At 42.6% G+C, this 288,358-nt stretch overlaps 11 protein-coding genes, 7 long non-coding RNA genes and 4 pseudogenes across 23 annotated transcripts in view; 8 read left to right on the forward strand and 14 right to left on the reverse strand.

Annotated features, from left to right (window-relative positions):
* The first annotated feature begins 2,399 nt into the window (after positions 1-2,399).
* On the forward strand, positions 2,400-5,263 carry LOC110017417 (uncharacterized). The gene is made up of 2 exons (XR_013652690.1): positions 2,400-3,798; positions 3,886-5,263. It is a non-coding gene; the product is annotated as an uncharacterized LOC110017417 (long non-coding RNA).
* A 6,990-nt stretch (positions 5,264-12,253) lies between these two features.
* Positions 12,254-29,498, forward strand: LOC105356789 (uncharacterized; annotated as a pseudogene). The gene is made up of 2 exons (XR_013652687.1): positions 12,254-12,728; positions 23,034-29,498. The product of XR_013652687.1 is annotated as an uncharacterized LOC105356789 (transcript).
* Positions 29,499-32,411: 2,913 nt separating this feature from the next.
* LOC111946711 (uncharacterized) lies at positions 32,412-38,489 on the reverse strand. The gene is made up of 2 exons (XR_002872440.2): positions 37,722-38,489; positions 32,412-33,608 (listed from the first exon to the last, which is right to left on the reverse strand). It is a non-coding gene; the product is annotated as an uncharacterized LOC111946711 (long non-coding RNA).
* Positions 38,490-51,294: 12,805 nt separating this feature from the next.
* Positions 51,295-84,943, forward strand: LOC105356788 (uncharacterized). The gene is made up of 2 exons (XM_020713207.3): positions 51,295-52,385; positions 80,448-84,943. Exons 1-2 carry the CDS (start codon positions 52,214-52,216, stop codon positions 81,524-81,526), a joined length of 1,251 nt encoding a protein of 416 aa, XP_020568866.1. The 5' UTR covers positions 51,295-52,213; the 3' UTR covers positions 81,527-84,943.
* Positions 84,944-92,144: 7,201 nt separating this feature from the next.
* LOC101169890 (trace amine-associated receptor 13c-like) lies at positions 92,145-93,397 on the reverse strand. Its single transcript, XM_078939561.1, has 2 exons — positions 93,225-93,397; positions 92,145-92,958 (listed from the first exon to the last, which is right to left on the reverse strand). The coding sequence occupies exons 1-2, from the start codon at positions 93,395-93,397 to the stop codon at positions 92,145-92,147; spliced, it is 987 nt and encodes a 328-aa protein (XP_078795687.1).
* Positions 93,398-100,264: 6,867 nt separating this feature from the next.
* Positions 100,265-103,401, reverse strand: LOC144988712 (trace amine-associated receptor 13c-like). Its single transcript, XM_078939559.1, has one exon. The coding sequence runs from the start codon at positions 101,622-101,624 to the stop codon at positions 100,884-100,886; it is 741 nt and encodes a 246-aa protein (XP_078795685.1). The 5' UTR covers positions 101,625-103,401; the 3' UTR covers positions 100,265-100,883.
* Positions 103,402-112,878: 9,477 nt separating this feature from the next.
* LOC101170133 (trace amine-associated receptor 13c-like) lies at positions 112,879-115,398 on the reverse strand (annotated as a pseudogene). The gene is made up of 2 exons (XR_013652688.1): positions 115,178-115,398; positions 112,879-114,986 (listed from the first exon to the last, which is right to left on the reverse strand). The product of XR_013652688.1 is annotated as a trace amine-associated receptor 13c-like (transcript).
* A 3,179-nt stretch (positions 115,399-118,577) lies between these two features.
* On the reverse strand, positions 118,578-120,743 carry LOC110017422 (trace amine-associated receptor 8c-like; annotated as a pseudogene).
* A 5,313-nt stretch (positions 120,744-126,056) lies between these two features.
* LOC101170631 (trace amine-associated receptor 13c-like) lies at positions 126,057-127,783 on the reverse strand. Its single transcript, XM_078939588.1, has 2 exons — positions 127,564-127,783; positions 126,057-127,404 (listed from the first exon to the last, which is right to left on the reverse strand). The coding sequence occupies exons 1-2, from the start codon at positions 127,742-127,744 to the stop codon at positions 126,560-126,562; spliced, it is 1,026 nt and encodes a 341-aa protein (XP_078795714.1). The 5' UTR covers positions 127,745-127,783; the 3' UTR covers positions 126,057-126,559.
* A 3,695-nt stretch (positions 127,784-131,478) lies between these two features.
* Positions 131,479-133,377, forward strand: LOC101170884 (trace amine-associated receptor 13c-like; annotated as a pseudogene).
* Positions 133,378-157,487: 24,110 nt separating this feature from the next.
* On the reverse strand, positions 157,488-158,735 carry LOC144988686 (trace amine-associated receptor 13c-like). The gene is made up of 2 exons (XM_078939436.1): positions 158,471-158,735; positions 157,488-158,382 (listed from the first exon to the last, which is right to left on the reverse strand). Exons 1-2 carry the CDS (start codon positions 158,668-158,670, stop codon positions 157,557-157,559), a joined length of 1,026 nt encoding a protein of 341 aa, XP_078795562.1. The 5' UTR covers positions 158,671-158,735; the 3' UTR covers positions 157,488-157,556.
* Positions 158,736-162,425: 3,690 nt separating this feature from the next.
* Positions 162,426-162,856, reverse strand: LOC144988752 (uncharacterized). Its single transcript, XR_013652739.1, has 2 exons — positions 162,694-162,856; positions 162,426-162,609 (listed from the first exon to the last, which is right to left on the reverse strand). It is a non-coding gene; the product is annotated as an uncharacterized LOC144988752 (long non-coding RNA).
* Positions 162,857-173,970: 11,114 nt separating this feature from the next.
* On the reverse strand, positions 173,971-176,120 carry LOC144988714 (trace amine-associated receptor 13c-like; the record flags this gene model as incomplete). Its single annotated transcript, XM_078939563.1, has 1 exon — positions 173,971-176,120. A coding segment is annotated over one exon (843 nt), but the record flags the coding sequence as incomplete, so codon positions are not given.
* Positions 176,121-201,299: 25,179 nt separating this feature from the next.
* On the reverse strand, positions 201,300-202,503 carry LOC111946784 (trace amine-associated receptor 13c-like; the record flags this gene model as incomplete). Its single annotated transcript, XM_023951114.2, has 1 exon — positions 201,300-202,503. A coding segment is annotated over one exon (837 nt), but the record flags the coding sequence as incomplete, so codon positions are not given.
* A 14,945-nt stretch (positions 202,504-217,448) lies between these two features.
* LOC111946772 (uncharacterized) lies at positions 217,449-222,205 on the reverse strand. The gene is made up of 4 exons (XR_002872523.2): positions 222,139-222,205; positions 219,509-219,664; positions 218,310-218,590; positions 217,449-217,989 (listed from the first exon to the last, which is right to left on the reverse strand). It is a non-coding gene; the product is annotated as an uncharacterized LOC111946772 (long non-coding RNA).
* A 1,867-nt stretch (positions 222,206-224,072) lies between these two features.
* Positions 224,073-227,321, forward strand: LOC111946773 (uncharacterized). Of its 2 annotated transcripts, XR_013652691.1 has the most exons (4): positions 224,073-224,262; positions 224,372-225,260; positions 226,180-226,460; positions 226,781-227,321. It is a non-coding gene; the product is annotated as an uncharacterized LOC111946773 (long non-coding RNA). The 2 variants fall into 2 exon arrangements; XR_002872526.2 differs by having other exon boundaries at positions 224,073-225,260.
* A 7,947-nt stretch (positions 227,322-235,268) lies between these two features.
* Positions 235,269-236,278, reverse strand: LOC144988882 (trace amine-associated receptor 13c-like; the record flags this gene model as incomplete). Its single annotated transcript, XM_078940173.1, has 1 exon — positions 235,269-236,278. A coding segment is annotated over one exon (825 nt), but the record flags the coding sequence as incomplete, so codon positions are not given.
* Positions 236,279-251,977: 15,699 nt separating this feature from the next.
* LOC144988716 (uncharacterized) lies at positions 251,978-254,584 on the forward strand. Of its 2 annotated transcripts, none has more exons than XR_013652693.1 (4): positions 251,978-253,195; positions 253,271-253,374; positions 253,550-253,727; positions 254,029-254,584. It is a non-coding gene; the product is annotated as an uncharacterized LOC144988716 (long non-coding RNA). The 2 variants fall into 2 exon arrangements; XR_013652692.1 differs by having other exon boundaries at positions 253,054-253,195; positions 253,550-253,635; positions 254,029-254,166.
* A 379-nt stretch (positions 254,585-254,963) lies between these two features.
* LOC144988717 (uncharacterized) lies at positions 254,964-256,113 on the forward strand. Its single transcript, XR_013652694.1, has 2 exons — positions 254,964-255,762; positions 255,844-256,113. It is a non-coding gene; the product is annotated as an uncharacterized LOC144988717 (long non-coding RNA).
* Positions 256,114-257,084: 971 nt separating this feature from the next.
* On the forward strand, positions 257,085-267,165 carry LOC144988715 (uncharacterized). Of its 2 annotated transcripts, XM_078939564.1 has the most exons (13): positions 257,085-257,356; positions 259,807-259,906; positions 260,042-260,145; positions 260,215-260,490; positions 260,602-260,695; positions 260,775-260,842; positions 260,949-261,167; positions 261,356-261,421; positions 261,498-261,620; positions 261,710-261,775; positions 261,879-261,959; positions 262,055-262,120; positions 262,436-267,165. In XM_078939564.1, the coding sequence occupies exons 2-13, from the start codon at positions 259,807-259,809 to the stop codon at positions 263,783-263,785; spliced, it is 2,613 nt and encodes an 870-aa protein (XP_078795690.1). In that variant the 5' UTR covers positions 257,085-257,356; the 3' UTR covers positions 263,786-267,165. The 2 variants fall into 2 exon arrangements, with proteins under 2 accessions (XP_078795690.1, XP_078795691.1); XM_078939565.1 differs by lacking the exon at positions 261,356-261,421.
* A 10,646-nt stretch (positions 267,166-277,811) lies between these two features.
* Positions 277,812-282,225, reverse strand: LOC144988718 (trace amine-associated receptor 13c-like). Its single transcript, XM_078939567.1, has 2 exons — positions 281,689-282,225; positions 277,812-281,488 (listed from the first exon to the last, which is right to left on the reverse strand). The coding sequence occupies exons 1-2, from the start codon at positions 281,775-281,777 to the stop codon at positions 280,663-280,665; spliced, it is 915 nt and encodes a 304-aa protein (XP_078795693.1). The 5' UTR covers positions 281,778-282,225; the 3' UTR covers positions 277,812-280,662.
* A 5,454-nt stretch (positions 282,226-287,679) lies between these two features.
* Positions 287,680-288,358, reverse strand: part of LOC144988750 (trace amine-associated receptor 13c-like) — a 3,596-nt gene continuing 2,917 nt past the window's right edge. Inside the window, exon 2 of the mRNA XM_078939648.1 lies at positions 287,680-288,358. This exon is cut by the window's right edge and continues 2,431 nt beyond it. The gene's annotated coding sequence lies outside the window, so the exon portion shown is untranslated.

Genomic DNA, 288,358 nt, shown 5'->3' on the forward strand with positions numbered 1-288,358 from the left:
CGAGCAGAGGAGTGGTTTTCGAGCGGTGTGTGACCTGTCGGAGGCGGCTTTTCAAGGCTGAAATGCCGCGCAGTCCTTAGAAACCGTTCAAACAATCACGTGGATTTGTGTTACCAGTCGCATCCAGACAAAATAAAGGCTGATGTTATTCCCAAATATTTATGTGCAACTAGATGCAGATTGTAACATTGACCACATGGGTTTTGTGTTCATCCAAATGTTGTTAGCACGTGTTAGCCTACTTCTAAGCCTTCTTCCAGGTCCGTTTTGCCACAAAAAAAGCACTGACCACACAAGGATTAAAAATAAAATTACAAGTTATAAAATAAAACTTCCATATTCATTCTTGTTGTTGTTGTTAACCATTTCTGACATGTGCAGGAACCTACAAAAAGCTATTTTACACATTTGAGGGTTCGGAGCATCAATAGTTAGAAAGCTGCAAGACAATAGAGAAGCAACACAATCCTAAGATTTTGCTGGCCAACAAGCCAATGTGACAAAAGCCAAAAATTGAAGCATACTTGTATGCATTGGCATAGGTAAAGGTACAGTAGACAAAATTAAATATTTGTACATTTTTTAAATTAAGGAAGCCACTGAAAACATTTCAGTGATTTGTACACTTCTTGATAGTTTGACAACAAACCCTAAACAGTGAAAACAAAAACAGTTTCACCAGATTTGAGTGACTGTTAAGAAGAAAATGTCTCTTCTGATTGCACACTGGATTCTTGAGCTTTTTTGTAAAGCTCTTCTTGAGCTCTTACCCCCCGTTTTCCTCCTCTGTCTTGAGTTCCTGTGAACCATTTTGAAAGTGCTTTTCCTGTTTCCTTTTTGTCTAAAAGAATTTGACTTCAATGCATCCCTAAAAACGAGGAAAAAACATAATTAGCATTTTCTATGCCCTTCATATTGTAACGATCCAGCCAGACCGTCACTTTCGTGGGGTAGCTGAAACCAACTGCTAATTTAGATGGCTTCATTGGAGAGCTGTCCGTGCCCCATACACCGCATGATCCCGGACAGTCTCAGGGAGGAAATAAACAGGCAGTGCACCAGAGATTCCTTTCAGCACAGAGCCCGTTTATTCAAAGTACACATACAGCCCAAACAGCATGGAGCGTCACTTCAGCTTCCAGCCCTCTGACTCAAGGTTTCACCCTAAAGCTCCCCACTTCCCATGAGCCTTTGGGGCTGAAGGCAGCGCTAACCCCCGGGTCACTAGAATATTTTTCTGTATCACATACGTACATACAGAAGATAGAAATATCAAAAATAGTTTCATTGATAAGCTCTTTATAGTTTAAATATTATTCATTTCAGTATTTTAAAGAAACAATGTAGATCTCTTAAACAAAAATATGCAAAAAGTGTATATTAGCTTGAGTGGAAGATAAGTTCCAAGGCTTGTGCAAAATCTCTTATCATAATGTGGCATGTACCACAACACAGTTGATGAAATTTCACACAATATCAAGGAACACCTTTAATATTCTAAAACCATAAGCTGTTAAAATAAAAAGTTACTTAAAATGTGTTACTATAGCGCAAGCAAAAAAAACTATTTGGTAAACCACCTAAATGTAGATTAGATTGAAGATTATAGAGGTCTGTATTTCATCACGGAGACACTTTAAATATGAGAGACTGAACGAGAAAAAGCCTTAGCCTGAAATAAAATAAATTTTTTTATATATATATATATATATATATATATATATATATATATATATATATATATATATATATATATATATATATATATATATATATATATATATATATATATATATATATATATATATATATATAAGGCATGCACAATATACCGCAAATTTATCGTTATCGCAACATCAAGCTGTGCAATATGCATACCGCAAAGGACGGCAAAAATCGCAATAAATGGTTATGATAAGTGTGCCAAAACAAACTCATGGTAGCTTGAAATATTGAACAAATGAAATAAATCCCTTCATGCATTTATCCAATTGGAAGGACCCGTTTACGTTGTTGATCAATCAGATGAGCACTTTTATGTTTGATGTTTGCCTCTTACGTCGACAAGGGTCATTCGGAGTATAATTTTTAAACTGTTGTAGTGAAATGAAAATGACGTTTTTGGTTGTTTAGCTAGTTGTTTATATACCGCAAATTATATCGTTATCGCAATATTAATCACCAATATCGCATATCGCGAGTTTTCCTCATATCGTGCAGCCCTGATATATAACAGGAACAGGAAGGGGCTGGGGTGCATCCAGGACCACCACTGGAACGGGTTGTGATGCATCCGGGACCATCACCGGAACAGGAAGGGGCTGGGGTGCATCCGGGACCACCACTGGAACGGGTTGTGGTGTGTGCCGGACCACCACAGGAACAGGAAGGGGCTGGGGTGCATCCCGGACCACCACTGGAACGGGTTGTGGTGTGTGCCGGACCACCACAGGAACAGGAAGGGGCTGGGGTGCATCCCGGACCACAACTGGAACCGGTTGTGGTGCGTGCCGGACCACCTCCGGAACAGGAATGGGACGTTGAAGGGGAAGGCGGCGGCGACGACCCCCCCCTTCCTGGCAAGATGGCTCCCCTCCATAGCAGGAGTGCAGAACTGGAGCATGTCAAAGTCCCAATAAGACCGTGTCCTCTCTGCTTCCAGGCAGTAGGCCTCCAGAAGCTGCATGTCCCGCTCTGCTGGGTCCAGGTAAATGTATGGCTGGTCCATTCTGTCATGTGGGGAGGGGCAGGCGGGCAGGAAGGACCCAGAATGCAGAGGCGGGAGCACACGGTAGTGATGGGACGAGCGACACTGGTGCATCAGCACTGTGCCGATAGCTTAAGAGCGAAACCTTGTATTGGTGCATGTATTGCTTTAAGAAAGAATCACGTGACTGATACAGGAACTGTATCGTTTGGATGTGCCGCGCCAAAGTGTGTTTATCAGGAAACAAACTGTATCAACATGTCGCGGGTTTGTCGGATGGAGTTTTGCTTGATCATGGATCGTCCTAGGAAGTTTTCCCCGGTGTGGAATAATTTTGATCTCATGACGCCAAACAAAGTAGATCTATTTCGCCTTTATATAAAATTTTTAAGGTGGCACTTTGCACTCACTTTATCAGTTTATCAAGTGAATGACCTGTGATACATATGATAGTCAGTTAAGAGCCTTACAGTTGCTTTATTCATGTTATCATGTAATTATGAGATCCTGATCTCGTAATCATGAGATAGGGTGTCTTTTTTTTAACAAGTGAATGCAATGTTCTGGTAAGAGGTTTGAATTGTTTTCAGATAAATAAACTTTTTATCTTATTGTAGGTGAAGTGTCTGTTCTGCTCCACAGAGCTATCTTATTTCAATAAGAGCATTTCATCAATGCTGAGGCATTAAAGAGCTCGGCATGGCAATGAAGAATTGGCAGCTATTCGTGAGAGTACCCCAGGTATGTTGAAATTCTCTCTAAAAATTGTGCTAAAAAAATGCATGCAAACAGAAAGGCTCAAGGCCTGGTATCGAACCTGAACCTTCTTGCTGTGATGCGACAGTGCTAACCACTACACCACCATGTAGTCTTATGTCTATTTGATATTGTTTGTAAAAATTATAGTCCTTTTATTAAGCTTTTGACAAAATAGTTCCTTTTGGCTTGCAGTTCCTAACAAGCAAGCAGTGGATGAGGCAGTGGTCAATATGATCATCAAAGACTGTCAGCCACTCAGCTTTGTTGAAAACGAGGGATTCAGGGAGCTCCTGAAGCTTATTTTACCCTCGTATGCTCTACCAAGCAGGAAGGTATGTTTAAGAATTTTTATTATATGTTTGTACAAACTATATAACTATATTTTATTGGTGTAACAGTATTTGTATGGTTATTTTCAGACCATCAAGGACTTGGTGAGCCAGAGATATGAGGAGGAAAAGGAGAAAAACCAAAAAGGACCTCCAGAGTGCCGTTGCTGTTACTGTAACAGCTGATATGTGGACGTCTATGAATATGGAGGCATATCTAGCTGTTACTGGCCACTATGTGGACAAAGAAAGCCATGAACTCCATTCATCAGTCTTGGGAGTGCAGCATTTTCCTCCGAAACACACTGCAGAAAACATCGCCACGGTTAAAAGGAGCCTCATGGAGGAGTGGGGCATAGCAGGAAAGGTCAGGTGTCTTGTCACTGATGCAGCAGCAAACATGACTGCATGTGCTCGAATGCTGCAAATACGGCATACCATTTGTATAGCCCATTCCCTGAATTTAATTGTGAGAAAATCATGTGATCAAATCCCAACAATAACTGAAATACGCAACAAAACACGACACATTGTGACATACTTTCGATCGAGCTTGACTGCTAAAGAGAAGCTCACTCAAATACAGCAACAGTTGGGAACACCGGGCCATAAATTAATAAACGAGGTGCCAACACGATGGAACAGTACCTACCAAATGTTTGAAAGAATGACTGAGCAGAAGGAGGAAGTCTGGGTGTCACTGGCTTCATTAAAACCTGACATCACTCCACTGACTCCAGAAGAATGTCAGATCATTGAAGAGATGCTCAGGGTTCTTGCTCCTTTTGACCAAGCTACAAGAGAACTGTCTGAGGAAAAAAGGGTCTCTGGGTCAAAGGTCATTCCCATGATGAGAATGCTCCACATTGAGCTTCAACGTCAGGCCACAACAGTGACAAAAACAGCTGCTCAGCGACTGGCTGGAAACCTGAGGAAGCGGCTAACTGACGCCATTTGCGGCATGGAATCTCCAAGTGTAATGACTCTGGCAACTCTATTAGATCCCAGATTTAAAAAGAATGGATTTGTTAGCCAGCAAAAGGCAAGTGAAGCGGTGAAGAGACTGCAGTCAGAATGTGCAGAAATGAGGAGCCAAGAGCCTGACCCAAGAGAAGAAGAGCCTAGCTCTTCACATGGGTCAGAACCCAGTTCAGGTATGAAAATACATTTCTGTGGCACTTTGTGATATGATATATATCATGTGATAATAAAGTAATGATTAACTATTTTTTTTAGGGAACAATCTCTGGAAAACTTTAGATATGGAGGTTGCAGAGACCCAGAACCAGGAAATATACCCACATCTTCATCAACTTGCACTTAAAACTCTCTGCTCACCATCATAGTCTGTACCATGCGAAAGAGTATTTTCCAAGCCTGGGGAGCTGGTGTGTAAGAGGAGAAATCGCCTTGGAGCAAAGACACTCCAAAAACTTTTGTTTCTGAATAAAAATTCATGAACTAATCACTTTTTTGTCTTTTATTTCATATGATTTAGCAGTTAAGTGACAAATGTGCACATAAGTTAAAAAAATTGTAATTCTGAATGTTCACTCTAATTTGCTATATTTTACATACCAACTCAGTTTTAGCATTTACACGAACAAGGAATTTATTTACCTGCAATGATTTGAGAACTACTGCAGGGGTCACTGTTGGGTGACCAACACAGTATCAATACAGTGCTGACACAGTTTGTTTAGTGTGTCAATACACTCCTTGAGGTATCATCGTCCCATCACTAGCACACGGTTCCAGGACAAAGGGTTTAATGACTAACAAAAAGCACTGCAGAGCAGGGTAACAAAACAAAAACCAAAACTCACTGTGGGCATAGCATGATGAACAGGGCAGAAGACTTGCATGGAAGAGACATTACGACGTTAATGGAACAGCACAAGAGGAAGGCAGAGACAAGACTTATATACAGACAGGGCAGACAAGACACAGGTGAACATGATCAGGACAGATCGGGACAAAGGAAGTTAAACTCAAAAACATGACAAGACAGAAAACCTTTCAAAATAAAACAGGAAACAGAACTCAAACATGACAGAACAAGATATAAAGGAAAAACCAATACAAAAGAAACCCAAACCATGACAATCATGTAAATCATCAATGGTGTCATTAGAGCCAGGCATGAAAATATAAAAATTAGGCAAAAATAAAAAAAAATTTGTGAAAAACATATCAAAAGGGAAACGGGTCGTAAATAGGTAAAGTAATGCACGGACACAGTAAATAACTTTTTGTAGTGCGTCCATCATCTGGCGTGTGGTGATGTGACGAGAACCGTTTGAAACACATGCAGCCGAAGAATGTAAAGGGAGTCATTCGGGACTGATGAGGTAATAGCACAGTGTGGTCAACAGGGTCTGACAAGAGGAGCTAGGCAGGCGTTCCAGGGAAATTTAAAGCTAAAGAACAGGCTGATAACAGGGCCACTCGACTAATGGGAAAGTTTGAGCGGAAGGGAGTAGAGCATACTGCATGTGATTCTGGAGAATTCGCACAAGAGAATCACAGGTCACATTGTTTCAACTATCAGCCGCAGCTGCAGCCAACAGCGAGTGAGTGAAGTTGGGGGGCTGATCAGATAAGGTGGTGAGGTCCGGGGAGAGAAATAATTTTACTAGAAACAGAAACTAAATGTCCCAAAACTTTTAACCTGTGCTTGGGCCAGGTGGAGTTTAGATTTACTGCACTTATTGCCCTGAGAGTTGAAACTTAGAAAGATTAGCAGACATGTCCATTAAAGTTAGTGAACCAGAGATCCTCAAGAATGCTTTTAAGGGGTCAATCCTGATTTACAAGCAGAAATGCAGGGACCTGAGAAGTGGGGTCTGAAGGCTGCAATCAAACTTTTTATGAGCAGGGGAGAGTGAACTAAAAAAGGGAAGGCTGCACCCGCCATTTGAGTCTGATCATGTTTATTCAAGAGGGAGGTGTGTCCTGCACAAACTGATCCACGTCTGCTTTGTAAGAAATGATACTTTCTATAGCTTTTTCTGAACATCAACCCTTGTCCATGTCCTAAACACTAAAATACACACTAAAACACAACTTATTTTTATTCTGAGAGCATAGAAAGCCATTACATCTGCTTACAATGGAGAAATCACCCCTCCTTTCTGCGAGTTCTCATCAGCCTGTCTGCAGGCCCGGGCACGCGCACTCTGACCTGTGAAGCTGCTCCCCCCTCCTTGTGCTCTGTCCTGCACTCTGAGGCTGCTTAACCTTCCATGAAATCCAGAATCTTTAACCCATTTATCCAAATACTTGATTAATGTCTGATCCGGACTTTCCACATACTTCCAAACTTTATGAAAAGCTTTCTGGACCTGAGCAATGTGCCATCTTTCTTTTTAGTGAGATTTTGTGATAGCTGTGAATGCTTAGCCCCCATCTTTTTGAGGTTTATGAGTGACGATCAGCCACAAACGCTCTCAGGAATTCATAGACCACACCAGGCTTCTACAAGGGCTAAGTCCCTTGCGGATGTGGCTGTCCTGAGAACCAGCTTCTCAATTTCAATCACAAACCAGAGTTCCCACCCAAGTAACCCTTTTTATGGATTCTCCAGCGCTGAAACTAATCAGCAGAAAAACGCTTGGAGAATCAGAAAAGAAGCCTAATTATTTGTCAACTGAGTCACTATTTTTGTTTTAGAACGAGGCATTAATCAAAGCGAGCATACACCACAGAAGCTGTCAAGGAAAGCATACTCAGACACAGGCTTTTACACACTCATGGCTTCCGCGAAGCTCCGTTTCACTGTTTTCACTTCGTTTTCCTTCCGCGAAGGATAAAATTCACTAACATTTCGCTTTATTTTATTTTTTCCATTCCCACCGCGAAGGGAACGATCCTTCACTGGCAGCCTCGCGCCCACACACACCCTCCGCGAGGGGTCAAACCAACGACACCCAGTTTCAAAATAACTTCTTCTGAGTCCCACCGCGTGGGTAATTCGTCCACAGACTCCAAAGGAGTCGGTGCCTCACCAGCCATCAACCTCACCGCACATCACTGGTTTGTCTGCACAATACTTGTACTCACCCGGCCCCTTCTCCAGAGTAGCAATAGCTGTATATCAGTTTATTCATGTTAAAACCCTTCAGTTCATATAGCATGAGGGGAAACATTTTATCTAAAACCATTTGTGACTTTAAATGCCTTTCAATGAAAAAAATATATAGAGATAGTAAAAAAGAGGAAAATCCAAGGTAGAACTAATTCAGATGAGTTGGTGTCTCTTTGGGGTGTTGGTAAGAACACGCTGAAGCCCGAATGTAGTTTCCACCGTTGAGTGCAGATTTTTGAATCTGTTCACATCCATTCACAAAAGGTCCAAAGCTGAGACGCACAGGCGTACATAATTATTTGTTGCTTGTGTAAGTGTGTGGTCTAAAAGGAATGAAATAACCATCAGAAAAGGAGTTTCACAACAAACATAAACTTACAGTTTGTCAGTGACGCACACTGCGATATCCCGCTGTACATGCACTTATTATTCCCTTGTTAGCAAAAAATAAACTACTTACGTAAACTTATGAATACCTTGTTCCAGCTGTCACATTAGCTTCAGATCAACGCTCCCTCACCTCCTTCATTTGCTGTGCATGCAGCTGAGGGCAGCGTATTCTTCCGCGCCGGTATGTAGTCCTGTTTATGTATATTTTTGATTTTTTTTAAACAAATAGAAAAGAAAATCCCGTCGGAATTAAAGGCTGTAATTTGAATGAATTTACTTCCCCACACACACTTTCCCTTACTTCACTCCCTGTCTTTCTTCCTATAACTCCAATAAACTGTAATGTGTCTCTTTGTACAAAGACAGAAATAATAAATAATAATAATAAAAATAAATAATAAAAATAATAAAGTTTTACAGACATTGGAAGACACAAAATAGCTAAACATTACGAAAGTCCCTAGGATAGCCGTAAGCTAAGCTAACTCGCTCCTTGTAAAACCTGAACTACGTAAATAGGAAGACAGAAAAAAAGCACAATTAATTTTAAAATACAAATAACACCCTCATCTGGAGTTTAAGACAAAATTCCGGTGGAAAAGCGAGCAATAATGTCAATAAAAGTGTTCTTAAAATATATGATCTATATTTGATGCATGTTCAGTTCAGGTTGTTGCAAGTAGTTAACAAACGTTTGTACTTGCTGAAAATCTCTGTCCCGTGTTTTATTATACACTTAATGAACAAACAATTGTGTATTTTCCAAATATTTTCTATAATCAAAGATTACAAGAAAAAGTATCAGTATCTGTGACAATGGCCCTGTAATTAGTTGGTATCATATCAATACCCAGATTCTCTCATTTAAGGACGTTGTTCTCTATAACTTTTACCAAATTTCAAAAAAAACTTTTTTCAACTTTTTTTTTTCATTTATCCCTCTTTGGTTTCATTTTTTCCGGAAATAAATAAATTCTACTTTAAAACCACTGAAGAAATCCTTCTTATTAAAAACTTGATAACACCAACAATGAAACAGGGCCTTATCTCTCCAATTCCTAAACGTGGCAAGGACAAAAGGCTCATTGATAATCTATCACAGATTACATTGTTAAATACAGATTATAAAATCCTCACTCATGTGATTGCAAATTGATTAAATTTACTGGATTATGATCACTTAGTTGAAGATTATGATGTGAATTTTTCCTTGGATTTTCATAAGGCATTTGATACAGTTGAGCATGCTTTTATTTTGAAAGCCTGGAATCATTTTGGCTTTGGTGAAAAATTCATACATTTGATTTCTGTGTTCTAACATCAATAGCTCTATCTCTCTACCATTTGGAACAACGAAACGTTTTAATATTAGAAGAGGAATTTGTCAGGGATGCCCAGTGTCCCCATTTCTTTTCATTATTGTTAGCTATTCATATGAAAAATAGGCCCAATTATGCGTCGCATAGAGTATGGAGTCCCGAACTGTTCATAATTAAATAAATAAATATGACCTTGTGAAACCACACAATCAACCAATAAATCTCTCATAAATATATAAACGGATCATTAAATTGTGAAAAATTTGCACAGATATTAAAAATATTTAATTTAGCTTTAAAACCTGTTCATTTTTTTTAAAACAGCATTTTAAAATATTGATTTTAATCGTGTTAAATATTAATATAATTCTATGGCTTTTTTCCGAACTTCGGATTTCAAAATCAATATTTTCCAAAGTTGCTTTGTTTTTATTTCACATTCCTGTTTTTCAGAATAACTTATTTATTTCATAATGAGCTTTACGTTGTTTTTATTTTCATTCAGTAGATTATTAAAGTACACTTTTTTACTGTGCCGTGTTATTTCAGTTAGTTTATTTTATATGACTTATATCCTTGTTCAGATTCTCTTGTCCTCTGTTTTAAGAATTTTTTATAGAGGTTATTTTTCTTTTTACAAGCATTTTGTAGACCAGTAGTTGACCAAGGGCATTTGGCAAATTTCTTCTTAAATTTATAAATTGGACAGTTCTTATTGTAAAGTGAGCTAAATATTTCTACAAAAATATTTATAAGCGATATCCACATCTATCTGTACACAGAGTTCCAGTTTTGTCTGGATCAGTCTTTATTAAGAGATTTCATGTTTTTTTCGTTTCTCAATCTTTGATTCTTTTATAATTTTTTTTGTCTTCACCTTGATGTCAAATAGTGCAAAAACTAGTAAATGATCAGTTATGTCAAATGTCATTAGTCTACTCATATGAGTTTATTCTATATTATTTTTAAAAACATTATCAAGAAGAGTAGCACTTTCAGTAGTGATTCTGCTGGGTCTTTTTATGGTTGGATAGAAACTCATACTGTACATTCTGCTGATAAAGTCACTGTTTGCTTTATGTTTGCTGGGGTTTATCAGATCCATATTGAAGTCTCCACAGATGTATAATATTTTGTTATTTTGAGAGGTAAACATCCGGCGACCTATAAACACAGCTTAAACTGACATTTTCCCCTTAGTCGTTACATATTTCAATTGTAAGACATTCCAGTATAATTTATCAATTACTGTAAACTTCGTATTTTTTTTTCACATGTATTGGGACTCCTCCACCTTTTTTGTTTACTCTGTTCACATAGTTACGTTCGTAGTTTTCCAATTCAAAGTCAGCGTCCTTGTCGCAGCTGAATCAAGTGTCAGATATGGTGATGATATCAAAGGAATGCCCCATATCCTGTAGATAGTCATTGATGTCTTCAAATTTGGTATACATGCTTCTGCTGTTAAAGTGAATAATTGACAGCTTTTCTTCTAGGTTAACAGAGTTTTTAAAGTCATCTGTGCTGTAATATTTGCAGTCCATATTAACAGTGGAAAAGAATTGATCAGGGTTATAATAATAATAATAATGGATTAGATTTATCTGCGCTTTTCTAGACGGTCAAAGCGCTTACAGTGTGTCCATTATTCATTCACTCCTCATTAATGCTTGGTGATGGTAAGCTATGGTTGTAGCCACAGCTGCCCTGGGGCAGACTCACAGAGGCATGGTTGCCAGTTCACGCCTATGGCCCCTCTGACCATCACCGGGATCATTCATGCACATTCACACACCAGTGGAGCCACGCTGGAGGCAGGGAGGGTGAAGTGTCTTGCCCAAGGACACAACGACAGTTGGCTTTAGAAGCCATGGATAGTAGAGTTCATCCCCTCATCTCGTAAGACCAGCATCTTCACGTATCTCTTGTTTAGACTGTAGTGGGTAAATATTTTTCCAAGTCTTCCAAGCTCCTGATGAGAACAACCTTGGACTGCTCAGGGGAGCCACAGAGTTTAGCATAAATTGGTCATCTAGGATAGCACAAGGGTTAAACAAAACATTTTCTGCATCTTTAGTACAAATAGATGCGACCTATAAACCACCCTGATAGACAAATCATTTCTTTATACACAAAATACCCACTTGCACCCAAACGGGATACGCATTTTAAAATACCCTCTTGGAGATTTTTTACATACAAGATTTAAATTTCATTCTGAACCATGCATTATATGTTCATCTGAAACTGAACATCTCTTTTATAGTTGCAACCAGATAAAAATATAGGGTTGTTTGTCACTCAAAGTTTTTAATATTCCCTCTTTTTCTTTACCTGATATTCACTTTATGGAAAATCTGGAACCGGAAGTTTCTGATGTAATCAATGGAACCGGAAGTTTCTGATGTAATCAATCTTGTCATTATTTTGTGCAAACACTTCATTCATTTATGTAAACATATTCCCTTTATTTATTTCTTTTAGATTTATTTTTCTGATTAAGTGTCTTAAATGCATTTCAAACAAATTCAAGAAAACTTGAGTAATTTTTCAAAATATATTAAAACGTTGTTAATTTGAATTGTTGCCTTGTCTTATTGCCTTGTCCTTACTTATTTTGTTTGGAAATGAATACAGGATTTTCTTTCCAGCTTTATTGAACATATTATTAAAGTACAAAACACAACACCAAGGAATCAAATGAAACATCAGCCGCAATAACTAATGTCATCATTCCAAACTTATTCAATTACAGAAAGTAATAAACGTAGCAGAAACATATCAAAAATAGAGCTTGCATTAGTAAAGAAAATAAACAAGCTTTAGCGGATGTGACGTCATATTCGCGCATGCGTCGATAGATGGAGTAGTCATTTCAGATCGGGTAGCGACTTGAGTGTACAGAAGAGGTTGGCGGTGTTTTTACGTCTTCGTTTTGGTGAAAGTCGGAGCCGCTGTGTCAAGAATGTCTTCCGTTCCGCCTCCAAAAGACGTTATCAAAAACATGGTCACTGATGCTGCTGAAAAAATCATCCGACACTTAGAAGAAAGCTGCGTTCAGTTTGAGGAGGAGCTCCATCGTCAGAGCAGACTGCTGGAAATCATCGCGGATCCACAGACGAGACCTCAAACTCTCCGTAAGTTCATTTTTACCGCAGGAACGCAGAACCGTCAGGGTTGCTGATGATACATACATAACCGTGTTTGCGTGAGTTTTCAGTGAGCTAAGCTAAATTTAAATCATGCCAACAGCGAAGTTATAAAAAACATCAAAGAAAACAGTTGTTTCTTAAAAGCGTTTATCTTCCAGTAGTTACAGGCTGTGGTTTGTTGATCTCGCCTTCTTTAACTGCTTTAGTTGCTGTTTTTTCTTTTCCTTTAATTCAGAAACAAAACTATTGTTTGTTGTTGGTTCATCATCATGCTGTTCTTTTTTTCCCAAAACTTTATTGAAGATGTATAGGATACAAAATCAAGTCAGTTTTTAAGTACACAGATTAAAAAAGAGTAACAAAATGTGCCAGAGGAACATAAAGAGCAAAGGAGAAAAAAGAGATTATAAACAAGAGCAGTAAAAGCAGTACGTTGCTATTATGTACATTTAAAAAATTCCAGGGTGTCAAAGGTTCTTAAAGCTTTGGGGTTGCAGGGCTCCAGACTGCGAGCAATTGGTCGCATTTTGCGACCAAAATTTGAGAGTGTGCGACTGAATTTTACATCCAGTCGCACATGCGTGACCAGTAAATTTGCTTCCCCCACCCTTCGTATTTTTTATACATTAAACGTGGAAGGGGCACGTCAATGATCAATGAAATAATTAATGAGACGCAAGCGCACACGGACGCAGGAAGACACACACACTCGCGCACATACTCATGAAACGCGAGCACGTACACTCTCGCGTGATGCCTGTGTGTGAGGCAGCCACTGCATGTGAGAAGAATAGGGAATGCCACTGTGAGTGGCTAAAATGCGTGTAGGGGGAGGGGCCTAGAGATAATCGAGTGCGCGTAAACATCTGTGGGAAGGAAACGGAGAGACAAATATCAAAACCTGATATGTGCGTCTGAGCTATGAGCAAGCGAACTATTGATTCGTTCTTCCCACCTGCGGCTAGTGTACCAGTGCCAGAGTGTACAGCAGGGGTCTCAAACTCGCGGCCCGCAGGCTATTTGCGGCCCCCAAGATGATATTTTGCGGTCCCCGCCTTAATATGAAGGTTTAATGTTACTGCAGCCCACCAGTTTTAATGAATGACACTTTTTCATTGTCGTGCGCGAAGCTGACCAACCAATCACAGTGGGGTAAATGACTCTTGGGGGCGGGACAATGACAGGGCTTGAAAGCAGGAAACCTGACAGCTCCCTCCCCGGACCACATTAAGGAGTTCCTTACTTTCCTTTAGAACGTATTTATTCGCTCGTAATTTTCTAAATACATGCAGTCCGTGCTGAACTTTTCTCTGAGCCACACAGACCCGGAGGAAGGTTTAGGTTTTGGTTACGGTTACGGCGGCGCATAAAACGGTCCTGCGCGGTTGTTACGGCAGCACACCGCTCCCTCAGCTGAGGAGAATAAATGTCCCACACCTACATGCGTGACAGCTAACGGGGCTTGAACTTTAAACACGTGCGAGCAACAACAACATTAGTTTTAGACACACTGAAAATACGTGGGGAAAATGCAACGATAGACGTGTTTGAGATGAACCAGCGGCTCGCCTAGATCGTTGGGGAGACCGGGGGGGGGGGGGGGCTGTGAGATGAAAGCGAATCTGCAGCAAGACTGAAGGAGGACAGGAAATTGGAATTGTCCTTAACATTCAATTTAGTTTTAATATTCTTCTCCCCCTTAGTATGATCTGTGTTATTATATATTTTATGATTATTTTAATGTTTTGTGATGTATGTAGCCTTTTTTTAATGAATTGGTATTTTAAATTAATTTAATTAATCACTCCACTACAAAAACCATCAGGACACATGTCCCATAATGCATTGTTTTGTAGTCTGTAGGGCAGCTTTCAGTCAGTTCAGTTTCCAGCTGTGTCCGGGTAGGTTTGCCTCTTGCCCCACCCCTTTCTCGATTGACAGTTGATGTTGGAGCAAAAACAAAAATATATGTCACACACCAGGTGATCTGTGCAGCGTTGAGTTCACCTGGGTGATCTCAAACACGCTTATTGTGCATCTTGGCTGCACCTATTTGGTGTCACAAAGATAAATTTGTACTGTCATGACAGTGATGCTTTTGTTTTGTTGCATCTTCAAAAGTGCAGAATAAAATGTGACACTGAATTTGAAACAGCATATTGTAATTTCTGCATCTATTATTAAAGTATTTATTAGTAATACAGTGGAAATTAGTAGATTTGGTTAGAATGTTGATTTACGGTATGCGCCCCTAAATTTTCTGGTTGCGCCCCTAAAATTTTCAGTTAGGGGCCACTGTGCTCCTAGTGAAAAAAGTTAGTCTGGAGCCCTGGGTTGGAAGAATATTTTATTGTTCTGATAAATTGGCTTAACTCAATCATAAAAAGTTTGAATGAGGGGTTTTTTTCCCAGAAAATTTGCAATTATGAATATGGAATTTGGCTAGTACTAATAAAAGGTTAATTACCGTAATTTCCGGACTACAAGCCGCTACTTTTTTCCTGCGCTTACAGCCTTGCGGCTTATTCAGTGACGCGGCTAATTTATGGATTTAATTGGCGGCCGCCATGTACGTACTTTCGAACTCAGTGAATAGTTTGAATTCTCTATCTAACACCAAGCACAAGGCATTTCTTTTCAACACACCTCTTAGCAGCCAAACAGCATGGACTTGACTTCAGGTCTTAGACACTTCAGTCATGGTTCAACAAAACGAAACACGCATGCCCAGCCGCATCCCAGAATCCTTTGGGGCCATTAGACCCAACGTGCACGTGATCGCCATTACAGTATGATGCAGCTTTCAAGTTAAAAGCAATCGTTAAAAGCAGCGTAAAAAAGTCCACCGTCACCAACGGGTTTGGAAAAGCCGGTTTGCTGCGTGACGGAGAGAACAGCGCATGGAGTGAATTTACACTCCATTTACGGTTTCTAAGGAAACCGTAAAAGCGGAATTTTGCTTTGAAAAACTCACAGCCTCCGTGTGAGCTGGAGACATCTTCTCCTGCTGATTGAGCTGCGGGGCCGATGGCAGTCTGATGGCTCCCACACATAACAACGCATCCGCCCCTCATACACAAAACGTACAGTATTAAGTCCGATTGCTCTGCACAGAAACGATTTGCTCCATCCACCGGCGCAACGGGGACGAAGTGCTCCTCCTTGAAGCTGCCCTGGCCAGAGGTGTCGGCGTAGATAGGAAGGGGAGACAAGGAGCGCGCGGGGCGGGAGCGGAGAGGCGTCCGCGGAGTGCAGAGGCTTCTGAATTCTGACGCACGCGCCGCACTGAGGCGCGCGTATCACGCTGAGGCGCGCGCTTTTCAGTCGCCGCTGCTTTATTTTACCGTTGTGTTTTCTAACCAGTCCTGTTACTCCCATAACGCTGCTGCGACACAAGCGGAAGGAGAGCTTTTACCGTTCACCCCTCCATCCACTGCTGATACTTGTTCATTCTTAAACACGTACAACAGAATGGCGAGCCGGGTGTTGGCCCCGCCTTTAGCCCCTAAGACTCATGGGAAATGTGGAATCGCGGATGTAAATTTCCTCATTATAACTGAGGGATGTAATGTTGATTATATGGTTACTGTTTGTAATTTTATGTTAGATACCTAGATTGTCAATAAGTAAAAAAAAAATGAAATAAAAACACCATAACTGAGGGACTTGTGAACAGAATATAGGTCCATGCTGTTTGACAGATGTCGATACACTCAAATATGTGACCCAGAGGCAAAACTGGCACCACCCACAATGTGCTAATAAATTGCACTCACTCTGGGATGCTGGGCGTGATCTGTCAGGATAACAATATCGGCTAACACATGCGCGGCTTGTACTCTGACGCGGCTTGTGTATGTATAAAAGCAGTCAAACACGTGAATATGGGTGGGTGCGGCTTGTAATCGGGTGCGCTTTGTAGTCCGGAATTTACGGTAAATAGTATTCCCTTATTAATGAATTCGTTTTTATTAATGTTTATGTGTAGTGAGGATTTGGCTGGGTAGCATCGGTGAAGAAGTTTAAAGCAAACATCCCGGGGTTTATTTGAAATAAAATATTTGGAGGACAAAGTCCAAACTTTCTTCCATTCAATATCTGGGGCAAATAGTTGGTTACCTCATGCTGTTCTTAGATTCATATTATAGCTTCCTGTGGGTCCCTTAGTGGGCGGAGACTTCTGATCTATTTTTCTTAAAAAAAAAACAGTTTTGTAAATTTAAAACTGTCATTTTTGTCTGAATAATAGATGGAGAAATAAAAGAAAAAGCTTTTTAAAGGGCAAATACCATGGAAAATGTTTTTTTGAGCTTTTAAGTGTATCATAATGTTTAATTTTGATCCATCCATGCTTTTCTGAGTATTCCTCTAAAAACCTATGGAAGCATGTGTCTCATATTATAAAATAAAATTTAATACTGGAAATGCTTTTTCCTTTTTACAATAAAGCTGAGTGCGTTGACTCAAAAATAAAATGAAAAAATCAATCCGCCAAATTGGTTTTTCTTTTTCTTCCTCAACACCGCTCATTCTGTCACTTCATAAAAATGATATAGAAAATGGTTTTTGACATTTCATTTTCATAAAGTTCTCCGGTAAATGTGTAGCAAAATTCAATTAGAAATATCTAATGTGACAGTTAAAATGGATCAAAAGAAATGCTTTATTTTTATTTTCACAATGTAACTGCATCTATTGACAAAAACAAAAATTTAAAATCAATCATGCTTTTTAATTTTCTTATTTAACGCCACTTTTTCTGTGACATAATTAAAGCAAAAATGCAAAGAGGGGATTGCATTTTCGTTTTCTCACCCTCTGCGCAAAAACTGTCCCGCTGAATTTGTTACCGTTTAAGTCCCGACCGGACTGGAGATCATAACAGCGGTTTCCGACTACGGTCAGAAGCCTGACGCTGAAGGTAACAGTTTATAAAAATGTAGACTAAAACGATGTGTGGATACTAAACTAAGGAATGCTTGTTATAAATAAATGATTTGGTTAAAAAATAGATGGCGCTGTAAGGTAATTGCCATATAACTACTACTAAACAGGAAGCGCAGCTGCAGTATTTCTCCGCGTAATTAAGCGAGTGCACATCAAGATCTCTCTTTCACTCTCTTTGTCTGGCCTCTTATTCTGGGTTCCAGCGTTATTTTGTTGTGCAAATGCATTTATCATGATCATAAAAATATGTAGATTATTTTAACCTTAACAAATCTTGCGTTTTTTCTGCCAAAAATACCATGGGATGAATTGAAATTTCGTGTTTGCTTCGAGCTCGGGCCTGCAAATCAAGATAATTGGTCGGGTTCGGGCTGGGTTGGGCTTTAATGCCCGCGGGCCTGGGTCGGGTCGGGCTGGATTTTTCAGGCCCAATCTTACTTCGAACTCAGTTCCTGTATACACTCGCTCAGTTGTCTTTGGGCTCGTTCAATTTATGGCAGTGATGAAACGCCGTAGTGCTAGGGGATTGTGTCAGACAGAGTCGCGGTTGGGATCATTGTCAGTAAAACGTAAAAAGGGACAAAAAAACAAGAAAAGTTTACAAACCATAAGAAAACTAACATACACTACTGCTCAAAAGTTTTGGACCACTTAGTAATGGTTATATATTTGAATGAAATGCAAAACAATTTTCAATAAAGATACCATGTTATGTATTTTCCGAGCGTTCGCATCTTCGCGATAATATAGGTGACTGGCAAATACTGATGTCATTGAATGGTAGTTATGTATGAATTTCAACACACAATTTTAGAAATGTTCCTATTTTTAAAAGAAAAGAAAAAGCTTTTACTTGAAGATAACTTTAGGGGGTCTCAAACTCAATTTACCTGGGGGCCACTGAAGGCAGGGTCTAGCTGAGAGAGGGCTGCAAATTCAACGCACACACACACGCAACTTGTGAGTGTCTGAGAGCCAATAAATTTGTATGGAACATGTACTATACTATTAACTATACTCTATTATTAACTGTTTTCTGTACAAAATATTCTTATAAAACTCTCCTTCAAATAAAATACGTAAATAAAAAATCAATAGGTAAATAAATCAGTAATACATTTCTGTTTATTTAGTCTTCTATATCTGTTTTCTTATTTAAATGTCCTTATTAACACAGTTCAGTTAACACTGTTGAATTATAACTATTAAACCCAAAAGAAGACTCCAATTCTACAATTCTGTAACCTCCATCAATGGGTTTTTCTGAATACGGCTTCTCTTGTCTTTTTCTTACTCCTGGACACTTGGCAGCACTTCCTACCAAATAGCTGAAACCCTCAGTGTGGCTTAAAGATGATTGTCAGTAAATCTGGACTGGACTTGGACTTATTGAAATTTAAGGTGGAGAAGTCAGAGAGTATGTTTGGCTGTGACAATTACCACATCACAGCGGTGATGAGGTCATCACCGGGACGAATTTCGCGTGCGACGTTTAACGTCTCGTGACTAAACAAAGGGCACCAATGTGTGCACACCGACGCGAAAAAACGCCACACGTAAAAGCGTCACTTTTTAAAAAAACGCCTCGGGTTGGTTTTTTTGGTTTGATGCGCCGCGTCAAAAACTATATAACTAAGGAGAATGGCGCTTTTGCACACGTGTCTGGAGCTTCTGAAGTTACAGTAAAACACAACTTGGGGGCGCTCAAACACAAAACTGTTTTGCTGAGCACACATACGTCACTCACTGACGGACATTCTAAAATATCCCCGAAAACGCTCATGATACATTTTCAGCTCTTGTACCAGTCGATAAAATTCCCCATGTTCTTCTCTCCTCATAACTATGGGATGTATCCAAAATCGGCGTCTTTTCCGGCGTCTTTCATCATTCAACAGAACAATAATTTCTTCATCGCTGGAACTGGAGCTAGAGCTACTGGTGCTTGAAATATTCATGTTTTCTTTGTATGATTCTGACAAGCGCGTAAATACTTGTTCTCTTCTTCTGAGTGAAAAGCGAGTTTAAGAAGCATAAAGTTGCGCAGCGCCACCTTGTGTACAGGAGTATTTCTGTTTTACATTAAGCGCCATCTAATGTCAGGGAATGAAATTGCATGTTCGCTCGGCTCATCGTCAGCGAAAATCGCCTGGGTGTGAACACAAAAAACGTGTTGGAAAAACGCTGGCGAAAAACGCTTGTGAATATTCACACAAAAAGTGAACACACAAAAAGTAAAAAGGGAGGATGAGGAGAAACTGTGAGGACAATAGCTTGTTTGTGCTGTCTTAGGGTGCAATATAATTTTGAGATGATAATACATGCTCAGTGAATTAAGTTTAAACCATTAGTGTAATAAAAGGTATAGGTAAATGTAATAATAGTAAAAAGGGAGTTTCTAACTATTCTATTTCTAATATTTCTAATTATTCCTAACATACCCCCCTGTTTGTCATATCAAAATTATATGTGTAAAGTCAGCAGAACACTTCTCATCATCAACCATATACCATTTCACGAGAATTGTCAGTATAGGCATCATATCGGCTCTGCATCGAAAACAAGTGTGGAGGTACAGGTAAATTCGAAAGAAAACATTAAATCAACGTGAATAAATGAGCATATCAGAGGTGGTAGGTGATACATGAGTGTTGATGCGAAAACCTCTAAACTTATACCATCTGTAGGAAACCTTCATTGAGCAATCAGGGAGGGCAAAACTCATCAACGACTCTGTGCCCCTCAGCAGTCATCCGCAAGGATACGCATGCATCACCAGTCCAAACCCCGGCACAAAAGCGTTAATTAAAGTTACATAGTACAAGAAACAAAGTAGGAAATAAAGAAAATAAAGAAAATTAAACCCCATAAAAGAAAGTCAAACTCAAGAAAAAAAATTCAAACCCAATAAAAAGGAAAAGTAACATCTTAAAGACCAGTTTCAACCTCGAGCGGGTGCAAACCAGGAGAATTGTAGGCATAGTGTTGGTAAAGGGTGTTGACATACGTCGCACGGCCTGACAGGGCTTTGTCAACCATCGTTCTGATGCGGGGAAACACACAGGTGACGAGAAGGAAAAATAAAAGCAAGACACAGAGAACCGGAGTGACTAGTTTTATCAGCACACTCCACCAGGGACCAGAAGTGAATCAAGTAAGCGGGGAATCGGACCAGTAGGTGTCAGTCATCTGAGAAGAAATGTGTGATTTGAGGGTCTTGACCTCATTGATGATGTGAGTGAGATTCGCGGAGGAAGAGGGAATAAAAGTACAACAGTTATCGTGGATTAAAGCACAAACACCTCCACGCTCAGCTAAAATGAAATCAAGCGCCATCCTGTTCTGTAAGATCATTGTTGTCATAGCCTTTCGTTCGGGGTCCTCATGAAGAAATTCTGTCAGATGCAAAAGGGACGCGGTGAGATTATCAAGGGACCAATATAAATCATTCACTGCGTTACGTAAAACAACAACACCGTAGGAAGGGAAAAGCGCCATGGCAACCGTTTTACCGGTGCCAATAGCAGGGGGGCGTTCGTAATGGGTAGTGTCGCGACGACGCCTGGACAGATGATCAATAGACGAAGCAGTGTCTGGGTCAGACTTCTGAAAAACGAGAGACGCAGGAATAATTTCAGCCAGGTAACAGGTGCCGCACCAATCTGCAGGAAGCCACAGATAGGTGTTAAGGCCGCATGTCCAAACATACTCAGGAGGACAGGGAAAACCCTGTGGTCCTGGAACGTAAGTGAGTGCAGCCGGAACAGAAGCTGGTGTACGTAAACCAGCACGAATGCCTATGGCAGTGTAATTGAAGATCAAAGCGTGAGGGAGAGGATTGTGTTTAGAAAGCATGGAGGCGTCGTAGCTCCAATGCATGCCACCTAAAGAAGCAACAGATAAGTTTGAACCAGGAACGACAACAACATCCTTACAGTGGGATCGGCCTAGAAAATGGGTAGAACGGGCATCACATCACAGAAGGTCAGAAGGACTGTAATAATAAAAATAGTTAGGTTGGTTCGTTTCCCCTTTCAGTTTCCAGCACACAGAAATGAATAAATGAGACTCAGAGACAGTTACTTAACTTCAGTGAAGATTTACTCCGCACAAAACAGCACAGATTTGTACGCAGGGTTACAGACAGAGGAACAGGATCCCAAGGTCTGAACTGGCTTGGTATATATACCTGACATTTACATATTCAAAAGATGGTCTGGGGATCTATGGTGTGAAAAACCCACCCACATGCTGTTGCAGGCTGGATACTTGAAGGTCATAAAGCTTCAAGTGTCAGATCTCTCTGATGTTCCCACAGACATTTGCCAGAGCACAAACACCAGAACACACAAAAAGTAAAAAGGGAGGATGAGGAGAAACTGTGAGGACAATAGCTTGTTTGTGCTGTCTTAGGGTGCAATATAATTTTGAGATGATAATACATGCTCAGTGAATTAAGTTTAAACCATTAGTGTAATAAAAGGTATAGGTAAATGTAATAATAGTAAAAAGGGAGTTTCTAACTATTCTATTACTAATATTTCTAATTATTCCTAACATCCGTCATTATTTCTTCGCGGCAGTGTAGATGCAACTCGGCGTCTATCTTCTTTGTTGGTATGTGTGCTCAGCAAAACAGTTTTGTGTTTGAGCGCCCCCAAGTTGTGTTTTACTGTAACTTCAGAGGCTCCAGACACGTGCAAAAGCGCCATTCTCATTGGTCGAATAGATTTCGACGCGACGCGTCAAAAAAAAAACGAACCCCCCACTGTTGTTTTTTTTTTTGACGCGTGGCGTTTTTTCACGTCGGTGTGCACACTCTCATTGGTGCCCTTTGTTTAGTCACGAGGCGTTGAACGTCTGCGAAAATCGCGCGCGAAATTAGTCCCGGTGTGTACGGGCCTTTACTGTTTAGTTTTTAATTATTAGTGCACAAACATAACATTTTACCGTGTTATGTTTAACATGTGCAGGCTAACTTTTGTCTTTTTGTCAATGTTCTTTTTATTTCACAGGACGCAATAGAAGACTTTTGAAGGGGAAAAAAATACGGTTTAAATAAAAAATTTTATATTCATAAAATGTTTTGTTTTGTAGCTTTGGACACATCACATCTTCTTTTAACCACTTTGTATAATCTAACATTTCACTTGTTCTTAGTGAAAAAAACAAGGATCACTCTGAACTTTCAGTCTCTGGGTTATTTGGGCAGATAAAGATTTTAGTCTGTTGTTTCCATTTGATGCTGATGAGCATGCATTAATGAACAAAATCATATCATGCTACATTTGTTTTGTCCTTAAACGTACCTGAACAAGTGATTGTGAATCTTTGTCTCTGCAGTTCTCCCCCACTATTTTCTGAGGAAGCAAGAGAGGAACTCCAGTGTGAAGCTGGAGAACTCAGAAGCTCCACAGACTAAAGGGCAGCAGGAGGAGCTCTGCAGCAGCCAGGACGTCGAGCAGCTGGATCTGAATCAGGAGACAGATATCTTGATCCTTACTCCTACTTATGAGAAAAATGAAGATCTGAACTGTCAGCATCGCCTAACTCAGAGCTTAAATGTAACTGATGATCAGAATGGAGAAGGAAACCAGCATGGTAAAGAAAAGAAAAAGACTCAAATGAAAAAACTTTACAGAACAAAAAAGGTAAAAGAGCATTGTTGTGAAGAATGTGAAAAAAGTTTTACTACAGCTTACCAATTAAGACGTCACATGAGAATCCACACAGGAGAAAATCTTTTTTCGTGTGAAGAATGTGGTAGATGTTTTACACGTTCAGGCAGTTTATCCGTTCACATGAAAATCCACACAGGAGAAAAGCCTTTTTCCTGTAAAGAATGTGGTAGAAGTTTCTCCCGATCTGACAGCCTAACGGATCACATGAGAATCCATACAGGAGAAAGGTCTTTTTTCTGTGAAGAGTGTGGTAAAAGTTTCACACGGATAGGGAAACTTTCTCTTCACATGAGAATCCACACAGGAGAAAAACCTTTTTTCTGTAAAGAATGTGGTAGAAGTTTCTCTCGAGCAGACAGCCTAATTGATCACATGAGAATCCACACAGGAGAAAAGCCCTTTTCCTGTAAAGTATGTGGTAAATGTTTCACTCTTTCATGCAGCCTAACAGATCACATGAGAATCCACACAGGAGAAAAGCCCTTTCCCTGTAAAGAATGTGGTAGAAGTTTTAGACGTTCAAGCAAACTATCAGTTCACATGAGAATCCACACAGGAGAAAAGCCTTTTTCCTGTGAAGAATGTGGTAAAAGTTTTTCTCATGCAAACAGTCTTACTATTCACATGAGAATCCATACAGGAGAAAAGCCTTTTTCATGTGAAAAATGTGGTAGAAGTTTCTCTCAAGCAACCAGCCTAACTAATCATATGCGAATCCACACAGAAGTAAACCTTTCCCTGTTAGAATGATGAAATTTCAGTAGATCATAATGTCCCATTTGACAAAATTCACAGAACATGATCATTTTTTCCCCCAGAACTTCAATGTGTCCATAAAGAAAAGACATGCAATAATAGCAGCAGGTTTTCATAGACAGTGTTCTGTTTCTGTTAATAACCAGTCTAGTTTAGATCATTTTGTAGTTCTATTTCAAATTTTCATTGTTTTGAAATGCCCTAAATTTGCAATTTTTGATTTGTTCATTTCATTTACTGTATTGAAGAGCTGGACAGTCCAAGTTTGACATCACCCTTAGAAAATGGCTTGTTTCTTGCTCCATCCAAAGTTGAGTTAGTCGCCATTTTTTCCAGTTATCGATGCTGCCATTAGTCAGAGTAACGGTTTTCGTTTCTGTGGAGGAGAATGATTTACAATGGTCTACAGCTAATTAGAATACAAAAAAATCAGCAAATCAGAGGGGAACAGAAAGGTGAACTGCTTTACAGCGAGGAACCATTGTTCATTATATTACAGGGCTCCAGACTAACGTTTTTCAATAGGAGCACTGTGGCCCCCAACAGAAAATTCTAGGGGTACAACCAGAAAATTTAGGGGCGCATACCGTAAATCAACATGCCAACCAGATCTACTAATTTCCACTGTATTACGAATAAATACTTTAATAATAGATGCAGAAATTACAATGTGCTGTTTCTAATTCAGTGTAACATTTTATTCTGCACTTTTGAAGATGCAACAAGAAGATAAACTGACAGCACCATCGCTGTCATGACAGTTGAAACAGTAAACAAAATACCATAAATTTAGAATAAAAAAAAGTTTTTAGTAACAAAGTGATTACCGTAGTAACCTTTCACAGTTTCAAACAATACTTAAATGTATGTAAACATTAGGAGATGGAAATTCATGTTGGCGACACCAAATAGGTGCAGCCAAGATGCACAATAATTTGAGATCACCCAGATGGACGCAACGCTGCACAGATCACCTGCTGTGAGACGTATATTTTTGTTTTTGCTCCAACATCACCTGTCAATCAAAATAAAAATATCACGAGAAAGGGCCCGGAAGCAAGACCCCAACCTGAGCGAACTCAGCTGGAAATTTAGTACTGAACTGACTGAAAGCTGCCCTACAGACTACAAAACAATGCATTATGGGTCCTGATGGGTTTTTGTAGTTCAGTGATCAATTAAAATAATTTAAAATACCAACTGATTAAAAAAGGCTACATCGATTACAAAACATTAAAATAATTATAAAAGATGTAATATAATAGATCATTCTTAGGGGGGGAGGCATATTAAAACTAAATTGAATGTTAAGGACAACAACTTGCTGTTCTTCTTCAGTCTCGCTTTAGCTTCGCCTTCATGCTCTCCCCCCGTAACCCCAACGATCCAGGCGCGGCGCTGGTTCATCTTAAACACGTCTATCGTTGCATTTTCCCCAAGAGTTTTAAGTGTGTCTAAGACTAAATCCTGTTGTTGCTCACACGTGTTTAAAGTTCAAGCCCCCGCATGTAGGTGTGGGACATTTATGCTCCTCAGCTGACCATCTCCCGCGGGAGCGGTGTGCTGCTCTCGGTGCGTCCTTCTTTCTTTACTCCTGTTCCAACCCCATTTAACAACCTTGGGGCGTGTCCACCATGCATCAGGTAAACAGTCCACAACATAAATAAACACGTGAAAAAAAAAGATATGTATATATACATCACACACAAAATACACGTTACTCCCTAACGGTAGGACTTTTCTTTTGTTTTCCATAGTCTCAATGTCTATGAATACTTTCATTCATCCAGGTTGATTCCATCATAGTAGTAGGTTTAAGGGCTTTCATCTGGACTTAGTTTTTAAAGTTGGAAGACGTTTCACCTCTTATCCAAGAGGTTTTTTTTAAATTCTGTATTCTGTATCAATTCAGAACAGTAATGAAACTCTTTGTTGTTGCTGGGTTTTTTAATACACCGGATGTTACTGTAGTGGCCAGAGTGTTTCCTTCAAATCCAAACTTAGGAAGTGACTTGGATCTTGTAAAGGATTTTGCATGAGTAATGTTTGATAAAGGATTTTGTGTGTTGCCAAATAGAGGATCAGAAAGAATTTTTACGTTGTTCGACGAAAGTAACAAGATCAATGAAATGAGCTCTGTTGTTGGTTCTTTCCATAATTTCATGTGCCGTCACTCTCCATTGTTCTCTCATTTTATATGGCAACTTTGAGATTATAGCTCTCATGTTTGCAGAGATTTTCTTCCACAACGGTGACACAGTAACACAGCACTAACAGTGCTTGTTTAAAAAAAAAAAAAAAAACCTAAAAGTCACTGAGAGCTTTCTTAATCTTCCTCCTGTGCAGTGAAACCATGGAAGTCTTCTGTCTTTAGTCAGGTAATCAATCAATTTATAATTGACAGCAAAAAATGAAAACAGTGACACCCACAGGACATGTTTCTCAATAGGACTCCTACGATGTTAACAATACTAAAATCAGTATTTTTTGGAAATTGCCATATTACTGCAGATTTAGAAATAGAAGTTATTGATAATCATCACATTGTGAAAAGAGTGACTGAAATTGAGTTCCTCGGAGTAATTATGGACCTCAAAATAAGCTGGAAGCCACAATAAAGCAAGTCAGATCCAAACTTGCTAAAGCTATCACGTCATTTCCAGGTGAGCGTAATCCAGTGCCTGATCGTTGTTTGACTGTTTAGTCTTGTTTGAAATCATTAGCCTGATTGCTATTACTTAACTTAAGTGTTATCTGGTTTAATATTCACATTAACATTTACATTAGTACATTTACTATACTAGTGAATACTCTACTGTGTTAACCGCTTGCTGTCCACTTTATTCTAAGTTTGCAATGTATACTGCTTCCCCTCAGCTAAACACTGCTAGCCTTAGCTTAGCATTTAGCATGGCTACCACCTCTTCTGATTTCTCCCCCTTTACTGCCCCATTTGCGACATGTTTAGTGAGGATAGTGGTAGGTGTGTTAAGTGTAGTTTTGTGTTACACTTGGAGGCCAGGCAAGAGCAGTTAGACCTCACATCTGGCCGTCCCCCCAACTTCGTCTGGATGAAGCTAGGGTTGTGCCGATGGACGATATCATCGTCCATCGTGATGGGTGACTGACATCCCGATGGAGAGACCACCATCGTGATGCCACGCCCCCGCCACGTTGCGCTTCGACACCATAAACCGCAGTTACATGTACAAAATATCTTGATGGGATCAATGGTCGGATTAGAATCCAACCGTGTACATGGGCCCAGAAAAATGTTTTCAGAATATAAAAACGTTCACTAAGGTCACACTTTCCGTCGGAATAAATCATTCGCACACGCGCAGTATTCGCACATGCGCAGTTTGAAAACCGGAAGGATATAAATTCCGCCGAGCTGCTTTTTTTTTTTCAAACTTTATTGAATGTAACAATTCAATACAAAACAATGTTAAACAGCGCCGAGCGGCTATATACATTGACATGTCAGCTCGGTAATATACGAGACGATCTTCTAAACGTGCTTTTAATAATGTTACGATTATTATGAAACACCTGTTCGCTCATCATTTGAATTTTAATCCGTGTGGTCAGTGCTTTTTCTGAACGAAGCCAGGATTAGCAGTATGCTAACACGTGCTAACAACATTAGCTTTGGGTGGTGCTGCTTGCTGGCTGCACGTAAACATGTAAGAATAACATCAGCCTTTATTTAGTCGGGACACGACTGGAAACACAAATCCGCGTGATTGTTTGAATGTTTTCTAAGGACTGAGCGACATTTCTGCTTTGAAGCTCAAACCGCTGTGTGTGCTGACGATCCGAGCTGTGCTCAGACACACACTTTTAGACCCGGTTCTGAGTTCGGTTGCTTGTACCCCTAGAGCTGCGGGACGGATCGCAGTCTTAAATCTCCCACACATACCGCTCATGTACCCCCCCCCCTTCCCATCAAACACAAAGCTGTAAGTCCGCACTCCGCCGGTCCACTTCACTAGTGAAGTGCGGGAGCGGACTACTTCTTTTCTATTTTGTTTGTTACTTTTTTTGTTAAAGTCACTTCCGACAGTTTATACTGGATCATCGCGGATTAGTCATTAGTTGGGAAATAACATGAAAAAAGCAAAAAAACGAATAGCAGTTATATGAGAACGAAAAATGTAAAAATATCCCCCCCCCCCCCCCCCCCCCCCACCCGCCGATGTCATCGTCCATCCCGATGGTTGACAGCAAACATCGTCAACGGCCAATTTAAGGGACATCGCCCAACCCTAGATGAAGCCCATCTGCTGGACTATTTAAACATGTAGTTGTAGTGTTAGATAAGCTAATTCTTGTCTAAGAGTTGTGGTACATCCCCTGTCCGTCCTGGGGTGGATCCCTCCTTCATGTGAACACCCCTGAAGTTTCTTCTTGTTTTTACCGGAATCCGTTTTTTTAGGAGTTTTTCAGGGATGCCCAGTTTAGCTTAGTCTGTTTATTTATAGTAGTAGGTTTAAGGTTGTCATCTGGTCTTGGTTTTTAAAGTTGAAGATGTTTCACCTCTTATCCAAAAGGCTTTGTCATTTCGAATCAACTTGGATGAATGAGAGTCTTCATAGAGATATTTCTTCTGTTTATTTAGTTTAGTTTAGAATTTACCTGATGAATTCTATGACTTCATGTTTACTATACAATTATCTGTATGAAGCCCATTGAGACGGCCATTGTTATAATGTTGGGCTATATAAATAAAATTGAATTGAATTCAATCCAATGGGTAGATTTCCAAAAATACACAACTACAACGAACGGGAAAGGGCGTTTAAAACTCTCAGTATGAATAATACAAAAATTTGTATTGCCAAACACTGGAAAACACTTACAGTCTAATCATAACCCAATGGTCCCAGCAGATGTTGTCAGGTGTCACTTTAGAAAGAAATTGATATATTTTAAAAAGAAGAAGAATTTGAAAATAAATGCCAACCATTCATACATGTTAAGAATATGGACCCTTTAGAATAGAATTTTGATCATTTTTTGGATGGTATAACAGACTTCTGTTTTTACTTTGAAGTTTGTTCAGTTTATAATCATACTTTGGTCAATGTCTAAGGAGAGTCACTCTTGTTCTTGGGGTGGGGTGTTTAAATAAGACTGTGAATAAGAGAATGCATTACTTAAATACTGTTAAAGAAAGTTGCAATTATTGTAATGGCTTAATCGAGTGAAAAGTAAAATCTGTTTTTTTTTTCCCATGGAAAATTCAATAAAAAGAATGTAAAAAAAAAAAACAACACTTTTTTCATTTGAGTGGATCTGTAAACACAAACGTTTTCATGTAATTTGTAGAATTGTAGAATTGTGTTTCAAATAAAGGACTACATGTTTACCATTTTGTAAGTTAATCATTTTCAAGCCTAAATGGTGATATTGACAGGGATTAAGAAAGAAAGTGACCACAGAAAAGCACTGAGTTAAAGGCAAGGTGGTTAAGAAGGTGGGTGCACCAAACTTTCATGCTGGGTCACCTAAGTAAGATGTTACGTTACAGTACGTAAGTCTGTATTAATAAAGTGTCAGTAAGTGGCGTTGTATCCTTTTAAATTGGCGACTAAACTGCCATCAAATAAAAGAGAAGAAGAAAACGTTTGTAGTCGTTCTGTTATCAAGCAGGATTGTACTGTCCTGATTCTCATGTGTTTTCTTTCTTTTTTTTCTCAACATTAAAATTTAACTGTTTCAATATTAAAAATATCATTATTTTAAACATTTGAAGAGGTTATAATTGGTGTTAACATCCGTATACATTCCCCTTACGCCATAGGGAAGTGACGTCATATTCGTTTATGCGTGGTTGGATGAGCTAGCCATTTAGGGTTCCCAGTTTGGGCAGTTTTCCGCGGTTTTGGCTCTAAATTTGCGGGTAAAAATGCCTTTGGGCGGATAGGCATGATTTGGGCGGGTTCAGGGTCGGTTCAGTGTTTTTTTTTTTCTCTCATGAAAATATAGTAGCGGACTAAATTAGGCTGTGTGACTGTTAGACTTCCACTAGTCAAATGACGGCTGTGTTTCATCTCTCTCTCGGTTTATAGCTTGCTGTCCCCCGTTAACCTGAGAGTAAAACATAAAAACGGGATCTGATTTAAAATTATTTTGTCGATGAAAATAAAAAATACAAGTTTCAGGAGCCCGAGCAGGCTGGCTCGCAGCGGGTCTCTCTCTGCCTGCCAGTTCACCTCCATGGAGAGGGTGTATTTTATTGCTCCTGCTCCAAAAGCCAAAAGCTCTGCGACAGACCGTCTAACAGGGGTCCGGAAACCATGGCTCACTATCTATCTGGCTCGGAGACAAATCTTTTTTTTTTTAAACTTGTTCTGTCCAACAACTGAGCAAACAGATTAGAGCTGAAGGCCTTTTGTGTTGGACAGGTTTTATTATTACAAAAAGAGGTTGTATGTCTTCGAAAAACCAGAGTGTAAATTTGTCTACGGACCTTTTTTTTATTTATTTTTTTTATTTGTCACATTTAGTGTGTGTGGGGAGGGAGAGGGGAAGAATGTGAGGGGGGGGAATAAAGGAAGAGATGTGGAGAATGTGGGGGATACAAGCGCAGATTTGAGTAAGTTATTATTTTAAGATGTGTAACAATTATACCAGATCTGCTGGAAAGACAAATGTTACATCAAAGGTGAAATTCTGACACGAAGATGAGCGGGAGATATCTGTCCATCAATACACTTTGGGTTAGGAGGAGGGATGAAGCAGACAGGGAGCAGTGTGCACATGCACATGGGGTGGAGATACATGCATGCTGCCGAAGTGAACCGTGTGTTCAGAAGGGGAACCAGATCCTCCCCAGCCAGACCGGGAGAAGCGGGGGAGAGACCCCCAGGCCGGGAGCGCCCCCGGCGACGGGAGGCATAGGCGAACCTCAGGCCACAGGACAGTTGCGCTTAACCATACCAGGCGGCAGCCATGGGGGCCACCGGGCGCCGGACACCTGTGTTGGACGAACCAGGTACTACGCCTCATGAGTGAGTTCATCCGCTTGGCAGTGGAGTATAGTTCCATCTGGTAGAGTGACCTGTAACCCATCCGGGCTGCACAGAATGGTGGCTCCCAGCTTCACCAGCAGGTCACGACCCAAAAGATCGGCTGGTACCATCGGCGAGTATACAAAGTGGTTGTTCAGAGTCTGTTTGCTGACCTTAGTGTTTAAGGCAGGGGTGTCAAACTCATTTTGGTTCGGGGGCCACATTCAACCCGTCTGATCTCAAGTGGGCGGGACCAGTAGCGTTAATCAAAACAACAGCTTTATTCTTGTTTTTTTACCCAATTGGAAAACATGCCTCAACCAACATGGTAGCCTAATCATTTCTTAATACACATTCATTCACAGAGGCCAATGGATCTTAAATAAAATTAATTTCCCTTTAAAAAATATTGGTTTATTCAATTTTATACAGCCTGAATATTTTAAATCTGACACTGAAGCAATCCTGATAATAAATTCAAGAGGGGCTACAGAAAAAAATGGAACATCTTCCTAAAATGTAAACATCCAAACGATGACAAAATTACACTAAATTAAACGTTCAAACATTTGTGAACATAAGAGTTTGGAGTTAACCTCCTTTCTCTCCTGAAACTTCACAAGACCGTCAGTTTTAGGATTCAAATCCTGTGCAGAAACACATTTACTGTCATTCAAGTGTGCAAAACACAATGAAATGTCCATTATTATTATCATTCATTATTATAAGAATCTTTTCCTGGTTTCTACCTGAATTTTGTGGCAACACCTGCCGTTTTCCTGATCTTTGATGGAGCGCCATCAGTGACCAAAATATTTCATGTGACCAGTTCACTTCAACATCGTCCAGCACAGTAATGAGAGAGCTGACTATGTCATCAGTTGTTGTTGTGTCCATCAATTCAAGAAACTCCACTATGACGTCTCTTCATCACCTCTAATAAATATGCAAAGCTGTACAAATCTGTGATGTTGGTGCTTTCATCAATAGTGACTGAAAATACAATAAATGACTGGATTCCTTCATATGGCTGCCCCTGTTTCCTCAGAGATGTTGGATCTGATCGTAATTCTTGACAGACTCATGTTTAAGGTCAACTGCTTTTTGGGAACAAGATTTCTGCAGCCTTCAGCATTTTTCAATAAGTTCACCATCAGAAAATGATTTGGATGTTTGCTCCAACTTGTCTGCAATAAGGTAGTGTTAGGTTAAAAAAAACCTGCAACATCATAACAATTCTAAAAGAAAAGAAAGACCAACAGACAAAGGTAACTTTACGAGGAGAGCAGACAGAGATCTACCCAGTAAACAATCTCTCTCCACTCTGGCGCAAATTCTGCTGCCTCCTCTTTTAATAAGTTGATTTGGGTTGTCCCTAAGTTACACATGCGCTGAGCTCTAAGGAGGGGAAACAGATAAAAACACAGCTGCAGCGCTATCAGAAAACATTTATTACAACATGTCCGTCCTTCCACAGTCTTCTCAAATCATCTCTGGACCTGCAAATCCGTTTCTCACAGATAAACTAACACAGAGCGTCCTTCGATTCATTTTAGACACAGCTAAAACAGGTTCTCAGGAGAATGCTAAAAAGACGCAAAGATAAACATCACAGCTAGGAGATGCATAAAATAAGCAAATATGAGATAACCTATATACATTATTCCAACATAACTCCCCCCTGTTTATCCATATCTGCGCAGACCTCACATCACTACTAGTCAGCCACTTCACGAAGATGTCCAGCTGGAAGATCATGTTCACGAGCACAAACACATTTACACTTGGAGGGTGTGTGTTGGAGACACTTACACAGAGGGGATGCGGCTTGGTCTCTTCAGGTCTAATAGCTGTGGAGATGAGACGATTGCACAAAGAACGCAGGCAAGGAATACAACAGCATCCACTCAAGGTCAAGATGGCCATAAATATAGCTATGGACACCAAAGCGGAAGCTACCAATGAGTGATACTTCCCAAACACACCTAGCCAGGAGTTCCACATGGTGGTATCAACACCGGAATGGTCCTTCATCTTACCATTGAGAGTGCGAAGGCCCTCTATGGCCTTGGTCAGACTGCTGTCTGCAGCGGTGTTGTTAGGAATGAACGTGCAACACTGTTCACTGAACATGGTGCACACGCCACCCTTTTCAGCCATCAGCATTTCGAGAGCGATCCTGTTCTGGAATGCCATTGAAGATGTAACAGAAAGCTGTTCATGCACAGCTTCAAACCCTTCTCGTGTCCAGTTACCTTATTTTTTGGACGTTGTAGTGGATGTAGTTGATCCTGTCCACGCCTTTGTCAATCGTACACCACCAACAGAGTGAAGATCCCCAGCCGGCAGCCACCTGATTAATCAATGTACATTCATCTGGTACTCCATAAGGAACCCCTATGGCGTCTATGTAAGTAGGGTCAGTGTCTGTGAGCCACACTTCCCGCTTATGGCGAGGTCTCCATCTGTGAGGATAAATACCAGACATTTTAGCAACCAAAACGTCAACCGTTATAGGATACACAGACAAAAGTAACAGAATTTAGTTTTGAGAGTTGTAAGTTAAAAATAGTAGCAGTATTCTCTGGGTTTAGTGGATTTCCTTAAGCCATCAGTCGTTTTGGGCAAACATGAGTGGGGGGACTTACAGTCCTCCTCTCAGTCGAAAGGGTTGTTCCATTTTCATACCCAGGGGGGCGCCAGTACTGCCAGGTATGCCTCACTATAACAATGGTTACAATCACAACTTTCTTTGATAAAAACAATTTGAATTTAGCCAGCTGCTTTAACTGAAAGAAGCTGGATCTCACCACCGAACTGATCTGCTTGTCCAAATTTAAAACCAATGTCCATCTTCACTCCTAAGTTTGTCAGAGTAGATTTACCAGGTTGAGTGAGAGAGCCCAGAGCTATTGGGTGTGACTCACTGTTGACACAGGGACCAAAGACAATCATCTCTGTCTTTTCGTCATTGAGGTGGAGAAAATTTAAGAGCCATCCAGATTTGTAATTCGTTCAAGCACTTAATTAAAGGGCTGATGGAGTGGGCATCCTTCTTTGTTATTTTGTTATTGTTTTTTATGTGAAACATAGTTCCTATCCTTTTCATAATTCGATTAACAAAATGAGACCCATTGTCACTATAAATAATAATAATTATTATTATTTTTTTTTTCCAAGTGTACCATACCGAGGAATTATGTCTTTGCATAATGCTTTGGCTACTGTTATTGCATCAGGATGTTTTGTTGGGAACAATTCAATCCATTTAGAGAATGCATCTATTATGACCAGACAGAATTTTTACTTTTAATTAGATCAAGTCCATGTGTATAACCTGAAACAGAGATTGGGGAGCTGGAAACTTCCCTCGTGTTGGTCTAAGATTTCCCTGAGCATTGTGCTTACATGCTCCTATAAAAATTTTTTTGAATAAGAATTAAATCCAATGTTTGTTTACTTGTCTAATCATCCCCCCCCCCCCCCCCCCCCGTTGACACATGGGTCACCCCATGGGTCAATATAGCTGCCCATTTAAAAATATATTTTTTTTTTTATAAAGTAGGTTTGTTGTCTGGTCATACATATATACCATTTAGGAGTTTAGCATTATGTTTGTTCGAGAGCTCTTTTTCAGATTCCAAACTCCGTTGTTGCATTTCTTTAAGTATTTCTTTGTCAACCTCCTCATTTTTCTTTGAAGAACCATCTACATAAAGTATTACACCTTTCGTCAGTGGTTGATCTATTAGGTCATTTCTGCTCTGTGCTGTTTTTTCTGCTTATTCCTGGCAATCATGCACACCTCCATCATAAGGAAGTGGCAACTATGTAGCAGGGTCCAAGGGGGTGCACCATTCTATCGTGAGGTGTGGTTGGAACAGTAATATGGCCATGCAGGATAAGAGTCACGCAGGCAACAAAAAAGTTAAGTTTGTCTGTAAAAGTAATGCTAAAACTGCATGCGAAACCTTAAGGGTCAGTGGGTGGAATAGTACTATTGTTGCACTTACTTCTACTATCATTGATGCCACAATTGCTGTCCTAACTCAATGCGGCAGTACACATGCCACACCATCTAATTTTGAAGAGAAATAAGCTACAGGTTTCATTTTGTCTCCATGTTGTTGGACTAAAACTGAGGTCAATAAATTACATTTGCAGTCTACCATTTGTACAAAAGGTTTACTATAATCAGGTAACACTAAGGCTGTGCTGGACACCAGAACTTGTTTTATGTTACAGAAGGCCGTGTCTGCTTCCTGTGTCCAGTTTACAGGGGAATTCATTTTTAAAATTTTGTCATACATCCGCTTTTGGAGATAAACCGTTATGTCAGCATAGTTCAGTACCCAGTTCCTGCAATAATTAATCAGGGTTTAAATAACATCATTTGCTTTTTTGTTTGAGGTTTTGGTGCTTGCAGAATTGCAGTTTTCCGTTCTTCCATAATTGTGCGTCCTGCTGCCCTTAAATATGACAAAGATATTTTACCTGTTTCCTGCACAGCTGTAATTTATTATTACTGACTTTGTGGCCTTCATCAGCTAAATGTTTTAACAGTGCCACTGAATCCTTCAATTAACCCTACATCTGTAGGTCCTTTAGACCAAACACTGTTTCATGGAGATTTTTTAACAGATCTTCCTCCTTCTCAGTTAACGCTAATAATCATCTGACCCAGACCTTCAGTTTTTTTTTCCAAATGCACACCCATTTTAACAGAGGTCAACCAAAAGAAAGTCACTTGAGTCAGTCCAGTTGAGGGACTTCCTTGGATGTGGGGTGATAGTGGGGGAATCCAGTCATCAGCACTTTCCCCCATCCTAAACACCTCCCAGATTGTGCCAGTTCAGCATGAAGACGTGCCAAACATGATTTAAAATTCAACACGTTTTCCCCCATTATTGCAGCTACAGCTGCACTGCATACAATTGCGTAAAAGTGATTTTAGTTGCACTAACTCTAACTGAGAAATACACCATTTGCTGCTTTCACTGAAACTTGCTTGGCTGCAGGCTTTGCGCCTGGAATTTGTTCTTTGATAGCTGTCCTACATGCACCAGCGTCATACAAGAAAAAAAAATCATCACATTCCCATTTATGCTTAATTTAATTTCTGGTTTCACATCTCCATATGGCAATAAATCCTAGAACTTCATCAACACCTCATCATCGCATCTGACTCATCATTCTGCTTTTCAGGGAGTCCTGTATTAAAAAATGCAAAGCCCCCTGTCCCCTGACCTAGTCATGCTTGTTCCTTCTCTTCCACAGGTCCAACACCCTGAAAAGGGGTAACCATAAGCTCCTCTCTGACATCCTCACTACCTCTCAAACCTCTTCTGTTATGTCCCCTCTGGAACTGTCCTTCTATTATAAAAACCATTATAAAACACCTCCACTCAAAATTTCCATGTCCTGCACAAACTGATTCACATCTGCTTTGTAAGAAATCACACCTTCTATATCTTCCATTGTCCATGTCCTATACACTAAAACACAAACTAAAATATACACTAAAATAGTCGGGGTTGATCATCTCTTGCCTTGGGGTTTGCAACCTGGATCATTGGAAATTATTCTGTCATTGCTGATGTGTCTTCAGGTTCAGAGGGGAGAGGAGAAAGTCCCTCTCCCATCGTTTTTGACCACTGTAATTTCTGCCCTGTCTGTGATCTAGTCAACATTCCTTTTTGAGAGGATTCCCCATCATTAGGTGGGGGATCCTTTACTAACTGGGGGTAAAGAGAGCTGTTTACATTTGCTCCGTGTGGAGCAGCCGCTCCTCCTTTCTGCAGGCTAGTGCACGCGCTCCCTCCCTCTGCTCTCTCCTGTTCTCTGAAGCCGCACTGCCCTTTTTTTCCTTTTTTCCGCCTCTCTCAACCAAAATTCCGTAGACTCAAATCCTGCTTTCTGGATTTTCTTCTGATCTTTTCCTGTCTTTTCTTTAATCGCATCCTGTAATGCAATTATCCTCTGAGTGTTTAACCTTCCATTAAATCCATAGTCTTTTACCCATTTATCCAAATGCTCGTTTTTTGCAGGATCCAGACTTCCCACATAATTCTAATCCTTGCTCTGTAAACTTTCTTTTGGACTTTTCTTGCTCTGTGCCTTTCTCATTTAAAAAAAAACAAAACAAAGCAAAACAGAACACTTGTTTAGCAGTTCAAAAAACACAATCTGCAAATTAAGCGATTTGCTAAACACAACAACAAAACACAGCAACAAGGAACAAACAGCAAATACGGCGATTTGCACACAAAATCACATTAACATTCACACACTCTTTTACTTTACTTATTTATAAATGCCGGCTTTTTAATTATCTTTAATTCCTACATCTGAAAGTTATGGTACTGGGATTTTGTATATCATATCTATTCATACATATATGTATTCTTTTCATTATTTTATTCAACACGGAATTTCAGTCCAACCAAATGGTACGGGATTTCCAGGACCCCGACGTCCTTGCCTGATAGTGTCTAGAATTCTCAGGGCTTTACTTCTTTTTAAACACGGAATTTCACGTACTCCGCCGTCCAACCAAATAGTACGTCGTCCGTACTTACGGAATTTCACAGGACTCCGTCGTCCTTTCCGTTGTCTTTCTCCTTCGGTATACCGTCAACCTTTTGGACTCCAGCCAACGGGATGGGCACCAGCTCCAACAAAGGGTTGACTCACCTAGGAGTCAACTGTGGCCACAGTCTCCTGGGGCCCACCACACTCGCTGAAATCCTCAGGTATGTTGGTATCCAGCTCGAAGGGACCAAATTAATGTTGGGTTAAAACAACCTGCAACATCATAAAAATTCAAAAAGGAAAGATAGACCAACAGACAAAGGTACCTTTACGAGGAGAGCAGACAGAGATATACCCAGTAAACAATCTCTCTCCACTCTGGCGCAAATTCTGCTGCCTCCTCTTTTAATAAGTTGATTTGGGTTGTCCCTAAGTTACACATGCGCTGAGCTCTAAGGAGGGGAAACAGATAAAAACACAGCTGCAGCGCTATCAGAAAACATTTATTACAACATGTCCGTCCTTCCACAGTCTTCTCAAATCATCTCTGGACCCGCAAATCCGTTTTTCACAGATAAACTAACACAGAGGGTCCTTCGATTCATTTTAGACACAGCTAACACAGGTTCTCAGGAGAATGCTAAAAAGACGCAAAGATAAACATTTTCTCCCAAGGGTGTCACCTCCACCTTCCTGTGAAACAGATTTGGACACACACAGACACTTCTGCAAACATGATTAAATCACCTATATATATATATATACATATATATATACATATACATATATATATATATATATATATATATATATATATATATATATATATATATATATATATATATATATATATATATATATATATATATATAGCTAGGTGATGCATAAAATAAGCAAATATGAGATAACCTATATACATTATTCCAACAGGTAGCTAGGTGTCACTGCTCCATCACTGACGTCACGGCTGCAGTAAATCCAGATGGTTATTTATCGGTCCAGCTAATAGTTGGTAAATCTTTTTTTCTTAACTGCAAATGGTGAAACTTTTCTTCGTGGAGAGTCTCATAGTGGTGCTGAATGTTATATTCTTGGATAACCTGTTGATGACATACCAAGCATGCAGGTTTGCATTCAGCTCCGTGAACAAATAAAACGCTTTCCATTTTCCTGGAAAGCTTAGCACTTCACTTCATCCTTTTTTTACTTTTTGACAAAATTTTGGTCATTAGGGTGTCAATACTGATCATCCTTCAGTGATGAAGCTCACGTGGAACCAAACTACTGCCTACCCAGACACATAGCTGTTAGGTTTTTTTTTTTTTGGCACATGCAGAGTTAAGTTGTTGCAACTGTTAAGCTTTTCCTTTGCTCCCCCTAGTAGCGGAATTGCGCATTTCGGTTATTTCTTTAAAAAATCATAACTCGCCCCAGGAATGGACTAGAAACCTGCTTTCTTTTTTAAACATTCTTGTGATTTTTACTCTCCATGTCTGGGCCGGACGAAACCACTTGGCGGGCCGGATATGGCCCGCGGGCCGTATGTTTGACACCCCTGGTTTAAGGGCTTGGTGTATGGCAGAGTCTGTGTCTCATTGCTCTTGAGGGTTCCAGAGGTTCCATGCCTCCTGGGATGCCAGTTCATTGCAGGCATTTGGTGAACAGGCCCACACCTTCTTGGAGTTCTGCCCCTAGGTGGTCCACCTCTGGACCCATGTCATCCATTAGGCTGTCAAAGTTTTTATGGACAGCCCCTAGTCCAATGGCCAGTTCCTCGCAGTAATAGCACAGTCCAGCATCCAACAGTTCCCTGAGTGTACCGCCCTGGAAACCTCCGTCTCTCACGCCACCTTTCCAGGTCACTGTCCCCTAAATCCTGCGGGGCGAGGGGCGGATTGATAGCCGTCAACACCAAACCTCTTCATAGGTGAGTCATATTTTGTAAAAGGAAACCAGGCTGGACCTGGCGAAAATGTACCAGACAAATACGACTACTGAGCTTTAGTTGTGAGCCTCAGAAATTTTATTTATATATTTAATTTTATTTATTTTATTTTTGTTACCTTTTTGCCAAGCCTCTGTCAGCTGCAAACCAATTAACTGTTTATTGATGTCTTCCAATTTATTGTCTTCCTTCTTACAGTAACCCTTGTGCTATCTTAGATGACCCCACCCTTACATTCACGTGTTCTCCCTACCATGACAAAGGTGGATGAAGGTGGAAAGATTTCATGCAATCCATGGACACCAGTGAAGATCACAAATCATTGAAGAAAAAAGGTTTAACGCAGTCTAGATCAGTGTTTTTCAACCTTTTCTGAGCCACGGCGCACTTTAACCCTGACAAAAATACCGCGACACACCAACACCCAAAAAAAACAGAAGCAGAAATTCATGGTCTGTATTGATCGACAACCCCCCCCCCCCCACCCCCCGCAGTCTCACGTGCATTTTTGTGATAATTGTGGCAGAAAAAGCAGGAAGTTGCGGCTGTTTTTTTGTAAGAGATGAACCACCAGCTATAGACGAGCTTTAGCTGGTATTTTTGTTAGAACTGAGCGACTTTATCAGCAGAATTAAGAACAAGGAAGTGAAGACTTTAACCACTTCTGATTGGTCAGACTGATCACATGTGATTAAGCTTTCAAGAATGATTGGCGGAGACAGTTAAAGGGGCGGGACTTTTCCTTACACAGTTATAGCTGCAGCTAAATCGTGGTACCGTCATTCTTATCAAAATGTCTTTAATAGAATTAAATAAAAACAAAGAAAAAGTAATTTTAAGATCTTTTATGTTCCTAACTACTCAGTGTTTTATTAGGGCCAGTTTGGATGAACACAGAGCTGATTTCCTGGAGATGGGAAATGTTTTTAGATCAGTGAATGAGGGCAATTTCCCACGGCACACTTAACCATCTTCCACGGCACACTAGTGTGCTGCGGCACACTGGTTGAAAAACACTGGTCTAGATGACCCCACTCCCAATGTTAAAGTGCCTAGGATAGCACAAGGGTTAAACGTGTTAATCCACAAAGTTTTCTCACTTTCAGGTGCATTTGTTATAGTTTGGCATTGTTAACCCTTGTGCTATCCTAGGCACTTTAACATTGGGAGTGGGGTCATCTAAGATAGCACAAGGGTTAAATGACACCAGCATGCACAGACACTCCTCTGCACCATTTGCAGAAACTTTAAAACAAACCGCTCTGGGAAACTCAAGGCTGCAGACCTGCAGCTGTGAGGAGAGGCTGGTGAACTCTAGTATGTGTGTCCAAACACTAGAACTGATTAAAATTTTTCTGATGCACCTTCGGTGGCCAGAAAGCATTGTCTGTTCAAACCTCAAAAGCTTTTTCCCTTTATTTATTTATTTTTTTGAGTCTTATCGAAACTATTCGTGTGTCTGGAAAAGTTGGGCTCGAACTAACAGCATTTCTTTGAAGTGTGATTCCGGAAAAAGTTTCCTGACAAATATCCATGCTCTACAGAAATGACATCACCTGTTTTATAGTTAGAGATTTAGGAACCTCTAAAACGGCAGCTTTCTGTTCATCTAAAAATAGTGCTGTTTTTTTTTAAGTATGTATGTGTGTGCTGTATGTCCATCATCCTGTTCAATAAGCAGTTCCAAGACGAACCTGCTTTGTCACAGATCCCTGTCCGAAGTGCATCTCATTTTCCTGTTTTTTCTGACACCCCCAGAGGGAAGACGTTGCCTTTCTTCACTGCTCTGTCCTGTCAGACATCATCAGATCCTCCTTGTTCCGTTTCATTTGCCTTTGCATACGCTGGTTCCCCAATCACCTCTGAGCTCATGCTTTCCCCAGAGCCCCTGCTTCTCTTTATCTACCTTTAGTCACGTCGTCAACACATCTTCAATTAAACAAAAACACAATTCACACACACAACTACAATTGGTTTGTTAAAACGCAGACAAAGCAAAGAACCAAAACTTTTAACACAATAAAAACTTCTACACAAAAGCACAAAATACACAACACACACTTAAGGATCTTAACCCCTAAACAAAATAAAGCATTCTAATGAAATAAATGCATTAGTATGTAATTAGTATTAACTTTCATGCCCCCCCCCCCCCCCCCCTTGTCTGTCTTTTTGTCACACACATCCAGACTCCATTTGTGCACCCGCTCCACCAGCAAATAGATACGCGGCAACATGCAGCTGCACCTGCTTCTCTGTGCAAAACCTCAATCCTACGCTCCCTTACAAAATAATATTACAAAACATTCCTATTCTAATTTATAATTCCTCAACAACGTCAGGCTTATAAAGAGGACAAGTTTATCAAACAGTTTAGGATAAAAAGTTGTTGCAGTTGGTTCAGACATCAGCTGCTCCTCCTTTGCCAGCAGAATTTCTTTTCTGTCTGTGTCTTCCAGGTCTTTTTATTTTTATTTATTTTACTTTCTTTTTGCGTGACCCTCATTGACACTTTATCTAACAGATTTCTGGAATGCTGGGGAAATCCAGAAAGAATTTTTTAAAGACCAGTAATAGTGCACTTCATCATATGTTCTGCACTTTGCCACCACACCGCCAGCCGAGACTTCTAAAACTGCACCCTTATGCTTCTCTCCGGCCCATCCGGGCCCCAACCATCATCATTAGTTTTCCTGTCAAATTCTCCCTCAATAATCTATATATATAGCACGACAAGCTTTAAATGCCGGCATATTGTTATCTATTATTCTACTGCAGTATTTATGTGTTTATTAATACTATATCCTAAATGCATATATTGTATAAAGTTTATTATTAAACTATAATATTTATGTGTTTATTAATATTATATCCTAATCCAGAGGTCTGTGCTCCTACTTCAACAGACCCCTGCATTGTGTTGACACCATCAGGTTTCCAGCAGATGTTTATCTAAAACACCATTGTTAACCTAGAGCGCTCACTCCTTTGATTTTCTTGCGCGTTTGGTTCCTCAACTTTTCTGTAGTTTCTTGGGACTGGCCAATTTGTTTTTTCGCTCAATCTTCAGATTTCTTTCAAGTTTGGTCTCAGATTGTTTCTTGAGACTGTCCAATTTCTTTTTTCCGCTCACCAGTATCTCGCCGTTTTTGGTCTCTCAACTTTATTCTATAGTTTCTTGAGCCTACTCAGTTTTGAAATTCAGGGGTCCTCAACTCCCCAGGCTCCGAACCTAGTAAACCAGCCTCCCGTCAGAGAACTGTTGGAGCCACCACCTCAAGGACTGAATTTGGGGGTCCTCATCTCCCCAGGAATCGTTCAAACCCAGTAAACCAGCCCCCCATCAGAGTACTGTTGGAGCCACCACCTCAAGGATAATTAATCACTAATTTCTTTCTTTAATTTTGTAAACTTAAACTTCACTTTTATTCTGTAAACTTCGACTTCACTTTTCTTCTTGGCACTTCAACTTTACTTTTCTGAAAAACTGTACTTTTCCCAAATGCGAACTCTACACTTTTCTGAGTTACTCACTTTGTGGACATCACAGACTTCATTTGGCCACGCCCAAAGCCGAATTTGGTGGAACAGGTTTCTGCTTACCTTTGTAGGGTACACCTGTGTCATCGGTCCACTCGTGAGAAACCCTTCATCCAGGCCAAACTACTCCGGAAAACCGTCCTCAACCACCCCGTCCGTGCCTCCAAATTGTTGCCGTCTCATCCGGCCTTCGCAGATTTGGATGGTTCAGGACGTCCAAGAATGAAATGTGCAGTTTGAGAAACGAAAAGACACACAAGAGTCTGCATAAATATTCAAAATTTTTGCAAAAGGGCAGAGGTGGAAAAACACAACCTGTTAATGCTGTCAAAGATTGTATCCAGGAAGGTTGCCTAACTCCATCTATGAAAACTGGACTGATATTCTTATTCCCTGAACCAAATAAGGACTTGACAAAATTAGATTGGAGGCCCATCACACTTCTGTGTAATGATTATAAACTATTGGCACTGTTTTATGCAAACAGGATTAAACTGGTTATAGACAAAGTAGTGGATAGTTTTTTACCTGCCTTTATAAAATGAAGAAATATACAAAATAATGTTAGATTAGTTCTGGACATGATGGATTATCAGTCTATGCTAGAAACAGAAAGTCTCATTATATTTATTGACTATTTCAAAGCCTTTGATTCTGTAGAACAGTGGTCCCCAACCTTTTTGTCACCGCGGACCGGTACAACGCAAGGCATGTTTACTGCGGACCGGTGTGTGTGTGTGTGTGTGGGGGGGGCAATTTTGAAGGCTTCATCGCCGGTCACCGCATATTACGCACATCGGGTTTGGTGCGTTGCGATTGCCCGTGGCGATAAATCCATATTTTAAATAGGTTTCTTGATACTGCCTGTTAAAGGCAGATTTCCCTTTTTTAGCGGGTGCAAGTTCCTTCATTGGACCATTTCTCCTTGTCAAGGCAACTTTCTAAAGAAGTTTGTTTTTTGCTCATTTTGGTTTTTTGGGTTTAATTTTAGCGGGGTGTATCACGTGATGTTTTGTGTCGCGACTTTGACGTGCGTTAAGTGTGAAGGATGTTACAGAGAGAATCCGGTCACTTTTCAAAATAAAACTTTTTTTTTCGGAAAAAAAAAACATTAATGGAAAGTATTTTTTCTTTCTGTGCGTCCCGGTGCCAAGTGTCCCGCGGCCCGGTGGTTGGGGACCACTGCTGTAGAACATAACTGTGAGGAAACTGGAGATTCTAAACAGGACTGTAAAATAGGTAAATTAGGTTCGTTCCCCTTGAGCTTCCTGCACACAGAAATGAATGAATAATGACTCAGAGACAGTTACTTATCTTTTGTGGAGGTTTTACTTCGTACAAACACGAAGGGGACAGACAGATGAACATGGTGCATTCAAAGTCCGAACCAACGAGCTCAGAGATGGGCTTGGTATATAAAGCCTGCATTTGCACATTCAGAAGATCGTCGTTTTTAACCTGTGCTTGGGCCAGCTGGAGTTTAGATTTACTGCACTTATTGCCCTGAGAGTTGAAACTTAGAAAGATTAGCAGACATGTCCATTAAAGTTAGTGAACCAGAGATCCTCAAGAATGCTTTTAAGGGGTCAATCCTGATTTACAAGCAGAAATGCAGGGACCTGAGAAGTGGGGTCAGAAGGCTGCAATCAAACTGTTTATTAACAGGGGAGAGTGAACTAAAAAAGGGAAGGCGGCACCAGCCATCTGAGTCTGATCATGTTTATTCAAGAGGGAGGTGTGTCCTGCACAAAATGATCCACGTCTGCTTTGTAAGAAATGATACTTTCTATAGCTTTTTCTGAACATCAACCCTTGTCCATGTCCTAAACACTAAAATACACACTAAAATACACACTAAAACACGACCTATTTTTATTCTGAGAGCATAGAAAGTCCTTACATCTGCTTACAACGGAGAAATCACCCCTCCTTTTTGCGAGTTTTCATCCGCCTGTCTGCAGGCTCGGGCACGCGCACTCTGACCTGTGAGGCTGCTCCCCCCTCCTTCTGTTCGGTCCTGCACTCTGAGGCTGCTTAACCTTCCATGAAATCCAGAATCTTTAACCCATTTATCCAAATACTTGATTAATGTCTGATCCTGACTTTCCACATACTTCCAAACTTTATGAAAAGCTTTCTGGACCTGATCAATGTGCTTTCTTACTGTCTTTGTTAGATTTTGCGAATGAGTCCCACCCATCTTTATCAGGTGTATGATCGATGATCAGCCACAAACACCCTCAGGAATTCAGCGATCACATCAAGCTCCTACAAAGATAGTCTTTGCCGACTTAGCTGTCCTGAGAACCAGCTTCTCAATTTCAATCACAAACCAGAGTTCCCACCCAAGTAACCCGTTTTATGGGTTTTAAGGTTGCTGCTGGAGAGGAGCCCCAAGGCTAAAGTGAAGATAAGTCTGAGGCCTCCTCAGCAGATCACACATGCACAGAAAAAGGGAGTATGAGAATAAACTGTGAGGAAAATAGCTTGGCTGTGCTGTCTTCAAATGTAATATAATTTTGAGATGACAATACATGCTTAGTGAATTAAGTTTAAACCATTATTGTAATAAAAGTTAAAGGCAGTTTCTAACTATTCTTCACAATAACTTTTTATTTCCAATGCTGGAACATTTTGGATTGGAAAAATTTTTTGCTCAATTATAAAAATGGTCTATTCTGAAATTTACAGTTACATCACTGTTAACTCAGAATTAACACGTAACAATGTAACACGTAAATGTAACATGTGGAATAAGGCAAGGACGTCCAATGTCACCAATAATTTTCCTTCTATGCACTCAACTCCTAGCATACTTAATTCTGAACAACCCTAATTTTCAAGGCATTAAAGTTTTTGATTATGAGTTCCGCCTCAGTCTGTTTGCAGATGATACAGTATTTTTTCTAAAAGACAAAAACATGGTAACGAAAGCCCAGCAAATTATTTCCATTTTCTCAAAAGCTTCTGGCCTTTGACTAAACTTACAAAAATATGAATTACTCCCCCTGTACTCGTCTGAAAAAAATAAATGTTTTCAATCTCAGTAAAACACAAAGTGAAATATTTAGGAATTAAATTAATTAGAAAACAACAACAGAAAAGAAGAAAGAAAAAGAAGAAAAAAACCATGATGGAAAAAAATTGGAAAAAAATCAAATGCAAAAATCCTTAAATCATTGGTTAATCAGAGATTTAACCATTTTTGGAAGAAATTTGTTGTCCAAATCAGAAGGAATTTCAAAATTAATATACCAATGCAAATCTCTCTACATTAACCCAAAGAATGTCAAAAAAAGTAACTCAATCATTTATAAATTTATTTGGAGAAATAAGACCCATTACGTCAGAAAATCTCAACTAATTAAGGAATATAATTTGGGAGGTATAAAGATGACTGATTTTGAATCAATGTTTGGAACCTTTAAAATAAAATGGTTCAAAGACTTTATGGCTAACCTTGACTCAATATGGTTTCATATTACCAAAAACATCTTCAAAAAAGTAGGTGGATTAGATTTTTTGCTTAGATGTGACTTTGAAATTTCCAAACTTCCTATACAATTTCAGAATTTCACAAACAGGTACTTTTCCACTGGAAAATTATATTTAGTCATAATTTTACCCCTCACTGCGCCACCCTGTGGAACAACAGAGTAATTACCACAAACAGGAAGACAATGTTTCATCAGAATTGGTTTGACCAAAAGATTCTTTTTGTGATATTCTCGATTCAAATGTAGAAATTCTTCAGTAAAGATACTTCAAAAGCAAATATGATATTGAACGCTCAACCGAAGAATTTCAGAAAACCTGCAGAGCAATTCCAATTGCTTTAACCCTTGTGCTATCTTAGATGACCCCACCCTTGCATTGACGTGTTCTCCCTACCATAACAAAGGTGGGTAAAGGTGGAAAGATTTCATGTAATCCATGGACATCAGTGAGGTTCACAAATCATTGAAGAAAAAAGGTTCAGAGCACTGTCTAGTGGGTCTAGATGACCCAACTCCCAACATTAAAGTGCCTGGGATAGCACAAGGGTTACTACATTTTTAAAAAATACAATATTGTCTTCCAATGTTTAAATTAAACTACCAAATTTAGTAATAGGAGAAATAAAACTTAGTGAAAAAAATGTGATGATAAAGACCTAAACAAATCCTTTAAAGGTAAATTATACCATAACTTTAATAGAAAGGGAAATATAAAATAACTGAGACACCTGTCACATCGGGTGCTCAACTATGGAAATTCATAAAATGGCCAGTGGTTCCCCAAATTAACCCTTGTGCTATCTTAGATGACCCCACCCTTACTTTGACGTGTTATTCCTACCATGAAAAAAGTGGATAAAGGTGGAAAGATTTCATGTGATCCATGGACATCAATGAAGATCACAAATCATTGAAGAAAAAAGGTTCAGCGCACTGTCTAGTGGGTCTAGATGTCCCAACTCCCAATGTTAAAGTGCCTAGGATAGCACAAGGGTTACAGAAATGCAGTTCAGACTTATAAACAATTACCACCCATCGGCAGAGATATTGAGGAATAGGTTTGGCTTTGAGGTTGATCCGTGTGATTTCTGTCATACAGCCCCAGAAACAACCAGACACCTAGTTTTTTTCATGTCAAGGGATCCAAAGATTCTGGCAAGATTTTAATAATTGGCTTAGTCAAAGAATTAACATCATACAATTCACAGAAAAATATATTTTGTTTTATAACAGTAAGTTGTCAAAAGAGACAACAAAATTAGTGAACATCCTCCTGATTTGGGGAAAATGTCATATTCATAAGAAAAAGTGGAAAAAAGATCAGCCGAATTTCCTGTGTTTTAAAAATAAAGTCAGACTGTATTCATCCTCATTGAAATGTATTCAGAACTCGAGTCCTTTCATTGATGACATTTGTAATTCTGCAACAGAATAGTTACAGATCTAGGGTCCAGATTGTTGTTTGCCAACGAGTTATATCGCTAGAGCAGTCATCACGTGATTCCTCATGGGAGGAGAGCACCGCCATCTTGGTGAGGTCAGATCACTGCTGGAGTGCATGCATTAGACATGCATGAGGCTGCAGGGCTGTTATCAACATGTAGGGATGATGTTCGTATAATTTCCTGTCGACATAAATGTACATTTGATTTTGTTAAACCTATATAAAGTATACTAGGACTAGGCTATTATAGTAATACAGGTTTATACATGTCTGACTCAGTGACTGAACTTTTTTTACAGGTTTCCAATGGATTCAGACTTAAGGAAAAAGAGATCCTTAGTAATAAAAAGAGCTAACCCAGTTGGATCACCGTGGTTACCAACTAGTAATGCAGTCTGGCTATGTTCAAAACATTTTGTGGAAACAGATTTTGATAAGACTGACCAGACTGCTTGAAACCCGACACCATACCATCTATGTAACACCAAATTGACCACTCACATGAATTAGTGAATCTATTGTTTTTCTTCTTTTTTTTTAAAGGGGAAATCTGTTATTGACTTTTAGACTTATTGTTGACTTATTATTGATTTATTCTTATAATTTATTATTATTATTAAATTACTATTTATTTATTATTATTATTTATTATTATTATTATTATTATTGACTTATTATGTATATATTGTTGTTATGTATTATTATTATTGACTTCCTATTGACTTATTGTTGGGCTTTTCTAAATAACTGAAATTACATGTCAAAGAGGTCTGAAACTTCTACATGTTTTAATTTTTTAAAAACATTCTTTGTAATAATTGTTTTTGCAAGAAGTCCTGCAACTATGCATTTTTCATTAAAGTTTGAGCTTTTAAGGCTGCCTGTTTCTCTTATTTAACAACAACAAATGATGTATATATCTAAATGATATACATATAAATTATATATTTTTATATATTTGTAAATATATATAAACATAAATATATATAAATTATATAAAAGCTACTTAGATGCCATCAAAGGCTATAGAAATCATTGTCATGTGGGCGACGTCGACCTCACCAAGATGGCGTCGCTCTCCGGCACCATCGGACAGGCTTCCCAAGCGGGCGTGTCTCCTCTAGCAATATAACTCATTGGTTGTTTGCCTTGTATTTTAATTTTTGCTGAAAGTTTTTGTATTTTTTATATATGAATACACTTTTGTTTTTGTGAAGAGTTGTGCCTTGCATCAGTGTGTGGTTTTGTCTGCGATAGTTTTGTAATGATCATATTTCAATTAAAAAAAAACAAAGTTGGGTCACGTTCTAAGTTCTAGAGTTCCTTGAACGCATCATGCAGATATGCTGGTTTGCCCTCAGTTAGGTCGATCAGCCTGTTGTTGGGAAGTTTGAGAGATTCAGAGTTGCTGAATGTTTTGTACGGTGTTGGTTACGGCCTACAGTAACCAGAATAATAATTAAAAAAAAAAACTTAAAAAGGAAAAAGTCTCAGTGCCTTGAAAAAAGGGGCGCTACAATACTGTACTAATTTTATTATTAGTCTGTTATTTCATCAGTACGTTATTTTGATTTTTTTTAAATGACCAGGGGCCTGTTTCAGAAAGGAGGTTAAGTGTAAACTCTGAGTGTGTTAACCCTGAAATTAGGGAAACCCTGGGTTTTCCGTTTCAGAATGGGAGGTTTGTTAAACCAGAGAAAGCAGAGTAAGTCAAACCCGTTTCTGAAAGAGAGGTAACTTATACTCTGAGTCAGTGTCCATGGTTACTTACGCTGTAAACCTAACCTGGTCGGGAGCAGGTTTTATTCTCTAAACTCAAGGTTTCTGCCGGTCCCCTCCCCTTTTTAATAACAAAGCGGTATTTTTCGCTTTAACCTTCATTGCCCACAATTCCGTCACACAGAGACAAGCTAAGTGACAAGAATGGGTTGTCCTTTGTTGGAGGACCCAATAGACGAGGAGGCTGCATTAATTCATAGAGAATTACCACAACAAGAAAAAAAAAGATAAATAAAAAAAGAATACCACAATGAATAAATTCAAGTCACAATTTATTTGGTCGTCCTTATTTCCTACAAATTGAAAAGCAACAGTAAGAATTCAATATTCATCCAAAACCTTTATAGAATTCACCAATCACAATACACACCATACCTGTAGCTTGTGTTTTAGGATCTCAATTTCCAGATCTGACTTAAGGATCTAAGTAGGACATCTCTTTATCAGTTTTCTCTATTTGTTTAATAAGATGAAGTCTATATAACTCCTTAACTGGTAACTGAGAATACAGTAGTGTGGGGTTAAATCCTGTTCATTCAACATGAATTCCATAGAATGACTGTTGGATCTAAAACTAAACCAACATTTCTTATCTATTTATGCCAGAAGAAAAGACACGGACTCAGATGATGTCATTTCACGTGGAGAGCAAACTCTAGGGTTTGTTCTGAGTCTTGCAAGGTTTGCCCCCCCTTTTATTACAATCTGGGCGTTAACTAACATACAGCATATAAGACCCAATCTTTACAAACAGATGGTGGTCACACATACACAATGATGAGAACACAGAGAGACGTCCGTTCCCAGGAAATTCCTTAGTTAACCCCAGGAGATCAGGGTCATTTCTGCAGATCAAGGGTCATCTGTCAGCTCCTGTGGCTTCAGGGTAATCCTGGTAGGTCAATGATTAGAAGGGGACTCCTGCTTCCTAGATCAATGCAGACATGCTTATCAATGTCACAGGTAGAATTAGCTTCTCTGTGTTCCGGAACCTGCAGGTACTTTCAGATCAAATACAATGTAACAGCATTGACAACAACACAAAAAAAGCATTTCATACAATTAACAAACTTGGCCATCTGGACCAAAGATGAGACTCCAATCTAAGCGAGGATGGGGCGTCGACGGCTTCACTCATTTTCAGGTCTACCCAGACTCTAAACGTCTGAGTCCACCCTATTATCAGACTTGTGCTCACCTTCCTCTCTGGAGTCTTTATTTAAGATAACCGTCTTACAGTGAGTCAGGTATATCCAGGTAGACCTTTCAGCTATCTTCACAGCAGTTTGAATGGTCATCACCACCTGGAAAGGACCTTCCACTTAGGAAAGAGCTGGTGTTTCTTTTTCACAAAAAAAACTATAATTAAAGATTTGTCTGCGAGCCACATGTGACCATCAAAAGAGCCATATATGGCTCGCGAGCCATAGGTTCCCGACCCCTGAGCTAGACAATAAAACCCATGGACAAAAACTCACACTTGGACCCCAATCTGCCCAGATAGACAAAGAAAATGGAATCCCACAATTCCTTGCGATTACTAATGTATCCAATTTAACGGTATCATGTTGGATCAACATGATTGAAATTAGTAACTTTTAAATGGATTATTTTTATGTACGATCGACATGATTCATTCACGTAAGATTTACAAACATAACATTTTCTGGTTGAAATGACAAGTTACATTTTCATAAAATTAATTGGCTGGTAATTTAATTTAAAATAATCTTGAGTGTGCTTTATCACTGTGGCGGTGTTGCCTTTCTTCTTAATTATATCTTTTACCTCCTCGTATGCCTCCATGAGGATTTGTGCTTCCGACGGGGAAAGGTACACGGCTCTAGTTGCCATGGTAAATCAGTTTATCTGTGATCTGTGGAGGGGTCTGTTTGAGTGAGCCGTGAGCGCGCACCTATCCAGGATTGGTTACACCTGGCTTGATGAATCCGTGTCTGCTCATCCTGGCTTGGTCTTTGTGCAACCGATTAAGCCTGGGCGCACATGTTTTGGATTCATTGAGCTCAGCTCAGTCATTTATCCAGGATTTCTTAATTCTACTTTTGTGCAACAGGCCCCAGATCTCATTATTCATACATGTGTGTGTGGGGTGGGCGTTCTTGAACCCTCCCTCCCCGCGCGCGCACGCGCGGGTTGGGCGTTTCTTTTCCTGGGTTTGGCGGTTTTCACATGACTTTTGGGCTGGAAAACTGTGACTCTATCTTATCTGGCAACACTGAACACTGTTAGCCATATCAGATCGAGAAGTGTTCAGAAGAAGTTGGCGTTGTTTCCCCCTCTCGTTTGGTGAATGTTGGAGCCGCTGTTTCAAAAATGTCTTCCGGTCAGCCTCTAAAAGACTTTATCAACAACGTGGTCACTGATGCTGCTGAAAAAATCATCCAACACTTCGAAGAAAGCTGCGTTCAGTTTGAGGAGGAGCTCCATCGTCAGAGCAGACTGCTGGAAATCATCGCGGATCCACAGACGAGACCTCAAACTCTCCGTAAGTTCATTTCTACTGCAGGAACGCAGAATAAATAACCGTCAGGTTTGCAGATGTATCAAAACCACGTTGACGTGATTTTCAGTTAAGTTGAGCTCAAACGGCTATGGAGAGAAATTAGACTCAGTCGGATTTGTGCGTGCGTAACTCTTGATTTGTGCATAAATTTGGATTTGTGCGTGATTTGTTACTCAGATACGTTTTGTGTACAAGTTAAAAAAAATATAAAATGAAAAAAATACAAAATGCAATTTACGTATGCACAAATCAAGATTACAACAGCTTGAAATTACTTACACACACACATCTTTAAAAAACACTCACGAATCCCTTGTTACGCACACACGAAGCCAAAGTTACGCACGGATCTACCCTGAGACTGTTTTCACGTCTCACAAATTCGTCCAACTACCCCTGGCTGCAGCCTGCAGAACTGCACAACATAGTGGAATGCTGAAACGCTGAGGAACGTGAACACGCTGTGGAATGTTAACCCCACCCATGCTGAGCCCGTCTTCTTCTTTGGTTTTACAAGTTTCCATGTGCAATATTGCCACCTACCGGTTTTTAAGGAGTTTTTCCTTACCGTGAAGGGGGGGTCTAAGGGCAGGAATATCAGTTTATTCTGTTTTGTTAAAGTTTAGTATTATCCTAATGCATTCTTTGTATTCAAGATCCCTTTTTCATTGTATGTTTACCTTACAATTACCGGTATGAAGCCCATTGAGACGTCTGTAGTTCGAATTTGCGCTAGATAAAAACAAATATTTAAAAAATATTTTTAAATAAACAAACAGAATTTTACTGTATTACATGAAAGAGGGGATTGAATCATTTTTTTGTGTGAAAAAAAACATTGCACCATTCAAATTTTCCTCCTCTGTTCTCTTTCTTCCTCATACAATTACCAATGACACAAAATGTGCTCCACTGATTCTTCCCCTTTCCTGCAATCACAACTGCACTGACGAAGGTGAATCAAATGCACGGGCTCAACGTGGGCGGGGTTAACATTCCACAGCAGACAGGCTCAACGTGGGCGGGGTTAACATTCCACAGCGTGTTCACATTCCTCAGCGTTCCAGCATTCCACTATGTTGAGCCATTCTGCGGGCTGCAGCCAGGGCTTACTCAATTCGTCCGTAAGTGCTGCGTTTAAATACCAGTGGAATGCTCGGTCATTAAAATTTTCCTATCAGCCTTCCCTTCTAAACCTATTTCCTTCAGTGGGTGTAGCAGGGCTTAAAAAAACTTTAAAGGAAAATAAAAATTATTATCTGAGAATATGACGTTCACTTTTAAACGCTAATATATATATTAAAAGTATATTATTCTCCGAGACACCGAATTGATACAAAATGCGTAACAGGAACGACCAGTAGGGGGCACTGTTTTTTTTCTTCCGGAAAAATCAAAGGCAGTCAGACTGAGAGAGTCACGGGAAGAATGGCGGCCCATCTCGGTGGTCAGCGCCCCGAAGTAAGTAGCCTCTATGTTCAACACTAAAATGTACTGTCTTCATGTATTGACTGAGTCATTGTCTGGATACGTTTAGAAGGGAAGGCTGATAGGAAAATTCTAATGACCGAGCATTCCACTGGTATATAAACGCAGCACTTACGGACGAATTTGTGAGACGTGAAAACAGTCTCACGGTAGATCCATGCGTAACTTTGTCTTCGTGTGTGCCCAACAAGGGATTCATGCGTGTTTTTTAAAGATGTGTGTGTGTGTAAGTAGTTTCAAGCTGTTGTAATCTTAATTTGTGCATACGTAAATTGCATTTTGTATTTTTTTCATTTTATATATTTTTTCAACTTATACACAAAATGTATTATGTGAGTAACAAGTCACGCACAAGTCCAAATTTATGCACAAATCCTAATTTACGCACAAATCAAGAATTACGCACGCACAAATCCGACTGAGTCTAATTTCTCTCCTTAAACGGCAAAGTTAAAAAACTCAAAGAAAATATTTATATAATTGGAGCGTTTGTCTTCATCCAGTAGTTACAGGCTGTGGTTTGTTGATCTTGTCTTCTTAACTGCTTTAGTTGCTGTTTTCTTTTCCTATAATGCAGAAAAAAAGCTATTGTTTGTTGTTGTGTCCTCGTGCTGTTATCGCTTAAACTGTCATTTTTGTGGGAATAGTAGTGATGGAGAAACTAAAGCTTAAAAAAAAAAATCCGGAGCAACATTAGTTAATGGTGCAACGGAACCAAAAAAACTCCTTTTTTGGATTGAATCACGGTTCGGATCATTTTTCTGATTAATAAAGTATTCATAAACAGGAAATAAATAACAAAATTAAAACCTAAAATTCCTTTTTTTTTTTAAATATTGAAAGTATATATTTCAAGAAACCGATAAGAAGTAGAGGTGCAACGGATCACAAAAGTCATTGTTTAAATCCATAGGAATCACTGATCAGCCATGATCTGTTGCACCCTAATATGAAGTATTTTAAAGCGTACACACACACAAGTATTTATCACTTCATAACATTTGCTTATTGAGGCCTGTTTATAAAAACTTAACATTAATCATGTCTTTGACCTTAAGATATTCCTATATATAAAAATACTGAAGATGTCCATATAAACAAAGTGCCTTATGGTGCATTGTATCTTGAAAAAGACAAAAGTATATTTTTTAAAATAAGTAAGAGAAGCTGGGGATGTTAGAATTAAAATGCTGTTGCAAAAATATTAAATACAATGCAATAAAATAGTGCCATCGGGGGTTGAAATTTAAATTTGTAGTCACCGGCCATGCAGTGGTGATATGCTAAAAAAAATCTAAATTAGGGGTCACCAACCCTGTGCCCGCAGGCGCCCTTGCGCCCCCGAGAACCCCTTATGGCGCCCGCAGGGAATGCTCCAAACATAGCACTGTTCATATAGCTAATCAATATGATTGTCCGCTAACTTCTGTGTAGGGATGGGTACTGTTGCCGTCTCATCCGGCCTTCACAGTTTTGGATGGTTCAGGACGTCCAAAAATGAAATGTGCAGTTGGCAAACGAAAAGACACACAAGAGTCTGCATGAAGTTTTAGACTTTTTGCAAAAGGGGAGAGGTGGAAAAACACGACCTGTTAGGTTTGTGGCTGTCCGCTCTCCCTGTCCTTAAGGCAAAAAGGCTTTTTTTACTATTCAGTAAGGGAAGATGAAAACATACAAAATACGTCATTAAAATGGTGTGTTTTGTCTAGTCTGCATTGCAGGTGTCGTCCATAAACACTCCAGTACAGAAAGAAAACAGAGACCACAAGTCAAAACAGGCCTACTGGTGACCTTGGCACATATTATCTGCTACTGAAGGCAGCAATCAAGCATATTTCTGCAGTACAATATACATGCATATATAGAATCCATTAAATGCATAATAACGAGAACATAGAAAATATAATAGAACCCCTGTAATGCATAATAAAAAGATCATAGAAAATATTATGTAACCCCTGTTCACCACCACAGTACTGAGCCCTGGTATTCAACCAACCTCCGGGCCACATTCTACAAGACCGCAGTATCGTTAAGATCTGACTTCAACGGTTCTTCTATCGGTACTGGAGAAGTCGCTTTTTTTTTGTGTCCCACAAGATTTAACATTATCTGCCATATTTAACTCACCAAGTCAGTCAATTTTCAGTTAATTAATGATGATATTAATTTCACCATTCTCGCTGAAGAGGAGAGGTCTGTCTGGCTATTTGTGTCCACGGGGGGCGGGGCTGTTGTTTAGACAGTATGCGGCGAGCGTGTAAAATTAATGAAATCTGTATCAGAGCGCCCCGTCTATCGTGTCAACCTGCTGCTATGATGACCGCGTTTTGCGCTCTCTGTATAGAATACACTGGAGCGGCGGGGGAAAAAACGACTCGCTGCAGAGGATCTGAACAGGTGAACAGGTAGAGAGGAAAAGCAGGTAGAGAGGCGGGGGAGGGGCTTTGGCTTTAAACTCTGTCAGAAGCTGCGTTTACATGAACAAAAGTAATCGGAAAGAATGCCTCATCGGAAGAAAGATGCGTTATGTGAACACGCCGTTCGGAATACAGTAAACCCTTGTTTTTCTCGGGGGTTACGTTCCAGAAAGAGCCCGTGATAGTCAAAAACCGTGAAGTAGAAACCTCTATTTTTTTTACAATTATGATACAATTAAATCCTCTATTATACATTGAAAAGAAAGAACAAACCATTTTATAGGCTCAAACATTTGTTTCACAAATCAAAGTACTTTAGAAACGTTTTTTAACAAATAACTTCTGTACTGTACTGTCTAATAATAATTTTAATCATCAATGTGAACAGAAGGCTTCAAATCGCTGAGATTAGCCCCGCCCACCGCGACCCGCGTAATTGGATTAAACGGGAGAAAATATAAAATGATGATTATGAAAGTCCAGTCGGACAAATAGTGACTCGGGAGTATTTAACTGCTCTAAGTTCAGACTGAGCCGCTGCATCCTGACTCCGCTCTGCAGATTTTTCTTCATTTAAAGCCCGCGGTGCAGCTGCAGGTGTGTTTGTTCGGGAGAAGAACATAGTGATCGGCAGTTGGTGTCGCTCTTTTTTCTTCTTCGCAAAAACATACTTATACACCGACATGCCAACATCAAGAGAATTTGCAAGTACATAATGTAAATTTGGCAAGCTGTTTTACGTACGTGTACATATTAAACTGCAACGTTATTGACGCACAGGTAGAGAAGAAGTAGAGTGGCTTTTTAGCCAATCAGAATGCAGAACACAATGCACGCTGCAAATCCGTGAAGTAGCGAAACCGTGAAAAGTAAACCGTGTTATAGCGAGGGATCACTGTACTCTGCCCAAATCAGACTCGTTCGGGTCAAAATTTCTTTCCTTTCTCTCTTTCTGGACCCTTCACAGTCCGGGCTCGGGCGCCGCTGGACCGAGCGAACTGTGTCTCTAAGCAGAGCAGCCGGGTTTATAACTTGTATTTGAGGGGAAGGGAGGAGGATGCTTTGTTACGTGTGCCTTTTGTTGTTTTGTTATGTGTGGGAGACTTCGGACTGCGATCCGTCCCACCACTCTGGGTGAGCGGCTGCCGGACTCAGGAGAACCGTTTATTCCGAGCAAAGCTCAGACTTCCAGCTCACACACCGCCCCTAGGCCACTGTGTGAGCTTTTCAAAGCAGAAATGCCGCTCAGTCCTTAGAATCTGTTCAAACAATCATGTGGATTTGTTTTTCCAGTCGTGTCCCGACAAAATAAAGGCTGATGTTATTCCCAAATATTTACGTGCAGCCAAGATGCAGATTGCAGCATTTCCCGCATGGATTTTGTGTTCATCCAAGGCTAAATGTTGTTAGCACGTGTTAGCCTCTCCTGGGAGCTCCGTTCTTCCACAATAAAAAGCACTGACCACACCAATTAACCCTCCTGTTGCGTTCGTTTGTGAGGAACAGAGATGATGTTCCCGGGTCAATTTGACCCGGTGCATGTTTTATTAATTAAAAGATGTCTGAAACCCAAAAAATCCTAACAAGCAGTGTTAATATTTCATTACTAACTTTATTACAAATTATTCTATCAAAACCTAGTGAAATGGTGTTCCTTACCTCTAACAGGTAGTGGTTCAATTATTAGATAATTCACCCGTTTTCCTTAAAAATATACATGTTCAAACTTTTTTCAAATTTTTCACTACTGTATTATTTTTGAAAGACCACCATATAAAATACAATAGTTTTACATAATATTGAAACATAATCTTGAAATTTGGTTTTACATACATGCACTGTGAACCAGAAAAAACAAAATCACAATACAACAGACAAGAAATTGCAATACGAAGTTATGTTTGTGTCTGTACATATACACAGCACAAGAGTGATCATTCATCACACTGTGCTTTGTGCAAATTCATTTTGCACATTTCGCACAGGTCATGCTGGTATTGACCTGGATCCTGTCTCCGGCTCGACTCGCGCCCCCAGCCGTCCCCACAACTCCATCTGGATAAAGCTCGTCTGCTGGAGTTTAAATATGTAGTTTTAGAGTTAGATAAGTTAATTCTTCTCTAAGAGTTCTGGTAAATCGCCTGTCCGTCCTGGGGAAGGATCCCTCCTTCATATGGGCAGCCCTGAGGTTTCTTCGTTTTTTGCGGAATCCGTTTTTCCTTACAGCAATTTTATGTTTTACTTTTTCAATTACCGATACGAAGCCCATTGAGACGACTGTTGTGAAATTGAGCTATACAAACAAAATAAAATTGAATTAGATTGAATTGACATGGTCACATGAGTCACTGCCATCCTAGTGGGCCCTGGCACCGTCTATATATGTTTTCTACAGACATGTTTGTCTGACGCATATTTGGGGATGAAGACCAATGTCTTTCACCATTCTTTGATATGAATGTCTTGCTTGGAGGAACAGGAATAGCAATTCCCTCATCTGGCTCAAAATCAGAATCATTAGAATCAGAATTTAGCTCAAGATAGTCTTCCTCTGATCATGATTAGTGATGACTTCCAGAGCCTCCTGGACTGTCATCTTTCTGCTTCTGCTGCTCATTTTGTAAAGGTCTGCCTGTGTAATGTTGGAAGGACTCCCATGAGAATATTTTATGTTTTGCCCCTTCCCTGATGTGGGTTAAGTTTTCCCGCACGAACATAAATGGTTCCTGTCAAAAGTCATAAAATGTGTGTGTGTTTATGTGTGTGTGTGTCTATGTGTGAGATTGGGGTGAAATATGTCTCACAGCTGCAAAGAAAGCAATACTACTTATTATAACACAGTGTACCTCCAGTTTGACTGCCAGGTCAAATTGACCCGAACAGTATCTATGCCATATAAACATGCGGGGGGGGGGGGTTGCAAATATGTGAGATGAACCAAATTCATAATATGTGTTGATTACACTAATTAACACTAATACTTTTAACTATTTTTCCTAGATGTTCAAACTTTAAAACGGGTCAATTTGACCCGCAACATAACAGGAGGGTTAAACATAAAATGATGAGCAAACAGGTGCTTCATAATATTCATAACATTAATAAAAGCACGTTTAGAAGATCATCTAGCCTTCGAGGACAGACGTGTTTTCCTCTCGCTCTTCCTGTGTCAGCCCTTCCCAAGGCTTTTGTCCTGTCTACCCCTGAGCTGCTTTTTTCCAGCCTTGTCTCTGGAAATGGATCTGATCAGCTGGTCTCTGAATTCGATCGACAAAGTTTTTTCCACTTTAAGGAACGGTAAAGCGGACCCTTCCTTCCCAGACGGCACCCATGCGGCTGGATACACCATCGATCCATGGGGCAAGTGGAGGCTGGTGTGCCTGGCCCAGCTCGGAGGATTTCTGATTTATCAGGCAGTCTGGGAGCGGAAGATGGAGAGAGGCGATCTGTCAAGGTTCCTGGGAAGGATTTTCCGTGGAGAAGAGACTCAGAACGAGAAACTTTCACAAGCGGATCAAAAGCTCTGTGCTTGTCTTGCCCGCTTAAGCAGATTGCTTGAGACCCCTGAACTTGTGCGGTAGATGGAAGCCAACTTGGATCGAGTCTCCGCTCGGATCGAGGGAAGACTGGGCTATATTCACCCACTTTATTCGAATTAAAAATCTGCCTCAAAAAAGCAGGGCCAGTCAGGGACTCAAGGACTCAGTCAGCAGAACACACAACCTGCTGGCGCTCAAAAGTATGTCATCTTATCAGACCCCCCAAAGGAGCTGTGGACAACCGTCCTTGGCTCTACAAAAACAAAGCCGCCTCTACAGAGCTCCAGCTGTTCACAGGATGGAGAACTGCAACCCACCCCCCCTGCTTGACCTCGGCTTTCCTACTACCCCCCTCCCTCCGTGTGCTGTCTGGAGGATGTGCTTGGCTCTCAAAGCTGCACCTGAAGGACAGATTCACGGAGGACCCCCGCTCCCCTCCCTACCCTCCTGAGCTTCGGGTTTGTGTTTTGTCTGCATAATCTGCTATTTATGTTAAACGGTGTAGTTTTTCCTTGTATCTACACATTTTACGCAGTGTAGAGATGCAAATTTTTGTCACCAACCCCCCCCGCCCCATCGTGGACCATCTGCACACTACACCCATCTTCAAGGTGCGCATCCCACGAAGCAGCAGCCTCACTCAACTCTGAACTCAGGGGTTGACATAGCCCAGAAATTTGCACTGGCCCACAGGGCCAGTAGTTTTTGAAACTTACTGGCCCTGCCTGAAAGTTACTGGCCCGACACCGCGCATAGCGGGACCCGCCGCTCCGCAGGTGCTTGCAACTTTAGGGGGGTCCGGGGGCATGCCCCCCGGAAACTTTTAATATGGTGCAATTTGGTGCATTCTGGTGACATCACTTATTTCTACACTTTTCAATGACTGAAAATAGAGCATATCAAACTTAAATCTGCTCTAGTCTGTTTCAGATGTTTTGAAGAGAGCACTGCAGTGTAGTAGGTAACACTAGTTCAGAAGTTTTCATGGTGCTTCTAACGGCAAATATCGCAATAAATCATAAACCTTAAATGTGTTAAAACAATCTAATGGCAGCTTGAACCATTTAACGAATCAAATAAATCCCTTAATGCATTTGACCAATCGGATGGACGCCTTCACATTGTTGACCAATCAGATGGAGCCCTGTTATGTTAGATGTTTGTAACCTATGTCAACGTGGGTCATTTGGAGTATAATTTTTTAACTGGGAATGGTTATTTGGTTATTTTGCTGTTTGTTTATATACCGCAAATTATATCGTTATCGCAATTTTAATCTCTGATATCTCATATCGCGAGTTTTCCTCATATTGTGCAGGTCTAACTGAGATCATTCAGCTAACTAGAAATACTTACTGCTTACAGTGTTGTAAAGAAAAACAAAATTAAGTAGTTTAACATTCTACTGCATTTGAGTCTGAGATTCAGGTTTTTGGAGTTGCCTTTGATTCTTTGACATTCAGCTTAAAGCTTAGTGGATACAGTTTCATCTTCAATGCATTCATTAAATATCTTGCTGTCCATACTACTAATTATACCCATTACTCCATCTAACATATTCCTATCTATTCCTGCCATGTCTTCCACATCTCTGACATGCTTCAGTCTCTCTTCAGTGACGGTGTCGGATTTATAATCAAATGTAATCATAACCCACTGGCTTGTGCCTTCGTTGTTGCTGTTTAACATTGTTTTGTATTGAATTGTTACATTCAATAAAGTTTGAAAAAAAAAAGTAGTGAGCGCGTGCCGCGTGGTGCTCGGCAGTGAAAGCCGCGCGCGCGCAGGCAGGAGAGAAGGAGAAGTGATCAAAGGTTTCCCATAGAAACCCTTGAAGTCTGAACACAGGACTAGCAGAAAAACTAAATTATGAAGACGAGGTAAATCTACACGTTTTCGCAAAATTTACTTTATTGAAAAAGGTGAAGAATATATAAACCGTTAGATATTTTAGTGGCCCGAGCGGACAAGTGAAAAGTAAAGTCTTGTGGTCCGCACTGCTCGAAAAACAGGACCGGGCCAGCGGACAAATGGCTATGTCGAGCCCTGGAACTGTATGTGTGTATTTCTTGTATGTCTGATCTTGTTCAGGTTGTACTAGAACACATCTCGTATGTCAGTGTAAAAGCTGTACATGTGACAATAAAGCTATTCATTCATTCATTCATTCATTCATTCATTCATTCATTCATTCATTCATTCATTCATTCATTCATTCATTCATTCATTCATTCATTCATTCATTCATTCATTCATCTCATATATTAACGAGATGCTGCATATATGGCAACTCTGTTTGTTTACAACAGGACTCATTTCCTCTCCCTGTATTTTCAACACTACTGCGCATGCCCAAATGATTTATTCCGACCGAAAGTGTGACCCATGTAAACATTTTTTCTAATCGTAAAAAGTTTTTCTGATCCCATGTATACGGTTGGATTTTAATCCGACCAGCGATCCGATCAAGATATTTTGCGCATTTAACCGTGGCTAGAGAGATGGAAACACTGGCGTCAGATGCAGCTTTCACTGCGGGAGTTGAAGCAGAGACTTTCTCTGGGATGATCTTATGAACTCAAACATTTATTTAATTTGTTTTATATTTACATCATGACAGCAATATGACTAAACATTGCTGTTTATTTTTCTTTGAAAAATTTCTTCATGTATTTTACTTTTCATGTTGGAAATATGTATAAAGTAAAATTTTTTGTTAAAAAAAACATTGTTGCACAATGAGGAAATAAAACACTTTATGTTCTTAATTTTTTATTTATTTATTTTTCGTTCTCAAAAAGTATCGATAAGAGTTTGTCAAAATACCAGATCGATAAGCAGTATCAATAAGAGTAGTAGTACCGTTAAAACCTAAACGATAACCATTACTTATGTGATTGTCGTTCGCAACAAACCAGGGGTTGTGGTTTGCATGGGGCACAGGTAGCACATTCGGACATGTCCATTGGGGTCGCTGCTAAGTAAGAGGATAATGGTAAGAGGATGCCACTTAGTGCCCATGAAATTGCCCTCAGTCTCAAAAAGGTTGGTGATCCCCGTTCTAAATTTTTCTAAATTCTCGAAATACCTTAAATTCTCTTTTCAAGATTCAAGATTCAAGATTCTTTTATTTGTCACATACAAAGTTATATTTAGCAAATACAACCAGTAGTGAAATGTAACCCAGGTCCGCTCCATGGACAGTGCAATAATTAAGGAAAACAGTACAGGAAATGTACATAATATATTTCTGTAAAATATACATAATATACATAAATGACACTATGTAAAGATGAAATAAGAAAAGAATGTGTATTGTAGAATTAAATATAGAATGCAAAATAATGTGCATGAATGTGGACTGTAGACTTAAATAATTAAGATACACGTTTAGAATTAAAGTTTAAGAGCCTGATGGCCTGGGGGTAGAAACTCCTTTTTATATTATCAATGAAAGTGAAGTGGTTCCGGATTTTGCTTCTTTTTCCAGTGTGGGTCTGCTCACTGCAGCCAGGATAAAATAAAAGGTTAAACAAATGATAAGTGTTTTTATTTTTTTTTACTTTATTTTTTACTGAGTGTTTTTCCAGTTGTCAGTGTTTACAAACACGGGTAAGCAACCACAACATAAACAAAAAACAAACATAATCCACAACAATTGGGCTGTGTTTTTTTTTTACAATCTTTTTAGAGTTTTAGTTGTTTTGCACATATTGGCACCATTTTTCCCATCTTTTTTGGAAAAAGTCTAACTTTAGTTTTAGTTGAAATGTCAACTTTTCCATGGAGTAAATTGTCCATATGATTTTCACCCAGTCATTCTTTCCAGGAGGGTCCACCTTATGCCATTTTTTGTCACTGCTTTCTTGCTTGCCAAGAGTAATATCTTTACCAGGCAAAGATCTTCATTCAATATAGAGTCTTCAATGTTTCCTAGGTACACAATTGTAAATTCGTTTGGCAGATGACATCCCAAAACACTCTTTATAACAGTTGTTACAGCCTTCCAAAAAGATTGTAGTCTGGGACAAGACCAAAATATATGATTCCCTTCCTGATTCCCACATTGTCTCCAACAAGACTGAGGAGTTTTCAGTTTTTTTTTTTATTTTGATTTGGGGCGTTATAAAATACTGTGTAAGATTCTTCCATGCAAATTCTGGTAGAAGAGCACTGTTTGAGACACATTTTAAACCAGTCTTCTTCTGAAATTTTTTGATTAAGCTCAGATTCCCGATGAAGTTGAGTGATGAATTTTTCCTGTTAGCAGTAAAAGAACGGTAAAATGTTGAAATAACCCTAGTTTTGCTGTTTTTATAAGCGTCTGATATTACTTTAGTTATGCTTCCTCTTTTTTTTTGGTTCTAGATTAGGTTTAATTTCCTTCATATAAAAGTCTTTAATTTGTAGGTATCTAAATAAATCTTGATTTCCCAGATTAAATTTTTAATTCCCTAAAGCTAAGTAGATTGTCCTCTTTTGTAATTGTGTACCATGCTGTTATGCCATTGTCTATCCAGTGTCTAAATGTTGAATCATATCGATTTGGTTGGAAATTCGGGTCATATGTGATCCAATGGAGTATTTTTCTTTCATTTTGCAGTTTGTATTCTTTAACTTCTTTTTCCCATAGTTTTTTTCCCACCCTGCATGCCCATGAGTCAAAGTGTCCTTGGGCAAGACGCTGAACCCCACCTTGCCTCTGGTGGTAGGCAGGCACCTGTGTTTGGCAGCGGAGCCACCACCAGTGCGTGAATGTGTGTGTGAATGTGTGTGTGACTGGGTGAATGGGTCTGTGACTGTAAAGCGCTTTGTCCTTGTTGGAAGAAAGGCGCTATATAAGTATGCACCATTTACCAAGTCAACATTCCTTTGGTTATAGTCCGTCTGTTTAACATCTCCTATAATCGTTTGTATTGGTATGTTTATACTTTTAGTCTCCATTTCTTTCCATCTTGCTTCATATTCTGGTGTACACCAGCAGACTAATGGCATAAATGTTTTTATTTGATGTTTTAATTATACAATGACTTCCTTTCTGTTTGGATCCAACAAATTATTATTGTAACCCTTAACCCTTATTGTAAAAGGGTTAAGGGTTTTCTGTGGAATATAGGGTACTAATTAACTAAGCCAATGATGGAACCCGCCTTCCTGATGAGCTTGTTCAGTCTGTTGGCTTCACTGACTGCAATACTGCTTCCCCAGCAGACCACAGAGGAGAATAACGTGCTGGCTACCACAGACTGGTAGAAGATCCCAGCAACTGGCTGCACACATTGAAAGACCTCAGCTTCCTTAGGAAGTAGAGTCTGCTGCAGGCCTTCTTGTACACCGCAGTGCTGTGGCTCCTCCAGCTCTGTCTGCTGTCGATAGTCACACCCAGGTATTTAAACTCCTCCACCACCTCCACATCCTTGCCCAGGATGCAGAGGGGTTGAAAGACTGCCCCTTTCCTCCGGAAGTCGATCACCATCTCCCTGGTCTTGTCCACGTTGAGCAGCAGGTGATTCTCTCCAGCCCACTCCACAAATCCGTCCACCAGCCTCCTGTACTCCTCCTCCCGTCCACTGCTTATAAACCCCACAACCACAGAGTCATCAGAGAATTTCTGTATGTGACATGACTCCGAGTTGTGCTGAAAATCTGAGGTGTATAAGGTGAACAGAAATGGAGAGAGCACAGTGCCCTGTGGGGCTCCCACACCACTCAGTACCACGTCAGACAGGACGCTGCCCAGTCGGACACACTGTGGCCTGTCTGTCAGGTAGTCAGTGATCCAGGAGATGGTGGACGCACCGGCACCCGTCAGCCTCAGCTTATCACCCAGTAAAGAAGGCCGGATGGTGTTAAAGGCACTGGAGAAGTCAAAGAAGGTGATTCTCACCATGCCTCCTCCACCATCCAGGTGTGAGTGAGTTCGCTGCAGCAGATGGATGACGAAATGGATATAGCCATTCTGAACCAGTAAATTAAAAAGAAATCCCAGACCTTTTTGTTAACCTAGATCTGCCATCTATTATAACCATTTAAAATAACATTTCAACCTCACCTATCACTAGAGAAAAGCTCAATCAAGCTATAGGGAGACTGAAAAGTAATAAAAGCCCTGGGAGTTATGGTTACCCAATCGAATGGCCCAAAATATTTAAAGAAGAATTTCCTGCTGTATTACACTCACCAAAACTCCACCATCGTGGAAAGAAGCAAATATTTCAGTTCTAACAAAAGAAGGGAAAAATAAGGAGTACTGTGAGCACTATCAACCAATTTCTATTGTAAATGTTGGCTGCACGGTGGCGCAGTGGTTAGCGCTCTTGCCTCACAGCAACAAGGCCTCCGGTTCAAATCCCAGCTGGGGGACGTGAAAAACTACATCAACGGGGGATCTTTCTGTGTGGAGTTTGCATGTTCTCACCGTGCATGCATGGGTTTTCTCCATGGTTTCTGGCTTCCTCCCACCGTCCAAAAACATAAATAAAATAAATAAAATAATAAATTTATACTGTATTCATCCCTCAATGGGGAAATTCTTCTCCGCATTTGACCCATCCCCTGGGGGAGCGGTGAGCTGCAGCTGGACCGCGCTCGGGAGGCAGTAGTGTTAAGGGCCTTGCCTAAGGACCCCCACTGGGTGATGTTAACTGCTCGCCATTGATATGGTAATTGCCCCCCAGTACCATTGCTTATTCCCCTCTGGGAATCGAACCCTGGATTCCTGCATGGTAGCTTGTCACCTTACCACCTTACCAACCGAGCCACTTGGTTCACAAAAAACTCCTCGCTTTGGTCCAGCAGCAGTCCGTGCAGCATCCAGGCCGCCAGCTGCTTGTACATGACCCCATGGCACACGGCCAGGATCGAACAATAGGTTAATTGGCAACTCTAAATTTTCCATGGGTGAGAGTGAATGGGTGTGTGATTGTGGACATTCTACCCTGCGACAGACTGGCAACCTGTCCAGGTTGTCCCCTGCCTTCGCCCACAAGTGGCTGGGATAGGCTCCAGCAGCCCAGTGACCCCGAAAGGGACTAAACGGTTAAGAAAATGAATGAATGTTGATTGTAAACTATTTACATGAATAATCAGTGAAAGACTCTTTTTCTTCCTGAACTCTGTACCATAAGCAAGTGAGCAGAATTAAAATAAATAGAAATTTAACAGATTTAAACAGGGATGCTGTTTAAGTCAAACCCTCTTTGCTTTATTTATTCAGCATCAGCTGAATCAGGCTCAAAATATACAACAGTGGTAGGATCTAAAAGGGGTGACAATAGCAAAGCAAGAATAAAAAATAGGGGCTTTGTGCCGTTTACATTATTGTATATTTACAGAAACCAAATAATGCATTTCCGAAACCTTCCGGCATTTTTAAAAGATTATGGAGGGAAACCAGGGTACAAATTCCAAAACTCAAATATGATGCATGAACTACAAACCAGCTGAACCACTCAGACAAAAATTTAAACTGCAATGGGACTCAGAAAATATAAAATATCTAAGAATAAAAATCTTTACTGTCATTATGCAGTGCACAATGAAATACTTTTCTAGGATTTTCCTGACAGGAATGTGGGGCGCCCTAACGCAAATTGAATTCATTTTACGCGGAAATGGGTGGTCAAAGTTTGGGGGGGGGGGGGATTTTTTTTCTTTTTTCGGCACGCACTTGTCCCCTACAAGATCGCCACTGACTATTTTTCCAGAAAAACTTTCCATCCCATAACAGACTGGTCGGTGTTCACAGGTGCCGACACGCCCCCTCCGCGTGCTCACGCTGCTGTCTCCCTTTGAATGCTCTGATGGTGTTAAAGGCACCACGACAATCTGAGAACATGATTTATTGAGTTTTTTATTTTACAAAAACACAGAGAGCTGCAGCATTTTGGACCGTTAAGCTCTTTCCACCTTATCTTTGGCAGCGTTCGTGTGTGCGCTGCTTTGTCTTGTGTGTGTGCGCGTGCCGTGTGCTGTCTGAACAACAGCCACGCCCCCCGTGCACACAAATAGCCAGACAGACATCTCCTCTTCAGCAAGGATAGCCAAATTAATAAAATCATTAATTAATTTACTGAATTGGTGGTTAAATATATCTTGTGGGACACAATAAAAAAGGGACTTCTCCAGTAGTACCGATAGCAGAACCATGCAGGTCAGAGAGCGGTCCGGTGCATAAGAATCAACACTCACCCCCAACACACTTCTGTGCGCTCCTTCCTCCTACACACGCAGTGCACTGACACACGTACGCAGTCATTCTATAACACCTATATATTTAGTTCATTAGTTAGTTAGGTAGTAAGTTAGTTAATAGTTAGGTAGTAGTTAGTTGTTACTGTTATTTGTTAATAAAGAACACTGCGTTGTAATAGTATTGATTTGCGACGAGGCCGCCGTGGTATTTTGTGTTGGGGGGTGGGCTGCGGTCAAGAGAAGCTAAATCACAATAAATTAATATTCAACTTTCTTGTGTCCTGTGCGAACCTGTGAGCTGGAGCTGATAAGGTGCCAGAGGGCGAAAAAAGTAAAAACTTTGGGATGTTGGAGGTTCTGTGTGATGTAAGTGTGAGACTTATGATGTGAGTATATGGCTAGCTAGACAGAAACCGTCACTGGCAGCATCAGCAAGGTCTTTGAGGAGCCAAGGAGAAGAGACCTGCCTTACATTTTATGCAGTTTTTGCACATTTAGAAACAAAATACAGACATTGTTGTAAATAGCTTTGTCCAATTTAAACTTTTAGTACGGAAGAAGTTCTTGAGAAGATTGTCGGCTTCACCCGGACAGCACAACTGGCACAACACCACAAAAGCAAGCAACGGCAAATCAAGAAATTTCAGATTCTCACAAACCAACAACAAATCCTTAAGGACAGGCTCAACAGGGAGAATAGAGGAAACCACACTAAGGCAGGGATTGATAGAGAGAGGTGGATTAAGAATATTTCCGACTGTGAACTGACCCAAACAGAGAAAGAGGTATTATCCAAGGGGCTGAATTTCTCTGTTACACCAAATCATATCCCCGTGGTAGACCTCATTACAGCTACAGAAACGGCCATAAAGAGGAACAATCTGACTGGATCTCAAGCTGAAGAATTGCGACTCAAAATTTCGGCGGCACTGTCCAGTGCCAAACCACCACCTCTCAATCTTTCCTCAGATGAAAGAAAGGCCTTGACAGCCCTGGAGAAGGACCACAGTATCAACATTTTACCAGCGGATAAAGGGAGATGCACTGTGATCCTGAATGCGGCGGACTATGAAGCCAAAGTTACCAACCTACTCAGCGACACCACCACTTATGAAGCAAAAAACATTAAAATGCACAATAAAGTGTAAATTTATTGTTATAGCGATATCACTATACACTACGTATATCGGAAAAGATGAAGAAATTTGCAATAAATGGTGACCTTAAATGGGCTTAAACATATTATGGCAGCTTGAAAAATTAACAAACAAAATAAATCCATTTATGCAATGGACCAATCAGATGGACGCTTTAAGGTTGTTTACCAATCCAATAGAACCTTTTTATCTTAGATGTTTGTCTCCTATCTAGACTTGGGTCATTTGGAGTATAATTTTTAACTGTTGCAGTGAAATGGAAATTAAGTCTTTGGTTGTTTTGCTATTTGTTAATTTACCGCAAGTTATATTGTCATCGCAATATTGAACATTAATATCAAATTTTGTGAGTTTTCCTCATATCGTGCAGCCCTAACAGACATGCACATACATGGTGTGAAACTTGAAAGAATTTATGAAGAATAAATTTGTTGGGGTTATAATTGATGAAAAACTGACCTGGGAAGGTCAGTATTTACAAACCAAATTGTCCAGAAGTATCTCTGTGTTAAACAAAGCAAGACTGGTTCTGGACCACAAATCACTCCATATTTTATTTTATTTTATTTTATTTTATTTTATTTTATTTTATTTATTTATTTATTTATTTTTAATTTGTCCTGTCCAACAGCTAGGCAGACAGATGAGAGCTGACGGCCTCTTGTGTTGGACATATTTTATTTTAACAAGAGGGGTTATTAATCTTCAGACAAACCAAAGGTATGTCTGAATAAACCCCTTTTGTAATTGAGGCCAAACTTTATTAATTTCAATCATGTTTGAAAATCTTTGGTGTTGGACCGGACGGAAAAGGAAAGAGGGGAAGAAGAGAGAGGGACGTTAGAGAGAGGGGGGGGGGTAGGAGGGTGATAATAGGAGGGGAAGGGGGGTAAGACCATGAAGCAGCATAAAGCAACAAGTTTACTGGTTGTTAATCATTATGGTAAGGTTCAAATGTAGTACAAAAAGGGCGGGGCCTGTCCACACACACACTCAAATGTTATAAACACACCTGCTAGCTGCAAAAATGTCCACCTGTCGACATGTACACAAAACAGATAGTGTTCACACGCATACTTATGCCTTAAAACCAACTAGTGTGAAATATTTCAGTCATTCAATCATGCAAACTGTTAGTGCAAAGGTGAGCTAACACCTGTGCTCAGGTGAGTGTTTGTTTATGTTCTTCTAAAATGGATGGTGGAACGTGAAAAGAAGGAGGGAGAGTGCCCAGCCATCCCCACCCCAAGACCCCACCGCAGCAGCAGCGGCAGCCGGAATCCCCCCAACGCCACACGGGAACCGGCAGGGAACAACCGCCGCCCGGGCGACCAAGCCCGCCACCCAGGCCAGGGCCAGCAGGACCGCCGCAAGGCCCCCAGAGCCAGAGAGCAGGGAGGCACGGAGGGAAAGAGAGCGCCGCCCCAGCCCAACCAGGAGAGCAGCCCCTCCACCGCGCTGGGAGCGCCCAACGCAGGGCCCCACCGGAGAACGACGCCCACAGCCCCAGACGAGCACCCCACCACCACCCAGGAGTTCCGGGCATCCCCCCGCCCCAACCCCAGGTACGAGCCAGGACCCCCCAAGGGAGACCCGCTCCGCACTCCAGGCAGCCATCCGCCCGGCCCACGGTTGGTCCAGGGAGGAGCAAGGCAGGGGCCCGCCGCCCCCGCCCAGGAGGTTGAACCCCGGGGAAAAAAGAGGGCCCACAAGGGGTGTTGTAAATATGGCCCGACCAGGCTCGGCCACAGTTGGAAATTTGGCGGGGCCCAGCGCTCAGGAGCAGGGACCAGAACCCACCCCCCAGGGACACGAACACCCCCGGCTCAGATGTAATGTGAACCCCCCCACCGCGCGGAGAGAGCACCGCCGGGCCCAGGAAGCCGGGGACACGGCCGCCGTTGCAAAGGGGCCCGTACCCCCCACCAGGGAAGAAGTAGGGGACAGATGGTCCTAGGTCCCACCTTCCTTGCAAAATGTGTGTGCGTGTATGTGTGTGTTTGAGAGGGTGTGTGTGTGCATGTATGTGTGTTTATGTTGGGATGTATATATTGAGGAGGGAGGGGTGTGTGTACTAAGGGCGGTGCACCAAGGGGCCCTAAATGTCTAAGGTGCGGTTAAAATTGGCGGGTAGGGTGCTAGGAGGACATCTGCTGCTTGCTGGCAGTGATGTCCAAGCACCCCCCCCTACCAAGGGCCCTACATGTCTAAGGTGCCCCAAGAGGGTTGTCCCGTCCCGCCCCAGAGCCAGGGAAGGGCCGATCCCAGCCCCAGGTGCAGATGGCAGATGGACAGCCCATCCAGCGCCGCTGCCCCCCCCCCCCCCCCCCCCCCGAGCAGGGCCCCCCGCCAACCCCCCCCAGCACAGGCAAAGGGACCACCCCCCCCAAGCCAAGCCAGACCACCACCCCACCCCCCCACCACGCACCCCCACACCCAAGCCCAGAGGACCACGCAGCACCCCAGCCCGACCCCCCGACCAACAGAGCCCCCACCAGCCCCGCCAGGCACCGGAGGCCCCGACCCCCACCCCGGCCCACGGCAGAAGGGCAAGGAGCAACGACGACCAGGCCCCCCCACCCCCTAAGTCATGGAGTTAGCTATGGGAGACCAGAGAGACCGAATTCTTTCAAAGTTACTTGAACCTTGGGCTGACATTTTTTCCAAGCTGATATGATCAAGCAGCAGATTTCTGTGTTGACTTATATTTATATTTTTCTTGCTTTTCCAATTTATTAAAATAGTTTTTTTAGCAATGCAAAGAGTTATGAAAATGATAGAGCCTAATCCTCCTTCTACATCGATGGCACTCATGTCACCAAGCACACAAAGTGACGGTGAAGCTGTGATTGAAACCTTAAGCCAGACTGATAGATCGGCACATACCTGCTGCCAGAGAGCCTGGACAGGCGTGCAGAACCATAATGCATGCATGTAATTGTCAGGTAGATTACCGTCACAGTGCTGACAAATGTCTGAGTTGCTGAGACCCATCTTGAACATCCTCACTCCATATTTTATAGTATTTATTGTCTTACCATATATCTACACATATTTCTCTTGTATAGATGTTTGGGGGAACAACTATAAAACAACGTTAGATTCACTTTCAGTACTTCAAAAGAGAGCAATACGAATCATACACAAAGTCAGTTACTTTCAGCACATGAAAAAATTATTCATACAATCAAAATGACTAATATTATGATCTACTATAGTATTGTACAGCTCAAATAGTATTCAAGGCAGAAAAAAAATATTATCAACGAATATTCAAAGGCTATTTATTTAAAAGAGTGGAAAAGTACAATTCTAGGGGAAAAAATATATTTCTTATACATAAAGCCCGTACAAACATAAAAAGGTTTTGTCTCAATATGTTGAGGGAAGATGTGGAACAGAACCAGTGAATGCTTGAAACAGTGACCAAATATAAAAGTTTAACTATAAATACAGAAAAAGGATTATTGATGAATATGTACACACACAAAACAGAACATTAGCATTTGTACATTCTTATACTTGTAAACCTGACTCCTCTCTTCCACCCTCCTCCCTCCACTCCTGTCTATCTGAAATCAAAAACTGGTTCACCTCAAACCTTCTTAAACTCAACAGTGATAAAACCGAGCTACTTCTCATCGGTTCCAAATCCACCCTCTCCAAAGCCACAAGTCTTACTCTTTCCATTGATTCGTCTTCTGTCTCCCCCTCCCCTCAGGTGAAGAGTCTGGGTGTCATCCTAGATAGTTCATTATCTTTTCAGTCCCACATCAATAACATTACTCGGTCAGCTCATTTCCATCTACGTAACATTAATCGTCTACGCCCCTCCCTCACCGTCCCCTCTGCTTCTATCCTGGTTCACAGTCTGGTCACTTCCCGTTTAGACTACTGTAATTCTCTCCTCTGTGGTCTCGCGACCCCAAAAAACCCTCAATAAGCTCCAACTTGTCCAGAACTCAGCTGCCCGCATCATCTCCAGAACCCCCTCCTTCAGTCATATCACCCCGGTTCTCCTCCAGCTGCACTGGCTCCCCATACCCTCCAGAATCCAATTCAAATTCCTCCTGTTCACTTTTAAGGCCCTCCATAACCTGGCTCCTCCTTACCTCTCCGACCTCCTTCATATCAAAACCCCCTCTCGTTCTCTTTTTTTTATTTCATTTTTTTAAATGTATTTGTTACATTTAGTGTGTGTGGGGAGGGAGAGGGGAAGAATGTGAGGGGAGGGTGGAAGAGAGTAAAAGGAAGAAAGGTGAAAAGGTGGGGGATACAAGCACTGATTTGAATAAGTTATTATTTTAAGCTGTAACAATTATACCAGATCTGCTGGAAAGACGAATGTTACATCAAAGGTGAAAATCTGACACTAAGATGAGCGGAAAAAAAAATCTGTCCATCAATACACTGTGGGTAAGGAGGAGGGATGAAGCAGACAGGGAGCAGTGTGGCAGTGTGCACGTGCACGTGGGGGTGGAGATACATGCATGCCGCCGACGTGAACCGTGTGTTCATAAGGGGAAACAGATCCTACCCAGCCAGACCAGCCAGACCAGGAGAGGGGAGGAGAGCCCCCCAGGCCAGAAGCCCTCCCAGCACCCGGACCCAGGCAGCCCAGGAGGAGAGGAGGAGGGGACCGCCCACCCCACCAGCCAGGCACAGAGAGGGCCCCCCTACAGGGGCCCCCCCAATGCCCAGAGGCACAAGCGAACCCAGTGTCCGGCCCCCAGGCCACGAGACAGGAGCGCTTGGCCATACCAGGCAGCAGCCATGGGGGCCACCGGGCGCCGGACACCGAGACAAAGGCCAGGGACGAAGCCAGGGCCCCCGGAACCCATGAGTCGGCCACCCCCCGACTGGCGCCCCGTCTCTGCAAGCCAGCCCAGGCACGCGACCTAAGCAACCCATGGATCGCCACGCACCCACAGCCACCCCCCATAACCCTACAACCCTACACACTACAACCCCCCCCCCCCCCCCCCGCCATAATATCTGAGCCCCCATGAAGACCGGTCGCCCCCCCCGACCCCACCCATGTATGGAGGTGTGGGAGTGCTGTGTGTGTGCTGCAGGTAAAATAGGAGGTCCCCAGTGTGGGGGGCTCCACCGCTGCCAAGCCAAAAATAGCCCCCCACTCCGGGGTCCCTCTGTGAGTGGTGTGTATTTGCTGCGTGTGTGCTGCTAGCATGCAGTGTGTGTGTCTACAGAGGAAGTTAAAATTGTGGGGGGGGCCAGCGAAAGGTGAGCACGGATGTTTCACCGTGCCCCCCTCCACCAGACCCTCTCCACAAGGCCCTAGATCAGGGGTCGGGAACCTATGGCTCGCGAGCCATATATGGCTCTTTTGATGGTCACATGTGGCTCGCAGACAAATCCTTAATTATACTTTTTTTTTTTCATTAGACCAGTCCTTCTCGGGCGCGATGCAATGCCAGAGGCGCGCAGTAGTAGCGGTGCTTGGAGAAAAAACTATCAGTTTACTGTTATCTATTATTTCACAGAGTTTGTACCACCCGGAAACCGTTGAATTGCCTCCCTGAGGAAGAGAGCGCAGTTTTGGTGGACGGGTTGTGTGAGGAAGAAAGCAGAGGGGGTGGGGGGTGGGGGGGGGACCGGCAGCAGGTGAATCGCGCAGAGATGGTAAAAACGTAAACCTGCTGCCCGTCACTCCTGCAGCGTGAGTGTGTGTTTGGTTCCATGTCTGTCTCACATCTAAAGAACATTCAGACCTACGATCACGTTTAAAGTCTCAACGCCTGCATGAAGCAGAAACTCACCACGGATCAACCAGACTAGACCATCAGCAAAACTACCACGAGAAATACTCATCATTTATTAGCAACAGTATAACAATGTTATTAAAAAGAATCCACAGACTTATTGGACTTTAAAAATGATGAAATTACATCAAATGCACACATTCATTTGTATATTTAGTTTTAAACATATTGTCGCGGACTGAGTTTAACTTGGCTGTTGGGCCGCGTTAAAAGTTCTGGAGTTCATGGAACGCATCGTTCAAGCAGAGATCTGATTGGCCCTCAGTTCTGTCGCTCAGCCTGTTGTTAGGGAGTTTGGACCAATGGGGTTCAGCTATGGGCCGAATAAGGAAATGGGAGGGCTGGAGCAGGACGGGGGAATATAAAGTTGGGAGAAGTGCTCTCGTCTCGGCGGGAGAGATTCAGGAGTTGCTGAATTAATTGTACGGCGTTTGTTGCGGTCTGCAGTAACCAGAATAAAGAACCTTAAAAGAGGTTAAGTCTCCGTGCCTTAGTGTGGGAAAGGGACACTACATTATTGTATGGCTCTTTCGAAATTACATTTAAAAATATGTGGCGTTTATGGCTCTCCTGGCCAAAAAGGTTCCCGACCCCTGCCCTAGATGAATCAGAGTGTCTAATATGCAAGTAAAAAGCGGGGAGGAGGGCGGGTGCCAACGAGAACCCAGAGAGGGGCATCCCCAGTGAGCCCCGCCAGCATACCCCTCCCATCCAGATCCCGGAGCCCTATGTGCCTGTGTGCAATATTTGTTTGGGTGAGAGCGGGGAGGAGCAGGCGGATGGGCACAACCGGGAGAGAAGGCTCCCCCGAGCGACCGGCCCCCCAGCCGGCCGCGGTAGGCACCCCGCCTCCCAGAGCGGCCAGGCAGCCAGAAACGGCAAGCCAGCCGCAGTTGGAGGCCAGAACCTTGTAGCGCCGAGAGACAGCCAGCAAGGAAGGGTCCCGGTGCCAGAACGGAGGGGCAGGGGGTCCAGCCCCACCATTCATACCCTGGCCTCCCTAAGGACTAGCACACCGCCCCCGCAGCCCCCCCCCCCCCCCCCCAAAAAAAGAATTTAAATAATAATAATAAGAATAATCAAATAATAATAATAATAATCTGCCATGGGCAGACGACCCCAGAGCCCCAAGTCCCCCCCCAGCCCCCGCCACGGCAACCAGCCACCCAGCACGGCACCCGGCCGCCGTTCCCGGTCAGCCGCACTGCCTACCCCGCGCCCAGAAGGCACCCGCCCAGGAACCCCTGCCAAGTTGCTGGCTGAGTGTGCGCCCCCCCACCACCCCACCCAGGCAACCAGAGCCCCGAGCCGGGAGAACGGCAGGCTCGGCAGAGCTCACCCCCCCAAACCCATCCCGGCCCACCCAACCAGCCAGGACCCGGCTCAACCTATCACCATGCCACCCCTACTAGGTGATGTGACTAACCAGCTGGAGCCAGGGAGAGTCTGAAGCCGACAGGTTTTTTGTGGAGGACATTATCTCTAAACTAATATGCTCTGACATGCAGACTGATTGAGACCCATTTTAAATAACCTCTGTCCGGTGTAGTGAGTTCTGTGGAGAACCTTGTATTAAATAAGTTGCAGATTAGGGCTTTTGGTCATATTAAAGGCATTCAAACAGATCTGTATCCAAAATTGATCACTAGAATTCAATGATAGCTCAGACTCCCATTTTGTCATGGGTAAGTAAATTGTTTCATATATGTCTGATAGCATCTTATAAATTTTGGAGGTGAGTTTGGGATTTTTAAGGTCCATGAAACGTGTTACTGTAAGGGGGAGGTCTAGGTCTATTTGGGTCAGGCAGTATTTAGTGCTTATAGCTGATTTAAGCTGCTGATATTCTAGAAATTTGTTTATATTAATTCCATAGGTTGAGGATAACGTTGAGAGGGACATAAATTTTCTATTCTGAATTATATGCTGGAACTGCTGGATTCCTTTGTTCTTCCATGAAGCAAAATGAATCATGTTTTTGTTAATCAAAATGTCAGAGTTGTTTCAAATGGGGGTAAGTTTACATGGAAATAATGTGAGGTTGTTTTTTTTAAGAAAATCCCACCAGGCTGTTAAGGATGAGCTGATGTTTAAACTTCTGAGCATTTGTGTTGTTTAATTTTAGAACTGAAGAAAGGTAAATTAGAAATATCTAGGTTATCACAGAGATTTTGTTCTATGTCTAGCCAGGATTCATCTAGCACACCAGGATTCAGCCATTTTTGTACATAACACAATCTGTTCGCGGAGTAGTAGTCCTGGAAGTCTGGAAGGCCTAGTCCTCCTCTATCTTTAGTTTTTTTTTATAGTTTTTAAACTGATCCGTGGGGGTTTAGCTTCCCAGAGGTATTGGGAAATGAATGAGTCTAATGATTTGAACCAAGTAGTTGGAGGTTTGGAAGGAATCTTTGAAAATAGGTAGTTAATTTTTGGGAGAATCGTCATTTTTATGGTTGCAACTCTCCCGATCAGAGAAATGGGTAGAGTTTTCCATCTAGTGAGATCAGCCTCGGTTGTTTTAAGCAGTTGGGTGTGGTTTAGCTTGAGTAGATCAGAAAGCGTAGAGGAGATATTTATACCTAAGTACTTTATGTTGCCTGTTTGTATTTTAGTAGATTACGGATTTAGATAATTGCAATTAATTGGTAGAATTGTACTTTTAGACCAGTTTATGGAGTATTCTGAAACTGAGGAAAATCTATTAATTAGGGAGATTATTTGGCAGATGGAAGATTGTGAATTTGGAGTAAATAGTAAAACATCATCTGCATAAAGGCTTATTTTGTGTTCTACATTTTTGGTTTGAATGCCTTCAATGTCTCAACTTTGCTTAATAGCAGCAGTTAGAGGTTCAATAAATAGTGCTAATAAAGAAACAGATAGTGGACAGCCTTGTCTGGTTCCTCTTTGTAAATAAAAGCTTGGAGATGTTTGATCATTTGTTCTGATGCGAGCATTAGGAGAGGCATATAATATTTTAATCCAGTTAATAAATGATTTCCCAAAGCCAAATTTGTTCAGGGTGGCTATTAAAAATTTCCAGTTGACCCGATTAAATGCCTTTTCTGCGTCCAGTGACAAAATGTTGCTTCTTGGTTGTTGATGGTTGTATAATCTATGAGGTTGATTAATCTGCGCATGTTGGTAGATGAATGTCTACCCTTTATAAAACCTGTTTGGTCAGGATGTATTAGAGAGGGAACTACCTTTTCTAGCCTTCCTGCCAAGGCTTTGCAGATTATTTTAAGATCTGCATTAATCAGCGATATGGGTCGATAGCTGGATGGTGATGTGGGATCTTTTCCAGGTTTCAGAAGTAAGATTATATGAGCAGAATTCATATTTGGAGGTAGATAATTGTTGTCCTTAATTTCTATTGTCATTCTGAGAAAAATGGGAGCTAAGATTTGCCAATACTCTTTATAAAATTCTGCTGGGAAGCCGTCTGGTCCTGGGGCTTTTTTACTAGGCATGTTGGTTAATGCTTTATGTAGCTCTTCTTTAGTAAAAGGGGACTCCAGGGCTGTGATTTGTTCCTGTTCCTGTCTGTTGGTCTAGGCAAATCTATGCTATTGAGAAAACTGTTGATGTCATTGTCAGAAGGATTAATTTGGGATGAGTAGAGAGATTGGTAAAAGTTATTAAAAACTGAATTTATTGTAGCTGGATCATGTGTTGCATTTCCTGTTAGGTCTATGACTGATGAAATAGTTGTCTTCTCTTTGTTTATTTTGAGTTGATTTGCCAAATATTTCCCAAATTTATTACTGTGATCAAACCTCTCCAAGCGTAGTCTCTGTAATAAAAACTGTGTTCTTTGATTAGTTATTTCATTTAATTCAATTCTTACTTTCCTTATTTGTTGTACAGTTTGATCATCCGGAGAGTTGCTGTAGTTGCTGAGTTGCCCTCAATAAGCTCCAACTGGTCCAGAACTCAGCTGCCCGCATCATCTCCAGAACCCCCTCCTTCAGTCATATCACCCCGGTTCTCCACCAGCTGCACTGGCTCCCCATACCCTCCAGAATCCAATTCAAACTCCCCCTGTTCACTTTTAAGGCCCTCCATAACCTGGCTCCTCCTTACCTCTCCGACCTCCTTCATATCAAAACCCCCTCTCGTTCTCTTCGGTCCTCCTCCTCTGTTCAGCTCTCAGTTCCTCAGGCCCGCCTCGTCACCATGGGAAGCAGAGCCTTCAGCTGCTCTGCTCCCAAACTCTGGAATTCCCTTCCTCCTGACCTCCGTAACATAGACCGCCTTTCAACATTCAGTTGCGGCCGGCTGGGGGGCCAACATTCAGTTCAAAACTCAAAACTCATCTGTTTATTTCTACCTTCCCTTCTTGATTCACCTTCGATTCTTGTCTTTTATATCTATATTTATTGTGCTTTTAATGTCTATTTTTAACCTTTGTCTGTACAGTGTCCTTGAGTTTCGTGAAAGGCGCTTTAAATAAAATGTATTATTATTATTATTACTTATAAAATAAGATTTTGTTATTCATTTGGGTGTTTCTGGAATGATAATTGCATGTGTAACTGTAACAAAATGTACTCTTAGCTAGGACACTGAACTTTGATAGTAGGAGTTCCCGGTTTAGGAAATTAATGACAAGGTACGGGGGTGAAAGTTTGTAAGATATTTCTTCTTCTCACTCCCTTTTAGATTTTTTTTTTGTTTATATAAGTTTATCTTATTTTGCTGTTCTACATACATTTTCACTTGTATGAAATTAATATTTTTGAACTTGGGGACGAGAATTTTTTTTTTTTACGGTAGCTCCTTTCACACGTGGCGGAAGTGGCGAGTTAATGAACACACTTTGGATAAGCCTAGAGCAGCGACTTTGATGCATTTCATGCATGCGCTGGATGTGAATCACGCTGGATGTGCCTCACATCCACAGGTAATCTAATTTTGGGGTACTCATTGCATTGGTCGCTTATTAGGTCAATGACATATGGGTAGATCACTGGCCATCAAAAATAAACACAATAAAAATACATTTTCTTTAGAAATCCATCAGCGAATGATCATCCTCACCGTGAAGTATGTCACTTGACTGTAATGCATAACTGCCATTCGAACAGCCTGTGATACAAATGTCACTTCACATATGTGTTTAACTACACTAAGAGAACATTCTTTCTGCCATCCAAGAGCCCGGCAATGGCTCAGTGGCGGAGGGCCACTCTGGCCCACAGGAGCGTTTATTGAGGCCCGTGTGTCTGCTTAATTGGAAGTGAGAAAGATACTCCCTGTCTGACCCATTTGTCCTGCCATCGCACCTGCTGGTAGGTCCACAGTTTTTGCGCCAGGGATCACATCCCCCCTTGTATTGGTTCTTTAATACACCAATGACACAAAAACTCAAAGAAAGCTAAAGAAAAAAAGAATGAAAAAAGGTTTAAAGTGTCCTAAAAAATATCTGTTTTTTTCTTCTTGTGAATCTTTGTCTCTGCAGTTCTCCCCCAGTATTTTCTAAGGACCCAAGAGAGGAACTCCAGTGTGAAGCTGGATAATGCAGAACCTCTTCAGATTAAAGGGCAACAGGAGCTCTGCAACAGCCAGGATGTAGAGCAGCTGGATCTGAATCGGGAGATGGATATCTTGATGGGAACTCCTACTCATGAAGAAAAGGAAGATCTAAACTGTCAGCATCTCCTAACTCAGACCTTAAATGCAACTGATGACCAGAATAAAGAAGGAAACCATCATGAAGTATCTAGATTGACTATGATGGAGAAACAAACTCATGGAAAAAAGATCAGAAAAAAAGAAGCTGTGTCAAAAACCTGGACATCCATCATGAGTCAGAAAAGTCTGATACTAAGACTAAGTCGGAAAAACAATATGAAGGTAAAAAAACACTTCAAGAAAAAAAGACTAATGGAAAAACATTGCAGAACCAAGACGGTAAAAAAGCATTGCTGTGAAGAATGTGAAAAAAGTTTCACTACTCCTTACTGTTTAAGACGACACATGAGAAGTCACACAAGAGAAAAAGCTTTGTCCTGCAAAGAATGTGGTAAAAGTTTCTTTTATACAAAAGGCCTAACTTCTCACATGAGAACCCACACAGGGGAAAAGCCTTTTTCCTGTAAAGAATGTGGTAAAAGTTTCTTTTATGCAAAAGGCCTAACTTCTCACATGAAAACCCACACAGGGGAAAAGCCTTTTTCCTGTAAAGAATGTGGTAGAACTTTCTCTCAAGCAAGCTACCTAAAAAGTCACATGATGACCCACACAGGAGAAAAGCCTTTTTCCTGTAAAGAATGTGGTAGAAGTTTCTCTCGGGCAAACACCCTAAAAGGTCATATGAGAATCCACACAGGAGAAAAGCCTTTTTCCTGTAAAGAATGTGGTAGAACTTTCTCTCAAGTAAGCTACCTAAAAAGTCACATGAGAATTCACACAGGAGAAAAGCCTTTTCCCTGTAAAGAATGTGGTAGAACTTTCTCTCGAAGAGACAGCCTAACTAAGCACATGACAATTCACACAAGAGAAAAAGCCTTTCAGCCATGCAATAACAGTATCATCTGACAGGTTTTCATAGACTGTGTTCTTTTTTCTAAATAATCAGTCTAGTTTAGATCATTCTGTTGTTCAATTAAAAATGTCATTGTTTTGAAATACCATAAATATTAAGTTTTTGATTAACCTATTTACTGTTTGAGAGAACTGGACAGAGCAAGTGTGACGTCACCCATAGAAAATGGCTTACTTCTGGATCCATCCAAAGTTATGTCATTTTTCCTAGTTTACACAGTTTTTGTGGCAACTACTGGTACCAATTAGGAGTGAGCTTGTTTGATGTCCACACACCTACCACTGAAAGCAGGCTCGAAAGAATCTGCAACGTCTTGAACGTTAGAGGTGGGGGCCAGAGGCCACCACATGCTGTTGTTGAGTCATCTGATTTGCCAGCTTATAACTCGAATAACTTGCAGTTGAGAGATATGAAAACAAAATCAGGATTTGCAAGTAAATCTGAAAAAGTTAGCAGAGCATAAAGAACTATTTAGACAAATGTAATGAGTGAGTAATAGCTGTTTATTTCTCAAATGAAGTCTATGGGATTTTGGCTTGATGGAGCCAGCAGATACGTCCTATTTAGAGTGCAAGTGTGTGTGTATGTATGGGGGGAGGGGTTTCTCAATCCAGTTTTCGTATACAGTGAATGTTTTATCTTAGAACAAGTTACTTAGGTTTTTGTTAGCACTGCTCCCACCCAGCACACCACTGCATGGAGGATGGTACTGAAGACAACAACCTGCCAAGATGTAAAAGCAATTGGGGACACATATTAACCCTTGTGCTATCCTAGGCACTTTAACGTTGGGAGTTGGGTCATCTAGACCCCACTAGACAGGGCTCTGAACCGTTTTTCTTCAATGATTTGTGATCTTCACTGGTGTCCATGGATTACATGAAATTTTTCCACCTTTATCCACCTTTGTCATGGTAGGGAGAACACGTCAAAGTAAGGGTGGGGTCATCTAATATAGCACAAGGGTTAAAAGAGGCGAGTCTCCTTAAAACATACGTCCTGCTGTTTTTTTGCTGATGATGTCCATATTTGCAGACCAGCTAAGTTTGCTGTCAAAAAGGACTGCAGGATACCTGTCGTTTTTGACCACCTCCACTTCTGCTCCATCAATGGTGATGGGTTGTAGATCAGCAGATGTCCAGCGGATGCCAGTACCATCCCTCTTGTTTTTGAAATGTTCAAATGGAGATTATTCCGCCGACTTCACTCCACAAAGTCCTGCACCGTGCCCCTGTGCTCTCCCTCCACATTCCCCCCTCCATGAAGTCCTGCATCAGGCCCCTGTTCTCCCCCTCCTAACCCTTTGATACATGCCACAATTGCAGTGTCATCAGAGAATTTCTGCATGTGACATGTACCAATTTAAATTTTTTGACATGTACCAATTTCCAGAATTTCTCTTTTGGGAGAATAACAAAGTTTATATCTATCTATCTACCAGAGTTGTAGCAGAAGTCAGTGGTGTAGAGAATGAAGAGGAGAGGCGAAATAACTGTCCCTTGAGGGGCCCCTGTGCTGCTGGTCAGCATGGATGACATACAGCTCCCCATCCTGACAAACTGTGGTCTGTTCACCAGATAGTCCATAATCTAGGGCACCAGGTGGGGATTTACTGCCAGTAAGAGGAGCTTCTGTGGGAGTAGAGGGGGCGGGTTGATATTAAAAGCACTGGAGAAGTCAATTAAGCGCATCCTCACAGAGCAGCATAGGAAGAGAATGGCATCTTCCACTCCTACCTTGGCCTGGTAGGCGAACAGTTGAGGGTCCTATTCATGTTACACCTGGGTCCCAGAAGCCACAGGACCAGCTGCTCCAGTGTCTTCATGACATATGAAGTGAGGGTGACTGACCTGTAGTCGTTCAGCTCACTGGGGCGATGCAGGATGTTTTCCAGAAAGAAGGCACCTTCCCTAGTTGCAGGCTCAGCTTATAGATCTGCTGAAGAGGGTCCTCTAGTTCATCCGGTTCCAGGTTACAACACGGACACGTGTGGCCCTCGGCAGCTCTTTTTCTTCAAGTGACTTAAAAGTTGATTTTCTCCGAAAAAAGAGATCTGACAATGGCCCAGAAGAAAAACCAAGCAACAGGTGACTACAATGACCTCAAAAAAAATATTTGACGATATTCCAACTACGTTATATCCTTTCATGGAACGAATGAACAAGATCCAGGCTAAGCTAACTCCTCTCATGGAGTCTAGTGGAAGAGTTCCGAAGACTCCAAGCTCCAAACGAGCAATGAGATAACAGAATCGACATTCTGGAGAAAAGGGTGGACCACGTGTAACAACAAGCAAGGATGAATAATATAATTCTCACTGGATTACAGATCAAACCTCGGGCAACGCTAACTACAGCTGGAGCTAGCATTGTTAGCAGTTTTCTGAAATGGGGAGTGATACAGAGTCTGGAACATCAAGTGGAATCACTTCTCACGTCTAATGCGATTTCACTGGATCTAAATACCATGGAGCCTGCCGCTTGCTTCCCAGGAGAAGGGAGACAGATAAACCAGCAATCCTAATCAGGTTTGTGAATAAAAAACACAAGCTAAATCAAAAGAAAAATCTGAAAGGATCTGCTGTTCATCTGATTGACCATCTGACCAGAAGGAATGCTGAAATTGCCAAACATGCCTTAGCATCTGAAGCAATGTCCTTTTCTGAGTCAGTTGATGATACTGATCGTAGTGCTAGCACTTTTAGCCACATTAGCAAAACTAGCATAGTTAGCATCCTATACAATGAAGCTTTGACTAGCCTTGATCAAAGGTGGGTGCTGAGGGCGGCGGTGCTGTGTAGAGGTGGGCAGCGACAGCAGAAGTGGTGTGTGGAGGCGGGCGCGGCAAGCGCCTGCGGGGAGATACGCCACTTGCAGCTTTAATTATCACTTTATTTTCTCAAAATATTGATTCATGATTTTTCCTAATGAAAAATAATTTGGACTTATTTTTAACTTTGATACTTGATCATCATATGCTATGAAGATTTTTTAAAACTGTGTTGTGTCTATATTTTCTGATGTCATATTTTTAATCATAGTCAAGATTTTTCTAATGAATAAAATCTGCATATCTTTTAGATAACTGATCTGCATTTGCTTTGTTGATTTCCAAAATACTTATGTCTATTTTTACATCTTTGTCATGTGATTTATTGATACTTTAGGATTCTTAATTCCGTCTGATGGAAGTTATGAACCGGATAATGATAAATCATGTAATAAAATGGTACAGCAGAACAGGGGTGGGTTTTATAAGTTTGCTTCCTTCCACTCCCTTTCAAACAATCTTAAAATTAATGTCTAATTATCCTAAGTTTGATATATCTTTGTATGAATGACTAACTGCTGATTGTATTGTTTTGTGCATTATTCTTATTTGATTGCTTGAAATAAACCATTTCAAATCAACACCTGGTCATCACCAGCTTCCCTCCTGGGGTGAAGTCGTCTTAGCTCCCTGCTCACATGAACAGCAGCGATGAAAGAAGGGGGATGGTTGGGAACAGTTGGAGGGCCAAATGAGGGAGAAGAGGTCAAAAATAGCGATCAGGAAGCCGGGAGGATTTGGCTGGCGGATTGAAGGTGACTTGAGAAAAGGGTTTTTTAACCAGTTGAAGAAAAGGTTCAGCTCCCCGGCTCTCTCCAGGCCTCTACCTTCTCAACTGCCAATTTTCCTGCTGTAGCCCGTCATAGTTTCCATACTTTTCCAGAGCTCCCACATGTTCCTTTAGCATCCTTTAGCTTCCTCTTGTAAGGATCTTTGCTCCTGGAAACCCCTTTTTTTTCTATTTAACACAGCCTAGACCTCACTAGTGACCCAGGGTTTATTGTTGGAGAAGCACCTTACAGTTCTGAAAGGGACCGCCAAATCCCCACAAAAGTTCATTTAGTCCATCAAAACAGCCCACTGCTCCCTTGATGTCCTCCCCATGCGATTCTCCCCACGCGATTCAACCAGTTCAATCCAGTTCATGCACTCAAAGCAGCCCCAGAAGACCACCTCCTGGTCTGTCTGGTGGTGACTGGTTGTCCCCTCACAAGAGGCATATAGCTAGGCCTTATGTGCATTTGGTCGTATTTTATATATATGCAGTGGTGGAGAGAATTGTTGGTACCCCTCAGTTTACCCTTGTGCTATCTTAGATGACCCCACCCTTGCATTGACGTGTTCTCCCTACCACGATAAAGGTGGAAAGATTTCATGTGATCCATGGACACCAGTGAGGTTCACAAATCATTGCAGAAAGAAGGTTCAGCGCACTGTTCTAGTGGGTCTAGATAACACAACTCCCAATGTTAAAGTGCCTAGGATAGCACAAGGGTTACAGAAAGTCCACAATGCTCACTGTAATGACCTCAAACATTCAAAAGTAACAATACGTTAAAATTTATTGAAAATTAAATAATTCATGGACACCAGTGAAGATCACAAATCATTGAAGAAATAAGGTTCAGCACACTGTCTAGTGGGTGTAGATGACCCAACTCCCAACGTTAAAGTGCCTAGGATAGCACAAGGGTTAAAAGGGGACAGATAGTCATGTTGCTGTTTGGTGAAAAGGTGTGTACCCCACTGAACATGGACAACAGAAAGCAAAGGAGAGGATTCTCCCAGGACATTCATTCATTCATTCATTTTCTATTCCATTTATTCCCTTTCGGGATCCCGGGGCTGCCGGAGCCTATCCCGGCCAATTCTCCCAGGACATTAGAAACAAAATTATAGAGAAACATTGTAGAGGTAAAGGCTATAAAACCATCTCTAAGCAGCTCAAAGTTCCTGTGACGACAGTGGCACATATAATTCAGAAGTTTAAGACCCACAGGACAGTAGCCAACCTCCCTGGACGTGGCCGGAGGAGGAAAATCGATGAAAAATTGAGGAGACGGTTAGTTCAAACTGTATCCAAAGAGCCCAGAACAACCTCCAAATACATTACAGGTGAACTCCTAGATCAAGGTACATCAGTGTCAGATCGCACCATTCGTCGATGTTGGAGCCAGAGTGGACTTCATGGGAGATGACCAAGGAGGACACCACTGTTGAAAGGAAATCATTAAAAAAACTAGACTGGAATTTGCAAAAATGCATGTTGACAAGCCACAAAGCTTCTGGGTAAATGTCCTTTGGACAGATGAGACAAAACTGGAGCGTTTTGGTAAGGCACATCAGCTCTATGTTTGTAGACTCAAAAATGATGCATACAACGAAAAGAACACTTTCCCTACTGTAAAACATGAAGGAGGCTCAGTTCTGTTTTGGGGCTGCTTTGCTGCATCTGGCCCAGGGTGTCTTGAAGTTGTGCAAGCTCAAATGATATCTCAAGATTATCAAGGCATTCTAGAAATGTGCTGCCTAGTGTCAGAAAGCTTGGTCTCAGTCGCAGGTCATGGGTCTTCCAACAGGACAACGATCCAAAACATGCAGCCAAAAAAGCCCAAGAATGACTAAGAGAAAAGCGTTGGACTATTCTGAAGTGGCCTTCTGTGAGCCCAGATCTGACACCCGTCAAACCTGAGACAACTGGAGCAGTTTGCTCATGAGGAGTGGGCCAAAATACCTGTCGACAGGTGCAGAAGGCTCATTGACAAATACAGAAACTGTTTAATTGCAGTGATTGCCTCAAAAGGTTGTGCAACAAATATTAAGGTATGGGTACCATCATTTTTGTCCAGCCCTATTTCATTGGTTTGTTTTTTTAAATAATTTTGTTAATCAACAACTCAAAAGTAGGGGTGTGTATTGGCAAGAGTCTGGCGATACGACATGTATCCCGATACGCGCCCTGCGATACGATACATTTCCCGATATTTTACCGAAACATATTTTCTTTCTTTTTTTTAAAATATGACTTTGAAAAAACTCAACCTGAATTTTAATGTCCTCCACTTTAGTAAAATGGTGAAATTCGGTTTAATGATCACAATGTTAAGCACTGCAATTGTATCTCATATATAAGTTGCGTTTACCAAAGCAAATTCATAGTGCTTTTATTTTGGTAAGTTAAAATATAGCAAGGGAACAGTCAACATTGTCTGATTTAAAAAAAAATCAGACAGAGGAATCCAGCGCATCACTTTTCCATGATATTCTAATTTTTGGGTAAGGGTCACTATTGTGGTGAAACTACAGGCACTGGAAAGTTTCTGAATGAGACATCTAACCAGATGCTCTGTTCCTGGGGCAGGTTAACCAATTACAGAGCAGGTAATTATTCCATCAGCGGTTCTGAAACGTAAAAATAAGAATAAAAGTTGAGTTGGAGGTAGGGATTGCCAACATCTGTCAGTTGTCTCAAAAGTCCTAAAAGCCAGCCAGGCTCCAAAGGACTCTTCCTTTAGCTTGACCCTTACTCTGGTGTTGATCACCAGATTCAAAGATATCTAACCCTTCAGGGGGGTATTCCAGAAGGCACGTTTAAACTACCCTGGCTGAAGTCCGCCTGAACTTGCTTACTGTGGGTATGTGTGTGTATATATGTATATATATGAATGCGTCACAATGTCAGCATCATCGTGCGATTGGGTCTTCTCCAAAACTGGAGAGGTGTGTCATGGGAGGAGCAGGCTAAAGCCAAAAACGACAGAAATTATTCTTTTTAAATAAAAATGTATGAAACAACTAACAAAACAAACACATTCTCATTCATGTTGAATGTTGTGGTGGACGTAGTTTGTAAGCCGAAAAAGCGTGGCCACCCTGCTACACGTAACCCTTGTGCTATCATAGGCACTTTAACATTGGGAGTTGGGTCATCTAGACCCACTAGACAGTACGCTGAACCTTTTTTCTTCAATGATTTGTGATCTTCACTGGTGTCCAATGATTACATGAAATCTTTCCACCTTTATCCTCCTTTGTCATGGTAGGGAGAAGACGTCAATGTAAGGGTGGGGTCATCTAAGATAGCACAAGGGTTAAGAGAGATTAGCATTTATAATAAAAGTATCCTAAAACTGCACACTGTGTACAAGGCAGTCAAGGCTGAGTCTTCACTGGTGGTCTGAAGTTTATTTCATGAAAATTACTTTTACTGTTACACAAGCGGCCTTATTTTCAGTCGTTATAAAGATCTTAATGGGCTTCATCCATAGTTTTTTATTTAAGGTTTCACTAAAATTTTTTCAACTACCCCTGGCTGCAGCCTGCAGAATTGATCAACTTAGTGGAATGCTGAAACGCTGTGGAATGTTAACACGCTGTGGAATGTTAACCCCGCCCACGTTTAGCCCGTCTGCTGTGGAATGTTAACCCCGCCCACGTTGAGCCCGTCTTCTTTGCATTTTACAAGTTTCCATGTGCAATACTGCCACTTACCTGTTTTTAAGGAGTTTTTCCTTACTGTGAAGGGGGGTTCGAAGGGCAGGATTATCAGTTTAGTTTAGTCTGTTTTGTTAAAGTTTAGTATTATCCTAATGCATTCTATGTATTCATGATCCTTTTTTGATTGTATGTTTACCTTACAATTACCGGCATGAAGCCCATTGAGACGTCTGTTCGAATTTGCGCTATATAAAAAAATATGTAGAATTGAATTAGAGAATTTATACCGTGATTGCTGTCTTCTTATCTTTTACAAGTTTCCATGTGCGTGTAGTAGGGAGTTAATGAATTTTGTCTGGCCTCACGGACCAGGAAAAAGTATGTGTGGCCGACTTTTATCCTTGGACGCACTTAAAATACGTGCCGACAATGGAGCAATGTGGATTGTTTCTGCATGCATTGAGTGACCAACGTGAATTTCCACCGGTTTGTGTGTTTGAACGGACGTAAATAAATGCAATTAATCTCCTTTTGGATATGTACAATCGTGGTTTAAGAATATTTTTTTTTAGGAAAATGCTCCCTTTGATTTATGGCTACAGGAGAAAAGGGCAGACTGAGCAAAGCTGCTAAATGTAACATTAGTTATATTCTACAGTCTCTTGGACATAAAGTTTAACTGTACCTGCCATTTATTGATCAATGGTTTATTGTTATATGTAAAATTATATCACAATATAAAATAGATAATTTATCACACCCAGGTTCCACAGATATTGTGTAATAACTGTATTTATTCTCAGTCTGTGCATAGTCTCAGGTGGGTTAAACATTTAAAGTAAAACCCCTGATATCATGCTAGACGTACATGTGTGGGTTTCCTCCGGGCCTTCCTCCGAGCATCCAAAAACATGCTTAATAAGTAAATTGGTCACTCTAAAGCAGTGTTTTTCAACCTTTTCTGAGCCACGGCACACTTTAACCCTGACAAAAATCCCGCGGCACACCAGCATCCCAAAAAAAAAAAAGCAGAAATTCATGGTCTGTATTGATCGACAGCCCCCCCCCCGCGCGCGCAATCTCACGTGGATTTTTGTGATAATTGTGGCAGAAAAAGCAGGAAGTTGCGGCTGTTTTTTTCTAAGAGATAAACCACCAGCTAAAGACGAGCTGGGTATTTGTGAAATTACCAACTGTTTTTAATTGGGCTGATGCTAAAAAAAATGTAAAAAGAAATAGTAGGAGTGTGGGGTCATGGGTCGTATTTATTAACAGAGGGGGTGAAAGGTAGGTTGGGTTTTCATTGTAATATTGTGTATATTTTGTGCCTTAAATATCACAGCGCTTTTTTATAAATAAAGTTCGATTTGATTTAATTAGTGTCTAAAACCTCCTTCAAACATAGCAAAATTGCAGAGATATCTTTTGATTGTTGTTAAATATAATGAGCATTTAAATATGATTAATAAAGACACAGTTTATCAATATAGTGTTGACAGTTTTATGTTCATTACAAAGGAGACTCAATCAGGAATCAATGAGCAACTGTAGCTCTCAAAGACCGCCAGGAGGTGTCACTGTTTCTTTTGTTTCAAGTGCCTGAGTCTAGCACAGCCCTCAGATCAGCTGAGAAAAGGTTGCTTTGCTTCCTTTGGCCAGAAACTTAGTAAAAAAAAAAAGCCAATAGCAGTCACAGGGGCACATCCATGTTAATTGGAAGTTTATCTCAAACATGTTATAAAGTAAAGTGTTTTGAGGATTTGTGCTTTTCTACTGGTATCCTTTGGGTTATGAGTAATCCTTTAATTATGTTAAGCTTTTTTAGAATTCTGTGTTTTCTACAGTCATAGTAAAACCAGATTTGAGCTTTTAAACATCAAAATTGCTTTTTTTTAAGGTAATAATACATCATTATTAAAGTCTCATGGTTTTCTCATGGTAAGGGCCTCTGTTTTTCTGACATTTTTGTTTTTCCCTATTGAAATTTATCTGTTTAGTTTGTTCTTTTTAAAGTTTATTTCAGGTAATCTTTTTTTCTATTTAATAAAGTTTAAGTTATTTCCAACTCATTTTCTTGCATTTCCGCCTTGAAACACCACCAGTAACAAAACCTTATCTCTTGTACATTTTTCATGGAGAAAGTATTTGATTAAAAAAAAAAACTCGGTTTCCAGACTGTTCGTGTTTTTGTTACACATAAGATTTGTGGCTTTTTAAGGGGCCCGGATTTGATGGACTAATAATTTTAGAAGCTGTTCATTTGATAAACTTATTAGAATTAAATCCAAAAGTATTATTCCTGAGTTAATTACAATTTTCATTTTAGCTGTATGTTTTCACAATCTTGTTTGCTCCACACTGTCTGGGATTACAAAATGACTTATTTGTAAAAACAATAAATACAAATAAGGTAAAAACTAAAAAGCTTCTCTAGGTTAAAGAACCTGTAATTTTACTCAACAGTTGAAACTGGTGCTGATAAAGTCAAATGAATAAAGAAAGTAATACCAAGGAACAAAATGTCAAATTAAGGATTTATTGACCTAATAACTTTGTTTTTTTTACCCATCAACCTATCTTCTCACTGAATTCCTTTCTGGGTCACTGGTTTTCTCGTGACAAACCAGCTACTGTTGTGAAGTGAAGGCGGGGTACAACCCAGACAGGTCGCCAGTCTGTTGCAGGATCACACAGTCACGTTCACACCAACATACAATTTTGAATCCTCAGTTTTCCTATGAGGCATGTGAAGGATTTTAATTTCACAAAAGCTTTTCATACAGATTTTATTTTTATACAGCTTTTCTACAGGGTTTAATTACTGCTTTTGAATGACTTACGTTTTTCTTTACTTATAAGTCTATTGTCTGAGATCTGGAGTTGTGTGCAGAAAGGAGGGGTCACAGCTGTAGTAGGGGGAGGGAGGCCATAGGAGCAGTTGGATTGGTCAGAAGTTGGCTTCTGGTGTCAGGTAACCCCAATGATTTTTAAGTGTGAGCATCAAGGGAACGCCCCTGCATGCGTGGAGTTGCAGAAGGGTGAGACAAAGTCAGACTATTTTAGAAGGAATGCTGAGAAATGGTCTCCAAAGGTTTGTAAGTTCTTCTTCATCTCCAAATAAAATAGCTTAGTTTAGCCTCTTGAATTTTGCTTCTTCCTCAACTAAAAATAACCTGGCGTTCTAAAACGGGGAATCATGTCTCAACTCATGGTCAGTCTGGCCTGCACCAGGCATACACGGGGAGAACATGCATCGATGTGAGGAAAGAGTGCTAACCACTATACCACCATGCAGTCATATTTAATTTTCCATAATGTGAAATTTGTATATAAGTTTATCTTTTTCTACAGAATGTTTGTTTCACAGGAGCCAGGCTCCAGAATCTGAAGAGTGATGATCAGTTTGACAGCTTTTCTGAACCAGGGGTAAAACAACGTGTAGATTAGAGGGTTTATGGTAGAATTAAAAAAGAACAAATAATACACAAACTCTGAAAATCTGTCAAACAATACGGAACCCGCGATGGAGTAACAGTAATACGGACAGAAACATAACAGGAAGACAATTACTAGAACTCCCAGAGTCCTGGCTGCTTTCAACTCAGATTTCTTTGTAGTGGCAGCCACAGAGAGCTGCAGTGTGACAGCTGTAACATGAGAACGCATGGCACGGGCCTGAGACACGGCCACCACAAACACTCTCATGTACAGAACTACAATCACAAAAACTGGAACAATAAAGGTTAGAACAGTGTCAATAGTACCTGTGATGTTGTCAACAATTATCACACATTCTCCATAACAGGAATTATGCATTCCTAGCTGAATCAATTCATCTTTTACAAGTATAATATTATAGAGAGCAGAGATGAGCCAACACAGACACACACACACTTTAGCTCTTCTCTCAGTCACTCTGCTTGGATAATGAAGAGGGTCACAGATCGCTACAAAACGATCAGCTGAAATGAGAACCATCACCCCTACTGAGGCAGAGGTGATGATGTATGACACATAAATAAATAAAGAACATAGAGAGTCACCAAGAAACCAGCAGGAGGTTTTTCTAAGGATGTCAACAGGCATCGATAAAAGACCAACAAGAAAGTCAGAGACAGCCAGAGAAAGGAGGAGGATGTTAGTGGGAGTGTGGAGCTGCCTGTAGAGACACAGAAAAACATCATTATAATAAAAGACATTCAATTGCATAAAATAGCAAGTCACAATAAAAATAATCAGTTTTATCTTAATTTGCCAATTCTTTATGTGCATTTTATTCATAGACCCACATTGTATGAAAGTCAAAAAAGCACATTTCAACTTTGCTGTTTGAGTACCATATTTCTAACAAAATATTTCTAACATGTTCTTTTTGCAAAAGAATATGGTAAATAATCAGATCAAAAAGTTACAGAGAGTCTGTGCCTGAAGTGGGAGACTGAGATGATAATCATTAGATTTAGAACCACGGTGACCAGAGAGATGCAGGAGAGCAACACATGAAGCAACATCGTCTCAGACAACAGCGACACTGGCTTCTTGCAGGAGTAATTGAAAAGCTGTGGAAAACAGAGGTCTGTTGTATCCTGGAGCGACATCCTCACAAATCTATTGACAGCTGCAGTTCCTGCTTACAAAGCTTTGTTGTCATCAACTTTTGCCCTCCCTTTACTGTAAACCAATGGTTCTTTTCTTCCTATGCAAATGAATCATGTGGTTATTAGTCAGCGGAGCTTCATAGCCACATATTTAATGGATATTTAAAAAAAATATATAAATTGCAGAATGAGGAGATATTCATTTGCCGTTGTACAGCCTCAGCATTTATGAAAACATTGAGGTCCACTCAGACCAGAAAATCAGTGACATGCATGAGTGTGTTTGACCTCAAAGGACAGAGGACACATTGGAGGACTTTGTTGGTACAGATTTGTTATAAAAGATAAATAAGTGATTTAGTGATTTAGGCGTTCTAGGCAAGGCAAGGCAAGTTTATTTGTATAGCACAATTCGTACACAAAGTAATTCAAGGTGCTTCACAAAACAGAAAAGTGCATTAAAATCACAATACATCATAGAAATAATCAACATAAAATTTACTTTAAAAGAAAAGGAAGAAAAAAAAAAGATTTAAAAAGAAAGGAAGGAAAGAAAAGTGCAGATAGGACCTTTCAGTCATATACACGGCTAAACAGAAATGTTTTAAGTCTAGATTTGAACATGAACACAGAAGAGGCCTGTCTTACGCCTTCAGGGAGGCTGTTCCAGATTTTAGCTGCAGAATATTGAAACGCTGATTCCCCTTGTTTAGTTCTGACTCTGGGAATCAACAGGAGGCCGGCCCCTGAGGTCCTCAGAGTACGAGATGGTTCATATGGCACTAACATGTCAGAGATGTACTTTGGTGCGTGGCCATGGAGAGACTTGTACACAAGCACATCTACAATGACAATAGAACCCAACAATTTGTTGTTTTCATTCAATTGAGAAAACTATGAAAATTACTTGTTAGAAGTATAAAAGATTTAATTTTAACCATTAAAATAAATGCAGAATTATAAATTGTAAATGTTAATGTAATGTATTGTAAATTCAACGGAAATAGGTGCCAAACTTCCAAAATAAAATTTCCACTTTTGAAAATGACATAAAATAAAAATGACATTGACACATTTTAAAGGATTTAAAGGATAGTTTTAATCTGTTTTGGGTCGTAAAAATAGTGGACCAGCACTACACCCTCTTAAGGGTGCTGGAGGGTTTGTGGGACTTCACCTTATCCAGTCCATGTGATTTGAGGATTTGGAGAAGGTGCTTGACTCCCCCCCCCCCCCCCCCCCCCCCCCCCCCATGGTGTCCTGTGGAGGGTTCTCTGGGATTATGTGGAGCCTTAATAAGGGCTGTATGGTTTTTGTATGACAGGAGCAGGAGCTTGGTTAGTAAGTCTGACCTGTTCCCGGAACACGTCGAACTCCGGCAGGGCTGTCCTTTATCACCGTTTTTGTTCATTGTCTTTATGGACAAAATATATAGGCGCAGACAATGGCCAGAGGAAGTCTGGTTTGGAGACCACAGGATTTCCTCCCTGCTCTTTGCAGAAGATGTTGTCCTGTGGTTATGGAGCATTATAGCTCCGCTGCTGAACAACAGCAAGCCTTTCTGCTACAGCCTTGTCATCATTATGGGTTAGCAGTGTTGTGCAAGGTTACATCCAAATACATATAATGTAACGAATTTACCACAAAATATTTTACACTAAGCTAAGGGAAAACTATTTGTAATATTGTTTACTTTTAGACACAATGAAGCACAGGAAACACATCTAAAGAGGCCCAACCTGCAAATTTAGTCAATTTAGTTCACAAGAATATAGAGAATCTAGATATATAATTTATATAAAAAGAAACCAGAGACCATAAAGCGAACCTGAGGCCTGTGTTATCTAATAATAGCAGATTAACAATACTACACCTGCAACAACTGAACAGGCAGCTACTCTAGCTTACTCTAGCTTACTTTAGACACATACAGTATAAGTAAAATAAGTAATTTTTTGGTTATAAGGGTTAACATTACATTTTGCTCTGTAACTGTTTAAATTTAAAAAATTGAACACTCAAAAAAGAAAAGAAAAGATTTAGTAACATTTTGTCATCTCCTTATTGCTACACTGCTTTAAATAATTAGATTTTAGAGTTTTAATCTGTTGAAATAAAAACATTTCTGAACATGTTATGGGTAAAATAGTTCTTAAACATCACAAGTAAAGCCTGCACTACATTGTCACAGTGATGAATATATTGCTGTTTTATATAACTTTTGTAATGAGTTATTATCAAACTGCTGGTTGCAGAGATTCCACAAGCAAATAGGCTACAATTTTGTGTCAGTATTTTTATCATTACTAACAAAGATACTGAAATCATCAATACAAGCTTCTTTAAACATTCCAAAAATTACAAAAGCAATATTTTGAAATGAAATCCCAAGCCCCATCTTTTAAGTATATTCTATGTCTATGTATTTTTGGTTCTTTTAATTGTAATGGTCTTCCAGTCTGCTGCTGTCATTTGCCACCCTTCCAAAGTTTTCTGCCCCCATTCCTTCCCCCATCTAAAATGTTCTAGCTCCACCCACTGCTTATGGGTAAGGCCATCATACCTGTCTGCTTTCTTTTCTGCTGCCTGTTGCCGCTTCAATATACTTTGCTGATAGGCTTTGATGTTGCTTCTAATATTCTCAATGGTAGGCTAAAATAAAGGAAAAAAAGTTTTAAAATCGATTTTGAACAAAATCTCATGAACTATTAATGCAAGTAAGACTGGGTGGAGATACAATATTTGAATTTTGTCAGGATTGTTAGTCGTTATGTTTGTTTCTGACTTTCTTCGCAGGAGCTTGCACAGTGGTGTAGCTGTTGGCACTTTCATCTCACAGTGGTGAAGCCCAGGTTTGAGTCCTGGCTGGGACCTTTCTGTGTGGAGATTTTTCTTCCTGCCACAGTTCAGAAACGTTCTTCATAGGTTTATTGGTGATTCTAAATTGAATGTGACAGTGAGTGGCTCTGAAACAAACTGGTGACCCATCCAGGGTACATTCTGCCTTTGCTCAACAACGGCTGGTATAGGCTCCACTAACCTTCTAACCCCAAAAGGGAATCAACGGGTTCAGAGGATGGACTAATGATGGATAGTATGGACCCCCCCCCCCCCATAATCCCTCTGCCTGTTTTCAAGTAAAATACAGAAGCCAGATTACATAGTTTTACAGTAGTAGTGTTGAGAGTGGCTTGTTTATAAGTTATGTATTACAGTAAATTCTCACTTTTTACTCTAACAAAGCAATGTAAGGCAATACTAACAAAATGTGAACATTTTTACTGATTACATGTTCAGTAACTATTTTCTCAACAGACTAACTGCCCAAAATGTAGTTGAGCAAAGCAGCTGGATAGTGAGGAATTAACAAAAAAAACAACAACAACACAATCACCTTTTAGTTTTTCTCATGAGTCACTTAAAACTTTTTAATTCATTTGGACCTTAAGACTTCATAAACACAAACACTTTATTTCACTTCTATGAAGTGTTTCTAGTCCTTTTTTTCATAGGGCCTATTCTCACTGTCTTTTTTACAGCAGACTATCATACATAGTCATTTGAACTGTTTTTAGCATTTGTTTAAAGTTGTCCGAGGCGCACAGGTTTTCTATTTCTGGAAAATAAAAAGCATTTATTTGTGCTGGGGGGGGGGTTGGCGGGGGGCCCTGCTCGGGTGGGGGGGGCCCAGCGGCGCCGGATGGGCTGCCCATCTGCACCTGGGGCTGGGATCGGCCCTTCCCTGGCTCTGGGACGGGACGGGACAACCCTCTCGGGGCCCCCGGTCGCTCTGGGTGTCACCCGCTTCGGCTGCGAGGTCTGGGGTGGGGTGGGGTGGGGGGCTTGTCGGCCCTGTCCTGTGGGGGGGCGTTCTGGGGGGGAGGGGGGGCCCATTATTAGTACGGGTCGGGGGGGCTAGCGGGTCGGGGTCTCCGCTGAGGCAATCAGTGGTTGCCTCGGCCGGTTGGCCTCCTCGGTCCCGTCGAGGCCTGACCAGAGCTCTTCTAGGGCCGGCGTCTGGGGGTGGGGGCCTGGGCTTGCTCCGGGGGGGGGGCGGCGCTTTCTGGCTTCTCTCTCTCTGTGTGGGGTGGGTGGTGCCGGGCCTGGGGTGTCGGCGCCTCCGGGGGTGGGCCCCTGGGCTGGGTGGCCCTGGCCCCTTTGCTGGGGGTGGGCTGGGGGACGGCTGTTTGACCACCGGGGGACAGTCTACCAGCTGTCCCCAACTTACCCCCTTCCTTATATAACCTCATATTTGGGTGAGGGGGTGGGGGGTCTAGCCTGCGATGCGCCTTGGGGGGGGCTACTTGGGAGTGGCCCCCCTCCTATGGTTGCCGTATGGAGTGGGCCCCCCCTCTTTCGGTTTTATTTGCACCTTAGACATGTAGGGTCCTTGGTAGAGGGGGTGCTTGGACATCACTGCAAGCAAGCAGCAGATGTCCTCCTGGCACCCTACCCGCCAATTTTAACCGCACCTTAGACATTTAGGGCCCCTTGGTGTGGAGGGTGAGGGGACATCACTGTGAGTAATCAGGAGATGTCCCCTTAGTGCCCTACTCGCCAATTTTAACTGCACCCCCCTTAGTACACACACCCTTCCCCCTTCAATATATACATTCAAACATAAACACACACACATGCACACAAACACCCTCTCAAACACCCATACACGCACACACATTTTACAAGGAAGGTGGGACCTGGGTCCATCTGTCCCCTACCCCTTCCCTGGTGGGGGGTGCGGGCCCCTTGGCGATGGCGGCCGTGTCCCTTGGGTGCCGGCTCCCTGGGCCCGGCGGTGCTCTCTCCGCACGGTGGGGGGGTTCATATTACACCTGAGCCGGGGGTGTTCGTGTCCCTGGGGGGTGGGTCCTGGTCCTTGCCCCTGGGCGCTGGGCCCCGCCAAACTTCCAACATGGCCGAGCCTGGTCGGGCCATATTTATAACATCCCTTGTGGGCCGCCCTTTTTTCCCCGGGGTTCCCCCCCTCCTGGGCGGGGGCGGCGGGCCCCTGCCTTGCTCCTACCTGGACCAACCGTGGGCCGGGTGGGTGGCTGCCTGGAGTGCGGAGCGGGTCTCCCTTGGGGGGTCCTGGCTCGTACCTGGTGGTCGGGATGGGGGGATGCCCGGAACTCCTGGGTGGTGGTGGGGTGCTCGTCTGGGGCTGTGGGCGTCCCTCTCCGGTGGGGCCCTGCGTTGGGCTCTTCCGGCGCGGCGGGGGCTGCTTTCCTGGCTGGGCTGGGGCGGCGCTCTCTTTCCCTCTGCGCCTCCCTGCTCTCTGGCTCTGGGGGCCTCGCGGCGGTCCTGCTGGCCCTGGCCTGGGTGGCGGTCTTGGTCGCCCGGGGGGCGGTTGTTCCCTGCCTGTTCCCGTGTGGCGTTGGGGGAATTCCGGCTGCCGCTGCTGCTGCGGCGGGGGTATGGGTGTGGGGGTGGCTGGGCGCTCCTCCTCCTTCTTTTCACATTCCACCATCCATTTTAGAAGAACATAAACACTCACCTGAGCACAGGTGTTAGCTCACCTTTGCACTAATAGTTTGCATGATTGAATGAATGAAAGATTTCACACTAGTTGGTTTAAAGGCATAGGTATGCGTTCGTGAACACTATCTGTTTTGTGTGCATGTTGACATGTGGACATTTTTGCGGCTAGCAGGTGTGTTGATAATATTTGAGTGTGTGTGAACAGGCCCCGCCCTTTTTGTACTACATTTGAACCGTACCGTAACGATAAACAACCAGTAAACCTGTCCGCTCTATGCTGCTTCATGGTCTTACCCCCCTTCCCCTCCTATTATCACCCTCCTACCCCCCCCTCTCTCTAACGTCCCTCTCTCTTCTTCCCCTCTTTCCTTTTCCGTCCGGTCCAACACCAAAGATTTTCAAACATGATTGAAATTAATAAAGTTTGGCCTCAATTACAAAAGGGGTTTATTCAGACATACCTTTGGTTTGTCTAAAGATGAATAACCCCTCTTGTTAAAATAAAATATGTCCAACACAAGAGGCCCTCAGCTCTCATCTGTTTGCCTAGCTGTTGGACAGGACAAGTTTAAAAAAAAAAAAGCATTTATTTCCACTTTCATAGACTGAACTAACTAAAGGTTCTGGTACATCCTTCAAGTGTTCCTGTGCTATCACTTAATCAAAAAAATATAGCGATACTTACTTTATGAAAGCAGTCATGTAATGCATTACAATGTAGAGGCACTAATAGTTTAAGTTAAACTGTTAAACCTTTCAGTGTTCAGTTTGTAAAATAAATTAAATCTAAAATTAATTGGAGTTTCAGCATAATTAAATGTGCCAAAAATCATAACTCTGCCAATGTTTTTAATTTTTTTGGAAACAAACTACTATTCTTCTAAATTTAGAACAAAGGGGATATTCTTGTGTAACTTAGCATTCTTGCCTCAAGGTGGCCACTTGGCAAGAAACCCCAGGTGAAATATGTACATATGTAGTAGTTTGATTAGCTCTTGTGGCAAAAAGATTGAAAAATATATGGAGTAAGTATTAACAAGATCATCTGAGCAATATTTTCTTAACTTGTGACAGGACCCAGGAGAAAATGGAGATGGTGCTAGTCTAGCATCTACTTTCACTTTCGGTTTCTCCCATCAGGGGTCGCCACAGTGAAACAACCCTCCCTCGAGGATGAGTTGCATGGTTAACTTGGCAATGTTTTGCGCTGGATGCCCTTCCTGACATAACCGTCTCAGTCCAACCGGGCTTGGGACCGGCACTGCAGCAGAGAAGGGAAATAGGTAGCAGCCCAGAATCGAACCCAGGTTTCACGGCGGAAGGTGCTGCAAACCAGCACGAGCTAAACCGGCCCCCTAGTGCTAGTCTAGCATATAGGACTGAATTGATCATAGTAAGAACATTTGTTAAATGAAGTGTACAAACATATCTGACCTCTGCTCTTTGTAGGAAAGAAGCAAGTTGACACACCAAAGTTTGCAATTTCAAACTACAAACTACTTCATTCATTTTTTGTTTTTTGAGTTTATTGATTGTAAAATAAGTCAAAATCTGAGAGTATCCTTGCCACAAAGTACACAAGTCATCCTTGTATCTTACTTTTCATTATACAAACTGTTAATGCTTGAAACGGGACAGGAAGAAGCAAACTTATTCAATCCCTCTCCTATTATAATATGCATATCTTAACAATGATACATGGTTGCTATGTTATCATTTACGTAAATATAAGTCCTAATAATATCAGCATTAAATTTTAAATATGTAAGTTATCACAGTAACCATATCAATTATGACATATTAGTAATAACATATGTCGCACAAGATTATTTAACAGTTTCAGATATCATCTAAGTGCACCCCCATAGTTTAATACATCATCATTTGACTTCCCTAGGTAAAAATCATGGAATACTAATGAAAAGGCCATTTTAACCCATGTAAGTAAAAGTGGTCTTCCAGAATTTATATTTACACAACAGAATTTAGTTCAAAGGATAATTTCTCTCTACAGAATGTTTGTCTCACAGGAGCCAGGCTCCAGAATCTGAAGAGTGATTATCAGTTTGACAGCTTTTCTGAACCAGGGGTAAAACAGAGCATAGATCAGAGGGTTTATGGTAGAGTTAAAAAAGAACAGAAACGCAACAAATTCAGAAAACCTTTTAAGCAAATCAGAACCTGCAACAGAGACACAGAAATACGGACAGAAACATAACAGAAAGACAATTACTAGAACTCCCAGAGTCCTGGCTGCTTTCAACTCAGATTTCTTTGTAGTGGCAGCCACAGAGAGCTGCAGTGTGACAGCTGTAACATGAGAACGCATGGCACGGGCCTGAGACACGGCCACCACAAACACTCTCATGTACAGAACTACAATCACAAAAACTGGAACAATAAAGGTTAGAACAGTGTCAATAGTACCTGTGATGCTGTCAACAATTATCACACATTCTCCATAACAGGAATTGTGCATTCCTAGCTGAATCAATTCATCTTTTACAAGTATAATATTATAGAGAGCAGAGATGAGCCAACACAGACACACACACACTTTAGCTCTTCTCTCAGTCACTCTGCTTGGATAATGAAGAGGGTCACAGATCGCTACAAAACGATCAGCTGAAATGAGAACCATCACCCCTACTGAGGCAGAGGTGATGATGTAGGAAACATAATTATAGAGAAAACATAGAGAGTCACCAAGAAACCAGCAGGACGTTCTTCTCATGATTTCTGCAGGCATCGCAAGCAGACCAACAAGAAAGTCAGAGACAGCCAGAGAAAGGAGGAGGATGTTAGTGGGAGTGTGGAGCTGCCTGTAGAGACACAGAAAAACATTATTAGACCAAACAGTCTTAGGTTATCAGTGAAAACAAAACAGAAACAGCAGCTCACAACGAAATAGTAATACACCAGTGTCTTAAAGTCTGCACATCTAACATACGTAAAAAGAGACAAAAAAGCAAGACACAAAATAGAAGAACTAAACTGTGCCTGAAGTGAGAGACAGCGATGATAATGATCAAGTTGAGAGCCGTGGTTAGCAGAGAAATGCAGGAGAGCAGGAAGTGAAGAGACACAGTTTCAGATAAAGAGAAGGCTGGTTTCTTGCAGGAGTTATTTGGAAATTGGGGAAAGCACAGGTCTGTTCTGTCCAGGATAGACATTTTCACAAATCAGCAGACAACATCAGTTACTGCTTATATCTTGCAAACATCTAGTGGCCGTAATCCCAGTTTTTAGCTCCTCCCACTGTCTTTCTCCAATCATTTTTTGGAAAGGTTTTATTTCTTACCCCGCACCAGGGCTTGATTAACCCTTTAACATCCGAGATGTTAGTGACATCTCGGATGTTGCCACATACTCAAAAACGTGGGTGTGGTTAAAATGAAACCTTAGTTGCCAAGGAACTCTAAGGGTGTGTTCAGACTGGACACATTTGGTTCCCTTTAAGTGAACCAGAGTTTGTCTGCACCGATAATCCAGAACAAATTTTCAGTCTGAATATACTAAGTGGACCATGGTCCAGGACCAGAAACGCTCTCCAACCCATCTTTGGAGGTGGTCTCAGTTTGTTTCCAGTCGGACTAAGCTTTGGTTCACTCTAAGATTTTTCAGACTGAATACAATTTGTCCAAGGACCAAAACGGCCACCGTAACCGTTGGTCATGTGATCTAAACACAGTCAGAATGTAGCAAGAGATGAGCCACGGACAAATATACAGCAATGATTGTTGTATAATCAAACAGATAAAAAGAGTCATACTGTTCACGTGTTACAATGTTTATTTTAACATGGCTGAAAACACTTCTTATATGCTTTTCTGAGCCTCGTTATGCGGCATGTGCTGCTGTGACGTCATCCTAAAAGCTACCTTGTAGTTCCTTAACAGAATTCTCTTAAAACAATGCCATAACACCACAACGATGATATATAGCAACTCATTGAAATGTAGTCAGATTAATGTGGGCTCAGAAAAACAACTTTTAAAACACATTGCTTCTCAGAGTTTTCCACACAATCTATGTCATAAACACTAATCAGTGTACATTATTAGCTGTCCTCTTGCAGCATGCCTCCACTGTACCAAAAAAGCCCGGAAAAGGTGTTGAGCCTGACGTTAATATAGACGTTTAAAATTGGTCATCAAAACAACGTTTGAATGAACTAACCCTGAAAAGGACTGCAAAACTCAGGACTTCCATAATTGCTGTCTCGAGTTGCTTTGATCATGACAAATGAGTGGAGAGAATTTTATAGACGTGGTTTTGTTTACAAGCTTTGGTTCGAATCGCTTTGGTCTGCTCAAGTTTGGTCTGTATTCAGACCAAGCGCAAGTTTCAGAGCTAGATCAGGAACAAATCAAACAGACTGGTCCGGAACAAACAGTTTTGCCAGTCTGAATCACCCTAAAAGTTTACTTTTGCAGATTCTTCTAAAAATATGTAGCCTTGTTCGCCTTGTTAGTTACCCCTACGCGACCAAAACATAAAATGGTTGCTATGGAGTTAAAACCCATAAAAAAGCAGCCGTTTTTAAAAAAAAGGGAAAATCCGTATGACACACCTGTCTCTCACCAACTTCATCCTTACAGTACTTACTCTTACATTGTGTTTACATATTCATTACGAGTTGTCACCTGCAGTGTACCCATTTAAAAAAATGTACATGAACATTTTCACTCTGTGGGTTTACTGAGTGGTCTATGACCTTGGTATTTTAGTCACATGCACTGATATGGCTGTTGACCCGTATGGGTGATATGGGGTTTATTGGTTGTTACGGCCCACGGAGGGTCGTGGAAGGGAGCGGCCACATCTTAAGCGCAGTGCAGGTGTGTATTGTAGTTTCTTTGAGGTTCATGCGACCATCTCAAGGGACGTCATTAAAATGGAACATAGAATTTTCACGTCTCTAGTAAGAGTATCGTAAAGTATTTCTCAGGACAATGGAAGTTGCACACACTTATTATGTACGAGTGATGCTGTTGTACATTGCACTTACACCACACTAGTTGCTAAAGTGTGAGTACTGGCCACTAAGTAACTCAATGTGAATTCCGCAAGCACGAGATGTGTAGGTGAAAAGGTGAATAAACTGCACTTTGTCTTAATGTCCTCATTATTAACAGTCAGGCTACACGGATGAAGCACGCACTTATCACGTGAGCAGAACCTACACGTTTTTTGCACAGTCTGCTGCACTTAGAGGGAGTGGGTCGCGAAAAATACATAAAATTTGTACTACTGGTGACACTTACTTACCATTGTGTGTTGTGTAAGTGTTTGCTATGAGATATTGCTTTCAGCATTCCCATAGATAAAATCTACATGAACATTTTCGAGCTACTGGCTCACTGAGCGGTCTATGACTTATCTATGATAGTGCTTCTTATACAGCCAATGCACTGAGCCTTTCCTCGAACTCTAGTCCCTAATCACAGGGATAGCAGGCAGAGCCAGGATTGGTCGTGTTGCAGCGGTAGGGCGGTCGACCCATGATCGTAAGATTGCAGGTTCGATTCCCGCCTTGCACGTCCATGTGTCGAAGTGTCCTTGGGCAAGACACTGAACCCCACCTTGCCTCTGGTGGGAGGTTGGCAGCAGAGGGTGTGTTAATGTGTGTGTGCATGGGTGAATGGGACTGTGACTGTAAAAGTGCTTTGGGCCTTCGAAAGAGGGTAGAAAGTGCTAAATAAGTACACGCCATTTACCATTGGCCCTCTGTTGAAAGTGGAAAAAATGTAAAGTTTTTACAAGATATTATTTACAATCAAAGTTCAAAGCAATGGATAAGAAAACTCTGATGACACAGCAATCTAGCAGCTAAATGCATTAACTAGATGCAAATCTGGAGACGTGAGAGGAGTCTCAAATCTGATCTGTGTAAATGTGGTTTTGTTTGTATCAGGCAATTGGTGCGAACCTTTTCAAAGATTTGTCTGTTTTATAGGACTAGATGTTGTTATCCCTGAATAATTACTAAGGCACCGATGAGACACTGTGGCAAGCAGATGAGTGGTGACGTCACTTGGGTTTTCAAGTGGGCGCCCTCCTTCTTCAGTGTTTCGCTGATAGGCCCACGACACCTCCAGAGGGTTCAGCAGTGAATCCCAGCGTCCCAGGTTCACCCCCATCAGTCACCAGACATTTGGAGGCCCAGGTCAGGTCCTTTCTCTTGATCCATAGCCACTGACTTCCCTTCTCAGCTGCCTGGGAGAGGTCTTTAATTGCCTGCCTTTGAGCCTTCCCTCGCACTCCCATCTCCCTGAGTAGCCTGGGTGTTGAGGTGGCCACAAAACCCCTGCAGCCTACTTCCACTGGGCGTACCTTCACGCTCCAGCCTTGCTCTTTGGCGTCTGCTGCAAGTTCGGCGTACCTCAGCATCTTTCTTTCATAGGCCTCCTCTATTGCACTCTCCCAGGGTACTGTGAGCTCTACGATGTATACGAGCTTGAGTGTGTATGACCACAGTACAAGGTCTGGTCGAAGGTTGGTGGATGCAACCTCCCGTGGAAAGCAGAGTTTTCTGTCCAGGTCCACCATCATTTTCCAGTCCCGTGCTCTACCCAGCTGTCCTATGTCAGCTGCACTGGTGGTGTTGAAGGTGGCCTGACCCTCTCGGAGGAAGGGTATTAGCTGCCGATGAGATGTTGCCTGAGGAAGGGCGTTCACGCTTGTTCTCTGTTTTTCCAGCACTGTTGCCAGACACCTTAGAACCACATTGTGTCGCCAGGTGTAACGGCCTTGACTGAGGCTGGTCTTGCATCCCACCAAGATGTGCTTCAATGTTGCTGGGCTTTGACATAAGGGGCATGAGGGGTCTTCGCCATACCACTGTTTTAGGTTTGCAGGAGAAGGCAAGACATCATAGGTAGCCCTAATTATAAAACTTGCCCTGGATGCCTCCATCTCCCACAGGTCTTTCCAGGAGAACTTCCTCTTCTCCACTCCTTCCCATCCCATCCACTGACCTTGCTTTGCCTGGGCCACGGCTTGAGCACACCTTGCTGCCTCCTCTTCCCGGCGTATCTCTTGGACCACCAGTCTACGCCTCTCAGCTGGGTTGGCCTTCCTCCAGGAAGGTGCGCTAGATGAGAGACCAAGACCACTTCTCCCCTCCTGCACGCATCCCACAATGTCTTTATGTCTAAGTGCTGCCTTGGCCAGATCAGTTGCTGCCTTGGGGGCCCACTTCCTCCCAGTGGCCAGGATGGGAGCTGCTTGGACAACCAGTGAGTCACAGGTATCTTGGAGTGTCATCTCCAACCTGACCTTGGCACACTTGTACTCCTCTATCAAACTGGATATAGGTAGTTCTAACATCCCCCTGCCATAGAGTCCAATGGTACTGAGGCACCTGGGAAGGCCAAGCCACTTTCTGGCATAGGCATTGATCAGCCTCTCTAACTTTTCCACTTTTGACAGTGGCACTTCATACAGGGTTAATGGCCAGAGAAGTCGTGGGAGTAAACCATACTGCATGCACCAAAGCTTCAGTTTGCCAGGGAGCAGGGTTCTGTTTATGTTCTCTAGTCCACCAGCTATGTCCTTTCTGAGCTGCTCTACTTGCTCTTTGTCTTTGAGGGAAGCATCATACCAGCGGCCCAAGCTTTTCACGGGTTTTTCGGAAACTGTTGGGATAGGTTCCTCACCAATGTGGAAGCGGTGGTCTGACAGCTTCCCCTTGACGATGGAGATACTTCTGGACTTACTTGGCTTGATCTTCATCCGAGCCAATTCTATGTTCTTGTGAAGCTTTCCCAACAGCCGTACTGTGCAAGCCTTGGTCGTAGTCAGAGTAGTCAGGTCATCCATGTAGGCCCTGACCGGTGGAAGCCTCAGCCCAGGTCTTATTTGTTGCCCGCCAACCACCCATTGAGAAGCCCGTATGATGACTTCCATTGCCAGGGTGAATGCCAACGGGGAGATGGTACAGCCAGCCATGATTCCCACTTCCAGGTGTTGCCACGCTGTAGTGTACTCTGCCGTCGTCACACACAGTTGGATATCCTGGAAGTAGGCTTTTACCAGGGTTGTGAGAGCTGGTGGGACTTTGAAATAATCAAAGGCTGTCCACAGGAACTTGTGGGGGACAGAGCCAAATGCGTTTTCAAGGTCCAGGAAGACCACATGGAGATCTTTTCTTTCTTTCTTGGCAAGCTGAATCTGATGCCAGATAACGCTAGTGTGTTCTACACACCCTGAGAAGCCTGGGATCCCTGCTTTTTGGATTGATGTGTCAATCAAGTTGTTTCTGTGCAGGTAGCTTGTTAGCCTATGAGCCACCACGCTGAAGAAGACTTTTCCCTCAACATTTAAGAGACTGATCTGGCGGAACTGGCCGAGAACTGCAGAGTCCTTCTCCTTGGGGATGAGGATCCCTCCGGCTCTCCGCCAGGATGTTGGAATCTCCTTCTTTATCCACACAACTTTCATCAGTTTCCAGAGGAATTGCAGGACGCCTGGGGCATTTTTGTAGAGCCTATAAGGAATTCCATTGGGGCCTGGTGCGGATGCGGCCCTTGCCCTACGCACAATTTTGACCACTTCACTCCACCTGGGTGGACTCGCGTCAAGCTGGTATTCTGGTGTGCTCACTGGTGGCATGTCAGGTGGGAGTGAGGCCTCTTCATGGTGTCGGTCATCCGTACAGGTTTTTTTAAGATGTTCTTCCAGGACAGCCTTTGATGCAGAGAGACTTCCACTTTTTTCTTTTGCAAATAGACTCTTTACAAATTTGAAGGGATCTTTATAAAAGCGTGATCTTGTTTGCTCCTTCCTTCTGCGTTTCCTCAGGAGGTTTTCTGCTCTTCTCAGTGTGGACAGCCTACCCTTGATCTCTTCCTGCAGAACGTTTATTCCCTCCTTTTCCTCCTCTGTGGCCTTCCTCCACTGTTTCTTCAGCTGCCGCCTCTCCTTAACTAACAGGTCTATTTCTTTTTGCCTTCGGGATTTGGTGTGGATTGTCGGAGTAGATCGTTTGCCCTCGACCACTCCGAACCGTTCCAATCCGTATGTGAAGATGAGGTTCCCCATTCTCTCCAATTTCTTCATGGTGTTGCCTCTGACCCCTTCAAGGATATGGCAGAGATCGTTGTTGACCTCCATCCACAGTGTCTTGTCGCAGGACTTCGGCCACTTGACTAATGGCCTTTGCCCCAAGATCTTCTTCTCAATTGGGGGGTGCGATGTGTTGGATTCTGGTTGTTCTCCTGTGCCTAGTTCTTCCGCCTCTGGGACAGGAGTGTTGATGTCCTGCAGACTGTGGTGTGTGTCCTGCTGCTGAACTTCAGTCGACTGATTCAACCTACTTCTTAAAAAGTAGCTATCGATGCGACGCCCCTGTTGTCCCTTTGTTAGGCACTTTTTCCTGCCCTGGTGTATCTGCAGGCCATGAGTAGTGGTAACTTTTGTCCAACCACATACACACTTCTGGAGCTTGCGTCCTGCTATAACTATCGGTGCCTCAGGTGTGCTAATCTTTAATCTCGTAGTCTGTTCCGTTCCTATGTTCGTTACCGGGTTGGCAGTCAGTGAGCCATCTTCCGCCCCCGCTCTCGCAGGCTCTGGGGGTGTTTTCCTTGAATTCTTTGTAGCAAAATTGGGGTGGGACCCATACACCACTCGTGCTGGATTCCACCACCATGAGTAGCTAGCCCATGGTGGCCCCGGTGGGGTCTATTCCCTCCTGTCAACTGTCTTTCCATGTTGTCACAAGGTCTTTCCCTTGTTGTCAGCTGCGCTTTCACAGCAGTCACTGGTTCACCAGATGATCATGTCTGTTTTATAGGACTAGCTGTTGTTATCCCTGAATAATTACTAAGGCACCGATGAGACACTGTGGCAAGCAGATGAGTGGTGACGTCACTTGGGTTTTCAAGTGGGCGCCCTCCTTCTTCAGTGTTTCGCTGATAGGCCCACGACACCTCCAGAGGGTTCAGCAGTGAATCCCAGCGTCCCAAGTTCACCCCCATCAGTCACCAGACATTTGGAGGCCCAGGTCAGGTCCTTTCTCTTGATCCATAGCCACTGACTTCCCTTCTCAGCTGCCTGGGAGAGGTCTTTAATTGCCTGCCTTTGAGCCTTCCCTCGCACTCCCATCTCCCTGAGTAGCCTGGGTGTTGAGGTGGCCACAAAACCCCTGCAGCCTACTTCCACTGGGCGTACCTTCACGCTCCAGCCTTGCTCTTTGGCGTCTGCTGCAAGTTCGGCGTACCTCAGCATCTTTCTTTCATAGGCCTCCTCTATTGCACTCTCCCAGGGTACTGTGAGCTCTACGATGTATACGAGCTTGAGTGTGTATGACCACAGTACAAGGTCTGGTCGAAGGTTGGTGGATGCAACCTCCCGTGGAAAGCAGAGTTTTCTGTCCAGGTCCACCATCATTTTCCAGTCCCGTGCTCTACCCAGCTGTCCTATGTCAGCTGCACTGGTGGTGTTGAAGGTGGCCTGACCCTCTCGGAGGAAGGGTATTAGCTGCCGATGAGATGTTGCCTGAGGAAGGGCGTTCACGCTTGTTCTCTGTTTTTCCAGCACTGTTGCCAGACACCTTAGAACCACATTGTGACGCCAGGTGTAACGGCCTTGACTGAGGCTGGTCTTGCATCCCACCAAGATGTGCTTCAATGTTGCTGGGCTTTGACATAAGGGGCATGAGGGGTCTTCGCCATACCACTGTTTTAGGTTTGCAGGAGAAGGCAAGACATCATAGGTAGCCCTAATTATAAAACTTGCCCTGGATGCCTCCATCTCCCACAGGTCTTTCCAGGAGAACTTCCTCTTCTCCACTCCTTCCCATCCCATCCACTGACCTTGCTTTGCCTGGGCCACGGCTTGAGCACACCTTGCTGCCTCCTCTTCCCGGCGTATCTCTTGGACCACCAGTCTACGCCTCTCAGCTGGGTTGGCCTTCCTCCAGGAAGGTGCGCTAGATGAGAGACCAAGACCACTTCTCCCCTCCTGCACGCATCCCACAATGTCTTTATGTCTAAGTGCTGCCTTGGCCAGATCAGTTGCTGCCTTGGGGGCCCACTTCCTCCCAGTGGCCAGGATGGGAGCTGCTTGGACAACCAGTGAGTCACAGGTATCTTGGAGTGTCATCTCCAACCTGACCTTGGCACACTTGTACTCCTCTATCAAACTGGATATAGGTAGTTCTAACATCCCCCTGCCATAGAGTCCAATGGTACTGAGGCACCTGGGAAGGCCAAGCCACTTTCTGGCATAGGCATTGATCAGCCTCTCTAACTTTTCCACTTTTGACAGTGGCACTTCATACAGGGTTAATGGCCAGAGAAGTCGTGGGAGTAAACCATACTGCATGCACCAAAGCATGCAGTATGTATAAGTAAGTATAAGTCGGAGCCGTTTTGAATCCGTTCTTAGTTTAAAAATGGTGTAATAATAATGTAATTTTAAGTTGTGTATGTGTAAATTGCATTTTGTATTTTGTAGGTATTTAATTTCCAAGTGTACTTGTAAATTGACTATTGTAAGTACACAAAGTTACGCACAAAATGCATTGTATTAGTTACATATTAAGAATTACGCACACACAAATCCTGTGGGTCTATCTTACTTGAGTGTTCTCCTTTAGCTGTTATTTACTGGTGTGACTGTCAGGGGTTTGGATAGGGACCAAAAGAAAACGAACAGGGTAAAGCACAAAAAGGTTTATTTTAGGACTGAGGTAGGACAGGAAAGAGGATCCTCTGGGAGCACCACAGTAATTGACAAACAGGTGGAGCAGCAGTCTCTGCACAAAAGAAGAAAGTCATAATATGTCCAACCACATAGATGGATGATGACACGGAGTCTTACTTTTTTGGGCGTGTGGTGCCTCTATCACTGACACTTCCTGTTGCTTTGATTCTGCCAGTTGCACGCACACATCTTGGAGAGCATCAGCATGGACCCGCCCACTGGACTCCCTAGCCAATCATGATCTCGAATGGGACTCCCAGCCCTCTCCCCGCATCACACAGAAGACATTTTTGCTGTGAAGCATTGAATCCTAATTGAACCACATCAATGAACTGGGACGTAACGTGCCACAATGTATACCAAGTAACTATGACGGCGTATTAGCAGGGATAAAAGTAATTGGTTAGATTACTCCATTACTTAACTTTTAATGCCTTTAGTAATGCAGTTTAACTTAAACTGCAGTCCTACCAACACTGCCTGTGTGTAGCATTTAGCGGCAGACATGCAGCGATTTTTAACAGGATCCAGTCAGAATTGAAGGATAAACCCGCTGGACCTACAGTAGTAACAAAAATTAACAGATTTAAAGTCGGACAATATTTTTACAGACCGGCTTTTAAGACGTGGCGGATAAATACAACAAAATGAATTAACATTAATTCAACCTTTGAACCCATTGTGTTTTTGTAGTATTAAAGAGCTTTAAGACTTAACTAAAGTCTTAAAGCATCATTATAAACTACTTCTAGTCTCTGAGGGCTAAAAAAAATTCTTTATTGCCCAGCCGTATTTAGAAAACTATATAATATGATTTGATGCAACATAGTGACAAATTTTTTTTTTTTTTTACAGAACTAGAGTTTTATGAAAAAAAAAAAAGTTTAGATCAATGATAAACATTGTGGAACTATAAGTATTTTCAGCAAATGTACCTAGACGTTTTTCCCAGCATAATATCTACAGAAAGTATTCTTGGTAGTTCCATCACAAAGTAGTTCAGTTCAAATATCAATTACCTTAAAGATAAGTTTACAATAAAATTAAAAACTAAATTAATTAAAATAGCTGAACATGATCTTGATTTATTCATTCATTTACATTTGACTGTAATCATCACTCCTTTTGAATGCTTAGTAGTACGGAGCCCTTGTCCTGACATTAAGATATTAAAATATATCTTGTTCCCTCAGATTAATATCTCGTTCGTACGAAATAGTATTCCGTTCCCACAAGATACTACTGTGTTCCCTCGAAATACTATTCCGTTCCCTCGAAATATTATCCCGTTCCTTCGAAATGATTAACTCGTGTGAATGCAATAATTATTTCGTTCGAACGCAATAATTAATCCGTTCGAACGCAATAATTAATCCGTTCGAACGCAATAATTATTCACGTCATAAGTCATTCACGCGGATATGCTCTCTGTACGCCGGCAAAAGCCGCTTTCAGCGGTAACCTCCGGGTCTCTGTGACCCACATTCGTTCAAAAAAGGAACATGAAAAACAAATATGATCACTTTATTACTGTCTCAATGAATATAAGAAAAATATAAAAAGATTTATGATAACTAGGCTGCTTTGTCATACAATAGCGCCTGCTAGGCTACTACTAGCATGTAGCCCAGGGGTCGGGAACCTTTTTGGCCAAGAGAGCCATAGACGCCACATATTTTGAAATGTAATTTCGAAAGAGCCATACAATGTAGTGTCCCTTTCCCACACTGAGGCACGGAGACTTAACCTCTTTAATGTTCTTTATTCTGGTTACTGCAGACTGTAACAAACGCCGTACAATTAATTCAGCAACTAATTAATTCAACAATCTCTCCCGCCGAGACGAGAGGCTCCTACCAATTTTATATTCACCTGCTCCCGCTCCAGCCCTCCCATTTCCCTTATTCGGCCCATAGCTGAACCCCATTGGTCCAAACTACCTAACAACAGGCTGAGCGACAGAACTGAGAGCCAATCAGATCTCTGCTTGATGCGTTCATTGAACTCCAGAACTTTTAACGCGGCCCAACAGCCAAGTTAAACTCAGTCCGCGACAATGTGTTTAAAACTAAATATAGAAGTGAATGTGTGCATTTCATGTAATTTCAACATTTTTAAAGTACAATAAGTCTGTGGATTCTTTTTTATAACATTATTATGCTGTTGCTAATAAATGATGAGTATTTCTCGTGGTAGTTTTGCTGATTGCCTAGTCTGGTTGATACGTGGTGAGTTTCTGCTTCATGCTGGAGTTGAGACTTTAAACGTGATCTTAGGTCTGAATGTTCTGTAGATGTGAGAAAGACTGCTCACATGCAGACCTGGAGCCAAACATACACTCACACGCTGCAGTGAGTGACGGGCAGTGGGTTTTACGTTTTTATAATCCCTGCGCGATTCACCTGCTGTCCCCACAACCCCTCACCCTCAGCCCCACCCTCTGCTTTCTTCCTCACACATCCCGTCCCCGCAACTGTGCGCTCTTTCTAAGAGACGGGAGCGCGCAGTTTTAGGCATGGCAATTCACAGGTTTCCGGGTGGTACAAGCTCTGTGAATTAATAGACAATTGTAAACTTATACTAGTGCTGGCGCAGATTTCTCTCTCCAAGCACCGCTACTACTGCGTGCCTCTGGCATCGCATCGCGCCCGAGAAGGACTGGTCAAATGAAAGAAAAAAAAAGTATAATTAAAGATTTGTCTGCAAGCCACATGTGACCATCAAAAGAGCCATATATGGCTTGCGAGCCATAGGTTCCCGACCCCTGATGTAGCCTAATAGCCTTCGAATGTAAAGCGACTGACTGCTAAAGTTAATAAAATACAAGTCCTGAATATTATCATTCCTATTCGACCCTAAACTACAATATCAGCTGTCTGTCTGTCAACCAACCAGCCAGTTGCCCAAATGCCGGCATACATCAAAAAGCTCTGCGGCGGAGCTAGTAGTAGCCTAGCAGGAGTATCGTATGACAAAGCAGCTTAGTTATCATAAATCTTTTGATATTTTTCTTATATTCGTTGAGACAGTAATAAAGTGATCATTTTTGTTTTTCATGTTCCTTTTTTGAACAAATTAATCATTTCGAGGGAACGGGATAGTATTTCGAGGGAACGGAATAGTATCTTGTGGGAACGGAATAGTATTTTGTACGAACGAGATATTAATCTAAGGGAACAAGATATATTTTAATATCTTAATGTCAGGACAAGGGCTCCGTACTACTAAGCATTCAAAAGGAGCATTTTGAAAGAACAACTAACGACACAATCAAACCGTAATATACATGTGTGAGTTTGTATGTTCATGTTATTCATGTGTTGGAAGAATTTCACTTTTGCTTCAAACTTTATAAACTTCTCCATTCATATTTGTAAGGCTATGAAATTAGTTATCATTCTTTACCAGCCTTTAAATTGCAGCATATATAGGAAGAATGTTCTTCATGTGAGTTCTGCATAATAGGTGTTAACTATTTTGCCATTACAGTAGTTTTCATTTTTCTATTTAAAAAAATGTAAAATTACAACGAATTCTGGAAAGAATTTCGGACTATTACACTGTACATTTAAATAATTTGTTCTATGATACATTTGCATCACTAGAGTCAGGCTGCAGTATTTGCAGAGTAACAATAAGTTTCACAGCTTTTCTGAACCAGGGGTAGAACAATGCATAAACCACAGGGTTAAAAGTAGAATTTAGGTAGAACAGAAAGACGGAGTACGATGCAAACGAGTTATTGAGCAAGTTGTCAGCTGCCAGAGAAATGCAATAATATGGGCAAAAACACATTAGAAATACAGCTATAAGAACACCAAGAGTCCTGGCTGCTTTCAGCTCTGATTTCCTGACTGTTTGAGTTGTTGGAGGCTGCAGTGTGACGGCTGTAACATGAGAGCGCATGGCACGAGCATGAGACACAGCCACCACAAACACTCTCATGTACAGAACCACAATCACAAAAACTGGAACAATAAAGCTTACAACAAGGTCTATAGTTCCTTCAATATAATCAACTGTAATCACACATTCCCCATAGCAGGAATTTGGTCTGCCTTGGCTTGCAAGGTCCTCCTTCACAATAAAAGTGCCATAAAAAATAGAGCAGAGCCAACAAAGACAGACACCCAGCTTAACTCTTTTCTCTGTGATTTTGGTTGGGTAATGCAGAGGGTCACATATTGCAACATAACGGTCAACTGAAATCAGTACCATGTTTCCAACTGAGGCAGAAGTAAGGACAAAGGACAAAGAATTATACAAAAAACATGCAGTGTCACCAAGAAACCAACAGGCAACATTCCGAATTATTTCTGCTGGCATCAAGATGAGGCTTGTAAGAAAGTCTGAAACAGCCAGAGAAAGGAGGAGGATGTTGGTGGGGGAGTGGAGCTGCCTGCAAGGAGACACAAAGCATCATCATGCCAAAAGATTCTAAAACAACTTTCTTACAACATATTGTTAAACAATTGGAGAACCATCATGTGTGCTAATGCTTTTAAGTGCCCATGACTACGACGTTTAAAAAAAAAAAGTTACCCAAAGAGTCAACAATGAACATTTAATTATGTTAGATAAGGTACAAACTTAAATCTACAGCCAATGTACCAAACAAGAGAGTGAGTCTATCTGTGCCTGAAGTGGGAGACAGTGATGATGACCAGCAGGTTAAGAGCCACAGTAAGAAAAGAGACGAAGAACAGCACCATCTGAACAAGCACAGCTTCAACTGACAAAGAAACAGGTTTTATGCAAGACATGTTTAGGAACTGGGGAAAGCAAAAGTCTGCACCGTCTTGTAACTCCATGTTTTGTGAAATAAAATCTGCTTCAGCTGTCTCTTAAAATATAAACCATGTTTATGTCTGACATCTATTACCTCTTTGGCCCCTCCCATTCACTTTTTTCCCCCTTGTGGTGATTTTATTCTGCTCATACCCTTGCTGGGTTTTCTTGTACAATTTTTTGCTTTTTGTTTTTGGGGGAGATCAAATTTTTTTTTCTGACATGTGTCATTCAAAACAGGTGGGGGCCAAGGATCACATGGCTGCCTTGCCTGTTTTCCAAAATACCTTGCTCTGGCATGTTGTATTTGACCCAACACACCGGAAACTAGTGCTAAACCGTGATTAGGGGAAGGATGTCCAGAAAAACCTGCCCTTGAGGCCTGGAGTGACCTACGCATGATTTAAAGAATATATACTACAGATGTGGGACAATAAAGCATTTGTCAGTTTCTGATCATGCAAGTTGTCCCAAATACAAAGATGAGGCTACAATTTTTATTATTTAAAAACCTTCCAACTAGGAGAGACAGAATGTAAAAAAGGAATAAAGGAATTCAGGAAATCCCAGGGTATGATTTTCAAAGAATTTATTTGCAGTTGCCAAACAACACTACAACTGCAGAAATGAATTTGTTGGATGGCTATGAATACTGAAATGGTCTCCAAACTTTAGGACATGCACAAAAGGAGCTGCTGCAATGGCAGGATGGCTGTCCTGTCCGGGTCCCCTGCCTTCGCCCACAAGTGGCCGGGATAGGCTCCGGCAGCCCCGTGACCCCGAAAGGGACAAACGGTTAAGAAAATGAATGAAAAAATGAGTGAATGAAGGAATGAATGCTGGTGAGTCAAAAAAGCCACTGGAATGGAACAGTACATTGAAAGATATTATCAAGGTTATCAAACACATTATAACCCCTTAAGTTCCACCTGTTTTAGCAGTTTTGTGAGCAAATGGCCATCCGGTACAGATGATTTATCTTATAAAGTGTGTTCCAAATTAATATGCAAATTGTATTCAATTCTCAAAAAGATGAGATTCTTCGTTTTTCAGATAAACTCATGTTGTTTCAAATAAACACCTGTGATAATGAGTTGGCCAGGTGATTTCAATTAAAAGAAAAATACTAGAGGGCGTTCCACATTATTAAGCAGACCACCATTTTCAAGTATAATGGGAAAAAAAAATATTTTCGGTTACACTTTATATTAACATTCCTTAACAAGCTTTGTTAACACATCAACAAGCATTATTATTAGGATGTTTTCAAGATGCTAATGATAAATGTATAGGTAATATAGAGGCCTAACAAATTTGTCAATGTTAATAAGCTTTATAAGATTTATTAACAACCTTTGTTAACAAATTAAGAAGTATTATTAATGTTTGGGGTTCTAGTAAGACATTATTTAGCATTATAGGACTCTCACACAAGCCTAAGTGTTAATAAGCTTAATAGGTTTTATTAACTAACTTAACAAATTAATAGGCTTTATTAATGTGTAAGATGCTAGTAAGATATTTATTAGAATTATAGATCTTTTGCAAATACCTGAAAGTGTTAATAAGATTCATTTACATTCAATATGCAGTGTTACCAAAATAGTTCTGCTGCTGAAAAGCATGAAATAGTTGAATGCCTTATACAAGGTATGAAAACCTTTGCTATTTCATGGAAACTTAAGTGTGATCATCGCACTATGATTTGTGGCTGATTCAGAGCACACACAGGTTGGTGCAGATAAATGAAGAATGAGGAAGGTTTCTGCCTGACAAATACATCACATTAAGAGAGCAACTGGTATAATACCATTACAGAGCAGCAAGCACATATTTGAAGCTGCTGGTGTCTCTGGAGTCCCACTAACATCAAGGTGTAGGATCCTCTAGAGCAGGGGTCTGCAATCTTTGCCACTCAAAGGGCCATTTGGATCAGTTTCCCACAGAAATGAAAACACAGTTAGCTGCAACACTGTTGGAATAATTGTACATAAGTTATCTCATATTTACTCTGAACTTTTGAACGTGTGATCATATATAGTAAAGTATGTGTGTGTATTGCTTTTCTGCCACAAACTGGTTCTCAGGAAAAGAGGAGAAGATTTTATGACCAAGCACAGCTGTCTTGTAAATGTGCCAAAAATCATAACTCTGCCAATGTTTTTAATTTTTTTGGAAACAAACTACTATTCTTCTAAATTTAGAACAAAGGGTATATTCTTGTGTAACTTAGCATTCTTGCCTCAAGGTGGCCACTTGGCAAGAAACCCCAGGTGAAATATGTACATATGTAGTAGTTTGATTAGCTCTTGTGGCAAAAAGATTGAAAAATATATGGAGTAAGTATTAACAAGATCATCTGAGCAATATTTGCTTAACTTGTGACAGGACCCAGGAGAAAATGGAGATGGTGCTAGTCTAGCATCTACTTTCACTTTCGGTTTCTCCCATCAGGGGTCGCCACAGTGAAACAACCCTCCCTCGAGGATGAGTTGCATGGTTAACTTGGCAACGCTGGATGCCCTTCCTGACATAACCGTCTCAATCCAACCGGGCTTGGGACCGGCACTGGAGCAGAGAAGGGAAATAGGTAGCAGCCCAGAATCGAACCCAGGTTTCACGGCGGAAGGTGCTGCAAACCAGCACGAGCTAAACCGGCCCCCTAGTGCTAGTCTAGCATATAGGACTGAATTGATAATAGTAAGAACATTTGTTAAATGAAGTGTACAAACATATCTGACCTCTGCTCTTTGTAGGAAAGAAGCAAGTTGACACACCAAAGTTTGCAATTTCAAACTACAAACTACTTCACTCATTTTTTGGTTTTTGAGTTTATTGATTGTAAAATAAGTCACAATCTGAGAGTATCCTTGCCACAAAGTATACAAGTCATCCTTGTATCTTACTTTTCATTATACAAACTGTTAATGCTTGAAATGGGACAGGAAGAAGCAAACTTATTTAATCCCTCTCCTATTATAATATGCCTAACTTAACAATGATACATGGTTGCTATTTTATCATTTACGTAAATATAAGACCTAATAATATCAACATTAAATTTTAAATATGTAAGTTATCACAGTAACCATATCAATTATGACATATTAGTAATAACCTATGTCGCACATGATTATTTAACAGTTTCAGATATCATCTAAGTGCACCCCCATATTTTAATACATCATCATTTGACTTCCCTAGGTAAAAATCATGGAATATTAATGAATAGGCCATTTTAACCCATGTAAGTAAAAGTGGTCTTCCAGAATTTATATTTACACAACAGAATTTAGTTCAAAGGATAATTTCTCTCTATAGAATGTTTGTCTCACAGGAGCCAGGCTCCAGAATCTGAAGAGTGATTATCAGTTTGACAGCTTTTCTGAACCAGGGGTAAAACAGAGCATAGATCAGAGGTTTTTTTTTAAGACAATTACTAGAACTCCCAGAGTCCTGGCTGCTTTCAACTCAGATTTCTTTGTAGTGGCAGCCACAGAGAGCTGCAGTGTGACAGCTGTAACATGAGAACGCATGGCACGGGCCTGAGACACGGCCACCACAAACACTCTCATGTACAGAACTACAATCACAAAAACTGGAACAATAAAGGTTAGAAAGAGTTCGAGTTTATTATCACACATTCTCCATAACAGGAATTGTGCATTCCTAGCTGAATCAATTCATCTTTTACAAGTATAATATTATAGAGAGCAGAGATGAGCCAACACAGACACACACACATTTTAGCTCTTCTCTCAGTCACTCTGCTTGGATAATGAAGAGGGTCACAGATCGCTACAAAACGATCAGCTGAAATGAGAACCATCACCCCTACTGAGGCAGAGGTGATGATCTAGGAAACATAATTATAGAGAAAACATAGAGAGTCACCAAGAAACCAGCAGGAGGTTTTTCTAAGGATGTCAACAGGCATCGATAAAAGACGAACAAGAAAGTCAGAGACAGCCAGAGAAAGGAAGAGGATGTTAGTGGGAGTGTGGAGCTGCCTGTAGAGACACAGAAAAACATTATTAGACCAAGCAGTCTTAGGTTATCAGTGAAAACAAAACAGAAACAGCAGCTCACAACGAAATAGTAATAAACCAGTGTCTTAAAGTCTGCACATCTAACATACGTAAAAAGAGACAAAAAAGCAAGACACAAAATAGAAGAACTAAACTGTGCCTGAAGTAAGAGACAGCGATGATAATGATCAAGTTGAGAGCCGTCGAACTCTAGTCCCTAATCACAGGGATAGCAGGCAGAGCCAGGTCACCAAACTTGAGGACATGCACAAAAGGAGCTGCTGCAATGGCAGGATGGCTGTCCTGTCCAGGTTGTCCCCTGCCTTCGCCCACAAGTGGCCGGGATAGGCTCCGGCAGCCCCGTGACCCCGAAAGGGAAAAACGGTTAGGAAAATGAATGAAAAAATGAATGAATGAATGCTGGTGAGTCAAAAAAGCCACTGGAATGGAACAGTATATTGAAAGATTTTACCAAGGTTATTGAACACATTATAACCCCTTAAGTCCCACCTGTTTTAGTAGTTTTGTGAGCAAATGGACATCTGGTACAGATGCTTTATCTTATAAAGTGTGTTCCAAATTAATATGCAAATTGTATTCAAGTGTCAAAAAAGATGAGATTTTTTGTTTTTCAGATAAACTCATTGTAACGGTTTCGGTTTCTTTGTGTTTTGTTCCTTGATTTCCTGTTTTATTTTGTAGTAATTCCTGTTCTGCTGTGGTTTCGAGTTTTTCCCTTCCCCATCAGTCCTGAGTGTTTCCACCTGTGTCTTGTTGCCTTGTATGTATTTAAGTCCTGTCCTTCCCTTGGTTCATATTGTGTCGTTCCCCGGTTTAGAGTTTTACGAGTTTCAAGTTTTGCCTGCCTGTTGCAGTGGTTTTGTTTTGTAGTTTCGAGTTTACGTTATTAAACCTTCCATTCCCTGCATCCTCCTGCCTCCACTTCTCTCTGCGCCTGGGTACCTCCTATTCTCCCCGTAACATTATGGACCAACACCCTACCAGTACCCAGCAGAGGGGACCTGTCTCTGGTGGACCCCTGGCTCTTCCCAGATCTACAGGGACTTCAAGGGGAGTTGCCTGGCCGTAAGGGGGGGTCGACCACATCACTGTGGGCACCCCATTCTAAGTCCTCCCCTGTTTCCTGGTTGGAGCGAGACGTTCTCCGGCATCAGTTCTTCCTGGACCCTCTGGACGAGGATTTTTGGCTCTGGGAGGACTTTAACGGGAAGGATGAGGGGGTCGAGACCCAGTGGGCCTTGAACTGCCCCCAGCTCCCTGCCTCCATCTTTGACGCGAGTCATCTGGCAGTGAGGGGGGGTAGCCGCCGACGTCGTCATCGCCGCCGCACTTCTCGACGTCCCGCCCTGGTTTCGGAGGTGAACCTGGAGGCACCCCGTCCGGTTCCGTCTCCGAGGAGGGTACCCACCACGCCCCGTTCCGGCTCCGAGAAGGGTGTCCGACCCACCACGACCCGTTCCGGTTCCTGCACCGGACGCCTGGCCCGAGCCGCCAGCCGCGGACCCCGAGCCCGAGCCGCCTGCCGCGGACCCCGAGCCGCGGACCCCGAACCCGAGCCGCCTGCCGCGGACCCCGAACCCGAGCCGCCTGCCGCGGACCCCGAACCCGAGCCGCCTGCCGCGGACCCCGAACCCGAGCCGCCTGCCGCGGACCCCGAGCCCGAGCCGCCTGCCGCGGACCCCGAGCCCGAGCCGCCTGCCGCGAACCCTGAGCCACCAGCTCCAGACTTTGAGCCCGAGCCGCCAGCCGTTTGCTGGTCTGTCTGTCAGTGCCGGATAGCGCTGCCTTCCGGCCGCCCTCCGGGCCCGCCTCGCCGGACCGAGCGGTCTTCTGGCCGTCCTCCTGACCCGCCGCGCCGGACTGTGCGGTCTCCCGGCCGTCCTCCTGACCCGCCACGCCGGAATGTGCGGCCTCCCGGCCGCCCTCCAGACTATGTTGGCCCTTATTTTGGCCTTTCAGGCCCCCCCCTCCTGGACTGTAGGTGGAACCTCTGTGCGGTTCCTTGAGGGGGGGTAATGTAACGGTTTCGGTTTCTTTGTGTTTTGTTCCTTGATTTCCTGTTTTATTTTGTAGTAATTCCTGTTCTGCTGTGGTTTCGAGTTTTACCCTTCCCCATCAGTCCTGAGTGTTTCCACCTGTGTCTTGTTGCCTTGTATGTATTTAAGTCCTGTCCTTCCCTTGGTTCATATTGTGTCGTTCCCCGGTTTAGAGTTTTACGAGTTTCAAGTTTTGCCTGCCTGTTGCAGTGGTTTTGTTTTGTAGTTTCGAGTTTACGTTATTAAACCTTCCATTCCCTGCATCCTCCTGCCTCCACTCCTCTCTGCGCCTGGGTACCTCCTATTCTCCCCGTAACACTCATGTTGTTTCAAATAAACACCTGTGATAATGAGTTGGCCAAGTGAGTTCAATTAAAAGAAAAAATACTAGAGTCCCCTGGGTGCCGGTTTCCTGGGCCCGGTGATGCTCTCCCCACGCAGGGAGAGGGATCCCTGAGCTTTTTGGCAAGCCCAGAAGCTGGGGATCATATTACACCTGAGCCGGGGGTGTCTGTGTCCCTGCGGGGTGGGTTCTGGTCCTTGCCGCCGGGTGCTGGGCCTCGCCAATTTCCATCTGTGGCCGAGCCTGGTCGGGCCATGTCTACAACAACCCTTGTGGGACCCCCTTCTCTTTGGGGTGCCCCCCTCCTGTGCGGGGCGGCTGGCCTCTGTCTTGCGCCTTTCTGGACCATCTGTGGCCCTGGTGGGTGGCTGCCTGGGGCGCGGAGCGGGTCTCCCTTGGGGGGTCCTGGCTCGTACCTGGGGTTGGGACGGGGGGATGCTCGGACCCCTGGGTGGTGATGGGGTGTTCGTCTGGGGCTGTGGGCACCCCTCTCGGGTGGGACCCGGCGTTGGGCCCTCCTGGCGCTGCAGGGGGGCTGCTCTCCTGGTTGGGCTGGGGTGGTGCTCTCTTTCCCCCCATGCCTCCCTGCTCTCTGGCTCTGGGGGCCTCGTGGCGGCCCTGCTGGCCCTGGCCTGGGTGGCGGGCGTGGGCACCCTGGGGGCGGTTGTTCTTCACCTGCTGCCACGTGGCGTTGGGGGCCTCTGGCTGCCGCGGCGGGGGTCTGGGTGTGGGGGTGGCTGGTTGCTCCCCCTCCTTCTTTCCACATTCCATCATCCATTTTAGAAGAACAAAAACACTCAACTGAGCACAGGTCTTAGCTCACCTTTTATTAAACCAGGTTTATTAAATTACTTAACACATTTAAAAGTGTTATTATTAGGATGTTTTCAAGATGCTAATGATAAATGTATAGGTATTATAGAGGCCTAACAAATTTGTCAGTGTTAACAAGCTTTATAAGATAGATTAAAACCTTTGTTAACAAATTAAGAAGTATTATTATTGTTTGGGGTTCTAGTAAGACATTAATTAGCATTATAGGTGTCTCACACAAGCCTAAGTGTTAATAAGCTTAATAGGTATTATTAACTAACTTAACAAATTAATAGGCTTTATAATTGTGTAAGATGCTAGTAAGATATTTATTAGAATTATAGATGTCTTGCAAATACCTGGAAGTGTTAATAAGATTAATTTACATTCAATATACAGTGTTACCAAAATCTCTCTGCTGAGTAAAAAGCATGAAATAGTTGAATGCCATATACAAGGTATGAAAACCTTAGCTATTTCATGAAAACCTAAGTGTGATCATCGCACTATGATTTGTGGCTGATTCAGAGCACACACAGGTTGGTGCAGATAAATGAAGAATGAGGAAGGTTTCTGCTGGACAAATACATCACATTAAGAGAGCAGCTGGTATAATACCATTACAGAGCAGCAGGCACATATTTGAAGCTGCTGGTGTCTCTGGAGTCCCACTAACATCAAGGTGTAGGATCCTATAGAGCAGGGGTCTGCAATCTTTGCCACTTAAAGGGCCATTTGGATCAGTTTCCCACAGAGATGAAAACACAGTTAGCTGCAACACTGTTGGAATAATTGTACATAAGTTATCTCATATTTACTCTGAACTTTTGAACGTGTGATCATATATTGTAAAGTGTGTGTGTATTGCTTTTCTGCCACAAACTGGTTCTCGGGAAAAGAGGAAAAGATTTTATGACCAAGCACAGCTGTCTTGCCTTGACCAGCTTCACCTTTGATTTGCAGGAGACGTGCCCTAAACCACAGAGGTCAACAAGAAAGCTGTATCATAAGAGCAGTTGTTTCTGTAAAGATGGTGTTTAGATTAGCTTCCTGACCTGTGTGGGCTGCTTTATGTTGTTTTCCCCCCACCCCTTAGAAACAGAACTAACACATTTGTACTTAGTGAAACGCCTCGTGCTTAATAAAAACGAGGAGGTAGACTTTTGTAAACTGGAGAATTGCCTGAGTGCGTTGTGAGTCGGAGTCCTTTCTTCCTGCTTACAAATAATTCAGAAGTGTTGGTTTAGATTTAGATCCAACAAACACCCTTTGGAAAACCCAGTGTTTCCAGTAAATGGCATAATTTCACTTGTTTTTATAGTTTTCACTGGTTATTCACTTCTCATTCAACATGTACTGTCTTCAGGTCTATTTTTTTCTTTCCATTAACGGAATACAACCCTGACTCGAATCATGAATGAATTCATTCAGTCATTTCCGTTGGCTTCATGAGTAAATATCAATGGAAACTAAAGGACATATTCTTCTGTTTTTTGTGCTCAAGAGTCACATAAAATTGAAAAAAAAAAGACAAACAGTTGTGCAGATTGCATCCGAAGCATTGACTATATGTGAGAACGGCAGAGAAGCTTAGATGAAATACACCAATAAGCTAATTAACAAGACTAGTCTAATTAACTGCAAACCTTCATTAGCCATGTGCAAAATTTTACTCCTCCAATCGTAAAATTGGTCTTATTTGGCACCTAGCAAGTTTTAATTTTGGACATTACCTATATTCCTTGATCCTTGGAGTGTTTTTCTTCTTCTTCTTTTTAAACCAGAGAACTGATTTCCATTTTTCACAACCTTGAATAGGCTTTTCTGTCTGTCAAAAACCCAGAGTTGAGATGAGTGAGATGATGGAAACAAATTCACTTTGATGCAGACTTGTTTCTATTTTTTTTACAGTTTTATAAAATCCAGTAAACCCAATTAAGTATATTAATTTTATGGATGAAAACTATTTTTTATTTGGAAGCAGCTGTTAGTTTGTTGCGGGGTCTGGAATCTTAAACTGTGAATCTAAGCCCCTCCCCCACCTCTCTACCTGTTCACATCCTTTGCAGCTGCAAGTTGCACCCCCCCCAAACACACACACACCCACGCTCCTCCAGCATATTCTAAATAAAGAGTGCAAAATAAAATATCATAGCAGCAAGTTGACACAATAGTAGGGGCACCCTAATGTAAATTTCATTAATGTTACACTAAAAACTGGCATTTTTTTTTTTTGGGAGGGGGGGGGATGCTCATGTTCCCCCTACAACATTGCCACTGACTGTCTTTTTAGAAGAACTTTCCATCCTACAACAGACTCTGGTCAGCATTCACGCTGTTTTCCCCCCGCTCGCTTGCACACCCCGACGGTGTTATAGGCACCACAACAATCTTAGAACATAATAGTTTATTTACAAAACCACAGAGAGCCGCACAGGGAATTGGCAAAGCCGCATGTGGCTCCGGAGCCGCAAGTTGCCGACCCCTGCTCTAGAGGCTTGCAGTTATATGTAGTAAACCTTCTATTTGGTGCCCCCTAAACAACACTCACAAGCAGAAACGGCTGCAGTGGGCCCAGACATACAAGACGATGTCAGCAAAGAGGTGGCAAAGTCATCTTTGGGGCTGGAGTCACGAGGAGAGACCTGGTCGGCCCCTTTAGGGTCCCTGAATGTGTAAAAATGACCTCTGAAAAGTAGGTGGATTTTCTGAATGACCACTTTTTCCGTGGTACAAAAAGAGGAAATTTTCTTTCTGTAACAAAATCATCTTCATGCAAGACAATGCACCATCTCATGCTGCAAGGAATACCTCTGCATCATTGGCTTCTATGGGCATAAAAAGAGGTAAACTGATAGTGCGGCCTCCATCCTCCTTAACCCTATTTAGAACCTTTGGAGCATCCTCAAGCAAAATGTTCATGAGGGTGGGAGGCAGTTCACATCTAATCAGCAGCTCTGGGAGGCTATCCTGACATCCTGCAAAGAAATTCAAGCAGAAACCCTCCAAAAACTCACAAGTTCAATGGATGCTAGAATTGTGAAGCTCCTGCAAAATAACAGGACCTATGTTTACATGGAACTTGACCTATTAAGATGTCATTGATTGGAATAGTTTTTGATTTCAGTAAATATGACCTCCTAATGCAAAAAATTCAATAAGTGACCATTTTCAGTTCTTTGAAATTAATCAAATGTTGTGGAAATCTGGGAACTTTGTTGTGTGTAATGATGTGGAACAGTGACTTTGAAGACTTATATTAAGAAATAATTATAACAAAATAGGAGGTTTATTCAGTAACATTTAATATTTACTACAATGGTCAGTGACTTGAAAATTCTGCTGTGATTTGCATTGGGTATTTGGAAAAATCATAGAAAATCACATTAGTATAATACTTTGGAACATGTTAATCCTCGTTAATCCACGTTGATAAAGTCAATCCTGGAGTGCTAAAAACAGATTAAAATAAATTGTGTGTATAACTTTTATGAGGTATCATCGGTGTAACTGAAAATGGGAAATAGATGTGGGGCTGTGCAGAACTGTCAGTCTTGTGGGATGGTGGTTCCAGCTGAACGGTATTAGAAAGTAGAAAGATGTTACTAGCATCTTTTTATAAGAAAGCTAAAAATATATTAAGCTGGTCTCAAAGCATTTAGCACGTCAAACTGAAGATTTTCCAGAAATATTTTGATTAAATATACTAAATTACAGACAGGTTAAGACATGTGCATTCATAGACTTCAGTGAGAACTCCCATTTGGATGATTGTTATTGTGACTTGTGTTTACAAGCTGCAATAGGATGAATAAAATAACTATTTCCAATGTAATCTGAGATTTGTCCATTCTAAGGATTAAAACAAGCATCTGGTCAAGTGTAATTGAGTAAAAGGAACCAATTCTGGATAAGATCAACACTGACGTGTATGACAACGTAGTCAGTGTATGTTTACTTCGGAAGAGCTGGGATGCAGGATCTGCAAAGTGACAATGAGGCTCACTGCTTTTCTAAACCAGGGGTAAAACATTGCATAAATCAATGGGTTCAGAGTGGAGTTCAAGTAAAACAGAAAGAGTGAATAAGATGCAGAGGAGTCACTGATTAACTCATCACCTGCTAGAGAAACACAGTAATATGGGCAGAAACATGTCAAAAAGACGAGCATCAGAACTCCCAGAGTCCTGGCTGCTTTCAGCTCAGATTTCTTTGAAGTGGCAGCCACAGAGAGCTGCAGTGTGACAGCTGTAACATGAGAACGCATGGCACGGGCCTGGGACACGGCCACCACAAACACTCTCATGTACAGAACCACGATCACAAAAACTGGAACAATAAAGGTTAGAACAAGGTCTAGACTTCCTACAACATAGATAACAGCAATGACACATTCACCATGACAAGAGTTGTATCTGCCTGGCTGTGTGAGATCACTCATCACAATTCCACTGTTGTAGAGAGCAGAACAGAGCCAACACAGACAGACACACACTTTAACTCTTCTCTCAGTCACTCTGCTTGGATAATGCAGAGGGTCACAGATGGCCACATAGCGATCAACTGATATAAGAACCATGTCTCCAACTGAGGTAGAGGTAATTATGCATGAAACATAATTATACAAAGAGCACATGAGATCGCCAAGAAACCAGCAGGCTGTGTTTCTGAGGATTTCTCCTGGCATCAGCAGGAGACCCACGAGGAAGTCCGAAACAGCCAGAGAGAGGAGGAGGATGTTAGTGGGAGTGTGGAGCTGCCTGCAGGGACACAGAGGAGCAGATGAAACAAACAGTTCTGCATGCTACAATCAAGAAAAAATGCGTTTAAAATTTTACAACAGCTGATAGACAACTTGTAAAAACCCGCAAGTAGAATTAAAAGGCCAGCTAAAAAAACTGTGAAATATTGTTCCAAATGCACAAATTCGTTGTTCGTGAAGAGGCTGCTCCTGCCTGAAGTGAGAGACTGCAATGATAACCAACAGGTTGAGAGCCACAGTGATCAAAGAGAGGGAGAACAGGAGAAAGCGAAGGAATACAGCTTCAGACAAAGCAGATCTTGGCTTCCTACACGAGGAGTTAGAGAGTGGTGGAAAGCAGAGCTCTACTCCCAATTGAAGCTCCATCTTAAAAACGGAAAATCGTGCTTCTTACTGGGGATCAAGTACTTTTGTACCAAACTTAACCTTTTAGCCCCTCCCCTTTACTGCATGTCTCTCTGTGTTAGTGACTATCACATTTTATTTTGCACCACATGCCCCTCTGTATATTTTTGCTCTTTTATTTTAATGCTCCTTGTGTTGACTCAAAAAATGAGCAAAACCTTTGAACTTTAATAAAAAATGCTGTTAAATTCATTGTAATTCCATGCTCCTGAAAGAGACTGACATGTAAATAAAATTAGTAACAATTAAATTTAAACTTCCGTTTCATTTTTTGCGTCTTCTTAAAAGGGATTTCCTAAACAGTCAGAATCGAGTAGCATAAAGTGCCACGGCAATCATGTTTTGTTGTCAAGTTTAGCCACTATTCTATATTAAATTCCCTCACAGCCCCAAGGCAACATTAGCGGTGCAACAAAAATGGCGAGCCATGTTGGAGCTATCCAGCCATACAGTTTTGATCCAGATTCCAGCTTAGAAAAGGAAAACAAAGACGCACATGGATCTATTTGTCTGTAAATGGATGAATCAGAATGAAGCAGAGCAGGGAGCTTGTGGCCTGCCATTGTACATCACAACCACATGCTTTTTCCAATGACAATTTTTCATCTGCCTCTCATTTAGAATGATTTTAATAAAGAAATACTAAGAAATACAATTATTAATCTTTTTTTTCTTAAAATATGTCCTCCATAATCAGAAACATGCAAAAAACACAACTAGTTTGTAACATGTCAATAAACTATATCAAAACAAATCAAATAAAACTTTATTTTTATAGCACTTTTCCTATAAAAAAGATAACACAAACTGCTTTACATTAAGACAAAAAAAATAATATAAGAACAAGCACGAAAATTAAAATAGAGCCCTAACCCAGGTCCACACACAACCCACCACCCCTTTCCCACCTTCTAACCGATGGGGATAGACTATGGGAAATAGGCTGAGTACGAAAACAAAATGTTGGTTGTTGGAAACGCTAATATTTGGGAGCTCACCTAGTGTGAAAAGCTGCATAGCCAACCAAATCCAGTGTCACAGGCTTCATCACAGCTGAGTGGCAATGCAGGTCCCCATGTAGCTGCATATAATATAATATAATATAATATAATATAATATAATATAATATAATATAATATAATATAATATAATATAATATAATATAATATAATATAATATAATATAATATAATATAATATAATATAATATAATATAATATAATATAATATGGGACTGGAATATGGTTCTCATTATTTTTTGTGGGCACTGCAATAAGGTCTACAGAGATCAGTCATGACAAGGATCTATTAGCCCTTGTGCTATCCTAAGCACTTTAACTTTGGGAGTGGTGTCATCTAGACCCACTAGACAGTGCGCTGAACCTTTTTTCTTCAATGATTTGTGATCTTCACTGGTGTCCATGCATTACATGAAATCTTTCCACCCTTATCCACCTTTGTCATCGTAGGGATAACATGTCGATGTAAGGGTGGGGTCATAAGATAGCACAAGGGTTAAGTACTAGCTTCTCTGTAAAAGAGGGATAGTCAACTTCAAATGGGTGTGATAGATGGATCAACTGAGGCGATGTTCTTCGAGATTGTCCTGCTTTGCTGCAGATGCATAGGCAGTGGTACACAGTATCTACAGATTGGCTTGTAAGCATCTGCTGCAAAAGTTGGAAATCCTCTGTCACTCTGCTATTTGAGTTGCTCAAATGCTCCATTTAAAACTCACCACTGTACTCTTTTCTCATCAGTTATTTGGACTTCATTATTCACTCTGCAAAAAAATAATTGGCTACTCTTAATTTTCAAAACTCTGCTTGGTCTTTTTCCATTTTATCTGAACCAGCTTTTGCATTCATCATGCCCATTGCATAATCTCCGCTCTGCTAAACAGATTTTGTTAACAGTTCAGAAATTACCGTAATTTCCGGACTATAAGCCGCTACTTTTTTCCTGCGCTTACAGCCCTGCTGCTTATTCAGTGACGCGGCTAATTTATGGATTTTATTGGCGGCTGCCGTGTACGTATTTTCGGACACGGTGAATGGTTTGAATTCTCTAACACCAAACACAAGTCATTTATTTTTCAACACACCTCTAAGCAGCCAAACAGCATGGACCTCACTCCAGGTCTTAGACACTTCAGTCATGGTTCAACAAAACGAAACATGCATGCCCAGCCGAATCCCAGAATCCTTTGGTGCCATTAGACCCAACGTGCACGTGATCGCCGCTACAATATGATGCAGCTTTCAAGTTAAAAGCAATCGTTAAAAGCAGCGTGAAAAAATCCACCATCACCAACGGGTTTGGAAAAGCCGGTCAGCTGCGTGACGGAGAGAACAGCGCATGGAGTGAATTTACCTCTGAGTCATAGTGACTCGGCTGGCTGGACGTAAATATATGGGAATAATATCAGCCTTTATTTTGTCGGGACACGACTGGAAACACAAATCGACGTGGTCGTTTTAACGGTTATTAAGGACTGAGCGGAGTTTTGCATTGAAACGCTCACAGCCTCCGTGTGAGCTGGAGACTGCGTGTCGTGTGAGCTGCGGGGCCGATGGCAGTCTGAAGGCTCCCACACGTAACAACGCATCCGCCCCTCATACACAAAACGTACAGTATTAAGTCCGATTGCTCTGCACAGACACGATTTGCTCCGTTCACCGGCGCAATGGGGACGAAGCGCTCCTCCTTGAAGTTGAAGCCGCCCTGGCCAGAGCTGTCGGAGTAGATAGGAAGGGGAGACAAGGAGCGCGCGGGAGCGCGGAGGCGTCGAGCCATTCTGCAGGCTGCAGCCAGGGCTTACTCGAGGCATCCGCGGAACAACAGTGTTTGTTGTGGAAGGAAACTTCTGACCCACGCGCCGCGAGGAGGCGCGCGTATCGCGCTGAGGTGCGCGCTTTTCAGTCGTCGCTGCTTTATTTTAACCAGCCCTGTTACTCCCATAACGCTGCCGCGACACAAGCGGAAGGAGAGCTTTACCCGTTCACCCCTCCATCCACTGCTGATACTTGTTCATTCTTAAACACGTACAACAGAATGGCGAGCCGGGCGTTGGCCCCGCCTTTAGCCCCTAAGACTCATGGGAAATGGGGGATCGCGGATGTAAATTTCCTCATCATAACTGAGGGATGTAATGTTGATTATATGGTTACTGTTTTTAATTTTATGTATGATACCTAGATTGTCAATAAGTTAAAAAAAAAAAAAAAAAAAAAAAAAAAAAAAACATAATTGAGGAAGTTGTGAACAGAATAGAGGTCCATACTGTTTGGCAGATGTAGATATACTCAAATACATGAGCCTGAGGCAAAACTGACTCCACCCACTGTGTGCTAATAAATCACACTTGCTTTGTGAGTCAGGACGTGATTCGTCAGGATGACAATGTTGCCTAATTCATGTGGCTTGTACTCCGACGCGGCTTGTTTATGTATAAAATTATTTAAATACGTGAAAATAGGTGGGTGTGGCTAGTAATCGGGTGCGCTTTGTAGTCCGGAATTTACGGTAAACTCTTTACTTTATTTTCTGTCTTTCCAATCTGCTGCAGCCAAAGACTAGAATGACTCAGAAAAAACCTCTCAGATTGGACACTTTTATCTCACACGCAGATTTTAAAACCCATCTTAATGACAATTTTAAAAATAAATGCTGCTGCCACACAGTACAAATATTTTTTGCTGTATATTTTAGATTGTTTTTTTTTCTTCTTACGGTTTTGTTCTTTTTTTTCTTGTTATTATAACCTCTTTCCTTCCTTTCTCAAAAGGTCTTGCCTTTTACCAGTTCCCAGTCTTGCCACAGTTGTAAATAAGAATGCTGTTCTTGTTCTGGCCTGCCTGGATAGATTGAGGTTTAATAGAGAAATAAACACAGACTGTAGTTGTTTCCATTTAAAATGCTGTAGTATGGCTACATTAGGTGCAGTGAATGGCCCAAATCCAGAGACTATGGGTTACTAAGGGGTGACTAAACAATTGGAGTAACATCACTGAAGGTACAAAGAATGGAGAGGTGAGTGACGAGGTCACAGCGGAGTCATGTGGTTTAGTATGCACATCCATACTAGAAGTTTCAGTAGTTTTCTCTGAAGACCAAAAAGGAGGAGGGCGATCAGAGAAACAGACTATAAATGTACTATTCAGCAGTTTTTGTCTGCAGCTCTGATAATGGAGATGCAGGATGAAATTGAACTCTGCTTTCCACAACTGCTCAACAGCTCCTGCAGGAAGCCAAAGCTCCACTGGACAAAAGCTGTGCTCCTGAACATCCTGATGTCCTGCCTCTCTTTGACTACTGTAGCTTTAAACCTGCTCGTCATCATCTCTGTCTCCCACTTCAGGCACAGATTAACTTTTCCACTGTACTTAATTTTTGGATGTTAGCAAAAAATTATGTTTGTGTGTTAAAGCTTCTATTGATCGATATATATCTATATATATATATTTTAAATTGAATCAATGTGTAATCTTTGTTTTCATCTTCTCCTTCCAGGCAGCTCCACACTCCCACTAACATCTTCCTCCTCTCTCTGGCTGTCTCAGACTTTCTTGTGGGTCTCCTTTTGATGCCGTTTGAAATCCTTAGAAACACAGCATGCTGGTTACTTGGAGACATAGCTTGTTCTTTATATCTGTTTGTGGTTTCACTTTTACTTTGTGTTTCCAATGGAAATATTGTTCTTATATCAGTTGACCGCTACTTAGCCATTTGTTACCCTCTGAATTATTCCACCAGAATCACAACAGCAAAAGCCAAAAGATATATTTTTTTGTGTTGGTTCTTGTCCTCGTTGTCCAGTGTTTTCTACGTCAGAGATCAACTGATTCAACCAGGCAAAAGTAATTCTTGCTTTGGTGGATGTGAACTTGCCATTGATTATGTTGCCGGAATTGTTGACCTTATTTTAAATTTCATATTTTCAGTAACTCTTATTGTGGTTCTGTACACCCAAGTGTTTGTGGTGGCAGTGTCTCAGGCTCGAGCCATGTGCTCTAGAGTTACAGCAACTTCACCGCAGCATTCAGCAAAACCAAAAGCAAAGAGATCTGAGCTGAAAGCTGCCAGGACTCTTGGCATTCTTGTCTTTGTTTATCTGTTATGTTTCTGCCCTTATTACGGTTACTCACTTGTTCAAGTGAAGATCACCAGTAGCTCATTTGCATTTTTTGTTGTTTTTCTTTTTTTTTCAAACTCCTGTTTTAACCCTGTGATCTATGCTTTATTTTATCGCTGGTTTAGAAAAGCGATTAAACTCATCCTCACCCTGCAGATTCTGCAGCCAGGCTCCTGTGAGACAAACATGCTGTAGAGCACAAGTGTCCAACTCCAGGCCTCTAGGGCCAACAGCAAACGTGTTTTCCAACTAACCTGCTATTTGAGCTTCTCATAGGCAAAACACACCTGATCCAGGATATCAGCAGTAAGTGGGGCTGGATTTCTCTGCACGATGCTGCTTTAGAAAGACTGTGGACTAACTGACAGTGAGCTCCAATATTTAGTGAAATCCAATATTTTCAACAACCAAGTAAATTATACCAATATAACATCCATGTTACTGACTAGTTATACACTTTGAATTACAGTAAAGAAATGTTGTACTCTGTGTTCTTTGAAAATGGAAATAGCTGAGCAGACCTGCTGTTCACCATGTTCAAGAAGAATTACAACAACAAAAATGAAATATGACAAAGTATTTATTTACATGTAATTAAGCATAAATAAAATATGTATTCCATAAATGTGGTAAATTCAAAATAACATTGCTGTTTTCATAAATTAAAGGAAACTGTTGTTGAAAGTATTTCTCTTTCTTCTTTTTTTACTTTGGCTGCATTTTGGTCCCTGAGAGTTGAACAAATGTAGACCCCACATGAACATATTAAAATGAAGTCTAATGATTGATTTTGTCGCTGTGTTTTTTTAACATGTTTATAGAATGTCCCTGCTCCTCCTGTGTGAGACCTCTCTGATTCAGTAAAAAAATGAATACTCCCACAAAAAAAAGTAATAGTATGCAATGGCCTTAGTTTAACTAGAAACAAAGGAAACAATGTACTATTTTTTTCTGCCTGAAAAAGTAGGTTTGTTAAACAAATAATAACTTCCAAGACTGTGTTTAGGTATTATGAAGAATTCCATTAAAATAATACAAAGGAAGGGTTTATTATTTTTGATGATGAAGCATAAAACCACAAAAGAGGATCCCACATTTTTAGTGTTTTCCTAAAATCAAACATCATGTTTCTCCATCTGTATAAAAGGCTTTCATTGTTCCATTGTTAGTTCTCTGTTTTTTTTGCCTTCCTCCCGATGAACAGGGAAAAATAGGTGAAACGTATTTTAATAAAGTAAATTCTCCATGTAGACAAAGTCTACATGTATTATTATTTTTAAAATTATTACCAATCTTTTCCAATTTGAACATCTCCAACGTACTAACAAAAAGTCTAAATTTGTTCATTATGTCCAACTAAATTATATTGTGCAATGTAAAATATGAATTTTATTTATCAAATCAAACTTTTTTATGAAGTGCTTTTTGTGACACAAAGTGCTGAACAGAATAAAAACAACTTTCAAACTTAAAACCAAAACAAACACACAATGCTTTCAACCCCAAACCTTCACATAATATGATGTTAAAATGAACATTAAAAAAGAGTAGAAAAAAAAATAGAAATCATTCTTTATCTGTTAGAATAAATTTGTACATTAGTTATCCCATATTTACTCTGAACTTTCTAACTGTAAAAAGTGTATACTTGTCTGCGAGAAACAGCTCTGAGAAAGCGGGAAGAATTTTATCTCTGCATTGAACTGGGAATTAGAAGTCCACCTTTGACCTACAGGAATGGTCCTGAAACCGCAGGAGCTGACTGTTGACCTTTGATCTGCAGAAATGGCCCTAATCCCCTGGGGTTAACGGAGAAACTCCTGGGAACAGATGTCTCTCTGTTTTATGAACTATTGACCTGTGTGGGCTGCATTGTTTTACCCTTCCCTTTTAGAAGCATCTGTATGTAGGGAAACACCCTGATTTTGAATAAAAGTGAGGAGGCAGACCTTTGTAAACTCAGAGCAAACGGAGAATTGTGTGAATATGTTCCTGTCTGCTCTCCTCGAGAAAAGATTTGAAGTGAGTCTGTGTCCTTTCTTCCTGCTCAAATATAGTTGAGAAGTGTTGGCTTAGTTTAGACCCAACATTATCCTTAATTGAGGTAATTATATCATGGGGATCTGTCCAAACCAGCCATCCCACCACCAATGATCCCAGATCCCTCAATCAAAGTTATAGGGCATTCCTACACCTATGACCCTGTTAACTGAGAAGACTTAGTAACTTGGTGTGGAAAATCCACATGAGGAAAAGACTGGGAAAAAAAGAATCATGTCAGGTGTCAGGCTCGCCCTGGCACAGCTTCCTGAGGATCGGGTCACATGCACCTGTTCTACAGCTATCAGACACCTTTATCAGCCAAGCCCCGCTTAACCAACCCAAACTAAGCCACATAAAGCCAAGTCACTTGAAACCAAACCACATCAGGTCCTTCTGGATTCTTTAGATTTGATAAAGCAGATGAGAAGGGTAGGTTTTGAGCCTTCCTTCAAAAACACGAACAGCCTCTGTTACCCTGGGGTTTCTGTTCCACAGACTAGGCCAGTAACGACTAAATGAGGCCTCACAGTAGGATTGTGTTCCAAGACACTTGTACCAGAGAAGCTGAGGGTTCACAAGGGCTCATCCTATAAAATGTAGTTTGTCGTCCACCTTTTGCCTTATCCCTTGGGGGCTGCCACAGCGATAGTGATTTGCACAGATGGTTTGGCAGAGATTTTTAAGCCCTTTAAACCCTTCCTGGCTCAACCCTTGTTTTGTCCGGGCCGGAGGTGGGCAAATTGAGCACCGAAAAGTTTGCCTACCCATGTCCTGGACAGTGGTATAATCCTGTACACCAATGGAGGCCTTATTACATAGCCAAGAAACCAGCTAGGATTCTTCCTTTCGAAGTAGTTACAGTGTCACAAGAACAGGCTGGTTCCAGTTGCAGCAGGTTTATTAGCTGAGCTAAAAGTCTAAATCAGTGTCAGGTAGGCAGGGGTCAATGACAGGCACGAGATCATCAGAAGAGAGACTGGGTAGTCAGGATCCCTGCAAGAGTCGGGGCAGGCGGCAGGCAGAGTCAGAGTCAGACATAGGGTCAGAAAACAGAGGATCAGGTCCTAATACAACGCTTGGTAAGAAAAGGCGCAAACAATACTTCGCTCTGAGCTTCACTCAGTGCAGTGCTTGAGTATGCTGTGGTTGATGAATGAATGAGAGACAGGTGTGCCGCATCCAGGAATAGTGCACTGTAGTGTAGCTAGAACTCTGGGTGAGCACAATCTCCCTCATTCTAAAGAAAAAGAAAAATCCTCAATGCTGCAAGCAGTTATCGGCCCATATCCTTGCTGTGTGCAGATGTTAACGTTTTAGCAAAACTGTTAGCAAAGCGCTTAGAGTCTATGATGCCCACATTAATCAGTCCTGACCAAACTGGCTTTATTAAGACCAACTTATGAATATTTAATACTGCACCTCTCCAGCTGACAACCCCGAAATGGTCATCTCCATGGATGCTGAAAAAGCATTTGACCGGGTGGATTGAATTAGTTTTACACCCTGAGACGCTTTGGTTTTGGCTTCAAATTCCTATCATGGATCAAATTACTGTATACATCACCTATGACATGTGTTCACACTAATAATAATTTCCAAAAATACTTCCCCCTGGGCCACGGAACTACACAGGGCTGTGCTCTTTCCCCTTTTTTTATTTGCGCTAACCATTGAACAACTTGCGGCGGTCAGCGGTCCCCAACCCCCGGGCTGCGGACCGGTCAGTGGGTCATTTTACCGGGCCGCACAAAAAGAATAAAAAATGTACATTACTTCCGTTTTATTTATTTAGCAATCTGAAAGATGTTTTATTTTGAATAACTGCCTGATTCTCTGTTTCATCCATCCATGTCACTCTTGACTCAGGCCTAGGTGCTCTTCTCGGTCACATGATATGTTACCACTAAAGTAAAACCCAGGAGCTAGCAAGATGAGTAAAAAACCAACATCTTTGGAAAGTTTCTTTGCCAAGGGGAAAACTATGAATGTAAAAATGTGTCTAAAAGAACACACTTGTAGATTTGATGTGAGAACTTGTAATATAGAATGTGAAAACTTGTGCATCAAAAATCTGCATCTGTGTGTAAAAATCTTCTGCTGTGAACTGACAAATTTCCATTTGCGTGTGTCAACCAATCAGAGTGCAGGACTCTGAAACTTGGTAAAGTTAGAAAGATCTTCACAGATTCAGACTTCCTGCTTCAATAACTCTTCTGATAAACGTTCAAATGTGACAAAGTTTCTCAATCATTTTGTATTAACACGGAGAGTGAACTACAAATGCATTTCTAAAGAAAAAAGTCAGTTTTTTCCAAGCATTTTATTGAGAAATGATCTCTTCGTGCTTAAATGCAGACGTGCAGCTAGACGGCAGCCAACAGGAAAATCATCTTCGTTGTAGCAGGACAATAGGGCCAGGGCTATTGAGCATCTTTAACGACGGAGGAGATGCGAGGACCCGCTGACCGACGGCGGAGCATGGCTGTCGCACAGACTCGGCCAGCGCCTGGGTCCGCGACACTGCTCTAAGCCGTCGCTCAGCGACCAGCCGCCGAACTCTGCGGAGGAAGGAGATTCGAGGATCCCTTCAGCATAGTGTCGCTACAATAAGCATCCGCCTACATCTTTTTTTTTTTTTTTAACTTGTCCTGTCCAACAGCTAGGCAGACAGATGAGAGCTGAGGGCCTCTTGTGTTGGACATATTTTACTTTAACAAGAGGGGTTATTAATCTTCAGACAAACCAAAGGCATGACTGAATAAACCCCTTTTGTAATTGAGGCCAAACTTTATTCATTTCAACCATGATTGAAAATCTTTGGTGTTGGACCGGACGGAAAAGGAAAGAAAGGAAAAAGAGGGAGGGATGTCAGAGGGGGGGGGGGGGGGTGATAGTCAGAGGGGGGGGGGGGGGGTAAGACTATGAAGCAGCATAGAGCAGACAGGTTTACTGGTTGTTTATCGTTACGGTACAGTTCAAATGTAGTACAAAAAGGGCGGGGCCTGTTCACACACACTCAAATATTATCAACACACCTGCTAGCTGCAAGAAATGTCACAATGCAAGAAATGTCAACATGTACACAAAACAGATAGTGTTCACACACGCATACTTATGCCTTTAAACCAACTAGTGTGAAATCTTTCATTCAGTCAATCATGCAAACTATAAGTGCAAAGGTGAGCTAACACCTGTGCTCAGGTGAGTGTTTATGTACTTCTAAAATGGATGGTGGAATGTGAAAAGAAGGAGGAGGAGCGCCCAGCCACCCCCACACCCAGACCCCCGCCGCAGCAGCAGCGGCAGCCGGAATTCCCCCTACGCCACACGGGAACAGGCAGGGAACAACCGCCCCCCGGGCGACCAAGACCGCCACCCAGGCCAGGGCCAGCAGGACCGCCGCGAGGCCCCCAGAGCCAGAGAGCAGGGAGGCGCGGAGGGAAAGAGAGCGCCGCCCCAGCCCAACCAGGAAAGCAGCCCCCCCGCCGCGCCGGAAGAGCCCAACGCAGGGCCCCACCGGAGAAGGACGCCCACAGCCCCAGACGAGCACCCCACCACCACCCAGGAGGTCGCCACGACACATCGCCAAGGGGCCCGCACCCCCCACCAGGGAAGGGGTAGGGGACAGATGGACCCAGGTCCCCCCCTTCCTTGCAAAATGTGTGTGCGTGTATGTGTGTTTGAGAGGGTGTGTGTGTGCATGTGTGTGTGTTTATGTTGGAATGTATATATTGAAAGGGGAGGGGTGTGTGTACTAAGGGGGGTGCAGTTAAAATTGGCCAGTAGGGCACTAAGGGGACATCTCCTGATTACTCACAGTGATGTCCCCCCACCCTTCCCACCAAGGGGCCCTAAATGTCTAAGGTGCGGTTAAAATTGGCGGGTAGGGTGCCAGGAGGACATCTGCTGCTTGCTTGCAGTGATGTCCAAGCACCCCCCCTACCAAGGACCCTACATGTCTAAGGTGCAAATAAAACCGAAAGAGGGGGGCCCACTCCATACGGCAACCATAGGAGGGGGACCACTGCCAAGTAACCCCCCCCCAAGGCGCATCGCAGGCTAGACCCCCCACCCCCTCACCCTAAGATGAGGTTATATGAGGAAGGGGGTAAGTTGTGGACAGCTGGTCGACTGTGCCCCGGTGGACAAACAGCTGTCCCCCAGCCCCCCCCAGCAAAGGGGCCAGGGCCACCCAGCCCAGGGGCCCCACCCCCGGATGCGCCGACACCCCAAGTCCGGCACCACCCACCCCACACAGAGAGAGAGGAGCCAGAAAGCGTTGTCCCCCCCGGAGCAAGCCCAGGCCCCCACCCCCAGACGCCGGCCCTAGAGGAGCTCTGGTCAGGCCTTGACGGGACCGAGGAGGCCAACCGGCCGAGGCAACCACTGATTGCCTCAGCGGAGACCCCGACCCGTTAGCCCCCCCGACCCGTACCAATAATGCCCCCCCCTCCCCCCCAGAATGCCCCCCACAGGACAGGGCCGACAAGCCCCACACCACCCCAGACCCCGCAGCCGAAGCGGATGACACCCAGAGCGACCGGGGGCCCCGAGAGGGTTGTCCTGTCCCGTCCCAGAGCCAGGGAAGGGCCGATCCCAGCCCCAGGTGCAGATGGGCAGCCCATCCGGCGCCGCTGCCCCCCCTCCGAGCAGGGCCCCCCGCCAAACCCCCCCAGCGCAGGCAAAGGGACCACCCCCCCACCCCTCCACCACGCACCCCCACACCCAAGCCCAGAGGACCACGCAGCGCCCCAGCCCGCCCCACCCAGGCACCGGACCCGACCCCCCGACCAACGGAGCCCCCACCGCCCCCGCCAGGCACCGGAGGCCCCGACCCCCACCCCAAACCACGGCAGAAGGGCAAGGAGCAGCGACGACCAAGCCCCCCACCCCCTAAGTCATGGAGTCAACCACAGGAGACCAGAGAGACTGAATTCTTTCAAAGTTACTTGAACTTTGGGCTGACATTTTTTCCAAGCTGATATGATCAAACAGCAGATTTCTGTGTTGACTTATGTTTATATTTTTCTTGTTTTTCCAATTTATTAAAATAGTTTTTTTGGCAATACAAAGAGTTGTGAAAATGATAGATGCTAATCCTTCTTCTATATCGATGGCACTCATGTCACCAAGCACACAAAGTGACGGTGAGGCTGTGATTGAAACCTGAAGCCAGACTGATAAATCGGCACATACTTGCTGCCAGAGAGCCTGGACAGGAGTGCAGAACCACAGTGCGTGCATGTAGCTGTCGGGTAGATTATTATCACAGTGCTCGCAAATGTCTGAGTTACTGAGACCCATCTTGAACATCCTCTGTCCAGTGTAGTAAATTCTGTGAAAAGTTTTGAGATAGATTAGCTGCAGATTTGGACTTTTTGTCAGTTTAAAGGTGTTTAGACAGAGTTCTGACCAGAAGCTTTCATCTGTGCTGATGCCCAAATCTGCATCCCATTTTTTTGTTGGAAGGGCAATATTGTTATCTAAATTACATAAAAGTTTGTATATTTTGGAGAGAGTTCTATTCATTAAAAAATTAATCAGAGGGGTAACTACATCTGGTAGCTTTAAATCGTCGTCTTTAAATTTATACTTTTTAGTAATACTGGGGAGTTATGAATCTTCTATCAATAATTACGTGCTCTAGTTGTTTTATGCCCCCTGCTTGCCAAGCTGGGAAGTGAATCATTTTTTTGTTAATAAGGATGTCCTTATTAACAGATGGGTGTCATTTTGCACGGTTGAATTGATGATTTTGATATTTTGAGAAATTCCCACCAGGCTGTTAAAGTGGCATTTATATTAATGCTTTTGAAACAATCCTGTTTTTTAACTGTTTGGCTAATAAATGGTAGATCTGACAGGTTGCTCTTCCCACATAACGCCCATTCCAAGTCTAACCATGAGTTGGTTTCTGGATTATTTTTTAACCATTTTAAGATGTATTGCAATCTATTTGCAAGAAAGTATTTGTGGAAGTTAGGTAATTCTAATCCTCCACAGCTTTTTGCAGATTTTAAAGTTTTTAGACTAATTCTTGCAGGTTTGTTGTTCCATAGAAAGCTTGATATGGATGAGTCTAATGTTTTGAACCATTTTAATGGCGGTTGTGTGGGAATCATTGAGAAGAGATAATTAACCTTGGGTAAGATTTTCATTTTAACCGTGGCTACCTTGCCCATAAGTGACAGAGGCAGGTTGGTCCAGCGTATTAGATCGTCCTGTATGCTTTTCAGTAATGGGGTGTGGTTTAGCTGCACCAGTTCTGATATTTTGGGGGAAAAGTAGATACCCAGATATTTGATATTTCCTGTTTTAACTGGAATTGTGAGTCTTTGTTCCATATTCCTGTTGAGTGGTAATAAAACAGACTTATTCCAATTAATGGAATAGTCTGACATGGAGGAGAATTCATTTATGATCATTGCTGTTTCATTTACAGAATGTAAATTCCTTAAAAACAGTAATATATCATCCGCATAAAGACTAATTTTATGATGGCTGTGTTTGGTTTTTATTCCTATAATGCTCTCATTCTGTCTTATTGCTGCAGCTAAAGGCTCAATGAATATAGCAAAAAGAGAAGGAGAGAGTGGGCAGCCCTGTCTGGTTCCTCTTCCAAGAAAAAACCTGTTTGAAGTCTGTTTATTAGTTCTAACTGATGCATTGGGGTTGTGATATAATATTTTGATCCAATTGATGAATGCTTCTCCAAAACCAAACTTATGGAGGGCGGCAATAAGGAACTTCCAATTTACTCTGTCAAAGGCTTTTTCAGCATCCAGCGATAGTACCGTCATTTCCTGGTTTTCAATGGTGGCAAAGTCTATTATATTAACTAGTCTACGGACATTATCATCCGAGTGTCGGCCTTTGATGAATCCAGTTTGGTCGAAGTGAATTATGTGAGGAGTGATTTTTTCTATTCTCTGTGCTAGTGCTTTGCAGATAATTTTTACATCTGCATTGATTAGAGAAATGGGGCGATAGCTTGAAGGAGTAGTGGGATCTTTGTCTGGTTTTAGAAGAAGAATTATGTTGGCTGAGTTCATGTTAGGTGGCATTGATAGGCTCTCATTAATAGATGTGACCGTTTTATAAAATGTTGGTGCCAGTTGTTCCCAGAATTCTTTATAAAACTCAGCAGGAAAGCCGTCAGGCCCTGGTGCTTTACCATTGGGCATAAGTAACAGAGCTTCATGAAGTTCAGACAGCGAGAGCGGAGAATCTAAGTTTGTGATTTGATCCTCATTTAGCCTGGGTAGGTTTACATTATTAAGAAATGAGTCAATACTTTGCTCTGACGGATTGATCTGCGGTGTGTACAAGTTTTTATAAAAGTTTTCAAATGCGTTATTAATTTTGACCGGGTCATGAGTGACATTTCCTGTTTGGTCCGTAATAGAGGTGATTGATGATTTTTCTCTATTAATTTTAAGCTGATTAGCCAGAAATTTGCCAGATTTATTAGAGTTTTCAAATCTTTCAAGTCGTAGCCTTTGTATTTGAAATTGTGTTCGTTTATTAATGATGTCATTTAACTGCAGCTTTAAATTTTTCAGATCTCCCAGAATGTGTTCCTGTACAGAAGCAGCATAAGCAGTCTCCAGGGTTTTGATTTTATTTCCTAATTCTAATAAATCTGCTTTCTCTTTGCGTTTTTTGTGCGTTGAATAAGAAATGATTTTCCCTCTCATGACTGCCTTTGCTGTTTCCCAAAGAATGCACGGTGGGATGTCTGGAGTATTGTTGAAGTCTAACAAGGTTGCCCACTCTTTTTTAAAGAATTCAAGAAATTCCTGGTCTTTTAACAGAGACGTATTAAACCTCCAGGTTGTACCAGAGGGTGTGGATTTTTCCCTAGAAATGTTTACAGAGACTGGTGCATGATCACTGATAATAATTGGATGGATATTGGAGCTTTGAATATTTTTTAAAAGAGAGTTACTGATTAATAAATAGTCTAAACGGGAGTGTGAGTGGTGAACTGGAGAGAAAAAGGTGAACCCTTTAGTGTTTGGGTGACATGAGCGCCACCCGTCGCAGAGACCCAAATCATTCATGTACTGCTTTAGAATACTTGCAGACCGCCATGTACGCTGATTTGCTGCTGTGCTGAGTCTGTCAAGTTCAGGGTCCAAAACAAGGTTGACGTCTCCTCCTATAATGATTGTGGAGTCAGAGTGAACTGAGAGTGAGGTGAAGAATCTGTGAAAGAAGGAAGAGTCGTCAACATTAGGGCCGTAAACACTCGCTATACAAAAGTCCTTATTCTGAATGGATATATTAATGATTACAAATCTGCCTTCTGGGTCAGTAACTGTATCCTTATGAGTAAAATTAAGATTTTTATTAATTAAAACAGCAACTCCTCGTTGTTTGGAGTTGTAACTGGCAGAGTATATAACCGGAAATTGTAAGCAGCACATAAGGTGATTCAAAGAATCCGATAAATGGGTCTCCTGCAGTAGAGCTATATCTGCTTTTAGACCATCCAGGTGATTTAACACTTTCAGTCTCTTTGGCTCAGAGCCAAGTCCACGCACATTCCAGCTAATGATGTTAAGACTGTTCATAACTGCTCTGACTGAAAAGGTGTAAAGCTAAGTAGTGCTTGTGTACCAGTCCGTGTGCGCGTGCCCGCATTGAGAAGCGCTGTGCACGTGAACGTTTTCTGGCTATGTGAGCTGCGTGTCGCATGCGTCCTATGAGAGCCTGTGTGAGGTGTTTGCGGTATGTCGGCGTGTGTGTGCGGGATCGCATGTGCACGCCCGTGTGTGCGCTTGTGTGTGCGCAGGCCCGTTCCGTGCATAAATAAATACTTACCGAGGATGAGTTGCTTCCAGGTGATTTACATATGATGAGGGGGGAGGGGGGGGAGTAAAGGAAAGAAAAAAAGAGAAGGGAAAACGAAAACAACAACAAAACAACAATAGAAACATGAGTGGGACTGAGGTGAAGAAGAAAAAAAAGACTGTTTTCCTGAGATCGAGGTGTGGATTATTGATGATCCGGTTTTCCATTCATTGAAGTAAGTTTAGCGGGTTTCTTCTGGGTAGCGCAGATGTTCTCAGCGCGGATCTGAAAGCCTTCAGCACAGCCAGGGGGTGATCTCCGGGTCCCGGAACAGCCGGCCGTCCACGTAAAGTTTGTCAACGGCCACAATCGCTCTCGAACCAGCAGCGAGATGCTTCCTCCTCAGCGGGAACAGGATCTTCCTTCTACGGAGGATTTCTGCCGGGAACTGGTCATTAACGCTGTAATGCGTGCCTTTCAGCTCTCGGCCTCGGCCCTTCACCAACTCCTTCTGTTTGAAATGTTCGAATTTAGCCACAATAGGACGCGGGCGCTGGTGGTCGGACCTTCTTCCTCCGAGGCGGTGAACCCTGTGGAAAGAGATCTTCTGCACCTCCTCCTTGGGGAGCTTCAGGTGGACCTCTAAAAAAGACCTCACGGTGGCCTCGGGGTCTTCTCCTGCCTCCTCTGGAACCCCCGCGACCACTAGATTGTCCCTCATGCTCCTCGACTGAAGATCCAGGAGGGTTTCCTTTATGGTGCGGTTCTCCTCGGAGAGACGGGCGGTGTCATTGCCCAGAGTCTTGACGGTCTCTCTGAGGGCCTGGTTCTCCGCTGCGAGCTCCTGCACCTGCTGCTGGCTGAATTCCAGAGACTCCCGCAGACCTTGAAATTCTCTATGGAGGATCTCCAGCAAATTGAGGCGGCAATCAAAGCTGGAGAGCTTTTTATCAATCGAATCCAGGGTATCGCTCACTCCGCTGCCTGGAGAGGACACAGCCCCGGGAGAGTCCTCAGGCCGTTCACGCTTGACGGAGGGGGTGGTGGTGGCGGTTCTAGGCTTCACCATGTTGCAGGTATTAAAACACTCGTCAATGAAATTCTCCAGGTCCTCCAGGCTGACAGAAGCTTAATACTCTTAACAGGTTATGTTAGTTTGCAGGAAATATTTTAATATGGCGGAAAAATGAAACAAGATCGAAAATGTTTGTTCAAATGCTTACGCGCCGCCAAGTCGACTCACCACATTCGTCTCGCTGGGTCTCACGATACTACAGCATCACGTTCACTCCCATCCGCCTACATCTTAAAGACCGGTCCGTGAAAACTTTGTTTGATGTCATATAGGGGGAGGAGTCTGACAGAGGCACCATATCACAAACAGCACCTTGGATTGCAAAAACATATCTCTCAAGTCGCCACTCTATCTTAACCCTCTGTTTCCTCCAGCATTTATTGATAAGACTTTTTCCCTTTGGAGAAGTCTTGGTCTAGTTTCAGTAAAAGACTTTTACACAGATGGGGAACTTCAGTTTCATTTGAATTATTATCTAAAAAGCTTAATCTTCCCAACACTTACTTCTTCAGGCATCAGCAGGATCGTAACTTTATTTGTCATCACTTTCCTGATCCTTCCAGTGTCCCATTGGCGATGATTGATAATTTTAGGGGGTCAACCTCTCTCCGAAGGGTACAATATCCAATATTTACAACCTTTTATTATCTACTCTTAATGCAACATCTGACCATCTGGCATTGTCAGAAGAACTCCATGTCCTCATCAATATATGCAGGGCACTGTATCATTAAATGTGAAGTTATTCATAGAGTTCATTGGTCTAGAAGCAGACTTGCCAGAGTTTTTCCTGGTACTGATTCTAACTGTGTAAAATGTAATCTAGGCCCTGAAAATCTCACTCATATGTTTTTGACATGCCCGTCTCTTTCTTATTTCTGGAAATCTGTATTTGATTCTCTCTCCTCTGTCTGTAACATTAGAGTACAGCAATCTCCAATGACAGCTCTCTTTCCTTCCTGTACTTCCAGACAGTCATTCCCTCTCTCTTTGTTCAGAGAATCAAGTAGCTTCTGTCATATTTTTTCTTTCTTTATAACTGGGTTTTTGAATTATGTCTTTGAAAGTTTTTTTTTTCCCTTATCAGAAAATTTTCTAAATAAATCATACATAAAAAAAATATGGGTCCTAGAACTGAGCCCCGTGGGACTCCGTAGCTAACTTGAGTGCAATAAGAGGACTGTGCATTTATGTTAACAAAGTGGTATACCACTAGTATAATAGTATCTAGTATGTGGAATAAACTCCATGACAGTTAGAATTAACTAAATCTCAGTGTACATGTGTGACCATCAAAAAAAATCTCAAAATCTTAGTCATAAGTCATATAAGTCAAAAGTAACACATTTGCCAGAGTTGATATTTTAACTCAATTTTAAGAGTTAATTTTAACTCTCATTAGTGTTAAAGATGTAATAATATTAACTTTATTGTTTAGTTAATTTTGAGTAACTATTACCAGAATTAAAAGATAAAGTTGAAATTTTTATTTCATATGTAAAATTAGACAAATACTCTGAACTGCTTTTGTTTTTGTTTTTTTTTAGACGTATGCACACCGTTTTAATACATAATAATTATGGATTGGACTTATCTACGCTTTTCCAGACGTTCAAAGCACTTACAATGTGTCCATTATTTATTCACTCCTCATTCATACTTGGTGATGGTAAGCTACTGATGTAGACACAGCTGCCCTGGGGCAGACTGACAGAGGCGTGGCTACCAGTGTACTCCTACGGCCCCTCGGCCCATCACATGCATGCACACACCAGTGGCGCAACACTGGAGACACGTCAATGGTTGACTAGCCCTTGTGCTATCTTGGATAACCCCACCTTTGCATGGACGTGTTGTCCCTACCATGACAAAGGTGGATAAAGTTGGAAAGATTTCATGTAATACATGGACACCAGTGAGGTTCACAAATCACGGAAGAAAAAAGGTTCAGAGCACTGTCTAGTGCAGGGGTCGGGAACCTTTTTGGCCGAGAGAGACATAAACGCCACATATTTTTAAATGTAATTTCGAAAGAGCCATACAATAATGTTGTGTCCCTTTCCCACACTGAGGCACGGAGACTTAACCTCTTTTAAGGTTCTTTATTCTGGTTACTGCAGACTGTAACAAACGCCGTACAATTAATTCAGCAACTGCTCAGTCTCTCCCGCTGAGAGCGCTTCACCCAACTTCTTATTCGCCCGCTTATTCGCTGCCGCATCAGCCCTCCTATTACCCTTATTTGGCCCATGGCTGAACCCCATTGGTCCAAACTACATAACAACAGGCTGAGCGACAGAACTGAGAGGCAATCAGCATCTCTGCTTGATGCGTTCAATGAACTCCAAAATTTTGAACGCGACCAAACAACAGCCACCTAGTTCAGCTCAGTCGGCAACAAGGTGTTTAAAACTAAATATACGAGTGAATGTGTGCATTTTATGTAATTTCAACACTTTCAAAGTACAATAAGTCTGTGGATTCTTTTTTTATAACATTGTTATGGTGTTGCTAATAAATGATGAGTATTTCTTACAATTATTACGACCTCTGGTGCTGCGTGGTTTTGCTGATGGTCTAGCCTGGTTGATACGTGGTGAGTGTCAGCTTCATGCGGGTGTTGAGACTTTAAACATGATCTTAGGCTGATCTTAGACCGCTCACATGCAGACGCGGAGCCAAACATATAATCATACTCGTGTTTTAAGTTTTGACAATCCCTGCGCGATTCACCTTGCTGCCCGTGCCCACAACCCCCCCCCCCCGCCCCCTTTCTTCCTCACACATCCCGCTGCAACCCCGCGCTCTTTCTCAGAGACGGGAGCGCGCAGTTGCAAGGACGGCAGTTCGCAGGTTTTAGGCAGTTATAAACTCTGTGAAATAATAGATCATAGTAAACTGATATTTGGTGCAGATTTTTTTTCTCCAAGCACCGCTAGTACTGGCATCACATCGCACCCGAGCACCACCACGCTGAGCAGGAATTCGGAATAAAACAAAACTTACTTGACGTGGCGAGGAACATAAAACAAGAACATGGCAAGGAACATGGAACTAGACAGCATGAACACCATAACAGAGGTAATGAACCAGCACAGGAGGAAGGCAAAGACAAGACTTAAATACAGACAGGGCAGACAAGACACAGGTGGACACGATCAGGGCTGATGGGGACCAAAGGAAGTAAAACTCAAGAAAAAAGACAAGACAGGACCTTTCAAAATAAAACAGGAAACAGAAAACAAGACAGAACAAGAACTAAGACGAAAAACAAGACAACAAACTCAAAACCATGACAGTACCCCCCCCCCCCCCCTCAAGGAACCGCTCCGAGGTTCCAAAAAGACACTTGAGGGGGGGGATGCCCGAAGGACAAACTTCGACGGGCAACATAGTTCAGGGAGGCCTGGCTTGGCACATCCGTGAGGCAGAGAAGAGTCCGGAGGATGGCCGGGGGGCCGAGCCGTCCGGCGAGGCAGGTCCGGAGGACGGCCGGGGGGCCAAGCGGTCCGGCGAGGCAGGTCCGGAGGACGGCCGGGGGGCCAAGCGGTCCGGCAAGGCAGGTCAGGCATGGAGGCGTCGTCAGGCGTGAAGGCGTCGTCAGGCGTGGAGGCGTCGTCAGGCGTGGAGGCGTCGTCAGGCGTGGAGGCGTCGGGCATGGAGTCAGGCTTGGAGGGGTCGGGCGTGGAGCCGGGCTCTGGCGGGTCGGGCGTGGAGCCGGGCTCTGGCGGGTCGGGCGTGGAGCCGGGCTCTGGCGGGTCGGGCGTGGAGCCGAGCCCTGGCGCGTCCGGGACCACCACTGGACGTGGTTGTGGTGCGTCCGGGACCACCACTGGACGTGGTTGTGGTGCGTCCGGGACCACCACTGGACGTGGTTGTGGTGCGTCCGGGACCACCACTGGACGTGGTTGTGGTGCGTCCGGGACCACCACTGGACGTGGCTGTGATGCGTCCGGGACCACCACTGGACGTGGCTGTGATGCGTCCGGGACCACCACGGGACGTGGCTGTGATGCGTCCGGGACCACCACGGGACGTGGTTGTGGTGCGTCCGGGACCACCACTGGACGTGGCTGTGGTGCATCCGGGACCTCCACTGAACATGGCTGTGGGGGACGGCGGGGACGACGGCGACGTCGACTTCGACCCCCCCTCATGGCGAGACAGCTCCCAGCATAATCTGGACGGCTCCCACTCCAGGGAGATGAGGGAAACTGGGCCTGATCGAAAATCCAAAAGGTTCTAGTCCTTTCTGCTTCCCGGCAGTAGGTTTCCAGAAGCCGCATGTCCCGCTCTGCTGGGTCCAGAAAATATGGCTGGTTCATTCTGTCATGTGCGGGGGAGGCTCAAGAGCCGGTTGGACCCAGAAGCAGAAGCGGAGGCACGCGGATCAGAGACTAGGGGGTTTAATGCAAAACAAAAAACGCTGCAGAGCAGGAATTCGGAAAAAAACAAAACTTACTTGACGTGGCGAGGAACATAAAACGAGAACATGGCGAGGAACATGGAACTAGACAGCATGAACACCATAACAGAGGTAATGAACCAGCACAGGAGGAAGGCAAAGACAAGACTTAAATACAGACAGGGCAGACAAGACACAGGTGGACACGATCAGGGCTGATGGGGACCAAAGGAAGTAAAACTCAAGAAAAAAGACAAGACAGGACCTTTCAAAATAAAACAGGAAACAGAAAACAAGACAGAACAAGAACTAAGACGTAAAACAAGACAACAAACACAAAACCATGACAACATGTGACCATCAATAGAGCCATATATGGCTCGCAAGCCATAGGTTCCCGACCCCTGTTCTAGTGGGCCTAGATGACCCAACTCGCAAATGTAAAGTGCCTAGGATAGCACAAGGGCTAGGGGGAGCGGGAATTAAACCGCTGATTCTTTAATCATTGGACGACCTGCACAACCGCCTAGGCCATTGCAGCCCACAAATAAAACAATGTTGTGATACAATGTACCAAATTGCCAAAAAAACATTGTGAAGACTGACACTAAAAAAGTTATACAAAAAAAAAAAAAATCAGTAAACGTTGCATTTTACCACACATTCAGATCTGGGAAATTGACTTTTCAGGACAATACAAGATGAAGCACAAGTCTATTTTTAAAACAAATGCTGTCTAGTAACTGTATATTTTATATAAACACATTTATATTAATGTGTTCATTAATAATGATTTTTTTTTTTTTAACTTGTCCTGTCCAACAGCTAGGCAGGCAGATGAGAGCTGAGGGCCTCTTGTGTTGGACATATTTTACTTTAACACGAGGGGTTATTAATCTTCAGACAAACCAAAGGCATGACTGAATAAACCCCTTTTGTAATTGAGGCCAAACTTTATTAATTTCAACCATGTTTGAAAATCTTTGGTGTTGGACCGGACGGAAAAGGAAAGAAGGGAAGAAGAGAGAGAGATGTTAAAGAGGGGGGGGTGATAGTGAGAGGGGGGGGTAAGACCATGAAGCAGCATAGAGCAGACAGGCTTACTGGTTGTTTATCATTACGGTACAGTTCAAATGTAGTACAAAAAGGGCGGGGCCTGTCCACACACACTCAAATGTTATCAACACACCTGCTAGCTGCAAAAAATGTCCACATGTCAACATGTACACAAAACAGATAGTGTTCACGAACGCATACCTATGCCTTTAAACCAACTAGTGTGAAAGCTTTCATTCATTCAATCATGCAAACTATTAGTGCAAAGGTGAGCTAACACCTGTGCTCAGGTGAGTGTTTATGTTCTTCTAAAATTATGGTGGAATGTGAAAAGAAGGAGGAGGAGCGCCAGCCACCCCCACAACCAGACCCCCGCCGCAGTATCAGCGGCAGCCGGAATCCCCCCAACGCCACACGGGAACAGGCAGGGAACAACCGCCCCCCGGGCGACCAAGACCGCCACCCAGGCCAGGGCCAGCAGGACCGCCGCGAGGCCCCCAGAGCCAGAGAGCAGGGAGGCGCAGAGGGAAAGAGAGCGCCGCCCCAGCCCAACCAGGAAAGCAGCCCCCCCACCGCGCCGGAAGAGCCCAACGCAGGGCCCTACCGGAGAAGGACGCCCACAGCCCCAGACGAGCACCCCACCACCACCCAGGAGTTCCGGGCATCCCCCCGCCCCAACCCCAGGTACGAGCCAGGACCCCCCAAGGGAGACTCGCTCCGCACTCCAGGCAGCCACCCACCCGGCCCACGGTTGGTCCAGGGAGGAGCAAGGCAGGGGCCCGTCGCCCCCGCCCAGGAGGGGGGAACCCCGGGGAAAAAAGGGTGGCCCACAAGGGGTGTTGTAAATATGGCCCGACCAGGCTCGGCCACTGTTGGAAGTTTGGCAGGGCCCAGCGATCAGGGGCAAGGACCAGGACCCACCCCCCAGGGACACAAACACCCCCGGCTCAGGTGTAATGTGAACCCCCCCACCGTGCGGAGAGAGCACCGCCGGGCCCAGGGAGCCGGCACCCAGGGGACACGGCCGCCGTCGCCAAGGGGCCCGCACCCCCCACCAGGGAAGGGGTAGGGGACAGATGGACCTAGGTCCCACCTTCCTTGCAAAATGTGTGTGGTAATGTAATGTAAATAATGATTTTGACATAAACTTGTAAAAGCTATGCAAGTTAACAACAATTACATTTTTTGCAAAGATACTGTCATTGGTTGATTCCCCCCAGAATCACTAAATCACACTGCTCAGACTGTGTTAGAGGGACAACGTATCCATGAGACTTGGGGAGCTTGGTCTTTCACATTCTTGTCGTGGCACAGTCAATTCTAAAGCCTCGAAGCTCCTGCGCTGAATGCGTGCTGCAACTGGACATGCTCCGACAGAGCTCTGCCATTCACTCCAGCCCCATCCAACCATCAACTCCACAGTTTGTTAATGGGAGGTTGCTGAAAATCCATGAATGTACTCTAAAATGTGACAACACTAAAGAGTAATTGTTATACTTACTTTCGTCACATTTAAAAAATGAACTCCTGAAATCCATCTCTTTCAGGCTTTTTTGCCTAACGCCAGATTTTTCAATTCTGGAAGTTTGCTGTGTACCTATTGGATAAATAATAGGTAGATAAATAATAGTTTTTTTTATAATTTAAGAGGCCATGTTTCCATGTATTCAGAGACTGCTCTGAGCCAGAGTGGCGCCATTCTGTTTCTGAATTAGGGGTTACTTGTTTAAGAGAACGTGTTTCAGCATTAATCTATGGTGCTACTCTGTTTTGTCTAACAAGCTTAGGTCTCATAGGGGCAACAACATCAAGTGTTCTCCTGAGGGCTTGTAAGGCATCATTAACAAACTGGTTGTTTTTACTGGTACTGAAGCTATGGGAGCTGGTCTCAGAGTATTTGCTCAGCATGTTATTAAGTACTAATTGAACTGTGAGTTTAAACTCAGACCCAGAACGGTCAGATAAGGTTCTTCTAAGCTGTTTTTTTATCCACTGGGGCAGTAGCATGTTCTAATGTAAACTGGAAGGTAATTAGAAAGTGATATGAAATGATGGGGTTATCAGAAAGGACACTCAGCTGGCTATTCTCTATACCATGAGTTAAAACAAGGTCCAGGGTTTGCTTGAGACAGTGAGTGGGTTCATTAATATTATTAAGTGAAACCACTACATTGGTTTTGGTGGCTGTAGACCAGGGGTGGTGAACAAGTTTGACACTAAGAGCCAAAATGATTCACTGTGAGAGTTAAAGAGCCACACCACACACTGACCTGCCGAGACGTCCACACACAAACACGCAATTAAAGCTGTATTATTTCCAATAAAACGCTCCTCTCCCTACAATACAACAACAAGTATTGTACTTGTGTTTATTTCAAGGAAAGTGTCCACCCTCAATCGCACATCAAATGCAGCTTAGCCAGAGTTAAAACAGCGACTACCCTGGAGGTCAGATGCCCCCCTCCACACACACAGGCACCTCTCTCTCATCTCATACACACACCCACACACACACTCACTCTCTCTCTCTCTCTCTATCTCACTCTTTTCTCTGCCTCTCTCTGACACACACAACTACTCAGTGATGTGTGGTGAGGTTGCTGGCTTGTAAGTCTGAATCTGAAGTCCGATTTACGATATAAAGACTGAATATTTCACCATTCATCCAACAGCATTTAACTGGTAATGCTTTGTTTCTCAACGTTCCTCTTTCAATGACCCTTACATCGAAAAGCACGCAAACATCTGGACAGAGCATCCTTCTGGTGTCTGAGTAATTCATATTCACAATAAACACATTAATTACATTACACTTCAGTTTTGTGTAGCATAAACTAATTTTAACCGTCAGTAAAAAAAAGTTATTTTTATAATTGTTTTAATTTGAAATTTAATGATTGACTTTTTGCATGAAAAGCTGATATTTGATGGAACATTAGAATATTGAAACGACTCTGCCTGTACAACACTGTAGCAGGGAAACAAGCGCTGAGCCGCCGATCAACTGGCTGTGCTGAAGAGCTTTCCATGCTCAACTTATTCGGCTCATGGGCCCATTTACGTGAATACGCCCACAAATGGTCAAAAAGCATGGACGTCACTTCTGCTCACAGCCACCTCACTCATGGTTTTACACCAAAGATTTCCCACTTCCCATGAGTCTTAGGGGCTGAAGGCGGGGCTAACCCCCAGGTCGCCACACTATTCACACAAGCATTCTCAGTCAGGTGGGTTTTCCAAACTACACGTCAGAATTTTTTACCTTGCTGAAGTGATGGGATGATGATCTCAGTGGGATTTCTGGCATCTCTTGTTTCTAGTAATCCTCTGCTAATCAGGTTTATATTCAGTTGTAGCCTCTCTGAGTAGCCTTTACGTGAGTGTCGGTCAGAACGAACCGATGCCTTGATTTCACGTGTTTCAAGGTAATAAACAGGGACTCGCAGACATATATTGAGGAGAACATCGACAGCAGCTTGAGAGCAGCTCTTTACACACGGGTATTTCTCCATTCTCCAAAACGTAACAGGGCCTTCTTTCAGAGAGATTTCAGCTCAATCATCTCCAGTTCTCTCACTGCCTCATCAGTGACAAGCGGGGATCTCAGGCAGTCAATCTCTGCATTAGAAGGATCGATGAGAAAGGTGATCTGCGGTAATTAATTTTCCCCGGGATTCGTTTTGTTCTTTTCTCTCATGAACAATTTTACTGCTTCCAAGAGCTCATAATAATAAACATAGTGACTTGCCATTCCGTTCAGTGAAAAAGTAAGAATCTTCCCATTCTTCCAGAAATGTCCTGTGTTCATTCTTATACTCTGAATTTCGCCATTTTGACCATGAGGGTAACGGTCTGCACACACATCCAATTTTTTAGATCAATTTAACATGAAAACTTACAAAGTGATCGCATATTCCTTGTCCACTTCATTTTTCACGCCACACAGACGGCAGACCATAACTTTTCCTGTTTGTTCTGCTACTTGTGTCTCATAAAGGTGAAATTAATCCTATTTAAGAACAATAGATTGTAGACAAATTACAGCTACATCGAGCAGTCTGTTAAAGGGGCATGATAATGGCTACACTGAAACAATATACATCTGTAGCTAGAAAAAAATTGCATCTACATTTGTTTAAAATTGTTGTGCCATTTCACAGTTCTATCCTTTGGGCATTTTATTGTCTTCCATGCCACAGTCTGGTCACAAATGTTTTTTTTTTTGTTTTGGGATAAAAGACTTCCAAATTTTAGTGTTGTCAATGGAAAGGATGGAAACAGAGAGCAATCTGCTCACAATGGTAAAATCATGCATTGATACTCTGGTCCTGTAATGGGATAAACTGACAAAAGTCGCAATTAATTGTTCAAATTTTACAGGCAAAATAGAATGTTGGCCTTTTGAAATACATGTGAAACAAAGTAGATGAAGTCAATGCAGATCAGAAATTGGTACTTTTGCTATGTATTATACATCAGCATGTGTTAAGTATCTCAGTTCTAAAAGGTAACCGTGTATTTAATGCTGTAATTTATGTCGTTAATGTTATTATTACACATGCATTGAATTAAAGACAGCTTTTACTTTTATAGGAGAATGAGGCTGGACATTAATGTTGGGAATTCTACTTCAAAAAGTAATTAGTTATAGTTACTAGTTACATTACCCGAATAGTAATGAAGTAGGAACTTAGTTACTGCATCTTAAAAGTAATTCGTTTTATCAGCAAGGTAATTTCAGTTATAAAGTTTTGCTAAAATACAACAATACATTTTATATTTTTCCTAAGCTGCCTGCAAGTATAACAAATAACTTAAGTGCAATCATTTTATGAAAGTTATATTTGTAGTATGGTGGTAATACTCTGCCAATGAAGTTATGTTATTTAATTATAATATAAAAACAAGATTGAAGTGTAGCAATTTAAGAATTTATTTGTTTGGATTATTACACAGAAACACTGCAACAACCTATTTATAAATCTTATTAATTTTAACTTCACATTAAGAAAATAAACTTTGCATTAAAATGAACATGAAGGCTTCAAGTATCAACATATTTCTAGTATCCTAATATTAATTTAAATTAATAAAATAAAAGCTTAAGCATGGCCCCTGTAGGTTTATTGTCTTCGTTCTTCAAAAATGACTGGCTTGTGCAACTTTCTTGTGGACTTTGAAGCAAGGCAACAGTGGTTGAATGCAGTTGGCATTGAATACAGAGAATTGTCTCCTGGTGATGGGATTTTAAATGAATGTTTCACTCAGGATAGATGCTAATACTTTATCCTTATTAGCTATTATGCTAGTCATCCAACACCAGTATATGTTTTTTTTTTTAATTTATTTGTCTGAATTAAATTATTATATATCTTTTACAGAACGATTTGTGTATGTTTAGTCTGTCTTAATGTCATAAAGTTCTTTTTACAATCTTTATGCTTTGTGGTTGTTTGTGCTAAAAAACGTCCACACTTTAGATGAGGTGCTGCAAAACAATTAATAAACTATTAACAGAGTTATTTAATACATTTGTAAAGCTTATAAGCAGTTTAGTAATATGGATTCAGAAGACAATGCTCTGACTTTAGATGTTAATAAATCTTATTAACACTTTCAGGTATTTGCAAGACATCTATAATGCTAATAAATATCTTACTAGCATCTTACACATTAATAAAGCCTATTAATTTGTTAAGTTAGTTAATAAAACGTATTAAGCCTATGAACAATTAGGCTTGTGTCAGGCGTCTATAATGCTAATAAATATCTTACTAGAACCCCAAACAATAATAATACTTCTTAATTTGTTAACAAAGGTTGTTAATAAATCTTATTAAGTTTATTAACACTGACACATTTGTTAAGCACCTATAATATCAGTAAATGCATCATTAGCATCTTGAAAACATCCTAATAATAATGCTTGTAAATGTGTTAACTAAGTAATTTAATAAACCTTATTAGACTTATTGAACTAATAAATGTCTTACTAACACCCTATAAATTCATTTATAATGCTTGTTAATTTGTTAACAAAGCTTGTTAAGGAATCTTAATATAAAGTGTTACCGATCTCTGGATGACTGACTCAACAGTGGACAGCTGGAGCATGTTTTTCACAAATGAACTTGAAATAAATGTGTGTAACTCAGTGTGAGTTACACACATTTATTTATTTATTTATTGGTAGGATACTTTAAATTTAAGTTTCTGCTCAGGAACAAGACATTGCCGACCAATAAGAGAAATCCTGAGAAGATTTTGCTTTTTGTTGGTCTACCTACATATGTGATCAAACATTCTTAGTAATGATATTTTACAAGTTCAGGTCTAGATTGTCTCTCACAGATAATCAGATGTCAGCTGTGCTTCTCCTGTTTCTGAATCAAAATGTCAGCCTGGCTTTGAACACGTTCAACTCAAGTCATGACAAGATTTCTCCCACTGAACAAGAAAAACATAAAGTGAGGTGCTTAGATAACAAACGTATGCCTGCAAATGCACCAGCAGTGAACTGGGACACCTCTATTCATAGAACTTTTAATAAAAATCACAGTTTGGTGAGAGTCATTACTATATGATGGTGCTTGATTTGGACAGAAAAAATAATTGAACTTTTTTCTTCAATGATTTGTGATCTTTACTGGTTTCCATGGATTGCATGAAATCCACTCCACCTTTATCCACCTTTGTCATGGTAGGGATAACACATCAATGGTCATCTTGACCCCAGAGGATAGCACAAGGGTTAAGAAAGTTAAAACTCTCTATCCTACAGCTTATAACACCCATAATGTTTTTAGGGGTGAATTCAACACCATTTGAGAACAAGTTGTAACTATGTTTAAGAACATTAGTTTAATAAATGACATTTATTTGTAAGGAACCTGCACATGAATATTGCATAATTAAGACATCTACCAGTTCTAGAAGCTTTTCAAAACAATCCTCTGTGCTGCTTTTTATGAAGACATACATTTATGAAGAAAATAACTTAGCTTTTTTAGCTATAGCCATACAAATTATTTGTATTTTTTTACATAAAAAAGAAGTTGTCTGGCCCTGCTCTAACATTTATGCAGACAGACAAAAAAAGGATGAGCTGTCAGATTCATAGGTCTAAGATAAGATTTTTTATGTCTTTATCCTTTAAGGGCTTCTCTATGCTTTACTAAAACAATTGTTAAATAAATGTAAGTCATTCACAATAATGGAAGTTGTTCCATAAAATCAAAAGTCACCTCAGTAACTCTACAGTCTCTCTACAGTATGTTTGTCACACAGGAGTCAGGCTTCAGTATCTGCAGAGTGATGATAAGTTTAACAGCTTTTCTAAACCAGGGGTAAAATAGAGTGTAGATCACTGGGTTCAGGCAGGAGTTAAAATAAAACAGAACAATAAAAAGATATGCATTAGATAAGTCAGTCAAATTAATGTATATAAAGGTATAACAATACAACGGGCAGAAACATGACAAATATGTGATGACAAGAACACCAAGAGTCCTGGCTGCTTTAAGCTCTGATCTCTTTGCTTTGACTTTACTTGGATGTTGAACGGAGACAAATGTAACATGAGAACGCATGGAACGAGCCTGAATCACAGCCACCACAAACACTCTCATGTACAGAACTACAATGGCTGTCACTGGAATAATAAATGTCAAAATCAGATCAGCCACTCCTATAACGTAGCTAAGAAAGAGGGAACACTGTCCAAGACATGAAACATTGTTACCAGGTTCAATGAGGTTAATGATCTGTTCTTTGATATAAAATATGCTGTACAGACCATACCAGAGCCAACACAGAAAAACACACAATTTGACTCTCACTGCAGTGATTCTGGTGGGGTATTGCAGAGGGTGACAAATGGCCACATAGCGGTCAATTGATATCAAAATTATGTTACTAATTGAAATATATGGAATATAGCAGCCAAGATAATAATAAACAGCACACATGATTTCACCAAGATACCAGCAAGTTGTGTTCCTGTAAATTTCTAATGGCAACAACAGAAGCCCCACGAGAAAATCTGAGACAGCCAGAGAGAGGAGGATGATGTTAGTGGGAGAGTGGAGCTGCCTGGAAGGAAACACAGATTGACATTATTTAAATGTAAAACCCATCATAGTATCCACTGAGAAAAAAGCAACAGGATACATTTATAAACTGTTGGTGTTCAGAAAAAAAAATCAACCTAAAGTGGGAGACTGAAATGATGACAAGCAGGTTCAGAACTACAGTGATCACAGAGATGATAGACAAGACAGTGTTAAGAAACATGGCTTTGGTCGATTGAATTGTTGACTTCCTGCAGGAACTGTTAAGTAGCTGTGGAAAGCAGAACTCTCCTGTGTCCTGGATCTCCATGATCAGTGAGATACTGCTTCAGCAGCTCTCTGCTAAACTTCCTGCTGTAATGCCCTTTTATAATATTTTACTCACCCTCCCTTCTCCTAAACTTCCTGCTGTAATGCCCTTTTATAATATTTTACTCACCCTCCCCTCTTTTTTTCTACTTAAGCTTTTCTGACCTCTTATTTTAGTTCTATCTATTTCAAATGATTATAAGGTTGGTCAATTCTACTGAATGTAACCGTCTTTGTCAAAATATGTGGTTTGTGCTTGTACTTAAAAAGTATTGCAACTACTGCAGTGGTTATAACTGCACTCCTTTTGAGTAGTGCAGTTTTGAGTGAATCTTCCTCAAAACATCATGCCATTCTGATTCACTGATCTTAATTTGAAAATCCATCTCACAACCTCATTTAGTGACTGACATTGAAGTTGCATTCAGACATAAAATTAGACCTGTCATTGCTGAAATTGCTTTTTTTTTTTGGAGGGATCAAAAATCATGATCTCATCCATCTCATTGTTTGGAGGTTTGTCTGGGAACCCTAGGATGGATACTGAGACAACGTGCTGAATCTGCAAGGATCTAAAAAAAAGAGAGAAGTTGGAAGTTTGTACTTACTAGATATCTGCTGAAAAGCTGCAAACTTATTTTTAGTAAATAAATGATTGAGAGTTGTCAGCCCTGCTTGTTGCCACCTGAGAAATGTAGAGTCTTGGACTAAAGGTTGGAAGAAAACATTAGATACAATTGGGACTAGTAAACTCATTCTAACCAGACCAAAATATGTCCTACATTGTAAGCAATTTTTTTCAAGAATTATGAACAATTGAACAGAGGAAGCTGAATAAAACTAACTCAGCAGCCCATCTTAACCTGGTGACTTGTGTGGCAGTAAGGATTTAGTAATAGCTGCTAGGATCTCCTGCTGTTGTATTGGTGCATCCAAGACAGAGGCCTCTTCAGGAGACAGAGTTACAAGTATCATCCGAGCTGTCTCGGAAGGCATCATTTATCTGTTGCTGATCTATGACCATCTCCCCAGCCTGTGTTGTCACCACGCAAATAGCTTGTTTGGATTTTGAACCCTTAAGCTGTCTTGCTAGAACCTCTCCTTTCTAATGTTTCATACATATTACTCCAGTTTTTTAACAGTAAGGAACCCACTAACACCATGGGCGTCACACCACATAGGAGCTCTCATGGATGGATGGATGGATGGATGGATGGATGGATGGATAAATGGATGGATAGATGGATAGATAGATGGATGGATGGATAGATAGATAGATAGATAGATAGATAGATAGATAGATAGATAGATAGATAGATAGATAGATAGATAGATAGATAGATAGATAGATAGATAGATAGATAGATAGATAGATAGATAGATAGATAGATAGATAGATAGATAGATAGATAGATAGATAGATAGATAGATAGATAGATAGATAGATAGATAGATAGATAGATAGATAGATAGATAGATAGATAGATAGATAGATAGATAGACTTTAATGATCCCGAAGGAAATTTTAAGTGGCCAGCTGCCCATACTTAAAAACACAATCATTCCTAAAACAAATAAAAACACAATAAATAGATAAAAATATAAAAGGATAAAAAAGATAAAAGCAAGTATGAGCAATTCCTAAAAACAAGTCAAGTTTCCCAGAAATTCAGCTTAATCAAAAACTAAAGTAAAAGCAGAGTGTTGTGCAGTCTGATGGCTCGTGGGACAAAAGACTTTCTAAGTCTGTCCGTGATGCAGCGTTAGGATAAAAGTCTGCTGCTGAAAAGGCTCCTCCATTCACTGAAGGCCTCATGCAGAGGGTGTGTCACATTGTCCATAATTCCCTGAAGTCTGGACAATGTTCGTTGTTCAGCCACCTCCTCCACTGTGGCCAGCTTCAGTCCCACAATAGAGCTAGCCCTCCTGATGAGCTTGTTTAGTCGGGTCAGGGTTTTCTGCTTGTGCTGCACACCACAGCGTACAGCAGAGCACTTTAAATGACTGTTTGATAAAACAAAGCTTGGTGGAGATGTTAAAAGATGCCAGCCTTCGCAGGAAGTACATCCTGGTTTGACATTTTTTGCTGAGCAGGGTGGTGTTCTCGTTCCAGTCCAGTTTCTTGTCCAAAACCACTCCCAGGTATTTATAAGCCACCAGGTCACCGTCCATGCAAATTTACTGGGAGAGAGGGGGTTGTCTTCTGAAGTCCAGAATGAGTTCTTTGGTTTTCCTGATGTATAACTGTAGCTGGTTCTGCTTGGACCAAAGAACAAAATCCTGCAACAGCTGCCTGTACTCCACCTCCTTGTCCTCCTTAATGCAGTCCACAATGACGTATCGTCTAAAAATTTCTGGATGTGGCAAGCCTCCGTGTTGTGTTGGAAGTCGGTCGTGTACAGAGCAAACAACATCGGGGAAAGAACTGTACCTTGAGGTACTCCCACACTGCTGCAAAGTGTTCTGGAAAGGCTGGCCCCCATTCTGACAAACTGGGGTCTGTCCTTGAGGTAGTCCATGATCCAGGATATTCAGTATGGCTCCACTGACATACTCCTGAGTTTTCCTGCAGCATTGGGGGTTGGATTGTGTCAAATTGTGTCAAATGCGCTGGAGAAATCAAAGAACAACATTCTCACTGCACACACCCCCTCTTCGAGGTAAGACAAAGTGCGGTGGAGGAGATGCAGGACGGCATCTTCCACTCCCACCTTCTCCCTATACGCAAACTGCAATGGATCCTGGGCATGTTGCACCTGGGACTTCAGCATCTGCAGCACTAACTTTTTCAATGGTTTTCATTATGTGAGAGGTCAGTGCAATTGGTCTGTAGTCTTTTGTCCCTAGGCTGCTTGGCCTTGGGCAGAGGAATGATGCATGAGGTCTTCCAGAGTGTTGGTATTGTACCAAGGTGCAGGCTCAGGTTAGAGAGATGCTGGAGAGGACCTCCTATGGAGAGGACCTCCTAGCTCATCTGCGCATGTCTTCAGGAGCCTGGAGCACAACCCATCTGGGCCTGGTGCTTTCCTGGTCTTCAGTTTCTTCAACTCTCTTCTTACCTGATGTTCAGTAAGTGAGGTGTACTGAGGGAGACCTGATATCACCAGTGCAGGTTCATTTGTAGGATGAGGAGGGAATAAGGGGGCACAGGATGAGGTAGGTGGGGGGTTTGCGGATGAATTAAACCTATTAAAATGATCATTTAGATCATTGGCTCACTCCACACTGTCTCCTCCAGATGCTGCCCCCTTTTTACACCCTGTGATTGTTTTCATTCCATCCCACACTTCTTTTATATTGTTTGTTCTCAATTTCCCCTCTATCTTAGCTTTGTAGTTTTCTCTAGAGCTTCTCAGAGAGCACCTCAACTCAGCTTGCACAGCATTTTTATTTTCCAGATTATTTTCTTTGTAGGCCCTCTTTTTCCTGTTGAAGGACCTCCTTCGATTTTTTTTTCCCACATAGGAGCTCTCCTACCCCTTCTGCGCCCCCTCCTTGTCATTCTCCCAAAGTCCCTCCAACACGTCCTTCCCACCTATCATCCAAACCCCCTCCGGCATGTCTACCCCATTGTTCACCAAAATTCTGTCCAGCTCCTGCCTTCCTGGTCCATCACCCAAATTACCCTCTACTCTACCTCTCCCGCGTGCCTCTAGAGGTGCTATCTCCAGGAGCTAGGATGAAACGGGCCTCCATGTCATGTTTTCCAAGCGGGAGGACCCAGATGCTGGAACCCAGAGAGAGCGAGACTGGTAGTGACAGGTAAGCAGAAGTTTATTTTGATTCCTGGGAGAACTGAGGCGTTGACGTCGGTTCCGAGGCAGCTGTGGCTAGTGGCGAGGCTGGAGGTACGAACGTGGTCCGCGTGGATGACGTGGTCCGGTGGGCTGCTGTGGATGGATCCGAGGTTCCTACTGACGTCACTCGTGACGAGGGTTTCCTGGAGCAGGAGATCAGAGTTAGTGTCAAAGCGAGGACTAAGACAATAGCGAGACTTAGCATGACATGAGACCAGACTAGTCACCATAGAGGTTAACGAACTGGCGTTGAACTGATGCGTTGGGTCTCCTTTTAAGCAGCAGGTAGATGAGATGAGTGGTGTCAGCTGGAGATGATTAGAAAGCATGGCTGGCAGTGTTGGAGGGGGAGGAGCCCGACAGGCACCATGACACTCCAGTGTCCCAGGAGTTACAGTCATGGTGAAGGTTACATCAAAGTGTCCACCTGTGATGGACATCTTTCTTCTGATGACTGATTTTGATTGGGCAGTCTCTAGGGTTAGATTGCCCAATCAAAAAAAATCTAGTTCACATCCGCTGCTATAAGGCTATACCCAGTCCCATTGAAACTAATCTCAAATTTGCTGCACTCAGTTACAGATCTTTATGTAAACTTATCATATTTAATCAATTATATACAAAAGAGGATTAGGGCCATGGAGAACAAAAAAAAGGCATAGAAAATTCTGACTTTTTTCTCTGAATTCTGACTTTAATCTCAGAATTTTGACTTTAATCTCAGAATTATGCGCTACTGGCGCGTGTGAGCCACATCCTTCAGCAGTGCAGAGTCCGAGGAGCTGCAGGAGTGAAACCAACAAAAGTGACGTCTGTAAGTGTCTTTTTGCATGCTCAAGGCTTTCCGTAGGAGGTCATTTTGCTAATGGAAGAACAGAAGGCAAGTTAAAAACATTTTTTTTTAAACTGGATCTTGTAAATGAACGGGCAGCAGGCTTTGCTAGCATTTTGCAACAGCAATGCAGGGCTTTGCATAGCTGGTGCAAAAAGGGCTTTGTATAGACATATTTAGCACCCCCATTGCCGTGCCCATTTATATCAACAACTCCCTTATAATCTCGTTTTTTATAGCCTTTAGAAAATACTCTCTACTTATGTTTAACAGATTGTCGTGTTTTACTATGTGTGACCGAATGCCCTCTTACATTTGCACACCAAATGGAGACTGGATTTGATAGAGGTTAAAAATATACAATTTATTAAAAACTTGACACAAGTTCCATAAAAAAGGTTAAAATAAACTCAGACAGTTCGACCGCACTCTAACACCGCATGAGGGCGCCTGCCTCCAGGATCGCCTCAGCCCCACTGCACCGGTGGGTAGCCCCAAACACCACCAAGGGAGATCTCTGATCCAAACCCTCACCAGGAGTACCTGCTCAGGGCCCAAATGCACACAAAAACACACCACAACCCAAACAGTGATTAAAAGAAAATACAAAACAGAAGAGGTGGACCTGAGCAGGACACCACTAATTTATGGGCCGAACACAGGGGGGTCCCCCTTACACAACACCAAGTATGGCACCCACCAGCTACCATAAGGATAAAAGGAGGAGGCAGCCACCTTCAGCCAGGTCCAACCACCAAGTTACTAAAATGAGCACAAAACAGTTTAAAAATGGATAAAAGCAAGGGTGTCAAGGTTTGTTAAAAAATTAAAAACAATGACTAAAAACATTACAAGCAAAACAGCAGTGGCAACTCTGCTGGAAAAAGAAAAGTTAGTTCTCCCCTGGGACAAACACATGTTTTACAAACCCTTATATTACCTCTCATGCCCCAGGGTCAGAACTCATTCCACCACCATTGTTAATATTAATAGAATTTAAAATGTTGCAAACTCAAATGCTTAAAACCTTAGTAAAAGGACTCAAATGATTAAAAGCTTTAGTAAAAAAGGTCCACATGTCAAGCTCACCCACCAAGGCCAAACCAGGAAACCAGCATCTAGCTGGAACTCCCACTGCTGCTATTTATCAGCCTTGTGAGCCAATCACAGCTCAACAGACACGTGCTGGCCATGAATGTTAAACTATGGAACACCATGAGGGACAAACCACCACCCACAGCCCTGTCTGTCACATTTGCATGATACCCACCGATCTTTACACTCCAACACAATAACATTCAGTTTTCAGCCTTCTCTTCATGTGACACGTCTCTTTTTATTATCTCATTGCCAAACAAACACTCTGCAAACGACTCTCCCCTGTTACTGAATCATAACCTTTCATAACATTTACTACAACATCAATTTGTTATTGTGTATCTGTGCTAGTTTAAATAAAGCTCAGGTGGTGGAAGTCATGTGACACCTCAAAGTAGCATTGCGTATCCAACTTCCGCTTCCAGCCGGAACCCTTTCTTGGAGATGTTAAAGCCTGCGGAGGATTTTTACTACAATGTCAGCTCATATTTCAACAAGCACCCAGGTACGACCAAACCGATCACAGCAAAATTGCCCTCTAATTGTTAACGCTCTCTGGAATAAAGCACTCCAGTGGGCCCAAGCTTTTCTGGCCGCTCATCCCATCTCTGACCTCCCGTTCGACCGATTCATCAGAGAATTTCGTCTGGTGTTCGATCAGCCATGCAGGCAGGCAGAAGCCATCCGACGGTTGTTGAGTCTCAAACAATGCGACCGTTCGGTAAAAGAGCACGTAATAGATTTTCAAATTCTGGCGGTCGAGGCTGACTGGCCCGATACTGCACTCAAGGGAATATTCTATCAATCACTAAATGAAAAAATCAAGGATCCTTTATGTTCACAACCTGAAGCTAACAATTTTGAAGATCTTGTTTCCGCAGCCATCCAATCAGACGTCCGGCTAAGAGAACGTCAAATTGAGCGAAAACGTAAGCAAACATCCATCACTCCCTCTCGCAACTCTATGATAAATGTTTTTCCACAATCTGGGCAAGAATCGACTGGACCTGCCACTGAAGAACTTATGCAAGTCTGTCATTTTAAACTCACAATTGAAGAAAGACAGAAACGCAGGGAAGAGGGGTTATGCTTTCACTGTGGGAACTTTGGTCACTTAGTATCTCAATGCACCCTCCGTTCAAACTCTAGAGCCCCCTCGTTAGATAACAGACCACGGGGAAATAATTCTGTAAACACCAAAGAAAATAAATTTCTTTTTGTTCCTGTCAAGATCTCTCACTAAAATCTCGTTCATGAATTTTGGGCTCCCATTGTCTCTTGCGCTGAACACAACTCTCGTTACCCACCGAACCTTTCGATTCTCCTGTCAACGCGGCCGGGTTAGGTGGTAAACAACTTTCCCGGTTCACTAATCGTACCAAACCCATTCTCATTCTCACCTCCGGTAACCACAGAGAATATCTTAGATTTTTTGTCACTCAGTGTCCCCAGACCCCTATAATCTTGGGGTTCTCCTGGCTCCAACTCCATAACCCTCAAATTGACTGGTTTACACCCCGTATTTCAAACTATAGTACCTTTTGTGTGGCTAATTGCCTTCATTCCGCTATTCCGTCCACCACTGCTTCAGTACCTGATTTAGAAGAAAACATAGATTTGTCTAGAGTACCTTCTTGCTATCATGATCTTAAGTCGGTATTTTGCAAAACCAAAGGCTAGCGCCTTGCCAACCCACAGGCCTTATGACTGCGCTATCGAACTCCTTAATGGCGCACCCCTCCCTAAAGGGAAATTATTCAATCTGTCAGGACCTAAAAAAACAAAAACATGGAGAATTACATCTAGTAAGCTCTCTCCTTGGGTCACATCCATCCCTCATCTTTTCCGGTCGGTGCAGGTTTCTTCTTCGTGGAAAAGAAAGATAAATGCTTGAGACCCTGCATTGACTATTGTGACTTGAATCAAATAACAGTAAAAGACAAGTATGCTCTTCCTCTTATTAATTGCGTATTCAATTCAGTCCAAAAGGCACATGTTTTTTCAAAATTAGATCTCTGCAATGCCTATCATCTAGTTCGCATCCGAGAAGGCGACGAATGGAAAACAGCCTTTAATACACCTTTATGCCACTACGAATACCTTGTCATGCCTTTTGGACTCACTAACGCCCCCGCCATTTTCCAGAGGCTTGTTTTATGATGTCCTTCGGGACTTCTTCAATAGATTTGTCTTCGTTTATTTAGATGATATCCTCATTTACTCTACCAATCAATCTCAACACAAACACCATGTCCGTCTCGTTTTGGAAAGGTTGTTAGAAAATCAATTATTTGTTAAGTCAGAAAAATGCGAGTTTCACGTCTCCACCGTTCCCTTTTTGGGCTGTATCATTGAGGCTGGCAACATTCGTCTAGACACAGCCAAAGTTTGAAGCCGTTTCCAGTTGGGAGGTCCCCTAGACAAGGAAAAAATGACAACAATTCCTGGGCTTCTATAGACGATTTATTCGTAATTATAGCAGCATTGCTGCACCCCTCACTCAACTCACCTCTGTCAATAGACAATACGTCTGGATTCCGGCAGCTGACACCGCTTTCACCAAACTCAAGAAACTTTTTGTATCCGCCCCAATTCTCATTCAACCTGACGTACAGAAGCAATTCATTGTCGAAGTCGACGCCTCCGATTCTGGAGTTGGGGCCGTACTCTCTCAATGTGAAGATTCATCAGGGAAACTCAAACATGCGGCCTCTATTCTCGCAAACTCACCCCAGCTGAGCAAAACTATGATGTCGGGAACCGTGAACTGTGGGCTATAAAGCTCGATCTTGAAGAATGGCGTCACTGGCTGGAGGGGGCAGAACAACCGTTTATTGTTTGGACAGACCACAAAAATCTCGCCTATTTACGAACTGCTAAGCGATTGAACTCCCGTCAGGCCTGCTGGTGCCTGTTCTTCGATCGTTTTAATTTTACCATCACTTACCGTCCTGGAAGCCGCAATGTCAAGCCGGATGCGCTCTTCAGAAAATACAACTCCACAGGATCCACCACTGAGTCTACCATCATCCCTACTTCCTGTTTTGTGGGCAGTCTCACCTGGGACATCGAAACCAAGGTCCAACAAGCCCAAGGTGAGATACCCAATCACGCACCATGCCCTCCTGGTACTTTGTTTGGTCCTGATTCTCTTAGATCAGCCACGTTAAGGAGATCCACTGCCACCATTTAAAGCCAGTTCGTTGTTCCACTACGGTGCATAGTCTGGTCAACTCAAGTTCTCGTTCATGTCTGATTATACCTCGCTAAATCCTATTCTTCGACTCACCTACAGGAAAGATCACCACGAGTGCTCCTCTGGTCGCTGTTGCTTGTCCATGCTCCTCGTCCGATCCTCGTCCGATCCTCGTATCCAGCTCAAGCCAAGTCCTCCGGTTTCTGCCGCCAAACCCTCCAGCTTGCCTCGCCTCAGAACCAAGCCAGCCAGTCACAGATGTTTAAAGTTTTCCATTGTTCTTAGGAAAATCCAGATACTGGATTCTCAAGTAAAGATCTACTGACGCACAAGTTACATGCGAATTACTCGTAGATTTTCCTAAGAACAATGGAAAACTTTAAAACCAGTCTTTTTAAGATGTGTTTGAATCTCCGCCTTCCGGAAAGAGCATGGTCGCTGGATCTCCGCCCCTGGTCGCTCTGATTCGTCAGCTGATAGCCCGCCTGCTATCACCGGCCAATAGATGAAGGTTGCCAGCTTCAAATCCGCTCCGCCTCTCGGGGGCCCGTTTCACCGGCGCACACCCAGTCCGATGATCAAAAGAGTCCCCATCTGGTCAGAGTAAATCATTCCTGGACAACTCAAGGTTCCTTTACCGGTATCCAGAGCAAAGGTCAGCTCCAACCTCCACATGAGAACACGAATCTTCACACTTTCCCAGGGGAAGAATCTTCAACCCAGATGGTACGGATATGGTCCATGGCATATTTTATGGCACCTATGTAAAACTCCTAACTTTGCACAAAGAACATCCTATTTCTTCACAGGATGCTGCAACCATAAAGCAAAAAGGAATGTCACACGACCATAAATCTGGATAGTTCAAAATAAGTTCACTTCACACTAAAGATAAAGCTGTAACATAATAAAGAATAATATATTAAAACATACATTTTCTACAGATGTTAACTGAAACATGGCTTGGCAAAAACACAGGTAATATCATTCTAGTCAAATCAACTCCCTCCAACTACAAATCTGAATCTGAAATACAAGAAAGTAAAAAGAGTGGAGGCGTTTCTACACTGTTTAGAGATAATATCGTAACCCACAGATTGTCATTGGGTGTGTTTTCAGTATCTCTGCATCAACCAGTACAAAACTCCCCAGTGTTTCTTCTGGTAAAAACAATGCTGGTGATCTGTTAAAACCAGTGTATTACAAAGATGAAATATTTGATGTTATAGCATGGATTTTACCCATGAAGTGGTCTGCAAAGTCCTCACATGCAGCATTAGATGATGGCATGGAGATCTTGTTGAAATCTTTGTTTATTAAAATATCAATTGTTTTAAAAAGAGATTTGGGCTTGTTTCTATTTTCTGAAATGGTTTTTGAAAATTAGGACGTTCTGGCTGTTGGTTTTATGGTGTGTGTGTTGGTGTGTGTGAGTGGGGGTGGACATTGATTGTTGTTGATTTATTTTTATGTTTATTTTATTTTTCTTCCCCGTGAACTGCCAACTTAACGTGGTGGGGGAGTTTGAGAGCTCGAGTGATCCCAGGAGCTAAGCTGTCTGGGGCTTAAACCCCTGGTAGGGTTTCCCATTGCAGGTCCTGGATGACGAGCCAGACAGAGAGCGGTTCAGAACCCCCTGATGAAAGGAAAGACCAAGGACCCGATAACGTCGCCCGGATTGGCGTCACCGGGCCCCACTCTGGAGCCAGGGTTGGGGCTCGCAGGCGAGCGCCTGGTGACCGGGGCTCTTCCCACGGGCCCCAGTCGGGCATAGCCTGAAGGAGCGACGTGGGACCACTCTCCCATGGGCCCACCACCCGTAGGAGACCTCAAAAGGGGCAGTTGCAATGTGGTTTGGGTGGCAGTCGAGGGCGGATGCGGGTGTTTCTCTTTATCTTGGTTGCCAATCTCCTCCACGGTCGGCCCTGCACTCCATTGTTAAACCTTGGCCCTCGAAGGGACTCCTCCCCCACTTTTCCCTAACCAGTGTGTTGAGTCCCTTGTTTTTAATACATTTTAGTGTTAAGGAAATTGTGTTTAAACTGGTACCATGTCTTGGCCTCATTTTGAAAAGTAATCTGCGCACCTGGGTTGAAGCGCCTTTGGGTTCCCCCGACCCCCGTTGTTGTTGTTTAAAAATATTTTACGTTTTGCGTCTCACCCACCTTCCGTATCTCTTTGCTGAAGTCCGCTAGTGGAAGTCCGGATGGGGGGCCGCGGCCTGAACCCGCTGACATCGACATGCCCCCATTGATGGTGGAAGGCGAGGCGCCCTATCTAGTCAGGGAGATCCTAGATTCCTGGGGCCGAGGGATCTGCTTCAATATTTCCTGGTTTGCTCCTGACGACATCCTTGATCCCTCCCTGATCAACAACTTCCACCAATGCCACCCCGAAAGACCAGCACCCTGAGCTCATGGCTGACTCCAGCGTCGGATGTCCCCTCGCTTCTGGAGCCACTCGCAGGAGGGGGGCTCTGTCAGAAGTCTGAGCTCTGTCTCCCCCTTTGGTCACTGGTGGGAACCATCTTATAAGTTGCCGTGTAGGACATTATTCAGAATTAGCATTCAAAGACAACTATGAAATCTCTCACACACACTAGTGAAATGCTTGTATACATGCAACTGAAAATATATTCATTCACATACACATGTGAAATCTCTCACATACACATGTGAAAATGCTCTCACACACACTATCAAAAATGCTCTCACACACACAACTGAAAATGCTCTCACACACACTACTGAAAATGCTCTCACACACACTACTGAAAATGCTCTCACACACACTACTGAAAATGCTCTCACATACACATGTGAAAATGCTCTCACACACTACTGAAAATGCTCTCACACACCCTGAAAATGCTCTCACACACACTACTGAAAATGCTCTCACATACACATGTGAAAATGCTCTCACACACACTACTGAAAATGCTCTCACATACACTACTGAAAATGCTCTCACACACACTACTGAAAATGCTCTCACACACAGTACTGAAAATGCTCTCACATACACATGTGAAAATGCTCTCACACACACTACTGAAAATGCTCTCACACACACTACTGAAAATGCTCTCACACACACTACTGAAAATGCTCTCACACACACTACTGAAAATGCTCTCACACACACTACTGAAAATGCTCTCACACACAGTACTGAAAATGCTCTCACATACACATGTGAAAATGCTCTCACACACACTACTGAAAATGCTCTCACACACACTACTGAAAATGCTCTCACACACACTACTGAAAATGCTCTCACACACACTACTGAAAATGCTCTCACATACACATGTGAAAATGCTCTCACACACTACTGAAAATGCTCTCACACACCCTGAAAATGCTCTCACACACACTACTGAAAATGCTCTCACATACACATGTGAAAATGCTCTCACACACACTACTGAAAATGCTCTCACATACACTACTGAAAATGCTCTCACACACACTACTGAAAATGCTCTCACACACACTACTGAAAATGCTCTCACATACACATGTGAAAATGCTCTCACACACACTACTGAAAATGCTCTCACACACACTACTGAAAATGCTCTCACACACACTACTGAAAATGCTCTCACACACACAACTGAAAATGCTCTCACATACACATGTGAAAATGCTCTCACACACTACTGAAAATGCTCTCACACACACTACCAAAATCCTCTCACACATACTACTGAAAATTTCGATAGAAACGGAAGGCATTTCAGTAGAAATGGAAGTTGGCTGATTATCGCGAGATTTAACGGCAGTCAAAAGCGTTGCTATGGTGATGTGTATCGGCAGCCTGCACTAGAAATTTCCCAGAAGTCTCTACGAAAAACCAGTGTGGATCGATGTAGAGGGCTGCATTGGGATTGCCAAAATCTCGCGTGATTGGGCGGTTTGAATTGTGCTGCGGGCGGGAGCGGGCGGCAGAAAAAAAACCCAGCGGGAATCATCATGAATCATGAATCATGAATATATATTAGCGGACCACATTAGGCTGTGCGGCTTTTGGAGTCTTATGTACTGAAGCTCCGTGAAAGCACCAGGTAGAGACGCCTAATGGCCACTGTCATCTAACCTGTTGTTGGGGGTGTGCAACGCCCCGCCCCGCCTCTTAGAAATTGTGTTCTTTAAAGCCTGATACCGCGGTCGCGTGTGGGCGGAGCTACCAGCTAGAGGTTATGGTCTGATCGCTGCATGGAGCGATGTGTGCATCAGTGCATGGTAGACACTGAGAATAGGGAGATCAGGTTTATTATTTTGAAGAGTTCTACTTGGTAATCATGTTTCCATGTTTGAGTTCATAAAATCATCCCAGGGAAAGTCTCTGCTTCAACTCCCGCAGGGAAAGCTGCGTCTCAATCTGACGCCCGCGTTTTCATCTCTCTGACAGGGTTTGAAGCCAAAGCCCCTCCCCCGCCTCTTTACCTGCTTCTCCTCTCTACCTCTTCACCTGTTCACATCCTCTGCAGCTGAGAGTTATTTTCCCCCGCGCTCCCAGTGTATTTCACAGAGAGCACGCACGATAGTTGGGGCAGCAGAAAGAGCTGTGACTCTATCTGGCAACACTGCGCTGGATGAGGAAGGAAGGAGCAGGTTTCCTGGCAGGGACATGATGTCAATTGATAAAGCAGAAAAGAACCTCAAACGAGCTTCATCGTGAGACACGCATGGTGTTCAGATCTGCGTGCCGATGCCCAACTGAGGCCAGAACAGCAAAAACGGGAAATGGCTGAAGCTAAAAAAAAAAAAGTATTTTTCCATCAGGAAAAAATTAATTCATAGATTTTCAGCTCTGTTGAACCATTACAATGTTTTTTTTTACTTTGACCTGCATCTTTACCAGCTGGTTTAGCGCGCTTCAGGCTGTCTGTCTGCGCGTGGTCACACGCACACTTTTAACCGAACAGGATTTGTGAAAATATATTTAATAATTAAGTTGCACATTACACAAAGGAGGAATGCATGAAAAGATGAGGCTGGAGGAGGGACATGAATCTCTTTAATAATACCAATACAAATACCTGTTTTTTTTCCTGCGGGGCGGGGGACGATACAAAATGATCTCACGAAAAACGGTTGAATTATTGCCATGAACACGGACAGATTCTTATTCAAAGCCATTTTTAGTAAGGTGTGAGAAAACTACAGAAGAAAATGCCTCTTCGCAAGAGCCGGTTAATCGTTCAGTGGCATAAAAACAAAAAATAAATATTGCCATGAATAAATAACTTGGGGGTTTATTTATGAACAAATACATTAAATCAAAACCAAAGTGTTTGTAATTTAATTATTTATAAATCAGCCACGTTTTCCATGATCAGAACAGAGCAGCCTTTGTAAAATGTCCGTATTTATTGTGTTTTTACTCTGACAAATAGGTGTCATTCTCTGCGTTAAATAGGAGTAGTTCGCCTCCAGACCAGGTGGTGGCGGTAATGCGCCAATTTGTTTTCGTGTCAAGCACCTTATGAACAACACCCAAAAGAAAAAAGTAGTGAACATGGGTGTCCAAATTGCTTTTAAAATTTAGAGAACTATATAGAGAACTATATAGTGCTGCACTATATAGGGTTTTTTGTAATTAGGGATTAGGGCAGGAATTCGGACACAGGTTCGTTTCCACTGAAATGCCTTCCGTCGACCAACTTTGTTTCTAATAAAGTTTAAAAAAAACTGTCTCTACTGAAATGCCTTCCGTCGTTTCTATTGAAAATTTCAGTAGTATGTGTGTGAGTATTTTGGTAGTGTGTGTGAGAGCATTTTCAGTAGTGTGTGTGAGAGCATTTTCACATGTGTGTGTGAGAGCATTTTCCGTACTGTGTGTGAGAGCATTTTCACATGTGTGTGTGAGAGCATTTTCAGTACTGTGTGTGAGAGCATTTTCACATGTGTATGTGAGAGCATTTTCGGTACTGTGTGTGAGAGCATTTTCACATGTATGTGAGAGCATTTTCAGTACTGTGTGTGAGAGCATTTTCACATGTGTTTGTGAGAGCATTTTCAGTAGTGTGTGTGAGAGCATTTTCAGTAGTGTGTGTGAGAGCATTTTCACATGTGTATGTGAGAGCATTTTCAGTAGTGTGTGTGAGAGCATTTTCAGTTGTGTGTGTGAGAGCATTTTCAGTAGTGTGTGTGAGAGCATTTTCACATGTGTATGTGAGAGCATTTTCACATGTGTGTGTGAGAGCATTTTCACATGTGTATGTGAGAGATTTCACACGTGTATGTGAATGAATATATTTTCAGTTGTATGTATACAAGCATTTCACTAGTGTGTGTGAGAGATTTCATATGTGTTTATGAATGCTAATTCTGAATAATGTCCTACACGGCACCTCATACCATCTCCAGAGTTATAAACACACTACAGCTCCCAGCAACCCCAGCACACAATTCCTGGATGCTGCACACCTGACTCTCGTTCATTCAATCAATAACAACATACTTAAGCACTGCACTGAGTGAAGCTCAGTGCACAGTATTGTTTGTGGTTCTCTGCCTTTATTAACAAGCATTGTATTTGGATCTAATCTTCTGTTTCCTGAAGTGTTTCTAACTCTGTTTGCCTGCCACTTGCCCCAACCCTCGCCTGGATCCTGACTACCCCATCTCTCCTCTGATGCTTTCATGCCTCTTACTGACCTCTGCCTGCCTGACCCTGATTTAGCTTTGTGGAGTTTAAGCTAAACTAATAAACCTGCTGCAGTTGGAACCAGCCGTCTGCCTGTTCTTGTACCACCATTATGCATAAACGGCATTAATCCCACTGCTAAACATAGTAGCTGGTGGCACCAAACACCAATTGACACGGAAAGGGCCTTTTTGGTCATAGAATGCATAGTATGGCAAGGCTTTTTATAAGAATATTGTTTCTTTAAACTGTTAAACTGCAGATCAATACTCTTTTTACCTGTAGAGTGCATACTGTTCAGTTGGTGTAGTATTGGCAGGAGACTTTAAATCTAAGTTTCTGCTCAGGAACAATAAATTGTTAACCAATAAAAGAAATGCTGAGAATATTTTGCTTTTTTTTGGTCTGCTTACAAATGTGATCAAACATTCTTAGTGATGATGTTTTACAAACTCAGGTATAGATTGTCTCTCACAGATGATCATATGTCAGCTGTGCTTTTCCCATTTTGTAATGTCTTTAGATAGCTAAAACTCTCTTTCCTGCAGTATAGAAAACCTAGAAAGTTTGTGGGGGTGAATTCAACACCATGTGAGAACTAGTTGTAACAAATTTTTAATAAGTTTAATAAATGACATTTATTTGTAAGGAACCTGCACATGAATATTGCCTAATTAAAACATCTACCATTTCTAGAAGCTTTTCAAAACAATGCTCTGTGCTGCTTTTTATAAAGACATACATTTATGAAGAAAATAATTTTGCTTTTTGGCCTAGCCATACACAATATTTTCTTTGTCTACACAAAAAAGTAGTTGCCTGGCCCTGCTCCAAAATGTATACAGACAGACAAAAAAAGAATAAACTGTCAGATTCACAGGTCTAAGATAAGATGATTTATGTCTTTATCCTTTAAGGGCTTCTCTATGCTTTAATAAAACAATTGTTAAATAAATGCAAGTCATTCACAACGATGGAAGTTGTTCCATAAAAAATGTCACCTCAGTAACTCTACAGTCTCTCTACAGTATGTTTGTCACACAGGAGTCAGGCTTCAGTATCTGCAGAGTGATGATAAGTTTAACAGCTTTTCTAAACCAGGGATAAAATAGAGTGTAGATCACTGGGTTCAGGCAGGAGTTAAAATAAAACAAACCAATCAACAGGTAGTGATTAGATGTGTCAATCAAATTGATGTCTATGAAAGTATAACAATACAACGGGCAGAAACATAACAAAAATGTAAAGACAAGAACACCAAGAGTCCTGGCTGCTTTCAGCTCTGATCTCTTTGCTTTTACTTTACTTGGATGTTGAACGGAGACAAATGTAACATGAGAACGCATGGAGCGAGCCTGAATCACAGCTACCACAAAGACTCTCATGTACAGAACTACAATGGCTGTCACTGGAATAATAAATGTCAAAATCAGATCAGCCGCTCCAGTAACTTGGCTGAAAATGACTGAACACTGTCCAAGACATGAAACATCTTTATCAGGTTTAATGAGGTGAATGATCTGATCCCGGATATAGAATATGCTGTACAGACCGTACCAGAGCCAACACAGAAAAACACACAGTTTGACTCTCACTGCAGTGATTCTGGTGGGGTAATGCAGAGGGTGACAAATGGCCACATAGCGGTCAACTGATATCAAAATAATGTTACCAATTGAAACAAATGGAATTTGGCAGCCAAGATAATAATAAACAGCACACATGATTGCACCAAGATACCAGCAAGATGTGTTCCTGTAAATTTCTAATGGCAACAACAGAAGCCCCACGAGAAAATCTGAGACAGCCAGAGAGAGGAGGATGATGTTAGTGGGAGAGTGGAGCTGCCTGGAAGGAAAAACAGATTGACATTATTTAAATGTAAAACCCATCATAGTATCCACTGAGAAAAAAGCAACAGGAGACATTTATAAACTGTTGTTGTTCAGAAAAAAAATCAACCTAAAGTGGGAGACTGAAATGATGACAAGCAGGTTCAGAACTACAGTGATCACAGAGATGATAGACAAGACAGTGTTAAGAAACATGGCTTTGGTCCATTGAATTGTTAACTTCCTGCAGGAACTGTTAAGTAGCTGTGGAAAGCAGAACTCTCCTGTGTCCTGGATCTCCATGATCAGTGAGATACTGCTTCAGCAGCTCTCTGCTAAACTTCCTGCTGTAATGCCCTTTTATATTTTACTCACCCTCCCCTCTCCTCCTGTAGTTTCTTAAAAATTCCCTTGACCAATTTCTCTATTGTCATAAGACCCTAAATTTTCTACTTACGCTTTTCTGACCTCCAATCTTAGTTCTATTTTAAATGATTATAAGATTGGTAAATTCTACTGAATGTAAATGTCTCTGTCCAAATTTGTTGTGTTTCTAGTCTGGGAATGCTGTCTACCTGGTTTGTCCTTGTACTTTAAAAGTTTCGCAACTAGTGCACTGGTTATAACTGCACTCCTTTTGAGTAGTGCATTTTTGTGTGAATCTTCCTCAAAACATCATGCCAATCTGATTCACTGATCTTAATTTGAAAATCAATCTCCCAACCTCATTTAATGACTGACATTGAAGTTACATTCAGACGTGAAATTAGACCTATCATTGCTAAAAATTTTTTTTTTTTTTGGAGGGATCAAAAATCATGATCTCATCCATCTCATTGTTTGGAGGTTTGTCTGGAAACCCTGGGATGGATACTGAGACAACTTGCTGAATCTGCCAGGATCTAAAATAAAAAAAAAGTTGGAAGTTTGTACTTACTAGATATCTTCTGAAAAGCTGCAAACTTATTTTTATGAAATAAATGATTGAGAGTTGTCAGCCCTGTTTGTTTGGACTAGTAAACTCATTCTTAACAGACCAAAATGTCATGACCAGAAGGCGGGACGGACCCAGATGCTGAAACCCAGAAGGCCGAGACTGGTAGGTGAGAGGTAAGATATTTATTTGAATTCTTGTTGTTTCCTGGCGGAGCTGTGGGTAACTTGGCTGCGGCTCTTGACTGGAGGCTCCGGTACCATTCGTGGCGAACTCCCTGAGAGAGAGGGGCGAGACAGAGTCCGTGGCTGTTGTTCGTGGTGCGTGGCGTGGCTGGAGATCTTGAAGAGAGCAGTGGCTCGGTTCGATGCGTGGCGTGGCTATGAATCTTGTCGAGCACAGAGACTGTGGCTCACAATGACAGGCGGCTTCAGCGATGGAGAGCAGTGGATTCTGCTGCTCGCAGTGGTAAGGCTCAGGTGACACTTGTGGCATGAGATGTAAAACCTGAAGTGTAGAGGACAAGACAAAGTTAGCTCAGGACGAGACAAGGGGCCAGATGTAGAGAGCTTCAGGTGATAAGGCACCATCAGGGTTAACGAACTGGCGAAGAATGATGAAGCTGGGTCTCCTTAAGTAGCAGGTGTCTTGATGAGTTGAGTAGTTACAGCTGAGATGAATGAGCAGCAGAGCTGGAGGGGGAGGAGTCTGACAGGCCACCATGACACAAAATATGTCCTACATTATGATTAATTTTTTACAGAATTATGAACAATTGGATTGCTAAACGACAAGTTTTTATTTTACCCCCAGAAGGAAAGACAGCACAAATCGGCAGTAAAAATAGCTTAAATTGGAAAGACCTAAGCCCATTTCCTGTTTTGGTTACATCAAATGTTCTTTATCCAAACATACCTTTTTACCATTCCAAATAAATGATGAATGAGTCTTTATATACTTTGTCTAACATCGGAGCCAATTTTTCAGAGGAACTGAATAAAACTCACTCGGTAGCCCATCTGGACCTGGGGCCTCATTTATAAAACTTTGCGTAGGATTTGCGTCAGAAGTGGCGTACGGATGAAACATAGGATGTGCGTACGCACAGAAATATTCAGATTTATAAAACCGTGCGCACGCACATCCTACGGATCTTTCCCTTGATAAATCACAATCAATTCTAAATGTAGCACAGTTTTTGCGGCTTCATTACGCGCCCATAGTTGCCCATAAATCAGGGGTCTCAAACTCAATTTACCTGGGGGCCACTGAAGGCAGGGTCTAGCTGAGGGAGGGCCACAACTGCAACACACACACACGCAACTAGTGTTTCTGAGAGCCAATAAATTTGTATGGAACATGTACTATACTATTACTATACTCTCTTATTAACTGTTTTCTGCACAAAATTTACTTATAAAACTTTGATTCAAATAAAATACGTGAATAAAAAAATCAATAAGTAAATAAATCAGTAATACATTTGTTTATTTATTCTTCTATATCTGCTGTTTTCTCATTCAAACATCCTTTTTAACACAGTTCAGTTAACACTGTTGAATTTTAACTATTAAACGCTAAAGAAGACTTAAATTCTACAGTTCTGTAAATCCATCAATGGTTCTTCTGAACACGGCTTCTCTTGTCTTTTTCTCACTGATGGACACTTGGCAGCACTTCCTCCCAAACAGCTGAGATCCTCAGTGTGGTTGAAGATGATTGTCAGTAAATCTGTACTGGACTTATTGAAATTGATGTTGGAGACGTCAGAGAGGATGTGCTCCCAATTCTGAGTCCGTGTTGAATTTTATTTAATTTTTTTAAGTTTACTCTTTAAACCACAAATCAGTAAAGGAGAAACAAAATTCAGTAACCATTTTTGGATTTTCTTTCTTATGACCTTTTGCACATTTAAACCCCGGTCACAAGTTATTGTAGAGCAGCCGGTCAGCCACTCCTATATTTTTATAAAAAACGGATGGAAATTCATGTTGGCAACACTAAATATGTGCAGCCAAGATGCACAATAAGCCTGTTTGAGATCACTCAGGTGGAGGAAATGTGGCAACAGATCACCTGGTGTGTGACGGATGTTTCTGCTTTTCCTCCAACATCACCTGTCAATCATCACAAAAATATCAGGAGAAAGGGGCGGGAGCAGCAAGGCCCCAACCTGAGCGAACGCAGCTGGAAATGTAATACTTTACTGACTGCAAGCCGCCAATTGACTACAAAACAATGCATTGTGGGAAATGTCTCCTGACGGTTTTTGTAGTTGAGTGATCAATTAAAATCATATAAAATACCTATTGATTAAAAAAAGGCTACATACTTTACAAACCTTCAAATCAATATAAAAGACATAATAACACAGATCATACTGAGGGGGAGAGGCATATTAAAACTAAATTGAATTTTAAGGAAAACTCCAACTTCCTGTCCTCCTTCAGTCTCACAGCAGATTCGCCTTCACCACCCCCACCCCCCCCACCCCCCCTCTGCGCGCCTGGTCTCCCCAACATACAGACGCGGCGCTGTTTCATCTCAAACACGTCTACCGTTGCATTTTCATACGTCACACGTATTTTCAGTGTGTCTGAGACTAGATGGTGGTGTTTTTTTTCTGCGCAGCGACCCGACTCTCCTGTGGGAGCGGAGAGACCCGTTTGGTCGCGTTGAACGCCGCCGCACGCCTAACCGTAACCATAACCTTCCTTCGTGTCTATGCGACCCAGAAAAAAGTTCAGGATCCGCTGCATGGATCTAGAAAATTACGAGCGAATAAATACGTTCTAATAAGGAAAGTAAGGAACTCCTTAATGTGGACCGGGGAGGGGGCTGTCAGGTTTCTTGTCTTAAATATTTTCCTGCTTTCAAGCCCGGTAATTGTCCCGCCCCCAAGAGTCATTTACCCCACTGTGATTGGTTGGTTGTCAGCGCCGCGAACACTGAAAAGGTGTCATTGATTGATTCCGAAGTCATGGCAAAGACAGAGAGGAAATCAAAAAAACGTAACTTTACTCAATGTGAAGTAAAAGTTATCGTTGGCGAGGTGGAAAAGAGGAGAAAAATGTTGTTTGGACAGCACAGTGTGGGCATTACTAATGCCAAAAAGGCACTTGAGTGGCAAACGGTGGCAGACGCCGTAAATGCTGTAGCCTCACAACCTCGTGGCCGAAATAAAAAAGAAATGGTCGGAAATCAAAGTCGACGCAAAAAAACGTCTAGCACTCCATCGCCAGAGTGTGTCTGCCACGGGTGGGGGAAAGTTGACCCCTCTTAATGAGAGACTGGCGGCAATTATTGGGGAATCCCTATTACGTGGAGTGGTGACTGAGGCGGAGGTGGGACACCGATGCGCCAGATGCACCGGGTGACACAGGTAGGAGAAATAATAAAAATGAATGCAGTCAAGTCACATGCAGGCTACACCAGTGGTCCCAAACCTTTTTGTCACCGCGGACCGGTACAACGCAAGACACGTTTACCGCGGACCAGTGGGGGGGGGGGGTGTTGGTGAGGGGTATAAAAGAAATCAATCAATCAATAAATCCATATTTTAAATAGGTTTCTTGATACTGCTTGTTAAGGGCAGATTGACATGGTGCCTCTGTCGGCCTCCTCCCCCTCTCCTCTCCGCTTGGCTGCTGATTCTCAACACCTGCGACCACTTACCTCATCACCTCATCCGCCTTCATAAGGAGCCACAGGATCATCAGTCTTCGCCAGTCCGTTGCCCCTGATGGTGCATAGTTGGTCCTCAAGTCAAGCTACTGTTCGTTTTCGCTACGTCAAGCCTATGACTAAACCTGTCTCTCTCTCTACTCACCCTCAGGAATCCAGTACCACGAGTGGTCGCTCGAATCAGTTCCCAGCCGTTCTCATCAGTCTGTCCTCTCCTGCGGTCCCACCACGAGCCTCTGCCTCATCAAGTGTCTCCACCTTCGTCAACATCGGCCTACGGAGAAATCCACCAGTGACGCCACTAACTTCTGTCTTTCAGTTCGGAACCGACATCTGGACCTGCTCACGTTCAGCTCTCTGCTCCTCGTATTAAAACTCTTACCCGCCAACGTTCGCCTCCCGCTGTGTTTCTTCTGGGTTCCAGCATCTGGGTTCGAAAAGTGTTCTGTAGCCATGACAGAACGGACTGGCCTTAATCCCAACCCAGCTGACCCAGAAGGACTCAGATTAGCCGTTTCCCAACAAGGCATTATGCTGGGACGTCAAGCGGACGCTCTGTCGCAAATGGCGGCTGCCCAGCAGGATCTCTTTCATCGCCTAGATGGTATGACCCAGACCTTACATGAACTAACCAGCCAGTTTTCCCAGGTTTCGCCTGCCACAGTCCATACTCCTGTCGTCCCAGTTCCTTCCGCTTCCGGAGTGCCGGCCGCAACCGAAAACATCCGACTCCAACCGGAACCTTTCTTCGGGGAGGTGGAAGCCTGCGGAGGATTTTTGCTGCAGTGCCAGTTAATATGTCAACAAGCTCCCCGATTCTACCAGTCCGACCACAGTAAGATCACCCTTGTCATTAATTCTCTATGAAGTAAAGCTCTCCAGTGGGCCCAAGCTTTTCTCTCTGCCAATCCCATCTCTCACCTGTCTTACGAGCGATTCCTCGGCGAATTCCGCCTGATATTCGACCAACCTCGTAAACAGGAAGAGGCTACCCGGCGGCTGCTCGCACTCAAACAGCGGAACCGTGCTGTTAGCGATCACGTCATCGATTTCCGCATTCTAGCGGTTGAAGCTGGCTGGCCCGATCTGGCCCTCAAAGGCGTTTTTTACCAGTCCTTGAATGAACAAATTAAAGACCACCTTTGTTCTCAACCGGAAGCACGATCCTTTGAGGAGTTAGTGTCCGCCGCTCTCCGGTCGGACGTTAGGATACGTGAGCGCCAAAAAGAACGAGGTCATCCGGCTCCACGTCCCCCGACTAAGTCCATCCACGCTCCACCGATCGATCCAGGCCTGTATGCTGCTGAGCGTCCTGTCCCCTCCAAGACTATGGAGGAACCCATGCAGATCGGCCACTCAAGGCTGTCAGAAGAGGAACGGCGCAAAAGACGCGAAGCTGGAGCCTGTTTTTACTGCGGGGCTAAAGGCCATCTAGTCTCAGGATGTCCAGTTCGTTTAAACTTCCCAGCCCCTCGCTAGACGACAGGCCGCGAGGGGAGTTATCTGCCACAGATTCTGGTAAAGAATTCATGTATTTACCTGTCAAGTTATGCCTCGATCGCCAAGTTCATGAACTCAGGGCCCTCGTAGATTCTGGGGCGGAACAGAGCTTAATTGACTTTCGTGTAGTTAACCACTTGTCTATCCCCACAGAGCCCCTAGAAAACCCCATTGAAGCCTCGGGCCTCGGGGGACAACACCTGTCCCGTATTACCCATCGCACCAAGCCCATTCTCCTCGTCACGTCAGGTAACCATAGGGAATCAGTTCAGTTTTACATCACCCAGTCCGCCCATACCCCCATAGTGTTAGGGTTCACCTGGCTCAGATTACATAATCCCCAATTTAACTGGGCTCAGGGATCTGTCACTCAGTGGAGTCCTTATTGCCTTGCAAACTGTTTACTGTCCGCTGTTCCCCGTGTTCCCCCCACAGATACCGAGAGTCCCGCCTCAGTAGATCTGGTTTCCATTCCATCTTGTTATCACGACTTAAAAGCAGTTTTCAGCAAATCTAAGGCTAGCGCTCTTCCCCCGCATAGACCTTACGATTGCGCCATTACTCTCCTTCCTGGCGCTCCTTTACCTAAGGGGCGGCTGTTCAACCTGTCCGGTCCCGAAAGAAGCGCCATGGAACAGTACATCCAGGAAGCGCTCTCGTTAGGTCACATACGACCCTCTTCCTCCCCTGTGGGGGCTGGTTTTTTCTTCGTGGCTAAGAAAGATAAGACACTCAGGCCCTGCATCGACTACCGCGAACTAAATCAGATCACCGTCAAAGATAAATATTCCTTGCCTTTAATCACGTCTGTTTTTGACTCTCTTCAACAAGCCCGTATCTTCACGAAATTAGACCTCCGCAATGCGTACCATCTGGTTCGTATCAAGGAAGGCGACGAATGGAAGACTGCATTTAAAACCCCCTTAGGGCACTATGAATATTTGGTCATGCCCTTTGGCCTCACCAACGCCCCTGCAGTCTTCCAGCGGTTGGTCAACGACGTTCTCCGTGACTTCCTTAATCGCTTCATTTTCGTCTACCTTGATGACATTCTCATCTATTCCCATGATCAGGCCCAGCATGAACATCACGTACGTCTCGTGCTTGAGAGGCTTTTGGAAAACCAACTCTATGTAAAATTCGAGAAATGCGAATTTCATGTTCCAACCGTTCAGTTTCTCGGCTACGTCATCGAGGCAGGTTGCATCCGACCTGACCCCTCTAAGATAGAGGCCGTCGCCAACTGGGCACCTCCAGACACACGGAAAAAACTTCAGCAGTTCTTAGGCTTCGCCAACTTTTATAGGCGATTTATCAGGAATTACAGCAGCATCGCTTCTCCTCTCACACGCCTTACTTCCACTACTCATCCCTTTGCCTGGTCTTCTGAAGCCCAACAAGCCTTCGACAAACTGAAGGACCTTTTCGTATCCGCACCCATCCTCATCCAACCTGATCCATCTCGTCAATTCATTGTCGAGGTGGACGCTTCTGATACCGGTGTGGGTGCCGTCCTCTCCCAAAAAGAGGCCTCAACTGACAAATTAAAACCTTGTGCTTATTTTTCACGAAAACTATCACCAGCAGAAAGAAACTATGATGTCGGCAACCGGGAACTACTTGCCATCAAGCTGGCATTGGAGGAATGGCGTCACTGGTTGGAGGGAGCAGAACAGCCATTCATCGTGTGGACAGACCACAAGAACCTGGCCTATCTCCGCTCAGCCAAACGACTCAACTCCAGGCAAGCTCGTTGGTGTCTTTTTTTTGACCGCTTCAATTTTGTGATCACCTACAGACCCGGATCCCGAAATATCAAGCCTGACGCCCTGTCCCGAAAATACAGTCCATCAGAACGCGCCCCGGCCACCATCCTTCCTTCCACCTGCGTCATCGGAACCCTCACGTGGGACATCGAGAACAAGGTACTCCAAGCCCTGAGAGACAATGATGACCTCCCTCCTGTCCCCAGGGGTACCTTGTTCGTCCCTGCTGATCTCCGGTCCGAGGTCATCACCTGGGGGCATACTTCCCGCTTGGCTTGCCATGGGGGGGTTCACCGGACTCTGAACCTCATCCGCAAAAGGTTCCATTGGCCTGCCATGGAAAAGGACGTGCGGGAGTATGTCGCTGCCTGCTCCACGTGCGCCCGATCAAAATCCTCATCCTCAGCTCCGGCAGGTCTGCTTCATCCTCTCCCCACTCCCAATCGACCCTGGTCCCATCTTGCCATTGATTTCGTCACCGGTCTCCCCCCGTCACACGGTAACACTACTGTCCTCACTGTTATTGATCGTTTTTCGAAAATGGCTCACTTCATTCCCCTTCCTCAACTCCCCACGGCCACTGAAACTGCTGACCTGATGGTCAAACACGTTTTTCGCCACCATGGCATCCCTATGGACATTGTCTCCGACCGTGGCCCTCAATTCACGTCACAAGTGTGGAAGGCTTTCTGCTCGGCCTTGGGGGCCACGGTCAGTCTCTCGTCTGGTTATCATCCCCAGTCAAATGGCCAAGCGGAGAGAGCGAACCAGGAGCTGGAGGCAGCTCTCCGCTGTCTGGCGGCACAGAATGAAAAGGACTGGTCCACCTTCCTGGTATGGATAGAGTACGCCCATAACACTCATCCTTCATCTGCCACCGGGATCTCTCCTTTTGAGGCCGCCCTAGGGTACTCACCACCTCTGTTTCCATCCCAGGAGTTGGATCTGGCAGTGCCTTCCGTCCAACATCACCTCCAGCGTTGTCAACGCGTCTGGACTCAGACGAAGGCCGCTCTCCTCCGCACCAAGGAGAGCAACTGCCGGATCGCCAACCGTCGCAGGGTGGTGGGACCCGACTATCAACCAGGTCAGAGGGTTTGGCTCTCTACTCGCAATATCCCCATTCAGGCATCTTCCAAGAAACTGGCTCCCCGATTCATCGGTCCTTACGTCATAGACAAGCTCATCAACCCTACCTGTGTCCGTCTTCGTTTGCCCAAAGCCCTGAAGGTCCACCCGTCGTTTCACATCTCCCAGATCAAGCCAGTCCAGGACAGTCCTCTGTGCCCGCCGTCCACTTCCCCACCGCCCGCCCGGGTCATCGACGGCGCTCCGGCCTATGACGTCAGCCGGATTTTGGACGTCCGTCGGAGGGGTCGTGGATTCCAGTTCCTGGTCGACTGGGTGGGCTACGGTCCGGAGGAGCGCTCATGGATTCCCCGCTCGTTTATTTTGGACCCCTCTCTCATTGAGGATTTCTACCGTGCCCACCCTGATCGCCGCCCTTGACCGCCTGGAGGCGGTTGTTGAGGGGGGGGTACTGACATGGTGCCTCTGTCGGCCTCCTCCCCCTCTCCTCTCCGCTTGGCTGCTGATTCTCAACACCTGCGACCACTTACCTCATCACCTCATCCGCCTTCATAAGGAGCCACAGGATCATCAGTCTTCGCCAGTCCGTTGCCCCTGATGGTGCATAGTTGGTCCTCAAGTCAAGCTACTGTTCGTTTTCGCTACGTCAAGCCTATGACTAAACCTGTCTCTCTCTCTACTCACCCTCAGGAATCCAGTACCACGAGTGGTCGCTCGAATCAGTTCCCAGCCGTTCTCATCAGTCTGTCCTCTCCTGCGGTCCCACCACGAGCCTCTGCCTCATCAAGTGTCTCCACCTTCGTCAACATCGGCCTACGGAGAAATCCACCAGTGACGCCACTAACTTCTGTCTTTCAGTTCGGAACCGACATCTGGACCTGCTCACGTTCAGCTCTCTGCTCCTCGTATTAAAACTCTTACCCGCCAACGTTCGCCTCCCGCTGTGTTTCTTCTGGGTTCCAGCATCTGGGTTCGAAAAGTGTTCTGTAGCCATGACACAGATTTCCCTTTTTTAGCGGGTGCAGGTTCCTCTTCTGTTCCTTTCATTGGTCCGATTCCCCTTGTCAAAGCAACTTTCTAAAGAAGTTTGTTTTTTGCTCATTTTGGTTGTTTGGGTTTAATTTTATCACGTGATGTTTGGTGTTGCGACTTTGACATGCGTTAAGTGTGACGGATGTGACGGATTTTTTTCGAAAAAAAAACAATAAAATGGAAATTATTTTTTCTGTCTGTGCGTCCCGGTGCCAAAATTTCCCGCGGCCCGGTGCCAAGTGTCCCGCGCCTGGTACCGGTCCGCGGCCCAGTGGTTGGGGACCACTGGGCTACACAATTACAGTTTATTAATATAGAACAATTTTATTTTAGTTGCTAGGTGTTCCAGCGGGGCCAGTGATTACGATGCTGCAGCTGAGCAGCCGTCTGGACCCAGTGTCTCCACGGCACGCAGATCTCAACCCTCCAGCAGTGGACGTGTCCTCACCGATGCAGTCCTTGAAATGCAGAGGGAAGTAATTAGTTCAATCAGAGAGGTGGCCAAGCAGTTGGGCGAAATCAAGACTGCCCTGACTGAAATAAACTGCACGATGAGGGAATTCTTGAATAAATAATGCTTTCCACACCTTTTGTTGTTCTTTACAAGCGACGCATCACTTCCAAACGCTGGCGCACAGCAGCAGCATTTGGCTCAAATGCGTGGGGATGGGGTTCAGGGTCAGGGCCAACACAGCAATAACTATATTGTTTATGAGGATGAATTGCACAACATGCCAATAATGCAGAACATATTTCACTTTTCTTTTTGCAAATATGTGTTCATTTGAATTTCTGTTGTAATTTTTGTTTGATGTTTTTTTTTGTTTGTTTCACTGCTGATCGGTCCAACGGGTGTTCGTGTAGGCTGTTAATTGTAAGACTTGCTTTGTGAAGTCTTCATGTTATTTATGAGAGGCAGTATTGTCATTTTTACTTCACTTTCACGTGTTTCTTCCATCTGCCGACAGTATCGCCATTTCTCATTTCACCCGTTTTTGTGCGTACGCGTGGGTCAGAGCTTGCGTGATGGACCAGACATTTTCCTGTCAATTTTGCTTTTAATAATTATCAATTATTGCGTAGAGAGTGGTGTACGCCTTCTTTTGTGCGTACGCAACTTTAATAAATGAGGCCCCAGAAGCCCAGGCAGCATTCGACAAACTCAAGCAACTCTTTGTTTCAGCTCCCATCCTCATCCAACTAGACCCCTCTCGACAATCCATAGTAGAGGTGGATGCCTCAGATTGCGGCATGGGAGCTGCCCTCCCACAAAAGGAGGAGTCCTCTGGAAAGCTAAAACCCTGTGCTTTCTTTTCCTGCAAATTATCTCCGGCCGGGCAAAAGAACAACGTCGGCAACCAAAAGTTGCTAGCTATAAAGTTGGCTCTGAAAGAGTGGCGTCATTGGCTGGTGGGGGCTGAACAGCCTTTCATAGTATGGACAGACCACAGAAATTTGGCGTAGTTACGTACGGCCAAAAAACTGAACTCACGGCAAGCTCGTTGGTGTCTTGGACAGTGTTTAATCATGCTGGAGAGGACCTCCTCTGGAGAGGACCTCATAGCTCATCTGCGCATGTCTTCAGGAGCCTGGGGCACGACCCATCTGGGCCTGCTGCTTTCCTGGCCTTCAGTTTCTTCAGCTCTCTTCTTACCTGATGTTCAGTAAGTGAGGTGTACTGAGGGAGACCTGATACCACCAGTGCAGGTTCATTTGTAGGATGAGGAGGGAATAAGGGGGCACAGGATGAGGTAGGTGGGGGGTTTGCGGATGAATTAAACCTATTAAAATTATCATTTACGGGGTCATTTGGTACGGGGCAGGGGGGGTTGACGGGTCGGGGTCTCCGCTGAGGCCATCGGCGGTTTCCCCGGCCGGTTGGCTGCCTCGGTCCCGTCGAGGCCTGACCAGAGCTCTTCTAGGGCCGGCGTTTGGGGGTGGGGGCCTGGGCTTGCTCCGGGGGGGGCCGGCGCTTTCTGGCTCCCCTCTCTCTGTGTGGGGGTGGTGGTGCTGGGCCTGGGGTGTCTGCGCCTCCGGGGGTGGGGCCCCGGGGCTGGGTGGGCCTGGCCCCCTTGCTGGGGGGGGGGGGCGGGGGACGGCTGTTTGACCACCGGGGGACAGTCTATCATCTGTCCCCAACTTACCCCCTTCCTCATATAACCTCATAATAGGGTGAGGGGGTGGGGGGCTTAGCCTGCGATGAGCCTTGGGGGGGGGGGGGTTTACTAGGCAGTGACCCCCCTCCTGTGGTTGCCGTATGGAGTGGGCCCCCCCTCTTTCGGTTTTATTTGCACCTTAGACATGTAGGGCCCTTGAGGGAGCCGGTTTAGCTCGTGCTGGTTTGCGGCGCCTTCCGTCCGTGAAACCAGGGTTCGACTCCGGGCTGCTCCCTGTTCCCTTCTCCACCTCTGTGCCGGTTCAAAGCCCGGTTTGAGAAGGTTGCGTCAGGAAGGGCATCCGGCGTAAAACATTGCCAAATTTACCATGCGACTTGTTCGCTGTGGCGACCCCTGATGGGAGAAGCCAAAAGAGGAAGAAGAGACATGTAGGGCCCTTGGTAGGGGGGGTGCTTGGACATCACTGCCAGCATGCAGCGGATGTCCTCCTAGCACCCTACCCGCCAATTTTAACCGCACCTTAGACATTTAGGGCCCCTTGGTGGGGAGGGTGAGGGGACGTCACTGTGAGTAATCAGGAGACGTCCCCTTAGTGCCTTACCCGCCAATTTTAACCGCACCCCCCTTAGTACACACACCCCTCCCCCCTCAATATATACATCCCAACATAAACACACACACATGCACACACACACTCTCTCAAACACACATACACGCACACACATTTTGCAAGGAAGGTGGGACCTAGGACCATCTGTCCCCTGCCTCTTCCCTGGTGGGGGGTACGGGCCCCTTTGCAACGGCGGCTGTGTCCCCGGGGTGCCGGCTTCCTGGGCCCGGCGGTGCTCTCTCCGCGCGGTGGGGGGGGGGTTCACATTACATCTGAGCCGGGGGTGTTCGTGTCCCTGGGGGGTGGGTTCTGGTCCTTGCTCCTGAGTGCTGGGCCCCGCCAAATTTCCAACTGTGGCCGAGCCTGGTCAAGCCATATTTACAACACCCTTTGTGGGCCCTCTTTTTTCCCCGGGGTTCCCCCCTTCTGGGCGGGGGCGGCGGGCCCCTGCCTCGCTCCTCCCTGGACCAACCGTGGGCCGGGCGGATGGCTGCCTGGAGTGCGGAGTGGGTCTCCCTTGGGGGGTCCTGGCTCGTACCTGGGGTTGGGGCGGGGGGATGCCCGGAACTCCTGGGTGGTGGTGGGGTGCTCGTCTGGGGCTGTGGGCGTCCTTCTCCGGTGGGGCCCTGCGTTGGGTTCTCCCGGCGCGGCGGGGGGGCTGCTCTCCTGGTTGGGCTGGGGCGGCGCCCTCTTTCCCTCCGTGCCTCCCTGCTCTCTGGCTCTGGGGGCCTTGCGGCGGCCCTGCTGGCCCTGGCCTGGGTGGCGGGCTTGGTCGCCCGGGCGGCGGTTGTTCCCTGCCGGTTCCCGTGTGGCGTTGGGGGGATTCCGGCTGCCGCTGCTGGTGCGGTGGGGGTCTTGGGGTGGGGATGGCTGGGCACTCTCCCTCCTTCTTTTCACGTTCCACCATCCATTTTAGAAGAACATAAACACTCACCTGAGCACAGGTGTTAGCTCAACAGACTGAATGACTGAAATATTTCACACTAGTTGGTTTTAAGGCATAAGTATGCGTGTGAACACTATCTGTTTTGTGTACATGTCGACAGGTGGACATTTTTGCAACTAACAGGTGTGTTTATAACATTTGAGTGTGTGTGTGGACAGGCTCCGCCCTTTTTTTTTTGTTTTTTTTTTCATTTGAACCTTACCATAATGATTAACAACCAGTAAACTTGCTGCTTTATGCTGCTTCATGGTCTTATCCCCCTTCCCCTCCTATTATCACCCCCTACCCCCCCTCTCTCTAACGTCCCTCTCTCTTCTTCCCCTCTTTCCTTTTCCGTCCGGTCCAACACCAAAGATTTTCAGACATGTTTGAAATTAATAAAGTTTGGCCTCAATTACAAAAGGGGTTTATTCAGACATACCTTTGGTTTGTCTGAAGATTAATAACCCCTCTTGTTAAAGTAAAATATGTCCAACCCAAGAGGCCCTCAGCTCTCATCTGTCTGCCTAGCTGTTGGACAGGACAAGTTAAAAAAAAAAAAAAAAAAAAAAAAATGATCATTTAGATCATTGGCTCGCTCCACACTGTCTCCTCCAGATGCCGCCCCTTTTTTACACCCTGTGATTGTTTTCATTCCATCCCACACTTCTTTTATATTGTTTGTCCTCAATTTCCCCTCTATCTTAGCTTTGTAGTTTTCTCTAGAGCTTCTCATACAGCACCTCAACTCAGCTTGCACAGCATTTTTCTTTTCCAAATTATTTTCTTTGTAGGCCCTCTTTTTCCTGTTGAGGATCTCCTTCGATTTTTTCCCCCACATAGGAGCTTTCCTACCCCTTCTGCGCCCCCTCCTTGTCCTTCTCCCAAAGTCCCTCCAACACGTCCTTCCCACCTATCATCCAAACCCCCTCCGGCATGTCTACCCCATTGTTCACCAAAATTCTGTCCAGCTCCTGCCTTCCTGGTCCATCACCGAAATTACCCTCTACTCTACCTCTCCCGCGTGCCAGAGGTGCGATCTCCAGGAGCTAGGATGAAACGAGCCTCCAGTGTCCCAAGACTTACAGTCATGGTGAAGGTTACATCAAACTGTCCACCTGTGATGGACATCTTTCTTCTGATGACTGATTTTGATTGGGCAGTCTCGAGGGTTAGATTGCCCAATCAAAAATAAATCTAGTTCACATCCCCTGCTAAAAGGCTACACCCAGTCCCATTGAAACTAATCTTAAACTTGCTGCACTCAGTGTCAGATCTTTATGTAAACTTATCATTTTTAATCAATTACATACGAAAGAGGATTAGGGCCATGGAGAACGAAAAAAAGGCATAGAAAATTCTGACTTTTTTCTCAGAATTCTGACTTTAATCTCAGAAATTTGACTTGAAACTCAGAATTCTGACTGTAATCTCAGAATTATGCGCTACTGGTGCGTGTGAGCCACATCCTTCAGCACTGCAGAGTCCGAGGAGCTGCAGGAGTGAAACCAACAAAATTGACGTCTGTAAGTGTCTTTTTGCATGCTCAAGACTTTCCGTAGGAGGTCATTTTGCTAATGGAAGAACAGAACGCAAGTTAAAATTTTTTTTTTTTAAACTGGATCTTGTAAATGAACGGGCAGCAGGCTTTGCTAGCATTTTGCAAAAGCCATGCAGGGTTTTGCATAGCTGGTGCAAAAAGGGCTTTGTATAGACATATTTAGCACCCCCATTGTCGTGCCCATTTATATCAACAACTCCCTTATAATCTCGTTTTTTATAGCCTTTAGAAAATACTCTCTACTTATGTTTAACAGATTGTCGTGTTTTACTATGCATGATACCCACCGATCATTACACTCCAACACAGTAAGATTCAGTTTTCAGCCTTCTCTTCATGTGACACGTCTATTTTTATTATCTCATTGCCAAACAAACACTCTGCAAACAACGCTCCCCTGTTACTGAATCATAACCTTTCATAACTTTTAATACAACATCAATTTGTTATTCTGTATCTGTGCGAGTTTAAATAAAGCTCAGGTGGTGGAAGTCACGTGACACCTCAGAGTAGCGTTGCGTATCCAACTTCCGCCTCCAGCCCGAACCCTTTCTTGGAGATGTTAAAGCCTGGGGAGGATTTTTACTACAATGTCAGCTCATATTTCAACAAGCACCCAGGTACTACCAAACCGATCACAGCAAAATTACTCTAATCGTTAACGCTCTCCGGAATAAAGCACTCCAGTGGGCCCAAGATTTTCTGGCCGCTCATCCCATCTCTCACCTCCCGTTCGACTGATTCATCTGAGAATTTTGTCTGGTGTTCGATCAGCCACCCACGCAGGCAGAAGCCATCCGACGGTTGTTGAGTTTCAAACAATGCGACCGTTCGGTAAAAGAGCACGTAATAGATTTTCAAATTCTGGCGGTCGAGGCTGACTGGCCCGATACTGCACTCAAAGGAATATTCTATCAATCACTAAATGTAAGAATCAAGGATCATTTATGTTCACAACCTGAAGCTAACAATTTTGAAGATCTCGTTTCCGCAGCCATCCAATCAGACGTCCGGCTAAGAGAACGTCAAATTGAGTGAAAACGTAAGCAAACATCCATCACTCCCTCTCGCAACTCTATGATAAATGTTTTTCCACAATCTGGTCAAGAATCAACTGGACCTGCCACTGAAGAACCTATGCAAGTCGGTCATTTTAAACTCACAATTGAAGAAAGACAGAAACGGAGGGAAGAGGGGTTATGCGTTTACTGTGAACTTTGGTCACTTAGTATCTCAATGCACCCTCCGTTCAAACTCTAGAGCCCCCTCGTTAGATAACAGACCACGGGGAAATAATTCTGTAAACACCAAAGAAAAGAAATTTCTTTTTGTTCCTGTCAAGATCTCTCACTAAAATCTTGTTCATGAATTTTGGGCTCCCATTGACTCTTGCGCTGAACACAACTCTCGTTACCCACCGAACCTCTCGACTATCCTGTCAACGCGGCCGGGTTAGGTGGTAAACAACTTTCCCAGATCACGAATCGTACCAAACCCATTCTCATTCTCACCTCCGGTAACCACAGAGAATATCTTAGATTTTTTGTTACTCAGTGTCCCCAGACCCCTATAATCTTGGGGTTCTCCTGGCTCCAACTCCATAACCCTCAAATTGACTGGTTTACACCCCGTATTTCAAACTATAGTACCTTTTGTGTGGCTAATTGCCTTCATTCCGCTATTCCGTCCACCACTGCTTCAGTACCTGATTTAGAAGAAAACGTAGATTTGTCTAGAGTACCTTCCAGCTATCATGATCTTAAGTCGGTATTTTGCAAAACCAAGGCTAGCGCCTTGCCACCCCACAGGCCTTATGACTGCGCTATCGAACTCCTTAATGGTGCACCCCTCCCTAAAGGGAAATTATTCAATCTGTCAGGACCTAAAAAAAAAACATGGAGAATTACATCCAGGAAGCTCTCTCCTTGGGTCACATCCGTCCCTCATCCTCTCCAGTCGGTGCAGGTTTCTTTTTCGTGGAGAATAAAGATAAATGCTTGAGACCCTGCATTGACTATTGTGACTTGAATCAAATAACAGTAAAAGACAAGTATGCTCTTCCTCTAATTAATTGCGTATTCAATTCAGTCCAAGAGGCACATGTTTTTTCAAAATTAGATCTCTGCAATGCCTATCATCTAGTTCGCATCCGAGAAGGCGACGAATGGAAAACAGCCTTTAATACACCTTTATGCCACTACGAATACCTTGTCATGCCTTTTGGACTCACTAACGCCCCCGCCATTTTCCAGAGGCTTGTTTATGATGTCCTTCGGGACTTCTTCAATAGATTTGTCTTCGTTTATTCAGATGATATCCTCATCTACTCTACCAATCAATCTCAACACGAAAACCATGTCCGTCTCGTTTTGGAAAGGTTGTTAGAAAATCAATTATTTGTTAAGTCAGAAAAATGCGAGTTTCACGTCTCCACCGTTCCCTTTTTGGGCTGTATCATTGAGGCTGGCAACATTCGTCTAGACTCAGCCAAAGTTTGAAGCCATTACCAGTTGGGAGGTCCCCTAGACAAGGAAAAAATGACAACAATTCCTGGGCTTCGTCATGGTGCCTTTGTCAGCTATCCTCCCCCTCCCCTCTCTGCTCTGCTCTGTTCCGGACGCGACCAGCTGGTTCCACTCACCTCATCAGCATACAGCCACCTTAAGGAGATCCACTGCCAGCATTTAACGCCAGTTCGTTGTTCCACTACGGTGCATAGTCTGGTCAACTCAAGTTCTCGTTCATGTCTGATTATAATAATAATAATGGATTAAATTTATCTGCGCTTTTCCAGACGCTCAAAGCGCTTACATAGTGGCCATTATTCATTCACTCCTCATTCATACTTGGTGATGGTAAGCTATGATTGTAGCCACAGCTGCCCTGGGGCAGACTGACAGAGGCGTGGCTGCCATTTCGCGCCTACGGCCCCTCTGACCATCACCGGGATCATACATGCACATTCACACACCAGTGGAGCCACACTGGAGGCAAGGAGGGTGAAGTGTCTTGCCCAAGGACACAACGACATTTTGGCTGGTGGGAGCGGGGAATCGAACCGCCAACCCTTCGATCATTGGACGACCCGCTCAACCCCCTGAGCCACTGTCGCCCCTTATACCTCGCTTAATCCTATTCTTCGACTCGCCTACAGGAAAGATCACCACGAGTGCTCCTCTGGTCGCTGTTGCCTGTCCATGCTCCTCGTCCGATCCTCGTATCCAGCTCAAGCCAAGTCCTCCGGTTTCTGCCGCCAAACCCTCCAGCCTGCCTCGCCTCAGAACCAAGATTCCAGCTCTTCACCAGCCATCATAATCATAGACTGTGAATTAAATCTTTTCTATTTACCTGACGCATCTCTGGGTTTTCTTCCGGGTTCCAGCATTTGGGTCTGCCAAGTCTAGTGAGATCATGACATATCTGAAAATACCTGCAGATAACTGACATACCTTTTCCTTCTAATTTGACTTTATTTCTTATTAATCTTCTGACCCTGCTTTGTCCCTTTTGGGGTCACAGGGCTGCTAGAGCCTATCACTGCCTCATTTTTCTTCTGTGAAATATACAAAGAAATATGTATTATTAAACACATTTTTTATCATTATTTTGTTACTTACTTTTAATTTTCAGTATTTCCATAACAGATGCATCAAATGATAGTAACCTAATATTAAAATTATTAAATCAACTAAATTTTCATTATATGATCTATTTGTATCCTTTTGTATCCCTTTCTGTGTGGAGTTAGCATGTTCTCCTCCATGCATGAATGGGTTTTCTGCAGCTTCTTCCATCAGTCCAAAAGACTTGCATCATTATAGTTGATTAATGTAAAATGTGTGAATGGTGATTGTGTGCATTGTTTGTCTCTGTCCCAGAGCTGCATAATCCTCCAAAGTGATGACATCACAGTCAATCTGCACAAAAGAAAAATAAATTGTTGATAATAATTTTTAAAAGGTAAATGAGTTTTATTCGATGTCACAGTAAAAATATAAGAAAGTAACTATCTTCTTTGTCTTAAAATGAAGTCTTGGCATCTGGAGTTCCATCTTTTTTTTCAAGAAAGATTTGAAATCCAGATGCCAAGACTCAATTTAAAGACATCATCTGGATAAATGAGAACTTTCACCAACATGGAGCTTCCATATTGCTGTGTGCAAACCTTTGACAACATTTGATACCTGGGAGAAATCAGGTGCATCCAAATAGAAAAATCCTGATCTACATTGAGTCAATTATCTGATTTCTTTTGGAGAACCACCTGATGACGTTACATTGAAACTGTCCCTAACTCTCAAAACTACACCTGTCAAAAAATCAAAGCATATTCTCTGTAAACATTGTAGCAGCATTGATAGACGTGCTGTTAGCTTCGCTAATGTGGGTGTTAAAAATAATCAACACATGGCTGTTTCTTCTGTCTGTACTCTCCGAGGAAGAGATGACGGTTGCCTTAGATACGCAACGCCACTCCGACGTGTAATGTGACTTTCACAACCTGTGCCTCCTTTACACTCACAAAAATGTAATGGTAATGGTGGTATTAAATGTTATGAAAATAAATATTTATTAAACGGGGCACCATCCTGCATGTCGGCCAATAAGAAGATAAAAAGATATAAAATGACGTGACAGGACGCCTGGGGAGCTAAAAATTGTAATAAAGTCAAAAGAAAGATCGTGGCCATTACAGAAAACACAACAATCTGTCGGATAAAAACAAGTCCAGTAGTATTTTCAGGACGTAAAACGTCTTTAAATTTCCATAAATGAGATTAACAGGTAGTTGAATGTAAACAGGCTGCATGCAAACAATACTGCAGTGTGCAGAAATGCACAACTTGAAACTCCATGAGACTGTCAGTCACAGATGTTTACCTTGATATTTCAACAGCATACGTACGTTTTAAAGACGTTTTACAGTTACAAAATCCTTGCATAGTCTGACCCTTTTTCATTTACAAATTCCAAATATATAAATCTCTTTTTACTCAACTTCTGTTGTGCTGTTAACACAGTGGCCTCCTCTGGTAAACGTCAAGCATGCAACAAGAAACTTTTCATTAGTTCCACTCAGCATGTATGACTCCACAGTGCTGCTAAAGGTAACTGAAGGAAGTAGCTCACCAGCCTCCGTAGTTCTGAGATTAAAGTCAGAATTCTGAGTTTAAAGTCAGAATTTTTTCTGCCCTTTATTTTTTCTGCATGGCCCTAATCCTCTTCCCTAATTATATCTCTTCTTATAATCTTGATTTTAGGATGTTAACTGAAACATGGCTTGGCAAAAACACAGGTAATATCATTCTAGTCAAATCAACTCCCTCCAACTACAAATCTGAATCTGAAATACAAGAAAGTAAAAAGAGTGGAGGCGTTTCAACACTGTTTAGAGATAATATCGCAACCCACAGATTGTCATTGGGTGTGTTTTCATCTTTTGAGTATGTTTCGTTTAAAATTGAGTTAAAACTCCTTCCTTACTTCCTTACTCCTTACTTCCTTCAGCACAGCCAAAGTTTAATTGATAATTTCACTGAAATGCTCTCATTTGTGTGCACAGACTTCGAGGGTTTAGTCGTTACAGGTGATTTTAATGTTCATGTGGATCATATAAATGACAGAAATGTAAAAGAGCTCAACGCTGTCCTTGAAACCGTTGGTCTTATTCAAATTGACCCTTGGGGAACCCCACAACTTATTTAATAGATTCTTGAAGAGCACGTACTCATTCTTACATAAAAGTGTCGATCTGTAAGGTAAGAGTAAAACCATTTAAGAACCGCACCTTAGACATTTAGGGCCCCTTGGTGGGGAGGGTGAGGGGACGTCACTGTGAGTAATCAGGAGATGTCCCCTTAGTGCCCTACCCGCCAATTTTAACTGCACCCCCCTTAGTACATACACCCCTCCCCCCCTCAATATATACATCCCAACATAAACACACACACATGCACACACACACTATCTCAAACACACATACACGCACACACATTTTGCAAGGAAGGTGGGACCTGGGACCATCTGTACCCTGCCTCTTCCCTGGTGGGGGGTACGGGCCCCTTTGCAACGGCGGCCGTGTCCCCGGGGTGCCGGCTTCCTGGGCCCGGCGGTGCTCTCTCCGCACGGTGGGGGGGTTCACATTACATCTGAGCCGGGGGTGTTCGTGTCCCTGGGGGGTGGGTTCTGGTCCTTGCTCCTGAGTGCTGGGCCCCGCCAAATTTCCAACTGTGGCCGAGCCTGGTCGGGCCATATTTACAACACCCCTTGTGGGCCCTCTTTTTTCCCCGGGGTTCCCCCCTCCTGGGCGGGGGCGGCGGGCCCCTGCCTAGCTCCTCCCTGGACCAACCGTGGGCCGGGCGGATGGCTGCCTGGAGTGCGGAGCGGGTCTCCCTTGGGGGTTCCTGGCTCGTACCTGGGGTTGGGGCGGGGGGATGCCCGGAACTCCTGGGTGGTGGTGGGGTGCTCGTCTGGGGCTGTGGGCGTCCTTCTCAAGTGGGGCCCTGCGTTGGGTTCTCCCGGCGCGGCGGGGGGGCTGCTCTCCTGGTTGGGCTGGGGCGGCGCTCTCTTTCCCTCCGTGCCTCCCTGCTCTCTGGCTCCGGGGGCCTTGCGGCGGTCCTGCTGGCCCTGGCCTGGGTGGCGGGCTTGGTCGCCCGGGCGGCGGTTGTTCCCTGCCGGTTCCCGTGTGGCGTTGGGGGGGTTCCGGCTGCCGCTGCTGGTGCGGTGGGGGTCTTGGGGTGGGGATGGCTGGGCACTCTCCCTCTTTCTTTTCACGTTCCACCATCCATTTTAGAAGAACATAAACACTCACATGAGCACAGGTGTTAGCTCAACAGACTGAATGACTGAAATATTTCACACTAGTTGGTTTTAAGGCATAAGTATGCGTGTGAACACTATCTGTTTTGTGTACATGTCGACAGGTGGACATTTTTGCAACTAACAGGTGTGTTTATAACATTTGAGTGTGTGTGTGGACAGGCTCCGCCCTTTTTTTTTTTTTTTTTACATTTAAACCTTACCATAATGATTAACAACCAGTAAACTTGTTGCTTTATGCTGCTTCATGGTCTTATCCCCCTTCCCCTCCTATTATCACCCCCTACCCCCCCTCTCTCTAACGTCCCTCTCTCTTCTTCCCCTCTTTCCTTTTCCGTCCGGTCCAACACCAAAGATTTTCAGACATGTTTGAAATTAATAAAGTTTGGCCTCAATTACAAAAGGGGTTTATTCAGACATACCTTTGGTTTGTCTGAAGATTAATAACCCCTCTTGTTAAAGTAAAATATGTCCAACCCAAGAGGCCCTCAGCTCTCATCTGACTGCCCAGCTGTTGGACAGGACAAGTTAAAAAAAAAAAAAAAAAAAAAAAACCCATTTAAGAACATTTCCAGAGAGGCCCACTAGACTCCTAAGTCTGTCTAATAGAATCTGGTGATCTACTGTATCAAAAGCAGCACTATGGTCCAGTAGCACCAGAACAGAAGGTTTCTGTGAGTCATAGTTTATTCTGAGATCGTTAACGATCTTTAAAAGATCTCTGTACTATGGTTTGTTCTAAAACCAGACTGATATTTCTCTAAAATTTTTTGGGTAGTTAAAAACTCATGCAGTTGAGTAGCAACACTTTTTCTAAATTTTAATTAAAAATGGTAAGTTGGATACAGGTCTATAGTTATCCAGAGTTTTCGGGTCTAAATGACTCTTCTTCGGAAGGGGCCTCACCACCGCTGTCTCACAGGCAGAGGGGAAGACCCCCGTCTGAAGAGAGCAGTTTACTATATTTAAAAGCTCTGACTCAAAGAATCCATAAAATGTTTTAAAGAGTGAAGTGGGAATGGGATCTAAAAGGCTGGTTGTAATGTTTACTTGGGATACAACTCGACCAAGTATCTCTGCATCAACCAGTACAAAACCCCCCAGTGTTTCTTCTGGTAAAAACAATGCTGGTGATCTGTTAAAACCAGTGTATTACAAAGATGAAATATTTGATTTTATAGCATGGATTTTACCCATGAAGTGGTCTGCAAAGTCCTCACATGTAGCATTAGATGATGGCATGGAGATCTTGTTGAAATCTTTGTTTATTAAAATATAAATTGTTTTAAAAAGAGATTTGGGCTTGTTTTTTTTTTCTGAAATGGTTTTTGAAAAATAGGAGGTTCTGGCTGTTGGTTTTATGGTGTGTGTGTGTGTGTGTTGGTGTGTCTGAGTGAGGGTGGACATTGATTGTTGTTGATTTATTTTTATGTTTATTTTATTTTTCTCCCCCGTGAACCGCCAACTTAACGTGGTGGGGGAGTTTGAGAGCTCGAGTGATCCCAGGAGCTAAGCTGTCTGGGGTTTAAGCCCCTGGTAGGGTTTCCCATTGCAGGTCCTGGGTGACGAGCCAGACAGAGAGCGGTTCAGAACCCCCTGATGAAAGGAAAGACCAAGGACCCGATAACGTCGCCCGGATTGGCGTCACCGGGTCCCACTCTGGAGCCAGGGTTGGGGCTCGCAGGCGAGCGCCTGGTGACCGGGGCTCTTCCCACGGGCCCCAGTCAGGCTTAGCCTGAAGGAGCGACGTGGGACCACTCTCCCATGGGCCCACCACCCGTAGGAGACCTCAAAAGGGGCAGTTGCAATGTGGTTTGGGTGGCAGTCGAGGGCGGATGCGGGTGTTTCTCTTTATTTTGGTTGCCAATCTCCTCCACGGTCGGCCCTGCACTCCGTTGTTAAACCTCTGCCCTCGAAGGGACTCCTCCCTCATTTTTCCTTAACCAGTGTGTTGAGTCCCTTGTTTTTAATACATTTTAGTGTTAAGGAAATTGTTTTTAAACTGGTACCATGTCTTGGCCTCATTTTGAAAAGTAATCTGCGCACCTGGGTTGAAGCGCCTTTGGGTTCCCCCGACCCCCGTTGTTGTTGTTTAAAAATATTTTACTTTTTGCGTCTCACCCACCTTCCGTATCTCTTTGCTGAAGTCCGCTAGTGGAAGTCCGGATGGGGGGTCGCGGCCTGAACCCGCTGACATCGACATGCCCCTATTGATGGTGGAAGGCGAGGCGCCCTATCTAGTCAGGGAGATCCTAGATTCCTGGGGCCGAGGGATCTGCTTCAATATTTCCTGGTTTGCTCCTGACGACATCCTTGATCCCTCCCTGATCAACAACTTCCACCAATGCCACCCCGAAAGACCAGCACCCTGAGCTCATGGCTGACTCCAGCGTCGGATGTCCCCTCGCTTCTGGAGCCACTCGCAGGAGTGGGGCTCTGTCAGAAGTCTGAGCTCTGTCTCTCCCTTTGGTCACTGGTGAGAACCATCTCCAGAGTTATAAACACACTACAGCTCCCAGCAACCCCAGCACACAATTCCTGGATGCTGCACACCTGACTCTCGTTCATTCAATCAATAACAACATACTTAAGCACTGCACTGAGTGAAGCTCAGTATTGTTTGTGGTTCTCTGCCTTTATTAACGAGCATTGTATTTGGATCTAATCTTCTGTTTCCTGAAGTGTTTCTAACTCTGTTTGCCTGCCACTTGCCCCAACCCTCGCCTGGATCCTGACTACCCCATCTCTCCTCTGATGCTTTCATGCCTCTTACTGACCTCTGACCCTGATTTAGCTTTGTGGAGTTTAAGCTAAACTAATAAACCTGCTGCAGTTGGAACCAGCTGTCTGCCTGTTCTTGTAACACCATTATGCATAAACGGCATTAATCCCACTGCTAAACAAAGTAGCTGGTGGCACCAAACACCAATTGACACAGAAAGGGCATTTTTGGTCATAGAATGCGAGTATGGCAAGGCTTTTCATAAAAATATTGTATCTTTAAACTGTTAAACTGCAGATCAATACCCATTTTGTAATGTCTTTAGATAGCTAAAACTCTCTTTCCTGCAGCATAGAAAACCTAGAAAGTTTGTGGGGGTGAATTCAACACCATGTGAGAACTAGTTGTAACAAATTTTTAATAAGTTTAATAAATGACATTTATTTGTAAGGAACCTGCACATGAATATTGCCTAATTAAAACATCTACCATTTCTAGAAGCTTTTCAAAACAATGCTCTGTGCTGCTTTTTATAAAGACATACATTTATGAGGAAAATAATTCTGCTTTGTGGCCTAGATACACAATATTTTCTTTGTCTACAAAAAAGTAGTTGCCTGGCCCTGCTCCAAAATGTATACAGACAGACAAAAAAAGAATCAGTTGTCAGATTCACAGGTCTAAGATAAGATGATTTATGTCTTTATCCTTTAAGGGCTTCTCTATGCTTTAATAAAACAATTGTTAAATAAATGCAAGTCATTCACAATGATGGAAGTTGCTCCATAGAAAATGTCACCTCAGTAACTCCACAGTCTCTCTACAGTATGTTTGTCACACAGGAGTCAGGCTTCAGTATCTGCAGAGTGATGATAAGTTTAACAGCTTTTCTAAACCAGGGGTAAAATAGAGTGTAGATCACTGGGTTCAGGCAGGAGTTAAAATAAAACAAACCAGTCAACAGGTATTGATTAGATGTGTCAATCAAATTGATGTCTATGAAAGTATAACAATACAACGGGCAGAAACATAACAAATATGTAAAGACAAGAACCCCAAGAGTCCTGGCTGCTTTCAGCTCTGATCTCTTTGCTTTTACTTTACTTGGATGTTGAACGGAGACAAATGTAACATGAGAACGCATGGAGCGAGCCTGAATCACAGCTACCACAAACACTCTCATGTACAGAAGTACAATGGCTGTCACTGGAATAATAAATGTCAAAATCAGATCAGCCACTCCTGTAACATAGCTGAAAATGATTGAACACTGTCCAAGACATGAAACATCTTTGTCAGGTTTAATGAGGTGAATTATCTGATCTTGGATATAAAATATGCTGTACAGACCGTACCAGAGCCAACACAGAAAAACACACAGTTTGACTCTCACTGCAGTGATTCTGGTGGGGTAATGCAGAGGGTGACAAATGGCCACATAGCGGTCAACTGATATCAAAATAATGTTACCAATTGAAACAAATGGAATTTGGCAGCCAAGATAATAATAAACAGCACACATGATTTCACCAAGATACCAGCAAGTTGTGTTCCTGTAAATTTCTAACGGCAACAACAGAAGCCCCACGAGAAAATCTGAGACAGCCAGAGAGAGGAGGATGATGTTAGTGGGAGAGTGGAGCTGCCTGGAAGGAAACACAGATTGACATTATTTAAATGTAAAACCCATCATAGTATCCACTGAGAAAAAAGCAACAGGAGACATTTATAAACTGTTGGTGTTCAGAAAAAAAATCAACCTAAAGTGGGAGACTGAAATGATGACAAGCAGGTTCAGAACTACAGTGATCACAGAGATGATAGACAAGACAGTGTTAAGAAACATGGCTTTGGTCCATTGAATTGTTAACTTCCTGCAGGAACTGTTAAGTAGCTGTGGAAAGCAGAACTCTCCTGTGTCCTGGATCTCCATGATCAGTGAGATACTGCTTCAGCAGCTCTCTGCTAAACTTCCTGCTGTAATGCCCTTTTATAATATTTTACTCACCCTCCCCTCTCCTCCTGTAGTTTCTCAAAAATTCCCTTGACCAATTTCTCTATTGTCATAAGACCCTAAATTTTCTACTTAAGCTTTTCTGACCTCCAATCTTAGTTCTATTTTATATGATTAAAAGATTGGTAAATTCTACTGAATGTAAATGTCTTTGTCCAAATTTGTTGTGTTTCTAGTCTGGGAATGCTGTCTACCTGGTTTGTGCTTGTACTTTAAAAGTATCGCAACTAGTGCACTGGTTATAACTGCACTCCTTTTGAGTAGTGCATTTTTCACTGATCTTAATTTGACAATCGATCTCCCAACCTCATTAAATGACTGACATTGAAGTTACATTCAGACGTGAAATTAGACCTGTCATTGCTGAAATTGTTTTTTTTTTGGAGGGATCAAAAATCATGATCTCATCCATCTCATTGTTTAGAGGTTTGTCTGGGAACCCTGGGATGGATACTGAGGCAACGTGCTGAATCTGCAAGGATCTAAAAAAAAAGAGAAGTTGGAAGTTTGTACTTATTAGATATCTGCTGAAAAGCTGCAAACTTATTTTTAGTAAACAAATGATTGAGAGTTGTCAGCCCTGCTTGTTGCCACCTGAGAAATGTAGAGTCTTGGATTTAAGGTTGGAAGAAAACATTAGATACAATTGGGACTAGTAAACTCATTCTAACCAGACCAAAATATGTCCTACATTGTAAGCAATTTTTTTCAAGAATTATGAACAATTGAACAGAGGAAGCTGAATAAAACTAACTCAGCAGCCCATCTGGACCTGGTGGATCTAAAAAAAAAAAAAATTTGGAAGTTTGTACTTACTAGATATCTTCTGAAAAGCTGCAAACTTGTTTTTATGAAATAAATGATTGAGAGTTGTCAGCCCTGTTTGTTTGGACTAGTAAACTCATTCTTAACAGACCAAAATGTCATGACTGGAAGGCGGGACGGACCCAGATGCTGAAACCCAGAAGGCAGAGACAGGTAGGTGAGCGGTAAGTAAGATATTTATTTGAATTCTTGTTGTTTCCTGGCGGAGCTGTGGGTAACGTGGCTGCGGCTCTTGACTGGAGGCTCCGGTACCATTCGTGGCGAACTCCCTGAGAGAGAGGGCCGAGACAGAGTCCGTGGCTGGTGTTCGTGGTGCGTGGCGTGGCTGGAGATCTTGAAGAGAGCAGTGGCTCGGTTCGATGCGTGGCGTGGCTATGAATCTTGTCGAGCACAGAGACTGTGGCTCACAATGACAGGCGGCTTCAGCGATGGAGAGCAGTGGCTTCTGCTGCTCGCAGTGGTAAGGCTCAGGTGACACTTGTGGCATGAGATGTAAAACCTGAAGTGTAGAGGACAAGACAAAGTTAGCTCAGGACGAGACAAGGGGCCAGATGTAGAGAGCTTCAGGAGATAAGGCACCATCAGGGTTAACGAACTGGCGAAAAATGATGAAGCTGGGTCTCCTTAAGTAGCAGGTGTCTTGATGAGTTGAGTAGTCACAGCTGAGATGAATGAGCAGCAGAGCTGGAGGGGGAGGAGTCTGACAGGCCACCATGACACAAAATATGTCCTACATTATGAGCAATTTTTTTACAGAATTATGAACAATTGGATTGCTAAACGACAAGTTTTTATTTTACCCCCAGAAGGAAAGACAGCACAAATCGGCAGTAAAAATAGCTTAAATTGGAAAGACCTAAGCCCATTTCCTGTTTTGGTTACATCAAATGTTTTTTATCCAAACATACTTTTTTACCATTCCAAATAAATGGTGAATGAGTCTGTATATACTTTGTCTAACAATGGAGCCAATTTTTTAGAGGAACTGAATAAAACTCACTCGGCAGCCCATCTGGACCTGGGGCCTCATTTATAAAACTTTGCATAGGATTTGCGTCAGAAGTGGCGTACGGATGAAAAATAGGACATGCGTAGGCACAGAAATATTCGGATTTATAAAACCGTGCGCACGCACATCCTACGGATCTTTCCCTTAATAAATCACAATCAATTCTAAATGTAGCCCAGTTTTTGCGGCTTCATTACGCGCCCATAGTTGCCCATAAATAGTCTGTGAAACGCCCACAAGTTAATATTCATTGATTCCGAAGTCATGGCAAACACAGAGAGGAAATCAAAAAAACCTAACTTTACTTAATGTGAAGTAGAAGTTATCGTTGGCAAGGTGGAAAAGAGGAGAAAAATGTTGTTTGGAAAGCACAGTGTGGGCATTACTAATGCCAAAAAGGCACTTGAGTGGCAAACGGTGGCAGACGCCGTAAATGCTGTAGCCTCACAACCTCGTGGCCGAAGTAAAAAAGATATGGTCGGACATCAAAGTCGAGGCAAAAAAACGTCTAGCACTCCATCGCCAGAGTGTGTCTGCCACGGGTGAGGGAAAGGGGACACCGGAGTTGACCCCTCTTGATGAGAGACTGGCGGCAATTATTGGGGAATCCCTATTAAGTGGAGTGGTGACTGAGGCGGAGGGGGACACCGACGCGCCAGATGCACCGGGTGACACAGGTAAGAGAAATAATTAAAATGAATACAGTCAAGTCACATGCAGGCTACACCAGTGGTCCCCAACCTTTTTGTCACCGCGGACCGGTACAACGCAAGACACGTTTAACGCTGGGGGGTTGAGGTGCACCGCAAGGCACGTTTACCGCGGACCGGTGGGGGGGTTGAGGTGCACCGCAAGGCACGTTTACCGCGGACCGGTGTGTGTGTGTGTGTGTGTGTGGGGGGGGGGGGGGTTGAGGTGCACCACATATTACGCACAGCAGGATTGGTACGTGGGAATTGCCCGTAGCAAGCATTTCACCCGTTTTTGTGCGTACGCCTGGGTCAGAGCTTGCGTGATGGACCACACATTTTCCCGTCAAGTTTGCTTTTTATAAATATCAATTATTGCGTAGAGAGTGGTGTACGCCTTCTTTTGTGCGTACGCAACGTTTATAAATGAGGCCCCAGAAGCCCAGGCAGCATTTGACAAACTCAAGCAACTCTTTGTTTCAGCTCCCATCCTCATCCAACTAGACCCCTCTCGACAATTCATAGTAGAGGTGGATGCCTCAGATTGCGGCAAGGGAGCTGCCCTCTCACAAAAGGAGGAGTCCTCTGGAAAGCTAAAACCCTGTGCTTTCTTTTCCTGCAAATTATCTCCAGCCGAGCAAATAACAACGTCGGCAACCGAAAGTTGCTAGCTATAAAGTTGGCTCTGAAAGAGTGGCATCATTGGCTGGTGGCGGCTGAACAGCCTTTTATTGTATGGACAGACCACAAAAATTTGGCATAGTTAGACTGAACAAAAGACTGAACTCACGTCAAACTCGTTGGTGTTTATTTTTAGACCGATTCCATTTCACGATCACCTATAGACCTGGCAGTAGAAATGTAAAACCTGATGCTCTCTCCCACAAATATAGCCCTTCAGAACGCACCATCTCCACCCTCCTACGAGAAACCTGCATCTTGGGCAACCTCACATGGGACATTGAGACCAGGGTCCTGCAAGCTCATGGTGCCCGACCATGCAACATGTCCTAGAGGAACTCTGTTTGTCCCATCGAGGTCATGTCATGGGGGCATGCGTCTAAGGTGTCCTGTCACGGCAGGGTACACCGGACTGTAAGTCTAATCCATAAGAGGTTCTACTGGCCCTCCTTGGAGAAAGACGTTCGGGAGTACATCGCGGCCTGTACCACCTGCGCCCGCTCTAAATCTTCGAACTCTGCTACAGCTGGACTACTCCAACCACTGCCCACTCCTAGCCACCACCGGTCTCATCCTCAGTCTAACAGCCAATAGAGGGGCTGGAGCTGGAGGCAGCCCTCCATTGTTTGGCGGCACAGAATCACAACGACTGGTCCCAGAATCTGGTTTGGATTGAGTACGCCCAAAATGCTCATCCGTCCTCCGCTACTGGGGTGTCTCCGTTCGAGGCCGCCCTCGGGTACTCACCACCTCTGTTTCCGTCCCAGGAATTCGATTTGGCGGTGCCGTCGGTCGAACAACACCTCCAGCATTGCCAACGCGTCTGGTGCCAGACCAGGGTTGCTCTTCTCCACACCAAGGAGAGCAACTGCCGCATCGCCAATCGACAGGGTAGTGGGACCCACTTATCAGCCTGGACAGAGGGTCTGGCTCTCGGCACGGAACATCCCCCTCCAAACCACCACCCGGAAGCTGGCTCCCCGCTACATCGGACCCTACGAGATTGACAGGATCATCAATCCTTCCTGTGTCCGTCTTAAACTCCCGGCTGCTCTCAAGGTACACCCTTCATTCCATGTCTCGCAAATTAAACCTGTCATGGACAGTCCTCTGGGCCCGCCGTCCGCTTCCCCTCCGCCTGCCCGTGTCATTGACGGCGCCCCCACCTTCACGGTTGGCCGGGTATTGGATGTCCGAAGCTGAAGCCTTGGATTCCAGTTCCTGGTCGACTGGGAGGGATACGGTTGTGGGGAGCGGTCCAGGATCTCCCGCTCTCTCATTCTGGACCCCACACTAATCGAAGACTTTTACCTGGCTCACCCAGATCCGCATCCTGGACCGCCCGGCGGTCAGTGGTCGTTGGGGGGGGGGGGGGGGGGGGGTCTGTCATTGTGCCTCTGTGAGCTCTCATCCCCCTCCCCTCTCTGCTTGGCTCCTGATTCATCTCAGTTGTGTCCACTCACCTCATCACCCACCAGACCTTCGTAAAGAGATCCAGAACCAGCATTCATCGCCAGTTCTTTGCCCCAGATGGTGCATAACCTGGTCTTATGTCTAGTCTAGTCCGAGTGTTAATGTTTTAGTCTAACGTTGTTATTGCCTCGCCTTCAGGACCTTCTGACCACGAGTGGACACCTGAGTCACCTGTTTACCAGAGCCACCGAATCTCACGGAACATCAAGAGCCTCTAGCCTCGCCACGAGCCAACTCTGACCTCCAGGTACGCCACGAGCCAACTGTGACCTCAAACCTCGCCACAAGCCATAGCAACCTCCAGCTTCTTTACCTGATGCGCTCCAGCCTCCAGCCACATCAAGATCCCAAGTTATTCCGAATCAATCAAAACCCTTTATTTACCATCTTACTCACATCTGTTTTCTTTTCGGATGCCAGCATCTGGGTCTGTCTTGCCTAGTTTGCCATGACAGTTTATTATTTTCAAAGCACATTAGCACCCATATTAGCGAAGCTATTGGTACCACTACAAACTTTACAGGGTACAGTTTATTATTTTTTTACAGGGCGGGGTTTTTATTTGTTTTTTCTTTTGGGCGAGGGTTTTTGAAGTACCGGAAAGCTTGAACGTTACGTCATCATATACGTAGTTCTGCAGAATCTGATGATTGACTCTTTTGTAGTCTACTAGTGCGTCCCTGGTCTGCCTCCAGATGCGCCTGCATCGGTGAAGCAATGTCAGCCAATGAGAAGATAAAAAGATATAAAGTGACGCGACAGGACGCCTGAGACCTAAATATTGTAATAAAGTCAAAAGAAAGATCGGTTGCCATTACAGTCACCCCTACTTAGAAAACACAACAATCTGTCGGATAAAAACAAGTCCAGTAGTATTTTCAGAACGTAAAACGTCTTTAAATCTCCAGAAATGAGATGATCAGGTAGTTGAATGTAAACGGGCTGCATGCAAACAAAACTGCAGTGTGCAGAAATTTTCATTTTATTTTCTCTTTCCTTTCTTTTAAAGTCAATTTATTTTGATTATGTATGTTTTTAATCTTTGCACAATTATTTATCGTGATTTTAATGCATTTTCCACTTTTGCAAAGCATATTGAATTACTTTGTGTGCGAATTGTGCAATACAAATAAACTTCTCTTGCCTTGTCTAAGTATTCTATGGAATGAGAAGTGAGCCTGTCATGTTCTGCACAGAGTTTTAGACGTTCTTTATACAGATCATGTGTGGGATTTAATGAGTATCTGTTGTCCAAATCATCAATCCATTTCTCTGAATTTCTTTGTTGAGAGACATCTTGTTTCTTTTTAGCTACGTAATAAATCACTTGACTAAGATATGTTATATGTTAAGTTAATCTCCAAGAACAAGGACGTTTGATCAGAGATGAATTTTAGAAAAAAAAAAACATCACTCAATAACAGAGAATTGAATGTCAATTGTCGTCTAGGTAGGGATGCCGCTGGTTTTTCCAATTTTAACACCAATGGTGGGTGATCTTATTTTACAATTGGTTCATGATCGCATCACTGAATATTAGGGGTCAGTTTATTATCTGTTAGAAAATAATAAATTCTGCTGTAGGTCTTATGAGAGTTAGAAAAGAAAGAATATTGTCTGTCTATTGTCTGCGTTTTTTGTGAATGCAAAAAACGCCAGAAGTCTAAGACACCATAGGTGGAGATGAAATACTGAACATAGGAGGCAGCTTTGGATATTGCATACCCTGGTATAAAATCTATCCATCCCTGGATTCAAACACAAGTTTAGGTCTCCATCCATAATGAAAATGTATGAATTTAAACATGACAGTCGTCACAAAATTTAGGAAAAAAGTTTGGATTGTCAATGTTTAGCATACATATTAGCCATATTGACCTTAAGATTATAAAGTAAACCTGTGACTATCACATATCTACCATTGGGATCAGTTAAGACTGAAGAGGGGGTAAAAGAAATAATCTCATTTATTAATATTGCAACTCCCCTGGCCTTCCATCAGAAAAGTCGAATGAAATAGTTGTCCAACCCAACCACCTCTCAAGCGAGTATTGTCTACATTTTTTAGATCCATTTCCTGAAAGAGATGCAGTTAAGCAATTATACTGCCACCTACAGGACAATAGCCACTTTGAAAATTTTCAGTCAGGGTTCAGACCACACCACAGCACAGAAACTGCACTAGTTATAGTCTCTAATGACTTATTATTGGCCTCAGAAAAGAGATTATTTTCTATTCTGGTCCTGTTAGAACTTAGCCCAGCCTTTGACGCCATCGACCAGAGTATTTTACGCCAAAGATTAGAGCATGACATAGGGATCAGAGGATCTGCCCTCCATTGGTTTGTATCCTAATTCGATGGGTACCAGTTTGTTAATGTGAATGGACAGTCTTCTCACTGCACTCGAGTTAGCTACGGAGTCCCACAGGGCTCAGTTTTAGGACCCATCCTGTTTATTACATGCTACCTGTAACCTTTGTGCTATCCTAGGCGCTTTAACATTGGGAGTTGGGTCATCTAGACCCACTAGACCTGAACCTTTTTTCTTCAATGATTTGTGAACCTCACTGGTGTCCATGGATTACATAAAATCTTTCCACCTTTATCCACCTTTGTCATGGTAGGGAGAACACTTCAATGTAAGGGTGGGGTCATCTAAGATAGCACAAGGCTTTGAGAAACATAATGATGATGAAGATTCCTGAGAGTGGAACAGAGAGGCACAATTAGCGAGGCAAAACCAAGGTAAGACACAAGACATGAGAGAGCCATACTAAGCACCGCGGGAGGAACAACGGACTGGCGTTGAAGACAGGTCCTGGATCTCCTTAAGTAGGCGGGGTAATGAAGAGGTGAGTGGAGCCAGCTGGTCGCGTCCAGAGCCGAGCAGGAATGGGAGGGGGAAAGTGACTGACAGAGGCACCATTGACACCCCCACCACAACCACCACCTAACACCACCACTACCAACCAACAAACACAACAGCACCACCTACTCTATCAATATATAAAACTTCCACTCTAAATTTTCTAACTCTTCTAAGCCCTAATTTTTTAAGGGTAACTAAAACATGTTACCCCATGGATATAAGAATATTTCCAAGATATGTTCATGTTACTTTGAAAAGAAATAAAGCATTTGTCCCAAATAGGAAAGAAAACAGTCCTAGTAACAACAAAAGTATACTATTAAAAATGTATAGAAATAAGGGGCTAGAAAGCCAAAAAATGTATACACACTATCTAAATCCAAAAACACACTGGGGGACAGTCATTAACATAGACAACAATATATGTCTGCAAGCCTAAATCAAGATTTGACAGTAGATAAAGTTTCATACTTCAGCCATGTTCAAACTGTTTATTCAGTCTCGCTTGTAACACTTCACAAACTTTTCAGCCTTCAGCGCAGAGCTGAAACTTTGCTGCGTGCCAAAAGGTACTCTTTATTCTGGTGTAGATGGAAGCAAAGGATGACCATCCGCGGTCTGTCCCCGGGCCTGGGACAAAAGATTTGGATGGCTGAGGAACTTCAATTTCTTCTGGTAGACCTACTAAAAGCGCGTTAGACTGCACCTTTATTCCTTCCAAGTCTGTAAGATTAGACTCAAGCTTCTTGTTTTTAGTTTGTAGCGTAGCACAGCTAGTCACTTTAGCCAAACGTTGGTGAAGTGACGCGACGTTGTCCTCCAGTGATGTTAAACATTCGTTGTGGCGCTCCAACTCCTTCTGCAATCCATCGAGCTTTCTATTTAACTTCATCAGAGAAAGAAATTTTCAAATCAGCAAGAAGTGTAGTCCTGTGTTCAGCTAGCAACGCTGCTATGTCTGTTCTGTTAATTGCAGCAGAGGCGCCGTGATCATATGATTCTGCTGTTTTTTCAGTCAGTTTGGCAGTTTCGGGTGGCATTTCTGGTCAGGATAGAAGCAGGGAGATTTCTTTCCATGCTCAAATATTATTAGGCATTATACAAGTCAGTTTGTGGGGTTAAAATGATAAAGGTTGTGGACTCGTAGAAAAAATGCGTCCTAACACTTGCTCGTCAAACCAGAAACCCCTTCAAATGTCTTCTTTGACTGTTTAAATAGCATTTTCAAGCAACATGATAAAAAGGAAATTATTCTACTGGGTGACTAAACTAAAGAAGATGCCCAAACATAATGTCAAAACAATTTAGATGACTCAGATGATCTGTAAGACAACAAAAAGAACAAAATCTTCTCAAACACTTCCAGACTTAATTTTCACAAATAAAGCTGTTCCGATTAAAAAGACGTATAACCTTCATACAGGGCATGCTAAATTTTACAAAAAGCATGCCACAGAATATAAATGTCAGTTAAGGCAGGATCAGGATTTCTTTTATCTCTCAACAAGACAATGTCCTCATTGAAAATTAAATGAAGCAACTAAACTAGAATACATCCATTAGTTTTAAATCTTGTGAACAAACTTGTGATGATTTAATGTCTACTTTTAAAAATATTTTACTGAAATATACAAATATAATGGTATAAAATAACACAAAACAAAAACAAAGGTCATCAGTTACCTCCACCTTCCACATCTCTCTGCTGGAGTCCGCTGGTGGACCTCCGGATTGGGGGTCGCAGGGTCATGAACCCGCTGACGTCGACATGACCCCTTTGATGGTGGAAGGCGAGGCAGCCCATCTAGTCAGGGAGATGGCACCAAACACCAATTGACACGAAAAGGGCCTTTTTGTTCATAGAATGCAAAGTATGGCAAGGCTTTCATAAGAATGTTGTTTCTTTCAATTTCAAGTGCATATCAATACTCTTTTTACCTATAGACAGCATGCTGTTCAGTTAGTGTAGTATTGGCAGGAGACTTTAAATCTAAGTTTCTGCTTAGGAACAACAAATTGCCAACCAAATTGTAGAAATGCTGCGAAGTTTTTGCTTGTTTCTGGTCTACCTATATATGTGATCAACCATTCTTAGTGATGATGTTTCACAAACTTGGGTATAGATATAGATATAGATCTCTCACAGATAATCAGATGTCAGCTGTGCTTCTTCCATTTCTGAATCAAAATGTCAGCTTGGCTTTGAACACGTTAAACTCAAGTCAGGACAAGATTTCTCCCGCTGAACAAGAAAAACGTCAAGTGAGGTGCTTAGATCAGTGTTTTTCAACCAGTGTGCCGCGGCACACTAGTGTGCCGTGGGAGATGGTCAAGTGTGCCGTGGGAAATTGCCCTCATTAACTGATCTAAAAACATTTCCCATCTCCAGGATTTCAGCTCTGTGTTCATCTAAACAGGCCCTGATAAAACACTGAGGAGTTAGGAATATAAAAGATCGTAAAATACTTTTTCTTTGCGTTTATTTTATTTTTATTAAAGACATTTTGATAAGAATGACGTACCACGATTTAGCTGCAGCTATAACTGTGTAAGGAAAAGTCCCGTCCCTTTCACTGTCTCCACCAATCATTCTTGGGGGACTTAATCACATGTCATCAGTCTGACCAATCAGAAGTGGTTAAAGTCTTCACTTCCTTGTCCCGATTTAGCTCGTTAAGTCGCTCAGTTATAACAAAAATACCTGCAAAAGCTCGTCTTTAGCAGTGTAGCTTTCCACAGAATCCGGTATCAGACCGTGGAACAAGTTAACAAAACAATGAAGCTCCGAAAAGCAATCTCCGGCCGTTTTATGCACTACATCTCCCACGATGCATTGGGTTGTGAGAGTGACAGCGCACAAGGAGATCTGTTGTTGAACGTCTTGAAACCAACGAACACACATCAAACTGTTTTTAAATCTTCTAACTTAACTTTTATTGCATCTTTTAGAAAAAAACAGCTGCAGTCTCCAGCTTTTTCTGACACAATTATCTCAAAAGTGCATGTGAGATTGTGGAGGGGCTGTAGATCAATACAGACTGTGAGTTTCTCCTTGTTTTTTTTTGTTTTTTTTGGATGCTGATGTGCCGCGGGATTTTTTTTAAGGTTAAAGTGTGCCGTGGCTCAGAAAAGGTTGAAAAATACTGGCTTAGATAACAAACGTATGCCTACAAATGCACCAGCAGTGAACTGGGACACCTCTTTTCATAGAACTTTGAACAAAAATCACAGTTTGGTGAGAGTCATTACTGTGCGACGGTGCTTGATTTGGACAGAAAATAAAAATATGGCCCAGAAGAAAAACCAAGCAACAAGTAATGGTGATGACATTAAAGCTATACTCCACGAAATTCATGTCAAGCTAGCTCCTTCCATGGATAGTTGAAGAGTTCCGAAGACTCTGAGCTCAAAACGAGCAGCAAGATAATTGGTTAGAGATTCTGGAGAAAAGAGGGACGACATGGAATAACAAGCAAGGATAAATAATGCCATTCTCATTGGATTACAGATCAAACCTTGGGCAAAGCTAAATGCAGCTGGAGCTAGCATTGCAAATGCTAATAGCAATGCTAGCATTCCTAGCGCCTCTTCTGAAACGGGGAGCGATGGAGAGTCTCTGAAACACCAAGTGGAATCATTTCTCACGTCTAAAGGGATTTCCCTGTATCTAAATACCATCTAAGCCTGCTACCCGCTTCCCAGGAGACTGGAGACGGAGAATCCATCGATCATTATCGGGTGTGTAAATCAAAAACAAAAGCTAGCTCTGACGAATCAAAGGAGTAATCTGAAGAGATCTGCTGCTTATATAAACGACCATCTGACCAGAAGAAATGCTAAAATCGCCAAACATGCCAGGCTTCTCAGGAAGCGTAAACAGATTGAAAGCACTTGGGTTAAAGGCTGCAAGATTTACGTCAAACCACTTGGTCCACCGGACCGGTCCAAGGTACTGATTGTTAACACCATGAAGGACTTGGAGAAGTGTTTGGTCACGGACATCTGAACCAACAAATGCAGTAATAAATCAAAGAGTCAAATTTAATTTCAAGAAAGATGACGCCTGGATTCATCCCGGTCTCCAAAAGTCTGAAGTGTCCCTTATTTTTAGCCGAATTCTGACCTGCAGACAACTTGACCTCAACTTTAAGCGCCGCTGATAACAGCCGCAGAAGGATACGAACCTTTATCTAATGTCTGCAGAAATAAAAGTGAAGAGAACTATAAACTCTGTTTAAACACAGTTAAACGACTGTTAATCAGCAGAAGAAGGAATACCAACCTTAGACATTTGACAGAATACGGACCCTTTTTTATTTTATCTCACAGCATTATCTTAGTATACATTTTTTTTAAATAATAATAATAAAAAAACACATTTAATCAGTTATTGAAGATGGTTATAATGATTGATTTCTAATTATATAAATTCACTTGATCTAAGAAGTGTCATAGCGCCTCTGGCAGTCTCTTCTCCCCCTCCCCTCTCTGCTCTGATTATTGGAACCAGCTGTGGACACTGACCTCATCTACTCACCGCCTTCCTAAGGAGATCCAGCCACAGCTTTCATCGCCAGTTCGTTGCCAATTCGTGGTCCTTCACGGTGCTTAGTTTGGTCACCAAGTCTTTTTTTGTTTTCAAGTCTTCATACTACTTACCTTGTTTTGTCGCCTCGCTCTCAGATCCGTTTCCACGAGTCTCCACCTGGATAAATCTTCCCCAGGAGCTGCCGCTGCCACGCCACGCCTCCGCCACGACTCTCGCTTCGTATCATATCCAGCCACGAAGAAACTCCAGCTACGGCAAGACAGCTGTTATTCCTTACAGTCCTCCAAGTGACCATTTCTAAAGACTAATTGACTTTTTCCATCTGGAAAATTAAACCTCTTTTGTTATCACTACTAAGTCTGAGTTTACTTCCAGGTTCCAGCATCTGGGTCTGCTACGTCATACATATCATAACATAAAGTCATGATTTGTTATGTTCATTTTCTGATAGTATTATTTTTTTAATCATAAATATGATTTTTCTAATGAAAATAATCTAAATATATTTTAGCTAATTGATCTGTATGTGGTATGTTATTATACAAAATAGTTATAACTACTTTACATAATTATGAAGTAATTCATCATTGTCATGTGATTAATTGATACTTAAGCACGTAATGACTTGAAATGGTGTTAGTAAGGCATTAATATCAGATGAAAAGTTATGAACCGGATAATGATAAATCATGTAATAAAATGGTTACGGTAGAACAGTGGTATGATTATAGAAGTTCGGATCTTTCCACTCCCTTTCAAGCAATCTTTGATTTAATATCTAATTATTCTAAGTTTGATACGTCTTTCAATGAATGTATGAATACTTTTGAGCATTATTCCATGATTGCTTGAAATAAACCATATCAAAAGCTGCTGGAATCCCAGCCCATATGCCTCTTCAATCGTGCTTGTAAAGAAGAAGGATAGCAGTCTCTGCATGTGTGTGGACTATCGTCAGCCTAACCACAAAAATCAGGAAGGACGCATTCCCTCTTCCCCGCTTTGAAGACATTTTAGACTCAATGGTCGGGGCCCACTGGTTTTCAACCATAGATTTGGCTAGTTGTTAAAACCAGGAGGAAGATAAGGCCAAAACGGCATTTTGCACTTCAGTCTCTTCGAACGGAATCTTATGCCTTTCGGACTCTGCAATGCCCCTCTCACCTTCCAGCGCCTCATGCAACAGATCTTCGTATCAACAGTGCAAATCATTGTTTTTGTACTTGGATGATATTGTGGTGTTTTCATCCACAGTTGATTAGCATTTGGAAAGGCTAGAGGTGGTGCTTGAACGGCTGCAGCAGGACGGGTTGAAGGTTCAGCTGAGTAAATGTCCCTTCTTTCAACGGCCCAGCGCCTCATGCAACAGATCTTCGGGTATCAACAGTGCAAATCATTCTTTTTGTACTTGGATGATATTGTGGTGTTTTCATCAACAGTTGATTAGCATTTGAAAAGGCTAGAGGTGGTGCTTGAATGGTTGCAGCAGGACGGGTTGAAGGTTAAGCTGAGTAAATGTGCCTTCTTTCAACGGCAGGTACGTTACCTGGGGCAAATGATCTAAGAAAAAAAGGGGTGTCCACAGACCCCAGCAAGGTCGAAGCGGTGGCCAACTGGGAACCCCCAACTACCATCTACCAACTGCGGTCATTCTTTGGGTTTGCCAGTTAATATCTGCAGTTTGTGGAGGGCTTTGCCAAGTTGGCTGCCCCATTGCATTGGTTAGTGGCTGAGCTCGAGGGCAAAAAGACCTAGAAAAAGTCAGCCATAGGCTTAATGGAAAGCTGGACGGAGGGTTGTCGGAAAAGTTTTGTCTCTCCCTTTCATTTTGGAGGTAGATGCCAGCTACAGTGGAGCTACCGAGCTGGGTAACACTTTATAATAACTATCCGTTATAGCTAGTTAACAAATCATTAATAAAATCTTAGTTATTGAGCAATAAATGACTTGCTAAATAACTGTTAACAGTTAGTTAAGGATTTATAAATGTATCTTATAGATAGACAGCAGATAACTAACAAGCTTTTAGTTAGTGAGCTATAAATGACTTGTTACCCGTATATTCATGAGTTCTAACTGTACCTTATTAATTAGCCAGATGATGAAGAAACTGTTAATAAATTACTTACTAATGACTTATTAAGAATCAGTTAATACTTTAAACATGTTACTAGGACGTTATTATAAAGTTGCAGCTATTCCTCGTTTCTTCACTATTTGTAAATGAGGATCAATTCCAACTTTATAATAACGTCCAAATAACATTTACAAGCTAATAACTAACGCTTAACTGCTATATTAACTCACACTTTACAGGTCAGTTGTTAATAGTTTAACCATCTGCTAGTGAAGCTTTGTTGAAAAGCAAATGGGTGGGACAATTTCAAGGTACAAAAATATGTAATATTCAAAATATCAGATGCTTTATCTCATCCTTCTTTCACTAATAGCTTTTTCTGTTTACCGTACTTGACCAAAGAAACACCACAAGTTAAGTGTTGAACACTGTTTATTCCTTTTCCACACATACTGAGTCGTCACATGGCAGATCAGCAGAATAAAACGGAATTTTAGAACTTTTTGAGCAGAACAGAAAAAAACAAATGAATCTATAACAAGGATTGCTGTAGAACAATTCGAACTCAATATATTTGGTCAACCGGACCTGAGCAACACTGAACTACTCTGTGACACCATCCCGCAGTGTTTCAATACCTAAGCTTTCCTGGACAGAGGAATCAGTTTTCCCTTCTTCTTTTGATGTTCAACATCCCTCAAAAGGTTTGGATCACTATTTATCACTTCCAGACATTTTTTTGAAAAGTCCTGAAGTCGTTGCTGTGGCGTGTGGGCACCCAGTAACTCCTTATATGTCTTTGGGGCCACCACAGCCAATTCACAGATCGGAGCATTGCTGACAATGGTGTTTCGGTCAACACCGACCTTCTGATATGCCAAACTCAGCTTTCTCCCTTTCTTGTAAGCCTTTAGGACTTTCTTGTATCTCTTGATGACCTCTTGAGGATGACGTGCTGAAACAGATAGAAATTTAAGTACAACAAACATACAATAAGTGAATAAACACAGGGACACAAACACAGATACTATGCGGTTGCAAAAAGGGATGAAGACTACACAAACAAGGCAATTGGAGAGTTCACAATACTATACCCACCAGGACATACATTTAAAACATTTTTTCACACAAAAACAGAAAGAAAGCTAGACAGACATAGAAAAAGACAGATACAGACAAACAGAGACACAGAGAGACAGATGTGATGTCTCCATGCTCGACACCCTGACACACATGAGGGGAGTGGCCTTTTTGCTGTCCTGTCTTTACGCTTACCTCTTCGCCTGCTGTGTTCCCTTTTTGTCTTCTTTTTCTTTCTTTTGTCCTTTTTTTTTTGACTCCGGTGGCGGTGCATCTTTTTGTTCTTGCGTTTTTTCTTCATTTCTGATCTGAAAAAGCAGTTGATGAGGTGCTGGATGAAGAGGAGTTGAATGAAGTGGAGCTGAATGAACTGGAGCTGGATGAACTGGAGCTGGATGAACTGAAGGACGAAGAAAAAGAAGATGCACCAGGAGATGTGTTGGCCGAGGAGGATGAGTCAGTTGTCCCACTGTTATCTGTGTGAACAACATGATAGAAAACACAATTCAATTGTTAATTTGAAATTATTACCTATGATAATACAAGTCCACTCGCATACATTCTTTTAACATTTGCATTTCCCAAGACTTACTATTTAATTAATCAGCATCACTGTGGGTCATCAGTTGAACAGATGTGTTTGCTGTTAATCGATGCTACAAATAGGCTATTATCTTTTAGGAACTAACTGTGCAATAACACACTTGTGTTCCAATAGACCTGGCCAATAAATTAATTTGATCAATTAATTCAAATTTGTAGTTCAAGATTTTCCCATTTTTTTGGGAGAATCTGGCCTCTATTTACCCAGCACTCTGCTTTCTTGGAGTAAATCTGTCCTTGTTTTCTCTGCATGTTTTAGTTAGAGTTTCCAGTTGCATGACATTAAAAATGTCTTCATGCCATTTACAAATTACTTTTAGATCATTTCATTTTCTTAAAAAAGTTGTCATTCTCGTCAGCTGGTCCAGACTACAGTTGATCTTGTGGGCGATGCATGGGGGTCTTTTTAAGTGACATGTTTTGCTGCTGTGCTAAAGGAAACAAAAACAACTTATTTGTGATAGGAAATGAAACACATTATTGATGGTGGCTGGTGAGTCAAAAAATAAAATGTGGTCACTGTGGTGGTGACTTTAAACTTGGAGCATCAAATCACACGCAGCAAAATCCGTTTGATGGTCGTTAGCAGAAGAGGGAGTATGAGGACAACCTAGACAAAGTTTTTTTTTTTTTGGCCATAGCGCCGAGCTCCATGTTTTGATGGGGGCCTTCTCACTGTTAAATATTGGCCTTTCTTTCCCTTAATATATATATTTTACAAAGCACCAAAGTATTATTGCCAGGTGTGCAGTCCTGTTTCAAACAACAAACAAAACTGTGGGCCCACTTACTTTGACCAACTTGTTGGCAGAGGGAGTCTCTCTCCTTAGTCAGGTCACTGATTTTTTTGGTGACTGTGTGCTGCTTCTTCTTCTTGGCCTCACGTCGTTTAAGCTCTTTCTTCTTAAAATGCAGAAATGCTGTTGGAGCTACAGTTTCTTCAGTATCTGAAATGATACCATAAAGAACAAATTCTAATTAGAAAAGCCAGGTTAGGGTAAATGTATAAAATATGACCTTTAAAAATAATGTTTTGATGTTCTGAAGGGTCAATATTATACAAATATCATACAAGAACGGCAGAAGAGCTTAGATAAAATCCACCAATAAGCGAATTAACAAGAAATGGCTAATGAAGAGCAAACCTTCATTAGCCAAATGTTGCTCTTAATTTTACTCCTCCATCGTCAAATTTGGTCATATTTGGCACCTAGTGAGTTTTAAATTTTGGACCCCGCCTGCATACTTTTATCCTTGGAGTGTTTTTCTTGTTTCTAAACTGGACGCTGATGTTTCTTTAGATCCTTTGTCCATTTTTCACAACCTGGTATAGACTTTTCTGTCTGTCAAATACCCAGAGTCATGATGAGTGAGATGATGGAAACAAATTCACTTTGATGCAGACTCGTCTTTTTCTCTGCTTCCACTTTTCATAAAATCCAGTAAACCCAATAAATTACATTAATTTATGGATAAAAACTATTTTTTTATTTAGAAAGCAGCTGTTGGTTTGTTGCGGGATCTGGAGTCATAAGCGGTATCTGAGCTCCTCCCCGGCTCTGTACCTGTTCAGATGTTCACGTCCTCTGCAGCCAAGTTGGTTTGCCCCGCGCGTTAACCCCCCCAACCCCCCCCCCCCCCACACACACACACACACATACGCGCGCGCCGCGCACATGCGTACGGGCTGCTCCAGTGTATTCTTCACAGAGTGCAAATACTGTAATTACAAGTACACACGACAGTAAGGGTGCCCTTGCGCACATTTCATTAACTTGGACGTGGAAATGAGCGGTTTTAGTCTAGAAAAACTGCGGGGGGGGGGGGGGGGGGGTACATTTTTGGGATGCTCGTGCCGTGGCACGAGTCGTGCAGGAAGATTGTGCCCTAGCCAGGGCCGGCCCTGGTCTTCTGGGGGCCCTAAGCGAAATTTAATTTGTGGGCCCTCTAACTGATCAGCAGCACCAAAAAAACACAACTGTTGTTGTAATATAAATGAGAAATCCCTATTAATACATTTGTGAATTATTGTTGCTGCCAAAGAATTGAATACAGTATATTGCCTGCATGTTGGATACACATTTAGTGGTGCACAACAAATTTTAAATGCAAAGAAATAAATATGAATGACAAATGTATATAGATATATAAATATATATTTTTTAATGTAACATTAAGCACTCAACAAATGACATTCACAAAACTCCAACTTTCAAAAACAGCAACTTAACAGAAAATCAAATAACGATAAAACAATCCAACATAAAGAACACAACAGCTCAATGAGGGGATTTTGGAAAATTCAAAGTCTTTATCAGTCTGAAAAGGACCTCTCTGCACCTAATCCATTCTTTCTGGATCATAGACTGTGGTTGGTCATTCAGCTGGACAAATTGGATTTGAGGTTGGTGGAATTGATTCTACATATTTCATGCCAATGCAAGATTTTAAGACACATTCAATGTTGAAAAAGTAAGTCAGACTACCTGACCTGCTATAATAAACAACAGTTTTTTTAATGACATAAACCGGAAAATGCAGAAAGCACTATATGTGTTAGCAAAACAATTAAACAATACGATTATAACATGAGTTAAAACATTTTTCAGCCACCATACCATCATCATTATTTACTTTTCTCTGCTATTAGCCGTTTTGGAAGGTCATGTCCGACCTCATGATCTTGGAAACTTGGATATCAGAATTATTTTCGAGTTTTCCATTGGAAATGACGGGGTTGTTTATGTGCAATCTTCACCTCGGATCGATTAGTATAATTTGACGTAAATTGCGCAGCTGCACCGAAAGGCAGGATAATGTATAAATACGGCCCCAACATCCTCCAAACTTACCTTGTGATTGATGTTGAAGTTCATCTTTTTTCAGCTCCTAATGGTGGATAAAGTATCTTTGGCATGATGTTGTCTTGTCGCTTTAATCAGTGTGATAAAATGTGCTCGTTTTTTTTTTCTTTTTCCCAACTTTATTGAAACAAAAATGCGCTCGTAAATGCACACTGTGTATGGCTCAGATGGAATGATGTTGACCAATCGTTGCAAAGAGGGGCGTGACGCCCTTATTTGGGTTGCCAGATTGGTTCAGGTGTGTTGAAGGGGGGATCACAAAAGTGCAAGTTTCTTTTGCACAACATTCAGAGCGCACGTTGGTACGGAAATTCTATCAAGTGGGTTGCCAGATTTGGGTCTTTCTTTATTTCATTTTTTTCGCCACTTCGGGGCCCTGGTGATGACGGGGGCCCTACGCGGCTGCGTAATTCGCGTATAGGGAGGGCCGGCCATGGCCCTAGCCAGTGGCTTCACTACTATGGTTGAATTGTGTAAAACAAATCAATGACTCCGATGTTTAATCAATCTCAATCAAGCTTCTTTTCATTGAAAGAAAAGATAACACGTTTGCTTACCGACACCGTCATCGTCCATGTGCACATCCGGCTGGTCCACAGTTGAAGTTTCCCTCTCCTTCGAAATTCCCGCTGTTGACTTTTTCCTCTTTTTTCCGACAGTACCTGGATTTATCGCGGTAGTTTGCGCATTCCCGCTGGGGTTGGACATTTTACCAGACCGTGTGTTCATCTCTATGCCTTGAAATCAATTTAAAGAACTTGCTACGTGACTCGTGAGTGAAGGATGGGCGCATCTGTCTAGGTTGTCGCCGGCTGCAACTAATCAAAATGGGCCTACAACGGTGATTGACAAGTTGATAACCAGCCGATATGATGGGGGAGGCCGCATGGCACCGCCCTCAGCCCATGAATACGAATATGATTGGCTTGGTTTATCCTCATCACACCGATTTATTATAGTTTGCAATTCAAACGTAATCTGGCGGGAGTTAGTCACTGAAGCTCAGGAATAGTGTGGCGAGTGCGCGGAAAAACGGAGGATAAGAAAACTAAAATCATGCCTGGTTTAGCCACTGAGCTAAGACAGCTTATCGAAGGAGAAACTAAATCTACAAGGAGACACAAAGTCTTAATCAAATGGCTGCAGAAGAAAATACTTCTAAGAAGACGGATGAGATGCAAAGAATGCAAACACAAGATGAAATTCAGGGAATCAGTCTGTGTGGATAACTATGCATGGTAAGTTTCTTTTTATTGAATAAAATGACAACACACATTGATAATTTGTTAAAGAATTTCTTGTGAAAATTAAATCTATTTATTGTGCTAATAAAAGGGCATCTTAACTCATGTTAAGATTAAGGGTAAACATGCTGACTATTGTCCTTCTTGCCAAATTTTTGAAAATCATAATACATTTTTTTAACTCCTCAATTTATAACCATCTGCCTTCTGCCCCTGAGGTAGTAAAGTTGAATTTCGGGATTCATCAGCTGAGTCATCAGTTGGGCAGCTACTGTCCCGATGACTCAGAGCTTCAGTTTCAATCAGTTTACTGATTTCAACATGGCGGCGCCTGTCTCAGGAACAGTGGTGCACCTCGTTTAGTCCATTGTTTTTACAGTTTATGAGTTAACGTCAGTGTCAATCACAGATCCAAACCATATCTCCCCAGCTCAGCCTACCTTCACCAGGCCCACTCCTTTTTTTTGTTTGTTTTGCATTTTTCAAATCATGGGCTGAGAGTGGAGTCAGCATCCAACTGCCCTGTTGGGTTACCCTTTAATTTCTAGATACACACTACTATAAACTAAACAATGTACATGATTACAATACGCTAAAAGGCTGTGCATATCTGCTATAAAAAATAACAACACCATTGAAATATATTAATGTATATGTTATTGGGGTTCCTTGCACTGAATATTTCTAGTTGGGCTTTATGGCCAAATACACATTACTTTGGGGGGTCCTTGACTTGAAAACAGATTTAAAATCACTGCTTTGGCCACTACCTTGGCCTATGTCATAAGTATTTTTATTTGTATATTTTCAGGATTTGCAAACACCACAGCCACAAAGGAAGGAAACTGAAGAGGTCTGTTAGACACAAATCTATATTCAGCAAATCAAAGGTCTCCCTCTTCAACTGGATGCGGTTTCTCTACAGGTACACTATTGCATTGGTATATTATTTTAGAATGTCTGTCTTTGACATAAAGTGTTTATTTCTATAGAAATACAATATAACTATGCTGCCATAAACAATACTTGGAGACTGTACTTACTAAAATGTTGCTTTTCATCTTATATAGCATCTCTAGTCATGAAGATAAGTGATTGGAGTTATTTCACTTCTGTGATTTATTTTGCTAAAAGTTGTAATTTACACCTTAAATTTTTGGATTTTTTGTCTATCAAACCAAAAAGAAGACAAGAACTGTGGTGTAATAATAATTTGCTCTTTCATTATATTTGCACAAGGCCCTGCGCCTACGTCAAGTGGACATGATAAGTGACGACATTTCTGGGAGCTCAGCAACACTGTCCAAGATGGCTCGAAAGCTGCGAGATGTTTGCACCACTGCAATGGACAGATATCAGCAAGCAAGAGGCCAGTACATCGGGGGGCAGGAGCAGTTTGTCACAGTTGATGAGAGCCACTTTAGACATAAAAGAAAGGCAAGCAGCAATCACTATTATGTAATAATGCAAATATACAAATTATTGAATGACAGATATTTTTTTGGTTTGATGAAGAATAATTCCTAATATTTCATGTTTTCAACAGTATGGACGGGGACGAATGGCTGGTGGGTGGAAGAGGAAGAAGTGGGTGTTTGGGATGCTAGGTGTTGACCGGAGGGGGAGAAGACATGCTAAACCTATTCTTCGCTTGGTCGAGAGAAGAAGAAGGAGAGATCTGGTGCCGCTTATAGCTCACCATGTTAAAGTAGGCTCTACAATAATAAGTGACGAATGGCGGGCTTATCACAATGCTTTACCTGAGCTAGGTTACACTCATTTCACTGTCAATCACAGTGTGTCATATGTCGATGCCCAAACAGGTGCACATACTCAACACATAGAGAGGGCCTGGAGAACAGTTAAGGAAAATGTGTGGAGACTCAGGGGAAATCGTACAGAAGAGTTACTGTTAGACCATCTCAGAGTTATTGAATGGCATGAGTGTTTAGAAACAAGAAAAACACTCCAAGGATAAAAGTATGCAGGCGGGGTCCAAAATTTAAAACTCACTAGGTGCCAAATATGACCAAATTTGACGATGGAGGAGTAAAATTAAGAGCAACATTTGGCTAATGAAGGTTTGCTCTTCATTAGCCATTTCTTGTTAATTCGCTTATTGGTGGATTTTATCTAAGCTCTTCTGCCGTTCTTGTATGATATTTGTATAATATTGACCCTTCAGAACATCAAAACATTATTTTTAAAGGTCATATTTTATACATTTACCCTAACCTGGCTTTTCTAATTAGAATTTGTTCTTTATGGTATCATTTCAGATACTGAGGAAACTGTAGCTCCAACAGCATTTCTGCATTTTAAGAAGAAAGAGCTTAAACGACGTGAGGCCAAGAAGAAGAAGCAGCACACAGTCACCAAAAAAATCAGTGACCTGACTAAGGAGAGAGACTCCCTCTGCCAACAAGTTGGTCAAAGTAAGTGGGCCCACAGTTTTGTTTGTTGTTTGAAACAGGACTGCACACCTGGCAATAATACTTTGGTGCTTTGTAAAATATATATATTAAGGGAAAGAAAGGCCAATATTTAACAGTGAGAAGGCCCCCATCAAAACATGGAGCTCGGCGCTATGGCCAAAAAAAAAAAAAACTTTGTCTAGGTTGTCCTCATACTCCCTCTTCTGCTAACGACCATCAAACGGATTTTGCTGCGTGTGATTTGATGCTCCAAGTTTAAAGTCACCACCACAGTGACCACATTTTATTTTTTGACTCACCAGCCACCATCAATAATGTGTTTCATTTCCTATCACAAATAAGTTGTTTTTGTTTCCTTTAGCACAGCAGCAAAACATGTCACTTAAAAAGACCCCCATGCATCGCCCACAAGATCAACTGTAGTCTGGACCAGCTGACGAGAATGACAACTTTTTTAAGAAAATGAAATGATCTAAAAGTAATTTGTAAATGGCATGAAGACATTTTTAATGTCATGCAACTGGAAACTCTAACTAAAACATGCAGAGAAAACAAGGACAGATTTACTCCAAGAAAGCAGAGTGCTGGGTAAATAGAGGCCAGATTCTCCCAAAAAAATGGGAAAATCTTGAACTACAAATTTGAATTAATTGATCAAATTAATTTATTGGCCAGGTCTATTGGAACACAAGTGTGTTATTGCACAGTTAGTTCCTAAAAGATAATAGCCTATTTGTAGCATCGATTAACAGCAAACACATCTGTTCAACTGATGACCCACAGTGATGCTGATTAATTAAATAGTAAGTCTTGGGAAATGCAAATGTTAAAAGAATGTATGCGAGTGGACTTGTATTATCATAGGTAATAATTTCAAATTAACAATTGAATTGTGTTTTCTATCATGTTGTTCACACAGATAACAGTGGGACAACTGACTCATCCTCCTCGGCCAACACATCTCCTGGTGCATCTTCTTTTTCTTCGTCCTTCAGTTCATCCAGCTCCAGTTCATCCAGCTCCAGTTCATTCAGCTCCACTTCATTCAACTCCTCTTCATCCAGCACCTCATCAACTGCTTTTTCAGATCAGAAATGAAGAAAAAACGCAAGAACAAAAAGATGCACCGCCACCGGAGTCAAAAAAAAAAGGACAAAAGAAAGAAAAAGAAGACAAAAAGGGAACACAGCAGGCGAAGAGGTAAGCGTAAAGACAGGACAGCAAAAAGGCCACTCCCCTCATGTGTGTCAGGGTGTCGAGCATGGAGACATCACATCTGTCTCTTTGTGTCTCTGTTTGTCTGTATCTGTCTTTTTCTATGTCTGTCTAGCTTTCTTTCTGTTTTTGTGTGAAAAAATGTTTTAAATGTATGTCCTGGTGGGTATAGTATTGTGAACTCTCCAATTGCCTTGTTTGTGTAGTCTTCATCCCTTTTTGCAACCGCATAGTATCTGTGTTTGTGTCCCTGTGTTTATTCACTTATTGTATGTTTGTTGTACTTAAATTTCTATCTGTTTCAGCACGTCATCCTCAAGAGGTCATCAAGAGATACAAGAAAGTCCTAAAGGCTTACAAGAAAGGGAGAAAGCTGAGTTTGGCATATCAGAAGGTCGGTGTTGACCGAAACACCATTGTCAGCAATGCTCCGATCTGTGAATTGGCTGTGGTGGCCCCAAAGACATATAAGGAGTTACTGGGTGCCCACACGCCACAGCAACGACTTCAGGACTTTTCAAAAAAATGTCTGGAAGTGATAAATAGTGATCCAAACCTTTTGAGGGATGTTGAACATCAAAAGAAGAAGGGAAAACTGATTCCTCTGTCCAGGAAAGCTTAGGTATTGAAACACTGCGGGATGGTGTCACAGAGTAGTTCAGTGTTGCTCAGGTCCGGTTGACCAAATATATTGAGTTCGAATTGTTCTACAGCAATCCTTGTTATAGATTCATTTGTTTTTTTCTGTTCTGCTCAAAAAGTTCTAAAATTCCGTTTTATTCTGCTGATCTGCCATGTGACGACTCAGTATGTGTGGAAAAGGAATAAACAGTGTTCAACACTTAACTTGTGGTGTTTCTTTGGTCAAGTACGGTAAACAGAAAAAGCTATTAGTGAAAGAAGGATGAGATAAAGCATCTGATATTTTGAATATTACATATTTTTGTACCTTGAAATTGTCCCACCCATTTGCTTTTCAACAAAGCTTCACTAGCAGATGGTTAAACTATTAACAACTGACCTGTAAAGTGTGAGTTAATATAGCAGTTAAGCGTTAGTTATTAGCTTGTAAATGTTATTTGGACGTTATTATAAAGTTGGAATTGATCCTCATTTACAAATAGTGAAGAAACGAGGAATAGCTGCAACTTTATAATAACGTCCTAGTAACATGTTTAAAGTATTAACTGATTCTTAATAAGTCATTAGTAAGTAATTTATTAACAGTTTCTTCATCATCTGGCTAATTAATAAGGTACAGTTAGAACTCATGAATATACGGGTAACAAGTCATTTATAGCTCACTAACTAAAAGCTTGTTAGTTATCTGCTGTCTATCTATAAGATACATTTATAAATCCTTAACTAACTGTTAACAGTTATTTAGCAAGTCATCTATTGCTCAATAACTAAGAGTTTATTAATGATTTGTTAACCAGCTATAACGGATAGTTATTATAAAGTGTTACCCGGAGCGGTGCTGTCACAGGAGCAAGGTGGGGAAGTAAGGCCCATTGTTTACGCCAGCCGAGGTCTATGGCCCCCAGAGCGTAATATGAATAACTCCAGCTCAATGACGCTGGAGTTTCTGGCTATGAAGTAGGCGATGGCCGAAATGTACAGGGAGTTTTTTTTTTCTTTCCTCTTCCCTCCCCCCTCTCCCCCCTCCTCATATGTAAATCACCTGGAAGCAACTCATCCTCGGTAAGTATTTATTTATGCACGGAACGGGTGCGCGCGCACACAAGCGCACACATGGGCGTGCACATGCGATCCCGCACACACACGCCGACATACTGCAAACACCTCACACAGGCTCCCATAGGACGCACACGACACGCAGCTCACGTAGCCAGAAAACGTTCACGCGCACACATGCACAGCGCTCCTCTGTCACGTGCAGCGGGTTTGCAATGCGGGCACGCGCACACAGACTGGCACACACGCATTACTTAGCTTTACACCTTTTCAGTCAGAGCAGTTATGAACAGTCTTAACATCGTTAGCTGGAATGTGCATCGACTTGGCTCTGGGCCAAAGAGATTGAAAGTTTTAAATCACCTGTGTGGTCTAAAAGCAGATATAGCTCTACTGCAGGAGACCCATTTATTGAATTCATTGAATCACCTCCTGTGCTGCTTACAATTTCCAGTCATATGTTCTGCCAGTTACAACTCCAAACAACGAGGAGTTGCTGTTTTAATTAATAAAAATCTTAATTTTACTCATAAGGATACAGTTACTGACCCAGAAGGCAGATTTGTAATCATTAATATATCCATTCAGAATAAGGACTTGTGTAGCGAGTGTTTACGGCCCTAATGTTGACGACTCTTCCTTCTTTCACAGATTCTTCACCTCACTCTCAGTTCACTCTGACTCCACAATCATTATCGGAGGAGACGTCAACCTTGTTTTGGACCCTGAACTTGACAGACTCAGCACAGCAGCAAACCAGCGTACATGGCGGTCTGCAAGTATTCTAAAGCAGTACATGAATGATCTGGGTCTCTGCGACACGTGGCGCTCATGTCATCCAAGCACTAAAGGGTTCACCTTTTTTTTTCCAGTTCACCACTCACACTCCCGTTTAGACTATTTATTAATCAGTAACTCTCTTTTAAAAAAATATTCAAAGTTCCAACATTCATCCAATTATTATCAGTGATCATAAACCAGTCTCTGTAAATATTTCTAGGGAAATATCCACACCCTCAGGTACAACCTGGAGGTTTAATCCGTCTCTCTTAAAGGACCAGGAATTTATTGAATTCTTTAAAAAAGAGTGGGCAACCTTCTTAGACTTCAACAATACTCCAGACATCTCACCATGCCTTCTTTGGGAAACAGCAAAGGCAGTCATGAGAGGGAAAATCATTTCTTATTCAACGCACAAAAAACGCAAAGAGAAAGCAGAATTATTAGAACTTGAAAATAAAATCAAAACTCTGGAGACTGCTTCTGCTGCTTCTGCACAGGAACACATTCTGGGAGATCTGAAAAATTTAAAGCTGCAGTTAAATGACATCATTAATAAACAAACACAATTTCAAATACAAAGGCTACGACTTGAAATATTTGAAAACTCTAATAAATCTGGCAAATTTTTGGCTAATCAGCTTAAAATTAATAGAGAAAAATCATCAATCACCTCTATTATGGACCAAACAGTAAATGTCACTCACGACCCGGTCAAAATTAATAACGCATTTGAAAACTTTTATAAAAATTTGTACACATCACAGATCAATCTGTCAGAGCGAAGTATTGACTCATTTCTTAATAATGTAAACCTACCCAGGTTAAATGAGGATCAAATCACAAATTTAGACTCTCCGCTCTCGTTGTCAGAACTTCATGAAGCTCTGTTACTTATGCCTAATGGTAAAAAACCAGGGCCTGACAGCTTTCCTGCTGAGTTTTATAAAGAATTCTGGGAACAGCTGGCACCAACATTTTATAAAACGGTCACATTTATCAATGAGAGCCAATCAATGCCACCTAACGTGAACTCAGCCAACATAATCCTTCTTCTAAAACCAGACAAAGATCCCACTAGTCCTTCAAGCTATCGCCCCATTTCTCTAATCAGTGCAGATGTAAAAATATCTGCAAAGAACTAGCACAGAGAATAGAAAAAATCACTCCTCACATAATTCACTTCGACCAAACTGGATTCATCAAAGGCAGACACTCGGATGACAATGTCCGTAGACTAGTTAATATAATAGACTTTGCCACCATTGAAAACCAGGAAATTACTGTACTATTGCTGGATGCTGAAAAAGCCTTTGGCAGAGTAAACTGGAAGTTCCTTATTGCTACCCTCCATAAGTTTGGTTTTGGAGAAGCATTCATCAATTGGATCAAAATATTATATCACAACCCCAATGCATCAGTTAGAACTAATAAACAGACTTCAAACAGGTTTTTTCTTGGAAGAGGAACCAGACAGGGTTGCCCACTCTCTCCTTCTCTTTCTGCTATATTCATTGAGCCTCTAGCTGCAGCAATAAGACAGAATGAGAGCATTATAGGAATAAAAACCAAACACAGCCATCTTAAAATTAGTCTCTATGCAGATGACATATTTCTGTTTTTAAGGAATTTACATTCTGTAAATGAAACAGCAATGATCATTAATGAATTCTCCTCCATATCAGAATATTCCATTAATTGGAATAAGTCTGTTTTATTACCACTCAACATGAATTTGGAACAAAGATTCACAATTCCAGTTAAAACAGTAAAAATCAAATATCTGGGTATCTACTTTTCCCCCAAACTATCAGAACTGGTGCAGCTAAACCACACCCCATTACTGAAAAGCATTCAGGACGATCTAACACGCTGGACCAACCTGCCTCTGTCACTTATGGGCAAAGTAGCCACGGTTAAAATGAAAATCTTATCCAAAGTTAATTATCTCTTCTCAATGATTCCCACACAACCATTAAAATGGTTCAAAACATTAGACTCATCCATATCAAGCTTTTTATGGAACAATAAACCTGCAAGAATTAGTCTAAAAACTTTGAAATCTGCAAAAAGCTGTGGAGGATTAGAATGAACTAATTTCCACAAATACTTTCTTGCAAATAGATTACAATACATCTTAAAATGGTTAAAAAATAATCCAGAAACCAACTCATGGTTAGACTTGGAACAGGCATTATATGGAAAGATCAACCTGTCAGATCTACCATTTATAAGCCAAACAGTTAAAAACCAGGATTGTTTCATAACTATTAATATAAACACCACTTTAACAGCCTGGTGGGAATTTCTCAAAATATCAAAATCATCAATTCAACCGTGCAAAATGACACCCATCTGGAACAACCCGGACATCCTTATAAACAAAAAAATGATTCACTTCCCAGCTTGGCAAGCAGGGGGCATAAAACAACTAGAGCACGTAATTATTGATGGAAGATTCATAACTCCCCAGGAACTTCAAGACAAACATGGAATAAATAATTTTTTGGAATATCAGCAACTTAAATCAAGTATTACTAAAAAGTTTAAATATAAAGACAACGATTTAAAGCTACCAGATGTAGTTACCACTCTGATTAATTTTTCAATGAATAGAACTCTCTCCAATATATACAAACTTTAATGTAATTTAGATAACAATATTTCCCTTCCAACAACAAAATGGGATGCAGATTTGAGCATCAGCACAGATGAAAGCTCCTGGTCAGAACTCTGTCTAAACACCTTTAAACTGACAAAAAGTCCAAATTTGCAGCTAATCCATCTCAAAACTCCGACAGCTACATGCACGCACTGTGGTTCTGCACACCTGTCTAGGCTCTCTGGCAGCAGGTATGTGCCGATTTATCAGTCTGGCTTAAGGTTTCAATCACGGCCTCACCGTCACTTTGTGTGCTTGGTGACATGAGTGCCATCGATATAGAAGAAGGATTAGCATCTATCATTTTCATAACTCTTTGTATTGCTAAAAAAAACTATTTTAATAAATTGGAAAAACGAGAAAAATATAAACATAAGTCAACACAGAAATCTGCTGTTTGATCATGTCAGCTTGGAAAAAATGTTAGCCCAAAGTTCAAGTAACTTTGAAAGAATTCAGTCTCTCTGGTCTCCCGTGGCTGACTCCGTGACTTAGGGGATGGGGGGCCTGGTCGTCGCTGCTCCTTGCCCTTCTGCCGTGGTTTGGGGTGGGGGTCGGGGCCTCCGGTGCCTGGCGGGGGCGGTGGAGGCTCCGTTGGTCGGGGGGTCGGGTCCAGTGCCTGGGTGGGGCGGGCTGGGGAGCGGCGTGGTCCTCTGGGCTTGGGTGTGGGGAGGCGTGGGGGGGGGGGTGCCCTGGCTTGGCTTGGGGGGTTGGTCCCTTTGCCTGTGCTGGGGGGGGGTGGCGGGGGGCCCTGCTCGGGGGGGAGGGCCGAGCGGCGCTGGGCGGGCAGCCCATCTAGACCTGGGGCTGGGATCAGCCCTTCCCTCGCTCTGGGACGGGACGGGACAACCCTCTTGGGGTCCCCGGTCGCTCTGGGGGTCATCCGCTTCGGCTGCGGGGTCTGGCGTGGGGTGATGTTGGGGCTTGTTGGCCCTGTCCTGTGGGGGGGCGTTCTGGGGAGGGAGGGGGAGCCCACTATTGGTACGGGACCTTGGGGGGTTGACGGGTCGGGGTCTCCGCTGAGGGAATCTGCGGTTGCCCCGGCCGGTTGGCTGCCTCTGTCCCGTCGAGGCCTGACCAGAGCTCTTCTAGGGCCGGCGCTTGGGGGGGAGGGCCTGGCCCGGCAACCATGGGAGTGGTACCCCTCCCATGGTTGCCGTATGGAGTGGGCCCCCCCTCTTTCGGTTTATTTGCACCTTAGACATGTAGAGCCCTTGGTAGGGGGTGCTTGGACATCACTGCCAGCAAGCAGCGGATGTCCTCCTAGCACCCTACCCGCCAATTTTAACCGCACCTTAGACATTTAGGGCCCCTTGGTGGGGAGGGTGAGGGGACATCACTGTGAGTAATCAGGAGATGTCCCCTCAGTGCCCTACTCGCCAATATAACTGCACCCCCCTTAGTACACATACCCCTCCCCCCTTAAAATACACACTCCAACATAAAACACACACACATGCACACACACACCCTCACAAACACACATACACGCACACACATTTTGCAAGGAAGGTGGGACCTAGGATCATCTGTCCCCTACCCCTTCCCTGGTGGGGGGTACGGGTTCCTTGGCGACGGCTGGCGTGTCCCCTGGGCCCGGCAGTGCTCTCTCCGCTCGGGCGGGGGGGTTCACATTACACCTGAGCCGGGGGTGTCCGTGTCTCTGGGGGTGGGTTCTGGTCCTTGCCCCTGGGTGCTGGGCCCCGCCAAACTTCCAACAGTGGCCCAGCCGGGTCGGGCCATGTTTACAACACCACTTGTGGGCCCCCCTTTTTCCCCGGGGTGCTCCCCTCCGGGGTGGGGGTGGCTGTCCCCTGCCTTGCTCCTCCGTGGACCAACTGTGGGCCGGGTGGGTGGCTGCCTGGAGTGCAGAGCGGGTCTCCCTTGGGGGGTCCTGGCTCGTACCTGGGGTTGGGGCGGGGGGAAGCCTGGAACTCCTGGGTGGTGATTGGGTGCTCGTCTGGGGCTGTGGGTGCCCTACTTGGGTGGGGCCCTGCGTTGGGCTCTCCAGGCGCGGCGGGGGGGCTGCTCTCCTGGTTGGGCTGGGGCGCCGCTCTCTTTCCACCGTGCTTCCCTGCTCTCTGGCTCTTGGGGCCTCGCAGCGGTCATGCTGGCACTGGCATGGGTGGCGGATTTGGTCGCCCGGGGGGGCGGTTGTCCCCTGCCTGCTGCCGTGTGGCGTTGGGGGGATTCCGGCTGCCGCTGCTGCTGCGGCGGGGGTCTGGGTGTGGGGGTGGCTGGGCGCTCCTCCTCCTTCTTTTCACATTCCACCATCCAATTTAGAAGAACATAAACACTCACCTGAGCACAGGTGTTAGCTCACCTTTGCACTAATAGTTTGCATGATTGAATGAATGAAAGATTTCACACTAGTTGGTTTAAAGGCATAGGTATGCGTGTGTGAACACTATCTGTTTTGTGTACATGTTGACATGTGGACATTTTTGCAGCTAGCAGGTGTGTTGATAACATTTCAGTGTGTGTGTGGACAGGCCCCGTCCTTTTTGTACTACATTTGAACCTTACCGTAATGACAAACAACCAGTAAGCCTGTCTGCTCTATGCTGCTTCATGGTCTTACCCCCCCCCCCCCCCCCCCTCCCACTATCATGTGACCAACACAAGAGGCCCTCAGCTCTAATCTGTCTGCCCAGCTGTTGGACAGGACAAGTTGGAGAAAAAAAAAAAAAAAAGAAATGTACAGGGAGTATCTCCTGGGACACAAGTGCATTGTCTTCACAGACAACAACCCCCTGAGCTACCTGTCTACCACAAAGCTTGGTGCCACTGAACACAGTTGGGCAGCCCAGCTGGCCTCATTTGATTTTGAGGAGGAGGAGTAACAGGAATGCTGATGCCTAGTCCTGGCAACATCCTCCAGAGCCACTGGAGTTGGCTCCTGCAGTGTTAGGCACAAGACTGCCACAATGCATGCAGCTTAGTCAGGGACCAGAGGCGAGTGAGAGCACTCAAGCCACTATTGTGGTTTTTCCACAACATTCTTGCTCGGACTTGTCTTCCCTGCAGAGCTTGGATGCTGTGATCCGGGAGCTTTTGCCATTCTAGGAACATCCTCTTGTTCTAAACTGCAGATCAATACTCATTTTTCCTGTAGAGACCATGCTGTTGAGTTGGTGTAGTATTGGCAGGAGACTTTAAATCTAAGTTTCTGCTCAGGAACAAGAAAATGCCAACCAAAAGAAGAAATGCCGAGAAGATTTTGCTTTTTTTTGGTCTACCTACATATGTGATCAAACATTCTTAGTGATGATGCTTTACAAACTCAGGTATAGATTGTCTCTCACAGATGATCATATGTCAGCTGTGCTTTTCCCATTTTGTAATGTCTTTAGATAGCTAAAACCCTCTTTCCTGCAGCATATAAAACCTAGAAAGGTTGTGGGGGTGAATTCAACACCATGTGAGAACTAGTTGTAACAAATTTTTAATAAGTTTAATAAATGACATTTATTTGTAAGGAACCTGCACATGAATATTGCCTAATTAAAACATCTACCATTTCTAGAAGCTTTTCAAAACAATGCTCTGTGCTGCTTTTTATGAAGACATACAATTATGAAGAAAATAATTCTTTGGCCTAGCCATACACAATGTTTTCTTTGTCTACACAAAAAAGTTGTTGCTCTAAAATGTTTAAAGACAGACAAAAAAAAGAATAAACTATCAGATTCACAGGTCTAAGATAAGATGATTTATGTCTTTATCCTTTAAGGGCTTCTCTATGCTTTAATAAAACAATTGTTAAATAAATGCAAGTCATTCACAATGATGGAAGTTGCTCCATAAAAACAGTCACCTCAGTAACTCCACAGTCTCTCTACAGTATGTTTGTCACACAGGAGTCAGGCTTCAGTATCTGCAGAGTGATGATAAGTTTAACAGCTTTTCTAAACCAGGGGTAAAATAGAGTGTAGATCACTGGGTTCAGGCAGGAGTTAAAATAAAACAAACCAGTCAACAGGTATTGATTAGATGTGTCAATCAAATTGATGTCTAAGAAAGTATACAAAGGGCAGAAACATAACAAATATGTAAAGACAAGAACACCAAGAGTCCTGGCTGCTTTCAGCTCTGATCTCTTTGCTTTTACTTTACTTGGATGTTGAATAGAGACAAATGTAACATGAGAACGCATGGAACGAGCCTGAATCACAGCCACCACAAACACTCTCATGTACAGAACTACAATGGCTGTCACTGGAATAATAAATGTCAAAATCAGATCAGCCACTCCTGTAACGTAGCTGAAAATGATTGAACACTGTCCAAGACATGAAACATCTTTATCAGGTTTAATGAGGTGAATGATCTGATCCTGGATATAAAATATGCTGTACAGACCATACCAGAGCCAACACAGAAAAACACACAGTTTGACTCTCACTACAGTGATTCTGGTGGGGTAATGCAGAGGGTGACAAATGGCCACATAACGGTCAACTGATATCAGAATAATGTTACCAATTGAAACAAGTGGAATTTGGCAGCCAAGATAATAATAAACAGCACACATGATTTCACCAAGATACCAGCAAGTTGTGTTCCTGTAAATTTCTAATGGCAACAACAGAAGCCCCACGAGAAAATCTGAGACAGCCAGAGAGAGGAGGATGATGTTAGTGGGAGAGTGGAGCTGCCTGGAAGGAAACACAGATTGACATTATTTAAATGTAAAACCCATCATAGTATCCACTGAGAAAAAAGCAACAGGAGACATTTATAAACTGTTGGTGTTCAGAAAAAAAAAAATCAACCTAAAGTGGGAGACTGAAATGATGACAAGCAGGTTCAGAACTACAGTGATCACAGAGATGATAGACAAGACAGTATTAAGAAACATGGCTTTGGTCCATTGAATTGTTAACTTCCTGCAGGAACTGTTAAGTAGCTGTGGAAAGCAGAACTCTCCTGTGTCCTGGATCTCCATGATCAGTGAGAGACTGCTTCAGCAGCTCTCTGCTAAACTTCCTACTGTAATGCCCTTTTATAATATTTTACTCACCCTCCCCTCTCCTCCTGTAGTTTCTTTAAAATTCCCTTGACCAATTTCCCTCTTGTCATAAGACCCTAATTTTTCTACGTAAGCTTTTCTATTTTAAATTATTATAAGGTCTGTAAATTCTACTGAATGTAAATGTCATTGTCCAAATTTGTTGTGTTTCTAGTCTGGGAATGCTGTCTACCTGGTTTGTGCTTGTACTTAAAAAGTATTGCAACTACTGCAGTGGTTATAACTGCACTCCTTTCGAGTAGTGCAGTTTTGAGTGAATCTTCCTCAAAACATCATGCCAATCTGATTCACTGATCTTAATTTGAAAATCCATCTCCCAACCTCATTTAATGACTGACTTTGAAGTTGCATTCAGGCAGGAAATCATTTCTGAAATTTCTTTTTTTTTTGGAGGGATCAAAAATTATGAACCCATCCATCTCATTGTTTGGAGGTTTGTCTGGGAACCCTAGGATGGATACTGAGACAACGTTCTGAATCTGCAAGGATCTAAAAAAAAAAAAGAGAAGTTGGAAGTTTGTACTTACTAGATATCTGCTGAAAAGCTGCAAACTAATTTTAATGAAATAAATGATAGAGAGTTTTCAGCCCTGTTTGTTGCCAGTTGAAAAAATGTAGAGTCTTGGACTAAAGGTTGGAAGAAAACATTGGGTACAATTGGGACTAGTAAACTCATTCTTAACAGACCAAAATATGTCCTACATTGTAAGTAATTTTTTACAGAATTTTAAACAATTGGATTGCTTTTTGATTGCTGGAAAGTTTTTACTTTTCCCCCTGAAGGAAAGACAGCACAAATCGACAGTCAAAATTGTCAGGTTTTGAATAAGCCGGACCCAAATGCAGACTGGAAACAGTTTATTGAAAAGAGGATGGAATCTTCAGGATAGGCAACTGGCAGTAGATCCAGAGATCAACTTTAGATGATGAAGAGGGGAGGAATCCAGAACTAGAAAGACGAGGCTTGACAGCTTGGCTTAAGGAGTCTGACTTGGCTTGGAAAGGCTGAGGTTGGTCTTGATTTACTTGGCTTGGCTAGGTTTGTTTTGCTCGGTTGGGTTTGGCTTGGCTGGGTTTGGTCTTGTCTTGCTTGGCTTGGTTAAGTCTTGTTTTGCTAGGCTTGAAGTGGCTAGGCTTGGCTTGGATTTGTCCTGCTTGACTTGGCTTGGATTGGTGCTGCTTGGCTTGGCTTGGTTTTGTGCTGCTTGAATTGGCTTTGCTTGGCTTTAACCAGCCGGGATTAGTGGTCTCTTCCATAGACGAAAACAGACGAACAGACAATGGCCGGAGGGAGTGAAGGACTTATAAAGGCAGACTAATTAGATGTAGAATAGGTGCGAGAACCTAAGGCAGGTATGACAAAAGCATAAATTGGAAAGACCTAAGCCCATTTCCTGTTTTGGTTTCATCAAATGTTCTTTATGCAAACATACCTTTTTACCATTCCAAATAAATGATTAAAGAGTCTGTATATACTTTGGCTAATATTGGAGCCAATTTTTCAGAGGAAGCTGAATAAAACTCACTCGGCAGCCCATCTGGACCTGGTGATTTGTGTGGCTGTAATGATACAATAGCTGCTACGATCTCCTTCTGTTGTATTGGTGCATCTAAGACAGAGACCTCTTCAGGAGGTCTCTGTCCTTCTCCCAAAGTCCCTCCAACACGTTCTTCCCACTTATCATCCAAACCCCCTCCGGCACTTCCACCCCATTGTTCACCAAAATTCTGTCCAGCTCCTGCCCATCACACAAATTACCCTCTACTCTACCTCTCCAGCGTGCCTCTAGAGGTGCTATCTCCAGGAGCTAGGATGAAACGGGCCTCCAGTGTCCCAGAACTTATAGTCATGGTGAGGTTACATCAAGCTGTCCACCTGTGATGGACATCTTTCTTCTGATGACTGATTTTGATAGGGCAGTCTCGAGGATTAGATTGCCCAATCAAAAAAAATCTAGTTTAGATCCCCTGCTAGAAGGCTATGACCAGTCCCATTGAAACTAATGTCAAACATGCTGCACTCAATGTCAGATCTTTATGTAAACTAATCCTTTTTAATCAATTATATATGGAAGAGGATTAGGGCCATGGAGAAAGAAAAAAAAAGGCATAGAAAATCTGACTTTAATCTCTGAATTCAGATTTTTTTCTCTGAATTCTGACTTTTAACTCAGAATTCGGACTTTAAACTCAGAATTCGGACTTTAATCTCAGAATTCGGACTTTAATCTCAGAATTATGCGCTACTGGCGTACGTGACCCACATCCTTCAGCACTGCAGAGTCCGAGGAGCTGCAGGAGTGAAACCAACAAAATTGACGTCTGTAAGTGTCTTTTTCCATGCTCAAGGCTTACCGGAGGAGGTCCTTTTGCTAATGGAAGAACAGAAGGTCAGTTAAAAAAAATAGTTTTAAACTGGATCTTGTAAATGAAAGGGCAGCAGGCTATGTTAGCATTTTGCAACAGCAATGCAGGGCTTTGCATAGCTGCTGCAAAAAGGGCGTTGTCTAGATCAATGTTTTTGATCCAGTGAAGGTGTACCGTGGGAGATGGTCAAGTGTGCCGTGGGAAATTGCCCTAATTAACTGATCTAACAACATTTCCCATCTCCAGGATATCAGCTCTTTGTTCATCCAAACAGGCCCTGATAAAACACTGAGAAGTTAGGAATATGAAAGATCATAAAATACTTTAGCTGCAACTAAACTTTCTGAAAAGTCACGCCCCTTTAACTGTCTCCGCAAATCATTCTTGGAGTTTTAATCACGTCATCAGTCTGACCAATCAGAAGTGGTTAAAGTCTCGACTTCCTTGTTCTGATTCTGTTGATAAAGTCGCTCAGTTCTAACAAAAATACAAGCTAAAGCTCGTCTTTAGCGGTGTAGCTTTCCACCGAATCCAGTGTCAGACCGTGGAACAAGTGAACAAAACAATGAAGCTCAGAGACGCTTGTCTTTCTGCGTTGGGCGGATTTTTGCACTACATCTCCCATGATGCATTGGGTAAAGTGACAGCGTCTTGGCGCACAATGAGTCTTTCCTCTTAACGTCTCGAAACAACAACGAACACAAATCAACACAAAAACACTTTTTGAATCTTCCAACTTAACTTTTATTACATTTTTTAGAAAAAACAGCTGCAGCTTCCAGCTTTTCCAGCCACAATTATCACAAACATGCACGTGAGATTGTGGAGGCTCTGCGGAGACTAAGATTTTCTCCTTTTTCTTTTTTTGGATGCTGGTGTGCCGCGGGATTTTTGTCAAGGTTAAAGTGGCTCTAAAAAGATCGAAAAACACTGGTCTAGATGTGTTTAGCACCCCCATTGTCGTGCCCGTTTATATCAACAACTACCTCATAATCTCGTTTTTTATAGCCTTCAGAAAATAATCTCTACATAGGTTTAACAGATTGTCGTGTTTTACTATGGATGATACCCACCGATCTTTACTCTCCAATACAATAACATTCAGTTTTCAGCCTTCTCTTTACGTGACACGTCTTTTTATTATCTCATTGCCAAACAAACACTCTGCATACAACGGTCCCCTGTTACTGAATCATAACCTTTCATAACATTAAATACGACATAAATTTGTTATTCTGTATCTCCCCTATGTGCTTGGCCCCTGATTCATCTCAGCTGTGTCCACTCACCTCATCACCCACCAGACCTTCATAAGGAGATCCAGAACCAGCATTCATCGCCAATTTCTTTGCCCCAGATGGTGCATAACCTGGTCTCATGTCTAGTCTAGTCCAAGTGTAAATATTCTCGTCTAAGGTTGTTATTGCCTCGCCTTCAGGACCTTCTGACCACGGGTGGACACCTGAGTCACCTGTTTACCTGAGCCACAGAATCTCACGTAACATCAAGAGGCTCCAGCCTCGCCACGAGCCATAGCAACCTCCAGCTACTTCACCTGCTGCGCTCCAGCCTCCAGCCACATCAAGATCCCAAGTTATTCCGAATCAATTAAAACACTTTACCTACCATCTCATTCACCTTTGTTTTCCTTTCGGATGCCAGCGTCTGGGTCTGTCTTGCCTAGTTTGCCATGACAGTTTACTATTTTCAAAGCACATTAGCACCCACATTAGCGAAGCTATCGGCACTGCTACAAACTGTACAGGGTACAGTTTATTATTTTTTTTACAGGGCTTTTTTTTTTTTTTTTTTTTTTACCGGGAAGTACCGGGAAGCCTGAACATTACGTTAATATGTACGTAGTTCTGCAGAATCAGATGATTGACTCTTTTGTAGTCTACTAGTGCGTTCCTGGTCTGCCTCTGGATGCGCCTGCATCTGTGAAGGTGTTCCTCGACCGAGGGAACCACCACATCGACCTCCTGGGTCAGAAACAGTGGTGGTAGGTACCCAAGGCAGGCCTCAAACGGAGAAATTCCTGTGGTGGAAGAGGGAAGAGAGTTATGTGCATATTCAATTCAGAGCAGTTGAGAAGACCAATCAGAAGCGTTCTGGGCAGCCACACAACGGAGGGCAGCTTCCAATTCTTGGTTTGGCCGTGCAGCTTGCCCGTTGGACTGCGGATGGAAGCCCGATGAAAGGCTAACGGTAGCCCCCAATGCAGAACAGAATGCCTTCCACACTTGAGAAATAAATTGTGGTCCTCTGTCAGATACAATGTCCGTCGCAATTCCATGAAATGAAATAAATACGCCATTGTGAAAAACAGCAACATGAAATAAAAACAAAGCTACTTTGGAAAATATTGATTTTGAAATCCAAGGTTCTGAAAAAAGGCCTAGAATTATAATAATATTCCACATGATTAAAATGAATATTTTAAAATGCTGTTTTAAAATAATGAACAGGTTTTTGAAGCAAAATGAAATATACTGAATGATATAATGGCTAATTTAAAATCTGTGTGCAGGTTTTTCACAATTTCAGGATCTTTTTATATGTTTGAGAGATTTATTGGTTGATTGTATTTGCATGAGGTTATATTTATTTATTTAATTAAATATTTATTTATTTAATTATGAACATTATAGGACTCCATAGAGAGAGGGATGTTAGAGAGAGGGGGGGGGGGGGGGTTAGGAGGGTGATAATAGGAGGGGAGGGGGGGATAAGACAATGAAGCAGCATGAAGCAACAAGTTTACTGGTTGTTTATCCTTACAATAAGGTTCAAATGTAGTACAAAAAGGGCGGGGCCTGTCCACACACACACTGAAATGTTATCAACACACCTGCTAGCTGCAAAAATGTCCACATGTCAACATGTACACAAAACAGATAGTGTTCACACACGCATGCTTATGCCTTAAAACCAACTAGTGTGAAATATTTCATTCATTCTATCACGCCAACTATTAGTGCAAAGGTGAGCTAACACCTGTGCTCAGGTGAGTGTTTATGTTCTTCTAAAATGGATGGAGGAATGTGTAAAGAAGGAAGGAGAGTGCTCAGCCATCCCCACACCAAGACCCCCTGCCGCAGCAGCAGCGGCAGCCAGAACCCCCCCAACGCCACACGGGAGGAGGCAGGGAACAACTGCCCCCTGGGCGACCAAATCCGCCACCCAGGCCAGGGCCAGCAGGACCGCCGCAAGCCCCCAGAGCCATAGAGCAGGGAGGCACGGGGGGAAAGAGAGCGCCACCCCAGCCCAACCAGGAGAGCAGCCCCCCCGCCGCGCCGGGAGAGCCAAACGCAGGGCCCTACCGGCCCTACCGGAGAAGGGCGCCCACAGCCCCAGACGAGCACCCCATCACCACCCAGGAGTTCCGGGCACCCCCCCGCCCCAACCCCAGGTACGAGCCAGGACCCCCCAAGGGAGACCTGCTCCGCACTCCAGGCAGCCACCCACCCGGCCCACAGTTGGTCCACGGAGGAGCAAGGCATGGGCCCGCCGCCCCCGCCCAGGAAGGGGGCACCCCGGGGAAAAAGGGGGCCCACAAGGGGTGTTGTAAATATGGCCCGACCAGGCTCGACAACAGTTGGAAATTTGGCGGGGCACAGCGCTCAGGGGCAAGGACCCGAACCCACCCCGCAGGGACACGAACACCCCCGGCTCAGGTGTAATGTGAACCCCCTCCCCGCACGGAGAGAGCACCGCCGGGCCCAGGAAACCGGCAACCAAGGGACACGGCCGCCGTTGCCAAGGGCCCTGTACCCCCCACCAGGGAAGGGGTATGGGACAGATGGTCCTAGGTCCCACCTTCCTAACAAAATGTGTGTGCATGTGTTTGAGAGGATGTGTATGTGCATGTGTGTGTGTGTTTATGTTGGGATGTTTATATTGAGGGGGGAGGGGTGTGTGTACTAAGGGGGGTGCAGTTAAAATTGGTGAGTAGGGCACTAAGGGGACATCTCCTGATTACTCACAGTGATGTCCCCTCACCCTCCCCACCAAGGGGCCCTAAATGTCTAAGGTGCGGTTAAAATTGGCGGGTAGGGTGCCAGGAGGACATCTGCTGCTTGCTGGCAGTGATGTCCAAGCACCCCCCCCCCTCCTACCAAGGCCCTAAATGACTAAGGTGCAAATAAAACCGAAAGGGGGGGGGGCACTCCATACGGCAACCATAGGAGGGGGGCCACTGCCAAGTATCCCCCCCCCCCCAAGGCGTATCGCAGGCTAAACCCCCTACCCCCTCACCCTAATATGAGGTTATATGAGGAAGGGGGTAAGTTGGGGACAGCTGGTAGACTGTCCCCCAGCCCCCCCCCCCAGCATAGGGGCCAGGTCCACCCAGCCCAGGGGTCCCATCCCCGGAGGCGCCGACACCCCAGGCCCAGCACCACCCACCCCACGCAGAGAGAGAGGAGCCAGAAAGCGTCGCCCCCCCTGGAGCAAGTCCAGGCCCCCACCCCCAAACGCCGGCCCTAGAAGAGCTCTGGTCAGGCCTCGACGGGACCGAGGCAGTCAACCGGCCGGGGCAACCGCTGATTGCCTCAGCGGAGACCTCGACCCGTCAACCCCCCATGTCCCGTACAAATAGTGGGCTCCCCCTCCACCCCAGACCCTGCAGCCGAAGCGGATGACACCCAGAGCGACCGGGGTCCCAAGAGGGTTGTCCCGTCCCATCCCAGAGCCAGGGAAGGGCTGATCCCATAGGCCTTACATAGTATGGCCCCATCCTATATTAAAAACTTCAAAGTTCAGCTCATGTAAGAGAGGCCGACTCAGTTTCTACATTCAAAGTTAGGCTTAAACATTAATCTTTGGACACGCTTATTACCAGACTGGCTATTAATCAGAGACTATGTAACTTACTGTTAACATGTTTAAATTAAACTTAACAATAACAATCACAGTCCCTGACAAAGTTTTGTCGCTTATCCATTTTGTAGAAACAAAAGCGTATAACCTCACTTTTAATGAATCCATTGGTTTTAGAAATGTCTCATACTTCATATATTCTCATATTTTCATTTTTTGGGATAAACACACCGTCCCAGTGTCATTTTTCCCCCCGAATTTACCAAGGTAAATTTCGACCGTCCTGGAGAGCGGCAGCAACAGCGAGGAGGATCTGGACAGCCTGACGCGCTACATCGACGAGCAATACAGGCACTTCGTCATGGGAAAAAACCCTCAGTCTGGCAAGCCAGCCGACCCCACCACGTGGAGCCGTCCCGAAGAATCACCGGGAGCTTCTCCACCGAAGACGGAGTTCGAATTAGGGTTGGGCGGTGTCCCCTAAACTGGCAGTTGACGATGTTTGCAGTCAACCATCGGGATGGACGATGATATCCTCGGGGGGGTGGGGGGTGGGGGGGTTGTTATTATATAAATATTATTCATTATTTTACTTTATTACTTTATTTATTTTATTTCCCAAATAATGACTCATCCGCGATGATCCAGTCTAAACTGAGGGAAGTGACTTTAAAAAAATAAAATAAACAAAAAAGAAAAGAAGTGGTCCGGTCTTGCGTTTGATTAGACCGGTGGAGCGAGCGACCGTGTCTCTAGCAGAGCAGGCGGACTTAAAGTTTTGTGTTTTAGGGGAAGTAACGATGCTTTATTACGTGTGGGAGACTTAGGACTGTGATCCGTCCCGCAGCTCTGCGTGAACGAGCAACCGGAATTTAGGAGAAGCGGGTCTCCCGGTAAAAGTGTGTGTCGGGGCAGAGCTTGGAGCGCTAGCTAACGCAGTGTGTAAGCTTCGAAGCCGAAAGGCCGCTCAGTCCTTAGAAATCGTTCAAACAATCACGTGGATTTGTGTTTCCGGTCGTGTCCCGGCTAAATAAAGGCTGATGTTATTCCCACATATTTACGTGCAGCCAAGATGCAGATTGCAGCGTTTCACGCACGGATTTTATGTTCATGCTAATGTTGTTAGCCCGTGTTAGCATACTGCTAATCCTGGCTTCCGGCTCCGTTTTTCAACAGAAAAAGCACTGACCACACGGATTAAAATTAAAATGATGAGCGAACAGGCGCTTCATAATAACCGTAACTTTAATAAAAGCACGTTTAGGAGATCATCTTGTATAATACCGAGCTGACGTATCTATGTATGTAGCCGCTCGGCGGAACTAAGTTTCTCTTTCGTTTTTTAAAAACACTACTGCGCATGTGCTAATGATTTATTCCGACTGAAAGTGTGACCCTTGTGAATGGTTTTTATAATCTGAAAAAGTTTTTCTGGGCCCATCTACACGGTTGGATTCTAATCCGACCAATAATCCTTATCAAGATATTTTGCACATGTAACCGCGTTTTATGGTGTCGACTCGCAGCGTGGTGGGGGCGTGGCATCAAGATGGTGTCTCTCCCGTCACCCATCACGATGGACGATGGTATCGTCCATCGGCACAACCCTAGTTCGAATCCAACGCATGGGATATGCTTCTTAGCATTGATGCTAAACTATCCAGCTTCGACAGCCGTCTTTCCCTCCTGGAGGTTCTTCACCGGGAATTTCAAGAGATCAAGGATGCTCTACAATTTTCCCAAAAACAAGTGGAAACCCTGACCGCGGAGAACTCAGCGCTGAGAGAGTCGGTAAGTTCTCTTTCTGATGGAATGAGCCGACTCTCTGAGGAAAATAAGAAAATCAAAGAGTCCATTCTGGATCTTCAATCAAGATCCATGAGAGATAACCTGGTGGTCATGGGAATACCAGAAACGCCAGAAGAAAACGCAGAGGAAAAAACTAAAAACTTAATTCAAACCCAGCTAAGGCTTCCAGAGGAAAAAGTTAAATCCATAAACTTTCACCGTGTGCATCGCATGGGAGCAGCGAGACCTGGGAATCGCAGGCCCAGACCCATCGTGGCCAAGTTTGTGCTGCACAAAGAGAAGGAAGAGGTGAGGCGCCGTGGCAGGGAGCTCCGGGGGACAGACTTCAAGATGGATGATCAGTTCCCCAAAGAAATCGTGGAGCGTCGTAGGATCCTGTTTCCCATCAGAAAGAACTTTCTGAGTGAAGGGGCCCGCGCTGTCATCTCTGTGTACCGACTCGATGTGAACAGACAGCTCCACTGTGACCCAAACGTCACTCCTTTGTTCTACTTTATCAGACATGTATCCACACTCTTTACACTCTCTGCACAGGTGTCAGTTTATGCTTATATGTGACACACTGGGCATAACTCACGGTGCATAAAGGTTCTCCACTTTAGGTAATATCACCACCAGTCTCCTCAGCAGCTTCAAACCTGTTTCTGATAGGTTTGTTCTGTTTCTACCCTTCCTGTTTTCTTAATTATCCCCCCCTCTGCACTCCTTTCTCTTTTTTATTTTTTCACACACTATTCCCTTCCGCTCACCTAAGCTGCCACATAACTCAGCCATTCTACAATAGTACTGATCTGCACAACACACTCAGACACTCAACATGTCCAGCATTACATCACATGCAATGTACATTACACATAAAGCCCCATAGCAACATTAAGCACACCATTATGTGTACATATATACTCATTTTTGCCTCCATCAATAACATACAGTTTCTAACATTCACCTCAACAGCAGCATGTCCACCCTAAGGTTAGTTACTTTGAATGTGCATGGAGCTGGAACCAGAGAGAAGAGACTGAAAATATTGACCAAATTAAAAGATTTCAAAACTGATTTTGCGTTTTTTCAAGAAACTCATATGTCTAGTTCATCAGTGAACATTATCGCAACAGCAGATTTTCCAAATGTATATTCAGCTTGTTATAATTCTAGACAGAGAGGAGTAGCAATTCTGGTAAATAAGGAAGTTAAATTCACCGAAGCCAACAAAGTCATAGATCCAGAAGGAAGATTTATAATAGTCACTCTTTCCACTCAAAATATGCAGCTATGTCTGGCTAATGTGTACGCCCAATGAGTTATATCACTAGAGGAGACACGCCCGCTTTAGAAGCCTGGCCGACGGTGGCGGAGCGCGACGCCATCTTGGTGAGGTCGACGACGCCCACATGACAATGATTTCTATTGATTTTAGTGGTGTCTAAGTAGCTTTTATAAACTGTATATATTTTTAGATTTAAATATATTTATACATATATATAAATATATTATATTTTATGTATATAATATATATATAGATACATCATTTGTTGTTGTTAAAGAAGAGAAACAGTCAGCCTTAAAAGCTCAAACTTGAATGAAAATGCAATTTTTGCAGGACTTCTTACAAATAAAAAAAGTATTAGAAAGAATTTTTAAAATTAATTTCAAAACATTTAGAAGTTTTAGACCTCTTTGACATGTAATTTAAATTATTTAGAAAAACCCAACAATAAGTCAATAATAATAATAATAATAATAATAATAATAATAATAATAAATCAATAGTAAGTCAATACAAACAATAAATAGTCAATAAATAATAATAAAAATAATTATATTATTATCATTAACAACAACAACAATAATAATAATAATAATAATAATAAATCAATAGTAAGTCAATACAAACAATAAATAGTCAATAAATAATAATAAAAATAATTATATTATTATTATTAACAATAATAATAATAATATTAATAATAATAATAATAATAATAATAATAATAATAATAATAATAATAATAATAATAATAATAATAATAATAATAATAATAATAATAATAATTAAAGCCGCAAGCGGCGTTGTATGGCCCGCAGACGCAACCCGCCTCCACGCCCAACTCTACGCACCACCGCTGACCTCACCGCCCTCACAGCCCGCAAATTAAAAGCTAGTCAAGGCTGGATTTGCTAATTATGCTAACAATGCTAACTATGCTAATGTGGCTAAAAGTGCTAGCATTGCGATCAGCATCATCAACTGACTCAGAAAAACACATTATCTAAAATGCTAATTATGCTAACTATGCTAGCTACGCTAATGTGGCTAAAAGTGCTAGCATAGCGATCAGCATCATCAACTGACTCAGAAAAACACATTACCTAAAATGCTAATTATGCTAACTATGCTAGCTATGCTAATGTGGCTAAAAGTGCTAGCATAGCGATCAGCATCATCAACTGACTCAGAAAAACACATTACCTAAAATGCTAATTATGCTAACTATGCTAGCTATGCTAATGTGGCTAAAAGTGCTAGCATAGCGATCAGCATCATCAACTGACTCAGAAAAACACATTACCTAAAATGCTAATTATGCTAACTATGCTAGCTATGCTAATGTGGCTAAAATTGCTAGCATAGCGATAAGCATCATTTACTGACTCAGAAAAACATATTCCTCCATTGGTGAAAGCTATATGTCATAAGTTGATAAAAAAACGACTTTTTCCAAAATGGTGGCTTTTCTGTTTATTTTATCTCCATAGCAACCATTTTATGTTTTGGTCCACTTCAGAAGACGAACAGATTGACGTCAATTTCGGATAAATCGGTAAAAGTAAACTTTTTGTCGTCCTTAGCAACAGTGGTTTTATGCTAACCACGCCCACATTCCTTATATGTCCATGTCCAGTCTTTTTCAATGTATTCTGTTTCAGGCATGAATGCATGCATTCAATTTTCACTGTATTGTATTGAAATGCATGGGAGTTATAACAGTGCGCCACTTTGCTAGCTTGCCACGCACACGCCGCTCAAAATCTACAACTTCTACTTCCAACATTTTTTCCACAGTAGCTTGCCATTGATGCCCAAAAAGTTTCGAGACAATCGATGAAAATTCCAACGACAAGTTTACGTTTGAATCTGGTGGTAAAGGTGTTTTTTATAGAAAATTCAAGATGGCCGCCTTTTCCCGAGGTCAAAGGTCGACGAAACTCCAAAGGTGATTGTAGACTTACGCTAGGGACATGCGAGTCAAATTTCGTGAAAATCGCTCGAAAAAAAGTTCATTTTTCCATATTGTGTAAAAACGCGAAAAACGCAAAATGGCAGATTTTGGCAAAAAATGGCCGCCAAACCGTAGGTCAAGTCGCCATCACGTAATGATTTCAAAACTTTCTTTGGATATACCCGACAAAGTTATCTGAGTTTCGTTAGCCGATTCTTAAAAATAAAATCCAAAAAAATTTTTTTTTGCCGAGTCAGCACTTTTTTTTGCGACGGTTTTTTGTTTACCACGGCCACATTCCTTTATGGATTTTGTCGTATGTGACATCGTTTTGTTCAGTGTGGGACAGGGTATCGCATATTTCAGTTTCAGGCTATTCCGACAAAATATGTGCGAGCTAGCTAAAATGGCGATGGTTGCGAATTCTTCACGGGCACGCGTTTCAAATTCTACAACTTCTAATTCCAACATTTTGTCCACAGTAGCTTGCCATTGATGCCCGAGAAGTTTCAAAAAGATCGATAAAAATCCCTAGGACGAGTTTTCGTTTGTATCCGTCAATAAAGGTGCTTTTTTATGAAAATTCAAGATGGCCGCCCCTTGCCAAGGTCAAAGGTCAACAAAACTTCTTTGGTAGTTGTAGAATCGTGTTTGTGGCATGTGTATGAAATTTCGTGAAAATCGCTTGAACAAAAGTGTAGTTTTCCCATATTGTCAAAAAACACGAAAATCGCCATTTCTCTGAGTTCGCCACAAAATGGCCGCCAAGCCGTAGGTTGTGTGGCCATCCCATAATGATTTTATAACTTCTTTGGGATATCTCCAACACGTGTTTTTTGGTTTCGTTGTTCTAATTTGAAATATTTTTTTTTGGCCCCATAAGCGATTTTCGGCCCATTCATTTTTTTTACGGGAACGCTCGCCGTGATGTCATCAACTTCGGGGGGGTGACGTTTTCTTTGCCGAAAATTCATTTCACATTTATCCTAGGTGTGTGCCAATTTTGGTGAGTTTTCGGGTATGTGGCGGGGGTCAAATTTTCGCTCAAACTGTCCGTTAGAAACCAGAAGAATAATAATAATAATTAAAGCCGCAAGCGGCGTTGTATGGCCCGCAGGCGCTACGCGCCCCTTCCCTCACCGCCCACCTCTACCCACCAACCGCTCTCACCCCCGCCTATAGGCCTCACCCATCCTCGCTTCCCACGTCTACGCACCACCCGCACTCGCTCCCCGCCTCTACGCCCCACCCGTCCTTGCTGCCCTGGTGTAGGTACCACCGGTGCTCACACCACCCACCATTAACCAGACCCAATTTGCTAAGCAGCTACTTCATACTCCTGACCCCCCCTTCTCTTCCTGTAAGGCTGATCATAGATGCATGTGATGTGAGTGATGACCAGGATGTAGCCTTAGCCCAGTGCTTCTCAAATAGTGGGGCGGGGCGATGTCAAGGGGGGCGCACAGTAGCAGCGGTCTTAGGCACAGGTGCGCAAATTTAACGGGGGTTGGCGGTGACAACGGCTCAGTGCTTGGAAAAAAATCCGCCTCACTTTTGTTTTCTTATTATCTCTATTATCTCTTATATGACAGAGTTTGTAACAGCCTGAAACCTGTGAACTGCCGTCCCAGCAGCTGCGCGTTCCTCTCTCCTGTCACATGCGGCTGGCATGTCTAAGAGCATGAAAGGAGAGGGGTGGTGGGCTCCGGCTGATGTTTGGAACGCGCACGTGGAGAGTTGCCCAGATTAGGATCATCTTTTGCCTTTAGATTCCTCAGCTCATTCTAATAATGTCATTCTTTATGAACTATTGAAGACATTTTGATGACGTGTCTTTATTTTTCATACATGTATTCTTTGTCTGCCTGTGGTTTAGTTGGTGTCAGTATTTGACATAAAGACAGCAGGTAATGCATGAAAACAGCTGCACTTTATGAGATCAAAAATAAACAATCCATCGTTTAGAAAAAAAGTCAGCACAATGTTTTTGACCTATTTCTTCAGACTAAAAACATTAAATATATTGGTGCTGCTGTGTTAATGTTTTAAATCAATTTACATTAAATTGTATTTATTGATTATATTATTTTTCTCAGCATCAAATGGTTCATTATGTCAAAATGTTTCTAGTTAAGTAAGGACTGACAGACTTTTTATTTTAAGGTTTTATTCTGTTTTAGACTAGAACAGGGTTTCTGTGTGGCAAAATAAATTTAATATTTGTTGGAAGTGGATTTATATTTCTTTTTTCCTATTTTATTGTTAAAAGATACAATTTCATGAATACTTACTCAATTTTTAGATACTAAACTAATGTATTGTCTCCGTGACGAGTGTGTGTGTGTGTGTGTGGGGGGGGGGGGGGTAGGGGGGGCCTGAAATATTTTCTTTTCCTAGGGGGGGCCTTGCAAAAAATAATTGAGAAGTTCTGCCTTAGCCCAACAGTAGCCAGACTCTTGCAGCTCTGTGTCCCCAAAAAGGATCAAACTGGTGAAGAAAAATGGATGGCTGGATAGAAACCTGACTTTCTAGGTTAAACATCCTCAGCAGGTCACATTTTTCTTGTGTTGTTGCCTCTTTTGACTGTAAACGTGGTAACTCCTTAGTATGAAAGTATGAAGACTTTGTTTGAATTTATGAACCCATTTTTCATTATGTGTTACTGTCCAACAGGGAAAGTTTTCACATATTTGACAAGAATGTGTCTTTGAGTCAAAGCTTTTAAAATGAAGGGCCAGAACTTGAGTGAAGAGATGAATGCATGAATCTTCCATTCAGATAACAGTTCATTTGACTATGGCTCGTAGAATCAATGTTATTTTAGGTATAATGCTAATATGTGAAAACAGACATGAAAAACACCTGTTAATTTCTCCAGTGTTAAGAGACTTTTATTTCTGAAACAGTTATTGACAAGATTTTTACTTTCATGACTGACACAATCTGAAACTACTATGAACAAAAAAGCCTTGTAAACACAAACGTCAGTGTGAATGTAAGTGATTGTGATTGTGAATGTGTAATTTGAGGATGTGCACACATCTGCCTTGCTGGTCCTTAGAGGAGCATGAAGAGTCCATCAGCGTCTTCATCACTGCAGCTTCTTTTTTTTTCTGTGAGAAGTGCTTGACACAGCAAAATACACATCACATGGAATAAAAAAATAAACGCAAAAAACAACGTTAAAGACTGGAGTCGAACTCAGAACCTCATGATGTTCGTAACACTATTTATCCCGCTGAGCTATTATTTTCTCACACACTCTATGCCGAAACACTCTGTTTTATCAAGGTGAACCTCACGCCGAAACGCCGTGTCAAACTGCGTTCGGACCACAATGCAATGCGTGTGAACCACAATTCATTGCGTTTGAATTATTCGAAGATAGCTGCCGGTTGGGCAAGGAAAACAACCGAAACATATAAGTATATTAAAAAGTATCTAGTATCTGTTGTAAAATATATGTGTAAATGCATAAGATGATGTGTTTAATATGTTATATTCCTCAATCGACAACCTAGATTGTTTTGAAGCTCATCAAGTTCGGTAATGCTAAAGCTAACGCTAACGCGAATTAGCCCCGAAGGCTAAAAACAAACGCTAGTTATTACATCAAAAAGCAGTGACTTCTAAACGTAGTCATAAGTTATTAAAACATTTTTTAATGTGTTTATATATGAAGGGACAGACGAGGAAGAGGAAAATCTAATCCATCTATGGATGGAGAAAGATAGCTTATTTGTTTTCAGGCAAGCTCGTGCCGGATGGAGGGAAGAGAGACACTCGATCATGATTAGATTTGTCTTCATTTATTAATAAACGGTTAATCGTTGTCATAGTGGGGTAAAGTTTTTTGTTGAAAGAGCCAGAGGAAAGGACAAAGAGCAACACGATAGTCTGTTCAGCTTACTTGAGTTGAAAACATTGTTCAAAAATGTTATGTTGCCGTTGTTTTTCCTATTTGTTTAATAAATGCATGAACAAAAAATTGAATAATTTACATGTATTATTTAAATCTGAGCTATTTTTAACAATCCCAAAAGGATTTTCATACAAATATCAAATGTACATATTTACAATTTCGTTTTATATGTTAACATATATTTGTATACATGTTAACAATCATCGTGGTCCTCCAGAGTCATGTCGGACACAGTTGGAGTTGAAAGGAAAGCAGAGATTTGTCCTCGCAGATGGACGCCACTTTGCTCGTCCTGCTGGTTCCTGGTGTTGCCCTTTGTGGCTCAACATCTGCGGCTCCCAGCAGTCCCCTTCACAGATGCACAGATTGTGCAGGATGGTGCTGCAGGCAATGATTTTCATTGCAAAGGTTGGTTTTACTTCCAACGCCCCCAGAAATATTGCTCTCCTCCTTATCATGCCAAATGCTCTCTCTCCACCACAGAGCGTGCCCTGGTTGTAACGGGCCTCAATGGCATTCCTCATGTCAGCAGCATGATGGGATGTGCAATGCAGTGATACCCACCATCACCCAAAAGATTCCTTCAGGTGGGTATGTTTTATTTACATAAATTGGGCTTTTACGTAGAACCTGTGAATCATGGATTGATCCTGGATTTCCAACAAAAATATCTATAAATGTGGCACTAGAGTCACATACAGCCTGCATTTGAATGAAATAAAAAAGTTTCCTGTTAAAATAACAAACTGCATTTTCTTTTAGGGCCTTTATTCATATGTGGAAGCCATCGATGCTCCCTGTGACCTTTTGAAAGGTGGAAGACCCAGCGAGCTGCTAAAAAACCAGAGGTGACTAATGGCAGTTTAGCTGAACATTTCCTCATATTTACCTGACCTGAAATCTCTGGATGTGTCTGCTGAGCTCCTCATCAAACACACAAGTGAGTCTGAGCTGACTGTTCAGAAGATTCAGACTGAAGAAATCTCCTTTATAAAGTTGATAGATGTCACATTTGTTCCTAGGTTTAATTTTCTGATATAAAGCTAAGACTGATTGAACACATGATATAAAAAATAAGATTTTTCCTGAATAAAAAAAATCCAACTTTACTTTCATTAGTTTTTATTGTTAAGTGGCTTCTTAAAAGGATCTAGATGTAAAAGGAGCAAGGTTCAAAGTACTTTTAGAGCTTGTTAAAAAATACCCAATGTCATTCTAACATTCTAACATACTCTAATCAGAGTCAGAGGACAGAGTCTGGTGTGGATGAACTGGACTGGCCTGCACAGAGTCCTGATGTCATCTGCCCTCAGCTGCTTCCCTGCTCTTCAGTGGCCTGGAGTGAGAAACCTGATCTGGTTTATTGCTGCATGAAGGTCTCTGTGGATGTTTTCTTTTCTAAAGTTCTGTCCTTGTTCTGAGCAGAACAAAGGAGCAGGATCTTCCTGAAATAATTTTAATAATTTTTATTTACAAGTATTTACAAATACATTTATATTAACAGATATATTTAAAGATTTACATATTTATTCTCTCATAAGTGAAATAGAAATAATTTATTTTGATCCACAATTATAATTTGCTATGTTCACTCTGAGTGTAGTACAATTTTTTTGTCCACTAGATGATGCCAAGAGTGGTGCACAAAATAGTTGGTACCCCTCAGTTAAAGAAAGAAAGTCCCCAATGCTCACTGAAATTACTTGAAACGTTCAAAAGTAACAATAAATAAAACATTTTTGAAAGTTAAATAATCACAATCAGCCATTACTTTTGAGTTGTTGATTAACAGAATTATTTAAAAAAAACTAATGAAATAGGGCTGGACAAAAATGATGGTACCTCCATAACTTATTATTTTGTTACACAACCTTTTGAGGCAATCACTGCAATGAAACGGTTTCTGTATTTGTCAATGAGCCTTCTGCACCTGTCCACAGGTATTTTGGCCCCCTCCTCATCAGCAAACTGCTCCAGTTGTCTCAGGTTTGACGGGTGTCTTCTCCAAATGGCGTGTTTCAGCTCCTTCCACTGATGTTCAATGGGATTCAGATCTGGGCTCATAGAACCCCACTTCAGAATGGTCCAAGGCTTTTCTCTGAGCCATTCTTGGGGGGTTATTGGCTCTGTGTTGTGGATCGTTGTCCTGTTGGAAGACCCATGACCTGCCACTGAGACCAAGCTTTTGACACTAGGCAGCACATTTCTACCCGGAATGCCTTGATAATATTGAGATTTCATTTTACCTTCACAACTTCAAGACACCCTGTGGCAGATGCAGCAAAGCAGCCCCAAAACAGAACTGAGCCTCCTCCATGTTTCACAGTAGGGACAGTGTTCTTTTCATTGTATGCTTCATTTTTGAGTCTACCAACATAGAGCTGATGTGCCTTACCAAAAAGCTCCAGTTTTGTCTCATCTGTCCAAAGGACATATTCCCAGAAGCTTTGTGGTTTGTCAACATGCATTTTTGCAAATTCCAGTCTGGCTTTTTGATGATTTCCTTTCAACAGTGGTGTCCTCCTTGATGCTCCCATGAAGTCCACTCTGGCTCAAATGAAATGGTGCGATCTGACACTGATGTACCTTGATCAAGGAGTTCACCTTTAATGTCTTTGGAGGTTGTTCTGGGCTCTTTGGATACAGTTCCAACTATCCGTGTCCTTAATTTGTCATCAATGTTCCTCTTCCATCGTCCAGTGAGTTTGGCTACTGTCCCGTGGGTCTTAAACTTCTGAATAATATGTGCCACTGTTGTCACAGGAACTTCAAGCTGCTTAGAGATGCGGAGCAGATGTGGTCTGTGACGTCTGCACTGGAAAATACGACACACCCTGAAGTCCTGTCTGACCAGCCTTTCTCCTTCCTGTGAGGAACACCTTCAGCCTCATTTGAAAGCAGCTGCATTGAAGAAACACAAGCTGGTGGGACCCTCCAAGAACCTGCAGGAGAACATCTGCTAAAGTCATGATGAGGTGATGAGGATGTTCTGTCGCACTGATCACAATCTGTTCTCTCTGCTCTGTGGAAGAACATAACACTGTCTCATCTCACAGCTGCTTCAACAGCAGGTGGAGGAGAGTCGGGAGGTCTTCACTGAGATGATCCGTCTCATCCAGAAGAGAAGAGGTGAAGTGAAGAACAGGATCAGATTCCAACAGCTAACTGAAGTGAGGCGGGTCAAAGGTCTTCAGAAGGAGCTGGAGCAGGACATGACTGAGCTGATGAGGAGATGCTGTGAGCGTCAACAGAGACGGGATGGCAAAGCAGTCATCTGTCACTGACACCTGTGTTCTTTGTGATATGAATAAATCAAGTCAACGTGGTATTCTGTCATTTTCTCACTGAGTGAAGATGCTTGAATGCTTCCCATAACCTACAATGATTGACATGTAACACTCACAAAAGCTCATCTAGCTTACATACTGATGTGGTGACAATTTTCACTTTTTGTAAGAATTGAAACAACTTTCTGTGTGTGAACATGTTTAAAAAATCATATTAGGCCAGAATTAAAGAAAACCATCAGTCTTTAAAGGAGAAATGGAGCAGTTCAAACCTCATTGAATGTGGACAGGTGGGTATTTCTTTTTTCTGATGAGATAAAGATGCTTTGTACTTAAAAATAGGCTTCCAAATTTCAGGGGAACAAATGTAAAAAAAAAACTTTAATGATCATTTTTAAATACAAAGGTGTTTTTTTATTTGAATTGAAAATAGTAATCAGGTTTTAAGGGGGGGGGGCATTGATACATATAGGTTTTTTGTCTCATTTAAAATGTAAATACATTTCAACTGTTGTGGTACATGCTCATAAGTCATCACTAATAAAAAAAAACTGCTCTCTGCTAACAAAGTATGATTTAAAAAAACATCTTGTCCATTCACAAAGGTGTATTTTATGTCAAATTAGTTTGTATTGCTTAGAAATGTCACAAAAGAGTCATTTATAAAAAATACATTATATATTAAACGTTTTTATTCCACCAGGGAGCCGCCATTTTGTGAAGCTGCTGTAGACAAATTTTGAAAGGAATTAAATAAATGCTGATACTATTTTATATAAAAGCATTGTCACTGTTGTAATTCACAGATTCACTCTTTTTTTTCTGTAAACAGTAAGTAATGCTGAGTCGGTTCTTAAAACGTTGTGAATAATAAAGTATTATGATTTTGTAGTTGCAAAATTCCTACAAATGGTTTTGCCCGTTTTCTATCCAATCACGTAAAAAAATTGGGGTGTGGCTGTCTGTGATTGGTCCAAGGTGGTAGAAGCTTCTAGAACGGTGGAGAATTCGTCCCTTTTCCCACGGGACTTCTGAGTGATCGGACGTGTCTGTCAGAGCTCTGTGAGAAAAGGTTTTCCTTGGTTTCTGCACCCAGAGGATCGGCTGATTTTCGCCAGAGAAGGATCTCTACTGCCTGTTACTTCGACCAAAAGAGGATTTAACTCCATCTATTTCCACGAAGAGTTTTTAATTCTCCACCTATCCCCCCCGTTTTTTCTTTTCTACTCTGTCTCTGTAGGACTCCATTTTGTTGCCCCGGCCCACTTTTTACGTCGAGAAGGTAAGCGTTTTATAAATATCTCAGACGTATTTGAGAGTAAAATGCTTGTGCTTTATATTTCTGCTGTTGTAAAACAGAGTGTTGCATTTTAGTAGTCACTTTTGCTGTGTGTCGAAGTTTAGCCGAACTTCAAAGCATTGCCGTTTTAAGCTAGCAAACTAACTAGCGTTAGCAAGCCAGAACATTGAAAGACGCAAATTTAAAAGTATTTGAGTAAAATGCTTGGTTTATTTTTCTGCTGTTGTGAAGATGAGTGTTGCATTTGTGTAATTTTATCGGTGATTTTGCCTCGTGTTGAAGTTAGCTTAACTTCAAAAGGATGACATTTTGAAGCTAGCTAGCTAGCGCGTTAGCTAGCTAATCCAGACCCAAACTTGAAAGTATTTGAGAGTAAAATGCTTGATTTATTTTTCTGCTGTTGTGAACATGAGTGTTGCATTTGTGTGATTTTTATCAGTGACCTTGCCTCGTGTTGAAGTTATCTTATCAAGTGGACGTTTTTTCTGAAGCAAGCTAGTTTGTGTTAGCTTTGTCAGTATGGAATTACCCAAAGCTAAAGTATTGAGAGCAAAATGCTCGTGTTTCATATTTTTGCTGTTGTGAGTGTTGCATTTGTGTAATTTATTAGTGGCTTAGCTTCGACTGGGCTTTAGCTTTAACTTCAGAGGACTGTCGGTGTGTTTGATGTTGCCGGAATGGTGTGTGTGTGTGTGGGGGGGGTGTCGGTCGGTGTTCACTCATCTGTTCATGCGGTTTGCTGCTTTATTGCTGTGGCATTGTCTAATTTTATTGTGTTATTGCTTGGTGATTTTATATATATTTTACTGTTATTCAATTCAGTGCTGATTGTATTGCTTTCATTCAGTTTAGAACTAAAAATGTCTTAAATTGAATTAAAAGTTGCATTTTAAAAAAAATCTAACTGCACATGAGAAAATTCAGCTATGTTCTAAATCTTTTGTCAAAGAGGTAAAACATTTATTAAATAAGTGTTCTTTTGTTAAGTCACTAAGAGTTTATTAAAACGTATGACATTTTTAAATTGGGGTATTTATTTTGTGTTTAAAATGTTCCAAGTTCACATGGATTGGTAAGATCATTACAAATAGAACCTGCTAGGATTTTTTTTTTGCTCATTTTACCTGAAATGTGACTCACATTGGGTTACATTTGCATGTAGGTAGATGCTATTATGTATTAGTTACTGTCTTCGCAGTGACTGTTACTGTTGACTCCTGGATGTTGTGATTGATTCTATTTGGTAGATTTAATTTGAATGCTGTGATTTTTAGTGTGAATTTACCTATGGATGGTTTGGGCTTGCTGGTGCAGCTGGTTTCTTCTAAATGAAAGTACTGATCACTCGTGGAGCTGCATGTTGTTTTGATGCAAGTTTGTGAGATTGTGTAACCTCAGCCAAATGATGAAGTTGAATTTAGTCAGATCTGTGGATTTATGGCTGAGGATCTCCTGAAACTGTAAAGTTTATCTGCTGACTTGATGCGAAATTAAAGGCCTGTTTGTGATCTGTGCATCCTCTGGAGGAAAATATTGGTAAAAAGTTAGATTTAGTTAGATCTATTTGTTAAAACAAAAGATTTAAAACACATTATTTCATTCTGTAGAAGTGTTTTGGAAATGATTAATAGAAGTAATGAATAAAGAACTGATGGCTCACCAAAATAGACTTCATATATGTAGCAGAAGAAGCAATTTTCAACTATTAATGTTACTTTTCAAAGGGCATCTTATTAAAAACAGGTGTGCTTTTCTCCAAAGGGAAAAAAACCTCTGGAAAAAAATGCTTTCTAGTATTTCAACTTTTTTTTTTTAAATGAAATGATAGTTCAGATAAAAATCTTAATTGTAATAAATGTAACTTGCAGCTGCACAGTCAGAAGTCAGACAGGTTTTTCTGCTGCAAACATTTTGAACATGCTGGTTGCTGCACTAAATCAGTTTTCCTGACATGAAAGAGGCCTGTTAATGCACCTGGCTGATTTTTGTTTTTATTTTTTTATTGTCGTTTTGGCCATTTCCTGCTGCTTGGCCAGATTAATCTTATTTCTGGGCTGACTGTCCATGTGAATTTTAGCATGTCCTGCTTCTGCTGCTGCTGGGGTCAGCAAAAAGTTATATTTTCTTTAAGATCTGTTTTTTAAAACAAAAAAGATATATAGCACACTATTTCATTCTGTGTTTTGGAATAGATTAATAGAAATACTGAATAAAAGATTGACTGCTCATCAACAGTGGCAACTATTTTTGCTTGCTGTAAATCTTTTTCTAAAGTTTATTCTGAAAGAAACATGCAATGCTTTTTAAATGTACTGCTGTTATTTATATTGTCAAGGAAAATTAGTTTTAATGTATATTGGACAAAATGATCTTATATTATAAAAGTACTGGTTGTGCTAAAAGTGTTTTGTGTGTTTATGATCTTTGTGTAGATGCCACGGGGCAAGGACCACCGCAGAGCCCGTGCCAGGAACTTCGCGCCCATGGACCTGGGACCGACTGGCCATCCAAGCCCGAGTGCTCCGAGTTCACGTAAGTAACTGAGATTTTTTTTTCTCTCTCCATTATTGCATCAGTTTTATTCTGCTCCCTAATCTTTTATGAATTGATGCATGTGTATGTGCTGTTGGCTAAAAAGAGAACACACCCTAACGTGTTGTTTCCCAGGCTCCGGCACTGGGTTTAGGCACCCCGTGCGAAGATGGCCAGTGTCTTCTGCCACCGGGAAGAGCCACAAGTGCCTTGTGCCGCCAGAGTCTCCCGGGGAGAAGGTAAAGTACCTGTGACTGACTGTTACCCAGTGTAAGTTATGGCTATGACAACAACTGCATGTGTTCCAGTTCGTCCTGGTGGTAGGAGACTCCCACCTTCGCGCCCTGGTGGACGGGATCGTCCGGATGCCTGGGGGTGGGGGCATGACCTTCGGGTTCATGTCCACCCCTGGCGCCAGTGCAGCCGAGCTGTACAAAGAGGTAAGGCACGCAAACATTCCACGTACCCCCGATCTTGTGTGTCTTCTCGCCCCCAGCAACAACCTGACGGCCAGCCGGACGCTCCCCGAGGCAGCTGTGGACTTCAGGCGGCTCCTGACTCTGCTCCAGTCCAAGTGGTCCAAGGTAAGTGTGTTTTAATCGTTGCACGATGAAGAGAAGCAGAGGGGGATGCAGCAGCAGCAGAAAGTGTAATTACTGAAGCTGGTTTGTGTGTTTGTGGGATTGTTTTACCAGCTCTTCGTCCTGGACTTCCCGCCTCGCCTGACTGTGGCCCCGGACCTGCAGACGTTCCTCCGCCAGGACTTCAACCGAGTGGCGGCGCAGATGGGTATAACATCATGTCCTTGTTGGTTGTCATGTAGATGATTGTCTGGGGGAACAGTTCACTAACTTTCATTCCTGTGCAGGCATTAAGTACCTGTCTGTTGCTGAGCACTTCAGCTTGGACCACTTGGCGCTGTGGGCCCGCGATGGGGTAGGTTGATGGTTCTGGTTGTTTTTGATGCAGACAGCTTTTCTCAGTACAATAAGTCTCAAATCAAATCTCGTGGGGTTTTCTTGTATTTTTTTGTGTCTCTCAGGTCCACCTGAGTGACGATGGAGGGATGGTCCTTCTGGCTTCCCTGCTGTGGAACTACTCTGCGCTGCAGCTGGTGGAGCCAGAGGTCCAGGCGCCTCCTCCTGCGTCGCCCCGGCCTGCCGTGCGGCGAGTCACTCCTAAGGTGGTTGTGAGGGAGCACCCTGTGTCCCCTCCTCCAACCAACCCTTTTGAGTGGGCTTGCAAGGTAGGGAAGGCAAAGGTAAGCGTCAGCTCATTTCATACAAATGAAATGATTTTTCCTGTTTTAAACTTGTCCATGTGTTCAAGGTGAATCCAGCTTCCTGAAAGCCAGACCAGAAGTGGCGTGTGCAGAGCAGGTCTGTGGTCCATGGAAGAGGCTAGTTCAAGTGTCTAAATAGTTTTCTCTTTCTTTCTCACTCTCTACAGAAAGCCAGTCCTTCGGGTGCAGACCGCTCTCCTCTGGCATCCTGGCACGGGCGGGGATTGGAGCAGGTGAGTTGCAGGAAATATAAAACTGCAGTGTGTGTGTTGTGTCCACATGATAACATTTGTGTTTTCTATTCCACAGGCTGCTCCTCTCCCGGTGTCGCCCGTGCGCTTCAGCCCTGCTATTCTGGATCTGATGGACAAATTTTACCCGTCAGATCTGGACTGTGCTGGAGCTGCTGCGCCTGTTCCCGCTGGGAACAAGGTAAGTGTTTTGTCTTGATGCTTAGAGTTCAGAATAGCTTTATAACTGCTCCTAAATACTTTTTTCTGGTGTTTGTCATCATTCCTCAGACGTCTCGTGCTAGACGTCGCCGGAGGGCTGTGGCTGCATCCCAGAGGGCTGCCCCCAGGCCCCAGGTAAGAAGACACATTTCAGTGTTGTGTTGAAGAGGTCAAAACATATTTTTACACCGAGATATTTAATGGTGAGTATTTTTGTGTTCTTTTGTTTTTCACTAAGGCGGAGGTCCCCGAGCACGTGGAGGTGAAACCCCGGCCTTCACCTGCCAGGCGTGCCAGGAAGGAGAGGGTGCCTGCCCAGGTATAATGACTTTGTGTTTTCATTTAGTCAGAATGCTGCAGCACCTAGTTCATGGTAAAAGTGTGACATTAAATACATTTCATGTTTGTATGCAGGACCGTGTGGGGGTGACACCTAGGTCTCCTACCAAGGACGTGACGGTGGAGCGGCCTGTGGACCAGGTGAGAGAAGAAAAGAACAAAGCTCAATATTGTCTTTAGGAGTGATGTTTTTATTTATCTAGTCATTTTAAGTTTGACATGTTTGTTTGTGTTCCTACTTAAGCTTTTGTTGTGTGCTCCTTTAGTAGCAGACATGATTCTTGGGCAAGTATGATCAAAATGCTTCCTAAGCCTTAAGTTCTTCATCAGTGCATTCTATTATTTGATTTGTGGTTTTTATGGTTGCTTTAATTGCATTAATTATAGAAAAGGTTAAAAGAACATGCTTGTTTTTTTCCCTTGACAGTAATTTATTTTTCTCCTCTTTTCCTAAAGGACCAGCAGCAGCGTGGATGGCCTGCTGCAGGAGGTAAGAAGAGCAGCAAAGGTAAGAGCTGTTCTCCTTCTTGCATCTGCTGTGCGGTTCAACCACGTTCAGATCCCATCATCTTGTTTGGTCCCTCTGAATGTAATAGTGAGGTGGTTCCTGCTCCTGCCAGTTGTAGTGTTGAGGCTGTGTCAGACTCTAGTTCAGTTGACATGGAGGTTGGTGTAACGTTTGGCTCCTCGGATGATGAGCTGCTAACCTCTGAGGTCCAGGAGCCTGGTCCTGTTCCTGCTGCTGGTACGTTCAAGTTCCCCAGCATCAGAGGATCGTTTCACCAGGGCAGTGAGCTGTTTGGGAGCAACAGTGGGCGGCAGTGCATGGCCATCTCTTTGGTGGCTGCTGCCAAGCACACTGTTAAAAGTGTGTTTCTGTGGGACAGTTGTGAGTTGGATTCTGTGCTGCTTGCTGGAGATCAGGTTTACTCGGACCTGCAGAGACAGAACAAAATCACTGACTCTGCAGGTTTTCTGAGAGTGACTGATCTTCCAGATCAAGTAGTGGTAGATGGGGTTGAACTGTCCTGTGTTTTTGGGGAAGTTGTTAGTGGGGATGCTAAAATCAATTCGGGTGAGTTTGTTGATGTGGGTGTGTTGGTTCCCCTGAAGGAGGGGTTGGCTAGGATGACGGCACAGTACAACACGTGTCTGCTGACACTGTGTGAGAACACGTGTGCCGTCATTGCTGAGAATGGACGCTGGGCTATTGTAGACTCCCATTCTCGCAGTCCTGAAGGGATGAGGGTCCCTGATGGATCCAGCGTAGTTCTGTTTTTTGACTCTGTGGATGAAGTTCACGACTACCTGCAGAAGTCAGTCGAGGGCATTGTCCTCACAGAGTTTGAAATGGTTGGTGTTGTTGTTTTTTCTGCTTCCAATACATTTGGCCCTTTCTTCGGAAGTCCTGCAGAAAGTAACTCCCTAAACCTCTGCAAAGAGAGCCTCTTCCATGACACTTCATTAGATGTCAATGTAGAACCCCAAAAGACAGCAACAAAACGTAAAATGGATTCAAAAATTGATAATGCAGGCCTTTCAAGTGAAAACCTAAAGAAAGTGAAATTAGATGATGTTGCTGTGGAGGATCAGGATGTAATTTTTAGTGAGCCTGAGCAGGAAATTTTCTATTTTAACCCTTTAAATCTGGATGTCTGCCAGGCTCTGTGCTCAATGTTAAATATTGAGTTCCAAAATTTTAATGCCCACCTGCTCCTCCCATTGGTTTGTTGGGGCCCCCCTGCACCAACGAAAAAATTATTGGAGATGGAAATTGTTACTTTAGGGCCATCTCTCAGGCTGTGAGCGGAACCCAAAACAGCCACAGAAAAATTCGGTTAGCTGTTGTTAAACAATTGGAAACAAATCCCGATCTATATAGCTGGGTAATTGGGCGCGAGTACTCCTCTGTGGCTGAGTACATAACTAAATCTAGAATGCGTTTCGTAAGTGTTTGGGCAACCGACGTAGAAATTCAAGCTACAGCTGATTTATTAGGGGTAAATGTTTTTGTCTTGTTTGCTGGCAGGTGGCTTCGGCACCAGAGTAGCGGTCAGCAATTCTGTGAAAGTGCAATTTATATAGAAAATTGTGGTGGTACTCATTTTGAGACTGTTGTGTGCGTAACAGATCCACAACAGGACCGCTGTGCTGGCTGCTGTGCCTCTGCCAACAAACGAACAAAAACATATTACATGCGTTCACATGAAAAGGATAACATTTGTTCTACAGATATAAGAACTACTTCCGTAATTGACGAGAGCAAATGTATTAAATTTACTTCTAAATATTTGTTATGCCAAAAAAGACAACAAACGGCAAAAAAGCTTAAAGGAAAAATCTACACAGAAAACGAGAGGGAACGGTTAAAGCATGTCATCCGAGAGAAATATTTTAAAAATAAAAGTTACAGACAAAAAGTTATGGTAACAAATAGGAGACATCACAAACTTAGATATATGGAAAATGAAGATTTTAGAGAAATGGTAAAGTCAAAAGCAAAAATGCAATATGCAGATGAAATGGATAAGATTAAAAGTAAAAGAAAAGCCAAATATATCCAAGATTCAGCACACCGGAGCACACTCATCACACTTAGCAAAGAAAGATACAGGAAAGATGCCAAACACCGGAACACACTTATTGCGCTTGGCAAGGAAAAATACAGGAAAGATGCCAAATACCGGAACACACTTATTGCGCTCAGCAAGGAAAAATACAGGAAAGATGCCAAACACCGGAACACACTTATTAAACTTAGCATGGAAAAATACAGGAATGATAAGTCCCACAAACTTGAGCTAAAAGCTTTGAACAAAAAGAGATATCGTGAAAATCCTGCGTACAGAAAGAGTGTCATAAGCAAGGTTAAAGTGAAGAGGCAGTTGTCAAAAAAGAGAGCAGAGCATTTTCAGGAAGTCATGCAGGACTTCCTAAAAAAGGTGGAAAAGGGTCCAGAGTTTGTTTGCTGTGTGTGCAACAGACTTCTGTTTCATCACCAGGTTTTGCTGTGCATCAGGGAGACGTACAGCAAATCTGCGAAGATGGCAGAGATTGCAGATGTGTGCATTAGCGAGGACTACCTGCACCGCTGCAACATGGACTGTGAGAGCCCGTGTTTGTTTATAGGGACGGCGAGGAGCGCTCTGTGGATTTGCCACTGCTGCGACTCAAAGTTAAAGAGAGGTCAGACCCCGCCTGAGTGGGTCGGTAATAATCTGGAGGTGTGTCCTGTCCCACCTGAGTTGGCTTGTTTGAATAGTTTAGAGCAGCATCTGATTGCACTGCATATACCTTTCATGAAGATGCTTGCTCTTCCTAAAGGTGGGCAGAATGGTGTTCACGGCCCAATCACGTGTGTTCCTGCCAACTTGGTGCAAACGACCAATGTGCTGCCTCGGTCTGACATGGAAGGGTCTCTGTTGCGCGTCAAATTAAAGCGTAAACTGACTTACAAAGGTCATTATGAGTATCAGTTTGTGGATACCATGCACATTAGGCGAGCCTTGCAATATTTAAAACGCAACAATAAGTATTACAAAGATATAGACTTTAACGAAGCTTGGCTCAATGACTTTTGTAAAGAAGATTTGGAAGAAGAAAATCGCAACGAACCAGAAAATCGGACGGACAAAGATGAAAAAGAGGATGAGGCCGATGATGGAGAAGATGAGCTTCTCCATGACAGACAGAATCACTGCATGTTCCAAGATTCTGCTCTGTTCCCAGTGGACATCGGCCAAGAAGTCCTGGACCAGTATTTTGAGGATATTTTGAATTTGGCCCCGGCGGAAGGAAATAATCCGGTCCGATTATTGACAAATCGAGAAAATGAAGCTAAATGTTTTCCTGTCATCTTTCCCGATGGTAAAAACGTTTACCACGAAAACAGAAGGTTCAAATTAACTCTCTCGCGTTACTTTAACAACAGGATCCTCCATGCTGACGGTAGGTTTGCACAGAACGTCGAGTACATCTTTTTTGCACAGTACATGTCGGAGGTGGAGAAGGTTGTTTCTAGTGTATCTGTGGCTCTCAGAAAAGAAAAATCAGGAAGTGCATCTGAAGGTGTAAGTGCCGATGCACGTTCTGAGAAAACCCTGAAGAAGCTGCTGGAAGCAGATCAGGGCTTTTGTTTTCTCCGGCCTATTCGAGGCACTCCGGCATTCTGGCAGGCAACACAGAAGGACCTGTTGGCCTGTGTTCGTCAGCTGGGTATTCCAACGTGGTTCTGTTCGTTCTCTGCAGCCGACATGCGTTGGAAAAATCTCCTCGACACTGTCTTAAGACAGGAGGGGAGAACCCAGACAGCTGACCAGTTGGATTGGGCTGAAAGATGTGAACTGTTGCGCAGGAACAGTGTCACCGCGGCACGCATGTTTGACTTCCGCTGGCACTGTTTCCTGAGGGTGGTCCTGATGTCTCCGGCTAATCCTATAGGGAAAATTGTGGATTTCTTTTATAGGATTGAGTTCCAGCAGCGTGGGTCCCCTCACGTGCACGTTTTGTTTTGGATTGAGGGGGCTCCACGGATAGGGAAAGAGTCGGAAGAGGAGGTCGCAGCGTTTATTGATAGATACGTCACCTGCGAGATTCCTCAGGATGACGAAGTCTTGAGGGAAATTGTTTTGGCTGTCCAGCAGCACTCAAGGACCCACACCAAGTCATGTAAGAAGGGGGGGACCAAATGTCGCTTCAACTTTCCAAAAACAGCATCCGGCCGCACATTTGTAATTGAAGATGAAAAGATTGTGAAATGCCCCAAATGTACCGACCCGAACGTCAAAGCCGGCGAAGTATCCAAATTCGAATGCATCTGCTGGAAGATTGACATGAAGAAGCAGATTGCTGCGGAGGCATTTGACTTTTTGACCGAAATTAATCGCGTTGTTAATGACGACAAATCAGAATTCGAAACCCTGGAGCAGATCTTTGAGTATTTCCAAATTGACCAGGAAATATACGAGAAACTGTTCAGGGCCTGCCATCGGAGAAGCCAGGTCGTCCTAAAAAGAAACAAAAATGAAATCTGGATCAACCCCTACAACAAGTCCCTGTTAAAATGTTGGAATGCCAACATGGACATTCAGTACATCGTTGATGCGTTCGCTTGCGTCGTGTACATCATCTCGTACATTTCAAAAGAAGAGCGTGAAATTGGCCTGTTGTTGCGAAACACCCAAAAAGAAGCGGAAAAGGGAAACACCAGTGCAAAAGAGACACTGAAGAAATTAGGCACCGTATATTTACATAATCGGCATGTGTCGGCTCAAGAAGCAGTGTATAGATTGGCTAATATGCACCTAAAAGAATGCTCCAGAAAAGTTGTGTTCATTCCAACCGGGGACAACATCATTAGGATGAGCAAACCGCTTGCTGTTCTGCAGCAGCAAGATGAGTCCGGGTCCCAGTGGATGCTAAACATCGTGGACCGGTACAAAAATAGGCCACACGATCAGGAATTTGACGACCTGTGCATTGCTACTTTCGCGTCCGAATATCGGCTATTGTCAAAAAACGAAAGCTCCAAAAATGCGATAGAGCTCCAAAATAATTGTGGTCTGGTCGTAAAACGCACACGCACCAAACCTGCAGTCGTCCGTTATGCGCGCTTCTCCGAGCACAAAAATCCGGAGCGGTTTCATTTGAGCATTCTCCAATTATTCCTCCCGTATCGCACGGACGACGACCTGAAACCGCAGGATTTCAAATTTTATGAAGATTTCTATAAGAACGGCACGGTGCGTCTTCGTAACGGCGAACACACGGTTGAAAGTGTTGTTGATCGGAACCGGGAGAAGTTCGAGCTTGAGGCTGATGCGTTAGAGCTGGCCCAGGCTGAGCTGACGGATGCAGAGTTTTTGGAGGCTGCATGGGACATCTTGGTCCCCGGGGCCCAGTTGGAGCAGCGGGAGAGTGAGATGGAGCAGCGAGAGCAGCTGGTAGAGAGAGGGACAGAGGGTGAACATCAGGAGGACATTCCAGATCTGGATGTCCTCCGTGGAGAAGCTGCTCGACTGGAGAAGAGTCCCGGTCTGAGTAGGGAGGAGGGGCTGTTGCTCATCAGCTCTCTGAATGAGCTGCAGCTCTCCACCTTCCTACATGTCAGAGAGTGGTGTTTAAAGAAGGTCTCAGGTCAGAACCCAGATCCTCTGCACATGTTTGTTACAGGCGGTGCAGGGACTGGAAAGAGCCACCTGATCAGAGCGATCCAGTACGAGGCTACGAGGTTGCTGTCACCTCTGTGTCTCCAGCCGGACGCCATGTCGGTTCTGCTGACCGCCCCCACAGGGATTGCTGCCTACAGTCTGAAGGCAGCAACCATTCACACTACATTTGGAATCGGTACAGAAATCCGTCTGCCGTACTCTCCTTTGGGCGAGGAGAAACTTAATTCTATGCGCGTTAAGTACCACGATTTGCAGATTTTGATCATTGATGAGATTTCCATGGTGGACCACAGACTATTGACCTACATCCACGGCAGACTGCGACAAATTAAACAAACAGGTGACTTTTCCCCATTTGGAAAAGTGTCAATTATCGCTGTTGGAGATTTCTATCAGTTGCCTCCCGTTAAAGGGAAACCACTTTATGCAGAAAAATCTGAGCTAAATTTGTGGTCCATGTGCTTCAAAGTGGTTGAACTGACAGAGATCGTCCGACAGAAAGACCAAGCATTTGCACAGATGTTAAACAGGCTTAGGACGCGTACAAAAGACACCAAATTGTTGCCCAGTGACGTGCAAATGCTGAAGCAGTGTGAAACGGGCGAGGACAGCACGGCTTTGCACATTTTCCCCACCAATGCCCAAGTGTTTCAACACAACTTGGAGCAGCTCAAAATTACATGTGAAAATTATTGTGAAATTGTTGCAGAAGACTTTATCCCGAGTAAAGAGACGGGTAAACTGCAACTGATGAGTGGGCATCACAAAAAAGTGAAGAACAGCTGTTTGGAAGAGAGGCTGTTATTGGGAGTCAATGCTCGAGTGATGCTATGCAAAAATTTAGACATCACAGATGGATTGGTAAATGGGGCATGCGGCATAGTCACCCACATTGAATCTTACACAGAGGGGGGGTTTCCAAAATATGTTTATGTGAAATTTGATGATGAGGAAATTGGAAAAATAGCTCGGAGAACATGTGCCAAAGCCGACTTGCCTGGTTCCACTGCTATAGAGCCCGAGGAAGAGCGGGTGAGCCAAAAGGGGGGGATGAGGAGACAGTTCCCACTCAAGCTGGCATGGTCTTGTACCGTCCACAAGGTACAAGGCCTGACCGTGGACAAGGCTGTGGTCTCCTTTAATAAGATCTTTGCTGCTGGACAGGTGTATGTTGCTGTGAGTCGGGTCAGGACCATCGAGGGTTTGATAATTAGGGACTTTAAGGAAAAGGCGATTTATTGCAATAAACATGCGAAGGCTGCTCTGCAGAAGATGCCCCCCCTCCTGAGTGATGAAAGACGATGTGACCCATCCTCTTTCAGAGTTTTTCTGCTAAATGTTCAGGGGTTGTGCAGACATGTCTCCTATCTGGCCCACTGTACACAGCAGCTGCAGCCTAACTGCATTGCTGTGACAGAGACATGGCTGACCCCTAGCTCTGCCTTAGAAGCTGTCCAAATGGCCGGCTTCAGTTTCCACAGCCGTCCGAGAGGGCTTTCCTACAGTGGAACCAACCCAGCATTAGTTGGCCTGAAGAGCCAGCAACATGGTGGCGTTGGGATCTACTGTACGGACGGAGGAGACTACCAAATTCTGGATAAGCCAGACCTTAATTTGGAGTGTATTGTTTACAGGAGTCTGGCTCTAAATTTAGTGTTAGCTGTAGTGTATCGGCCCCCCTCCTATCCTGTAGTGCTGTTTAGGTCCCACCTACAGGATTTAGTACTTTGGTTAGAAACTCAAAGTGAATCAGTAGTAGTGATGGGAGATTTTAATGAAGACCTCCTGAAGTCCTCTTCCATTTTTAATCTGATGACGGACAGAGGCTTCAGGCAGCATGTCACTTCTCCCACAACAGAGAGGGGGGAAACCATCATAGATCATGTCTATGTCAAAACTTCCAAATTTACTGTCAAGGCCGTGGTCAGTCAAATTTACTTCAGTGACCACGAGGGGATCCTATGTTCATTTAGTGCATCCTAGAGGGGGGAGTTTTCTGCTGGAGACAGCCTGGTGTTTATTGTAGGGTGGGGTTTTTTCGTTCGATTTGGTAGAAAATTTGGAGGGAGGGGGGTCTAAACCCATCGTAGTAAATTGTCTGGTAAACAGTTTTTATAGCTTTCTTTGATATTAAATGGCATGTGTATTTTAAAAGGTAAGTGCTTGATTTTTTTTTTTATTTTTTTGTTCTCTTTTAATGCATGTGTTCATGTTCATTTTTGAAATGTTCGGTTTCTTTTACTGTATTTCAACAAACATGTGACACAAAAACATGTAATTTCTGATAGCTTTTTAAAGCAATTAGATTAACATTCACTGCTAGTGTGTTTGATCAATTCAAGTCACATGCTGGTTGGAATACAGGTTTTGCTTCCATGTTCAGTCAAAAAAGCAAAAGGCACTGGTAGTTGGTACTCTGGCTTCAGCCAGACGGGGTTCAACTCCCTGCAGTGTCCTTGAAAATTCTTTGACTTTGACATGAAACATCAGAGTAAGTAATACAATATTATTCTAAATTTGTACAGATTATTATATGTTGGTAAAGTATCTTTCAGATTTGATAAATATACCAATACTAAATGTATATAAACTTTTCATCAGGTTTGCGGATGACACAACAGTGGTTGTTGAGACCCACCATTGCATCTTAGAGACCACCTACAGAAGGGAGGTGAGCAGGCTGGCTCTGTGGTGCAAAGACAACAATCTCCACCTGAATGTGGAAAAGACAAAGGAGATGGTTATGGACTTCAGGAGCATTCAAGCACCCTATATTGATCATCAATGGTGCTGATGTGGAAAGGGGGAGATTCAAAGTTCCTCGGGGTGCGCATCTGCAAGAACGTGACTTGTAACCACAACACTGCATCACATAAAAGCCCAACAATGCCTGTACTTGCACCGCAAAATGAATAGGGCCAGAGCTCCTCCCCCCAACCCTCAGACCGTCTACAGGGGGGCCATTGAGAGCATCCTTACCAGCTGCATCACCGTGTGTTACGCGGCATGACAGAAGACTGCAGCACATTGTAAAACAGCTAAGAAGATCATCTGAGTCCCTCTCACTGCCCTCTGGGACATTTATCACTACTGCCTCACCCGCAAAGCCATCAGGATTTCTGGGTACCCCTCACACCCATCACAGAAATACTTTAGACTGCTGCCATCAGGGAGGGGATTGCCAAGCCCAGAACCAGCAAACTCATTCATTCATTTTCTGTTCCGTTTTTCCGTTTCAGGGGTCACGGGGCTGCTGGAGCCTATCCCGGCCACTTATGGGCGAAGGCAGGGGATGCCCTGGACAGCTCGCCAGTCTGTCACAGGGTAGAATATCCACACATCCATTCACTCGCACCTAGGTACAATTTTTAGATTTGCCAATTAACCTATGAAGCATGTTTTTGGATGGTGGGAGGAAGCCGGAGATCCCGCAGAGAACCCATGCATACACGGGGAGAACATGCAAACTCCACACAGAAAGGACCCCCATTGATGTTCTGTTTCAGGTCCACCAGCTGGGACTTGAACTGAGGGCCTTCTTGCTGTGAGGCAAGTGCGCTAACCACTGCGCCACAGTGCAGCCACCAGCAGATTCGCCGAGAGTTTATACACTGAAATAGTTTCACACCTGATTCAGAACATCATCTCCACCAAAGACTACCATCACCGACTCATGTACTTACTGTTCTTAGCAATGTTGTCAATCTAAACTTTACTATATTTTATTATTGTATAAGCTGATTGCACTGTGGGGCGAGAGGGAGGTAATTTCATCTGTACTGTATGTCATGTGTATTTCAGCCCATTTGACAATAAAGCTGACTTTGACTAAATGTGTTATTTTTTATTCAATTGGTTGCATTGGTTTTATGAAATTGGTGTCAGCCTTACACTTTTTTGTCCCTTAAGTTTCAGAAATGAGAAGTTAGCTGCTGCGGCTTTCCTGGAATTCTCTTTTCATGTGAAACGAGATTATGCAGCAGCTGAAAAATGCTTTAACTTCATATTCCAGAAAGGTTTAACCTGTCATCTGCTAATCCCTGGGCTCCAGAGTTCATGCACATTCATGTTAAAGACATAAGGGCTCTCTCAATTGAGCACGGAATTCATGATCCACCATGGAAAGTGAAAGCGGGGGGGAAAAGTGTGGCATATTTCACAGAGGCGACATTGGAGGTCTTAGTGAATGCATATAAAGAATTCAAAACTGTATTTTCTACTAAAAGCAACATAGCTGAATCACTAAGGGAAAGAGGGTCAGCTTGGCCAAAAAAGAACTGACAGAGTAAATGCATGAGTTCATAACAATTACTCACACTTTAATTCTGTAATAATAATAAACAGGCAATTCAGGGCATTTAAAATGTCTATTCAGTTGCCATTTTATTGTATAGCTGAACAAGCGTGACTTTATCTCCTGGCACCAATTACCCATGCTATAAGTTGACTCAAAATATATTGTGTTGTAGATGAAATGCTTTTGGAACCTGAAAAACACAGTCAAGTGAAGATTAAACAAAATGTTCTAAGCAGGTAACAGTGAAATCAGGTAATCACTGGAGTCATAAAGAGCTTTTAAGTAACTTTTAAGTCATTGTGCCTGTCTGTAGCTACAAGATGAAGCCTGAGGAAGTCTGACTGGTGGGTCCACCATCATTTCCAGTCATTCCTACAGCTACGTAATTGCAGCGTATCACTCATGACCAAATGTACATAGTGGTTTAAAGGTGTATTATTGTATAACTATTTTTACACAATGTGTCTAAATGATGCGACCGGCATCATCAAGTTACTCAGGAAAACACATTAAGATGCTAATTATGCTAGTGATGCTAATGTGGGTAAAGGTGCTAGCTTAGCAATCAACATCATGGACTGACTCAGAAACACACATTGATTAAGATGCTAATTATCCTAAATATAATAGCTATGTTGATATAGCTAAAAGTGCTAGCATAGCGATGAACATCATCAACTCTCTCAGTAAAACATATTGCTCAAAATGGTAATTATGCTAATTTTGATAGCTATGCTAATGTGGCTAAAAGTGCTAGCATAGTAGCGATCAGCATCATCAACTGACTCAGGAAAACACATCATTTAACATGCTAATTATGGGAACTATGCTAGTTATGCTAACATAGTTAAAAGTGCTAGCTAAGCGATCAGCATCAACTGACTCAGAAAAACACATTACCTAAAATGCTAATTATGCTAACTATGCTAGCTATGCTAATGTGGCTAAAAGTGCTAGCATAGCGATCAGCATCATCAACTGGCTCAGAAAAACACATAACCCAAAATGCTAATTATGCTAACTATGCTAGTTGTGCTAACATAGCTAAAAGTGCTAGCATAACGATCAGCGTCATCAACTGACTCAGAAAAACATTCCTCCATTGGTGAGAGCTATATGTCATAAGTTGATAAAAAACCCACTTTTTCCAAAATGGCGGCTTTTCTGTTGATTTTATCTCCATAGCAACCATTTTATGTTTTGGTCCCCTCGGGAGGACGAACAGATTGACGTCAGTTTCGGACAAATCGGCAAAAGTAAACTTTTTGTTGTCTTTAGCAACAAGGGTTTTATGCTAACCACGCCCACTTTCCTTATATGTCCATATCCAGTGTTTTTCAATGTATTCAGTTTCAGGCATGAATGCATGCATTCAATTTTCATTGTATTGTATTTAAATGCATGGGAGTTATAACACTGCGCCACTTTGCTAGCTTGCCACACGCACGCCATTCAAAATCTACAACTTCTAATTCCAAATTTTTTCCACAGTAGCTTGTCATTGATGCCCAAAAAGTTTCGAGACAATCGTTGAAAATTCCAACGACAAGTTTACGTTTGAATCTGCCAATAAAGGTAATATTTATAGAAAATTCAAGATGGCCGCCTTTTCCTGAGGTCAAAGGTCGACGAAACTCCAGAGGTATTTGTAGACTTATGCTACGGACATGCGAGTCAAATTTCGTGAAAATCGCTCAAAAAAAAGTTCCTTTTTCCATATTGTGTAAAAACGCGAAAAACTCAAAATGGCCGATTTTGGCACAAAATGGCCGCTAACCGTAGGTCGTGTCGCCATCACGTAATGATTTCAAAACTTTGTTTGGATATACCCGACAAAGTTATCTGGGTTTCGCTAGCCGATTCATAAAAAAATAATCCGAAATATTTTTTTTTTGCCGAGTCAGCACTTTTTTTTGCGATCGTTTTTTGATTACCACGGCCGCTTTCCTTTATAGATTTTGTCGTATGTGATATCGTTTTGTTCAGTGTGGGTCAGGGAATCGCATATTTCAGTTTCAGGACATTCCGATAAAATATGTGCGAGCTAGCTAAAATGGCGACGGTTGCGAATTCGCCACGCGCACGCGTTTCAAATTCTACAACTTCTAATTCCAACATTTCGTCCACAGTAGCTTGCCATTGATGCCCGAGAAGTTTCAAAAAGATCGATAAAAATCCCTAGGACGAGTTTTCGTTTGTATCCGTTACTAAAGGTGCTTTTTTTTGAAAATTCAAGATGGCTGCCTTTTCCCAGGGTCAAAGGTCAACAAAACTTCTTTGGTAGTTGTAGAATCATGTATGTGGCATGTGTATGCAATTTCGTGCAAATCGCTTAAATAAAAGTTTCGTTTTCCCATATTGTCAAAAAACACGAAAATCGCCATTTCTCTGAGTTCGCCACAAAATGGCCGCCAAGCCGAAGGTCATGTGGCCATCCCATAATGATTTCATAACATCTTTGGGATATCTCCAACACATGTGTTTTGGTTTCGTAACTTTATTTCGAAATATTTTTTTTTGGCCCCATAAACGATTTTCGGCCCATTCATTTTTTTTACGGGGACGCTCGCCGTGATGTCATCATCGTGGGGGGGGTGACGTTCTCTTTGCCGAAAATTCATTTTCAATTTATCCCAGCTGTGTGGCAATTTTGGTGAGTTTTCGTGTATGTGGCGGGGGTCAAATTTGCGATCAACGGATCCGTAAGAAAGAAGAAACGTAAAAATAATAATGAAACAAAGCAGAAACAATATAGAAGTTTTTGCAGTCAGGTGGCCTATGTATTTCAATGCGGCCTGTCTTTTACTATAGGCTGGGCATGTCTTTTTGGCTTTAAACCCATCTTTTGAGGGCTTTTTGGGGCTTTTTTGGGTTTTTGTCGTCATTTTTGCGACTACAATTTTGTCGTTTTTGCGTTGGTGTTGTGCGTGTGTGTGTGTATTTTTGTTGCGTTACACAATTGTCGTGTTGTTTTGTGCTTTGGGCGACTTTTGACCCCATTTTTTGGCGTTTTGACGCGTTTTTTTGACGTTTTGGACTTTTTGAGTGTTCGACCCTCGTAGCAGTTACAATATGGTCCTTGCACTCTGTGAGTGCTGCGGGCCATAATAATAATAAAAAAACTTTCGAAAAACAATATAGAAGTTTTTGCAGTCAGGTGGCCTATGTATTTCAATCCAGCCTGTCTTTTACTATAGGCTGGGCATGTCTTTTTAGCTTTAAACCCGTCTTTTGAGGGCTTTTTTGGGTTTTTGTCGTCATTTTTGCGACTACAATTTTGTCGTTTTTGCGTTGGCGTTGTGCGTGTGTGTGTGTATTTTTGTTGCGTTACACAATTGTCGTGTCGTTTTGTGCTTTGGGCGACTTTTGACCCCATTTTTTGGCGTTTTGACGCGTTTTTTTGACGTTTTGGACCTTTTTGAGTGTTCGACCCTCGTACCAGTTACAATATGGTCCTTGCACTCTGTGAGTGCTGCGGGCCATAATAATAATAATAATAATAATAACCAAAAGAAGTCCAAACGTGAACAATAGATTTAACCTAAAAAAACAGTCTGGCCTCTTATCAAAATCTGTTTCCACAAATGTTTTGAACACATCCAGACTGTATTACTAGTTGGTACCACAGTGATCCATCTGGGTTAACTCTTTTGATAGCTAAGATCCACTTTTTCCTTAAGTCTGAATCCTTTGGAAACCTGCAAGAAAAGTTCAGTCACTGAGTCAGAAATGTATAAATCTGTATTACTATAATGGCCTAGTATGCTGTATACAGGTTTAGCAAAATAAAATGTACATTTATATTGACAGCAAAATAAATGTACATTCATTGATATTGTAATGAAGTTAAAGTTGCGCAACAGAACAGTCACGTGACGCGTCGTTCTCCACAGAATCCACCGTAGGGCAAATGAACATTTAATCATTAATAATGCTCATTATGTATTTGTAGCAACTTAGTAATTTTGATAGTAGGCTAATATAGCTAATATAGATACATATTGGATGTGTTGCTTTCATCATAAGGCTTAAATAGGGCTTTTAATATTTTGCGGCTCCAGACATGTTTGTTTTTTGTTTTTTTCGTCCAATTTGGCTCTTTCAACATTTGGGGTTGCCGACCGCTGGCCTAGACCAACAGAGGAACAAATCACAGCCCTGGAGTCCCCTCTTACTGAAGAAGAGCTACATAAAGCATTAACCAACATGCCTAGTAAAAAAGCCCCAGGACCAGACGGCTTCCCAGCAGAATTTTATAAAGAGTTTTGGCAAATTTTGGCTCCCATTTTTCTCACAATGACAATAGAAATTAAGGATAACAACCATCTACCTCCAAATATGAACTCTGCTAATATTATTTTACTTCTGAGACCTGGGAAAGATCCCACATCACCATCCAGCTATCGACCATATCGCTGATTAATGCAGATTTTAAATAATCTGCAAAGCTTTGGCAGGAAGGCTGGAGAAGGTAGTTCCTTCTCTAATACATCCTGACCAAACAGGTTTTATAAAGGGTAGACATTCATCTACCAACATGCGCAGATTAATCAACCTCATAGATTATACAACTATCAACAACCGAGAAGCAACCATTTTGTCACTGAATGCAGAAAAGGCATTTGATCGGGTCAACTGGAAATTTTTAATTGCCACCCTGAACAAACTTGGCTTTAGAAAATCGTTTATTAACTGGATTAAAATATTATATGCCTCTCCTAATGCTCGTGTCAGAACCAATGATCAAACATCTCCAAGCTTTAATTTACAAAGAGGAACCAGACAAGGCTGTCCACTATCTGCTTCTTTATTTGCACTATTTATTGAACCTCTAGCTGCTGCAATTAGGCAAAGTCGAGACATTGAAGGCATTCAAACCAAAAATCTAGAACGCAAAATAAGTCTTTATGCAGATGATGTTTTACCATTTACTCCAAATTCAAAATCTTCCATCTGCCAAATCATCTCCCTAATTAATAGATTTTCCTCAGTTTCAGAATACTCCGTAAACTGGTCTAAAAGCACAATTCTACCAATTAATTGCAATTATCTAAATTCGTTATCTCTTAAACTACAAACAGGCAACATAAAGTACTTAGGTGTAACTATTTCCTCTAGGCTTTCTGATGTATTCAAGCTAAATCACACCCAACTCCTTAAAACAACCGAGGCTGATCTCACTAGATGGAAAACTCTACCCATATCTCTAATAGGGATAGTTGCAACCATTAAAATGACGATCCTCCCCAAAATTAACCACTTGTTTTCAATGATTCCTTCCAAACCTCCAACTACTTGGTTCAAATCATTAGACTCATTCATTTCCCAATTCTTTTGGGAATGTAAACCACCAAGGTCGGCCGGAGGGGGTTACTGCATGGCAGCGGGGGGTGGGGTGTAACCAGAAGATTGTGAGTATGTGTGTGAGAGTGCATGGGTGGGACGGACCTTTGACATTTGAAGTCTAGGACCACGCCATACCATCGAGTTGGTAATGGTCAATGCGAGCGCTTCAACCGCACCCTGCATGACCTGTGGCGCACCTTGCCTGTTTCCCGGAAGCGGGACGGGCATGCATGTACTGTTACAACACGACCTCCCATCAGTCTACTGGTGAATCGCCCTTTCTCTTGATGTGTGGGCAAGAGACGAGGCTCCCAGTGGACTTTTTGTTAGGTCGTGTAAAGGAGCCTGTGGGTGGGATGTTTCATGAGTGGGTCCAGGAGCACCAGACCCACTTAACCCTTATACTTTTTTGTTTGGCTTCCCTGATTTTTAATCGCACAGCAGTTACAGCTTGCTTCAGCCAGTAGGCTGCCAGCTCTAGGCCTCGGTGCTCCAGCTCCTGACAGTGGGCTTCAGGCCGGACTCCAAGCCCGGACATTCATCTTCTTGGCCTCTGCTGCAGCCAACAGAGCGGTGTCAACCCCTCTTTTCACCATGGTCATTAGACTTGGACCCGCTGAGAGGTGTCATGCCCTTCCCAAGGACCAGTGCTGTGCTGTGCTGGTTTTATCCTGTTTTCACCTGTTCATTCAATCAATCAATTAAAGTTTATTTATAAAATGTGTAAGGTAAGAGTAAAACGACTTAAGAAAATTTCCAGAGAGGCCCACTAGACTTCTAAGTCCGTCTAATAGAATCTGGTGATCCCCCGTGACCCGGTCCCAGGTAAGCGGAGGAAGATGGATATTTGGCTGGATCTATGGAAGTTTTGTTTTTCTTTTCAAACTCCTCCCCCATTTTTCCCTAATCAGCGTGTTGAGTCCCTTGTTTTTAATACGTCTTAGTGTTAATAAAATTGTGTTTAAACTTGTACCATGTCTTCGCCTTATTTTGAAAAGTAATCTGCGCACCTGGGTTGAAGCGCCTTTGGTTTCCCCGGACCCTGTCCCGGTTGGTGCATCCCTCTTGTCTGCTACGCCTCTTGCCACGTAAGAAAGCTGGTAGTGACTTAATGTTTACCTTTAAAAATATTACTTTTTGTGTCTCACCTACCTTCCGTATCTCTGTGCTGAAGTCCGCTGGTGGACCTCCTGGAGGATTTTGGGCCTGAACCCGCTGACATTGACCTGCCCCCATTGATGGTGGAAGGTAAGGCGGCCTATCTAGTCAGGGAGATCCTAGATTCCCGGGGCCGAGGGATCGGCTTCAATATTTGGTGTATTGGGAGGGGTACGGCCCAGGGGAACCCTCCTGGTTTGCTGCTCACGACATCCTTGATCCCTCCCTGATGAACAATTTCCACCAATGCCACCCCAACAGATCAGCACCCCGAGTTCATGGCTGACTCCGGCGTCGGATGTCCCTTCGCTTCTGGAGCCACTCGCAGGAGTGGGGCTCTGTCAGAAGTCTGAGCTCTGTCTCCCCCTTTGGTCACTGGTTGGAACCATCTCCAGAGTTATAAACACACTACAGCTCCCAGCAACCCCAGCACACACTTCCTGGATACTGCACACCTGACTCTCATTCATTCAATCAACAGCAGCATACTTAAGCACTGCACTGAGTGATGCTCAGTGCAAAGTATTGTTTGTTCTCTTTGTGGTTCTCTGCCTTTATTAACGAGCATTGTATTTGAATCTAATCTTCTGTTTCCTGAAGCTTTTTAACTCTGTTTGCCTGCCATTTGCCCCAACCCTCGCCTGGATCCTGACTACCCCATCTCTCCTCTGATGCTTTCATGCCTCTTATTGACCTCTGCCTGCCTGATCCTGATTTTGCTTTGTTGTGGAGTTTAAGCTGAACTAATAAACCTGCTGCAGTTGGAACCAGCCGTCTGCCTGTTCTTGTGACACCATTATACATAAACGGCATTATTCCCACTGCTGAACATAGTAGCTGGTGGCACCAAACACCAATTGACACGGAAAGGGCCTTTTTGGTCATAGAATGCATAGTATGGCAAGGCTTTACATGAGAATATTGTTTCTTTAAACTGTTAAACTGCAGATCAATACTCTTTTTACCTGTAAGTGCATGCTGTTCAGTTGGTGTAGTATTGGCAGGAGACTTTAAATCTAAATTTCTGCTCAGGAACAACAAATTGTCAACCAATAGAAGAAATGCTAAGAAGATTTTGCTTTTTTTTTTGGGGCTACCTACATTTGTGATCAAACATTCTAAGTTATGGTGTTTTACAAACTCAGGTATAGATTGTCTCTCACAGATGATCATATGTCAGCTGTGCTTTTCCCATTTTGTAATGTCTTTAGATAGCTAAAACTCTCTTTCCTGCAGCATATAAAACCTAGAAAGTTTGTGGGGGTGAATTCAACACCATCTGAGAACTACTTGTAACAAATGTTTAATAAGTTTAATAAATGAAATTTATTTGTAAGGAACCTGCACATGAATATTGCCTAATTAAAACATCTACCATTTCTAGAAGCTTTTCAAAACAATGCTCTGTGCTGCTTTTTATAAAGACATACAATCATGAAGAAAATAATTCTGCTCTTTGACCTAGCCATACACAATATTTTCTTTGTCTACACAAAAAAGTAGTTGCCTGGCCCTGCTCTAAAATTTATACAGACAGACAAAAAAAAATGAACTGTCAGATTCACAGGTCTAAGATAAGATGATTTATGTCTTTATCCTTTAAGGGCTTCTCTATGCTTTAGTTAAACAATTGTTAAATAAATGCAGCTCATTCACAATAATGGAAGTTGTTCCATAAAATCAAAAGTCACCTCAGTAACTCTACAGTCTCTCTACAGCATGTTTGTCTCACAGGAGTCAGGCTTCAGTATCTGCAGAGTGATGATAAGTTTAACAGCTTTTCTAAACCAGGGGTAAAATAGAGTGTAGATCACTGGGTTCAGGCAGGAGTTAAAATAAAACAAACCAGTCAACAGGTATTGATTATATGTGTCAATCAAATTGATGTCTATGAAAGTATAACAATACAACGGGCAGAAACATAACAAAAATGTAAAGACAAGAACACCAAGAGTCCTGGCTGCTTTCAGCTCTGATCTCTTTGCTTTTACTTTACTTGGATGTTGAACGGAGACAAATGTAACATGAGAACGCATGGAGCGAGCCTGAATCACAGCCACCACAAAGACTCTCATGTACAGAACTACTATGGCTGTCACTGGAATAATAAATGTCAAAATCAGATCAGCCACTCCTGTAACGTAGCTGAAAATGATTGAACACTGTCCAAGACATGAAACATCTTTATCAGGTTTAATGAGGTGAATGATCTGATCCCGGATATAAAATATGCTGTAAAGACCATACCAGAGCCAACACAGAAAAACACACAGTTTGACTCTCACTGCAGTGATTCTGGTGGGGTAATGCAGAGGGTGACAAATGGCCACATAGCGGTCAGCAGATATTAGAATAATGTTACCAATTGAAGTATATGGAATAGAGCAGGCAAAATAATAATAAACAGCACACATGATTTCACCAAGATACCAACAAGTTGTGTTCCTGTAAATTTCTAATGGCAACAATAGAAGCCCGACGAGAAAATCTGAGACAGCCAGAGAGAGGAGGATGATGTTAGTGGGAGAGTGGAGCTGCCTGGAAGGAAAAACAGATTGACATTATTTAAATATAAAACCCATCATAGTATCCACTGAAAAAAAGCAAAGGAGACATTTATAAACTGTTGGTGTTCAGAAAAAAAAAAAATCAACCTAAAGTGGGAGACTGAAATGATGACGAGCAGGTTCAGAACTACAGTGATCACAGAGATGATAGACAAGACAGTGTTAAGAAACATGGCTTTGGTCCATTGAATTGTTAACTTCCTGCAGGAACTGTTAAGTAGCTGTGGAAAGCAGAACTCTCCTGTGTCCTGGATCTCCATGATCAGTGAGATACTGCTTCAGCAGCTCTCTGCTCAACTTCCTGCTCTAATGCCCTTTTATAATATTTTACTCACCCTCCCCTCTCCTCCTGTAGTTTCTTAAAAATTTCCTTGACCTATTTCTCTTTTTTCATAAGACCCTAAATTTTCTCCTTCAGCTTTTCTAGTCTCCTATTTTAGCTACATCAATTTTAAATTGTTATAGGGTTTATAAATTCCACTCAATATAAAAGTCTTTGTTCATATTAGTTTTGTTTCTCGTCTGGGAATGCTGTATACCTGGTTTGTGCTTGTACGTTACAGTCTTATAACCACGGCATGTATAAAACCAAAGGTTTAATTTATTTTAAACAGATAAAGGGTCACCTGTGGTCACTCTGATGCTACTTTCACACTGGGCTCGGCAATGCGCTTTCAAGCGACCACATCCCATGAAAAGTCTATGTAAACGTGCATTTTGGGTGTTAACTCCCAATACCCTCATCTATCAATATTGTCCCAGGATATAATCTGCGCAGACGGGATAAAGGTTAAGGGAAAGGGAGCAGTGTTTCCTTATCTGTGTATGACTGCTTTTAAAGCCAACAAATGACTATTCCTGAGAATAACCTGGAATGTGTTGGGGTAAAAATTAACTATCCCCCCAGATGTCTTTCACTATCTTCGCAATCTATCACCTTCCTGCAGCTTCAAATGTATTCGTTTACTGTTTAAATAGCAAAGTGATAAAAAGGAAATTATACTAAAGGTTGACCAAACCGGCAAGATAATAATGAAAAATAAAAAAACTACGCTCAAAGATATTGTCAATACAATTGAAATGACTCAGATGATCTGTAAGCCAACAAAAAGAACAAAATCTTCTCAAACACTAAAGCTGATAGGATGAAAAAGAATTATAACCTTCACACAGTGCACCCTATATTTTACAAAAATGCATGCTACAGGAGACAAAAGTCAATGAAGGAAGGATCAGGGTTTCCTTTTATTTCTCAAAAAGACATGTTCCTCATTGAAAATGATATAAAGAAGTCAGACGGCTGTGACCACTCAGGTCACCGGCAGAAACTGTCTACAGAGTACATAATGCACTACATCTTCCAGCAACCCCAGCGCACAGTTCCTGGATGGCTTACACCTGACTCTTGTTTACAATCACTCACAGTGCACTTAAGGACTGCACTGAGCCTCACTCAGTGTGAAGTATTGTTTGTGCCACTTATATCTGAATCTGATCTTCTGATTTCCTGACTCCATTCGTTTGCTGCCTGCTCTGAATCTCGCCTGGATCCTGACTACTCCTGTTTCGTCTCTGATGATCCCATGCTTCTTAATAACCTCTGCCTGCATTACTTGTAGAGATTTAATGTCTCCCTTAAAAAATGTTTTATTGAAATAAACAAAACTAAGGGTTAAAAAAAACGGTGCAAAACGAAATCTACCCTGGTTTAGCAACGATCTCTGGGAGATGGTGAAATAAAGAAAACTTTCAGTTTTATTTGTGACGGGATTTCATAATGGTTTTCCCTGGAGTGAACGTGCATACCTCCATCTTGTGTCCTGATAGTAACATATTCAGAACGATGACCACATTTTTGGTAATTTTTTAATGAATATTTTACAAATTCATTACAAGATCTGAGTTGAACCTTTCCAAAAGTCTAGCTTCCACAGACCCTGGCCTGTGATTATTCAGCTTTAAAAGTAGTCCCCATAATGCATTAATTCATTTATCTTCTAAGCCGTTTTATCCCTTTTGGGGTCACTGGGCTGCTGGAGCCTATCCCGGCCACTTGTGGGCAAAGCCAGGGGACATCCTGGACAGGTTGCCAGTCTGCTGAAGGGTCACAATCACACACCCATGCACACTCACATCTGGAGACAATTTGGAGTAACCAATCATCCTAAGAAGCAGTTTTTTGGACAGTGGGAGAAAGCCAGAGTCCCCGGAGAAAACCCACGCATGTGCACATGGAGAACATGCAAACCACACAGAACGGTTCCTCATTGGTGTTCGGTTTTAGGTGCCCCAGCCGAGACTTGAACCGGGGGCCTTCTTATTGTGAGGCAAGAGCCCCCCTATAATGCATCGTGGTAAAATGACTACCACCCTGACAAATAATAAAGCCAAAGACATACATGGTCTTGATACAGCAAAACAACACAAGGACTCTATGATAATTGGCTTTAGTTACAATTATCAATAAATCAAATAAATCTATTGAACAAGCCCCGGGACAACATTCTTCAAGACTGTTACTGGAGAAGTTGGATTTTTTTATTGTCTCCAACAAGATATAAACGCTATCTGCCATATTTCACTCACCAAGTCAGTCAATTTTCCGTTAATGAATGATGATATTAACTTCACTATTCTCGCTTAAGAGGAGAGGTCTGCCTAGCTATTTGTGTGCACGGGGGGGCAGGCGCGCACACACGAACGCTTTGAATGGTGTCTCGCCTTTGACAGCTTGCTTCCGGTCCTTTCTCTGTGGAGCTCATTGAGCTGCAGTGTGCTGACTTTATCAACAACTGCATGAAACCAGTTTAAATGAATCCAAGCATTTATGAGATTATGCTGACTTTATTTGGTTCAATTTATTAATCAGTGTTGCCAGATAGTGACACAGTTTTCCAGCCCAAAAGTCATGAGAAAACTGCTAGACCCAGCGAAAAACCACCCAACCCAAGCACGCCCAGCCCGCACACACATATGTATATATAATAACGGGATCAGGAGAAATAGCAATACACAGCTGTTGTTGTTTTTTTCCCTCTGCTGGACTAATTTAGCACCCGGAGTTGGTCTTTTTTTTTTTTTAAAGAAAATATTTTTCAAAATAAAAGACTAATAGACTAACAGACTAATATTAAAATTAGTACTGTAGTGAATATTTCTTCAGCAGACTGGCCTTGTGGTTGGGGACCGTACAAAATTTTGGAGCCTGCTGTTCATTTTATTCAAAGATTTCTTCTGATATTACAGCAGTGTTTCTGGAAAATGCACAAGTTTTATCTGAAAATCCTCACGCAATTCTCTCAGAGCTCTTCTCTGCTCTGTTGCAAACACAGCTCTTCTATTGTGAAGACTACTTTACAATAGAAGACTTTTGTAGAAGACTTCTTCCTCAGTGCTCAGAGGTGTTGCAAGCTCCACCTACTGAACATTTACAGAAACTACAAAACCTAAACTACAGACAAGTAGACTAATACCAAACAATCAAACACAACATAAACAGAATTAAAATACAAGTGCCCTTTTTTAATTGTCTAAAATAACCCCAATAACACGCTTCAATGTTATTTAACCCTTGTGCTCTCTTAGATGACCCCACCCTTACATTGACGTGTTCTCCCTACAATGACAACGGTGGATAAAGGTGGAAAGATTTCATGTAATCCATGGACACCAGTGAGGTTCACAAATCATTGAAGAAAAAAGGTTCAGGGCACTGTCCAGTGGGTCTAGATGACCTAACTCCCAATGTTAAAGTGCCTTGGATAGCACAAGGGTTGAAAACATCTGGTATTGCAGTAAATGCACATATGAGAAAACCATATGATATTTGGCCAAAATAAATGTGGGTGTGCAGGGACAACAAAACAAATTCAACTCAACAAGCCTTGAGCATTAAAGCACACAGCAGAAGCCAAAATGGCACTATGATACCTCGTTTCTATAATGAAATGGCAGCAATAAAAGAAGAATGTATTTTTTTGGTGTTTCATCATTACCTAGGTTTGTGCAACAAGAAATTCTCTATACCTTTTTTCAAAAAATTCTTATAATGTAGGATAGTTTTTACTTTTAAATGGAACAGTCTGTTGCTGGAAATGCAAAACATCTGAACATCTTTGAACTTCTTTAATTAACTATAATACATTGAGTTTTGATAGATAATTAGTACATCCTTGAGTCAAAATTTCCCAACAACTGGCAGGGAGGCCGGAATGTTGCCGATGTCAATCCATTCCGTGTTAGTCCAAAGCGCACATCCATCAAGCTTGACAGGAGTGGCAGTCCCATGCGATTTCTAGAATCATCTTTAAGCAAGGTGACTTGAGAAAAGGCTCTTTCCTCTGGTGCATTAGAAATTGGGAGGGTGAGTAATTTAATTGCATGAAGCACCAAATCCTGAAAACAATACTGTCCTGCTGCATCTTGAAAAGATTCCACTTCTAGCCAGAATGCATCAATTGCTTTATCAGGTGAAAACCCTGCTGCGGCAACATTTCTCCATTGTGTCTCAAAAAAATCCAATGAGCCTGAAAAATACTCCTTTGGCAGATTTGGGATTCTGTTGGCCACTACTGATGCAGGAGAAAATATCTCTAGCTTGTGGAGCAGCTCCATAGACCCAGCTAAATGCAGTTGGTACTCAACTATGAGTTCTTTCAAAACACAAGTGCATCTTGTAAGGACAGCGTGCTTTCTGTCAACAGATAGAGGACTGGCCTCCAACATTTGCCCAAAATGTTGTCCCTAGGTCAGTGTCTGTGGGCAACAGGTAGATACTGGATTATTTTAGGTCAAGTTCTCTGAGTTGCTAAACATTATTCATCTGTAAAACACTTGACTTCACTATGCGTTTTAACGTTGAAACATACAGTCTGTTCAGGTCCCGAAACACAGCAAGGCTATCCCCAGTCTCTAACTGGAAGTACTCATTTACTGCTTTTATCTCAGGCAGTACAGGACGGAGAAAAATCAGATACAACATGTTAGTTTTACCTTTGTACATTTCACTTAAGAGCCGTGCAGCATAGCAGCGCTCAGAATCGGCTGCTAAACTAAAATGTAAAGTGAGAGCTTGAACTTGGTTAAGGATTCTCTCAATGCAACCTGCAGTCATCAACCAGCGAGTGTGACTTGGAGAAATTAGTTTTAGAGGGCATTCTCCACTGTTAATGGTTTGGTAAATGGTACAGTAATCACTTTGACGTTTTGCTGAATGCGCAAACCAGTCATAAGTCTCTCTGATACTCTATTTTGCTGGGAGTCTAGGGAGTGGCACACACACCTGATCAACTGCAGGTCAGGCTGCTTTGCTTTGAGAAGTGTAAACACTGAATGATGCCGCCTGACCATGACGCTTGCTCCATCTGTTGCTATGCCAACCAAATTTCTGATGTCAAGACCATTAGCTTGTAAAAATTCAATTGCATCTGCTATTCCTGCTGCATCTTTGCTGGAAAGTTCAACGAGCCCCAGATATGTGCTCACAAATGTTTTGTGCTTTTTAGAACTGTACTTAATGCACATGCACGGCAACGTATTCACCGAAATGTCTGTGGTTTCATCTAAATGAATTGAGAATGGTGAGTCACCAATGTCCTCGCGAAGTTCTTCCCTGAAATATGGCGCCAAAACAGATTTAATAACGGCAGTACATTTGGTTGTGTGCATCTGAAAGGCGCCGATTTCATCTTGCAGAATGTCAGAGAGATCATCCACAGCATTAATTGAAGTGTGGCAAGCAACATATGTTGAAATGCGCAGTTCACAGCGTTTCTGGTCGTCACAAATTCCGACACTCACATTGCTTGTTGATGGCACCATGAAACTCCTGACTGTGTTAAGACACCGTGCTTTATGTTTTTTTGTTTCTGCATGGTCCTTGAGGTCTTGTAGGTGGGCAAGGATCTCTGTGTTGCAAAATTTGCATTGAGCCTTGGTCTCCTCGTTTTTTTGATGGCGCTATCCACGACTGAAGGTTATTGTCGCTTTCCCACTCCTTTCTGTAAATTTTCTTATATTTTCCCTTCTTAGGCATTTTCGCGCCAAGTCTATCACTTTGTTCACAATTAACTGGCTGGTAAACTACCAAAACCCACACTGCTGTCAAACAACAATCCCGCCACAGGTGCTGCGGAGAGATCAGGCACCCAGCAGTGCGATTTGAGCGGCACGGGCCTGGCCAGGCAGAGCCGACTCAGAGTTAAAACATTTAAGCTTTGGTTAGGGTCGCCGCATTGCCTCTACCAATCAGAGTCTTTATTTTGACAGCTGGCGGCAAGAGAGACACCTGCTCCGGTATTGGGTGCCAACCTGCTCGGGCAGCCTGAAACTTGTAATTTTTTTATTTTCATCAAGAAAATAATTTTAAATCAGATCCCCTGGTTTTATTTTTTACTCTCGGGTTATCTAGGGACACCAAGATATAAACCGAGAGAGATGGGACACAGCCGTCAGACGCAGCTTTCACTGCGGGAGCTGAAGCAGGGACTTTCTCTGAGATGATCTCATGGACTTAAACATGGGAACATGATTACCATGCAGATCTCTCCAAATTAATAAACCTGATCTCTCCATGTTCTCCATGTCTTCCATGAATTATAAATGAGATCCACAGACACCGCTCCATTTAACGATAAGACTGTTAGCTTCTCCTACACCCAGATGCAGAATCAAGCTTTAAAGAACACAATTTTGGATAGGCAAGCCGGGGCGGTGGTGGGGGTAAAACCCCCAACAACAGTTTATATGACAGACCCCAGGCCCATTAAGCGTCTCTGCCTGGTGCGTTCACGAAGCTCAAGTGCGTAGAAGATTAGCGAAATTCTAACATTCACACAGCCTA

The sequence above is a fragment of the Oryzias latipes genome, chromosome 21, assembly GCF_053564925.1.
Source record: "Oryzias latipes strain Hd-rR chromosome 21, Olatipes_Hd-rR_3.1".
Taxonomy (NCBI): domain Eukaryota; kingdom Metazoa; phylum Chordata; class Actinopteri; order Beloniformes; family Adrianichthyidae; genus Oryzias; species Oryzias latipes.

Coding starts and splice junctions, on each gene's coding strand:
- LOC144988715 (XM_078939564.1), top strand. CDS start 259,807: ATGCCACGGGGCAAGGACCACCGCAGAGCCCGTGCCAGGAACTTCGCG. Junction 260,843..260,948: donor CGCTGTGGGCCCGCGATGGG/GTAGGTTGATGG, acceptor TGTGTCTCTCAG/GTCCACCTGAGTGACGATGG. Junction 261,168..261,355: donor GCAAGGTAGGGAAGGCAAAG/GTAAGCGTCAGC, acceptor CACTCTCTACAG/AAAGCCAGTCCTTCGGGTGC.
- LOC144988712 (XM_078939559.1), bottom strand. CDS start 101,624: ATGCCTGCAGAAATCATGAGAAGAACGTCCTGCTGGTTTCTTGGTGAC.
- LOC144988718 (XM_078939567.1), bottom strand. CDS start 281,777: ATGGAGATCCAGGACACAGGAGAGTTCTGCTTTCCACAGCTACTTAAC. Junction 281,489..281,688: donor ATTCAATGGACCAAAGCCAT/GTTTCTTAACAC, acceptor TTTTCCTTCCAG/GCAGCTCCACTCTCCCACTA.
- LOC144988686 (XM_078939436.1), bottom strand. CDS start 158,670: ATGGAGATCCAGGACACAGGAGAGTTCTGCTTTCCACAGCTACTTAAC. Junction 158,383..158,470: donor TTTTTTTCTGAACACCAACA/GTTTATAAATGT, acceptor GTTTCCTTCCAG/GCAGCTCCACTCTCCCACTA.
- LOC101169890 (XM_078939561.1), bottom strand. CDS start 93,397: ATGTCGCTCCAGGATACAACAGACCTCTGTTTTCCACAGCTTTTCAAT. Junction 92,959..93,224: donor ATCTCAGTCTCCCACTTCAG/GCACAGACTCTC, acceptor GTGTCTCTACAG/GCAGCTCCACACTCCCACTA.
- LOC105356788 (XM_020713207.3), top strand. CDS start 52,214: ATGTCTTCCGGTCAGCCTCTAAAAGACTTTATCAACAACGTGGTCACT. Junction 52,386..80,447: donor GACGAGACCTCAAACTCTCC/GTAAGTTCATTT, acceptor TTGTCTCTGCAG/TTCTCCCCCAGTATTTTCTA.
- LOC101170631 (XM_078939588.1), bottom strand. CDS start 127,744: ATGGAGCTTCAATTGGGAGTAGAGCTCTGCTTTCCACCACTCTCTAAC. Junction 127,405..127,563: donor CTCTCACTTCAGGCAGGAGC/AGCCTCTTCACG, acceptor CAGAACTGTTTG/TTTCATCTGCTCCTCTGTGT.